The following is a 288,358-nucleotide window of genomic DNA, read 5'->3' as shown; positions in this document are numbered from 1 at the left end:
ACATGTGCTGAGATGGAAGTTGTATAAAACTGATGACGCTGGGAGAAGTGAGTCAGTATAGGAGAATAGCTGCCCAGGAGAGCTGCCCCAATCCATAGCAGATTCTACATGACACAGACTGAAACCTCTGTGTTCGGTCAGTGCGATCAAGGGATTCCTCTTTATTGCCGCAAAAGCTCCAGTATCTTGAGTAATCCAGCTATTCTTTGGCTCTTTCTTTTACCTTTATAAAGTTGAATGCCTTCTTTCTCTCCTGCTATTTTTCTAAAGGGAGGACCTTTTGGCTCCAGTGTGTTTGTTTTTTCTGGGTAGGATATAGGGAGACAGGGTCCTCTTTTCCTCTTGTTTCTGAGTTTTATGTGAATCTAGCACCCCAGGTAGTTTTGGGAGTCAACAGCATTAAGGAAGTGGGTTAAACCCATGTAGGCAGGTAAAGTTGTCTATAGCAAATGTGTGAATGAAAGCATAAGAGGACAGAGACACAGGGAACAACATCTGTTAAGGGATAAGCAGTGGAAAAAGAAATAACCAAGGAAAGTAGGTGAGATGATGTGACAAAAGAAAAAAAAAGTCTGGCCACAGAAACCAAAGGATGATACAGTTTCTAGAATAAGTGGTCTAGAGTATCAAATGCAGCAGCAACATAAAGGAAAGACAAGGAAGTACTTATTAGAAATGGTGAGTTGAGCACATAATTATGACCCCTTTATAATAAAAGTGTCCTTAAATGAATATAAATGAGTCTTTTAAAAAAGGCATACCCTTGTAAGCATGGAGTTAATGGGAGAAGAGGAAGAGCCGACAGCATTACAGAAATACAACAGGAGAGCAGATGGAGGAGTGTTAATTAACCTGGTGGACCAGAGAAAGGTGCGAACTAAGCCAAAATGGAGCAACCCACCAGGAGGTTAATTTGAGCAGCAGTCTCGAGAAAGTACCGAAATTGGAGTCACCAGATACCGCTGAAGGTTGAGATTTAACTGAGCTAAAATCAAAATGAATATTTTTAAAGGGGTGCTTATGAAGCCAGCTCCCCTTCTACATCCTGTAGAGCTGGAAAAATACCGCTTCCTGACTCCAGCAGGAATCCAGAAATTTACTAGCCAAGAGACCCTGGGCTTAAGGGCACTAGAAATACCTGAGGGCAGGGCGCCTGGGTGGCTCAGTGGGGTAAAGCCTTTGCCTTCCGCTCGGGCCCTGGTCTCAGGCCCTGGTCTCAGGGTCCTGGGATCGAGCCACACATCAGGCTCTCTGCTCTGCAGGGAGCCTGCTTCCCTCTCTCTCTGCCTGCCTCTCTGTGATCTCTGTCTGTCAAATAAATAAATAAAATCTTAAAAAAAAAAAAGGAAAGAAAGACCTGAGGTCAAGGGAGGTACAACTCAAGAGATTAAGTGAGTATTACATTCTGACTCCTGGGTCTCCTGGGTCCCTTGTCACTCCTCTGCTCTGCTTCAAGGAGAGTATGGTAGCCTTACTACTGGAGGGGTCCTCTTTGAGCACCCAATAAAACAGCTCAGCCAGACCACCCAACAGTGAATCCACCAATTAACCAGCTCTGCCAATTACAGTTTCTAAACAGCTTTTCATTGTCTTTCTCTTAAATACAAAATATTAGCCAAGAATTTAAAATCACAGGTTGGTTGAAGAAAGCCTTCAGGACAGAACAAAACTAGCTAACGTTTAAAAAAAAAAAAAATTGTTTCTGGGGCACGGGTGGCTCAGTTGGTTAAGTATCTGCTTTCAGTTCCGGTCATTATCCCAGGGTCCTGGGATCAAGCCCCGCGTGGGGCTCCGTGATGAGCGGGAAAACCTGCTTGTCTCTTTCTCTCACATAAATAAATAAAATCTGTAAAAAGAAAAAAGAAAGCCATCTGTCTGGCTTAGTCAGTAAAGCATGCAAATCTTGATCTCACGAGTTCACGTCCCGCACAGAGTGTAGAGATTATTTTTGAAAGAAAGAAAGAAAGAAAAGGAAAGGAAAAAGAACCAAAAAAAAGGATCTCAGGGGACGTAGGGAGCAAAGCAAAACTTTTGAAAAGTTTTGAAAAGAATAAAAGGAGGTACAGCATCTATGGAAACAATGGGATTCTGTAAAGGGAGGAATAGCCAGAAAACAGTATTTCTTGAAATTTGAAATATGATAGTCAAAATGAAAAACGGAACAAAAAGATTGGAAGGTAATATCAAGAAGCATTTCTTCAAAAGCAGACAATAAATAATTATGTAAAATAGAAGATAACAAAGAATCAGGTCAGGAGGTGTAAGAAAGTTGAAGACCGCACAGGGTGAAAATGTAAAAGAGAAAATTTTCAAATGTCTGAAGGAAAACTCCCCAAAGTGAAGCTCATTTGTTCCCAGATGGAGAGAGTTCACTGAAGGCTCAGAACACTAGATGAAAAAAGACCACTTTAAGGTATGTCATCACACTTTGTTGTCATCAGATCACTAGGAACCGAAAAAAGATCTTAAAAGTTTCCAGCAGCAAAGTCAGGGGATGTCAAGGGAAGTTCAGTAAAAAGGATCCCATTTCAAATATAGTTTCTACTGTAATAGCTTTGGGTGGTGACAGATGGTGGCTACATTTGTGGTGCACAGGGCATAATGTATAGAATCGCTGTTGTACACCTGAAACTAATGTAACATTTTGTGTCTATACTCACAATGACTAGATATCTCATTTGCATATACAACTCTACTAAGTTTTGTTTTTGTTTTTGTTTTTTTTAGTTTTGTTTTTTTCTTTAGAAAGGATCCTGTTTCAGACATCTCAACACTAATGCTGGAAGCCAAAAGACAAATGGAACATAATAACGTTGAAATTCTGAAGAAAATTATTTCCAATCTAGAATTCTAAATCTAGCAATCCAATGTGACATTAGATTATAACCTTTTTAAACATTGAACTCTCTTGGGGCACCAGGGTGGCTCAGTCAGTTAAGCATCTGCCTTCGGCTCAGGTCATGATCCCAGGCTCCTGGAATCAAGCCCCATATGGGCTTCCTGCTCAGCAGGGAGCCTGCTTCTCCCTCTCCAGCTCCCCTCTGCTTGTGTTCCCTCTCTCACTATCTCTGTGTCATAAATAAATAAAAATCTTTATTTAAAAAATTGAACTCTCAAAATATGTATGTCCCATATACCATGTCAAGAAAAAACTGGAATTGTGCTCCCCCTCACTCTTGAGCATGTTTTCTGTATCTTCACTTAATAAACTTCTATCACTTTACTCAAAGCAAAACAAAACAAAAACTGGAAGACGTTTTGGAATGGAAATGGAAGGACTAAAGTAGGAGATCCAGGAGATGGGAAGTTACAGGACTAGAGAAGCAGGTCTAGAGAACAACAGGTCGACAAGGGAGCAAGGTGATGGAAGGCTTTGGGAGGTGTACTTCTAACAGAGATGGAATTTATGGATTTTTCTGACATATTTGAAATATTGAAAGAATTACACTTCCGGGGGACAGTTTGGGAATGGATTAGTGATAGGTGCCTAGAAAATTAAGCAAACAAAAACTAAGGCAATTAACTCTAGTAAATAATTTTTTATTATTTGATTTTATCCCATTATAGTTAACATACAGTTTTATATTAGTTTCAGGGGTACAGCATAGTGATTCAAAAATTACATGTATCACCTGGTGCTCATCTTGACAAATGCCTTCCTTAATCCCCGACACCTATTTCCCCATCGCCTTCATCCACCTCCCCTCTGGTAACCATCAGTTTGTTCTCTATAGTTAAGAGTCTCTTTCTTGGCTTGTCTCTCTTTCTCTCTCTTTTACTTTGTCTTGTTTCTTAAATTCCACGTGAGTACAATCATGTCGTATTTATCTTTCTCAGACTTATTTTACTTAGGCTTATACTTTCTAGCTCCATCCATGTTTCTGCAAATGGCAGGACTTCATTCTTATTATGACTGATCTAGTAAATAAAAATTATATTAGGGAGAAATTATAGTAAATTTAACGATCACAGATAAATAGTATTCACAGGATTATAGTAATACAGAACCGAAAGTTATATCTAAACAAGGCAGATGCCGGGAGGGGAAATGTCTTAGCTCAGAGGGCCATAACAAAATACCATGGATTTTGGACAAAATACCAATACTTCATGGCTTATTCAACAGAAGAGTATTTCTCACAGTTCTGGAGGCTGGAAGCCCAAGATGAAGATGTTAGCAGATAATTTTCATTCTGCAGCCTCTTGTCTTGGTCTATAGGCAGCCGCCATCTCCCTCTGTGCTCATGTATCTTCTTTGTGCAAGTGTGGAGAGAGAAGAGAAGAAGCAAACTCTGGTGTCTCTTCTTATAGGGTGCTAATATGATCATGAGGGCCCCATCCTCATCACCTCATCTGACTGTATGTAACTCCTTCCCCAAACCCCTACACTGGGAGTTAAAGCTTCAACTATGAAAGACAGTTGGGGGGACACAAACAAGAGGGCCTGTTGAGGGGGTAATATGCATACCGTGGTAGGGCAAGAAAGTCGGGAGTAAAAAAGCTAAATCTTAATCTTGCATAGTAAGCGTATTAGTCAGGGTCACAACAGTTCCTAGAGAGGAGAGCATTCTAAAGGGGATAAATCAAGGTTGATTTACAAAGTTGTGAGGGTTGGCAAGGGGAGAGTGGTGAGTGATAGTGCAGCAACCCAGGGCTTGGTAGCAATTGTGGTGTCAGTAACCTCAGGCCTAAAGGGCTGAGTGGAATACATGGACCTTGAGAGAAGCAGTGAACTCCAGTTGAGGACGTAGCCAGCTAGAGTGGCTTGTCATGGAGGGAGCCAAGGAGATCAATATTCTCATCTCACCATCTTTTGTCACTAGCTATCTCTGATCTCCTCTTCAGCTTTTCCCAACTAGAGACAAACTTCATCTGGAAGCCAGAGGGTCTATTCATAAACCCATTGCTGTGGTCCACACAAGTGTGTTTCACTGAATGGAGAACAAGAAGAGTAGAGTAGATCCAAGGGACAAATGGAAGATATCCAACACAATAAAAAAAGAATAATAAAATAAACAAATAATAGACATATAATTCTATTATGTAGAAACCTAAAATAGTTGAAAATAGTTGTCAATTGGAAACGAAAACTGGGAATAGGGAGACACTGGGTTGGGAACTGCTTTATTTATTTATTTTTTTACTATACTTTCTAGAACTATTTGACTTTTATAAATAGAACCTTGATAAAAATAATTTTTAAGTGCTCTTTGGATTTGCAATGAGAAAATACTGATGACCTTTTGCCCTGCAATTTCAGTTAACAGGACAAGAATGGAGGTCAGATTATAGTGGGTTGAGAAGAGAAGCTGAGATGATTGGGAAATGAATTCTAAAAGCCAGTCAATTCAATTGAGTTAATCAGCCATTTAGGGAATCTCTTTAGCTAGTCTGTTAGTTTAAATAGACGGAAGGTGTGCTGCCTGTGATTTGCGTTTTAATGAGCTCTGCATCCAATACTTTGGACCCACGTGTATAAATCATACACCCATTTTTGTTTATGCACAGTTTTAGGATTCAGAACATCCTTTGTGACCGTTTAATTATTAAAATGGTTTCTGGCTATTATTTCATAACTTCTCCCCAGAATTTCTTGCCTTCGAAACCCATTCCTCCTGCTATATTTCCTTTGTATACCTTCGAAACTGAAATTCAAAGTTTGAACCACCTTTGACCTCCTTTTTCACTTCAAAAATGTCTTTGCTAAGTGCCACACATTCTATCCATTAAATGTGGCATTTAAAAATATTTTTATTTATCTATTTTTAAGTAATCTCTATGCCTAATGTGGGGCTCAAACTCAAGACCTTGAGATTAACAGTGACATGCTCTACCAACTAAGCCCCTACCCATTAAGTGTTTTTAATTTTTATTCCCATTTTTCCATCTTGGCTGGCTCTGACAGTTTAAGCTATCAGTATTTGTTGACTGTCTTTAGGCACTCTCTTTATGCCTCTCAACTGTATCTTCAGTAACTCCCCTTACTAACTTACGGAGTTTGTGGTCTTACTATAAACTGCTTTTCTAGCCACATCTCTTACTACTTCCCCTTTCTTGAGCCAAACATGACTCCGTTAGTTGTCTCAAAGATTTCCAGTCTTCATGCTGGTGTTCAAGTTGTCACCTATTTATAGCACCTTTATACTCAGTATCTCTACATGTCCAGTCTTTCCCATTCTTCAGGGTCCAGCTCAAATACCTTCTCATTCCTTGAAGATGCTTTCACAGAAGATATGACTTCTTTTCCTGAACTCGCGCATCCATGTCTCGGAACCTCCTCGTGTTCTAGTGCATGGGAGAGGTGGGGGCTAGTTAGTGGGATAGGCCTAACTTATAAACAACTTAATGGTAGCTTCCCTGTCTAATTCATTTTTGTTTTCCCTTAGCAGCCAGCAGAGTATCCTGTATATATACACATTCAGTACATTTGTTGAATTTTTAAACTAAGTAGCCAACCATTATTTTTTCCTGCTTTATTGAGGTACAATTGGCATACCAAAAAACTGCATATAATTGATATACATCATTTGGTAAGTTTGGATATATATATATATATATATATATATATATATATATTTGTTATACCATCACCAAAGTCAAGGTAATAAACATATCCATCACTTTCAAAAGTTTCCTGTGTCCCTTTATTTTTTCTTTTGGTTTGGGTTTGTTATATTAGGGGGTGTGTGTGAGATACATGACATATACCTTCTTAACAAGTTTTAAGCACATATTCCTTGTTGTTAGCTTCAGGCACCATGTTATACAGCAGATCTCTGGAATTTATTCATCATGTATAGCTTTAACTTTACACATTGAACAACTCCTCTAATCCTCTTCCCACCACCCCCTAGTAACCACCATTCTGCCAATCAATATTTGATTTTATGATATACTGCCATTTGAATGGAAAAAAGAGCAGTAATCTTAGGGAACTATCATTATAATAAGACTAAGTTACTTTGCCCCAAGTCCCAGAAAAATAAGAAAATGCTCTATGATTATTAAGGAAAAGATAGAGGGTGCACAGACTGAAAAGTCCTATTAATATTGAGAAGCTGTAACCCATTATTGTATCCTTTGTATAAATAGAGCAGAGGTTTTGGAGTCAGATTAACCTGGACTAATATCTCGCCTCAGCCCCTTACCAGCTGCATACCCTTGGATCAAATAACCTCTTTGACCCTCAGTGTTCTTCTTGGCAAAATTTAAACAATAATGGTACTTATCTCTCAAAGCTGTTTGTATAATTAAGCAAGATAATCTATATGAAGAGTTTTGCAGAATGCCTGGAATACATCATATACACTCAGTAAATGGTACCTTCTTTTTTATTATCAGTGGTGAGAGCTGTGTTAATCAGTTGCCAAGAGCACTAGATTTGGAACCAGAGAGGGCTGGAGGTTCTTATTATTAAGAAATGATGAGAAAACACTTCCAAACTCAATTTATTTGGCCAACATTAAACTCATACCAAGCAGGATAGGGTCAATACAAGAAAAGAAAATTCCAGACCAATATTCTTGATGAGCATAGATGCAAAAATATCAACAGACACTAGCAAGCTATATTCAACAGCACTTTAAAAGGCAGACATCATAATCAAGTGAGATTTATTCTTAGGATGCAAGGATGGTTCAATATATGCAAATCAGTAAACATGATACACCACATTAACAAAATTGCAGATTAAAAACCATATAATAATCTGAGTAGATACAGAAAAGTTACTTGACAAAGTTAAATATTCTTTATTGATACAGACTCAACAAATTAGGTATAGAAGGAATGTACCTCAACATAATAAAGACCATATATGACAAGCCCACAACTAACAAATTCAACAGTAAGAAGCTGAAAGCTTTTGGTTTAAGATGAGGAAAAAACAAGAATGCCCACCCTCACCACTTCTATTCAACATAGTACTGGAATCTAAGAGCAATTAGGCAAGGAAAAGAAATAAAGTCAAGCAAACTGGAAAGGGAGAAGTTAAATTTTCTGTTTGTAGATGATATGATCTTATAGATAGAAAATCCTAATTTTCTAATCTAATTTTCTAATTAGAATTTCTAATCCTAATTTAATCTAATCCACCAAAACACTGTTGGAACTAATAAACAAATTCAATAAAGTTACAGGAAACAAAATCAATATACAAAAATTAGTTGTGTTTCTATACACTAAGAATGAACTATCTGAAAAAGAAATTAAGAAAACAATCCCAATTACAATAGCATTGAAAAAACAAAGTATTTAGGGATAAATTTAAACAAGGAGATGAAGAATCTATATAATAAAAACTAGAAGATGTTGATGAAGAAATTGAAGACGCAAATAAATGAGAGCTAGCCCATGATCATGGGTTAGAGAATTAATATTGTTAAAATGTCCATACTACCCAAAAGCATCTATAGATTCAATGTAGTGGCTATCAAAATTCCAATGGTATTTTTCACAACATTATTTTTAAAAATCCTAAAAATCATATGAAAACACAAGAGATTCTGAGTAACCAAAACAATCTTGAGCAGAAAGAACAAAGCTGGAGGCATCATACCTCCTGGTTTAAAAATACCCAACTTTTGTAGCAACATGGACGGGACTGGAAGAGATTATGCTGAGTGAAATAAGTCAAGCAGAGAGAGTCAATTATCATATGGTTTCACTTATTTGTGGAGCATAACAAATAGCATGGAGGACAAGGGGCATTAGAGAAGAGTAGGGAATTTGGGTAAATTGGAAGGGGAGGTGAACCATGAGAGACTATGGACTCTGAAAAACAGTCTGAGGGGTTTGAAGTGGCGGGGGGGGGTGGGTGGGAGGTTGGGGTACCAGGTGGTGGGTATTATAGAGGGCACGGCTTGCATGGAGCACTGGGTGTGGTGAAAAAATAATGAATACTGTTTTTCTGAAAGTAAATAAATTGGAAAAAAAATAAAAATAAACTATATTAGAACTTTAGTATTCAAAACAGTAGCTGTTGCTCTGGAATTTACTCATCATGTACAACTATAACTTAACACACTGAACAACTCTTCTATTCCTCTCCTCCCCATCTCCCAGTAACAGCCATTCTGCCAATCAATATTTGATTTTATGATATACTGCCATTTGAATGGCAAAAAAGAGCAGTAATCTTAGGGAACTATCATTATAATAAGACCAAGTTACTTTGCCCCAAGTCCCAGCAAGATAAGAAAACACTATATGATTATTAAGGAAAAGATAGAGGGTGCATGGACTGAAAAGTCCTATTAATATTGAGAAGGTAACCCAATACTCTATCAGCATAAAAACAGACATGCAGATCAATGAGACAAAATAGGGAGCCCAGAAAAAATCTACACATATACTGTCAACTAATCTTTGTCAAAGGTGCCAAGAAGGGGCACCTGGGTGGCTCAGTGGATTAAAGCCTCTGCCTTCCGCTCAGGTCATGATCCCAGGGTCCTGGGATCAAGCCCCGCTTTGGGCTCTCAGCTCAGCAGGGAGCCTGCTTCCCCCACCTCTCTCTGCCTGCCTGTCTGCCTACTTGTGATCTTTCTTTGTGTGTCAAATAAATAAATAAAATCTTTAAAAAGAAAAAAAGAAAGAAAAGATGAAGGTGCCAAGAAAGAAAGAAACACAAGAAATGGAATGGAAGAAAGTATAATCTCTTCAATATGTGGTGTTGGGAAAACTAGATATCCACATACAAAAGAATGAACTTGAACCCTTACAACATACACAAAAATCAATTCAAAGCAGATTAAAGACTTAAATGTAAGACATGAAACCATAAAACTCCTAGAAGAAAAGATAAGGGTAAGCTTCTTGACACTGGTCATATAACACCAAAGTACAGGCAACAAAAGCAAAAATAAACAAGTGGGAATACATTAAACTTAAAAGCTTCTGCACAGCAAAGGAAACAATCAACAAAATGAAAGGGTTATCTACAGAGTAAGATAAAATATTTGCAAACTATATATCTAATAAGGGGTTAATATCCAAAGTATATAGAGAACTCTGTAACTCAATCACAAAAACAAAAATAATTCGAGAGACTCTGGGGAACAAACTTAACTTACCATCAACTTAATATAGACTGCTAAATGCGTAAGATGTTATGTACAAACCTAATAGTAGCCATAAATAAAAAAACACTACAGATATGCAAAAAATAAAGAAAAAGGAATCCAAGTATATCACTAAAAAACACAACACAACAAAACAAAAAACCTGCAAACCATGAGAAAAGAGAGCAAGAGAAGAAAGGAGCAGAGAAGAACTACAAAAACAACTATAACACAAGTTTAAAAACAATAAGTACATAACCTATCAAGAGTTATTTTGGGGGGGTGGATTTATGGACATTAGAGGGGGTATGTGCTATGGTGAATGCTGTGAAGTGTGTAAACCTGGCGATTCACAGACCTGCACCCCTGGGGATAAAAATACATTATATGTGTATAAAAATTTTTAAAAAAGAGTTATTTTGAATGTAAATGGACTCAATACTTCAATGAAAAGACATAAGATGATAGAATGGATAAAAAAAGAAAGAACTATCACGGCGCCTGGATGGTGTAGTCAGTTAAGCATTCAACTCTTGGTTTTAGCTCTGATGGTGATCTTAGGGTCTTGGGATCAAGACCTGTGTCAGGCTCCATGCTCAGCACAGAATGTGCTTGAGATTTTTCCCTCCCTCTGCCCCTGCTGCTCATGCTTTCTCTCTCTTTAAAATAAATAAATAAATCTTTTTTTTTAAGACCCTTCTATATACTGCCTACAAAAAAACTCAAACTTAAAGATACAGCACGCAGATTGAAAATGAAGAGATGGAAAAGCATTTATCATACGAATGGAGGTGAAAATAAATCTGGGGTAGCAATGTTTATGTTAGACAAAATAGATTTTAAAACAAGAGACAAAGAAAGATACCATATAATCATAAAGGGAATGATCCAATCAGAAGATATAATAAGTGTAAATATTTACATTCCCAACACAGGAGTACCTAAATACATACAGCAGCCAATAACAAACATAAAAGAAGTAATCAATAGTAATACAATAATAGTAGACTTTAACACCCCACTTACATCAGTGGATAGATCATTCAAACAGAAAATCAGCAGAAAAGAAGACATCCAGATGGCCAAAGACACACGAAAAAGTACTCCACATCACTTGGCATCAAGTTTTTTACGAATAAAACCACAATGAGATATCGCCTCACACCAGTCAGAATGGCTAAAATTAACAAGTCAGAAAAAGACAGATGCTGGTGAGGATGCAGAGGAAGGGGAACCCTCCTATACTGTTGGTGGGAATGCAAGTTCATGCATCCACTCTGGAAAACAGCATGGAGGTTCCTCAAAAAGTTGAAAATAGAGCTACCCTATGACCCAGCAATTGCACTACTGGTTATTTACCCTAAAGATACAAACGTAGTGGGCATCCTTGTCTTGTTCCTGATCTCAACGGGAAGGCTGCAAGCTTTTTCCCATTGAGGATGATATTTGCTGTGGGTCTTTCATAGATAGATTTGATGAGGTTCAGGAATGTTCCCTCTATCCCTATACTTTGAAGCGTTTTAATCAGGAACGGATGTTGGATTTTGTCAAATGCTTTTTCTGCATCAATTGAGAGGACCATGTGGTTCTTCTCTCTTCTCATATTAATTTGTTGTATCACATTGATTGATTTACGAATGTTGAACCATCCTTGTAGCCCAGGGATGAATCCCACCTGATCATGGTGGATAATCTTTTTAATGTGTTGTTGGATCCTGTTGGCTAGGATCTTGTTGAGAATCTTAGCATCCATATTCATCAGTGATATTGGTCTGAAATTCTCCTTTTTGGTATGGTCCTTGCCTGGTTTGGGGATCAGGGTAATGCTGGCTTCATAGAAAGAGTCTGGAAGTTTTCCTTCTGCTTCAATTTTTTGAAACAGCTTCAGGAGAATAGGTGTTATTTCTTCTTGGAAGGTTTGGTAGAATTCCCCAGGGAATCCGTCAGGTCCTGGGCTCTTGTTTTTTGGGAGATTTTTGATCACTGCTTCAATCTCGTTATTAGATATCGGTCTATTCAGGTTGTCGATTTCTTCCTGGTTCAATTTTGGTAGTTTATATTTTTCCAGGAATGCATCCATTTCATCTAGGATGCTAAGCTTATTGGCATATAACTGTTCGTAATAACTTCTGATGATTGTTTCTACTTCCTTGGTGTTAGTTGTGATCTCTCCCTTTTCATTCATAATTTTATGAATTTGGGATTTCTCTTTTTTCTTTCGGATTAGTGTAGCCAGTGGCTTATCGATCTTATTGATTCTTTCAAAAAACCCACGGAATGGGAGAAGATATTTGCAAATGACAGTACAGACAAAAGGTTGATATCCAGGATCTATAATGAACTCCTCAAACTCAACCCACACGAAACAGACAAACACATCAAAAAATGGGCAGAAGATATGAACAGACACTTCTCCAATCAAGAAATACAAATGGCTATCAGACACATGAAAAAATGCTCATCATCATTAGCCCTCAGGGAGATTCAAATTAAAACCACATTGAGATATCACCTTACACCAGTTAGAATGGCCAAAATTAACAAAACAGGAAACAACATGTGTTGGAGAGGATGTGGAGAAAGGGGAACCCTCTTACACTGTTGGTGGGATTGCAAGTTGGTGCAGCCTCTTTGGAGAACAGTGTGGAGATTCCTCAAGAAATTAAAAATAGAGCTTCCCTACGACCCTGCAATTGCACTCCTGGGTATTTACCCCAAAGATACAGATGTCGTGAAAAGAAGGGCCATCTGTACCCCAATGTTTATAGCAGCAATGGCCACAGTCGCCAAACTATGGAAAGAACCAAGATGCCCTTCAACGGATGAATGGATAAGGAAGATGTGGTCCATATACACTATGGAGTATTATGCCTCCATCAGAAAGGACGAATATCCAACTTTTGTAGCAACATGGACGGGACTGGAAGAGATTATGCTGAGTGAAATCAGTCAAGCAGAGAGAGTCAATTATCATATGGTTTCACTCATTTGTGGAGCATAACCAATAGCATGGAGGACAAGGGGCGTTAGAGAGTAGTAGGGAATTTGGGTAAATTGGAAGGGGAGGTGAACCATGAGAGACTATGGACTCTGAAAAACAGTCTGAAGGGTTTGAAGTGGCGGGGGGGTGGGAGGTTGGGGTACCAGGTGGTGGGTATTATAGAGGGTACAGCTTGCATGGAGCACTGGGTGTGGTGAAAAAATAATGAATAATGTTTTTCTGAAAATAAATAAATTGGGGAAAAAAAAAAAGGGCAGAAGATATGAACAGACACTTCTCCAATCAAGACATACAAATGGCTATCAGACACATGAAAAAATGCCATCATCATTAGCCCTCAGGGAGATTCAAATTAAAACCACGTTGAGATATCACCTTACACCAGTTAGAATGGCCAAAATTAACAAAACAGGAAACAACATGTGTTGGAGAGGATGTGGAGAAAGGGGAACCCTCTTACACCCTTGGTGGGAATGCAAGTTGGTGCAGCCTCTTTGGAGAACAGTGTGGAGATTCCTCAAGAAATTAAAAATAGAGCTTCCCTACGACCCTGCAATTGCACTCCTGGGTATTTACCCCAAAGATACAGATGTCGTGAAAAGAAGGGCCATCTGTACCCCAATGTTTATAGCAGCAATGGCCACAGTTGCCAAACTATGGAAAGAACCAAGATGTCCTTCAACGGATGAATGGATAAGGAAGATGTAGTCCATATACACTATGGAGTATTATGCCTCCATCAGAAAGGATGAATACCCAACTTTTGTAGCAACATGGACGGGACTGGAAGAGATTATGCTGAGTGAAATCAGTCAAGCAGAGAGAGTCAATTATCATATGGTTTCACTTATTTGTGGAGCATAACAAATAGCATGGAGGACAAGGGGCGTTAGAGAGGAGTAGGGAATTTGGGTAAATTGGAAGGGGAGGTGAACCATGAGAGACTATGGACTCTGAAAAACAGTCTGAGGGGTTTGAAGTGGCGGGGGGGGTGGGAGGTTGGGGTACCAGGTGGTGGGTATTATAGAGGGCATGGCTTGCATGGAGCACTGGGTGTGGTGAAAAAATAATGAATACTGTTTTTCTGAAAATAAATAAATTGGAAAAAAAGAAAAAGAAAAAAAAGAAAAGAAAAAAAAAGAGGAAAAAAGAAAAAAAAAAGAAAATAAATAGATTGAAAAAAAATTTTTAAAAAGAAAAAAAAAAAACCACAATGGTCCAAAATCTTTGGGATGCAGCAAAAGCTGTTCTAAGTGGGAAGTTTTATAGCAATACAGGTCTACTCAAGAAGTAAGAAAAGTCTCAAATAAACAACCTAACTTTACACCTAAGAAAACTGGAAAAAGAAAAATAAACAAAATCTAAAACCAGTAGAAGGAAATAAATAATAAAGATTAAAGCAGAAATAAACAATATAGAAACTAAAAAACAATAGAAGGGCTCGATGAAACCAGGAACTGGTTCTTTTTTTCCCCTTTTAAAAAAATTAACATATAATGTGTTATTTGTTTCAGGGGTACAGGTCAGTGAATCATCAGTCTTACACAACTCACAGCACAGCACTTTCCATAACACATACCCTCCCAAATGTCCATCACCCAGGCACCCTATCCCTCCCACACCCCTCCCCTCCAGCAACCCTCAGTTTGTTTCCTGAGATTAAGAGTCTCTTATGGTTTATCTCCCTCCCCTGTCCCAGTTTGTTTCATTTTTCCCTCTTTTCCCCCTACAATCCCCTGCTCTACCTCTGAAATTCCTCATATCAGAGAGATCATGTGACAATTGTCTTTCTCTAATTGACTTATTTCACTTAGCATAATACCCTCTAGCTCCAACCACATCATTTTTAATGGCTGCATCGTATTCCATTTTATATATATATATATTATATATATATATATATATATATGCACCCATAGATATATAGATATATCTCATGTCTTCTTTATCCATTCATTTGTTGATGGATATCATCCTGGCACTTTCCATAGTTTGGCTATTGTGGACATTGCTGCTATAAACATTGGGGTGCACATGGCCTTTCAGATCACTACATTTGTATCTTTAGGGTAAATACCCAGTAGCACAACTGTTGGGTTGTAGGGTAGCTTTATTTTCAACTTTTTGAGGAACCTCCATACTGTTTCAGGAGCTCGTTCTTTGAAAAGATCAACAAAAGTGATAAAACTTTAAGCCAGCCTCATAAAAAGAATGGGTTGTGGGGAGATGACTCAAATAAACAACGTCAGAAATGAAAAAGAAGAAATAATAATCAACACCACAGAAATAGAGGATTATAAGAGAATATCATGAAAAATTATATCCCAACAAATTAGACAACCTAGAAGAAATGGATAAATTTGTAGAAACATATAACTTTCCAAAGCTGAATCCAAGAAGAAATAGACAATTTGAACAGACCTATTACCAGCAACGAATTGAATCAGTAATCAAAAAACTCCCAACAAACAAAAGTCCAGGATCAGACAGTTTCACAGGTGAATTCCACCAAACATTAAAGAAGAGTTAATACTTATTCTCTCAAACTCTTCCACAGAGTAGAAGAGGAAAGAAAGGGTCCAAATTTATGAGGCCAGCATTACCCTGATAACAGCCACATAAAGACATTACATAAGAAGAGAACAGCAAGCCAATATCTTTGATGAATATAGATGCAAAAATCCTCAACAAAATGTTAGCAAGCCGAATCCAACAATACATTAAAAAAATTATTCACCATGATCAAGTGGAATTTATTCCTGGGACACAAGGGTGGTTCAATGTTTGTAAATAATTATTGTGATACAAAGTATGACATCAACAAGAGAAAGGAGAAAAAACCTCTACAATTATTTCAATAGATGCAGAAAAACTATTTGACAAAGTATGACATTCATTCTTGATTAAAAGCCCTCAACAAAGTTGGTTTAGCAGGAACATAGCTCAATGTAAGAAAGGTCTTAGGTGAAACAACCACAGCTTACATCAAACTCAGTGGTGAAAAACAGAGTTTTTCCACTAAGGTCAAGAACAAGATAAGTATGTCCACTCTCACTACTACTTTTATTCAACATCGTACTGGAAGTCCTAGCTGTAGCAGTCAAACAAACAAAAAAAGAAGTAAAAGCTATCCAAATTCATAAGAAAGAAGTAAAACTTTCACTATTTGCAGATAACATGAAAATATATATAGAATATCCTAAATACTACACACACACACACACACATGCACACACAATTAGAACTGATACATGAATTCAGTGAGGTCACAGGTTACAAAATCAATATACCAAAATCCATTGCATTTCTATACATTAATAACGAAGTAGCAGAAGCAGAAATTAAGAAAAGCCATCAAAGAAATCCCATCTACAATTACATGAAAAATAATAAAATGCCTAGGAATAAACATAACCAAGAAGTGAAAGTCCTGTACTCTGAAAACTATAAGACATGTTGAAAAAAATTGAAGATGACACAAGCAAATGGCAAGTTATTCCATAATCATGGGCTGGAAGAACAAATACTGTTAAGATGTCCATACTACCCAAAGCAATCTACATACTTAATGCAATTCCTATGAAGATACCAATAGCATTTTTCACAGATCTATAACAAACAATCCTAAAATTTGTGTGGAGCCACAAAAGACCCCAAATAGACAAAGAACTCTTGAAAGAGAATGAAGCTGGAGGTATCAGAATCCCAGATTTCAAGATATACTATGAAGCTGTAGTAATCAAAATAGTATGGCACTAGCACAAAAACAGACACATAGATCAATGTAACATAATGTGGAGCCCACATCTTCTTTATCCATTTGTCTGTTGAAGGGCATCTCAGCCCTTTCCATAGTTTGACAACTGTGGACATTGCTGCTATGAACATTAGGGTACATATGGCCCTTCTTTTCACTACATCTGTATCTTTGGAGTAAATATCCAGTCGTGCAATTGCAAGGTCATAGGGTAGCTCTATTTTTAATTTTTTGAGGAATCTCTACAATGTTTTCCAAAGTGGCTGCACCAACTTTCCTTCCCACCAACAGTGTAAGAGTGCTCCCCTTTCTCCACATCCTTTCCAACATTTGTTGTTTCCTACCTTGTTAATCTTTGCCATTCTAACTGGTGTAAGGTGATATCTCAATGTGATTTTGATTTGAATCTCCCTGATGGCTAATGATGATGAACATTTTTTCATGTGTCTGTTAGCCATTTGTATGTCTTCATTGGAGAAGTGTCTGATCATGTCTTTTGCCCATTTTTTCACATGATTGTCTGTTTTTTGGGTGTGGAGTTTGAGAAGTTCTTTATAGATGAATACCCAACTTTTGCATCAACATGGATGGGACTGGAGGAGATTATGCTGAGTGAAATAAGTCAAGCACAGAAAGTCAATTATCATATGGTTTCACTTACTTGTGGAACATAAGGAAGAGTATGGAGGACATTAAGAGAAGGAAGAGAAAAGTGAATTGGGGGAAACTGGAGGGTGAGATGAACCATGAGAGACTGTGAACTCTGAGAAACAAACTGAGGGTTTTAGAAAGGAGGGAAGTGAGGGGATGGGTGAGCTTGGTGGTTGGTATTAAGGAAGGCACGTATTGCATGGAGCACTGGGTGTCGTACATAAACAATGAATCTTGGAACACTGCACCAAAAACTAATGATGTGTTAAATACAGTTTTCTTTTCATGATTAGTGGTTGTATTTTCCTAATTGTTCTATGTATACTTTAGAAAGTATTACACTGTTCAAATGATAGATATAAAACTCATGTTTGTTCAGTATGGTGTGTGGCATCATTTACAGAGTTTGGGCATGGGCTTTTGTTAGGGACTCTATGATAAAATTGTGTCTACAGAAAAATCAGAATAAATTTTCAACATTGCAAAAAACAAAAAACCTAATGATATATTTTATGGTGACTAACATAACACAATAAAAAAAAAGAATACAGAGCCCAGAAAGATTAATGCAACAGAATTGAGAGCCCAGAAATAAATCCATGGTTATATGGTCAATTAATCTTCAATGAAGGAGGCAAGATTATGCAATGGAAAAAAAACAGTCTCTTCAACAAATGGTGTTGGGAGAACTGGACAGCTGCATGCAAGAGGATGAAATTGGATCACTTTCTTACACCATATACAAAAATAAACTCAAAATGGATTAAGGACCTAAATGTGAGACCTGAAATCAGGAAAACCCTTAAAGACAGCCCAGGTAGTAATTTCTCTGACATTGGCCATAGGAACATTTTTCTAGATATGTCTTCTATGGCAAGCGAAACACAAGCAAAAATAAGCCATTAGGACTATATTAATATAAAACTTGCACAGCAAAGGAAACAATCAACAAAATTAAAGGACGAGGTACTGAATGGGAGAAGATATTTGCAAATGACATATCTGACATATCTGATAAAGGATCAGTATCCAAAATATATGAAGAACATATACAACTCAACAGCAAAAACAAAAACAAATACAAAAATCAGATTTTTTTAATGGGCAAAAGACATGAACAGATATTTCCCCTGAAAATACATACGAATGGCCACCGGGCATATGAAAAGTTGTTCAGTTGTTCAACATCACCAGTCACCAGGAAAATGTAAATCAAAACCACAATGAACTCTCACTTCACACCTGTTAAGATGGCAAGTATCAAAAGATAAGAGATAACAAGTGTTGGAGAGGGTGTGGAGAAAAGGGAACTCTTATACGCTGCTGATGGGAACTGATACAACTATTGTGGAAAAAGTATGTGGGTTCCTCAAAAAACTAAAAATAAAACTGCCATATGATCAAGCAATTTCCCTTCTGGGTGTGTATCTAAATGAAGTGAAATCATTGTCTTCAAGAAAATCTGCACTCCATGTTCATTGCAGCATAATAACCAAGATATGGAAACAACCTAGGTGTCTGTCAACAGATGAATGGACAAAGAAAATGTGGTATATTGTTAAAATAAGATGGAGATCTCTGAGACAGACAAAACCATATAAGCCACATAAGCAAAACTTAAACTACCTTATTTCATGACTGTAAACAATACTTAAGGTAAGTTATTTCATGTGTATGCCTCTGATCATCGTAAGTGAAACTTAAATCGTCTTCCTAAAACGGTGTAAGATAGTATAAGTTAATCACTTTTAACTAATATCCTGCTGTATGGAAACTCCCACTGTAGTAACCACTTACTGTAAAGGTTAAACAATTTCTTCATTTTCTCCTTAGAAGCCATACTGTAATGTCATGCTTATGAATGTTTATGAGTTTGGGGTCTGAAGTTTCCCTGTTTGCAGTTTGTTTCTTGCTCGGTCAAACTTTCGCATTAAGTTCTCAGAATTTTCTTTTGGCAATATATGTAGAAATATTATTCATCCATAAAAAAGAAGGAAATCCTGCCGTTTGCAACAACATTGATGAACCTGGAGGACATTATGCTAAGTGAATAAGCCAGATGCAGAAAGACAATTGCTTTTTTTAAAAATCATGCTGGACAACCTAAATATATACAATTTTTATTTCTAAATCACACTTCAATAAAGCTTAGGGGGAAAATGGTGAAAGGCTTATTTGGTGAAAGACTCGTGACTCTTTGACCTGCAAGTGGAAAGCAGTCCTAGAACAGAAAGTGGCTAAATGAAGTTGTGCTTACTACGATCTTTATCACCTTTTCAGATCCAATCAGGACTTCGATTTCCTGGAACTGTTTCCAGGACAGTCTCTGCTCCACCATTTGAAAAGAACTTCAAAGGACTAATATTAACCCATACTGGGTTCAGGAGAGGGATAACTCTACTTTCTACCTCCTCACTTCCCAGGTACTATAAAATTAGATTAGGTCTGCTGATCAGTTTCATTGTAATAGCAACCACTTTGTAGTATCACCACATGGAAGGTAATGCTTAGTATGCTAAGTAATTTGCATACTTCATCTCATTTAATCCTCTTGGCTTTACAAAGTAGCTCTTTTTAAATCTCCAGCTTAGAGATCATAACAACATGAAGATTACAGCTTACCATCATTGAGTACTTACTGTGTTCCCAATACTGTTCTGAACTTTTAGTATAGATTACCTCTCTTTATCTTCATTAATAAACCCATTAGGTAGGAACTATTTTTAGTCCTTATTTTTTAGAACTGAAACTAGAGGTAAAGACAGGTTAAGGAATTTGTTCAAGGTCACGTAGCTAATAAATAATGGATGGCATTAAAACCTGTGGTCTCAAAAGGTTGATATCCAGGATCTATAATGAACTCCTCAAACTCAACCCACACGAAACAGACAAACACATCAAAAAATGGGCAGAAGATATGAACAGACACTTCTCCAATCAAGGCATACAAATGGCTATCAGACACATGAAAAAATGCTCATCATCATTAGCCCTCAGGGAGATTGAAATTAAAACCACATTGAGATATCACCTTACACCAGTTAGAATGGCCAAAATTAACAAAACAGGAAACAACATGTGTTGGAGAGGATGTGGAGAAAGGGGAACCCTCTTACACCCTTGGTGGGAATGCAAGTTGGTGCAGCCTCTTTGGAGAACAGTGTGGAGATTCCTCAAGAAATTAAAAATAGAGCTTCCCTACGACCCTGCAATTGCACTCCTGGGTATTTACCCCAAAGATACAGATGTCGTGAAAAGAAGGGCCATCTGTACCCCAATGTTTATAGCAGCAATGGCCACAGTCGCCAAACTATGGAAAGAACCAAGATGCCCTTCAACGGATGAATGGATAAGGAAGATGTGGTCCATATACACTATGGAGTATTATGCCTCCATCAGAAAGGACGAATATCCAACTTTTGTAGCAACATGGACGGGACTGGAAGAGATTATGCTGAGTGAAATCAGTCAAGCAGAGAGAGTCAATTATCATATGGTTTCACTCATTTGTGGAGCATAACCAATAGCATGGAGGACAAGGGGCGTTAGAGAGTAGTAGGGAATTTGGGTAAATTGGAAGGGGAGGTGAACCATGAGAGACTATGGACTCTGAAAAACAGTCTGAGGGGTTTGAAGTGGCGGGGGGGTGGGAGGTTGGGGTACCAGGTGGTGGGTATTATAGAGGGCACAGCTTGCATGGAGCACTGGGTGTGGTGAAAAAATAATGAATACTGTTTTTCTGAAAATAAATAAATTGGGGAAAAAAAAAAAAAAGAACCAAAATGCCCTTCAACGGACAAATGGATAAGGAAGATGTGGTCTATATACAGTATTATGCCTCCATCAGAAAGGACGTATACCCAACTTTTATAGCAACATATACGGGACTGGAAGAGATTATGCTGAGTGAAATAAGTCAAGCAGAGAGAGTCATTTATCATATGGTTTCACTTATTTGTGGAGCATAACAAATAGCATGGAGGACATGGGGAGATAGAGAGGAGAAGGGAGTTGGGAGAAATTGGAAGGGGAGGTGAACCATGAGAGACTATGGACTCTGAAAAACAATCTGAGGGTTTTGAAGGGGCGGGGGGGGTGGGAGGTTGGGGGTACCAGGTGGTGGGTATTATAGAGGGCACGGATTGCATGGGGCACTGGGTGTGGTGCAAAAATAATGAATACTGTTATGCTGAAAATAAATAAAAAATAAATTTAAAAAAAGAATAATCATTCCACCTATAAAAAAAAAAAAAACCACATTGAGATATCACCTTACACCAGTTAGAATGGCCAAAATTAACAAAACAGGAAACAACATGTGTTGGAGAGGATGTGGAGAAAGGGGAACCCTCTTCCACTGTTGGTGGGAATGCAAGTTGGTGCAGCCTCTTTGGAGAACAGTGTGGAGATTCCTCAAGAAATTAAAAATAGAGCTTCCCTACGACCCTGCAATTGCACTCCTGGGTATTTACCCCAAAGATACAGATGTCGTGAAAAGAAGGGCCATCTGTACCCCAATGTTTATAGCAGCAATGGCCACAGTTGCCAAACTATGGAAAGAACCAAGATGCCCTTCAACGGATGAATGGATAAGGAAGATGTGGTCCATATACACTATGGAATATTATGCCTCCATCAGAAAGGATGAATATCCAACTTTTGTAGCAACATGGACGGGACTGGAAGAGTTTATGCTGAGTGAAATAAGTCAAGCAGAGAGAGTCAATTATCATATGGTTTCACTTATTTGTGGAGCATAACCAATAGCATGGAGGACAAGGGGCGTTAGAGAGGAGAAGGGAATTTGGGTAAATTGGAAGGGGAGGTGAACCATGAGAGACTATGGACTCTGAAAAACAGTCTGAGGGGTTTGAAGTGGCGGGGAGGGGGGTGGGAGGTTGGGGTACCAGGTGGTGGGTATTATAGAGGGCACGGCTTGCATGGAGCACTGGGTGTGGTGAAAAAATAATGAATACTGTTTTTCTGAAAATAAATAAATTGGAAAAAAAAAAAAAACCTGTGGTCTCTGTGAATCCAGAGTTCAAGCTTTTTCCCCCCTCCAAAGACCCAGCCAAGTTCAGACACAACATAGAGCCAAGTCACCACAGCCTTCTCTTTGTATGAGTATCAAGGTGTTTCAGAATCATAAGTCTATTCCTCCTCTTGATAGCTCCAGTGGAAACTTCTCTTAGTAAATTATCTTTTGCCTGATTAGCTTCACTTTTATCATTACCCTTTTAACTGACCCAAATTATTTTTTTAATGTAATGTTATCCCTGAAACACTGGAAAACATATCATTTGAGTAAAAATTATGTAAGTTATGTAAGATAATATACACAAATAAAGGGGGGTAGGAGAAGAATAAATGAAACAAGATGGGATCGGGAGGGAGACAAACCATAAGCGACTCTTAATCTCACAAAACAAACTGAGGGTTGCTGGGGGCAGGGGGGTCAGGAAAGAGGGATGGGGTTATGGACATTGGGGAGGGTATGTGCTATGGTGAGAGCTGTGAAGTGTGTAAACCTGGCAATTCATAGACCTGTACCCATGAGGATAAAAATACATTATATGTTTATTTAAAAAAAAGATAATACACTAAATACAGGGTTCATCAACATAAACCAAAATACTATAAATGTTAGAAGATTCATATATTTCAGTCTTTTTCATTTGCAACTGTTTATTGACAACCTTCTCTCTGCAGCACTGTCCTAGACACCCTAGGCTCTTGGTTTCATGACCTCCTCTTTCTCCAGTGATCCTTTGCTTGTCTGCTTTTCAGCCACTTACTTCAGTGGTTATACCTGGTCTGGTCACCACAAATAAGTCAACATCCTAAAATTCAACTACAGCACTTCTTCCCTTGGTCATCACTCTCTACCCTTCAGATCACTGCAGCAGTTTGATCCTATCACAACCTCTAACCACTGATTCCGCCACTTTCTCATTATTCATCCATCCTCTGGTGCTCTCCCTTCCTTTTGAATCCAGTTTAAATCCCTTCACATTATAATCACTCCTTTGGAAACACTATGAACTTGCTTGCCCCTTATCTCTCTATTCTTCTTGTTGGGCAGAATAACTCCGGCTAAACTCAAATGTTGGCCAGATACCCACACCAGCTCCTGGGAAGCAGCATGTGTTTGGAAAACATCACAGCCTTCTTCACCTGTTACCACCACTGGGACTTCTCTCCCTTTACAACAGATGGAGTATTCCTGCTCTTTCTTTTTCTTTTTCTTTTTTTATTTAAGTATATTTGACACACAATGTTACATTAGTTTCAGGTGTACAACATAAGGATTCAACAACTCCATGCATTATGCTGTGCTCACACAAGTGTAGCTACCCTCTGTTCCCATACAACACTATTCACTACCACTGGTATATTGCCCATGCTGTACCTTCTTATTCCTGTGACTTATTCATTCCATAACTGGAAGCTTTTATCTCCCACTGCCCTTCACGTATTTTGTCCATCTGCCATCTGAAAACCATCAGTTCTTTGAATTCATAGGTCTGATTCTGCTTTCTGTTTGTTTTTTCATTTGTTTTTTAGATTCCACATATAAGTGAAATATTATGGTATTTTTCTTTCTTTGTTGTATTTCACTTAGCATTATATGCTCCAGGTCCAACCGTGTTGCTGTAAATGGCAAAATCACATAGTTTTTTAAGTGATGCATGATATTTCATTGTCTGTGAATATATAAATTAATATATATTTATACGTACATAAATACACACACACACACAAGTATATACCACACACTTATCGCTTCATCTATCAATGGATACTTGGGCTGCTGCCCATATTTTGACTATTGTAAATAATGCTACAATAGTTTCCTGTTCATATCAGGCATATTTTGTGGATATTGCCTGCTCAGGAAGACCATTTCTAAAATTAACATCTTTAATTAACTAAATTTTTCTTGCATCTTTAAGTTCTTTCTCTGGATACTTAGCCCAAGCATAAATCATCTTCTATTATGTTTCACCTCTAAAACAGAACAAATTCTCGCTTGAACACATTCATCTACAGCTACAGCCCATTTTTCTGTCTCACGTCAGGGCAGAACTTCTGGAAGAGGTATTCATGGTTTTCATCTCCACATCCTCATTTCCCATTTACTCTTTAATGCACTCAGTTAGTCCTTCATCCCTGCCCCCACTCTGCTGAAATTGCTCTTATCTGATGAATAATAGGATCTATGTTGCTAAACCCAATGTTTATTTAACTGTTCCAATTTTCTTCTAAATTTCAAAGTTATGTGAAATAGCAAACTACACCCTCAATTCTATAAATGCTGTATTTTTTAAAATCTTGGAAAACACTGAATTTGCTGTTTTTCTTACCCACTTACTGGCTTCCTTCTTTTGAGTCTTCCCTAAAGTTTCTTCTGCATTATCTCCCTGTGTTCCAGGCACTACTTCTCAGCCGTCCTCCTTCTCATTTCAGTCTACTGTTCTCAGTCAGTCCCACAACTATAAATGCTGTGCGTATGTCTCTGACACCCAGATCTCCATATCCAGACGAACACGTCCAAATTCATGCATCTAGCTGCTCACTTGACATTTCCACTTGGATACAATACACATCTCAAATGTGACATAAGCAAAGGACATGTGATTTTACCATTTATTCTTGATGTGGCCCTAGATAAGCAGCACCAGCATGTACCCAAATCCTTGGGTCAAAATCCTAAAAGTTAAATGTGTATCACAGGTAAATCTGTAGAGGCGGAAAATAGACTGGTAGTGATTATCCATGTGTACTAGGTTGAATGATGGCCTCAGGAGTTTATGAATGTAACATTATTTGGAAAGAGGGCCTTTGCAGTTGGTATTAAATTAAGTATCTTGAAATGAGACCATCCCTGATTTCCCAAGTGGACCCTAAATCCCATGACAAGTGTCCTTATATCAGAAAGGAAGAGAGGACATGGGAGAGAGGGGACAGCATGTGAGGATAAAGGCCAAGATTAGAGTGAAGCAGCCACACGTCATGGAACACCTAGAGCTGCCAGAAGCCAAAAAAGGCAAAGAAATATTTTCCTCTGGAGCCTTTGGAACTCATGCAGTCCTGCCAATAACTTGATTTTAGACTTCTGGCCTCCAAAACAGAGAAGGAATAAATTTACTAAGCACTTGGTGATTTGTTCCATGAGCCTAGGAGCCTATTTCAGTGGGGCTGAGGAGAAAGGGGAATCGACTGACAGTGGGTGTGAGGTCTCTTTTTGGAGTGATAAAAATGGTCTAAAATTATATTGTGGTGAAGGTTGCACAGCTCTGTAGTTACACTAAAAACCATGGAATTGAAGGCTTTAAATGGTCGGACTTTTATTGACGTATGGCTTATATCTAAATAAGATTAAAAATAAAACCCTTTGGAGTTATCTTTTAATCTTCTCTCTTTTATTCTCACATCTAAATCCACCAGTCAATCTTTGGGCTCTCTCCCAAAATGAGTCTCAAATCCGACCACTTCTCATCATCTCCATGGCCACCATCTTAGTGCATGCCCATCATTTCTGGTCTATATAACCACAACAGCATAAATAATTTCCCTATTTCTACTTGAGCTTCATCCAAATCCATACTCCTTAAAGCAAACAAAATGGTTATCTTAGAACACAAATGTAACTCTCTCGCTTAATCTCTACTCTGCCTGATCCTGTGGCTTTCTTCTCCACTTAGAATAGAATCTAAACTCCTCACCAAGATCTACTGGTCCTTATATGACCTACCTGGTCTGCGTTTATATCTGAAACCTCATCTCCTTACATGCTGCTCTTTGTTCTACACTTTAACCCTTTAGCCACACAAACATCCTTTATGATCCTGGGACAGACCAATATTGTCCCTGTCTCAAGGCTTTTGCCCCTCTGTTCCTTCTGCAAATGCAACTTTCCATGACTGTCTTTTTCCTGTCAAAACCTTTTCTGACCACCTTGTATAGTGTTGTCTTTCTCTCATTTACTCTCAATTATATCACTTTATTGTTTAGCAATTTTTGTTTTCTGAAATAACCTTGTTCATTTAGTTGTGTATTTATTTACAGTGTATCTCACCCTGGTAAAGATAAGCTCTGTGGGAATAGGAACTTTGTTAACCCTGCTCACTGCTGTATTTGCCCTGCTATCACAGTGCCTGACAACAGAGATGTCAGAAATACTCAAAATAATGAATTACTCCCTTATTCTAGAAATGCTGTCTTTTTTGAAATCTTGGAAAACACTGGATTTGCAGTTTTTCCTACCCTCTCATTGGCTCTAATATTCAAAATAGAATAGTCTTCACCCAGAACAAGTCTGATGACCATCCCTCAGTGAGAAATTGCTGGGGAACATGTCTTCCCTAAGCCCACACTGGTTAAGCAGCTGGAATGACTGAAGGGATAGTGAGGCCCATGAGTGATACAGGTGCTCATGACCTTTCATGACCTCTCCTTGGATGCAAAAACAGGTTCAGAGAGCTCTGGCCCCTTTGGGCAGCATCTCTGAACCAATTCCCATCTCTTCACATTACATCTTCCTTGTTCTTGTTCTTTTTGGTTTCCAGATTCCAGTCTCTGACTGCAAGTTTGGTGCATGCCTACCACCCAACAGTCTTGACCTTCGTAGTGTGTTGAACCATTCCTCTCACTGTGCCCAGTGCTCTGCACAATCCTCAGGGTCCTCTGAATCCCAGAGTAAGAAATTCCCTCCCCAGCTCTGGTCTCCCAGATGCCCCTGTCCCTTGCTTTCTCTGAAATCCCCCTTCTCCACCACAGAGGAATTCAGGCAATTGATACCAAGTTAACCAAGAGATAGGACAGCAGAAGCAGAAGGACAGCAGGGATTGGTGTCAATCATAGCCCTACCATTTACTCTTTGTGTGACCTTGAGCAAATTAATGTTTCAGAGTTTTTCTTTCATCCCTTTCAAAACTTCCAAAGCAATATATACCTTACAAGGTAGTTGAGATGATAAAGAAAGGTCTCTTTTTTTTCTGTCCAGAAGTGTCAAATCACTATATTAATATGCTTAAAACTAGTATTACTCTATATGTTAACTGGAATTTAAATTATAATTTTTTAAAAATTAAAATATTAAAAAAAAGAAAAAGCATCTTTTGACACCTTTTTCTCTCATCCTCTTTCAGTGTTTTCTGACTCATTGAATAGTCTTATTACCATCGACCCAGTCTTATTACCATTACCAAGCCAACAACCTGGACAATCTTGTTTATAATTTCTCCAGATCTGTTTCCTGCTGTCCCAAAGCCAAGAAACTCTCATTCAAGCCCACTTCTGTCCATTTCACTGGCATTGCTCTGGTCTAGACAGTCATCTCCTCCCTGCATACAACAGTCTCCTAACCAATCTCCTAATACCAGATCCATTCAGCAGCCATAGCCCTTCATAAAACACAAATTTAAGTATCGCATTTACTTCCTTAAAACTCATCACTGGCTTCCCATTACTATCAGAATAAGGTACTGAATTAATGAAAAATAAAAGTAAGTCTAAGTGTATATTATAAACTATAAGTGTACTATAAAAATAGCAAATTTTATTTTCTAATTTCAGCCACATAGTACATTAGGAATGAATTTATTTTGAGCTTATAGCAACGATCACGGTGGCTCACATCTTTGGCATGTTTGGATTCCTGGCTATTTGCTGCAAATCCAAATGGTTATGCAAATACTTATATTCCCCTTATCTTTATCCTATAGCTTTCTTCAACTGATAAACTCAGTGGAGAAGAACACAGGCTCCTCGATGGCAGGGACATTCTCTGTCTCCTTCACCCTGCATCTCTTGGGCTGTAGGCACATACTACACACTCATTTTCCTAATGAACAAATTAGCCAGGTCTAATAACAGCTCAGATGAAGCACTCCTACTACCCCCCAGCAAATATCCTGAGCATCTCCAACGCAGATTTGTAATATTGACAATATTTAAATAAATAGATGGTCTTTTATAAAAAAAAGAAAACATCACTGTGGCAGTCATCAGGGAGGAACAAATACAAGTAAATCAATTATCTAGTTGTTGAAAAGATTAGGCTAAGGAACCAAAAGGTCGCTTTCATTACAAAATTCCAATTCCAGGCACCTGGTTGGTTCAGTCTGGTTAAGCATCCAACTCTTGACTTCAGCTCAAGGTCTGATCTCAGGGTCGTGAGATGAAGCCCCAGGTGAGCTCTGGGCTGGGCATGGAGCATGCTTAAGATTCTCTCTTTCCCTCTCCCTCTGCCCCCTCCAAAACCACTGATGAGCACTCGTGTGCTCTCTCTCTCTCTCTCTCTCAAATAAATAAATAAATAAATAAAGTTCCAAGATTATATGTTAGGCATTTAGAATAGCAGGTCTGCAAGCTTACTAAGAAGTAATTGTGGTAGACATAAAAATGGCTCCACGAGATGTCCCCATGTGAATCCCTAGGATGTGAATATATTACCTCACGTGGCAGAAAGAACTGAGCCAGTGTGATTAAGGATCCACGCAAAGTCAGATTAACCTGGATTACCGAGGTAGGCCCAATCTAATCACAAACATCCCTCAAAGGGAAAAAAGGAGTCAAGGGAGACAGAGAAAAGGAGATGTGATTATAGGATCAATGATGTGATTGCTGGCTGGTGTCACAAGCCCAAAATTGTGCACAGCATCTAGAAACTGAAAAAGATAAGGAAGAAGATTCTCCCCTAGAGCTCCAGAAGGCCTGAGGCCCTGTCAGCACCTTGATTTTAATGCCAGAAGACCTGTTTTGGATTTCTGACCTCCAGGCCTGTAAGATAATAAATTTGTGTTGTTTTAAGCTGTTGTTTAGAGTAATTTGTTACAGCAACAATAGGAAACTATTGCAACATTTTACTCTCAATTATCATAACTGGTTTCCTTGGTAATTTCCTCTGCAGTCTATTTTATGCATTTAAAATTTTTTTTCTGTTCTGCCACTTACTAGCTGTTATGACCTACAGCAAATTATTGCCACTCTGCTTCTTCATCTACAAAATGAGAATATGAAATCCACACCCCAGGGCTGTTGTGAGAATTAAATAAGATAATTTATGTAAAGATTACAGAGCACCAGGCTCATAGTAGAACCAACAAAATGTTCTTTCCATTGCCTGTCTCTCCAAGCCCTTAGGATTACAGATTTCCTAAAGAATTTCAAGATGATAATCAGTGTGTGACATCAGGACACTTTCCAGACCCAACCAATGTTGTTAAATCTTAATTGGAACTGCTGCTAAAAATATCTAACACCAGTTGCTTAATCTGACTTTGACCTTGAACTATTTAAGTACTGACAGTGTGTTTGGAAGCCTAGTTCCAGTTTTGACTAGTATTTTCTGAATAGCTTTGGCTAGATAATTTACTGTTTCTATTTGCAACATTGCTCCCTTTCTCTTGAGTAACCTTCATTTAGGCACATATGTTCAAACATGATTTATAATTGATACAGGGATTAAGATAAAAATTAAGTGATAAGGTATTTTCCTAGAAAGGATACACAATAAATGTTATCATCTTAATGATTAAATTGTGCTTACTGAGCCCCATATTCTGCCAGCGTCTTAAATGGTCCCTGTTGTTAATTAGGTACCTTTGAAATCATTATCCTTTGAGTTTCCATTTGATATCAAGGAAGTGTGACATACTAAGTAGCTGGGCTATCCAGGTGTCAAAGGTTAGTGCGTTATAAGTCAATAAGTATTTATCAAATTCCTACTTTTCTATAAAATCCTTGAGGGCAAGGATCATGTGTTTTTCATTCCTTCCATTTGTGGATATCAAATTATATGGAACATATAAAGTTTAAACTTTAAAAGCAGGATAAGAAACCCCCAAATTACAAACAGATTATATTACAAAGGTTTCCCTTTTCTTAACATAGTTTTCTATAGAAATATGTATGGGTTTCTTTAGAAATAACTATGTAAACAGAAATGTAACAGAAATATGTTAATCATCATGACATATTACAATGTATACTTATAAGTAGCTATCATGTTACATATATGTGAAGTTTCCAAGCTGGTGCATAAACTCCAGTTGATCCCATAATAAATAAAGTAACCAGACTGCTACTTTATTTTAAATATCATTAAATATATTTTAATATATGATAAGACTCAAGGATTGTCACTAGGCCAGGTTTCCCTACAAAGCAAAACTCTGATTCACACCACTGCTAATTCCCCAAGCAAGATCCTGAAGCTGGATTGGGACATAGCAGAAAGAGAGAAGGCATAGGGCATTCTTATGGGTAGTATTCTGATGGCAGGAAAGGGGACTAAGAGACTTTAGTTTGCATTGTTCTGGCTCCCAGAAAATAATACTAATAACAGTCTCTGCCAAAGTTAGTCTTTCTGATTTATAATGAATTTTCATGTGCAGTAGGCATTTATAACCTGGGGTCTGTGGGATGTCTAGTGAATCTGTGGAAGGAGTTCTGAAGTTCAGGAGTGACTCCTCTGAATGGTAGGCTAAGTCTAGACTATCGGCACACTTTTTTATTATTATCGTTATGTTCAGTTAGCCTCTGAACACTTTTTTTTAGAGAGGATGATTCTCAAAGGGCTCTGTGACTCAAACAAGTTAATAGCCCAAGAGACATGGTCTCAGTTGTACCCATAACCAGTTGGTGGGGGAAATAATATAAGCACTATTATCTCAAGGTCCTCCCCCATTCAGAAGCCATTGGTAACAGGTAGTGGCCCCACAAAGTCCACCAGACCAGGTGAGTGAGGGTCAAAGTGCAAAGGAGTGTGAGCAGGACACATGGCTGGTGAGGAAAGAACTGGAAGGAATAAAAAGGTAGGTAGAGGGAATTCCCACAGGAAAATCTTGTGAGAAAATGGAAAGAAGAAAGGGGAGATGGAGTGTACTTGAAGGAATGAGAAAAGCCTGAAAAATAGTAAGGCTATATTTTTATCTAAGGGACACAAAAAATACCTGTAAAAGGCACAGTCACTAGCTTAAGGAGCTCATACCCTTGATGGGGCATGGAGAACTTGAGAAAAACACATAGACATAACACTACAAGTTGACTAAAAGTGAGTACTATTTTATGGATCCCACAGTAATGATGTCAGTGTACATAGCAGGGGCCCAGTAAACATTTTGTACATTTTGTACAACATTTTCATATTGATATCATGTTGTATATCATGTTGATGGTAGATATCATGAGAATAAAAATAGAATTAAGTGATCAATGTGTGGTACAGTTCACTGCCATACATGGTTAGATAAAGCATGGATTAACAGAGGGAAAGCCCGAGAGCCGAGACCACTTTGGCTGTACCAGAAAGATGGGTAATATTTTATGAAACAAAGATGCAGTCAAGGGAATGTTTAGACAAATGTTGGGGAATATAGTGATATTTGTCTGATTAAAACTCAGGGAGTGAAAGCAGGAAGGGAGTCCTATGAATCAAAATTCCTCATGTGACAGGGGAGGTGATATGCCCATTACAAGTTCAGGGCGATAGTCAGCTCTCTTGACTCCTGGACTTAGAATTTCTCCACTACTCCATGCTGCCATGTTTTAAAGTATTGAGAAATAAAGCTAGGTAGATAGGGTGGGGCCTGATTAGCAGGACATTGTATCTGGGAATAGAGGTTTGGGTATTGAAAATCCAAGGTATGAATAGAGGAGCATCACAGAGGAGACACTGGCAAGTGAAGGAAAACTAATCCTGGGTTTACACAATGAAGAAAGAATTAGTTCCATTCTACAATCAGTAAACACCTGATGGCTTGGCAAGTACCTAGCATCAGAATGAGAAATTTGGCATCTGGAGATTTAACGTAAACACTAAAGATAACCAGGGCACACAGCAGTGTGGCCCAGACCTTGGACAGCAGCCACTGGAGCCTAAAGGATGATGGGTGTTAGCCAAATATTCATGAGTATCAAAGACACTTCCTAGTCACAGCACAGAAAGCACAGATAGACTGGATGTCTGTGGAGTACAGAGCAATTTCACATGCTTGACCCATGAGTGGAACATGGCCCTTTAAGAAAGTCTTATTAATCGTTATTTTAAACTATGTGACTCGCGATTTGTTTCCCCAAGCCCTGTAAGATGCCTTGTGCCTGAGATGCCAGCTTCACAATATAGCCTTCCATAGTCGTAGAAAACATGTTTCCCACAGATAAGATTCATGTGATGGCAAATCCATCACTTTAATAATTTTTAACCATCCCTCGACATGGTTTAGAATGGTTGCAAGCTTTTCCTTGACAACAGTCACTGTGACTGAATCACAGACTTCCATAACACCTTGAAGGAAAAGGCAAAAGATCCTTAGGTCATCCATATATTTCTGTTTTAAAGGCAGAGTCATCAGGATTCAAGGTGTTTTTTCAGGGAAGATTTATATACAGTGAAACGCACTGTACCTCAGTGTAAGTTCAGGGAGATTTCGTGAAGGCATGCCACCAACCTACCCATGCCCCTGTAAACTACAGAACATTTCAATCACCTCAGGAAGTTTCCTCACACTCACTCCTAACCAAATTCTACCCCACGCCGGCAATTGGTGTTCAGACTTCTATCAGCATAAATCAGGTCTGCCTGTTCTAGTACCTCATAAGCAGAATCGTGAATGGATACTGTTATCTTGTCTGGCATTTTCAGTCAGCATACTGTTCTTCGGTATTTGTCCATGTTGCTGTATGTGCGTCAGTAGTTCTTTTTGTTTTGGGGCAGTATGTCATTGTATAAATATACAACAGTTTGTTTATCCATTCTACTGTTGATGGACATTTGGATGGTTTCCAGATTTTGGAATTATAAATAAAGCAGCTATGAACAATCTTGTACTAAGTTTTTGTGGAAATGTGATTTAATTTCTCTTGAATAAACACATAAAATGGGTTGTATTAGGCATAGGATAGACACCTGTTTAACTTTATAAGAAGCTGCCAGTTTTCCAGAGAGATTATACCATTTTACATTTGCACCAACAACATATGAGGATTTTGTTTCATATCCTTGTTAATGTTTGGCATTGTCGATATTTTCCGTTTTAGCTATATAGTAGGTGTGTATTGGTGTCTCATTGTGATTTCAATTTGCATTTGCATGTTGAAAGTTATACTGAGCACTTTTATATGTGTTTATTGCCATTTAAACATCTTTGTATATGTGTGTGATATGTCTCTTTATGTGTGTGCCAGTTTTCTGGGTGGTAGGGCATTTTGTCTTTTTATTTTTGATTTGCTAGAGAACTTTATCTGGCATTGTGAATATTTTCTTCCCATCTGTTTTTTTTTTTTTTTTGATAAGCAGAAAGTTTTTATTTTTGGGTGTCTAATTTACCAGGTCTCTTCTTTTTTTTTTCTTTTAAAAATTATTATTTTTTTATTATTATGTTCAGTTAGCCATTAGGTTTTTTCTTCTATGGTTAGTGTTTTTTGTGTTCCAAGAAATCTTTGTCTATGCCAAGTTACAAAGATAATTGTTATGCTTTCTTCTAGAAACTTCATAACTTTAGCTTTTATGTTTAGATTGATGATCCATTTTAAGTAATTTTTTTCTGTATACCTGAGGTAGAGATGAAGGTTCATTTTTTTCCCACATGAACGTCCAGTTGTTGAAGCATTGCTTATTGAAAAGTCTTTCCGCTGCCCACTGAACATCCTTGGTGACTTTATCAAAAAATCAGCTAGCTTTATATGTGCCTGTATATTTCTGGACTAATTTCTGGACTCTTAATTCAGTCTCATAGTCCTTTTCCCCATCCTTATATCAATTTCAAACTGTCTTTTATTCTGTAGCGTTATAGTAAGTGTCCAATCAAGTCCAATATTGCCTTGGCTATTCTAAGTACTCTGCATTTACATAGGAATTTTAGGACCAATCTGTCAATTTCGACCAAAGAGCCCATTGGGATTTTGACTGGGATTACACAGAACCTAAAGAAAAAGCTGGGAAGAACTGGCATTTTAGCAATACTGCACCTTCTAATTCATGAGCATCTCCCAATATTTCTAGGTCTTTAATTTCTCTCAGCAATGGTCTTATAGTTTTCAGTGTGTAGTTCTTATACATTTTCCATTAGATTGATCCCTAAGTATTTTGTTTCTGATGCAATTAGAAATTATTTTAAATTCATATTCCATTTAGGTCCCTTTGCCTTCCCATCTTCTTAATATAACTGTCTTAAGTATTTCCTCTACATACACTGAACACTCTGTATCAGATGGCACATAAATGTTGTTTAAGTCACCAAATGTGATTGAAGAAACTCAGGAAGAAAAAACAGTTTATGAGAAATAAGTGAGAAATCTGGTGGGTGGAGCATGTAAGGAAGCATCCTAAAGGTGGCAGACTCAGCACTGCGGCCTTTGACTTTCTCCCTTTCTTCTTCCTACAGCGGGACTCAGTGCTCACAGATGGAGCAGACGTTTTTAAGAGCGTGAGAATGAAGAAAAATGAGAAAGCCAGAAGAATCTCTGGTCCCTGAAGGCGTCGTGAAGCTGCTATACCACCCTACTCTACCTACCTCCAGATTTCTTGCTATGAGGAAAAATAAAAGCTATTTAGTTTAACTAGTATGGGGGAGAGGTGCCCTCCTGACTTAAGTTTCTGATTCTACAACTTGGGGCAGGGCCCTGAAGCCTGCATCTTTAGGACTGGCTTCAAGTGATTCTCATGCTGGTAATCCAAGGATCATCCTGAAGGAACTCTTCTTTGGCATGTGTAAATAGGAGATTTCATAATAACTGGACTGCAAGGGTAGCAATTCAAGTAATAAATTACTAGGAGTATATAGATGCTTACAAAAGACAGGGCGCCTAGGTGGTTCAGTTGGTTAAGCGCCCAACTCTTGATTTTGGCTCAGGTCATGGTCTCAGGGTCATGGACTTGAGCCCTGTCTCCAGCTCCATACTCAGCCTGGAAAGTGGTTGTCCCTCTCCCTCTGCTCCCCAACCTCTTGCTCTGCAATCCACCTGTTCCCGAGCACTAGGTCAATGCACCCCCCCCATATGAAAGTACACAAAATAACAGTTGAGTAAATGCACCAATGAATAAGTGAGCAGTGTTGAAGATAGTCTTTATTTCACAGAAGATTGTAGGTATTTGTTTCCTAGGACTGTCAGAACAAATTGTCACAAACTTGGTGACTTAAAACAATAGAGATATATTTTGTCATAGTTCTGGAGGCTGGTGGTCTAAATCAAGCTCCCCTTGAAGGCTGTAAGGAAGAATCCTTCCCCTTCTCCTAGCTTCTGATGGCTCCAGCAAACCCTAGTGTTCCTTGGGCTATAGACCCTTCCCTCCAGTCTTTCACTCCATCATCACATGACCTTCCCCCTCTGTGTGTGTCTTGTGTCCTCTTCTCTTCTTAGAAGGACACCAGTCATTGGATTGAGCAACCACCTTGGTCCGCTATAACCTAACCTTTAACTAATTACACCTGCTAAGACTTTATTCCAAAATGAGGTTACCTTCAGGTAAATGTGAATTTGAGGGAGGACACTATTCAGACCACTACATTTTGTTTGCAGGACATTCTTAGGAATGCCTCAAGAGTATTTTTTTTTTTTTTGCCAATACATCTTTAACAGTTCATAGGATTTATAACTTAATTGTATTTGCCAAAACATAACCTGGAGAACTAAAAGAAATTTGGGTGTGGTCATATAACCGATATCAATTATGATTGAAGTATCCTGGAATACAAAGGGCAGCCAAAAAAACAGGAATAGGAAAATGGCCAAATTTTCATAAGAAAAATAAAGACAAATCCAGGAACTGATGTTTCCTGCCAACTCTGTGCGTATGTAAATGGTTGGGACCTGGTTGATTAGTTTCCTGTATAGCCTCCTGTTCCCAAGGAAAGACTAGATGGTTAGAATGCCCTTGGGTTTAGCAGTTTGCATAAATTGTTTATTAAGGGTTAGGAGCACTATTACTTTGCTTATGTTAAGTAGATAAGGATCTGAGAGAGGCTTCTTGAGGGTTTTAATTAAAACAAACTGCTGACATTTAGTGGTTTCTTGCTGAACGTTCATTGTTCCATTAAATGTTCAAGTACCACAAAAGCATGAGGGTTTAGCCCCACCCACTTTATTGGGGTATTAAAATTGACAAAACTGTAATTTATTTTAAGTTAACAATGTAATGCTTTGATATACATATATACGGGGAAAATTTGTTTTGAGAGAGAGAAAGCAGAAGCGGGGATGAGGGGCAGAGGGAGAAGGAGAGAGAATCTTAAAACAGACTCCATGCCCAGCAGGGAACCTGACATGGGGCTCGATCTCACAACCCCAGAATCAAGACCTGAGCCAAAAACCATGAGTCAGACACTTAACCAACTGAGCCAGCCAGATACCCAGGGCAATGTTCACCACAGTCAAGTTGATTAACACACCCATCACGTCACATAGTTACTTTTTCTTTTGGTGAAAATGCTTAAGATCCACTCCGCTATTTTTAAGTGTATAAAACAGCATATTAACTCCGGTCACCACACTGTACACTAGATTCTCAGAGCCTGTTTATACTGTAACTGAAAGTTGATGCCATCTAACCCACATCTCCTTCAGCCCCCAGCCCTCATCAGCCATCTTTCCTTTCTCCATTTCTATGAGTTCAGCCTTTTTGTTTGTTTGCTTAGATTTCACATGGGAGATCACAGAATATTTTGACTTTGACTGACTTACATCCCTGAGCAAAATGCCCTCCAGTTTCATTCACGTGGTTGCAAGTAGCAGGATTTTCTTTTTCATGGCTGAATAATGGACTACAATATATAATCAAATATATTTATATATATATTTATATATTATATTTATATTATATATCAAATATATTTATATATATTTAACTATATATATTTATGAAAATGTATTTATGTAATACAGATATCATAGAAATATATACAATATAATATATAAGAATATTATATTTCATATATTTCTATGATATCTGTATTACATAAATACATTTTTCATAACCATTCAGTTATCAATGGACACTTAGATTGCTTCCATATCTTGGCTATTGTGAATAATGCTACAATGAATATGGAGTACAGATAATCTCTCCCAGAGAGCAAGTTCATTTCCTTAGGATACATACCCGGAAGTGAGTGGCTGGACCATACAGTAGTGAATGGGAGGTCAGAGTCTCTGACCTCCCACACTGTTTTCCATAGCAGCTGCACAAATTTACATTCCCACCAACAGTGTCCAAGAGTTCTCCTTTCTCCACGCCCTCTCCAACACTTGCTGTCTCTTGTCTTTATGATAACAGACATCTAACAGATGTGAGGGGATAGCTGATTTGCATTTCCCTGATAGAAGTGATGTTGAGCATCTTTTCACAGAACTGTTGATCACTTGCATGTCTTCTTTGGAAAAATGATTCTTTAGATCCTTGCCCATTTTTTAATCAGGTTATTAGGCTTTTGTTTTGTTTTGGTTTTGCTATTGAGTTAAGTGTCCCTTATATATTAACCCTTTATTGGATATACAGTTAGCAAATATTTTCTCCCATTCTATAGGTTGCCTTTCCATTTTGTTTCCTTTGCTGTCCAGAAGCACTTTAGTTTGTTGCAGTCCCCCTTGTTTATTTTTGCTTTTGTTGTCTGTGCTTTTGGTATCACTTCCAAAAAAAAAGTCACTAACAAGACCAATGTGAAGGAGCTTTTTTCTTATGTTTTCTTCTAGGGATTTTAAAGTTTCGGGTCTTACACTTAAGTCTTTAATCCATTTTGCGTTGATTTTTGTGTGTGGATAAGCATCCAATTTCATTCCTTTTCATGTGGTTATTCAGTTTTTCCAACACCATTTATTGAAAAGACTATCCTTTCCCCATTGTGTATTCCTGGTGCCTTCCTTGAAAATTAGTTGACCATATGTGTGTGGATTTAAAGTTTTGTAAATTCTTTTCCTGTTAAAGAAAGAAGAAAATGTTGGTTAAGTAATAAGAAGGATTATGTTTAAAGTTCATTTAATCGTAAAATGGAGCCCGTAGACCTTCTCCTGCTCTGCAGGTACTGAGTTAGGTCCCTTGGTTTCTCCTGCCTCTAACATAAGTAGTAGAGATGGAGAGGATTTCCACTTGAAGTTTTGAGCTATCAAAGAGTGCACTGCTCTGGGCAACCATGCTGTCCTGGGCCACTTCTTGGCACCTTTCCTACTGTGTACCTAAGCTGACTCAAAACACCTGTATGCTCTCCTCCAGGTGCAGGTACCAGACCTTGCAGCCATTACCAAAACTTGTGGATTAATTGGTAAGGAGCTTGTGATTCTCTTCGTCTCTCTCAAGACTCATTCCCCTGATTAGGGCTGTAGAGTGAAACCCCTTTGCTACTCCAGCATTGCCAATACCCCGTTTTGTCTAGAATGCACCCCTCCTGTCTAACCTTGATGGATTCTTTAGGAAGTATTATAAGATAAAACTCTGGTGTTTTCAGGTTGTGTCCTTGGATTCCTTCTGAGTGTCCCCTCTCATGGGTTGAGTCTGGGCCACTCTACCACCAGCATACACCATTTAACCAAGCAGAGCAGATTTCTGTCCAGGACTGAGTCTAGGACAGTGGGAGGTTATCATGAGAGAACACCATTTATTTCATCTTCCACTCACTTACACATTCCTTAATCATATAGTCACTCATTCAAGAAGCATTAATTGAATATTTACTATGCACTAGTTATTTTGCTGCCATGACCAGTGAGGTACAGTGATGAACAGGACAGCAGAGCCTCCGACCTGCGTGAAAAAGCTGGAGAGACACATTACATAAGTGATGAACAAATGAAGAAGGTCACAAGTTGTGGGGACACGCTGAAGAAATCAGCAAGATATTGAAGAAAAGCAACCTGGAAGAGGACACTTCAGACAAGGTGGTCCAGGAATGCTCTGAATCAATTGGTAACGTCTGAGGTGAGACATAAAGATGAAGAGGAGGGAGCCGTATGAAGACCTGAGGAAGAGCATCTCCTAGAGAGGAAGCTGATGGAAATGCTGACAGATGGCAAAGAACCTGGAACACTCTGTGGGACTGGGCAGGCCAGACCATCCTCGGCTTTGTGGCATGTGCAAGTGAAATTTTATCCCAAGAACAGTGGGAAGACATCGAATGGTTTGGAGCTGCAGGAGAGACATGATCAGATTTATGTACTAAAAAGAGAGCTCTGGCTGCTGTAGAAAGAACAAATTCTAGGTACACCTGGGGGTTCCAGTTTAAAGGTAGAGTCATCTGGACAGGAGGTAATGGTGAAGACAGTGACAGTGGAGAGCTGCGGGCATGCCCAAGGAAGTTTTTGGACCTAGAATGGACAGCACTTGCTGAAGGACTGGTTATTGAAGAGTGAGAAAGGAAGAATGCCAGATTGACTCCTGCGACCTGTTCTTGAAAGGCTGGGCAGGCAGCAAGGCCAGTTTCTGGATGGAGCGAACTGAAGGGGGCTGTCCCCGTGGTCTCTCCCTGGCGCCCTGTGAGCTGATGGAGTGCAGACAGGAATGTGGGCCTGCAAATGTGCTCCCTTCACTTTGGTGATAGGAAATACCAGAGGCCAACTTGGCCTTGTCCTCTCCTGCAATTCTCCTAATGACTCCATGAGGGGGTCCTATAATACCCTGAGACAGAAAACAGGTAAGAAAGTGAGCAACAGCAGCAAGGTCCCAGCATGGGTCTTCTCCTTCCTCTTCCTCTTCCTCTCCTTCTCCTTCTTCTCCTTCTTCGTTTTTTTCCATGAAAGATAATTCGCTTATTTATGCAATGAATGAAAACACACCTCCGAACACCTCCCACGACGAGGCATTGTTCTGGGGTGATGGTGACGATGACGGTCATGATCATGAAGCAACAGCCAGAAAGTTTCAAACCCTCCTATGTGCCAGGCAGTCTGTTGAGGACTTCACATACATAAAATTCTGGAACTCTCCAGCAGTTCTGTGAGAGGTATAATTATTGTCACCGTGTAAAGATAAACTGAAGCTCAGAGAGCTTAAGTGACTTGCCTTAGGTAGCAGAGTAGAGAGGATGAAGCCAGGGGTGGAACTCTCCCCGGAAGAACTCCTGAAAAACCTAAATCTGTGTCTGTCCTTCTAAGCTCTGTCCCCTCCTCATTTCTCATGGTGCCGGTCGGTAGAACATAGATGCTCTACGTTGAGCACCTGGAATGTGCTTTTTAAACCTGCTCCCCCAGATCATTCAGATGGTGTGTGTGTGTGTGTGTGTGTGTGTTGGGGGGACCCTGTGGGGTCACTTTGAGAGAAGCCACTCTGGTGGCTGGAATTTAAAAGGCGGTTTGGAGCCACAGAACGTCTGGACGAGATGGAGCCTTCGAAGCCACCCAGCTGGCCATCGGCAATTTTCTTGTGAGGAAACTGGGGTGCAGAGAATTCAGCTCCACATTGTGAAGTTACTGCTGTAGAAATTGAGGGCCCGATCATTTCAGTGAAACACGCCTCAGGTGGCACAGTTGTTCTCCGGTGGAGCTGCTGCGTCCACAGGCCCAGCTCTGCCTCTCCCTGACGCCTCCACTGTGTCTCTCCCCGACAGATCTGCCCTGGCCTCCACGGCGACGCCGCACCGCCTGCCCTCGGGATGCGGTGCACCCGAGGCCGGCTTCACCCGGGCTCCCGGGTCTAGTGTCACCCTGCACCGGTTAGTGTGTCTCTGGGACACAGCTTCCTTGTCGAGCAGGCGGAAGCCAGGACTCACAGGTCCGTCGTGCGGGTGATGTGAGATTTAGGTAAGTAAGACTTTCACAGGACAAGGCCTGGCAGACATACTCAGAACAAATAATTCACAATAAATACATGCGTTAGACCATATCTTGAAGTTTTCCTTTCCAAGCTTTGCCTTTTCTCAGGTACCCCTTTTTCCCTCTGTTCCCACTCACATTTACAAGGCTTCTGGCTTGTGACCTCGGGAGGGAGGTAACAGGAGAGAGCAGGACTAGCCTGTCTGGCTTCCCGAAGTTGGTCCTCAAAGCCCAGTCCCCAGGATCAAGGAGGAATCCCAGGTACACGCTAATAGTCTGGGCAAGAAGCCTGGGGGTAGAACCAAAAGGGAAATTTGGCAAAAATGCGGGAGCGAGGTATGGGGTCGGGGGTGGGGAGCCTGGGTGGTAGATCCAGGCTCTGTGGGGCCCGGGACGTAGCAATCTGTGGTCGTCTTTAAGGGGTCAAAAAGGATAAACTACCAGTTATAAGATAAATAAGTCAGACGGATATAAATACAGCATGGGGACTACAGCTGATATGACTGTGTTACATATCTGAAAGTTCCTAAGAGGGTAGAGCTGAAAAGTTCTCATCTCAAGAAAAAAGCAATCTGTAACTGTGTGTGGTGATGGATGTTACTAGATTCTTATGGTGATCATCCTGCACTATATGCAAATAAGGAATCATTATATTTTGTGTCTGAAACTAATATAATGTTATATGTCAACTGTACCTCAAAAAATGGGAAAAAAGAATATAAAATTACAAATATAAAAATAGGAACAAAAGCAAATATGTATGTAGAATAAGAAAATAAATATCAATATATGGTTAATTTAAAAAAAAAGAAAACCTCACACAAACCACAAACATTACAAAATAGAAAAATAACAATATTATTTAATACACCTATTTAAGACCTTTTCTTCATGTTTAGCTGCATATCCTTGGATCCCCTCTACATGTGACAATTTTATAGTATCCTTTTCTACATGGAGCGTAGAAATATGATTCAGTCTCTCCTCTAACATGTCAGAGGATTTATTGACATTTATTGATCAGTGGTTGGAATGTATAAAATGTGCAACTTCACGGAACTCTTACTGGTCTTAATTATGCTGCGAGTTTGTGGCCTACAAGCATAAGAATTCTGATAAACTCAAATCTGTGTGTTGCCATCTAATTTTTTTAAAGATTTTACTTTAAAATCTTTTTTTTTACTTTAAATTTTAAATTTTAATTTTAAATTTTAATTTAAATTTTACTTTAAAATCCCATGAGTGGGAGTGGGGACAGACAGAGGGGGAGGGAGAAGCAGGCTCCACACTGAGCAGAGAGCCCGACTTGGGGCTTGATCCCAGGACCCTGAGATCATGACCTGAACTGAAGGCAGACGTCTAACCTACTGAGCCTCTCAGGCACCCTGCCATCTAATTTTTTAATTTAAAAAGTATACATAGGGTGCTTGGGTGTCTCAGTTGCTTAGGCAACTGCCTTCAGCTCAGGTCATGATCCTGGAGTCCCGGGATCAAGTCCCACATCGGGCTCCCAGCATGAGGAGTCTGCTTCTCCCTCTGACCTTCTCCTCGTTCATGCTCTCTCTCACTGTCTCTCTCTCAAATAAATAAATAAATAAATAATTTTAATAAAAAGTATACATAACAGCAACAAAACAGAATTTTAATTTTTTTCATTTATGGGGCATTAAGGGCAAAGACCAAATTACTGTCTCCCTTGGTTTTCTGCAGAAGAAACAAAGTTGCATCTTTTTTAAAAAAAATTTTTGGGGGCGCCTGGGTGGCTCAGTGGGTTAAGGCCTCTGCCTTCGGCTCAGGTCATGATCCCAGGGTCCTGGTATCGAGCCCCGCTTCTGGCTTTCTGCTCTGTGGGGAGCCTGCTTCCCCCTCCCTCTCTCTCTGCCTGCCTCTCTGCCTACTTGTGATCTCTGTCAAATGAATAAAATCTTTAAAAAAAAATGTTTGTATGTGAAAAGTGTGTTTAACTGTAATGTTTTGGAAGATCCTCAACCAGCAACCACTTGGTTTTAAAATTTCTTGATCAAAAAATCGAAACATGTTGTCAGAGAAATTACCTGTTTGTCATTTTTAAGATTAATGAGTCGAGTGACAGGAGAGTCTTTTGGAAACTCCCAGGAGGGCCAAAGGGAGACACAAGCATCGGGTAAGACCTTGCCTACTTGTCAGGTACCCACCTTGCCGCCGACTTCGGAAAACCAGGCTGTCCTTCTTTTCCTTCTTATTCTTGGCTCTGTGTTCTTGTCCTACAGAAAGTTCCCCCTTGCGGGATATGCACCTGCTGTTTTAGCTCTGTTCCACCAAAAAGAGATTTAACCCAGAAAAGCTGAGTACTGCTGAGGTTGAATGATGAACGGTGTAGTGACTAAGACCTGGAGGCTAGAACAGGCCTGCGGCAAGATTCTTGCTCTGAAAGTCCATGGAAACAGCTTAATGAGTTCTGTGTGTTTTTGCATGGGAAGCAGGTGTCTCAGTGAGTTGAACTTGTGTTGAATATGATGTTTCACTAAATGTCTCTAAACTCTCTAATGTCTAAATGTCATTAAACTCTCAGGATGCCTGGCTAGCTCTGCAGGAGAACACGTGACTCTTGATCTCTGGGTCAGGTTCAAGTCCCATGTTGGGTGTAGAGATTACTTAAAAAAATTAAAAAAAATATATATATATACATATGATCTCCATCCCACTCCTAACTCTTTTCTAATGTATGGCACATTTATAATGAATGTGCTGTGTGTTATCTAGTATATTCTGAACCGAATGTTAATCAGATGAAAACTGAAGCTTCCATTTAAAAGTATACATGCCTGAAGGTTAAAAGTAGCTTTCTGCACACTAGCTATGGATGCCTTACTTTAGAAACTTGGTTTCTCCTCCATGCCTCTCATCCTTCCACTGCCCAGCATCAGAGAACATGCCTACATCACCATGGGACACCTGGTCCTATACTTCCCCGTCAAGAGGCTGGAGGAGGGGCATTTGGGTGCCTCAGTCGTTAAGCCTCTGCCTTCGGCTCAGGTCATGATCCCCGGTCCTGAGATCAAGCCCCACATCTAGCTCCCAGCTCAGCAGGAAGCCTGTTTCTCCCTCTCCCACTCCCCCTGCTTGTATTCCCTCTCTCACTGTCTCTTTCTCCAAATAAATAAATAATATCTTTAAAAAACAACAACAACAACAACACAAGAGCCCAGGGGAATCCAGTGGCTAGTCATACAACTCTCTCTCTAATTCCTAAACCTGAACGTCTGTCAAGAATGTAACCACACACAGAAGAGAATGCGATCACCTAAATGTATCCCACCAAATCAGACTAAATGTATCCCATCTTAACCTCACCTACCACCTCCCCAAAATGTCCACATCCACACCCTACCAGAGGGGAAGGGGGCATAGGGTGACACGGCAATCTTAACCATTTGTGGGTAAGTCATCTTACTTTTGCAAATTTTACAAAAACACATGACCTTGTGAAACCGCTGTGAAAGGCGTCACCCAGGGTCTTCAAAGGAACCTATGCACCTGATGGGACCTGAAGCTTAAACTTTGTCACCATCACAGTAGATCCGATTCTCAGAACAGGAAAGTAACTCACAAGCCAATGCTGTCCAAAGATGAATTTTTGTGTGAATGGAGCCACCACACCTTAATTCGGCTGGGTGAGATCCGTCACGGAGAGCAGAACAGCCTGATTCTGGAAAGTCATCTCTGGACCCATAGTTACTTCCTGTGTCCCTCCTCGTCCACGCACTGTGCTGAGCATCAGGCCAGACAGAAGGAAACATGGTCCCCTTCTCTCGAGGGGGTCACCTTCGGCTAAGTGGATCTCTGTACCCTGTGGCATGTGCTATGTGTGAGAAGGGAACAGATGTTAATGGCACACCAACAGAGGCATGAATTCCTTCAGATGGAGGGAGTGGGGGTGGGGATGGCGGGGGAAGGAGGAGGGGGTGATGCCTGAGCTGAGTTTAGGGGTAAAATATTGAGGTAGGTAGAGATGAGAGATAAGAATTCTCTTCTGCCTTCTCTCTGGGCTGGGATAGGTCCTCTTCTGCAGTGATTTCCTAAAGCCTAAAGGTGGATAGAGCAGCCAGGTGGATAAAAGTCATCCAGTGGGCAGAAGGAAGTCGGGGAGTGTGTTCAGAGAGTAGTAACTGCAGCTATACAAAGGAAGTGATGAAATCCCTAAGCCCTCCCTTTGGAAAGGTAAGGTCTCTTTGCCCATGAAAGCATCCCCTGGTGGAGACATCTAGTAATACAAATATGCTTGTACAGCTTCTCTGAAAAGCCCCAGCTGTTCAACCGCACCTCTCTAAACCTTAGAGCTCTAAACTATGCATTTGTGTATTTTACTTACAAATCTTGGAAAAGAGTTACAGTGCTAATATACTATGTACTTCATTATGTACATACAGATAGAGAAATTAAAGATACAGGACACAAAAAATGTATTGCAGGAAGAAAAAATTACAGTGGTAATATACTATGTACTTCATTATGTATATACAGACAGAGAAATTAAAGATACAGAACACAAAAAATGAATTGCAAGAAAAAAATTAATATTAATATGCATGGGGCCATCATGCACACTCATGGAGTACGTGGCATCATTTTGGAGACCTCCAAAAACTGGCATGTCAATTGTGCTGAACAGCAGCATGGGGCAGGGGGTTAACATGGAGACTCAGGGGTCAGCTGGTCTGGATGTGAACCTTGGCCGCACCACTTCCTAGATCATGACAATGGTCATATCCTTTCTTTAAAAACATGAATGATAATTGTAAACACCTCACAGAGTTCTTGAAAAAGTTTCTTAATAGAAACCATTGAAATTAGTGCCTGGCACATGGTAAGCACTTTATAAATGTTACCTATTATTTTCCTCAGTGCCACTATAAAATAATTTTAAATCTGGGGCTCTGGGCTGGCTCAGAATGTGGAGCATGGGACTCTTGATCTCAAGAGTCGTGAGATCGAGCTCCACATGGGACTTGGAGCCTACTTTAAAAATACTCTTCTCAATCTTTTTTTTTTTCTTAAAAAAAAAAAAAAAAAACATTGTCCTTTAAAAGGTTTTTTAAAACCCAGGTGGGAGGAAAAGGAAAGAGAAGTCCAGAAGGACTTCCTGAAAAATATGATGCCCAGTTAAATTCGAATTTCAGAGTTGGCCGAGCAAACTGTGAAGGCAATGAAAGTCAGCTCCGTCCTTTCTTAGCTAAACTATGTTAGTAGAACTTGTTCATACAAGTTAGCCCTTGCTCTTACGTCCCCTTCCTGTCTTTCATCCAAACTCCACTCCAGAGCTTCTTTGTTGTTTCCAGGGGCTTTTTCCCTTACTGCCTAGAGGAATGTCACTTAACGGCTGGCTGATGTTTGCACTCTCTCTCTTCTGTCTCCTCGATTTAGCCCCATAATCAAAGAGTAAAGCCAGTCCACCCCCCAGACTCCCCAGCAGGCAGAGGTGGCTTTGGGACCCCTTTCTGTCCCAGAGGGGTTGGCAGAAGTCTAAGAGGCAGACGCTTCTTTCTCTTTGCTCTACACTCTGCCCTATTCTTCCTGCCTCTTCTTGCTCACAGAGCCTGGAATTGTGTCCATATTGAAGTCTCAAGGATAGATGGGTCACACTCAGACTGAGAAGGAGCCTGATTTACTGGGAAGTTCCCTGAACCGCTACACAGGCTACAAAGCCCTGAATGGCTTTATAATGGCTATATATATATATATAGAGAGAGAGAGAGAGATTTACTTCTCTACCCGCTGTTGCGCTGCTGTTGGATGGTGGTTTTATTACTTGCTGCCAAACACATTCATGGCTCTGGAGTGGCCATGTCAGTAAGGGATGTCTAATAGAGAGGAATGGAGAAAGCTCCGTGGGGAACAGCAGGTCCCCTGAGGAGGCCTGGACATCCAAACCATTAGAAACCCAAGAACCTGGGGCGCCTGGGTGGTTCGCCGTGTTGGGCGTCTGGTTCTCGGTCTCCAGGTCGTGATCTCCCAGGTCCTAGGATCAAGCCCAGCAGCATGGGCATCGGGCTCCGCGCTCAGCAGGGATTCTGCTTGAGAATTCTGTCCCTCTGCCCTTCCCCCACTCCCGCTCGCTCTCTTGCTCTCTTTTTAAAATAAATAAATAAACCCTTAAAATAAAAAAGAAAACAAAAGAAACCCAAGAACATTACTCAGAAGCTGCAACTACTATGGTGCTGATTGCTGCTGCCATCTAGTGGCAACAACTTGGAACTAAAACGTTCCCTTGGGCCGTAAACTGTTTTTCCTGTAGATCTTTCTTCTTCCATCATTCATTCATTCACTCACTCACCGATTCACTCACGTGTTCATTCTACAAATATCTTACGAGAATGTACTATATGTGGCAGGTCCTCACAAATGCAATAAGGAAATACAGTAGTGGGAGGAAATCCAGCTCCTTATGCCCCTCGAAACTTACACTCTTGTAGGAAGATATCCATTAATCAAATTTAAAAATAAATATGAAATAAATGAAATAAATATGACTGGAAAGGGTTCTAAGAGAAGAACATGGTGCTATGAGACTCACTGGTAGGGATTTTCCTTACTGGGTAGATGGATAGGAGGTCAGAGAAGGCTTTCCTGAGGATGTTCTGATTGGTTTTAGGAAGGGAATTACCTGGGCAGTGAGACCAGTCACGAAAATGACCTGCAGCAAAGGGAGGGCGTGTGCTGAGTGCACAGGGGCAGGAGAAGACAACGTGTCTAGATTAGCACTTAATACTAGGCATTCTAGGTTTTTTTTTTTAAAGATTTATTTATTTTACAGAGAGAGAGAGAGAGAGATCACAAGTAGGCAGAGAGGTGGACAGAGAGAGAGGAAGGGAAGCAGACTCCCCGCTGAGCAGAGAGCCCGATGTGGGGCTCAATCCCAGGACCCAGAGACCATGACCTGTGCTGAAGGCAGAGGCTTAACCCACTGAGCCACCCAGGCGCCCAGCGTTCTAGTTTTTGTATTAAGACTGTGGTTGTTAATTATAATGACCATAAAATTATTCTACCTGATAATAAGCTAAAAATATATAGACTAACAGAAAGCTACAGAACACTCCACACCAACAGCAGAACACACATGCTTCTCCAGGACACATGGAATATTCTCCAGGATAGACCATATGCTAGATCATAAAATAAAGCCTCAATAAACCTAAAAGGATTGAAAGTGTATGTAGTATGTTCTCCGGCCACGATGCAATGAAATTACTAATGGATTAAAGTGAGAGTTTTTTAGATAAAAATTTTATTAAATCTTGTTGTTTTTCAGTTTTTATAACTTAAATATTACAAAGTCTCAAGCTCTGAGAATTTTAATATGAATTATTCAAGGCCCATGTACAATAATGGAGCATTCAATTATAGTATAATATACTTTGTAATGTGACAATGTAGCTCTTTATGTAATAAAAAAATTATGAAAAAATTCTTCACCATCTTGGTTTTTACTTCAAATACTCTGACATAAAATAAAGAGAGTCAAATAATACTATGTTACTATGTGAAGTAAACAGAGGTGGGCAATCCACTGAGGAACTGTAAGACCAGGTCTAGGGCACTGTCACTGGTACAGAGAGAAGGGGATTCTCTGGGGAAATATGCAACAGGTAAAGTCCATTCAAAATGGAGGTGGTTCTTTTATGAGCATTGAGGGCAAGGGAGGGACATAAGTAAAAGAAAAGTCCCAGGTTTGTGACATGAGCAACTAGGAGACTGGCAGGGACATTTCACGAGATAAAGAGGAGTGGGAAGAACACGAGCTGAGTTCAGTTTTGGAAGTGTTGAGTGTGACGTGTCTGGGAAACATCAAATGTAGCGGGGATCAGGAGTGGTGGAGGAGGCAGACAGGGACCCCCACAAGAAGCAGCATTCAGTGAGGTAAGAGGAAAAGCCACAGAATGTGTTCTTCAACGTGCAAGAGATGGACGGTTTAATTTCTCCTCCCTGCTCACGAAGCACTTGGAATGGCAGCCCCACTCACATTTCACTCATGGCATCAGAAGTATTCACAAGCACATCTACAACTCAGAATAAAGTGCCTTGAAGGGACGTTAACAAATGAAGAGGCAGCTAGGGGAAGGGAACAGCATTTCAGGTGCAGCAAGCAGAGGGAAGAACAGAAGGAGGGGATAACTAAGAAACTGAAAGCAGTGATTCCTCTTTATTTCTAGGCTCCAAGATCTCTCAAGCCATGGAGGCAAGCCCTCGTGTTTACAGCCAGCCCAACACTGTTCAGAACCTCCTTCCTACGTGAAAGCTGCTGGCGGGTAAAGCACTGAATGCCGCCTCTCACAAGAGAGGGGAGTGAATGGTCCCTTGGTTTGGCATCTCATCAAAAAGTGGTGCTAACAGACTCATCTCCAGTTGGGGGCTCTTGACTAAAATTCATATGGAATTAAATAATTCTGGCCACTTCAGGAGAGGCGGTTGCCCACCCTCCCCTTTCCTCTGCAGCTAAGTTCCCTGACCTACCTCTCCTTTACTAAGCAACCATCCTCTTCTGCGTTGGAACTCATGGGTCATCTACAAGCTTCTTTATTATTGTCGTTGTTGTTTGTTTGAGATAATGACCAGAGCCCAAGTCAGAGGCTTAACGCCTGAGACACACAGCACCCCAAAACTAACAAACAGTATTAAGTAGACCTAACAGTGGAGGGGAAGGTGATGAATTGAACGAGGGCCCCACCAGAAGATGACCTTCAGACAAATCCCCAGCCATTCCATCATCAGAGGGAAGGGCATTTCAGACAAAGGGAATGGCGAGTACAAAGGTAAAAGTGTGAGAAAAGGCTTGGCCTATTTTCCATCTCGGGCTGAGTTTTAGGATCCAGATCATGCATAGTCTGGTGGGCCAGAAGCTTACTCTTTGAACAATGGGTAGGCAGGAACTCTTTTAGTAGGGAGAGATAGGATCGAAATATTTTTAAAAATTCTCATCCTAGTTGGTATGTAGAGGGAAAAAAAAAAGAAGGTAAGAGTCTTAAAGGAGAAACCAGTGAGAAGGCAGCTGTAGTAAACTATGTTCCAGAAGGTGGCTAGGAAGATCAAAAGAGGTAGACTAATTTGGTATATACTTTGGATTATAAAAGTATATGGAGCATATAGAGTATGTAAACACCTGACAGTTAATCATCAAATACCTATAGGAAGTTGAGGAAAAGGTGGGAGGCGGGAGGTGATTAGAGATAGTTTCCAAACTGTGTGCTTGAGTAAATGAGTGGATGCTGCATAACATGGTACTATTATATACATGGGATCAGTGGTGGAAAGAAATCTTTTACAATTATTAAATATGAGTCACCTATCAGACACCAAGTTGAGATATTAAAGACACAAATGGTATTGGAGTTGGGAGTGGGAGATATGGAGTAGTGGGAAATACGAACTTGAAAATATCAGTAGAAGTAAAGAATTCAGAGAGGTTATTAAAGATGGAAAGTGGCAGTGTGTTTCTATACTGATGGAAATAATCCGGGAAAAAGAGAAAAGAGAAATTGAACGTGGCTGCCATAGACAGACATGTCTATGTATATTTCAGTTTTTACTGAAAAACCGAAGTCCTAAGAGAACACTGGGAGACAGTATAGAACATACCTTAGAAGTATTCCAACTAAGGTGTGCGTAAGCTGGAAAATTTATTTACCAACTTCCATCAGTTGCTGGTTGAGGAGTGCTCTCAAGAGGTGGGGGATGGGTGGGCAGTAATTCCCCAGCATTTCTGGCCTTCCCTGGACATATGCTAAGCCAGTTCTGGTGAGCGGAGAAAGCCATCAGGCAGACTCCTAAGTGCTTTCAGTTAGAAGCCATTGGATTGGCATATACAGGAATGGTGAGTCTCAAAACTACATGGGAGGGCGCCTGGGTGGCTCAGTGGGTTAGGCCTTTGCCTTTGGCTCAGATCATGATCTCAGGGTTATGGGATCGAGCCCCACATCGGGCTCTCCGCTTAGCCAGGAGCCTGCTTCCCCCTTTCTCTCTCTCTGATTACTTGTGATTTCTCTCTGTCCAATAAATAAGTAAAATAAAATGAAATAAAAAAGCTATATGGGACACCAAAAGGGTCTTCTACCCTGTTCCACTTGATATTTTCTCCATGGAATCTCAATTCTAAACATAGAGACAAAACTGACAACGACAACATCAACTCTGATTGACTGAATAGGTGTCAAGAAATAAGAAACTGTTTTAGCTATAACCTTGTGCCTCCCATAGAGACCTGAATTGGGAAACTTAATGAATGTTAACCTTTCTGGGTATCAATATCCTGCTGTGTAGAATGGTGAGAAATAAGTAGAAAGAAGAGGACTTCTTTCCAACTCTTATTTTCCATTATTTGAATTTAGGTGTAGGGGAATTCTTCTTTGTCCTCATTAGCTATATCAAAGTGTGTCAACAGGTATTAAATACTTACTATCTAACCTCTTCAACTTAGCACGTTATAACTCTAGGGTATCTACTCTCTGCTAGTCACTGTTCAGAGTGTTTTACATATAATCTCTCTGATCATGGCAGTCATCTGAGAAAGTTAGTGTAAGTCTCATTTTACAGGTAACGATTCTGGTTCTGAGAGGTGATACGATTTACTCGGATCCTTCTGACTTCCAAACATGTGTGGGTTTTTTGTGTTTGTTTGTTTGTTTGGTTGGTTTTTCATACTGCAGGACAGTGAGACGTGACGACTATCTCAACAAGAAAAGGGAATGAGGACTCTTGTGCTGTGGCCGCTGACATTGATCTGAGAGCCGCCTGAGACTATGCGAGGCCTTTCTCCAAATTCAGCCCATCCTCCTAAGCGCACTTCTCTCTTTGGATTCGTGAGCAGAACTGAAGAGATGCACGAGAGGTCTGGAGAATACCGACTAACTGGACGTCTTTAAGCCCACAGAACTCCTTGTTATTGTTAATCTTCTGTTGGCCGGCAGCAAGAGCGGAGTCGACCACAACAAAGATGGCGGCAGCGGCTTCAGACGGCAACGGCGACGCTGTCACCGAGCGCCTCAGTATTTAGTTCCGGCCTGCCCGTTTGACGTCACTTCCGACACCGGTTCCGCGCCGTCTGAGCCGCTCGTCCTGTAGCCGCGGTGGCTATGCTGAGCCGGGTGAGTGGAGTCTCCGGGAGTCTCGCGGAGGGAATCCGAGAGGATGTGGGGTCAGCAACATGGAAAGGGAAGGTGGGAAGCCTGCGGCTGTTGTCGCGGTTGTGACTGAGCCTCGGTTTACCCAGCGATACAGGGAATATCTCGAGAAGCAGAAACTCCTGGACAGACGGCACCGTGTAGAGAAGATGCCGGATGGCACGGTGGCGCTGCCGGTGCTGGGAGAGACTCTCCCTGAGCAGCACCTGCACGAGCTGAGGGATCGTGTGGCTCCCGGCAGCACCTGTACAGTAACGCAGCTCCTAGATCCTGTCCCCTCAAAGAAGGCCCAGGGTTGCTCACCTGCCCAAAGGCTGTGTCTTGAAGTGAGTCGCTGGGTAGAGGGCCGGGGAGTGATGTGGTCAGCTGAGTTGGAGGCTGATTTGCCCCGATCTTGGCAACGACATGGCGACCTCTTGTTGCTGAGCGAGGACTGTTTCCAAGCCAAGCAATGGAAACATCTGGAACCAGAACTCTGGGAGACTGTTGCGTCGGCACTTGGCGTCCGTCGTGTGGCCAAACGAGGGCGGGTATCCCCAGATGGCGCTCGAACGCCAGCAGTGACTCTGCTGCTGGGCGACCATGGCTGGGTAGAGCATGTGGATAATGGGATCCGGTATAAGTTTGACGTGACCCGGTGCATGTTCTCCTTCGGAAACATCACTGAGAAGCTTCGAGTGGCATCGCTGCCCTGTGCTGGAGAAGTGCTGGTGGATCTCTATGCAGGGATTGGTTATTTTACATTGCCCTTCCTCGTCCATGCTGGCGCTGCCTTCGTCCATGCCTGCGAGTGGAACCCCCACGCTGTAGCTGCGCTGAGAAAGAACCTTGATATCAATGGAGTGGCAGATCGGTGCAAAATACACTTTGGGGATAACAGAAAACTGAAGCTCTCAAACATTGCAGACCGCGTGAACCTGGGGCTGATTCCCAGTTCTGAAGAAGGCTGGCCCATTGCCTGCCAAGTGCTGCGGCACGATGCTGGGGGCATTTTGCATATCCACCAAAATGTGGAATCTTACCCAGGCAAGAACCACCAGCCTCCTGGAAGCAGTGAAATGGAGAAGGAACATTGGCCTTATCCTCAGCAAATGATCACCAGCCATTGTACAAATGGAGCAACCAGGGATTCTAGGGGGAAAAGGCAATCAGCAGCCACCAAACCAGAATGGCAGAGGTGGGCGGAGTCTGCAGAAACTCGTCTTGCCACCCTTCTTCAGCAGGTGCACGGGACACCATGGAAGACACAAATCCTGCACATCCAGCCAGTGAAATCCTATGCTCCCCACGTGGATCACATAGTGTTGGATTTGGAATGCCGCCCCTGTCCTCTAGTTGGCTAGAGAAGGTGGATCCTGAGACACAAGGATCTACATGTGAGTGACCCTTAATACATAAGTTTAGGCGGGGTTCTCACCTCTCTTTTCTCCTGGCAGCCTATTTTAATATTTTGTGTCCCTGAAAGCAGGCCCTAGATCAGTCCAAGTCATCTTGTTTGTCTTCCATTATCACAATGAGAATGAGCTGCATATCGGGGAGAAGCAGTATGGCTCCCTGAAATGAGGTCTGTACAGTGAATTCTGACCTCAGTCCTGTCTTACCTTGGTATGTGGTACCAGTATTCTTTTGGCCTTGGATTTCCTCACTTGCAAAATGAAGGTGTTTTATAGGCTATTGTCTAATAAGCAGTTGTACACAGGACATTGGTTATTTTAGAGTGAAAGACATAGTGCTGTTTCCAAAATCACTCCAGCTACAGTGTGGAACACTGACCCGAGTGGGGCCAGGCTAGAAACAGGGAGACCTTGGAGGAGGCTTCTGTGGCTGTCCAGGGAGGATATGGTGGTAGCTTGGATTAGGATGCTGGCAGTGGGAAGTGGATGTATTTGAGATACGAAATCGATGAGACTAAGCAGTACAGCCCAAATCAAAGCACTCAAAACGGTGCAGCTTTGTTATGAAGGCTGACCAGATTAGGGAAGGAAGAGGTTAAGAATTACTCTATTTTATCACCTTCATTCCCTTTAGCATTTCTAAATGAGTGTGGGGGAAGACGTCTTATACATTAGGTTTGTTGTAGAAAAGAGGCTAAGAATGACTGCTTTAAATTATGGGGAAACTAGATTTCCAGCCTTAAGTTTATGCAATAAGCTAGTTTTGTTGTGTTTAGTTTTTTTAAGAGATTTTGAGAGAGCACGTGAGCATGAGAGGTAGGGGGTGGGAAGGGGAGAGGGAGAAGGGGAAGCAGAGAGAGAAGCTGACTCCCTTCTGAGCAGGGAGCCCAATGCTGGGCTCCATCCCAGAACCCTGAGATCATGACCCAAGCCAAAATCAGGTGCTTGACTGACTGAGCCACTCAGGCATCCCTAAGCTACCTATTTTAAACGTTTAAATTAAAATCTTACATTTAACAGGGCTCAAGCTCCCTTTTCATATTTTTTCTCTGGTGGACATCAGGGCCAACATAAGGAGCTATATGCAACGTAAGATCTTCTGCAGAGTTTTTCACGCCTCACCTTATTTTATGGCTGTCTGCCAGCACCACTGTTTACCACTGGAACGACTAATTGCAGAGAACCACTGTTTACCTTTGGGATGACTAATTTTGAGAAGCACTTCAGAGCTTTGTTTTGGTGCACTTTGAAACCATCTGGGCTTGTTTTCTTGATGAAGGAAACATAGGAAAGTGGCTTTATCGGGATTACAATTGTATGTCACATTTGGCTGGCTGGGGTTGGGCTGGAGCTGCTTGCCCTTTGCTTTTAATAGCGTCAGGAACGACAGGATCGGTGAGCCTGTTGTGTATATGAACTGCAGATGCATTAGATGCAGCCCAGTCTCTGAGGAGTTCACAACCTAGCAGCAGAAATAGCACAAAAACTGAAAGACTTGGAATACATTAAGTACCATGTGAGTAATAGCATGACATAGAAGTGCGGAGGTGGAGAAGGAAAGTTCTGAGAATGGGGAAGTCTTCAGAGAGGTCGTGTCGGAACTCGCTCTTTAAAACTGGGTAATATCTTGGGACGTGGAGTCAGGGTGGTGCTAGTGGAAGGAGAAAAAAAAAATGCAGGTGCAAAAAGCTTGCTCAGAAAATGTTTGGACATCGTCATTAGATCAATTTGGAAGAGAAGAAACAGTGAGAGATATGTTGAAGGCGGAGGCTGTTATAAGGATTAAAAAGAATAGTGTCTAGTACATAGTACGCCCCCAGGAAATGTTAGCTATCCTGTGATCCCACCACAGAAGGGGGCCTGATTGTTCCATTCCCACCCCACAGAGCAGCCTGCCTGTTTGCCTTAATCATCTCCTCTTCTACATACGGGGTTTCTTCTCACATGTGTGCCTGCAACTTTTGAGCCTCAGACTAGAAATGCGATGCTGGGACTTGAGCCAAATATGGGGAGGAAGGAAGGCAGGGGAGAAGCAAGGAGGAAGGTGAGTCAGGGAGCCGCATGTCCAGGGGCTGAGGAGTCACCTGTCTGCCGCAAGCTATGGATAGGCTGCTGCAGTCAGACACATTGGAATGAATGCGTTCACCCTACCATAGACACATCAGACCTTGAGGGTTCAGGGATGCCAGAAGGTTGACATGGGTTCTGTGTTCATGGAATTGAGGTTCAACTCATACACCTCCTGCCTTCTCTCCCTTGTCCATGACCTTAGGCAGCCTCTCAAGATTCAGTTTCTCCATCTGTACATACGGGTGAACAACTTACATCTCCTGAAGGATATTCGTTAGCTTTCAATGAGTTAACATACAGACTATCACCACCATGACTGGCACATAGGGAATACTTCATGCATTCAAGAGGCTGCCTAGAGGGTAAACTACCATTTCCCAGATTGGGTGTGAGGAACTACTGTGCATTTGCTTTAGTAGTTGAAGTAGAATGTCCTTATTTTGAAAAGCTACTCATTGATTAATTGGCATGTACTGTGTCCTTTCTCTGTTAGGCATTGTGATGAGGGCCAGAGACAGTGGTGAGTAAAGCCGAGTCCTGAGGGGTGCCTGGCTGGCTCAGTAGATAGGCTACACAAATCTTGATCTTAGGGTTATAAGTTCAAGTCCCATGTTGGGTGTGAGGGGACTTAAAAATAAAAATCTTAAAAAACAAAACAAAACACCAAGCTGAGTCCTGCCCACAGTAGGATCACTTCTGATGACGTGGACACAATGGTACTAAGTGCTGAGACAAACGGGTTTTTACAGGCAACACCCAGGGGAGGCAGCCGTCCATGCCTGGGGAAATGGGTTGGGGGCAGTGAAGAGTGTGCCTGGGAAGATGGGGGCAGGGATGCTTCAACTGAGAGTTAAAGAATGGGCCAGACTTCCGTGTGGATGGAAGAAAACAAGGGTCCCTTAAGCCTTGTCTCCACCTTGAGTGTGTCCATTTGCATGACAGTTTTCTCCGAGCACTTGCTGGATCGGCCGGCTGGGGAAGAGGTGGCTAATGGAACCAAGGAAAAAAGACTGAAAGGATCAGGAAGCTCATGGAGTGTTTGTCACCTCAGTCCAGGAATGCGTCCAGGCGCTGAAGGCTTCCGTTGTGAGCATCAGGATTAGTTGCCGCGTAACGCACTCACTTGATGGAGAGGCTGTGATTAAAAGCCAGTAATGATTATGCTGAGTGAAAGAAGTCAAGCAGAGAGAGTCAATTATCATATGGTTTCACTTATTTGTGGAGCATAACAAATAGCATGGAGGACAAGGGGCGTTAGAGAGGAGAAGGGAATTTGGGTAAATTGGAAGGGGAGGTGAACCATGAGAGACTATGGACTCTGAAAAACAGTCTGAGGGGTTTGAAGTGGCGGGGGGGTGGGAGGTTGGGGTACCAGGTGGTGGGTATTATAGAGGGCACGGCTTGCATGGAGCACTGGGTGTGGTGAAAAAATAATGAATACTGTTTTTCTGAAAATAAATAAATTGGAAAAAAAATAAATTAAAAATAAATAAATAAACAAAAGCCAGTAATGATGATTCTATTAAACTCCTTGACCATGAGTTGCTTGGTTCATTAACTCCATAATTTTAGTAAATTATATGCATATGTTGATATAGGAATATAACATACGCATTTTAAATAAGAAATTTAAAATGATGACAAACTAATAAATAGCATTTTTAATTCACTTTTCTCCCACATGACAAGCACATGTGAGGAGAAAGCCTATATATGTTACTCTGAACAGCCTCAGGGTGCAGCCAGTTCTCACTGGGCAAGCGTAAAACCGGTCATTTTCTTGGCCTCTGGTAGTTTCCTCTCGTGTGTGTTGTGTGTACTGGTCATTACTTGGCTGCTGCTTTAGCAGATGTCCGGAGTTGTCTGTAGCTCTCTCCACTTTGGCGTTCCACTCTCGGGACTCATTCCTGGGCTCCTGGGACTGGACACTCCACACCTCTGGGAGTCTGCTGGGCTCCCGCTGGCTTCCCCATCAAGCCACAGCCCAGAAATTTTCTCCAGGCAGTAAGATGGAGCAAGTCAGTGGTTCGCCTTGTGGGTTCGCATCTCACATGGGTGGTCGTCTGTTGCCTGTGTCCAGTGCCTCGAGGGGGCTTGTTCATGGGTTTTGTGTAGCTTTTTTTTTTTTTTTTTACTATTTAGACATTTATAATAATTAATGTATAAATTTACTAGGTTTCACAACCATTGAAGAAATTCACTCTAGCAATAATAAATACATACAAGTACTTAAGCTGACATGAAATTTCAACATATAAAGACATAAGAATTTCTTAGCACTGCTGTGCTGAGTATCCCTACCTATATTATAAACTGAATATAAAAATATTAACAATAAATACAATGGCATCTTTCTGATTCGATATGAATTATCATATACCTGGCAGGTTACTTGATGAACAACCACATAATTTCAGAGAGGCCACAAACTGTCAGAATAGCTGTTTCTCTCTCTGGCTTTTTAAAGGTCAAGGTTGAATCAAAGGCAAATAGAAAATAATGAATATGAAGTTAAAACTGTATTTTGGTACATACCATAGCTGCACCACACACACACACCACATACACACCACACATGCATACCCACACACACACCACACATATCATATTGTCTCCTGGATTGAATGCCCATGCAGTAAAGCTGCACGTAAACCATTAGGTAGGTAGATACAGGTGGACAGACTGTCCTAGTTTCTCTTTTAGTAATTGAATTTTACTTTTTTAAATCAAAGCTATACGTATGCATAGTTTTCATAATTCCAATAAAGGTAACACAACTTTATGAATAAGACTACATTTCCACAACACCACAATGAAGAAGCTACAGCCTGCAGCTCCTTTCCTCATTTTGGGGTCTACTTTCAACAATTTCAGCCGGACCATGTGTCAAAGTGAATTCAGGATCTAGCCAACATGTACCACCAGGAGCCATGAGGGTATATATGGACCTGGGTCCCGAGAGCTGGCCAAGATGCAGTTCGCATTCGTGTAGGACTCCACTCTCCCATCATATTATGGTCTGAGGAGATCTAGACCATCAGAACATCCCACAGAGTATCACGCTAACCTGCTGTATCTGTCGCATCATACTGATTAGGTCGGATAAAAAACTAGTGTATTACACTCCAAAGATGGAAAATAATCACTAATAAACAGCAACCTGTTACAATAGTGACATTTTTAGGGCTGCTGGTCTGCTGGAATGCTAAGATAGCTCCTTTGCAGTAAAGAAGAAGTTTTTGCATCTCTCCCAGTCATCAGTACTCCTCTACCAAGGAAGCACACCAACCTCTCTCTGCTTCTCTGTGGGAATTCAGAACTTGGAAATGCTGCTCTGACTCAGATACTAGGTGACTTAGAAGGCTGCCAGTTTTCAGTGGGATCCACGGCACATAAAGGCTCTAAATCAGGTACAAGCTGCAGCGTAATTAGCTTTATTTCACGGGTCATTCAATCCAGGGGATTGTGTGGTATGAGTATCTGTGAGCCATGGGAGTTGATGGCGAGCCCCAATGGGAAAATCACAAGGTAGTCCTACGTAGACATCTGGAGCAAGGCCAGGCGATAAGCAGTGGAGAACCGTGTATCATCCAGAAATGGCTCTTGCATGCCAGTAGGCGTTGGTAGAGTCTGAGCATCTCTTGGGACAGGTAACCCTGTCGCCAGTGTTGCCCATCACAAGCTGAGTTTCGCCAGGCCCTTCAAGTCAGTCCATCATAAGATGGAAACGTCGCATCTGGGATGGATGACAAGGCCAGAGGGAATGAACAGGTGCACAGGCAGGTGGCCCAGACTCCTGTCATATTTATAACTCTTGCATCAGTGCCCTTCCCTCCGCTCACAGTTTTGGCCACTTGAGAGGCTCTTTGGGCTTGCTGATGAAGGAGAGAATTGTGCAGCTAAATTCACTGATAGGTTTTCTTGGAATATGGGTGCGAACAAGAAACAGACTGCTGCCACCTGACAGCCCTCCTCAGAAGTGAGGGGAATCCTCCCAAAAGGCAAAATTGGCAGTGTTTCTGGTTGTCCACTTTGTATAGAAAGAAAAGTGGCCTGAATTAAGAATTACCTTTATGACAAATGTCAGATAGGTCGATGAGTTGATCAGGGACCTGGAGTGGGAAAGATTAGATCAGGGACAAGGAAGCCGGGAGAAGAGGCAGCGGAGAAGTCTCCGGGATTGGATACATGAGTAAAGGTCTTTGTATTGCAGGGCCTACCAGAGACCTGAATCACGCAAGAGGAACTAAACAAGTAAAAAGACTTCACCAGTTAATTTTAGCAGTTGTAGTCATGAGCTGCCCCAATAGCATAATGGCTCATGAATAAGGTCGGTTGAAGGATGTAGATTAGCAAGATGCTAGCAGTATGGCCTCTACTCACCAAGGAGCCACCCCCTAGCATTCGGCACTGAGCCCTTGAAACAACACCCTCCCTCAGGGTAGCAAGTGGATTACACTGGACTTCCGTCTTCTGTCACAGAAGGGCAGTGATTCACCTCGACTAGAATCTTCCCATCTGCATGTATGAGTTTGCCTTTCCTGCCCACAGGGTGTTGGCCAGCATCGCTATCCAGGGGTTTACAAGTGTTTGATCCATCAGTATGTATCCTACGTAATATTGCCTCCGACCTAGGGATCTGACTTACAGCGAAGGTGTTTCAGTGGACACGTGGCCATGTGATTCACCAGTCCTATCCCATCCCAGGAAATGCTGGCCTGGTAGAGTGGTGGGAACACTTTTTTTTTTAAGAATTTTTATTTATTTATTTGACAAAGAGAGCACAAGCAGGCAGAATAGCAGGGAGAGGGAGAGGGAAAAGCAGGTTCCTCGCTGAGCAAGGATCCTGATGTGGGACGCGATCCCAGGACCCTGGGAACATGACCTGAGCTGAAAGACAGTCGCTTACCCAACTGAGCCACTCAGGTGCGCCTGGGAAAAACTTTTGAAAAAAAACCCAAACCAAGGCTTGGAGATAATGCGTAGTGAATGAGGTGCCATCCACCATGATGCAGTATACATTCGAAACCCCTATTACACAGTGCCATGTCCCGTATAGACAGAAAATGCACAGCTAGGAATGAAAGGGTAGAAATAGAATTCCTACTGTGGTGGGCTAAATGACGCCCCCCAAATATGTCCATGTCCTGTAAAGATGTTATCTTACATGGTAAAAGGGACTTCACAGATGTGATTAAAAATCTCAAAATGGGAGGAGGGTATCCTGGGTTATCCAGGTTGGCCCCCTAAAATCTCAGATGTGCTTGGAAGAGGGAGGCAGTACGAAGAGGAGGAGCTGTGATGACTGAGGCAGGACGCAGCAATGTAAGGGAGGGGCCACGAGCCAAGGAATGCAGGCAGCTTCTGGAAACTGAAAAAGGCAGGGAAATGGATTTTTCCCCAGAACGCTTCAGGAGGAACAGAATTGTGGATGCCTTGATTCTAGTTTTCTGACCTCCATAGCTGTGAGGGAATAAATTGAAATTGCAGTCTTCACAGTACTGAATCTTCCGTCTCGAAGCTTTTATTCTACTCGGTTGGGCGCAGCTCTGAAATGAGAAGTGACTGTTAGGAGCCTGGACTACAGGATCCCATCGAGGGGGAAGGGTCCTGCCCTTCCCGTCCGTCAGTGGGCTACTCTATCCGTCTTCTTTGGGCTCCCTGCCTCGCCGGAGGTTTTTAACTTAGTGTTACTTGTATGCTGCCTCTCAGTATCTTGGCCCTCAGATTATTCTTGACCATCGCTTTACATAATTAACATATTTGAACCTATAACCTATTTACATTCTAACATAAATTACATACTATGAATGCGATGATCACATATAACAATCCAAAATAACAAAGAATATCTTAACAGTAGTCCTGAGCCATACACTCCAGAACCATTGCAGAATGTTGTGTGTCGTGTTGTAAGGGTTCCCGTGAGGATATTCTCAAATCTGTTCACCATACTAATTACTGTTACATACTATATGTCCTACTAAGTACTTAAAATATATTGTTTTAATTGGTGTAACCAGCATGAAAAATTACTTACAGAGGATCGGATAGGCTCTGGAATCAAAAAATACCAGTCAGAATCCTGGCTCTGCCGCTGTTATTTTCTGTGTCTTTCCACAGGTTTGTTGAGATTAAACTCAACATGCTTGCATGCTATGTCTTTCATACTTTATCTGGCAATATTAACCATCTTTTTTCTTTTTCCCAGGGGAGGATACTGATGACTAGAGAGTTAAGTACTCTGTCTAGAGACAGAGCACTAGCAAGAGGCAGAAGTGGGCAAGTATACGGCCAAGCACATAGTGCTCAGTGTCTGTTACATGAATGAATGAACCAAAGTCGTCGGTGTATACTCAATCTTGATTCCAAATGCCACTACATTTTCTTGTTTCCGTAACTGAACAACAGACTCTTCCTGTTCATTCGCATTAACAAAACCAGAAGACTTGACTAGTTGCTGAGTTTTGCTGGATACATCTGAAATTTACTTTCATGAAATGAGAAAAACCATAAAATAATTTCAGGCCAGAAATTACTTTTTTTAAGTAATTCCCAAGATCTGTGAAAAAGTTATGGAACATATTTATCCCTTTCTGGGCTATCAGTTCCTACCCTTCCTACCAGCGTCCCTGTCTTCCATTGGAAGTGAATATGTAATACGTTGGTGGGTGAGGGGGGTGGGTGGTTCCAAGTACCTGTCTCCTGCTGCTTTCTCCCAGTAAGGAAGCTGTATGTACCTGCCCTCTGGTACAGCTAGGGGAAGATACATGGTCCAAGAAGCTCAACCAATTGCTTATCACTCTTGAAACTTGCAATCTTGAAAAATAATGAAAATAACCCTCTAATGAATTCTTTTTTTTGCTCAAGACAACCCAGAATCAGTTGTGGCTCTCTGGAACAAAGACTTGGCAAATGCAAAGATCAGCAGAAAATTCAAATGAGTTTTTACACATCCTACTTCCAAAGGCTTTTTAGAACAACTAAAAGGCATTCAGCCATTAAAGCCAAATGAACAGATTGTTCTTTTTACACACAGGTAATTTATGTATATGGAGTATACCTACATGATACACACATACCCTCCACACTGTTCTACGTGGATTCAATAGAAATACACACCTGGGGCGCCTGGGTGGCTCAGTGGGTTAAGCCGCTGCCTTCGGCTCAGGTCATGATCTCGGGGTCCTGGGATCGAGTCCCGCATCGGGCTCTCTGCTCAGCAGGGAGCCTGCTTCCTCCTCCTTCTCTCTCTACCTGCCTCTCTGCCTGCTTGTAATCTCTCTCAGTCAGGTAAATAAATAAAATCTTTAAAAAAAAAAAAATAAATAAATACACACCTGAGTTGTGCATCTTGAAGTTCAAGTCAGTGTAGAAACCAAGCAAAGATAAAATTCACTGAATTGCAGCTATTTCTATGAAAGCAGATTTAACTTCTTTTTTCTTGGCGGGTGCTAAAGAGGGATTTTGCTTTTTAGGAACTTAGCTTCTGTTCAGAAGATGACTAACACAGACATTTCCTGATACAGAACTGAGAAAACCTCTTGAAAAGCCAAGCAAACATAGCTAGTTTGTAAAAAAACTATTCCTCTGAGATTTTCCCCATTGTTCCTCTGTTCCCATCATAGCATCTATTAAGTGGTATCGTCATCATCAATTTTTTGGTAGTACAGGATATTTTTTGGTAGTACAGGAAGGGCATCCCTTCATCTTTACTTACAGGTGATTATTTCTCCTAACTTAACTGGACCCATAAAATGTAAGCAGGCAGGGGCGCCTGGGTGGCTCAGTCAGTTAAGTGTCCGATTCTTGATTTTGGGTCTGGGTGATGGGATCTCAGGGTCGTGGGATCGAGCCCCGTGTCAGGCCTCCTTGCTGGGCATGTAGCCTGTTTAAGATTCTCTTTCTCCTATCGCTTCTCGGCCTTTTGGCTAAGATCAAGTGAAGATTCTCTTTCTCCCTCTCCCTCTTTCTCTCTCATTTAAAAACAAAACAAAAAACACCACATAAGTGGGCAACTGGAGAAGCTCAGACATGATGAAACTGAACTTAAAACAGTTTCATCAAGAGATGCCAGATGTAAAGCAGAAGAGTGGATCCCTGGTATAGGTAAAATCTTCTGAAAGCTTATGTTTTATGTTTACAATTCCTAAGCTTTCTAAAAAAACTCAGTAATATACACTTAGTTTTAAGTAAAGTACTTTGCCAGGATCTTATTAAAGTGTCATTTTATAGATAGGGAAAGTTAGATGGAGAATTTGAAGTCATGTAAGATAAGAATGGCCATACCACCACTCCTGAGAGCTCTGGGCCCAAATGGGATTTAGTTTGAATTAGAAATTCTTACACTAATGGATGGTTAAGCATTTGCCTTCGGTTTGGGTTGTGGTCCGAGGGTCCTGAAATCGAGCCCCACCTCAAGGTCTCTGCTCAGCAGGAGTCTTCTCCCTCTCCCTCTGCCCCACACCACCCCCACACTGGCTCATACCTTCTCTCTCCCAAATAAATAAAATCTTAAAAAAAATTCTATACTAATAAAATTTGTGCATCAAATTAAGATGACAAACCATTAAAAAAATAAGGGCTGAGGCACTGTTAAAAGATTTTTATTGACTCTTTACTACATTTAACTTTTTGAATAAAAATTGGAGGAAAACCCGTGAATTATTTTATCCTTCATTTTGCATTACCATAATGTAATGGTACTCACCTGCCTTCTCTACCACAATCCTGTTTTAACATTAATCCTTGTAGACTCTTTTCTCTGTAACAGCTTCTCTATTTTTGTTTTAAATTGCAATCAAGGCAGAATAACAGGTGAATTGAGAAGCTAATTTATGTCTCTGAGGTTTCCTATATAAACCTTAATAGTCCATCTTATCAAGTTTGCTTTCCTTTGGGAATTTAGTTAGAACCACAAGTTTATTCCCCAGATGTGCAATTTGGGAAAGTTAACCTGGCAGAGGCAAACAGACTAGATAAGAAAAGTGGTCATAATAATTATAATGAGGATATTGTAGTTAATTAGGCAAACTGCAGTAGATCTTGGGTTAGGATAGTGGCAGTGACAATAGAAAGGAGACAAGTACAAGAGACTGTGAGGAAAGAATGGATACAATGTGGTAGCAAACTGGCTGTGGGTGACAGGGATGCCTGAAGTTCTAAGCTTCAGATAGTCCTGCGTTCTCATCCCAAGTCTGACTCTTACTAGTCAGTAACTACTTCAACAGTTTACTACTTAAACACATGTTTGGTGATTTTGATAACCCATCTAAGCCCCAGTTTCCTCCTCTCTAAAACAGATAATAATACCTACCCAAAGAAGGCAGATAGCAAAGACTGAAGTAAAATGTATGGTGCCTAGTACAAAGTAAGCACTAGGTAGATGCCAGTCATTATTAGTGGGGAATGACAGCAAAAAGTTAAAAACGGGAGACTGGAGTAAGGAGTTTGGGTGTTAGTCAGTCATCCTACCACACATAACTCCACCCAAAGAACGGGGTGTTGAAGTTTTATGATCGTCCCCTCTGGAGGGTTTTTAATTAATAGAGGATAATCACTCCTATAGATCAATCCCTGATACGAATGGATAGCAGAACGCAGTTTGGGCTAGGAGGTCAAATGAGTGAGGTTTTCTTCCTGTTTTATCTCTCTCAAGACGGCTGGGTTAGTAAAGCCCCCCCCCCCGCCCAAAAAAAAATCTTGTAGAGATTTGTAAAGAAGTGACCAAAGAAGAAGGGGTTTAGGCTTTCAGAGGTGGCAAACTTGTGGTAAGGTAAACATATGGGGGAAACTAATGGAAAATAAGGCTACCTTTAGTGAGGTTTGTGGGTAATTGAGAGTCGCCTTGGTAAGGGAGAGGGAGACACCTTTACAAGTGGAAGTTTATACGCTGCTCTTTAGACAAATGGTGGCAGTGAGGAGGGCAGGCAGGGATCTTAAAAAATTGTTTAAGCTTCTACTGCTGTTTCTCAAATATCTTCTGCTCAAAATAATCCTTATGTCAAAGTGGCATATTTGGGGTGGCATATTCTGATCCCCTACAAAAATTTGATTATGGCTTCTTCCCGGGGGAGGAAAGACTTCCTGGATGCTCTTACTCAAAGATTAGAAACAAAGAGGCCTGCGTTCTGGCCCTTAAGTCAGTGGCCCTTAACATTGGCAAAATGCGGCCGATGAGTGCCCTCGGTTCTGTCCAGTCGGGTAGAAGGTAGGAAAGGTGATGTGCGAAGAGATGAGAGGGATGATTTTCTGGGCAGTGGCCACCACACCTAGCCCAGTGCCACGTAGCGCGGCCGCTGCAGAAAGCGCGCTCAGCAACGCTCCAGCGGGGCCCCAGGCGGCCTGGCAGATACTTCCCCTGGAATGTCCGCCGCCCCCAGACCCCGCCTCCGGGTGCGGTGGAGTAGGTCTGGCGGGCGGCGCCCTTTGCTCTCCTCCTCCCAAGAAGCTCTGAACCACGTTTATGGGCTGTTTAATGGACTATAATAAAGCAGCTAATCATTCCCGCCCACGAAAGCAGGAGTCCCGCGCTCAGCCGACGCTGACACCGCCCCCGGCGAGGAAGCCACTCGGTCAAGGGGGCGCGGCTATCGGAGGGCGCCTGCGCTTAGGGAGGCGCAAAGCCGCGAAGGTGGGCGGAAACCATAGCAACAGAGCGAGACGATGGCTACACCGTGCGTGATGACGTTGTAGGGAGCGCCCCAAGCGCCGGATTATGATGCAATCAGCGGCGCTGGCCCCGCGGTCTCGCGTGACCGCAGGCGCAGCCTCCGGGCCTCCAAACAGCAGCAACGGCAGAGGCAGGCGGGCGAGGTCAAGATGGTGGCTCCGCGGGCGGGGGAGGTGTTGGAGGGAGGAGGAGCCAGACCTTAGCCGACCGGAAACACCGACACCCAGAGGCCTCCCGGGAGCCGCCGCCGCTGCCTCAGCCGCCGCCGCCTCCGCCGCCTGCTCCAGCTCGAGAGACGCGAGCGGGCGGCGGGGCGGGCCGTAAGGGAGCAGAGGAGGGAGGGCGTGGGCGGAGTCGCCCTCCTTAGCCCCCGCCCCTGGCCGCGGTCCCGGGCCCTGCCCCGCGCGGCCCTGCCCTGCTCGCCCAGCCCCGGTGTGGCAGCGGCTCATGGCGGCGGTGGGGCCCCCGCAGCAGCAGGTGCGGATGGCCCATCAGCAGGTCTGGGCGGCGCTCGAGGTGGCGCTCCGGGTGCCCTGCCTCTACATCATCGACGCCATCTTCAACTCCTACTACGATTCCAGCCAGAGCCGGTTCTGCATCGGGCTCCAGATCGTCCTCCGGCTCCTTGGTAAGGCGGAAAGGGGTAGCTTGCGTCCCGGGACGGCGTTGAGGGCCGAAACGTGCTGCAGGAAGCGGGCATCGCGCGCAGGCTGTGGGTCCTGTGTGTGTGTGTGTGTGTGTGTGTGTGTTTGAGAACCGGTTTCTTCGCCAGTAGGGGAGTCTGCAGGTTGGGAGGGGGAAGAGATGACACTTGTCTCAGAGTTGACAGCGGAGCGGTCCTCCTAGAGTCAGCCTTCTGTTCATGTCTGCACCCGAGGTTGGGGAGAAAGCATGGGTGTGTGTGAGCATGCGGTGCTGTTTCTCTTGGGGAATGAGTGCTGGCTTGCCGCGTCTTACGCGACAGCCTTAGAAAAACAGCAGCTGTTTACCCCGATCTCGCCGTGTGACCTTGGACGTGAAGTGCCAAAGCCTGGGCCTCAGTTTACCCCTTTCCAAAATGCAGAGTACTCGTATGCTGTCAGTTCCCTATCCACGAGGTCCCCATGATCGTGCAATGTCTGCAGTAAATGACATCCGAAAGAGACAGGGTTTTGAATGTCAGACCTTGAAACCATTACTAGAAGTGCTCATGAAGAAGGCGATACTTGGAACGAGTCCTAAAATTTTCCATGAATAGAGAGGTATTGAAAATGGCTATAGAAACGTGGCTAGAAAGTGATGAGACTTTTCCTAAAGAGTCTTCTGAAAATCAGCGTCTTTGTTGTATATGAATGGAGTGTTAAAAATATCTTATGTTTCGCTCCCAGTCTTCACTTGCATTACCAGAGTGAGAAGCATTTATGCATAAAAGACTTTTTTAAAGTAATTGAAACTTGGCAAATTTTGTTAATGAGGTCATTCTTGTGATTAGTTTTTCGTAGGCTTGTGATTCTTGAAGTGTTGCTGAGGAAGGGTAGATGATGAGCTCCTTACCAAGCCTTTCTGAGTTAGGAGCCATCTGTTGCTGCTTTATTCCTTCTCCTCCCCCCCAAAAATAGTTGAGTTTTGTTATTGGCAATAAATAACATTTTACATTTGTTTGGTACTTCACTTTTGTAAAGCATTTTCACTAATATAACCTTTAAATTAGTCTCCTTAGAGGTGGATTGTGTTACTCTAATTTTTTAAATGAGGAAACTGAGGGGCATAGAGGTTTAGTGTGTTTTGCTTTTGATATACAGCAATTAAATGGTTGTCAGAGCCTAGGCTTAAAAATCTGACATCAAGGGTGATTCACTTTCCTCCAGCTGCTGTCCAGATACAGAAAGATAGTAGTGATCGTATGCTAGGTCTTTAACAGATGTGAAAGTGATGTTCTTTAGCGCAAGACTTCTCAGTTACTCACCAGCCACTTAATCCCAGTCATTCCTTCTTATCACTGCAAAAGTGTGATGCCCTCATTATTTGAGGGAGCTGTGTGATTTCACAGCCTGTGCAAATATGGAGTCATTATGTTCTATATCTGAAACTACTATGTTGAGTGTCAGTTATACCTCAGTTTAAAAAGAAAGCATTCACTAGTTTTCATCTTTCATACTTAACGTATTTTGCTTAATTCTGGTAGTCATGGGGGAAAAGTGATTTTAGTTAAATAACGTTAAAGTAAAATTAATAAGGGGGACCTGTTGGGGGACCTGTTGGGAAGGCATTTTATTTCTCCCAGTTAGAAACCACTCATGACCATAAATTAACAGGCAGTTCCTTATCTCAGTATAGTTACTTAGGGACTCCGGCTGAGCCTGACGAACTGCCAGCCCTTTTCCCTGCCATACCTGCCCCCATTTGTTGATGATCTATACATGCAGGCAAAATCTATGCCAATTCTTGGTATGGAGAGAAATGGAGAAAAATTATCATTTTTATTCCTCAACTCCACAGGATGGGAGAGAGCTTGATAAAGAGACAACAGAAGCTAACAGACTTCTAGGGAACTACCAATTTTAGGATAACCGAAATGCTTCTTTGGAAAGTAACCGAATATAACAGAGAGGAGATGAGGGGGGATGACTTTCCTTGCTTCTCTTTTGAGAGGAGGTCATGATGGAGCCCCCCCCCCAAAAAAAAGAAAGAAAGAAGAAAAGAAACAGCTGTATTTAAGAGGATTCATGGATTTACTGGCAAATAGTGTAGCCACTGCCTCGAATGTTCTTTTGGCCTGTGACTGTCTATCCTCTGACAGTCCCTTTGTGACCAATGCAGTGCTCTCAGTTGAGCTGTAGGTTAAGGAGCTTTAAGGAAAAGGGAGTATTTTCCTTAATTAAATCATTTGTAGTTTAAGAACACTTAACAGTAATTTTGGTATTTGTTTAATTTTTTTTGTAGTAAATCACAGAAGTTTGTATTCAACAATCACAGTAGAATGTGACCTCAAGCAAGTTATTTAACCCCTCTGTACCTCTCTTTTCTTACCTTTACATTTTTAAAGATGGGCAATAATTGTCTGTCATAAGGTGCTAAGGACAATAACTGAGTTAGGCTGTAAGCTCTTAGAATAGTACCTGGGACCTCCTAAGGCTACTAAGTGTTAGCTCTTAATAAGCTTGATAACTTTAGAAAAATATTTCTGTACTTCTATTAAAACCACACTGGTACAGATATTTTGGTCTTCCGAAGGCTTCAGTGTAATTTTGGTGCTTTGTTCCCAGAATTTTTATTCACACTTTGTGAGAAATACAAAATATTTTCCAAATCCATTATTTGGACTGCCCCTTACATTATACCGGTGTAGTTTGCTAATTATTTACATTTGTGAGAATGATAAAATTCTTTTTTTTTTTTTTTAAGATTTATTTACTTATTTTAGAGAGAGAGCACAAGTGGGAGAGGGAGAGACCCCAGGTAGACTCCCCACTGAGTGTGGGGCCTAACATGGGACTTGATTTCATGACCTTGAGATCGTGACCTGAGCTGAAACCAAGAGTCAGACACTTTAACAGACTACACCACTCAGGGGCCCTGAGAATGATAAAATACTTAAAAACTGGTTTTGATGCTAAAAATTCACCCTGAATAAAAACAGATGTCTTCAGTGTTTGAGGTCCATTCGATGAGGCAGCTCTTGTTGTTATTGAAAGTGACAGGTTTGTGTGTAAAAGATACCAAAGGACAATTGAAATTAATTGTTCTGTACCTGGTGGTGGTGGTGGTGGTTTTAAATAGTTGTAGACCTCAGTATTACTATATATAAATCTCAAAACTTGTCAGTCTCATCTTTTTCTTTAAAATGAAATTGTAATAATGGAAATCTATCTACTAAGTAAAAAGCATTACCAATTTTATATCTCATCTTTAAAGAATTTACTCCGCTGTCCCTACAAAAAAGTACTACCGCTGCACTTTTGGTATCAAACTAATATAAGAATTTCAGCAGATCAGAATATAAAGGATCTCATTTTTGAGATCCAAATAAAATCAAATCATAATATATAGAGTATTTAAGAATATTAAGCTATTCTTAGGAGGTGTTAAATGCTAAATGAAATGCAACCCAGTGCAGCATACTGCTGAATTAACAAATCTAAATCCAAGGCAGAAAATACAAGCATGGGAGTTTGTTTTAATAGTATTACTCAGGTAATGATAATTCATTGAAGTGGAAAGGCCTTTCTAAACATACAAGAAAACCCCAAAATTAGAAGGGAAAATTTGATACATTCTAATAAAAATGAAAAAAAATTATGACAAACTTTTTTTTTAACTTAAAAATGACAAACTGAGGATACTGTTTGCATTGTATGGGATTGAATAAAAGTTTTACTGTCGTTAAGAAAAACTTATACTCCCAGAGAAAAATGGGCCCAGGATAAACAGTTCCCAATAAATGAAATGCAGATGGTCAATAAGCAAAAGAAAAATAACTTGGCCTCAGTCAGAACAAATTTGTTACCAGATTGGTGAAGAGTTCAACATTCAAATAAAAACTAGTTTGTCAAAGTTGTAGGGAAATGAGTAAAGTTACAGTTTTGGTGTACAGTCACTCCTGTGTACAGGCATTGGGCCCTAGCTACTGAAATTCATCATACAGATTTTGACTCAGTTCTTCTAAGAATTTGATCTAGAGACATAGCTATACTTGTTCAAAGACTATGGGAAAGGACTTTCATTGCAGCATTGTTGGTAATAACAAAATTAATATTGATTAAAAGGGGGCACCTACGTGGCTCAGTAGATTAAGCCTCTGCCTTCAGCTCAGGTCATGATCTCAGGGTCCTGGGATCGAGGCCCGCTACGGGCTTTCTGCTCAGCAGGGAGCCTGCTCCCCCCACCACCCCTGCTTCTCTCTATGCCTGCCTCTCTGCCTATTTGTGATCTCTCCCTCATAAATAAATAAAAACTTAAAAAAATATGTTGATTAAAAGGGAACCTGTTCTTTGTATTACATTTAGACATACAATAATGAAGTTTTTGAAAAGAATGAGAGTTATTTTGGGTGCTGTAGAAAGAACCCAGAAAACCTTTGAAGTGAAAAAATATTGAAGCAGTAGTAATTTTGACACGATAGGGATAGATTAGGAATTCTCAACAATACGATTGACATTTTGGACTGGGTAATTCTTGGGGAGGCGGGGGGTGCTGTTCTCTGACTTGTAGGATTTTTAGCAGTGTCCTTGTCTTTACCGATTGCAGATCCGTCAGCACCCTTCTTCCCCCTTTTGTGATTGCTAAAAATGTCACTAGATACTTAGATATTGCCAAATGCTTGGTGTGGGGGTGGGGAGGCAGTGTTGGTGCAAAATCTGATCTTTGTTAAGAATCACTGAGACAGACAAATAGGCCAATAGCACAGAATGGAAAGCCCAGACCTAGTGCACCCCTGTACCCAGAGAAACTTGATGGGTGGCAGAGGTAGAACTGAAGTATATAATTTGAGGTAAATATAGACTATTCAGGTAATGGTCATTTAGTTATATGGAAAATATTATACTGGATGCTTAACCACCAACATATGAATAATTCTAAGTGACTTAATAGCTGAATGTGAAGAACATAACTTTAAAATTTTTGGAAGAAAATATAGGAGAATATAGAGGGTATTTTTTAACCTGAGTAAGGGAGAAACTCTTTAAAAATATATGAAAGTTGGGGTGCCTGGATGGCTCAGTCTGTTAAGCATCTGCCTTTGGCTCAGATCACGATCCCTGAGTCCAGGGATGGAGTCCCGGCTTCAGGCTTCTTGCTCAGCGGGGAGACTGCCTCTCCCTCTGGCTGCCCTTCACCCTGCTTATGCACTCTTGTTTGCTCTCTTGACAGGTAAACTTAAAAAAATATATAAAAGTCAGGGCACCTGGGTAGCTCAGTCAGGTAAGCCTCTGACTGTTGATTTTGGCTCAGGTCATGATCTCAGGGTTCTGATATTGTGCCCTGCATGGGGCTCAGTGCTGGGTGTGGAGCCTGCTTCAGTCTCTCTCTCCCCTTCCCACTGCCCCTCTGCCCCTCTAAAACACACACACACACACACATATTTTGAAAGTAAATTTATAAATAAAGATTGATAAATCCAACAATATTAAAATTAAAAAAATAAAAAACATGAAAAGACCAGTCCCATACTGGAGAAGATCCTTGCATTACTGCTAACAAAAAATTTGTAGTCAGAATATTTTTAAGTGTCTACCATTCAAGAAGGAAAAACAACTCCACAGATAAATGGACAAAAGATAAATTGGCAATTCAGAAGAAGAAACATGAATGGTCAGTAAATTGGAAGATGCTCTCTTTGATAAGTAATCAGAAATGCATTTGCTTTTTTTTTGTTGTTTTATAATTTTTTATTTTTTTATTAACATATAATGTATTATTAGCCCCAGGAAGGCATTTGTTTTTTAAAGGTAAAGAAAACTCCACTTTTACAATGTGATCCCCTTTGGTAAAAAGCAAAAAATAATGTGTTTATGAATATATATTTATACAAAACTGTGTTTATTCTTCCTCTAATACCTATAAGGTTTACTTTAAAAAATTATATTGAGATTTCTTTTTAATAAAAACATGTTGAAAATCTTAGAAGCAAAAACCCAAGATTTCTTATTGATAAAAGAGTTGGAATATTCTTTTTAACCCAAAATGAGAATTTGATAGAAAAATTTTCTTTATGCTTTGGTATATTTATCAAGTATACCTGTAGATTAACATTTTCAGGATATTTACTTTGTCCACATTTCATTGCTGAGGGCTCCCTTTGGATTAAGGTAATCATAATATTTCTGTGCTGTTCTGTCTTTACTCTGTTAGGCATTTAAATGTTTTTCTCCAGTTTTTTTTTTAGATCATGTGTAAAAGGTATTTAAAGATATCTGGAGAGTTATAAATATTATGTCTTATTTCCTTTTAATTTTTAGTCCTAAGCTTCCAGACAAGGTTAAAGAAAGTACGAATGTATTTTACACGTAAAGGGGTTAAATGCTTTGTTGTACACTGTGCCAGGGTAGTGTTTGTTTTGTTTGCTTATTTTTGGTAGTCAAATTGCAAAGGTCCTGAACTCTCCCATGAATTGAGTTCTGTGTATCTTCAAAGCTCCTGAATTGATTTTGACCCTTGCTTGATCCTACCGTGAAGACTTCAGTGAAACTCTGATCACGAGATGTGGAGAACTGGATCCCTGAAATGTGTGTTCAGTTACTTCTATTTTCCAGTGTCCCATGGTGGTTTTTCTTCATAAAGTAGCATTTATATATAGTTTTGATTGCTTCTTCAGATCACTCTTAAATCCTAATGAGAAACACTACCGCTGGGCTTGATTTTCTTAGGCCTCTAGGATAAATACCAAGAGTTTTATATCTGAAGTTGTGAAAATGCAACATACTGATGCTCTTGGCAGTGCTCCCTAACGGCCATAAGGGGGAATGTTACTGGAGAGACTTGTTACTTGGTAAGTTGGCCACACAGAGGAACATGAGTATAAAAGAAAAATGTAAGAACCTTACCTACATGCAACTTTTGGGTAGGAATTAAAATAATTTTATACTATTCTTGAAATGTTTCATCATTATTATGTCTTGGGGTATAATGTTAACCAAGAGAAGAGTGGTATCTTCTTTCTTAATTCATTTTTTAAATTATTATTTTTATTCATTTATTCATCTCAGAGCATGAGCAGGGGGAGGCACAGAAGCCGACTCCTTGCTGACCTGGGAGCCCTACACGGGGCTCAGTTCCAGGACCTGGAGACCATGACCTGAGCTGAAGGCAGACACTTAACCATCTGAGCCACCCAGGCACCCCAGAAAGAGTGATCTCTTATTGTTACTTGCTAGGATACATCAGACTATAGTCTCACTACCTTGTCCTTCATCCCCTCCCCTTTTTTGCCTTTGATATATTTGCATGAAGCAAAAAAAAAATTATAAAAATACTTCTAAAAATCAAATCATTCAATAGCTCAAGGAGAAAAGCTATTAGAATAAAAAGGGCTGGTTTATAAATTATAGCATTCATATTCACAGGTAAAGATGAATTTACCCCTTTGCAAACAGTTGAGAAAAATACTTTATAGTCCCTGTTTGATTTTCTTCTTATAAGTGGCATAAAATAGAACTGCAGTTATCTGGGTTTTGTTTTGACTTGTTTCAGGAGATTAGGTTTTGTTTCAGGAAAAATACTTTTGTTTTTCTATGTGTTGAAAGCAAGATTACGTATAGTGGCCGAGTTAATTCCATTTCCTATTACCTTATATGAAAACGGTTTCTGAACTTCCGAAGACAGTTCTTTTCTATTGCAAGGCGCATTCGGAGCTGCCAGCTCCTTGGGAGATTGTTCGTGGCCCATTTGCTCCAGGAACCAGGTGGTTCTTATGCAGAGACGCACGTGTCTTTCCGGTGGTTGTGTCCTTTTCTTCTTTTCACAAATGACCTGACAGGTTGGCACAGGATAAATTTTAAGTTCAGGGTAAAGCCTTCAGTTGGAAGAACTAACCCTTGTTTTTATATGCAATAGATTGTAAGGTGCCTCCACCGTAATATGCAGTGTCTTTTTTTGATTACGTGCTGCAGCAAGGTGGAGAAGTGATGTTTCACTCGGGGTCTGACACTTTGCTGTCCTCCAAGCTCTGGTTTCTCAGCTTTGTCTTGGGTTTTCATAGGTTTCATTTTCCATGTGGGCTGTATTTTGTGCTTGCCTTTAAAAATATAATCCAGGATTCTACATTAACATTTCTCCATTGTTATTTCAATAAACAATGAAGTAATTTTTCTGCAGAATATTTTGGGATTCATAATGTGCAAGGTAGGATCCTTGCTGGCTGTCACAAGGGGACATTATGTAACAGGGTCGATGCCCTCCTCAGATAACTACAAACTACAGTACAAGGTAGTGTATGAGTATTGGGCATTTCACTGAGTTCTGTTGGTAATTTCAAAGATCAGTAACTATCAGAGAAAATTGGTCTATCGGATGGGTAGTATTTGAACAGTCCGGGAGTTGGGAAGCTCACCGTACCAAGCAAAGAGAGGAATGTAAACAGAGCTGCGGTTACGGCAGAGAAAGGCATGGGGTGTGTTGGAGCAAGTCTGGAAGGGTGCTGTGTGTGTTGGGAGGAATACCACATCGGAGCCTTGAGTGTTTGGACAAGGAATGTAGATTTTTGTTGATAGTAATTTCAGGGACTACTGCTTTTGAGCAAAGAAATGTGGAAAAGCAGTTTGTATATAGAAGGGACTGTGGATAGATCTGGACAGGCGTTTTTAGAGTCTAGCTAACTGGTTGGGGTCACTGAGAAGAGGGAGGGAACAGGTGTTAGTAGAATTGGCAAATAACTGCCCAAGTTTAGGGTGCAGGGCTAGAGGTACCAGTAAGAGAATTATGGTGCCTTTACCTGCAATTGGAAATCTCAAGAGTTATTTGAAGTCAGATTTTACAAATCTTGCGTGTTGCGGTTATAGCGCAGAAGTGGAACCAGGTGAATATTTGGAGATCCTTTCTATATTGAAGCCTTGGGCGATAGTGTTCACTGTGATCACACAAACTTTGAGCACAAAGAAAGATGATGTTGAGTGCACATCACACTGTATTCAGGAACTCCATTCAGGAGTGGGGGGCACTTACTCCATTTTTTAAAACATGTTTTTGGTTTTCTGAATGTGACTTTTTGTAATTTGAAGAACAGTAAAAAGGGTTGACTATTTGTAGTAAGAGATACAGTAATGTACAGGAAAAAGAACTTCTGAAATCTGTAGGAAAGTATATAGAGGGGGGGAAAAAATCCCTGAATTTGGACCCATGGAAGAATGCACAGATTTTAAGGAGCAGGAAATATAAATGCCAGCAGGAGTTCACTATTTGAGAAAAAGAAGGCATAAGGTGTAAGTATAAAAGTTAAACTTGATTTCCTAAAGAACATTTTTAAGAAAAAGAAGTCTAAGATTAGGAACAAATATTTGCATTTTGCTTATTTTTGATGTTTTTTTAAAGTAACGGAGTTGGTTTAAATATTCTTAGTACTTATGAAATTATAAAGGACATGTTCTTTCAAGATTTAAAAACTTGTTTAAATGTAGATATCACTAACTAATCTTGAAGACAATTTAGTAATTTGGTTTCTGGATATATAGTACTACTTGAATTTGGAACTTAAAAGGTAAGGAATAAGATTTTTTTAAAGAGTGTGATCTGTTCTTTTGAACTCTGACTTTACAAAACCTTTCTTGGCCTTTAAGCCTAAATTGCCTTGAGACATAATGTTCATAACTTTGAAAATATTGTATTTCCTAATTAAGGGAAAGGGGGTAACTGTTAGTACAAAAACATTCTTTAAAATGTTGCATTCAAGGGGCACTTGGGTGGCTCAGTCAGTTAAGGGTCTGCCTTTGGCTCAGGTCATGATCTTCGGGTCCTGGGATTGAGCCCCGCATGAAGCTTCCTGCCCAACGGGGAGTCCACTTCTTTTTCTCCCTCCGCCCCTGCCCCCACTTGTGCTTGCACGCATGCTCTCACAAATAAAATCTTTAAAAAACGTTGCACTCAAATGACCTTTCTTTCCTTTTTTTTTTTTTTTTTAGGTATATTTGTATCCAGTATTGTTCTGATCTTGTCACAACGATCACTTTTCAAGTTTTACATGTACAGTTCAGCCTTTCTCTTAGCAGCAACTTCAGTGTTGGTAAATTATTATGCTTCTTTGCACATTGACTTCTATGGTGCCTACAACACATCAGCTTTTGGAATTGAGCTGCTTCCTCGAAAAGGGCCCTCGCTATGGATGGCACTGATCGTTCTACAGCTGACCTTAGGGATTGGATACATCACACTACTACAGATTCATTCCATCTACTCACAGTTAATTATTTTGGATCTCTTGGTTCCTGTAATAGGCTTAATCACAGAGCTGCCATTACACATCCGAGAGACTTTAGTTTTTACTTCTTCTTTGATTCTCACATTAAACACAGTGCTCGTCTTGGCAGTGAAACTTAAGTGGTTTTATTATTCTACACGGTATGTTTATCTTTTAGTGAGGCACATGTATCGAATTTACGGATTACAGTTATTAATGGAGGACACGTGGAAGAGGATTCGTTTCCCAGATATCCTGAGAGTCTTTTGGCTAACAAGAATTACAGCTCAGGCTACAGTGTTGATGTACATTTTAAGGATGGCAAATGAAACGGATTCCTTCTTTATTTCTTGGGATGATTTCTGGGACCTCATTTGCAATCTTATAATTAGTGGATGTGATTCTACACTAACTGTACTGGGCATGAGTGCTGTAATTTCCTCAATAGCCCATTACTTGGGCCTTGGAATATTGGCCTTTATCGGATCAACTGAAGAAGATGACAGGCGGCTTGGCTTTGTAGCGCCTGTTCTCTTTTTTATTTTGGCTCTTCAGACTGGTTTAAGTGGGCTGAGACCAGAAGAGAGACTTATTCGCTTAAGTCGAAACATGTGCCTTTTATTAACTGCAGTCCTGCATTTCATCCACGGAATGACAGACCCTGTATTAATGTCTCTCAGTGCCTCTCATGTGTCATCCTTCCGTAGACATTTTCCTGTGCTCTTTGTCTCTGCTTGCCTGTTTATTCTTCCTGTTTTACTCAGTTACGTTCTTTGGCATCACTATGCACTAAATACATGGTTGTTCGCAGTGACAGCCTTTTGCGTGGAACTCTGCTTAAAAGTAATCGTTTCTCTCACTGTGTATACATTGTTCATGATTGATGGCTACTATAATGTCCTTTGGGAAAAGCTTGATGATTATGTCTACTATGTTCGTTCAACAGGCAATATTATTGAATTTATATTTGGAGTAGTAATGTTTGGAAATGGGGCTTATACTATGATGTTTGAGTCAGGAAGTAAAATTCGGGCTTGTATGATGTGTCTACATGCATATTTTAACATCTACTTACAAGCAAAAAATGGCTGGAAGACATTCATGAATCGTAGGACTGCTGTTAAGAAAATTAATTCACTTCCTGAAATAAAAGGGAGCCGCTTACAAGAGATAGACGATGTGTGTGCGATCTGCTATCATGAGTTCACAACATCTGCTCGCATCACACCGTGTAATCATTATTTCCACGCACTTTGCCTTCGGAAATGGCTGTACATCCAAGATACCTGTCCAATGTGCCATCAGAAAGTGTACATCGAAGATGATATTAAGGATAATTCAAATATCTCTAACAACAACGGATTTATTGCACCCAACGAAAATCCAGAGGAAGCTGTAAGAGAAGCTGCTGCTGAATCCGACAGGGAACTGAACGAAGAGGACAGTACAGACTGTGACGATGATGCTCCAAGAGAAAGAAATGGAGTGATTCAGCACACGGGCCCAGCCGCTGAAGAACTTAATGATGATACTGATTAAAATAGCATTTACTAATCATTGAGGTTATTTGTTTAAAATTCAGTTCATCCAAAATGGAGTAATACGCTTCACTTCAGTGTGTAACCAAGCACAAAAACAGTATCCATGTTCAATCTGTGAATGGTTTTCCGTTTACTGTGATGTGCTACTGTAAATATACCTCTTTAATTACTTCTGGTCTCTTTGGTGACCTATTTAAATTTGTGTACATTATTGTACATAGAATAAAATGTTTTCACGTTTTTATGACAAAATTTGAACAAATAGCTTTTTAATAGATGTAATGATAATACAGTGCGTCAGCTGTGCCAAAGATTCCTCAATGAAAGCATATAAAAGTATCTAACTCTGGACCGTAGTTTTTCTTTAAAATGGGTGGGAAAATGAAAATGCAGGTTAGAGGAAACCACATTAAGCCAAGGAAATAATTTGAGCCAGAGGATAAAAGCTATATGTTGAGTATTTTAAAACGAAGGGGAAAACAGGCTTCCAGAAGAGAGGCTTTTTTTGAAATTTGGATGTAGTGGTTGAGCTGGGTTCAAAAGTCATTATTCAGAGACTGTGTAAGAGTTGAGAAACAGGCTTTTATCAACTAAACTTTGGTATCAACTAAATTCTGATATAAAAACCAGAATGTGCTGTTTAATTTTGATGTAAATAAAACCAGTATATTTGTTGGCCATTCTGTTTACAGGGTTGACATAAAATTGTCCTTTCAGACTTTTGAAGAGATTACAAAATGAAATATTTCGGAGTTTTCATTGTTGTAAACTAAGACTTTAACTGATATTAAAGTTCTGATCTGACTTGATGAATAAAAATGAGGGGAGGACAGTATGCAGTAATACGGAGTCCTCTTCAGACAACTTCCAGAGACTTCCTTTATTCAATCTTTCAGTAAGTTGTATCATAAAATTTTACATTATTGATGGGAAATGGAAAGAACATACCAATTACATGTCAGGAAAAAATAATTTAATGGTGTTGTTATATAGTGTATTGGCTAATTCCAATGGATCCTGCTCTCTTACTGCTGACATTATCTCCAGTATTTGACTAAAAGAAAACAAAACAAAATGGTTAATTTCCAAGTATAAGCTCAGTTTTAAAGGTATTCGTTTCCACATAAAGGAAACCATGGTTCTAGCACTTTTAACATAGTAAGTTTTACAGGTACAAGGTTTTTGGCACTATGAACAGAAAAGTTTAACTTATATTTAAAATAATTTGAGACAAATTTCTGGGGCAGCCTTGCATATAACTAGAACCAAGGTCCAGGTTCAAATAAATTTGAAAACCAGCCCATATTATGTCAACCACAACTAACGGAACTAACCCAGTGAAAATGAAGAGTTCTTTTAAACTGTGGGTCTTTATGGATTCATTAATGGGTCATGATGAGCTTTCAGAAAATTTTAAGAAAAGGAAAAGTACGTTGCACTTAGTAAGGGAAGTACTGTTGCATTTCTGTTTGGGGTTTATATATGTACATGGGTGCTGAGTCATACAGTCTGCGGTATCGCGGGTACAGCCAAGTCCGAAAGCTACTGCTAAGAGATTTAGTTCCAGAAGCAGCAGGAATTTGCTGCAGCATGACCAGCACAATGACAGCAAAGGAAGTGAGAAGTTATTTACTTGGAACAGTGTATGGTTATCGGGGTGGGGGGAGGAGAGATGCTGGCTCTTCCTGTACTTCCTCCCTGCAAGAGCGAGACTAGCCCAGATGTCAGATCTTTCAGTTTCTGTTCCTCGAATAATCAGTAGTACTGTTCTCTAGCAATACTATAGATAAGGTTTTTATACATGAATTAGAAAGATCTTAAGTCCAAAGTGAACATTTAAGTATTCCTTAAGATTTCTCTCCCTGGTATGAGTTTCTTAAAAATGAGCACATAAAGGAATTAGGGATTAACTGGAATCTTTTAATTATATCATTGTAATGCAACAGCCACACTTACTAATATAGACTAAATTTTTATCTGAGTCAAAATGTGCTAAAAGCAAATACATTAGCATTTAAATGGACACTAAAGGCCCAGTTCTCTTAGTAAACTACAGAATTCTCCTCTTAACTATTCAGCTGGAACTTACCTGCATAATACTGTGTGAAATCCGTAGGATTCCTGCCACCCATCTCCCTTTCAGTCCTTTTTCTATGCTGATACATTACAGCTTAAAAAAAAAAGAAAAAGAACTGCCCCTTCCCTGCTTAAAAGCCTTTTTTGGGTCCTGATGAAATGTGCACTGCTAAGGTTGGTATACAAGAGCCCTCACCAGTCCGGCCTCACCCTGCCTTCCTACGCTTAAACTCACCCACGCATCCTACTTTCCGCCACACTAAACTCTTGGTTTCCCCCAGAGCAGCAAGCCCTCCTGCCAGTCTGCCTTTGCTCAGGGTGTTTGTCTTGGTCTGACCCAAGGCCCATTTGTACCCCATGACCAGGTGAAGTGTCACCTTAGTTAAGCTATTTCTCCTTAAGGCAGGCAGCTGCCGTCCTAGGGTCCTCGTCATATGTTCATACTTCTGTAATGCCACGAGCCTCTTGGATTATACTTTCTGCTTATTGGCTCCAGGAGGGCAAAGATCCCTGGCACAAGGTACTGAGTCATCTGGTGGGTGGATGCAGGGCAGGGAATGTCCTGATTCTTCCAGGTAGCCTCAGTAATGAAGCTGGTCAAAATGTGTTTTAGGGAATTTAAAATTAAAAAGGGAGGAAAGATCTCTATAAAAATAATTAAAACATAAAATTGTTAATAGATGGGCTTGATAAAGATGACTTTGTAAGTAGGAATTAGTAATTAGCATTAGACTAGAGGCATGTGTGTTCTGAAATGTGACTTAAAAACTGTCTGTCTGTTCCGGCTTTCCCGAGCTCCCGCCGCCTCAGCTGTAGTCATGACTGCAGATGAGACTCACCAGTCTGCACTGGAAGACCCTTAGAAGTTTGTTTTGCAAATGTCACTAGAGTCAAGAGCTATACTGTACTGAACATTAAGGCAGTACAGAAAACTGACTTGGATACACTGTTGGCAAATACTTCCCCTGAGTGGCTACTAGAAAAATACGTTTCTTGTCTCTAGTGTCCTATTAAATCTCTATAAAGAATGATTCAGTAATTATTGTCTTCTGTCTTCTGACTGAATTTGCAACTACCTACATGTCACAAAAGGTACAAGTGATTCTTTACTAATCAGAACTTAAATATATTCCTCAGCCTATGGGTTTTAAAACATTTAGCTTTAAAATCTTTGCCAACACCAGCATGTTAATAAAGGAAAATCTTTCCAGTATTATTTTTATAGAATAAATCTTCAGTTCTCTGCCTGCTGAATTTTAGAGCTGGCTTACCTGATACTCTTATCGGTTAAAAACGACTAAAATGCATATGGAAGGAATTATTATAATCTGAAAGTAACTGTTCAATTGCCTGAACTGGTAAACCACAAGAGACTGATAGAATTGCGATTTAAATCATCTGCTTATGCAAACAGAAACTGGATGAGGAGTGCGTGAACAGGACAAGAACTCACCCTGTAAGTTACAAGTCTACAGCTCCTCAACAACAGCCCCTCTCTCCACGCACTAGATATATTATAATTAAAAACATACTGAATTGCTGCTTGCCCCCCCCCTTTTTGGGTTAGAAAAAGGAAATCTTTCTATAACCTGACCTCCTTGTTCAGAGGCTTCAAGAAATGTGTTAATACTTAAGTTTTTTCAGGTTGTCAAATCGTTTAAAATATATAAAAAGGTCTCCTGCTGAGAGTGCATTTGTATAATCATAAGCAAGGAAGCTGCATGAGAATCTTTCCCCTTTCCTACAAAATGACAAATGACCAAGATTGCCTGAAGTTTTCACTCCTGTAATAAACCACTCGTAATGAACTGAGAGGAGATGGGGAGAGAGAAGCCTCAGTAGAGCAATCCGGGTGCAGAGCCTTCCACATCGCTGCATTAAATTGGTGGCTTTTGATCTTAACTTCATTTGGATGTCACCGACTTTACCTCAGTCCCTTGAGTTCATTTTGCAAATGGCATTTGGTGGTTGACTTGAATATTCTGAAGACCGTGAAAACCAAATACTTACATTATATGGCAGGGTTCATTCCTGTCTTTTAAGCAGTGCCCATTTTCCCACTTCTTTTTGGTAGGAAATGAAGTTTTTATGTATTTTGATCCGGCATGTGTACTTTTCACTCCACACCAAGGTGCGTCTAGTTAAGCAAAGAAGTGTCTTAATGAGGTTTATCTTTGAAATCATTGGTCTCTTAATAAACATTATCAAACAAATATGTAAATTCTAAAATGTTTAAGTCATGATTTGGCTTAAAAATGGTAAAAAGCAAAAACAATTCTAAGCACAAGATTAAATCTTGAACTGTACAAGCTTTAAAATGCCTTTTAAAATTTTTTAAAGCTTTTTAAGACTCACTTTCATAATATATTTTTCTGCTAATATTACTGTTGGTGTGTGGCATACTTTAAAAAAAAGAAAGTCAGAAGAAATACAAATTTTAACCTGGAAACATTTAGGTTATGCTTCTATTTGCCTCTACTGAATGTGAAAGAATGGCTTTAAATACTGGGACTGGGGCACCTGATGGCTCAGTTGGTTAAGCATTTGCCTTCAGCCCAGGTCATGGTCCTGGGGTCTTGGGATCCAGCCTCACATCAGGCTCCCTGCTCAGTTAAGGGAGTCTGCTTCTCCCTCTGACCCTCCTCCCTGCTTGTGTTCTCTCTCTCAACTAAATAAAATCTTAAAAAAGAAAAAAAAAAAATCCTGGGATTATTCACTTACCTCTTTAATAAACAAGAATTCACACATTTTATAAGCATTGTACTTTCAATAAGATCTTTTCATTGTCATGACTCTCCAAGGAAATAAACCTGATGGTTAGGCTTGACTTTACTAAAAATGCCCATATATGTAAGTAAAGCCTTGAGTTAGGTAAAATGTTTAGCTTCTAATTTTTATTAAGAGGGAACAGATTTCTAAAATTCCTTGACTAAACCAGTTTGATTTAAATTCTTTATGTGAAAGTACTGTAAAATTACACCATTACAGACAATGCTATAAAAAAAATTCCGAAGTTTGTGAAACCCCAAGTGGGGTACTTCATTAAAACTACTTGTTTAATAAAATACACATAATTACAACCTCCTTAGTTACATATTTAATATTCCTTTTTTAAGTGTTTAGGCTTAATCAAACTTCTAAAATTGAAAATCTTGCTTGCAAAAATACTTTTCTATCAATTGATGAAAAGCCCCAAAGGTTTTCTGCAAAGTACAGTTTTTGAGGCTATGAATTAACTGTTTTAAAATATTTAACTTTTGTATAGCTCTGTTTTTTTTAAATATTTTATTTATTTATTGGACAGAGATTACAAGTAGGCAGAGAGGCAGGCAGAGAGAGGAGGAAGCAGGCTCCCCACAGAGCAGAGAGCCCGATGTGGGGCTCTATCCCAGGACCCTGGGATCATGACCTGAGCCGAAGGCAGAGGCTTTAGCCCACTGAGTCACCCAGGTGCCCCTGTCTAGCTCTGTTTTGATATGGTATGATATGAAAAAGTTCTAAAAGCATAAACTTACCAGTTTCAATCATTAATTTTTCACTAGGTATTGACTTCAGAACTTCCAAATTAGCCTCGGTTTTCAGTGAGCTTAAAAGAAAATTAATGTATTTGGTAAAGTTTTTTTTTCAAATTAACAAACTTATCTAAAACAGATTATAACACCTAAAGTCCACAAACAAAACTCTGGTTGGCTACAATAGCACTATACACATTTCCATGCTTACAGGATCTAGATTAAGATCTATTCCAACCACACACTGCCTTTAATAGGATGCAATTTTTTGTGTTTATCAGCTGACTGTCCATTAACTTTCTGAGTCAGTCTGTGTAAAAATTCGTTTGCTTCCCTGGGTAATTTGCATAACTCAGGCTCAAATGCGGAGTTGGAAGGTATGACCAGTTTTGCAACTACTGCTAGGAAGGAATCAAAGTTAATGTTTCACTAATCAGCAATAGAATCCTCACAAATGATGAAAATCACAGTCACAGAACTAAGAGTATTTAACAAGGCATGAAAATGAAAACCTCGTTAGGAAATGTCCTTCTCCCCACATACGGAAACAAGATCTTCCATTACTCTTGACGTTCTGAAACTTACATGAGACTTTTTCATTCACTTAGGGGAGTTAAAACCCATCCAATTTAGACCCCTCTCCCCAACTCTGGGAAAAAAATTATGGGAAAAGGAATTTTCCCCTTTTGTTTTCTCATCTCTTTCTGGGACTTTTATTCGTCAGTTTTACAACTCCTGAACGGATCTGCTAAAGCCCTGCTTCTTTTACCCTTTCCTGGGAAATTAACTTTTATTTCCTTAACTTTCACTTTCAGACCGTGAAACAGACTAGAATATTGGTCCCAGTTCTTCACTTTCCTTTCATAGAAATGTATCTGCACCGTTGCCACGGTTTCATAGTAGGAAGGAGAAGCTTGAATCTGGTCATGGCCTCAAGACTTGCTTTGACTGGATGACAGGGTTAGAGGCTTGGAAACTCACTCTTTAAAATTTTGATGGCACTTCTATGAGTAGCATGCACTAACTAGCCGTTACCTCCTCGCCTGGGCACCCAGAATGAAAACCCAGCTCCGATCTGAATTCAACATGGGCCTGTGGCCAAGAGATCTTCCTATCAGTCAGTCAACCCTCAGCTGATCCTAAGACCCAGAACTATGAAAAAATGCTTACTATAATATGCCAGTGAGTTTTAGGATGGCTTGCTATATAATGTGATGATTAACACTGTCCTTATGTTTTAGTTAAATTTTAGCATATATTTAAGCTTTTATTATGAGAGATTAAAATATACGTAAAACTAGAATACAGAACCCCCATGTACTCATTACTCGGCCCCGATCTATTATCAATTCCTGGCTGAAACTATCCCATCAACTCATCCCAAACCTCTCCTGTATTATCTTGAAGGAAATTCAAAATGTATAGTTTCAACATACTAGCATTTATTTCAGAAAATATTTCAGCATGTAACTCTAAGCATGAAGTTTTCTTTTAATAAAACCACAATACTATTAAGCATGTCTAAGAAAACCCTATTTTATCATCTATCCAATATTCAAATTGTCTCAGTGCCCTGAGACATTCTTTGAGTTTGTGTGGCTCAGGATCCAAATGAGGGCCACATATTGCAACTGGTCAATGTTCTAAATCTCTTAACCTCTTAAGTTTTCCTGAATAACTTTTTCCTTTTTTTTTTTTTTTTTAAGATTTTATTTATTTGACGGAGAGATCACAAGCAGGCAGAGAGGCAGGCAGAGAGAGAGGGGGAAGCAGGCTCCCCAAGGAGCAGAGAGCCCAATGCGGGGCTCAATCCCAGGACCCTGAGATCATGACTTGAGCCAAAGGCAGAGGCTTACTGAGCTACTCAGGTGCCCCGAATCTCTTTTTTCTTTAAAAAATTGTTGGAGAAACCCAGTTGTTTGCCCTGAAGAGTTTCCCAGTCTTGATTTCATCTGTGTTCATCTGGATTTGTATCTGGGCTCTGTATTCTGTTCCACTGATCTAGGTATCTAGTAATAACTGTACTACTATCAGTTTGTCCCTTTATGTCTGTTAATGAACTCTGTATATTTAGATGCTATCTTGAGTGCAGATATCTATAATTATTGTATCTCCTTGTTGGATCCCTTTATCATTATGCAATGCCCTTGTCTCTTGTTACAGCATACTTCAAAACGAAGACTGTATCATTTAAGCATTGCTACTGCAGCTTTTGTTGCTGCTGTTGCCACTTTTGTTCACATAGACTATCCTTTTCCTCATACCTTCAGTCTGCGTGTATCTTTAGACCTGAAGTGATTCTCTCATAAACAGCATATAGAAGTTTTTTTGTTCGTTTGTTTCCTTAAAGATTGTCATCCCACGCTTTGTGACTGGAATATTTAATCCATTTACGTTTAACGTAATTACTGATAGGAAATTGTTTCCTGGTTGCTTTTGTAGTTCTTCTTTCTAATATTCTCTCTGCCCTAGTGGTCTGATGGCTTTCTTTAATGTTATGCCTGGATTCCTTTCTCTTTACTTTTTGTGTATCTATTATAGGTTTTCAGTTTATGGTTACCGTGAGGTTCATATACAACACCCTGTGTTTACAGCAGTCTGTTTTGAGCTGATGTTCTTTTTTAAGTTTGAACACATTCTAAAAACACTGCATCGTTCCCTTTCCAGGTTAAAAAACCCTCTCTCTCTTTGAATTCTAAATGAGAACCTTGCCAGGCACAGTATTCTTCATTGTAGGCTTTTTCCTTTCAGCGCTTTGAATGTATCATCACACCCCTCCCTTCTGGCCAGCAAAGTTTTAGCTAAAAAAAGAAAAAAATCAGCGGATAGCATTAGGGGGGTTCCCTTTTGTATATAATTAGTTTCTTTTCTTTTACTGCTTTAAAGACTCTTCAATTTTTCACCTTTTTATTATGTGTCTTGGTGTAGACTTCATTGGGTTCATCTTGTTTGGGTGCTTCCTGGACATCTATTTACATCTATTTCTCCCACAGGTTAGGAAAAGTTTCTTCAGATTTTCTGCCCCCCTCTTCTCCTTCTAGGACTTCTATAATGCGAATGTTAGCACACTTGATGTTGTCCTAGAGGTTTCTTAATCTATTCTCATTTTTAAAATGTCCCTTTCTGGGGCACCTGGGTGGCTCAGTGGGTTAAAGCCTCTGCCTTCGGCTCAGATCATGCATGGTCTCAGGGTCCTGGGATCGAGCCCCACATTGGGCTCTCTGCTCGGCGGGGAGCCTGCTTCCTCCTCTCTCTCTGCCTGCCTCTCTGCTTACTTGTGATCTCTGTCTGTCAAATAAATAAATAAAATCTTTTAAAAAAATTTCCTTTTCTGTTCAGCTTGGATGGTTTCCACTACTATTCTTCCAAGTCACCGATCTATTCTGCTGTATCCTCTAATCTGTTGTTATTTTTTACTTCAGTTATTGTATTCTTTATCTCTAATTGGTTATTTTCTCTTTTTCTGATTTCATCCACTCCTTTAAAGTTCACTGAGCATCTTTACGACCATTACTTTGAACTCTTTATCAGGTAGATTGCTTGTCTTGGTTTTGTTTAGTTCTATTTGTGAGGTTTTGTCTTGTTCTTTCATTTGGAATAAATTTGTCTTCTCATTTTGTGATTTTTTTTTTTCTTTGTATTACATAAGTTATATCTGCTGGCCTTGTAAGCAGTGGCCTTGTGTAGGAAGTATCCTGTGGGGCTAAGCAGTTTAACATCCCCCATGGTCATCAGAACCAAGCACTCCAGGAGGGTCCCATGTTGTAGGCTGCTTATGGCCTCCTGCTGTGTATAGTAGCTGCTGTGAGTGTGCTGGTGGGCAGGGCTGTCCCCAAGCCCAGCTGGCTAAGAGGCCCTCCTGAAGTCACTACAGACATGCTGGGTGGGGGCAGTAGTTGCTTTGTGGGTTCACTAGTCCCAAACAAGGTGACCACTGGGTGTTGCTGGGCAAGAGCCACTTTGGAAGGGAACCTGCCTAACCTGGCAGGTTGGGTGGAGTGGGTCTGACAGAGAATGCAAGGCAGGGTGAACAGTGCTATCAAGATAGTTGGTAGAGTGTCAGAACTGGCTCTTGTCAGCATCAGGGCAGCTAGGTGGGAGACGGCACCTGCTAGCACTCCCAGTCCCAAGAGATTTTTCTGTAGATCCCTGCCCCTCCAGCAGCCACCCTAAAATGAGCCAATAAATCTCCTTCCTGTACAACCCAGGTACTTTTTAAACCACTGTCTCTCTGCTGGATCCTGGAGTGAGTGATACTAGTGTGCTGGTCCTTATGAGTCAAGTCTCAGTTTCCACAGCGCCCTGGCTCTGCTGAAGTAGAGTCCTGCTGGTTATCCAAGCCAAACACGATGAGGGCCTGTCTTCCTGGTGCAGACCCCCAGGGCAGTCAGGAGGCAAGGGGGCACCTGATGTGGGGCTTGATCCCCTTCTCCTCAGGGAGGACCTCTACACCTGTGCTGTCCCCTCCTGGTTGTGAGCTGACATACCACATATTTGGTTCCCTGCCTTGTCTCTGCTCCTCCTCACCCTTCTCAGTGTGGCTTTTCCTTCACAGTACGGAAGAGTTGTTCTGCAGATCAGGTCATTCTCGGAAAGAACTGCATTACATACTGTCATTGCCCGGGAGTGTCTGCGGGAGGAGGCAGGATCCTCCTCCTCCACCATGCTCCTGGTCAGGTCAACCTGAAGGAAATTTTGCCTTCTGTATTTCTTACAGGATATCTACATTACCATCTAGAATCTTGACCAGATTCAGGTGGGGAGTTTTTTCTTCTTTTTCTACTTAGAGAGGCACACAGTATCTGGCTGTATTTTTGTGACGGGAGGCAGCCATGGATGCCCATTGCTTAGACCTCTTCATTTACCAGGAGCTGCAGAATGTTGACAGAACTGTCAGCCCTTTATTCACTAGAATATTTGTATAAAAATTGCTGCGTCTACTATTACGTGCCCAATGATAGGTGGTAGAGGGGGAAAATATGTATCTCCGTATTGAATGTGTTGATTCCCTCACTTCCTCCAATGGTGGTATTGTTTTATAAACACAGACATTTATTTTTAATCATTAAGGAACTCTTATGATCTTTTTCTTGTAATATTCTTGTAATATTCATATTTTATGGATGTAACATCTCAGCCTTTAGTATATCAAGTCTCTTTTAAAGTTCTTTTCCCTAAATTGTTTCCTCTGGTGCTAATTTTTCTATTTGTCTTGGTCTTTTACTTTCTGTTGGTTCACCTCATTTACCTGGTGCTCCCTAATTATCAGTTATATTTAAGGAGGCTTGAGTGGCCAGTGTTGTGTTCCCTCTGCTTTTGTGAAAACAGAAGACATTTTTACTGCCAGTTCTGAGTGGGGAATCTTACTGGAAGCTCCTTGTGGGCCAGGCTGGGACTTGACACACAGATCTGCGATTTCATTTAAGAGTGAGAAGGGAGGGAGATAGCTGTGGGGCTTCTGCTCCTCCAAAGTCTTTCCTCTGAGATCAACAATAGAGTTTCCAAGCCAAGTTTCTTGGCTCTCCAATTTGGTTTGTTCAGTTTTCTTAAGAAAAGAGATTTCCCTTTGAGTAGAAATGCTTGCTGCACCTGTACTCTGTGCATGGCAATGAACACAGGGAGTGACAGCTTTATCTATGATGTCTTGAATTACCCTCACTTAGTCCTATTTGTCACTAATTCTAAACCCAAAGTCCTTTCTGTGATTCTGCGTGCCAAATTTGCTCTCACCTTCTCTGGGGCCCTTTAGTCTAATTGGTCTCTTCCAGAAACTCCAGCCTTGTTTCTTTGCTTTACGTTTTCCACTTTGAATACACAGGATTTTACTTTAGAATGATTTTAGAAGGAGTGAAAGGGAAATGTGTGTCTAACTGGCCATAAATACCAGCCTTTTTATTACTGTTCTCTAGAGACAAACAAAACTCTTATTTTCAGCCAGAGTTAACAATTGACCAATAGTATTTTCAAAAATATATTGATATGCTTGATATGGGTATTAACTTTAAAACTTCCAGTTATCAAATTACTTGTATATTTTCAATCTCTTGAAAAGAAATGTCTGACTTAGTTGTTTCCTACATCTACTCCATGCTTATAAAAACTGATCTAAATACAGAAATATATACTATGAAATATTTTTAAATCAAAGCCAATTATACCTTTAATAAGGTTTTCCATTTAAAGGAAGGCAGCTACATGATTCCGTAGTCAAATCTGAAACTTTCCCATTTTCATGGAGGAAAATATTATAATTTAACCCTTAGAATACAGACTTTATGTCACAGGCATTATAGATTAAATTACCATAACTCAAGAGACTCAGATTAATACTGCAATAAATTCAATTTCAGAATAAGAATAGAAATATTGACTGATTAAATGACTAATGTTAATTCTGAATTAATACAGGAAAAAAAATCATATCATTAACTTAAAGCCAAATCTTTATAAATTCAAGGTCATATAGAAATCTCTTAAGACAAATGTACTAAATCAAGTTGGTGAAATAAAGGCCTTCTACCCTCTTCCTTTAAAAAAGATTATTTAGAGAGCAAGAGTATGAGCAGGGCAGAAGACAGAGAGGATCTCAAGCAGACTCTGTGCTGAGCGTGAAGCCTGACTTGCGGCCCAATCCCATGACCCTGAGATGACCTGAGCCGAAATCAAGAGTCCGGTGCTTGACTGACTGAACCACCTGGCCGCGCCTACTTGTCTTGCTCTTAAAAATCATTTCAAAATAAGAAGGAAAGAAAAAAACACACTTTTTTTTTTTTTTTAATGAAACTAGGAGATATTTCTGACTCCTAGTCACAAAATACACAGCAGAAAGTAAATTGTAAAATGATAAATGATCTGTTTCTGTGCTAAGGTGACTTAGGTCATGTGACTGTGGAGAGAGACACCAAAGACAAGCAAAGCAACTGACCCAAGGAAGTTCTAAGAACTGGAAGATCAAGGTCCTTAGGCTGGGATAAGGCAAGGGACTAAGTGGAGACTGTTTTAAAAAGTGGGGAACAGAAAAGACAAAAGTGTCAGATTACTTCCCAGGGAATGGGTGCAGAGATGACTACTTCTCCCCTAACCCCTGGCCTGAGAGAGAGAAGGGGGAGAGGTTGTGCGTACAGTCTCTGGAGAAGCTAAATTAGAGACAGTGCAGCACAGAGGCGTGCAGGGGGGAAGTCTGGGGTGAAAACAGAGACTGAAAGCTTGACTGCTTGGTGAGCTCCCCTCTCCACCCTCATTCTGCCCCAGAACACTAGCACACTGATGAATCCCGACCCCTTCCAGCGGAGATCAGAGGATCCCAGTCTGAAGAAACTGAAGCAACCCAGAAAGAGTCTGACAGGCTGACATTTAGGAATCCCTGGTGCAGTCGGCTGGCCTGCCGGGCCATGAACTGTCTCCCCACAGAGATTCCAAAGAGCTTTTTATCTTAACTTTTTAAATATAGAGCATAAGAATTGCCTGACATTTGAAGAAAGTCATGACAGGGACTAAAACAAAGAAAAAGGAACTCGGAGGAAATAAAGGCATGATATGGCAAAGAAAAAATAACTAAATCTATCTTTAGAGAGATAACAAGATGCATCTGCATCTGTCAAACCAGATACGGATAGGGAAGAGCTTTCAGATATTAGAACCAGAAGCTGAAGTTTTATTAAAAAGGTGAAAAATATTTTTGAAAGTGGGAGAAACAGAGATAGAAATTACAGGGGAAAAAACTGAGATCAGACTATGAGCCGGGGAGGTCCAAAGAAAGAACAGGAGAAAAAAAAAATTCCCAGAATGGACAGAGATGAGCTTCTGGCTGGCATGGGCCAATAGAGCACGCACGAACTTTGAATGACAAACCCATCGAACACCTTTGTGAAGTCTGATAATTCCAGAGGTAAAGAACTAAAATAATCCACTGGGAGAAAACAGTAGGCCTACAGGGTAAGGACTAGAAATGAGGACAGTCACTGGTTTACTGACATTAAGCCTAGAAATGGAGTCCTGCAAACTCTCATGGACTGAACAGAAAATGACTTCTAGTCCAGAATTTTATGCCCAGGAAAAATACCCAATAGAAGGGTTTTTGTTTTTCTTTCATTAACTATCCAGGCAATCTTTCAAAAACAAAGTAAATTCAACTGGAACATGTTCCAGCAAAACAAAACTGAATACACGGGATCAAAAATAAAGATTCCGTCGCAGAGCAGACACTGGTCCGAAACGGAGAAGATGGAAGGGTCAGAAACTGGGCAGATAATCTAAGGCCAGATTATCTAGACCCTTTTCCTCATGTGGAGAAACAGGAAGGTGTTTCACAGAGCTGCTGCAAAGTGTGAGAAGGCTTCAGCTTTTGAAGAAAACCAAGTAAATAAAAATGAGGAAAACAAAGCGGTATAGCCTATGTTCATCAGTCAACAATATTTACACAGACATAATAAAGAAAACACTAGATGCGCATACAACCGCAAAATTCCGAACTAAGTACACTGAGAAGCCTGTGGAGGAAAGAATTCAGGCGGCAGGAAAGTGCTGGATGTAAGAAGGAAGATGCTCTTACTCCTTAACGGAAAGAGAGAAGACGAATTACAGAGAACCGCACACACTAATACTTAGACATGTGATGATGAAGAGCTAAGTGGGCGTCTCTGGGAAAGCTGACTTACAAGTAGAGAGTATGCTGGGGACTACTTTATAGTCCATTATTCATGTATTCCTTTCCATAGTGGTTTACTGATTAAATCATTAAAATACAGAAGCAGCACCTAGGACATATAAATAAATCTGAACTCCACAGCAAATAATGTCATGGTTCTATTTCCCCGAGGAGATATTTTAGTAAAAAATAATGCAGTCAGCTAGGTGGTAGTTTTAAAGGAACGAAACACTGGGGAGGGACAGCCCAGGGACCCAGCGGGGCCAGCAGACCACACTGGGCTTACGCAGGCTAGTGTGGTGTACCAGCAGGAAGGTCAGCGAGCGTGGCGGCAGAAGACACTGGTTCTCACGCTATCAGTTACTTTAAACCAGTTTCTTAACTTCTGAGAGCCTCACTGTCTTGGCCTACAGAGATCTATGAAATGATTATGTCATAGGGGCAGACATCACTTGTGTACATGCATTCACAACATGCAAACGGGCATGTTTTAAAGGGATAAAATGACCTGAGAATCGACTGCATTGCTAGAGAAAGCCAAGCTGTTTGGGTACAAAACTGTTTTCTGTAACTGCGATGCCGGGTTAGTGTACAACCTCCAAGTTTTCAGTAGGCTCTATGACCAAAGTGGGGCTTGAACTCACCACCCCAAGATCAACAGCCACATGCTCTACCAACTGAGCCAACCAGGTGCCCTATATAACTTTCAAGTTTTAACTGAAAGGAGTAATGGAGTTTTTTACTTGCAGGAATGGCATCATTTAACTTCTCACATACTTAACAGAAATTCACAGGCCAAGATCAATGTGATAAACAAATACATTTAAATCCATATCTGAAATTCGCTGTAGAACAAGGAGTCTACTTGATATAAAACAAATGTAAGGACCTACCAACCATTAAATCCTATATAGAGATCCAAGTCAACCAAGGCTGCGGCTGCTTCCTTCGTACCATCAAAGGAATGTACCTAAGGACATACAGGTAGAATTTTACTTAATTAATTTTCCTTTAAAATCCTAAATGACACCAATAACTTTCTAAGCAGAAGTAGAGATGCATTAGGGTTTTTTGGATCAGCGCATTTCACATGCGGTGGCCCCTATGGTTTTTATTTTCAAATCCAATCTCACAATTAAAATGGGTCAACATCCCCCCTGATGTGAGGCAAGAGGGGAGAAGGCTGCCTAGAACTTCTGTCCCCAGCTGCCTGATGGCTCTGCTCCAGCATTTCCGCAGCGCTGCCGGGAGGGGGACTGGTGCTGGGAGCCCCAGCCTCAGGCAAAAGCATGAAGTTAAAAATGTTATAAAACCATGTAAATTGTATCTTAAAATGTTCAATTTTTACATTATGGGCTACTTTTTTCTAGAAGAGAGATGACTTAAGAGGACAAGTTTTAAGAAGATCGATCAAGAGTTGTAAGAATGTCACTAAAAAAACGTGAACTGTTACACAGTTATATCTCAGGAGGCAGAAAGGAACGAGATGGTGTTCTCCTTCAAAACTATAGGGATTAAAGCATAGTTTTTCACACTTTGTGTAATCAAAACCACACTTAACAATACTTCTTTAGGGGCGCCTGGGTGGCTCAGTGTGTTCAAGCCTCTGCCTTCAGCTCAGGTCATGATCTCAGGGTCCTGGGATCGAGTCCCACATCAGGCTCTCTGCTCAGCAGGAAGCCTGTTTACCCCTCTCTCTCTCTGCCTGCCTCTCTGCCTACTTGTGATCTCTCTGTGTCAAATAAATAAAATCTTTAAAAAACAAACAAAAAAGCAATACTTCTTTAAATACACCTACAAGTGGGGGCACCTGGGTGGTTCAGTTAGTTAAGCAGCCAACTCTTGGTTCCAATTCAGGTCGTGACCTCATGGGCCATGGGGGCAAGCCCCCTCAGTGCAGAGTCTGCTTGGGATTCTCTTCCTCCCTCCCTCTGCCCTTCCCCCGCTGATATGTGCATGCTCTTTCAAATAAATAATAAATCTTTTAATAAAAATAAACACACACACCTAACAAGTGATGTCATTAATGCGTTCATACAGCAACCAGAGTCCCAAATCCATTACGAAAAACGGGCTTCTCTAAAACAGAACCATGTTATACAGCTGCCCAGAAGAGTTTGTTCTTCCCCTCAGCATTTGCAGCTGACTAGAAAATATATCCTCCATTAACATCAAAATAATTTTAAATAAGACTCTTCATAAACCATTTCAGAAAATTAGTTATATTCGGTGATTTTTTTTTTTCCCCAAGTAATTCCTACACCCAGTGTGGGACTTGAACTTACAACCCCAAGATCAAGAGTCACACATTCTACCCACTGAGCCAGCCAGGCAATATCTTCTTTCGAAAAAAGTCAAACATTTAGGTTGGATTTGTTGCCGTTAAGTAAATTCTTTAGAAATAAAAAAAAATGGGCTAAGAGTTAGAACCATTAATCCCAAGGGCATTAATGAGAGCCTCTAAGCCTCTCTCAGTTCCCAAAGGATAAACTGCAGGGTCAGTAAACTACAGATACTGAAGTGCACAGCAGTGCAGAAAACATGATCGCTAGCAGTCCGTGAGACACAAAGCAGGGCTACAAACCTGGGAAAATACAGAGGACACTCAGCAGCACAGTGCAGGCATACAGTACGATACCCACAGGGAGTAGGTACCATAAGTGTAAGTGCCATTTCCTCTTTCCTTACTTGGACTTAGTAGGACTGATTTTACAGAGCTGGGTAATAGCTTTTCTGCTAGAGACTAGTGAATTGCTCCCAAAATTAGAGGGGAAAATGTGTGCATTGGAGAGTTTTTAGGCAGATTTTCAAAAGAACCCATAATCCAAAAAAGACTTAAAAAACACTGCTTTGGATGCCTGAGCTAAGGCAGAGAACATTTATGGGAACTGACTGAAATGACCACACAGAAGCGTTTAGAGTAGAAGCAAATTACAGAAAGGAGGGGTCTCGGATCAGAGTGGTGAACCGCAAATGAGTACAGCTGACGAGAAATTAAGAAGGCAAACCTGAAGTGAGAATTAAAATATTAAAATCAGTTTATACCCTGCTCAGAATTTCAAGTGAAAACCACTGAAGAACGGCTGATGGAAGAGGCAGAGAAAAAGACCACCACCCACGCTCCCGAAACGCGAGTTCATTCACGGGGTTTTCTTGTGAACCAAACTCTATCATTCTTGTACTTTGAACAAAATAAATGTAATTAAATCCGTGTGACTTATGTATCGCATCTGGCCCACAAATTCTAAAGTAAACATGCGTCCTTCAGTAAGAGGGGGAGGAACACTGCTGATCCTGAATTACTTCGCCAACCTGAGGAACAAGGAAGCTTCTGGGCAACTCTTCTACTTACCACTCCCCCGACACACCGGTCTCTGTTTCTCTTCATTATGTCTGTGAATTAAAAACAAACAACTGTTGGCTAATACCTTGCTTGACTTCTGCAAAATTCTTAAATTCTAAATGAGATTTTAGCTTTAACTCACCCAAAAATTCAGCATGTGAGTTCCGACAGTGAAGAAACATTGGTAATTTTGTTTGTTCTGCCAGTTTAAACTGTTTTTCAAAGTATCTGTATGATGCCAAAAAAATATCCTTGTTAATTCTATTTTAGTGTGAAAAAAATAATTGTTAAATATTTTTAAGTTAAAGGACTTTTATGATCTTGAGATTATAGGACAGAAGTAGTGAACTCAGACATTTAAAACACATCTGGCTTAGTCAAAGGCTTTTATAACACACAACTTCCTGAAAAGGACACATCATTTTCTGGGATTACAAAATTATTTTCAAAAATGTTGGTTAGCTTTCCATTATAACTACTGGGTAAATTAGGTAGCACTTTACTACTGATCACTAGAAATAGCTATAATGTTTATGTTTCCAGTGATGGGAGCTGTTCCTCAAATAATTACTTTTTTTTTTTTACACATTTTATTTATCTGAGAGAAAGAGAGACAGCCAGAGAGAGCATGAGTAGGGGATGGGACAGGTAGCAGAAGAGGGAGGAGGAGGAGCAAGGAAGCTTATACAGGGCTCAGTCCCAGAACCCTAGGATCATGACCTGACCTGGAGGAAGACACTTAACCAAATGAGCCACCCAGGTGGCCCCTCAAATGATTACTTTTAACTAGGTTTTCCCACCAAACCCCAGAAAATGAAGCAGATACTCTCCCATCAACCGTGGGATCCCTTCCCTGCAGCACGTGTTGGAAGGGAAGAACACACCAGCAGCCTCTTGCCGCGAGAGCTGGCTGAGCACCATCAGTGGAAGTCAATTCGCTGCAGCCAGGAGCCTGGCACAGCTTTATTCTCAGTGTTTTCCATGTTCTGTTATATAAGGAATTACTACCACTAGATGCAGGGATTTATTAAATAAATGTAAATAGCACAAAAACTGAAACATTCTATTTTTCAAAGATATAAAAACTACATGATAAAATAGCAGCCGTGGGGCAGCTGGGTGGCTCAGTCGGTTAAACATCTGCCTTCAGCTCAGGTCATGATCCCAAGGTCATGGGATCGACTCCGCATTAGGCTCCCCACTCAGTGGAAAGCCTGCTTCTCCCTCTCCTTCTGCCTGCTGCTCCCCGTGCTGTGTTCTCTCTCTGTCAAATAAATACATAAAATTTTTTAAATCTTTTAAAAATCTTTTTAAATCTTTTTATTATTTATTTAAATCTTTTAAAACTTTTTAAATCTTTTAAAAAAGATTTTATGTATTTATTTGACAGACAGAGATCACAAGTAGAGAGGCAGGCAGAGAGAGAGGAGGAAGCAGGCTCCCCACCAAGCAGAGAGCCTGAGCGGGACTCGATCCCCGGACCCCGAGATCACGACCTGAGCCGAAGGCAGAGGCTTAACCCACTGAGCCACCCAGGCGCCCCTAAATACATAAAATCTTTTTAAAAATAAATAAATAAATAAATAAAACGACAGCTGTGAATATTTAGAGAGTACTTTATAAAAAGGTTTTTCAAGTGCCACATACCATTATCTCATCTGATCCACAAAATAACCTTTGAACAGGACAAGAGCTAGTGCCAAAGGATGTACGACCTCATCCAAGATCACAACACACTGTAACAAACTTGGACCCAGAAACTGAGTGCTCGAATTCCAGGTTTCAGCCAAAATGACTAAAAGTTGTGACATTTCCAAGAAGCTTCTTCTGGTCCCACAGCATAATGAAAATAGCCGGATGCAACACGGTGCGTGTTCCCGGTCGTCTCACACAGCGCGGGGCTCACTCATTCTCACTCAGCTCATGCAGCTCGAATGAAACTAGGAGTTACAGAGAGTAAGGGTCTTATTCTCCTACAGGAGTTTACCTCTACTAGGCACCTTAATTTTAGGGAATAATTTCTAGGTGTTTAGTTTAAATCTCTTTTGCTATCTATTCCTCCATCTTATCCCCTTGAAATACAAGACAATCATTTTCCTGGAGTACCCCTTTGTCCTCTTGAAAATGCTAAATTTTCAAATGAGACACATAAGTGCACTTCTTAAAGAGTTTTCATAATTTTGGTGGGTTTTTTGTCTTTATTACCCAGTGTTTCCCAGTGTTTAGGCTTTTAAATCACCTTTTCAGGTTCTGCTACAGTAAGCAAAAATAATTTTAGTTAACAAAGTGCTGAAATTTCACAGGGCAGGAAACAGAAATGAAATCTTTAAAGAAAAGTCACTATTTCCATAACCTCTACAGAAATTGAAATGTCAGCAATGAAGCGTGCTCCAGTCATTACGTAAACTTTACCATGGATCTGGCTTCTGGCTACACACCGCACACTCTCAGCTTCACGCTCCCCACCTACGCGGATAGTTTCTTTCACACACAATTCTATGTACAAAGCCACACAACTGAACCACAGATTTACAGAATCTAATGATCCCCTTGGGAATAAGCCTGCCCATCACAGCAGGCAAAAGTACAAATTGTGAAAATAACAGATGTTCAAGCAACGTGCCTCCATTATTCTGCATATGAGAAAAGAAAGGTCTATACACTCAAGCTAGCTAGGTGTCTTAAGGAGGCCAACTATTCCTAATGACCCAGACTGAGGATAACCAGGGCTTGACATGAAGTACCTGTTGTCTTTAAAGAAAAAAACCCACCATCCTAACTAGAAATAGCGTTAAGTTACAGGGCAGCAGAAACTGGCCCTTATCAAGAGATTTCTCTGCTTCTTTTACTGTTTTTTTTTCTTAGTTCATAAATGAAAAAGCGCTGTTTACTTGAGTTAGATTTGCTCACTTTAGTGAAGCTGTAATTTGCTTTTGCCTTTATTACTGCTTCTTACATTTGAGGGTCAACAATAGCAGAGGACAAGGGCTTGAAAAGGTCAGCTTGTGAGTAGCTGTTAGTAATTAAGACTGAGGCAACTCCCAAAAGCCCAGAGCCTCTGGACTGGCCTATGGCAAGGACAGCCTCACTCTCTCATCGCTGGGGTTCCCTAAATCCCCAAACGGTTCTTTTGAAATCTTGTCTGATGCTTGATTTCTTTTTCTAGAACAGACCTGCACAGTATTAACATTTTAAAGCCCCGGAAAAATCCCACAGCAAATTCTTCCCACTCAAGTAAACTGAGCTCTAAACCTGCAGCAAGAAAAGGGGATAGAGCACGGGGCAGACACTGAATAGAGAGCCCAGGCCTCAAGGGTAACCCTCCCACAGCAAAGTCTGGCTTATTCCTTATTTTCATGCCTTTTGGGTTTTTTGCTCTTTAAAAAATGCTTTTCAAAAACCCCAAAGAAAAAGATAGTCTGTATTTTCTTTAAGATGAAAATACTTCTGAGATTACGACCACAGTCGCAATTTCTGGAGCACTAACTGCGCCAAGCCTGTTACTATGATGCGCTTTACATACCGAATGTTGAGAAAGATAGGCGGTATTATCCCCATTTCAGTGATGAGGAAACTGAGATTTACAGACACACAGCCACCAAAGGCAGTTAGGGTTCAAACACAAAGCTGTCTATTCTCTGAGAACACTCCGCACAGTTACAATCTGCCTCACTTACCAGCAGGCCTCGGGATTCTTTGGCCACTGTGTCTACTGCACATCAGTTCTGTCTTGCCTACTAATCCATCACACCATTTTCTATTTTTCTCTTCTCCTACATCTTTTTCCTGACTGCATTTTTACTTAAAACAACAACAATAAGAATACCAAATCATACTCTGGTTGTCTCAGATGGTATAAAAGGACAGCTCAAAATCAAAATTCTTCCAAGAAAAGATCCAATAGTAAAAGCTGAGTTATAGGCTTTTTACTCCACGCTGCTCTCCAGGAATCAAAAAGACCCTTTCTCCTTATGAAAACTCAGTGAGCACTTACAGAGTACCCGCCAGGCTCGGAGGGTACCTCGCACGGCGCTCTGGGCACCACAGCACGAGTGAGGCTGGTATGTGCCCCCGAGTGAGGCTGGTATGTGCCCCCAGAGAAGTCAGACACCATCTGTTGTGGGACAGGAAGGCGGGACATGAATGTATTCCGGGACAACGTGAGGAATGCTGAAACAAGTACAGAGCACCGTGTGTGCAGGGAGGGAGCGTCGGCAGAGGACAGGGCGTGGGGGTGTGGTGTGGCGAGGGATATTTGTTTTAACAACAAACCAAATGGGATTCCTACTGCTGCGGTTTTTTACTAAATCATTTGATGTTTTAGAATTTAAAATCTCAAACTGAACTGCCCATCTTTTTAAAATCTGTACCATACTTTAGTTTGTCCTTAGCTTTATCTCCTCTGGAAGACGCCTAGCTCACATCGCCTCACCTTATTAGCAAAGCCTTCCCTGACTCCCCCAGAAAGTCCTTCCCCCTGCTCTCCTTTTGTTAGCATTTTCCAACCCATTTTAATTACTTCCCCCTGCTCACCTTTTGTTAGCATTTTCCAACCCATTTTAATTACTTATGTCCTCTCTTATGTATAAAGGCATCAGAACCAAGCCTATTCTTTGTATTACACTGAGGAGGCACTTGGTAATCATTTACTGAACGAGCACTGAGTTTAAACTCTTAGTACAGATTACTACCTGGGCAGCTGGCATCTGTGTTCAAGCATTAACTACATCCTGCTATATGTATTGTTTTAAGTTCTGATCTTAAGTTAATGGTTGGAGTATCCTCAGAGCAGTGAAACAGAACTATCAATGTTTTCATTAAGACAAAAAAATTGAGTTTCAAGTATGTAGGTTGCATTTTAGAATCAGTCTGAATGCATCTGGATCAAAGTCCTACCACCAGAGGATCACTGTCACACCCCCGCCATCCGTCTGCTTCACGACTTTCATCTTGGCCAAACACAGACTCTAAGGTGGAGGAATTAAGATCTGTGGGCTTCACCTACCAAACTCAAGCAGCCAACTATTTTTCAATTTAAATGTGAGTATGTGAACTTTTAAGGTAAGTGAGTGACCTATAAAAATGATAGTCAAGGGCGCCTGGGTGGCTCAGTTAGTTAAGTTGCTGCCTTTGGCTCAGGTCATGATCTCAGGGTCCTGGGATCGAGTCCCGCATCGGGCTCTCTGCTCAGCGGGGAGTCTGCTTCCTCCTCCTCTCTCTCTCTGCCTGCCTCCCTGCCTACTTGTGATCTCTCTCTGTCAAATAAATAAATAAAATCTTAAAAAAAAAAAAAAAGATAGTCAAGAGAGGTTTAGGATTTAATAATCCTCCATCATCAGGTGACTGTCCCGGAAAACCACAGCATCATACATCACTGAACAGCTCTGAGAGGATTTAGTCTAATGTTCTATCACCTAGATAACGAATACATTGTTTCCGAAATGCAACAAAATGCTCATTAATAGACTTAAATTAAGTCTATGAGCTCCTTTTTCTTTTTGGCCTATCACACTACCCACTGGTATGCTGACTCCAACTTAAAGGTGTAGGCAGTGGGTTGTAGGAAGTCTACAAAGGTTGGGAACTTTGGAGTTTTCTGAGAAGCTCCCACTCTCCACATGGCTCCTATGAAAAGACCCTCACGTTCTAAGCTGACAATATCCAGAGCGCAGCAAGAGTAGGTTTTTCCTACTTTGATGATTGATCCTATAATCTCCTTCTAATACCTCTTGCTCTCAAATCCTTTATATCACTGATTGCTCTTAAATCATTCCACTGGAATGGTTCCTGCATGAATACAGTCATAAGGAAAAGAACAACAAAAGTCTCCATCATGTAAAACTCATCCCTAAATTCTACCATTAAAATTAAGTTAGATGGTTAATCAGTTGGGAACTAGATGCTTCCATCCCTTGTGAATTCCATGCAAGTATGCATGGAATTTTTTTCACTTCACTTTTGATATACAAAGGGAAAATGCTTAATCCTGATGCTTAATCCAACTACATTCTGAACAAATAAAAGCAATTTTTAAAAAAATCACTCTTCTGATTTTACGATAATTACTAAAGTCAAAAAATTTCCTTACTTGAGCTGAGTATCTTTGGGACAGAACTGCAGTCGGTCGAAATCTTTAAAAGACAAAATAAATAAATAAATAAATAACTCATTAACTTGTACAGAACAAATCACTTTCAAAGTCACTGTAACAGGGCTAGGTTGGCACTTACCTAGTCCACACTCTCCGATTGCTACAACTTTCCCCTTATTGTTTTCAGCAAGATTTAGCAACTCCATTAAGTAAAGATCAGGGTCATTCTTTTCAAATTCATCACATCTTGTAGGATGACATCCAACTGTACTGAAAAACATATCTAGCACAAAATAGTATCTTAGGATTATTTTCAAAATATTTTTCATATTATACTTAACATGCAAAAATGACAGAACAAATAATTTCAACTGGTTAATTTTTAATAATAGCCATAAACTATTTGAACTACAAGAACTGCATATGGTTAATCATATGATAATTTTTGGAATAGCTTAACAAAGCAGGACATAAATATGAAAATTGCCTTTAACATATTGGTAAAAAGAATTAATTCAACTTTCCAAAGTTTGGTATTTACTGAGTCCTGCAGAATGGAAAATAAAACAATTTCATGGAGAATGAAATGTCACAACCTAATTATATCTTTTATATTCACTATTCACATCACTGTCTTGTTTCATGTATTTAACATAACAAAATATATTTCTTCCCCTTAAAAAGGGTGACTTAGAGGCAGCTGGGTGGCTCAGTCTTTAAGTGGCTGCCTTCTGCTCAGGTCATGATCCCAGGGTCCTGGGATGGAGCCCAAGCCCTGCATGGGACTCCCTGCTCAGCGGAAAGCCTGCTTCTCCCTCCCCTCGCCACTCCCCCTGCTTATATTCCCTCTCTTGCTGTCTCTGTCCCTGTCAAATACATAAATAAAACAAACAAAAAGGATGACTTAAAGAGATGGAAAGGGAACCTGTTTTTTTCATTTTCTTAAGATTTTATTTACTTACTTGAGAGAGAGAGAAAGAGAGAGCGAGCATGGGGAGAGGGGCAGAGGAAGAGGGAGGAGCTGGCTGTCCACTGAGCAGGGAGCCCAACACCAGGCCTTGATCCCAGGACCCTCGGATCATGACCTGAGCCAAAGACAGATGTGTAACTGATGGAGCCACCCAGATGCCCCGGGATTTGTTTTTCCAATAAAAAATAAAGCTCACTTATTTGGAGATCATGCTCACTTGATTGCACGGAACACAAGTATGAAGTCAAAAAGGGCTTCTGAGTGGCTTGCCCCTGAAGCCAGGGAGATGCGGGGAGCCTTCTTTAGCCTCTCCTGCGGATGTTTACACATAAAAGGAGGCATTAGTTTTAAAGCAGTGGAGGCACAGGTATGGGAAGAGGAGTGAAGAGGGCTGACAAGGGAGCTTCAAGAATGTTTAAAAGTGTCTCTCTTCAAGAATAAAAAGTATGGGGGCGCCTGGGTGGCTCAGTGGGTTAGGCCGCTGCCTTCGGCTCAGGTCATGATCCCAGGACCCTGGGATCAAGTCCCGCATCGGGCTCCTTGCTCAGCGGGGAGCCTGCCTCTCTCCCTGCCTCTGCCTGCCTCTCTGCCTGCTTGTGTGCTTTCTCTCTCTCTCTTTCTGACAAATAAATAAATAAAATCTTAAAAAAAAAAAAAAAAAAAAGAATAAAAAGTATGGAAGACAAGATTCTTATATCCCCAGAGGCATCTGGGAAGGTGACTACTTTTACCTTAATCACTAAAAAAAAGTGACAGTAGATCCTGAAAAGAAGTATGCATTTTAGAAAGATTTCCATAAAAATTAACTTTTAGTAAGTAAATCAATATTTTGAAAAATAACATGGAATGCCTAATTCTTCAATGTCTAGCACAAAAGCACGCATGCCAAAACCCAAAACCAAAATAAGTTAGGTAAAATGAATACCAGATAAGGAGAGGTTTTCTGTAACTAGGATTTCCTTAGGAACCAATTCGAAAACTTCACAGATTTTAAATAATTGCAAAATGCATGAACATAAAGTGAGCAGAGAGATTATATATTATTACTTGCATTCCTGGGGTCTTAAAACAATGGTCTGCATGATAAATACTTAATAAATGATCCTTCACAGTTAAAGTTTAAATAAAAAGCAACTCACATCTTAAGCACATTACAACATAGAAAAATCTTACATCAGGAATTTGTGAGGCTAAACTGTATACCCAGTGAACTTAAACTCTCATTAACCTTAAAATAATCAAAATAATGGTTAAGTATGTGAGAGAGAGGGTTTAAGCAAACGTCTGATAACACCGGTGGGCACTCAGAATTCCTTCATTTTAATCATGTCCCATTGCAATCAGTCTGTTTTCCTGTTATTTCGACAGTCACAATCCATTGTATTACACCTGAGGCAGTTTTTAGAAAGACTTCTTCAAAATAACTCAACTCCTATTTTGGGTGAGTGGGGGGGCTGGGGTAAAAGGAATATGAGGATACCATTTGTTTGTGCCAAATGTAGTGCCTCTTTACTGTCCTGCAGATTTCCACCTGTAATCATGAACTGAAAAAGAAAGAAAGAAAATAAGCCTACTTGAACAGGGCATCAACCACAGTTTCCCAAACATGCCTTCTTGCTGCCTTTTTCCAGAATGCTCCTCTCTCTTTGACTATCACACACTTATCCTTCCTTTAAAATGTGGCTGAAAGGTCATCTCCTATTTCAAGTGGTCCCCAACCACCCCTCTCCACACACACATGCATAAATGCAACACAGAATGTATCACTACTACCCACTAATAGGATTCACATGTCTGTTTTTCCTGTTAGATCAAGAGCTCCTTAAGGACAGAGATCACATTATGAAAGACTGAATAACTAGAGACTTCTGAATTTAGAATTCTGTTCATCTAAATTGGAGATTCAACAGTTCTCCAAGTGTGGTCCCAGAACCTCCAGGTAATGTGAGGTCAAAACTATTTTCATAATAATTCTAAGATGCTATTTGTCTTTTTCACTCTCACTCGGCCCCAAGGGTGCAAGGAAATATTCCAGAGGCTACAGGATGGGTAACAGCACAACAGACTGACTGCAAAAACAGATACCCAAGTTCTGGAGTCTTCTATTAAGAGCCAGACATTCAAGACATGTTTTTAAAAAAAAGACAAAACAATTCCACTCACGTCACTACAATTTTTTGGTTTGGAAAATACTTATTTTTCATAAAAAATATGCTAGTTATATAATGGTTTACTATTAGTAGATACATATATATATTTTTTATTTCATTTATTTATTTAACAGAGATCACAAGTAGGCAGAGAGGCAGGCAGAGAGAGAGAGAGAGGAGGAAGCAGGCTCCCTGTAGAGCAGAGAACCCAATGTGGGGCTTGATCCCAGGACCCAGGGATCATGACCTGAGCCAAAGGCAGAGGCTTTAACCCACTGAGCCACCCAGGCACCCCTGTTAATAGATATTTTATATTCTTCTTAGTTCTAATTTTTAATATTAACAAATAAAACCCACAAAGAGAAAAGCTCTTTGGGTCTTCAGGAATATTAAAGAACGTGAATGGGTTTTGAGACCAAAAGTTTGACCATTGCTGAATTAACACATATTGAATTCTCTGTAAGGAAATGTATGGCTCCTGGCAGAAAGCAGGCTTCTAAAGACATAGCCCTCCGGGTCCCCCAGCAGTGAGAATGACTGTATTAAAAGGAGAATGTTACACAGAGCGATGTGTGGGTGCCAGGTACTGAGGCAGTGCTGCTGAAGCATGCGTCCTTCGAAAGAAGGGACGAACTAAGCACGCTGATGTAGATTTTTTTAAGCACCTCCCTTCAAATGTCACTGAGTCACTGAGCTAAAATGAAAAACTCCTTCTAGGTATGGGCCTCAAGAGAAAACAGGAGGAAGTGCAAAAGATGAACAGATGTTTTTACAGAGCAACCTAAGTTTCTAATATAATAGGCACTGAGTATCTATTCAGGGAACGCAGCCATTATTAAATGCTCAATTGCTTGTAAAACACAGGGTGTTAAGATATTAAAAAAAATATTGAGAGAACGTGACAGTTTACTAACACCACCTAATGCTTTAATACAAAACCAGGTGCCCTCATCTCGTATTTCAATTCTGTAAAATAATTCCTATTCAAGTCTACCTTTTGTTTTATCTATAACTTTCCCAAATAGATGAAAAAATGAGGACAAGGCTAGAGGACGTAATTTCCCCTCGCAGGTCACAATGATGACACCAGGATGGTGGTGGCTTCCACCACAAACCTGATAGAGAAAAGGGTATTTACACGGGTACAATACCACGTGCTTTGCACCCCAGCTTTATTTAACTCTCACAACAACTCCCTTAATTAGGCATTATTATCATTCTCGAATTACAGATGCGAAAACTGAAGCCTAGAGAGAGAAGCACCCATGTTACGAAGTTCTGAAGAGCGAAGCTGGGGCTGAAACCCAGGGGTGTGCGGCCGTAACTGTGCTTTTCATTACTACAACGTAACTGCAGGACACTAAGTTAGATTCCAATTAGGAACTGCATCCGAGACATCGGTGTGTATATTTCAAATGCTAGGATTAAATTAGGATTAAACTACTCATGGCTGACACATGAAAATTCAGGAGCTTGGTATTTCGGAGTCTGCAGAAAAGCCTTTTATGAAGTGATTTACCAAGCAGAGAATGAATACATAATGAGAAATGAATACTGGAACGTTTATCCCTTCTTATCACGGTGAACAGAGACCACTGCGCGGAGCTGGGGCTGCGAACTCAGGAGCCAGCAGGGTCCTCTCTCACTCGAGGTAATTCAACTTAGAAGCCGCAGCAACCAAGTCTCCTGACACCACACTGGGGACTTAACCTTATGTGTGCATATGTGGGCTAGCTTGGTATTTTTTTTAAATACTAATTAAAAACGAGTATCTATTCAGAGAATTTGACACAGAGCTAATATTCATTTGCTTAGAACTCCCTTAAAAAAGTAGAATTATCCTGATAATCAAATTAGTACTATAAAAATACAAGTGTCTTCTCAGTTGTTCAAAAAGGTATATTCATACTGTAAAAGCTAAACTCGGTGATAGATACAGGTCTTTCTGATGCCCGCTGAGTTCTAACAAATGCTAAGTTAGGTTATAAAATTTATTAAGAGTTGCATCTTGAGAAGCCTGATAATTAAAATAGGTTTTAAACACTTTTATCAAAGAGACTTTGCCATTTACCACACTTCTGCTCACATAAAGAACTAAGCATAAGGCTTGTGTCACTTAAGATTTGATGTTTTACTTCATTTACTTACTAATATTACTTGTTGATAATACAGATCCCCAAATGCCAAGTGTGGCATGAGCTCCTTCTCTTCTATTCTACAGTATCTTAACCAGAATTTAATTTTTTTTCAGAATTTAATTTTTTAAAAAAACTTAACAAAAAGTTACCTTTTTAACACCAATCTGGACAGCTCTCTCTATTACATCTTGTAGGTCATCTGTAAAAAGCAAACCCCACATTAAGAAATCCTGGTTAAAAAAAATTTTCACTTACTTATCCCTTCTTGAAAGAAAATTACAAAAAAACCCAAAAATACCAGATCAATATTGAGTACACATATAATAATAATCAGCAATAACCCAAAAAGAAAAGAAGAGAAACCCATATAAGGCAAACTAGATGCCTAGTTATCCATTTAATTATATTTTATTCTGTTGACCAAAGGGAGAAGAGTGACAAAAATAGGAGATTCAAACCAAAGGTGAATTTGCTCACTATGATTTAAGTCACTTGCCTTAAGTTCGAAACTTGTTGGCACTGTATTTTTTTTAATGTAAAAATAAAACAATCATTAAGATCATTAATTAAAAAAAAAAAAGATCATTAATTTTGGGGGTCCCTGGGTGGCTCAGTGGGTTAAAGCCTCTGCCTTCGACTCAGGTCATGATCCCAGGGTCCTGGGCTCTCTGCTCAGCAGGGAGCCTGCTTCCTCCTCTCTCTCTCTGCCTGCCTCTCTGCCTACTTGTGATCTCTTGTCTGTCAAATAAATAAAGTCTTTTTAAAAAAATCATTATTTTTACTATAGCCTTTCAAAATATATCTGTAATGCCTCCCAAAGACCTCTTTATAAATTTTAGTTAATACATTATTTCTGTAATTCCCATTCCCATTGAGGAAGGATAATTTTTATTTTGTGACAGTTTTTTGCTTTTCCCCTCAAATTTCTTGTTAAGTAACAACAAGCTTTAAGAGGCCTGAGATAAATGGACAGCAAAAATCAAACAATTCTGTCATAAAAATCCACTTATTAATTTCATATTACCACAGTAAATTTAGTTAGAATTCAATTATTTCTAGAATAGCTATAAAATTTCTTTTAGACAAAAACTATCATATTAGTGAACTTAAACTAAGACAACTAGTTCTGCTAAATATTATAAACTGGAGTCTTACTGATACTGATGACAATAAAACTTATTTCATAAACACATACATACATGCAGAGTCACAGAGCATGAAATTTATTAAGTGCTACAAGGGCACAAAAATAAGAATATAATTTACTCAATCATCTGTAGTACCTAACATCTTAGAAACATAAAGCAAAAACATTACCTAAACTTCTAAATGGAGGAGAAAGGGTAAGTTTTGAGGTAAGGCTTATGAAAGCTAATGCTGAACTTTTCTTCTGTAAAGTGGTACCTGACACTCCCAGTATTTAGAGAGGCTTTCACTCAGTGTCACCTAGAAGCAATGAAATCAGCTCTGACTTGACTGTTGGAATGTGCAGTTCCACTTCACCCAGACCACAAAACCAAATTTTTATGTTTGCATTTACTTAGTAACAGGTACAGTAATTTTTGAGACAATACTTATAAACCAGTTTATTGGAGAAATTCCCCTTTCAAAAACATGTTGTCACCATCACTTACTGCTTCTTCGCTTCAGCTGACGGAATACGCTTTTTGAATGAATTTGTGTGAGAAATACAAGCTATTTTGCTTTTGGCTAAGCTTTCCATCAACCTTTGAGAAACTACTGTCTATCCCCACCCACACCACAGGCATCTGGGCTCTGGCAGGACTTGGAGGAAAGGGAGAAGGCAAGACAGGGAAGCTGGGCAGCAGCCCGCCTGCTCCTGACCCATATTTGTCACTCAGCTGAAAACATTTCCAGCTGATCAGCTGGAAACATTTCCAAAAGACGAGGTACTACAGTGATGTTCAACTGCACCTGATTTTTAAATTATGTACCCTAATGTTCAATGCTTAAAAGAGTAATTAGACATCAACTGTTGTTTGGCTTTTATGCATTTCTCTATTTGAAATGATAAACTTCCTCAGAGAAGGTGGCCTTGGTAACACTGTCATTACAGGTGCTTTACAAATGCTCCTGGTCGCTATTTACCTAAGCAGCTTATTTATGTTTCCCTTTGTTTATAGTTTAAAACTATATGCGTCTAAGATGCATAATAAATCCTCTTAATATTTCCCTTGTAAAGTGGATTATGCTTCCTGATCTCCTTGAGGCAGACAACTTGTCTTCATAGGAAAACTATTCATCTTAATAAAAGAAACATTTACCTTGATGCTTCTGAACTCCTCTATAAATTCCTCTGAACATGGGATCTGTCAAGTTGATACCGATATCTGTGGAAAGCAAAAATAAATGATTAATTATTAAGAGCTTCTACCTTAAACTTCTATGTTAAATAAAAGCTCCTGTTACTAAATTTTTCATTCACTCAAACAAAATCTAAGTGCCTACCACTTGTCACTGTGCTAGACATCTGGGATGAAAAGATGAGTAAGACAGATTTCTACATCTCAAGAAACTCACTGCAGAACTGGGAAGGCAGACCCATTAACAGAACGTGAAGAAATAATTTTAAGTAGACACTGGCACTGTGGGACACAGATGAGGAACACCCAACCTAGTCTGGTAGATGGCCCAGAAGTTTCCAGAAAGAAGGGATCTCTGAACTGAATCTTACAGGGTAAGTAAGAGTTACTCAGTAGAAGAGGGGAAACTGCAGACAGAGGAAGCAGGAGCAATGAATGCATCTTGCATGTGAAATGGCAGTGACTGTGGACAACTATCTGGAGAGAAATGGAGGGAAGTCCAGACCCTGAGAAGTCCAGACCCAGCTAGGTTACAGATATTCGTCTTTAAAATACCAGCTGCAACTAGAAGCACAGACGGCTTGTACGCAGAGGTGGTAAGATATCTCATTCTGGTATCTTTGGAGAAGGTGGGATTTGAAGGGGGGCAAATGGAGTCAGTATATCTCATCTGGAAACAGGCAAGAGCTCATATTTACAATGAGAAGAACCCGAACTGGGCTAATGTAAGTAGAGATTCAGAGAACAGAATAAATTATTTCATTATTCACCAAATACCATGAAGACCAAATCTGTGTTGTTACTATGCAATGAGTGAGGGGAAAGGACTAAGACCCAACACATGGTCCCTGCCCTCCAGGAATTCATGGTCGCTACAGGAACTACAAATACCCTTTGTGATAATATGGTGCACTAAGCAACACAAGGCAGGAAGGTTTTTCTTTATTCCTATGTTCGTAAAACCCAGCGTAATGGTTGCCACACAGTAGGAGCGCTAAACGTGTTAAGTCTATAAAGAATTGCTACGTGCTTGGGAGCACAGAAAGGGGGCAGTAACAGTTCTGGCAAAGACAACGAGACAAGCCTCCCAGCAGAGGCGGATCTTCAACAGAGCTCAAGCTTACAAGCTGACAGATGGAAAGAGCATGGACAGCATGGACCGGTGTAGGCACCTGCTGGATCTGGGCACAGGAAGAATCGTGCCTACAGAGCAGTGGTCCTTAGTGGAGAGCCATCCTGCAGCTCCTTCTCCTTCTAACCTACACCCCTGCACAGCACTTGGCAATGTCTGTGTTCACTTCTAGATGGCGCAGCTGAGGGGAGTCACTGGCGTCCAGGCCAGAGGCCATGGATGCTGCTGGAAACCTACAATGAACAGGACAGCTTCCCAGAGAAGGGATTCTCTGACCCGCAACATCAACTGCCATTCTTGATAAATCCTGCTGCAGAGTGCAAGGGAACCAGGGGCATAACAGGATGTGAAGTCAGACCACACTGGCCACGGGCAACAGTAGCACCTTCCTTATGGGGCACCTGGGTGGCTCAGCCAATTGGGCAACTGCTGTTGGCTTGAGTCGAGATCCCGGGGTCCTGGGATGGAGCCCTGCACTGGGCTCCCTGCTCAGCGGGGAGCCTGCTTCTCCCTCTCCCCCGGCTTGTGCTCTTCCTGACTCTCTCGCAAATAAATACATAAAATATTTTTTTTAAATAATAATAATACCTTCCTTATTTAAAATACACACCCTTTAGCTTTAGCACTAGGAGAATCTCCAAGTTCTTGATGGCAAGGGGACACATGCCTGCCTACAGACCCTTAAGTTACTTCTGCTTACTTTCAGCTTCCTCTTGGAATGTTCTGATTTCTGCCAAGCTGGCCCTCGGTAAGCTGTGCTGCTTCCACATGAAGACAGACGTGACCTGATGAATGGGAGTTTGGCTGATCTAGGAGATGGTAGGGAGAGTAGTCCAGGCATTTGGAAAAAGCTAAAGAAAGGCACAATGCAGAAAAGTTGGCAGATATTTCAGCAACAGTATATAGGCCAATAGAGGGTAGAAGATGAATTCACACCCCATACCCTTTAATGGACCATTAACAGACGAACACTGACTACAATAAATACAATATGGGGTCAGTGGAATGGCCCAGATCATAAGAATTCAGCATCCATTTTTTTTTTTTCCAGTTAAGGAAAGGAAACTAGATGGGGCAAAAGGCAGACTGAGAAAGGGAACCCAGGGAAAAGAAGAGAGGCTTTCCTGCCTAGAAAAATCCTTCACAGGGCTCCATCTACAATCACCCACCACGGATGATGGTTAGGGGCACAGGCTTGGTCTGTATTTCTTCTACTCATTTCCCCTTTGTGCAACAAAGAGATTAGTATTTTTCCAAAACAATTGCTTTACTAGAAAATAAAGTGAAAAACAAAGGAAACAAAAGCAAGCACATCTAGCAAGTAAACTTTATGATACTTATTTTAAAAGTGAATGGAGGGATGCCTGGGTGGCTCAGTCAGTTAAGTGTTCAACTTTTTTTTTTTTTAAAGATCTTATTTATATATTTGAGAGAGAGAGAGCGCACGCATGCAAGTGAGCATATATAAGCGGGAAGAAGGACAGAGGGAGAAACAGACTCCTGCTGAGCAGGGAGCTTGACTTGGGGCTCAATCCCAGGACCCCGAGATCATGACCTGAGCTGAAGGCAGATGCTTAACTGACTGAGCCACCCAGGCGCCCCAGGTGTCCAATTCTTGATTTTTGGCTCAGGTCCCGGTCTTAGGGGCCTGAGATCAGCTCCGCACCAGGCTCCACACTCATTACAGAGTCTGTAGTTCCCTGTCCCTCTCCCTCCCACCCGCCCAATCCTCACTCTCTCTCTTAAACAAATATATAAAATCTTTAAAAAATAATAAACTAGGGGCGCCTGGGTGGCTCAGTGGGTTAAAGCCTCTGCCTTCGGCTCAGGTCATGATCTCAGGGTCCTGGGATCGAGCCCCACATTGGGCTCTCTGCTCAGCAGGGAGCCTGCTTCCTCCCCTCTCTCTGCCTGCCTCTCTGCCTACTTGTGATCTCTCTCTGTCAAATAAATAAATAAAATCTTTTTAAAAAAATAATAATAAAATAATTTTTAAAAGGCGAACTGAAGATGAGCTTGGGGGCACAATTTCTGAAGCCTTCCCATGTCCTTGTCTCACCCTCCCTGGACCAGACGTGGAATCACTCTTCAGCACTTTGTACTGAGGCTGATATGGTTGAAGCCAATGCAAGGTGATACCACTGCCTCTTAGAACCCAATTCTAGATGTGGGTCAGTCCTTCAGGCCCTAAGTCACAGTGGAGTTCAAAGTCTGTATTCAGCTTTGGACGCAGGTGAGCCTTAGGCTTTGGGATATCCTACACTGGCTCAGCCACCAGTTTCTTCCCTCTGCTGCAAGAAGTCTGACTTACGGCCCTTGGCCCTTTTCTTTCGGACATATGGTTTGCTTGGAGTGTATTCCCTGGCCAGCTGTTAGAGCCGCTTTCTACCTTGAAGAGAATGTTTCACCTTAGTCAGGTTTGGTGAAGGGGGTCAGAACATACCATCCCAAAATACGCCACTTTGGCATATCGGTTATTCTGAACTGAACGCACTGGAGAAAGAGGAGATGCAGGCAAGGCTCTCTGCTCTCCCCCCCATGGTAACTAAAAGTAGGTCATAAAATTTCCCATGAGACACATCCTCCCTATATCAAGAATGGAAGAATATTGTTATCATTGCAATATTGTTATCACCAGACTCGGAGTCAATGTCAAAACAAATCTGTACAAGCAGACCCAAATAACTCTCATCTTCCGTTAGTTTCCCCATACTTTTCCTTGTCATTGTCCCACAACTTAAGTCCTTTTATCAAGTTGCCACTTTTGCTTTTGGGCCTAATGGCTTCTTTGGGGCTTCATTTTCCTTCTGAAGATTCCCATATCCATAAAAAATGTCTATGCTTTTCTCCTGTTAATGTCTGATGCCAGTTTAATTCCTCGACCAGCCACAGAACCTAACAGGGTAAGAGGAAGATTTCCCTCCTCTACAGAGGCAAATAAGTTCTTCTTCTGGACACTGAGTCACTCCTGTTTCTCTAAGAAGTTCCCCTCTCCTATACTGGCTGGCCTCTGGGCCTCCCACTGCCCATCCACCTACTCACCAGCAAACACCTGCAAGTGGTTAGGATCATTAACAGGTCACTACGGATGGGTCAAAAAAAAGTTCAAACTGATCACCAGAAAGTGTAAATTTGTAAGCACGTCCCAAGAAATATAATGAAATGGAGGAAATGCAGTTATGGAAAAAGAATGGGCTCTGGAGTCAGAATTCCTGGCATTATGATGAATAAACTGAATGATGCTGGGCAAATCGGAAGCCCTTCTGGGACTCAGTTTCCCTACTAATAGGGCATAACATTTCTCCTTCCAGGGATGAAATGTAGCTCAAACTGGAAAATCAAGTGAAAGCACTTTGCACAATAAAAGCCTTGTAAAATGTACTTACTGTTATTACTGTGCACCCTATACGTTCTGAACATGCCAGTACCACACGGAATTTCCGTCAACATTAGCGACCATGGCATACCACCTTCAGTGGTTAACACTCTCAATTCACTATTCAATAGCCAGAGTGAGTCCATCCTTTTATACCTAACTCATGATGTAACTATGAAAATAAAGCCACTCAAAATCCTACTCATTTAACTTGTTCAAAATGTCCTAATAAAGCTATAATAAGGAATACTACCTTTCCAATTAAAAAGTTCTTACCAGAAGCACGTGGGTGGCTCAGTGGGTTGAGCCTCTGCCTTCGGCGCAGGTCATGATCTCAAGGTCCCGGGATCGAGCCCCACATCGGGCTCTCTGCTCAGCAGGGAGCCTGCTTCCCTCTCTCTCTGCCTGCCTCTCTGCCTACTTGTGATCTCTCTTTCTCCCTGTCAAATAAATAAATAAAAATCTTAAAAAAAAAAAAAAGTTCTTACCAGGGGGGGACCTGGGTGGCTCAGTTCATTAAGCATCTGACTCTTGGTTTTGGCTCAGGTCATTATCTCAGGGTTGTGAGACCAAGCCCCATGTTGGGTTCTATGCTCAGCGCGGAGTTGGCTTAACATTCTCTTTTCCTCTCTCTCCCCCTCTGCCCCTCTGCCAGTTCAAGAGCGCTCTCTCAGATAAAATCTTTAAAAAAAAAAAAAAAAAAGTTCCTATCACAAGTACTTGTGTTGTCAACAAACTCAAAAAAAAGTAAACAGGGGCGCCTGGGTGGCTCAGTGGGTTAAGCCGCTGCCTTTGGCTCAGGTCATGATCTCAGGGTCCTGGGATCGAGTCCCACATCGGGCTCTCTGCCCAGCAGGGGGCCTGCTTCCCTTCCCCTCTCTCTGCCTGCCTCTCTGCCTACTGTGATCTCTCTCTGTCAAATAAATAAATAAAATCTTTAAAAAAAAAAAACAGTATAGAAGAATCAATTTCTAGCTTGAAATCGCTTGAAAAACTAAGAGATGGGAGGAGAGCATGGGATACAAAAAAAGACAAGGAAGAAAAGGACTTCTGATGGGGGGGGAGTTGAGGAGTCATACATTTAATGGCGTGTAATCTTGTAAGAATCAGTGATGTTGCTTTTCCATAATTTTTCTTTAACTGGCTGGGTTTAAAAGCAGTAACTGCTTTACTGTTAAAAACCACTTCCAGTATTAATAAGTTTTATTTCGCATAACAGAGTGGAAAACTACTTGCGACCAAAAACAAAACCACATCTCCAAACTGATGCCTCACTGGGCTCAGGGAAGCATGTCCTATCACAGTCACCTAGGACCTAGGGATACGAATGGACAGTAAACAGGGCACTTAAAATTATTTCAGATTTGCTGACCCTTCAGATAGAACTTCAACTTCACAGAAAACACAGGAAATGAAAGGACAAGCTTCACACCGGCACACAGCAATCAGACAAATCCTAAAGACAGACTTCTGTGCGGCCACCAGCCAGTGCTTCTCCGAGACAGTGCCACGAGGGAAGAAATGTGCTAGATCAAGGGGGTGGCAAGCTGTTGCCAACGGCAGACCGACACCTATTTTTGTTTGCCCCTGAGCTAAAAACAGTTTCACATTCCTTAATAGCTGGGGGAAAAAAAAAATCAAAAGAATAGTAGGGTTTTGTGAAACATAAAAATGATAAGAAACTCAAGTTTCAGAATCCAAAAAGTTTTACTGGAACACAGCCACACCCATCTGTTCATATAGTGTCTATGCCTGCTTTTGAGTGACAAGATCAGAGTATTTGTGATAGTGATCATATGGTCCACAAAATAAAAAATATATACTACGTGACCCTTTAAGGAAAAAGCTGTCCAACCTCTGTGCTGGACTAGATACAAAACTTACAGGCATCCAAGTATGTGGCTCTGGACTTAGTAAGTTTTGGAAATGACCACCTTATAAAAGAGGCTCCAGAGAGAGCCTTCCTTGCCTGTTCCACCACATGAGGACAGTGAGAAGGCAGCAGCTGGAAACCAGGAAGAGGGTCCTCACCAGGATGCAAACATGCTACTGCCCCTGATCTCAGACTTCCCAGCCTCCAGAATTGTGAGAAATACATTTCTTATTTCTAAGCCACCAATCTGCAATATTCCCTTGTAACAGCCCAAATGGACTAAGGCAATCTAAGACATCAGCTTTTCTCTCAAGATGTACTTACCACGTAGGTGGATTTTATCTCCCAATCTATCAAACCTGTGCACTCCTTTCCGTCTCCCCCTCTACCTTAAGACTCCAGTCAACTCAGGCCCCAAAGCCACTCTGTTACCCCTGCTGTTCTGTTCTTCCCCTGACCCAAGGTTTCTTTCAGTCACAAATCAGATCATGACACTCTTAACCATACTCCTCACTATTAGAATAAAAACCAAAGTCCTAACACGGTAGGACCCTGGTTCTGCTAATCTCTTTAGCTCATTCTATACCATCCTTCCACCCCCTCAGTCACTTCCCCATTTCTCGCCGCTACAGACCCACTGGTCGGTTTTTTAGTTCCTCATAAGTATCACGTACCCTCTTGCCACAGGATGTTCTGTTTGGAACCTTCTGCCTTTGCCTACTTAACTCAATTTTTCAGAGCTCCGTCCAAGTGTCACTTCCTCAAGGAAACCTTTTCTGACCTCCTAGACTAAGTTTTGTTCCTCACCAAATACCCAGAGAACCATGCTCCCTTTCTTCAGTGCCCTCTTCTTAGTAACTGTGGTAAAGTCATTAGTGCACTCACGAGGCTGTCTCCACTAGGAGACTGTGACCTAGCTTCTGACCACCACTGATTCCTGGCATTTGGCACACTGATGGCAACAGCAGAGACTCAGTAAATACTTTAAAATGAATGAATGACTAGGCTGCTTAAGGGAATCAAAGACAAGGAATAGGAAATATGATCCAAACCCTAGGGAAATGGAATTATACAAAAAAGGTAACCAAAAGCCCCAACCAGTCTGCTTCTAGAGCCACAGGGCAGGATCAGAATCCTGTTGCAAAAAAGCCAACTTTTTAATCTTACGGACCTAAAAGCTGGATAGCCCAAAGAGACAGTGATGCTACTAATTACTACCAGCTGCTCTCTCATTGGCTCATGGAGGGGTGTGGGGAACTGCTAGAATAGGAATCATTGAAAGCTGTGCTTCTCAAACTAGGGGTGCCTGGGGCACCTGGGTGGCTCAGTCAGTTAAGCATCCAACTCTTGGTTTAGGCTCAGGTCATGATCTCAGGGTCCTAGGATCAAGTCCCACTTGGGGCTCCGCACCCAGCAGGGAGTCTGCTTGAGGATTCTCTCCCAGTTTCTTTCTGCCCCTCCCCCAACTTGAGCAAGCGTGCGCTCGTGCAAGCGCGTGTGGTCTTTCTCTAAAATAAACCAATCTCTAAAGAACAAACAAATAAACGAAAACTATGGCTGTTCCACGGAGTATGTAAAGTTTGAGATTTCCTGGAGTATCAATTTCATTTTGGAAGATTTAGGGGATAAAATATCTTAATTTTAAAAAGGCACTATATTATTTCAAAGGTAAATACAAAACATCCAAAGAAATGTAAATGCATCATGAGTTACACACTACTGCTGCTATCCCTACCACCCCTGGAATATGCTTCCCCCTGTGCATAAATCTACTCAACAACTAGGGAAGGCTATACTTAAAATTTTTTAACACTGGCTATCTCAGGAGAGTAGGACTAAAATGTATTCAAATAAACCCACTTTCTTTAAGAAGGCTTTCCAAACTTATCTTACTGAAAGGTTCAAATTCCTTATCAATTTTCTTACCACCATGGTACTAAAACTACATATGTTGTTTTACCATTCATTCCTATTTCCATTGATCATCACTGTACTAAGTTTCCGGGAAACAAACACTACTGAGTATTTGCTTTAAGAGTGTGGTCTAGTGGAAGGGACAGACACATAAATAAGTAATTATAAAATAATGTGTCAAAGGGTAGAGTTATGAAGTTTGAAAGAAGAGGTAAAAAATCAACCAGGCATGAAGGTAGTCAGGGGGATATTAGTGGTAAAGTGACATTATGGTCCCAAACTGCAGCTCTAAAACTTTGTCCAAAGCAAGAAACAGCATGTGCAAGTGTTTCTCAAAGATGAAAGCGATGAGGCTTGAACAGAGGGCAGGAACGGAACACGGAAAGGTTTTGCATGCTGTGTCAAGATACTTCAACTATCCTGAGCACAGTAACTGAAGGATCTGAAGCAGAAGAAAACTGTAGTTGTTTTTTACACAGACCACACTGAAGGCTGTATGTACAATGGGTTTAAGGAGACATGACTGGAGGCAGGGATTTAGTTTTATATCAAAAATAAATAATAAGTTGTCTTTCCCTTGTGGAATGTTTCATGGCCCTTAGCCCACCCCCCCACACTAATCATCTCACAGATTGGAATGGAGAAGCGGACAGACGACATGCTTGGAAATGTCTATAGCTACTAAGGACTACAGCCCAACCTCACCCCAGGCTCTCCCACAGCATTTTTAATTTTCTTTTGTGGCACTTAAAACATTCTCCCCTGCACCTGCTTTGACAGTCCATATCTCTCTAGTCTGAAAAATAACTGCACCACTCGAATATTTCATAGTTCCATAAAGTTAGCACAAAGTCTTTGGAAAAAATATCGCTTAAAATAACTCTCAGATCTAAGACTACTTTTCCAATTGCCCAGTAAACGTTTCCAGCTGGATGTCCTATAAGACTCTCAAACTTAACCTAATCCACATGGATCTCGCTATGTCTCCTACCCATTGCCAAACTAATCATGCTTCCATTTCATATTTAGGTATTTATCCCAACCCTGAGTCATCTCTGACTGTTCACCCTCCCTTACTGCCATAAACACAGCTGCCAAATGCTGCATATGTACCTCTCTCCCATTTCCCTCTTCCTTTTCCCCTGCCCTAGCTCAGGCTGGGAAATGTTTCCCCGTCTCTTCCCCTCCCCCACAAAACCTACAGTAACTATCAGGATTGCCTGACTAAAGCAGAGATGTGATCATTGCCCTTTCCCACCTTCAAGGAGCTAGAAACCTCACAAAGACAAGAATCACACCCAACTTTACTAACTCCTGTAAGGCACAGCCCAAAGTTCCTGGTACATAACTGGCACTCCATGATTTACTTGATGAAGAAAGGCTGAAAGCTTCAGCAAAGCTCCATCCTACACACAGTAGAAGTAAACTTGGCCAGACCTTTGAGTCCCAAGTTACCCTTCAAACTCTAGTTCTCACCATGTCCCCAGCTTTTTCCATGGGGCTGGTAGTAAATATTCTTACCCCTTGGGTTCCTGTCGCATTTTCCCCCTTTTTCTACCGAGGGTGAACAGATTATTGTACTTGACAAGGAACAAAACTGCTATCCTCCCCACAATTTACACCCTTCAGTTTCCCCACCAGGCCAGCAGATCGGGGATCGGGTCTTTGCACCCTGTATTCCTAGGCCGGTGCTTGGCCCCCAGGAGCGCGCAATAACTGGATGTGAACGCACGAATTAGTGAATGAACGGATGGCTTGAAGTCGTCATCCTCTCCCACACAGAGAAGGTGCGGGAGGTGCACATGGGATGGAGGGGAACACAGTGAGGGGCCCTTTTTGGGTCTGCTTTGGCTGTCTTTTTACCGAACACAACACGTATGTTGAAAGAGCATAAGTCAACTTCCACAGCTCGTTAATTTTCACACAGCACACCGTGACACCAGCACCCAGGCCGAGCAGAATATTAACGGTACCCAGAAACCTCCCCGCTCCCTCTCCCACTGAGTGCCCTCTCCCACTTGAGAAAGCCGGAGAGCTCAAGCCCTGGGCCCCTAGCCGCGGTAAGCGACGTCCCTCGGTGGTCAGAAAAAGGCCAAGAACCGGGAAGACGCTTACCCACGAACTTGAAGCGACTCATGTCTGCAGCGCCGGCTCCGCCCCGGCGGAAGCGGAAGTGGTCGCCGTCGTCCCGCCCTTCCGGCTGCCCCGCCCCTCGGCCCGGCCTCCGGTATCCCGGGAGCCTCCGCGGCCGCTGGAGGAAGCGGGTCGTCATGGCGTTCTGCGCGCCGGGTGCTTACCTGACCCACCAGCAGAAAGTGTTGCGGCTTTACAAGCGGGCGCTGCGCCACCTGGAATCGTATTGCGTCCACAGGTGGGAGAGGGAGAGCCGGGGCGCGGGGAGGTGACCCCGGGGATCCTCACGGAGGTCGAGAGGCCTTGTGGGACCGAGCGGCTCAAGGACATAGGGGACGTAGTGGGAAGGCGGCCGTGGACCGGGGTCCAGATCCCCGCTTCGTCGCTCCTCGCTGCGAGACCTTGAAGAGTTGCTTATCTGGCCCAGGCCTCGGTTTTCTAAGACCGACGCAGGACCAGCGCAGAGGGTTGCATGACGACCAAATGAAATAAAGGACAGTGCCTAAAAATCGGATTGTTGTGCGTCAAGCGCTCGCTTAGAACTTTCTTTATAACCTTCTTGTTGCTAATATTGGCAGCAGGAATAGGTGCGTTGTTTTCTGTAGTCCTCATAACAACTCCAAGAGTTAGAGATTATTTAGCCTTAATTTACAAGTAAGAAAATAGGTATGGAGAAGAACTTGCCAAGGCCCTACGGCTGGTGAGTGGCCGTCCAGGGTTAAAACTCAGGTGGTAACCCAAAAGCATCACCACTCTCCCTCCCACCTCTCCAGTCAGCCTTCCTCTTTAGCTTCAGCCCTTTCCATTATTTTCACACCCACATGATTACTTACCGGCCCCATCGTTCTCTTTCTTCTCCCCGTCTGAGAGTGGTCTTAGGACTTAGTCTTTTTTTTTTTTTTTTAAAGATTTTATTTATTTATTTGACAGATAGAGATCACAAGTAGGCAGAGAGGCAGACAGAGAGAGAGGGAAGCAGGCTCCCCGCTGAGCAGAGAGCCCCATGCGGGACTCGATCCCAGGACCCTGAGATCATGACCTGAGCCGAAGGCAGCGGCTTAATCCACTGAGCCACTCAGGCGCCCCAGGACTTAGTCTTAAAACACATAGATTTTCGTGACCTGGATGCAGTGCAGATGAATCTCTTGCAGATGGGCCACAATGCTGGTTGGTTACCAGGGAAATCTTAGAATGTGCTGTTGGCTAAGGTGCTGTGCAGGATTCTACTACCCGGGGCTTTGGCACAGATGGAAGGGCACTGTGGGATGGCAACCCAGATGTGTGGATGCTGGGCTTCCCCTGCCTCACTGGAATCCTAAAGCCTAGTCCCAGGAGAAGGGCTCCTGGGAGAAACCTCTAAACAGATGGAAAAATAAGCAGGTCTGGAAAAGTTGTGGAGGGTATCCTTAAAACCCAGATTGCATATTTGTAATTATTGGAAGGTCATTGACCTGCTTCTCTTTGCTAGACAGAAAGATGGCCAGGTTCATTGTTGTCAGATTGCTGCTTTTCTCCCTGAATTTTCCTTATTCAATTCATCTGACAAAATGTGCAGCTCGGGTTCTGTTCTGGGTGCGGAATAAATAAAAATTAGCAAATTCTCTTTCTCAGCTGTAGCAGATCACAGATTAATGGGGAAGGTGGGCATGTGAATGAACAGGTAGCAGAATTATCAGTCTTATAAAGATGAAGGAAGTTGAACTGTCAGGAATTCAGGTACCACTGAACTGCATCTGGGAATATTAAAATTCATAGTCCTGGAGGAGAAGATAAAAGCATCTCAGTGGTTTTTAAGTCTCACCGACGTCCTTTCCCAGGACTTTTCTCCCTCCATTTATCCTCGGTGCTCTTTGTTCTCCATGGTTCCATCTCAGGTCCTTGGTGGTGTGTATGCTTTGGGCAGCCCCATCGAATGCTGGGAGTTGCGTTACCACTTAGGCTCACTTGTCTCTAAGCCTGTTTTCCAGCTCGTGTTACATAACCTACAGTTCTCTGAAACTCAGCTTGTCTTAATGCCTTAAAACTAAACTCTAAAGTATGTCATTCTGATTCTTTTCCCAAATTCCCCGTCTCTGCTTACAGCATTATAATAATTCAGTCATTCAGCTTTAAGTCTTAAAATTGTTCTTAAAAGTACTCCCTGCTTATTCCAATGCCAGTGACAATACGTGCCAATGACACACATATGCTGGGACACTATTTTTGTAAATTCTCTCCACAGTATAATAATATGCTAACTGACATTGAGCAGAGGAGGTACCAGGTGCTGTCTGAAGTGTGTTGATATGTTTTAACTCATCAAGTCTTCAGGATAACTGTAAGATCTAGATACTGTTATTAACACTTTTGTAGAGGAGGAACCCATGGCCTAAAGATACTAATTTATCCCAGATTACACAACTAGTAAGCTGAGATTTAGTCTGAAGCCATCTGATTTTAGCAGACACTTATAATTCTGTAATATAAATGTTTCTCTCCTGTCTCCTACCATCACAGTTGCCTGCTTCATGCCCTTCTCATCTGTGGCTTGGGTTATCGTCGAAGCCTAAATGATCTGTGCCTACCGTTTCTTCTAGAACCTTACCTTGCCTACAATCATGAAGTTAGTGTCAGAATTAGGATTCAGACCCAGATCTGTGTGATGCAAGCAATACTGTTTCCACTGCGTAACATCTCCCTTCCTACTTATATTTGTATGTCCAAAATTTAGCACAGTGCCTAGCACAAGATAGGAGGAATCTCAGTAGCCATCATTCAGTGAGTGTTGAATGATACAGAGGCGATAGTTCTTTCTCTCTTGCAAATTATCTTTGTTTGTTTGAATCAGCATTCCTTTTTTGGAGAGGTAGGTTGTGTTTAATACAGTATTTTTTTGCTGCCACCACCATGTGGGGAGCTGCCAAGGAACCCATCATAATGATGTGGTTCCTTCATTGGCAGGGTCTGGGCTGGCTCTGGGCTGGCTCCCAGTAGTTAAGCTGCCCATTCAGAAGACGGTTAGTAGAAGTGCAGCCCCTTGGCAGACAGTAATCCTGCTCAATTGAGTAGGTAATGTTTCTCATCTCTAAAACCATTTTGGTTAAAGGGACAAATACCGGTACTTTGCCTGTTTGATGAGAGCCCGGTTTGAAGAACATAAGAATGAGAAGGACATGGTGAAGGCCACCCAGCTGCTGAGGGCCGCAGAAGAAGAATTCTGGAACAATCAGCATCCCCAACCTTACATCTTCCCTGATTCTCCAGGAGGGACCTCCTATGAGAGATACGAGTGTTACAAGGTAGGTGAGCACCATAGTGGTGACCGCCTTCAGAGAGGCAGACTTTCTCCTGTCCCAAAACACCCCCAGATCCCGCTTGCCCGGTTAGGGGCAGCTGGTCAAAACTCTTTCCTGCCACTGGTAAATACTTTCCTGTTCTCAGGTGTCCGTTTTCTCTCTCCAGGTGACATTCTGCCTTGTCCTTCTGACAGTTCAGCTCCAAGGTCTTGCAGTATCTTTTTGGCATAGCAGTGTGCTAAAATACTTGGTGTAGAACTCATTTTGGGATCTTAAAGTTAGCCAGTTCGGATTGGTGCTTAGTATTTCAGGCAATGACAGGTGCCATTTCCGCGCGGCATCAGACCGCTCCGGGTATTTAGAGAATGCAGATCAGAGGGCATCAGTGCCTGCTCTCTCTGGCCTGACCTTGAGGTTTCTTAGCCTGTGACACTGACTCTCGGGTGTTCTTTAGGTCCGTGCCAGCTCACCCTCCACTGTCGTGCCGTGCTCGAAGCAGTCTGGTGCTTGCAGCGGTTATAATAATACACGGTCACTTTTGCCTTCTGCCTCCTGAGCAGGTCCTGTGGGTGGCATGTTAGTGCCTCCTCCGGGCTGATGCGGTGATTTCCTCTCCTGACAGGTGCCCGAATGGTGCTTAGATGACTGGCATCCGTCCGAGAAGGCAATGTATCCTGATTACTTCGCCAAGAGAGAGCAGTGGAAGAAGCTGCGGATGGAAAGCTGGGAGCGGGAGGTGAGTCTTCCCTGCCTTTCGCCACACAGCGTGGCCCACGTGGTCAGCGCCTGGACGGGCTCAGGTTTTGTTCCCCAGGTGCAGAGGTCCAGAGTCCAGTCTTGACGGTTACTGTGGCCCTTTGCCTCTCAGATACACTTGTGTGTCTAGATGTGCTAAATGTAACCTTTATTTACAGCGTTTTTGTAAACTGGTGACATGGTGTCGCTGGTCTCTTTGGACTTTCTGCTCCCTGCTTTTGCTTCTCCCCTCCCTCCTCAGTCCTCTGCCTGACCGTCCTGCTGTACCCTCCTGTCCCTGAATTTTCCTTTCCACCAGGGCCTCGGACATTTTTCATTCGCGATGTCTGATGTACATTTGTAAAAGCTCAACTTTACCGGAGTGTGAAGAATATATTGGAGAGCTTAAGAGTAGAATTGGAGAGACCAGTTTGGGGTTACTGCAGTTTGGTCAAAGATTATGGCAACCAGCAGCAGGGGGCACGCAGTGAACAGGGAAAGAAGTCAGTTCAGGGTATCACTGGCAGGGATATGAAGGCCGACTGGATGCCAGCGATGTGTGAGGGACAGAGGAATCAGTGAGATCCACGTTAACACTTGGAGTTTGGTGTTGGTTTATTGGATAAAAAAGAGGGAAAAAACGTGTGCCAGTGGGTTAGGCATCCGATTCACAATTTCTGTTCAGGTTGTGATCTCAGGGATGTGAGATGGAGCCCCGTGTCCGGGTGCACTCTTGGGGGGAGTCTGCTTCTCTATCCCTGCCCCTGTCTGCTCTCTCCCTCCCTCCCTCTCTCAAATAAATAAATCTTTAAAAAAAAAAAAAAGAAGAAGAAGAAGAAGAAGAAACAGGTGTTGGAGGGACAAGCAAATGTTTGGTTTTAAATTTGTTACATCTGAGAGGCCTGTGAGACACCAAGTGAGATGGCAGTAGGTGACTTTGGGTGTAGAGACCTGGAATTCAAAGGAGAGATTTGAGCTCAAAACAAATTTTGGGAGTTTCCATTGTTTTAAAAGCCACAGAAATGTAGGAGATCTTAGGCGAGAGAGCAGAAAGGTTATAGGCGCTCCCACTCGAGGAGGCGAGGAGAGGAGGCAGCAAAGCATCCAGCAGGGGAGAGCGGTGACAGCAAGTCCAAGAGAAATTATGTCAGGAACAGCCAGTCAGCTTTGGTCATCTTGGGGGAAAATTTCTTTGCTTTTTTTTTTTTTTTAATTTTATTTATTTATTTGACACAGAGAGGTCACCAGTAGGCAGAGAGGCAGGCAGAAGAGGTGGGGAGGCAGGCTTCCCGCTGAGCAGAGAGCCCATCGGGGCTTGATCCCAGGACCCTGAGATCATGACCTGAGCCAAAGGCAGAGACTTAACCCACCGAGCCACCCAGGCACCCGTTGGCAGAAAGTTTCTAAAAGATGAAATAGTGAGGACTGGAAATAACCTCCCAGGATTGCGGCAGTAGGAAGGGCATTCGTGACCTTGGTGAGAGCCTTTTCCTAAGGGCTTAATTGCACCAGGAGGAGTGAGCTGAAGGTAAGTGCGAGAAGACAGGGGTATGGGGAGGGGGAAGAATTCTTGAGACGTTTCGCTGTGTAACTGGAGGCCAAGGGATTCTTTTCTTTTAAGATAAGAAATGCGTGTGTGCTGCGAGGAGGTTCGGGGCAGGGGAGAGATGGACGGTGTTGAGGCAAGGCAAGGTGCAAGAGGTCAAGGAGGAAAGCTTTTGAGAAGAGCGACGGCATCCCAAGCGTGCGTGGAGGCCTTTGAAAGGAGAATGGGTTCTTCCTCCGCTGGAATCGTGCAGAAGATGCATGTTTTCTGGGCTGGAAGTTTTGGTGATGGGAAAATGAGAGTTCTGTGTGATGGCTTCTCTATTTTAGCAAAGAGGAGAAGGCGTCAAGTTCAGAGAATGTGGAAAAGACGCGGGAGTCACGGCAGAGGGTGAACTCATTGGGAGTAACAGGATTGCCAGGTGGTGGCGAAGGCCTATGTGAAGTTGGGAGTAATTAATCTGTTGTGACACGGGTTTGTTCCAGCATTTTTTTCCTTCTAGCGACCCCAGCTGTCTGGGTGCGGTCTGGAAGGTAGATGGTGTGGTGTGTCTGCTGGAGGGTGTCAGGACACCTTAGAGGTCATTCAGAAAGGAGTGGTGGTCATGATGGCATGGAAGCGGGTAAAGCGGGCGCAGAGACAGGAGGCTGATGCAGAGAAGGTCAAATTGGGTCAGAGGATTTGGGAACTGGCCATTTCTGAGTTTCGGAAAGCATTTTCAAGGGGACGTTTAAGCACATGAGCAAGAGAGGGCTTCTGTGGTTAGATTGTGGGATATTTTATTCACGATTTTTTTTTTAAAGATTTAGAGACTGCATGCTCGAGGGGGGGAGGGGCAGAGGGAGTGAATCCTCGAGCAGACTCCGTGCTCAGCACAGAACGCAGTGTGGGGCTTGATTCCAGGACCCTGAGCTCATGACCTGAGCCAAAACCAAGAGTCAGAAGCTCACCTACTGAGCCACGCAGGCACCCCGATTCAAACAAAGCTACGTGGTTTCTGGTGGTAAGGCCCAGGATGTTGACCGCAGGAAGTCCTTGGCCAAGGTGGAGTGAAAGGAGAGTCCTTGTGACCGAGGGGGGCAGTGCTTGCTAAGAAATGTCTCCTCGTTTGGAAATGGGAGGCGTGTTCGTTCATGGAGAGTAACAGGTTCACTCTACAGTTGGTCTCTTATAACCTCTTCACAAAAACCTTTACCTAGTTCGTCTTGTTGACATTATTAAACAGCACATACGCTGGAAACTCAGGTCACCCACAATCCAGAATTGAGTTTTCTGGAGGAAGCTTTAGAAAACCCTTGATATGGGGAGTGGGTCTCTTACATGTCCCTCCTCTCTCAGGACAGTGATGGTCTTGGAGATCACGGGAACTGGGGTAGGGGGAGTGGGCTGGATGAGGCAGAACGGAGCACATTTTCACATGTCATTCCTTGGTATTTTTGGTCCTGGTTGCTATTTGGGCGGTGGGGCGGGGGCTTTAAAATGAACATCTTTAATATACACGTATTAAGGTTCCTAATGGTGCTTTTGGAGCTGAGACATAAAATAAGTATTTTTTTAGGGGGTACAGGTAGGTACACCAGAGGGAATGGGGCTGATAATGGTCACACGTTTGCATCATGAGTCACGAGGGTTGCTCAGCTTTGCTGTTTTAAGAATGGGAAAACCTTTAAGGAGAATGGCTTTTCTGAGCTAAACTGTGGGTATAAACATAATGCAGGTCTGTGTAAAAAACACCGCAGCATTACCAGTCAGTTTGCCCCTTAACTCTTCCTCCCTTCCCCCTTTCCAGGTTAAGCAGCTGCAGGAGGAAACCCCAGTTGGTGGTCCCAGCACTGAAGCTTTGCCCCCGGCCCGGAAGGAAGGTGATCTGCCCCCCCTGTGGTGGCACATTGTGACCAGGCCCCGGGAGCGGCCCATGTAGAGGGAGGGGGAGACGGCTCACCAGCCAGTCGTACGTGCAAGTGAAAGAAGTTACAGAACATAGACACGCTTGCCCTAATAAAAGTAATAACTCAACACGGTATGACTGCTGTGTTCTTCCGAGGGTCAGCACGACACCAAGCAGCCGTGCGCATCGTCTCTTCCCTCTTGCGCACAGAAGTATGGAAGTGTGGCCAAGTGTCGTCTGCCCCAGGAAGTCCTGTTGCAGCACAGGTTATCAGGGAGAACAGCAGAACCGGATACGAGATTTACTCTGAGGATATGTTTAGTGAAACAAACTGTAGTTGAAGGCTAGTGATGGAGGAATACGAAGTCGGGAGGAGGTATGCAGATACCGAGGACTCGAGATTACCTTTTTGGTTTTGTAAAGATGCCAGGAATGACATTTTAGTGTGATTAAAAGGATAACTAAGCCGCACACATTCAACAAATCAGCATGGAGTTTATGGGCTTCGCTCAGGGGCGGAGGTTTGGGAGCTGGGGTGAAACTTCTCCAGAACAGGTTCCCAGCTCTGCCTGCTCTCCCGTAGCTTGGATGGTCTGCACACTCCCAGGTAAGGGGACAGCAGAACCCTAAAGTGTTGGGAAAGTTTCTTTGAAAGGTAGAGCCATTTCCAAAACCATCCGCCAAACCCATCGGCTTTTAGATGGTGATACTCAACTAGAATTACGTCCAAACAGTTCAGGAGTGGAAGCCGCTAATGTTCTTAGGACTCAGGGCCACCCGAGAAATGACGTTCTGTCGGTTTCCCAAGAAAGCCCAGTTGACGTCTCAGTGCGCCTCCTAACAGCTGACAAAGACTTGCAACTGAATTTTAATAAGTCTGGACATCCAGGACTTTTTCTAGTGGTTCTTTATTTATAGTGTAGGCTGAAGCAATTGTTACAAGGTAGAAGGGAGACACATACACGATTGTTATTCATACAAGTTTAGAACAAAAAAACTGCACAGGGAGAGGTCAACTCTCAGTACAAACTAGCAACTAAACCACAATAATTTACCTTTAGAAACGATGTCTTTATTTTTAGCTGTGACACTGCTTTTACAATATGCAAAAACACAAACAGAACTACCCAAGGTGTGTTGTCACATTCTTTCTACATTGAATTTGGCAACATTTTATATTAAATTTATTCAGATTATACTAACGTTTAAAAACTAAACAAGTGAAAGCTGTACCAAGGTACAGTTACATCCATTTATTTCAAAGGTTTAAAATACCACTTTTATCTATTGTAATTAATTACCTTGCAGTGATTTCTGCTTTTGCAAAAACCATCTCAAGCATCATATGCACAATGCATCAGCTACTTTTAGTCATCAAGATTGGTGGGCTAAACCACAGGCACTACTGTTGCTTATATTCTGTAGAAGGAGCTTGTTTTTCAAAGGAAAAAAAAGCTTAAATAGTTTTCTAATAATCATGCCTTTGCTTTAAAGCCATAACATAAAATGCCCTTGAGCAATCACAGCAGTGTTAAATGTTAATATATAGAACAGTGACTATACAGGTACATTACTCTCACATCCAATGCAGTTATGTATTAAAGCATAAGATTATGTAATTGAAGAGTCGAGCCAACAGAGACCTGCAGGGTCTGTGGGACCCCCCCCAAGCTCCGCTTTCTTCAAGAGAAACGGACCCAAGTGCTAAGGGACTTGCTTGTTTTTTTTCAGACCTCTGTTGCCTTCTCCAAACAAGATCCCTTTATATCTACAAATCTCTGTTGGCTTTAGGGAATGGGCATTAGAACAAATTTAACTTGCACTTAAAAAAGAAAAGACATAAGTCCATTCCAAAAAACATTACCTAGAATACAAAAAAAAAAAAAAAAAAAAGGACAATTATAGTGGTCAGATTCCCAGTGACAATAAATAAATCCTCCATTCTTCAATGTTTGGTATGATGCCAATTAACTGCCACTTATTTAAAAGAAGAGAAGAAAAACAAGCCCCCAGATCAGTAAACACATTGGCAAGTTGCTAGATTCCAAGCTGGTTACCCTTGTTAGATCCGTTCGAGTTTGTTCAAAATATTTGGGCTTTTCAACGCACCCAGCCTGCTGGGCACGGTTAAGTAAAAGGCATTGGCTATATCTAAGAATTCCCTGCTATCATTTTAAAATGTTTTCACATTTTTAAAACTGCCTTACCCTTTTTGGATGTGTTTGGATTCAATGAACATGGGCACAAGAGACGAGGAACTGAAGTGGGGGGCTCTGGGTCTACCCGGGGGCGGCAGCATGCTCGGACTGGAGGTGGGTGCTGTGTACAGTCAGGAGGAATCGTGGGAGAAAGGAAGTCCTTAAACACCCTAAAGAAACAAACACTGCAATCCAGTATGGCTTATTCGGATGCATTTACCATGAAGCTACTAGAAATTCAACCTACGAGGCTACTCTTACATGTTAACAGGATCGGCTATGCTGACAGTGTGCCCCTCCCATGGCCCTCCCCCCAATCCCAACAGAGTCTACCATTTCCAGATTTACTTCACTCTGAATATTGCTCAATTGTTACTCCTGCTTTTCTCAGCCAGAACGTACTACATGTAAAGGAAGATTTTTACCCCTTGATCCATTTTGTCTGTACATTAAAATAACTTGAATTTGCTTCTAAGCCAGACTACTACACTGCATCTACAAAAGCTTGCAGGAAAAAAGGAGAGAAAAGAAAAGGCTAAAGTAGAGTTATCCTTTTTTCTGAAATTAACTACTTTGTGTTTCCCCTGCCCCAACCGCCCCCCCACCCATTATGCATTTAAAATTTTACAAAGACTTGTAAAAAAGTTAAATGGAATTTGGCACCTTCAGAAAAATCAAAAGGGAAACTAAGATTAAAATGTGCAGAAAGAAAATGGTCAATATTTACAAATTAAAAGATCAAAGGTACGTCAGTTACGTATGTTACTTTTAATTCTTAACTAAAGGTGTCGCGTACTTTCAAAAGAGCTGTGTTCTGAGTTGCCTACAAAATCTTTTGTCTGATTATAGATTGGAATGGATTGAGACAAATTAGGTTTTATGGATTGAACAGTTCCTCCCCCACTGGCAGCATTTCTGGGGAGCCCATGAGAGCCTATGAGAAGCGGGGGGCGGAGCGGTCGTTTGTCGTGGTCTTCTTCAGCTTCACGCCCCTACGGATGGCGTTCAGCATGTCTTCCCCTTGCGGAGTATCTCTGGGGCTCAGGTCTGCAGCGTCACTCTCCGGGATCCGGCCTGGGGAAGCAGTGGCACTTGAGGGATCCCTCTCCTGGTCTTCGGCCTCGCTCTCTGGAATCGCCTGTCTGTGCTCCTCGGGGATACTTGGCTTCGGGCCTGGGAGAGGAGGGTTGACGGAGGCTTGGCCACTCCACATGGAGGAGGGCATGCTGGTGACACCCGGGGGGCCCTCACCCACAGAGGGCAACTCGGGGCTGTGCTCACCCCTCTCCTCTGGCCCATCCGGAGGTGCGGGCAACACCCCGGGGAGGTCTGGGACAGTTGGGGTCTTGACCGGGATCACGGGTGTCTTGATGGGGATGGGACCAGCTCCGATGGTCCCCCGGCGGACAGAAGGCTTCGTGGAAGGGGTCCGTCGGATGGTGGCAACCCCTGGGGTGACCATAGCAGGTCCGAGGGTGGTGGGGAGGCCAGCCGTTGAGGCCGGGCGCTTGGCCTGGAACATCCGTCGGTAGGACTGGCTAATGTCACTGTTTCTCGGGATGGTGGAGGATTTGTCAAACTCCTGCTGATCTGCCTCCTGGTCGCCACTTACAGAGAAATAATCATAATCTGAAACTGATGATAAGATTTGATTAGGGCTCCCCGAGGCCGCAGCTTTGCTCTTCGGTTCTTTGGTATTGGAGGAACAAAAGGCACAAGAGGGAAGAGAGGGAAGGTGCTTTACCTGCTACCTCGTCCCCAGCCTCCCCGATCTCAGTGAGAAGTCCCCCTATGGATCTTCCTGGGGGTCCCCGCTGTCACCCTGGGCCCCAGGACAGCAGTGGACAACGGACACCGCAGGGGTGCTCTCAAATCCTGGGTTCGCTACCGCCCAGCATCCCGGGGAGGAATAAAGGGGGGGGCGCAGGAAGAGAAGAGGAGCCCCCCCACACCACCTCTGGTCTGGCACCGGACGTGAGAAACCCGCCTCAGGCAGACCGTGTAAGTAACTCGTCGGGCAAAGGCTGGAAAAATAACAGCGGCATGGGCACTGAGCCTCCGGGAACCCACACAAAGCCATGCTCCACCCGCGAGGTGTGCGCACCTCAGGACGTGGGGTCACGGGGGAGGAGGGAGCCGAGAGCTGCCGCGGCTTGGAGCAGGTGTCCCAGCAGCAGCACCCCCGGCGTTGGGGGTGGGGGAGGGGGCAGGGGGCAGGGGGCCGCGCTGTGCATTACAGGACGTCTGGCTGCACCCCTGAACACCGACTGGGTGACAGCCGCAGAGGGCTCCGCACACTGCCGCGTGTCCCCTGGACAGCAAAACAGCCTTCCATGGGACTGGCTTAGTCTTAGAAGCTTTGACACATGAGCCGCGGATCTGTTTGGTCAACCCCCGCCATCTCTTAGGCCCCGGGCTGCCACCCTGCTGGAGCGTGTGGTGCTGCGGGAGGCGGGGGGCCCTGGGGACTGGGCTCAAAGGGTCTGAACTGGGGGCTCCAGGCTCTAACAGCCCTCTCCGAGGCTCAGCTCGCCCAAGCACTCCAGGAGGAGACCGCTGTGCTTATATGGGACCCCCTACCCACACCCCCGCCCTCCTGCCACCTCCCTCCTCCTCACCTGGCACAGCCCGGGAAGCCCCCTGGGAAGCCCGGGCTGCCTCGTACCTTGGGAGGGGATGGTGTCCTCGGAGCAGCACGGCGTGGTGGTCTGCGTGCTGTAGCCACTGGAGCACTGCAGCGAGTCCCGGCTGCTCCTCTGGGTGTCCAGCTGGAGGCCCCGCGACAGGGCCAGCGCCAGCTCCTCGCACGCCTCCATCTCCTCACCAGGCTGCAAGGGGAGGAGAGAGATACAGACAAGCCACCAGGGCCGTGAATCCCCGGTCGGGTGTCCCCAGAGCCTTTCCACATCAGTCTTCACGTGGGAGCCTCAACATTACTCCTATCCTGCTGCCGTCTGTGGGTCCTACCCAGGCTCTGGAAAGTTCTAAGAGTCTGATTTCAGTGCCAGGCTTTTCCCTAGGGGCCTTCTAACCACTTGAGAGCGCGGAGTGGGGCAACGGGGCTCAGGCTCCCCTCCACATTACTGGCCAGCAAACGGCCACCAGCCGGGTCTAGAGGAGTCCAACCAGCCATAGAGAATAAAAACGTCACCCTGTTGGCAGCTGACACGGTCATGCTCCGTGGTCTCTGAGCCTCCTCGGCCGCTGCAGGCGCGCCACCCACGGCGGTGGGTCCTCCTCCATTGGGGTCCGGCTCCCGCTTCTCTTTGCGGCGCTGCAGGGTGTTCACCAGAGGCTGATCGTAAGGTCCGGGCTTGGCCCAGTCCTAAGCAGAAGGAACGTGGTCAGGCGCCGGGGCCTCCGCCACTGTGTGGAGGCCTGTACAACCCTCCAGACAGCAGCCCACAGAAGGCGGCTGGCCCCCCCGGGGCAGGATCAGGCTGGGACAGGCCAGCAGGCCCTTCTACTATGTCCTCGCCTGGCTCTAAAAGAAGTGAGTGGAAAATCCTCTGGGGGTCCCCTGGGAACCTCCCCTTTCCTCCTATCTGCCCAAAGATGAAAACCCTCCCCAGCCAGGCAGGCACCCATGGGGGACTCTTAGTTACCTGGCAGGTGACCAACTAAGGTATCTGAAGGCCCCAGGCGGTGGAGAGCACATGCCCCGGGGCCAGGCCCTCCCTCCCGGGGTCTGAAGGAACGCGCCCCCCCCCCAGCCCAAATGTCTTCACTTGAGCCAAGTGACCACTAGGGGCCACTAATGGGATTCAGCCACTCTCCCCGAGGCTGAACCTCCACTTGCAGGAGACTGGGACCCCAAGGGCACTCAGGAGGTGCCCTCCCAGGCCTTCCCATAGGGAGGGAAGGCTTCTGGGGTCAGCAGAAAGTTGAGGAGCCTGCGGGGTCCACGCTTAATCCGACTGAGGGATTAAGTCGAGACCTCAAAATGCCAGAGCCTAGGGTCACCTACTATTCAAATCAGGGACACCGCCTCTCAAAATAGGATTGGACGTGCTAGGAAATCATTTTAGAACTTTGTTTTTGTATTAAGGCAAACACATTTGGAGAGTACACAAATGAGACTAAAAAATAAGTCTGCATTTACTTTTGAGATAAAACACGGTATAAGCCAACCCACAGTGTGGATCATGGCTCTGTTACCATGGCCCAATAAGGGACCCGAGGGAAGAGTCCGGGGCACCGACCGGGGAGGGCAGTAGCTCCCAGCCCCTGGTAATGGTGACACCCCACAGGGGCACCCAGCCGCGCAGAACCGCACGGGCCCTGTCTGGGTCCACCACCTAAACCAGCTTAAGCAAGGTTCATTATGGGGAGCCTCTCCCATCTCCGCTCCACGTGGACGTTTCTCTCTCAGATCTGCCTGCTGCTTTCTGGTTCTTCCCGGTGGGAACTTTCTCAGGGAGAGGGGTTCTATGGGGAGGAAGGCAGAGTGTGGAAGGGAGAGGCAAAGGGGGGTCAGGAAGAGGGTTGTGGGGCAGAAGATGGGGGAGCACAGAGCCATGAGAGGGGGCAGAGGGAGCAAAGGGGAGGGAGGAGAGGCACAAACCTTCCAGCTAGGGATCTGAGATGACGGGAACATGCCGGGCCCAATGGTGTGACAATGAGCGAAGTCTGGAAGGTGGACAGAGGTGACCCGAGGGAGCAGGCGGGAGGCAGGCGGGCAATGAGGGGAAAGGCTTGCCCCCACGAGCCCCACATGGGACTCACTTGGCAAACTACAGTGAGAAAACCCGTTAGACAACTGGAAACAAAACAAAAAAGGGGGGAAAAAAGGAAAATAAAATTAATATAACAGGATGAGTGTGGAGGTACAAGATGGCATTGACATTCAAGGGAGGAAGGGGACCGGAGTCTTTATCCATCAAACAAGCGGCGGGGTTCTGCTGCTCGTGGATGGTCCGTGGGGTAGGAAGGGGCCACGGGGCAAAGAGTGCACATGGGACACCAGATAAGTGCTCGGTCAAGGACGTAATTTATCTACATTTTGGAATAGTGTGGAAACTGATCCGTGTCTTTCATTTGTGGCGTCTGCAATGGTTTTTGATCATTTAGCCAACGAGGCAGAATTTCACGGAGATCCTGATTTGCTCATCTCATTATGCAAATTTAAAAATTCTCAAGCGTCAACTAAATCTGTTCAATCTAGTTTCTGAAATCATCACACTATTCAGGAGCAGATTCCAAATCGGGGTGAAGAGGGAGGAGGGGTTGGCAAACTAAAAGACAGAAGAGCACGCAGCCTCCAATGCAGTGAGAGGTCCCATCAGGCGATGTAGCTATGGCGACAAGGGGGTCACGGTGGGTGGATGGGTGGGTGGAGGTCTCGGGAGGGTAAAGGGGGAGACGGATGAGCACAGGCACTGTTCTAGGAAGGAGCCTTCCACCTCCGAGTTCTCTGTACTGCTTGCTCTCCCTCAGGACGATGGCAAGGTCATGGCTCAGGAGCCAGGAGTCCATTCCAGAAAAAGCCCTCAACCTTGTCCCTCTCTCTTTCCCCACGTGGAGCTGCTCTGGGTGTGCCTTTGGTTGATTTCAAGTTTCAGGTCCCAGCTGTAAGAGCCAGCGGCAGGCAAGGGATGGCTTTGGGGGGGGGGGTTGCTGGGGAGGGGTGGCCGTATTGTGGCCAGGGCCCAGCCGGTCACCTTCTCTGTGGACGCCCAGGCGCCCATGGTGGAGCCTGAGCTGACCGAGGTGGGCGAGCTGCACTCGCTCACGGACTGGCAGGTTTCGGAGGCTTCGGAGGAGGCCGAGCTGGACGAGTTCTGCCGCAGGGAGGGACCACATGCCACCAAAAGTAACAGGAAATCGAGACAGAAGATGGGGTGGGGGAAGGGCACGCACAGAGAGAGAGAGAGAGACAGACATATACACAGAAAAGGGAAGGATGAGAGAAGCAGAGGGTTAGGGTTATTTTTCCCCCAAAGCTGCACCCACACAGAAGCTTCTAAGCCCTTGAAAAGAAGCCTGAGACGTGGCACGGCCCAGACCCGCCAGGCTGTCAGCGTCCCAGGACCCCAACTGGTGTGTGTCTAGTCTGCACCAGGCACAGGTCAGGGGCGGAATTCCTGGTGCTCCCTCGGGCTTCCCTCCTCATGCCACAAGCCCAGGTCCCAGGGGAGGCCTGCCCCTGGCATCTCCCAGGAGCACGGGCATCTTTACTGTCTCGCACTGACCCCCAGCCCAACACACACACACACACACACACACACACACACACTCAGCTTGGGCTTCCACTCCAACGTCTCCAGGTCCCGGCCTTGCCCTTGGTCACACGCAGCCTCTGCACCCATGAAGGGTGGTTTCCAGCTATGAAGTTACATCGTCACGGGATGAGTTTTTAGGTTTCTCTGCCTGGGAAAGGATTCTGAGCTTTGGACTGTGAAGCCCTGAGCTCAGTGTTTCAAGTGGCCACCAGGGAGGGAGAAAGCATCTGGAGAGATCTGGGCCATTCCAGAAAGGTCTGACTTAGGACGACATCCCTTCATGCCGATCTTCATTAAACCTCCAGACTGCAGGGCCCCGCGTTGGCCAGGGTCCGTGCTCCCTGGTCAGGCTCCTGAGATTCAGCTCAGGCAGAGACCGGGCCAGGAGCTCACTGATCCATCTCAACTTTGTAGTCCTGTCCTGGCACATGGCGGGCGCTCGGAATTACGGATTGTGTGCATGACAGTGACACACATTGTCAACGGAGGGGTCTCCCCACTTACAGCGTGTACCATCTCTTCTGCAGAAGCTGGGTCCCCTGGGATAGTGCTTGGGGACACCTGGGTATTTGCTCTAAGTTTTGTTCCTGGCTAACTGCATTCTCTGGCTCATCCTTCTGTTCAAATAAGCCCAACCCTACCGGGGTCTACTATTACCTCCCCACAGTGTGCCCGCATTCCCAGCCAAGGAGGCCAGACTCCTGTTTCTGCCCGCTTCTTTCACCACCAAAAAAAGAAAAGTTCCTGCCAAGGAATGGAGCTGTGGCTCTCCATCCTGGAAGCAGCAAGGCTCCAAAAGACAGTCCACTGCAAGGAGCCCTGTGGCATCAGAGCAAGGACAGGCTCTCCCAAGGGTGCCCTGGAGGCCTCAAGCTCAGGGTCTGGCAAGTGGGTCCGGATCCAAGGTTTGAGGGGTTTGGATTCAAGTTACGTTTCTGTCACTCCTCAGTGAAGGAACCTGGGCTTAATCTAACTCTCAATTTCTTGCATCTTTAGGGGCCAGTAATAATCCAGCGGAAGAACACGAAATGAGACTATATCTAACGGACGACGACAAGAAAAATGCGTCCTTGTCCATGCGCGTCTGTGCGCGCTGCTGTCCGCCAGGCTGCTCGTGTTGGTCCCTCCAAGTCAAGGCCGCTCAACTTGAAGGAAAGAGCCGGTAAACCAGGGCAGGACTGCCGGTTCCTGTTTCCTTTGCCTTCTGTTCATTTTTCTTAAAGATCCTCTCGCCTTGCTGGGATGAAGAGCTCTAGGACGAGATCCTCACCACAGACAGGGTCCCACTCCCAGGCCTGCGACACTCAGATACGACTTGAAAAGAGCACCGTGGAGGAAAACGGGAGAATTCTTAACATCCTCCATCAGCTGGCACTCACTCAGAACCACGTGACTGCGGGGAGCGACGGAGGGGTCTCCCCACTTACAGCGTGTATTCCCTGCCTCACAGTCTAAATAACATGCGATACGGCCTTCAGGAGACTATGTGCTCCGGCCTGTGTGACTTGTATGATATCCTTACACATCCCCCCTCTACCTGACAACTGGGAGCAGCCGTAATGCCTTTCTGGAGAAACAGAATTCTCCACTGAATTCTGCAGCATCCCTGAGCTTATTGGGACCTCCCCAGAGTTGCTGGCCAAGCAGATCTCAGGCACCAGCATTCAGATTCGAGTAAATCCCAACACGCCGCCTTCTGCTTCCCTCAGCATTGCTGGAGGCAGAAACACTCGCTGCAGCCTGATCCACACACACGGCCTTCGACAGCAAGGCTGGAGCACAAGGCCTCTCTCTTTTTAGAAATGAGCGTTAGTGCACGACACCATGTTAATCCATCAGCTGATTAAAAACACACAGAATTAGGCTGCGCAGTGGAATAGCCCGAGAAGAACCGCACATTCCGGTTTTCTCTCAACTATTCCCACCACTTTTAAGACCCGCAGGTGTGGTTTAGTGCGCACATGGCGGGGGACAGGAAGGGGACACCTGACAGACCAAGCCAAGAGCACCCCCACGAGGACAAGCATGTTAGAACTTAAAGCCAAGGCTCTTGGCCCAGAATGTTTCTGTTTTAAGTCAAGTCTCTCTCCCAGGAAGGCAGAGCGAGGCCACAGTCTCCTGGGACAGCTGGAAAATGCCAGAGGGACCCCTGAGCTGAGGACCTCTGGGTTCAGCCATGTCAGACACGTCAGGCAAATAAGCCTCTGGCTTAAATTCCCCAAGCACTGCAGCTGCTTCCTCTCCATGACGTGTTCCCCCAAAACACTTCCAAGGACGCCTGTGGCTGAGAAGGAGCAGGAAGGGCTCTGGATCGGTCACCAGAAACCCTTGTTCCGGGCTCCCGACCTGCAGGCCGTGTAATAGTGCAGGTGGGGAAGTCACATCTCCGAGCCTCCATTTCTACAACCAAGCAGGTCGAGCCATACTCCCCATGACTGTTGGAAGGATGACCCGGACAGCAGGGTCGGGGGCAGGGTCCTAGGGTGGTGCAGGGAACCCAGATATTCAGGGACTGTTAAGCCAACTGGGTACCTGGATGAACAAGACAAGCACGTGACCTCCCGAGTCCACGGGCTGTGGCCCCCCTCGGAGCACACCACAGACTCTGAGCCCCCTCGCCGCCCAGTAGATGGCGCTGCGGGGCAACCCGCGCGGGGGCGTTTCCCAGGCGTCCAGGGGTCCCTCACTAAGTGGGAAGTCAGACCCTGATAGTAGGGGAAGGAGGGCAGAGAGGGCAGCAGGGGGAGGGCGATCCAAGGCCCCGTCCAGCTCCTGCCTCCTGCTCCCCCTGGGCCCGCCGGGCTCTCCTGCTGGGCCCACCAGGTGGGGCTGCGCGGAGTCCAGCGCCACCCGACCCCGCGGCGGTTGAAAGATCCGACATCTTCCCTTCCCTGGGGAGCAGAACACCAACAGAACTCATGAGCGAGGGCTCTAAGGAGTCACCCCCATTCTCACACCAGTTGCGACAGGGAACCGGGCAGGGCCACGGACGGCTTCCAAGGCACCGCTCAGACTCGCCACCACTTGGGGTGAAGCAGCGATGGCGGGAGAGGTGCCACCATTTGCACCAATGTCGTGCACGAGGCACTGTGCCCAGCCGGATGCTTACAGGGGTGCCAGAGGGCGGCCCGACTTCTTAGAGTCCGTCTACTTACGTGAGAGGACTCCCCAAACCAGCGGGGTGCCGTGGCCATCACCACCATGGAGACAGGCTGCACACCCAACTTAAGAGTTCTCACCCTTTGGGGAAACAACACATCTGAAGATGAGAAATTATACCAGAGGATTCTCGTGGGAAGAGGACAGGGGTCTGTCCGAGCCAATGTCCTTCTCTGGTTCCGGCCACTGACAGTGGCCCAAGCACTAGATGTCACAGCTGCTTCTGGAGCCAAGGGCACCCTTACCTGGTTGGGGGCGTCTGGCGGCATGGGGGATGGTGACTTGGACTGGAAAGCGTCCTGGGAAATGAATCCTGAGTCGTGGGAGGACACGCTGGACAGGCGGACGGGTGCCTGCTGGGCCAGGTTGGAGCTGCGGTAGCGGTAGTGGGAACTGGGGGAGTGGGAGTGGGAGCCGCTGGAGCGCGAGTCACTGCTATTGACGCTGTTCAGGCTGCTGTGGGGGCAAGCAGAGGGGGGGCAGGCGGGGGAGGTAGGGGAGGAAACATGGGGATGGGGACAGGGTGGGGACACCATGTAATCGGCTCTCTGCCACAGGGAAGCAGGGCAAACAGTAAGACGTGTTTTCAGAACACCCCACCCTGAAGCTAGCAAACAAGGGGTTTTTCACGTGATCAAGGAAGAGAAAACTCGAGTTATTATAAACCAGGCGTCTGCCGGGACTCACTTCTCCAAAGGTGTCACGAGATGTCCTTGCATGGACGCCCATGATTCTAAAGAGTCCAGGGCTGCCCGATTCTGCCACGTCATCTACCACCAAAACTAGAAACCTAATGTCGGTGGCGAGAAACGAGACAGGACTGATCCTCTCTGCTCAGCGGCTCGCAGAACCCCGTGACTTGCAGCCACAACCAGGGGCTGCTACGCCGCCCAGTTAGAAAATTCCAATGTCTCCCTTGGATGGACCGTCTGGGTCCAGGAAACCAAGGTCAACCCAGACAACCATCACCTTGGGAGGGCAGGTGCCAACGGCCTCCTCAAGGTGATTCCATCATACGTGAACCGGATGCAAGACCATCATAAGAGCATCAGCAAACCAACTCTGTGCACCCGTCACCGCGCTTTACCTCTTATGAACAAAGTTGGTGCTTTAGTGAATGGCTTTACCCTGATCACAGGGATCTGTGACCGTATCTGTGGGCCGGTGTGACTGGCACACCTGGCGAGAGGCCGGCAGCCTTCAACACCTTCAGGGGAGTCGATGCTAAACTCATTGCTTCCGGGATGAACCATCAACGGGGTGTCAAGCAGTGACACCCAGGTCCTGGGCGTTCCCTCCGTTTCCATCTCCAGCTCTAACACATAACGCCCCGCATGCTAATTACTCAGATTACAAAAACTGGAAAGCGGAGCAGAGTTCCGTGGTTCCAGCAACCAGAATGGAAAATAAGGTACAGTTGTAGAAGGATTGGAAGGGACAGAACAAACAACCCAGCCCGGGATTAGAAAGTCTGTGGCTTCTGCTCCTGGCAAGAGAGTCTCATCAGAGATCGCCAACGCTGGCAGCTAGCGTTGGAGTCAAGGGCTGTGTGACCACCTCCGCAGGAATTACTTGGTGCGGGCGTTCCGGGAGGTCTAGGGGACTGTGCCAGGGGACATCACTGCTGTTAGGGATAATTACCATAATTTTTGCTTCTCCCTGCCCCCCACCACCTGCCAGTCAGTCAGAAGAGGGCATCTGGGGACTGACAGTGAAGCTCATGGCGACTGCACTCCCCCAAGGTCATGGTTGATGCCATGAGTGCAAGGGGCTTTTCAGCAGAAGCAAATATAATAAGAGAGAAAAGATACTCGTGCAGCTGTGTTTTATACCAGTGAGATAGTTTTTTTGGTTACCAAAATGAAAACCCAGTAGATCTGTCAGACAGACACACACACACACACACACACACACACACAGCCCACAAAAGAGGACACTAAAGCAACCAACAATTTCAGGTTGTGGAACGTCAGGATGTGACAATTTCCGTCTGAAATCACTGGTCAGTGTTTACCAGACTCACTCAAATACACAAGGACACACACACACAAGGGTGTACAGAGACACAACCGCAAACAGATTTGGCCAATCCAACCTCCTCTTTACTCTCAACACTAATTTGTGAGAAGAGCAAGTTCATTTGGCTTTGGAAAGTCAAAGAAATAGATCAATGGGCCGAATACCCCAAGAAGGATCGTGCCGCACGATGATGCTTCCGTCCTTCAAGGGAAGGACAGTCAACTGCAGGCAGCAAGCCAAGAGCAGCCCAACAGGAAAGTGCTAGAAAACAACGCTGCAGATAGCGGAACTATTCCAGATGCTTCTCACGTGTGTCAGGAGGAGCAGAGCCCAGCTCGACTTACCTGCAGACGCTGGACTTGCGGGACATGGTCGTGCTGGGGGAAGAGGGCGGCGTCTGGTACGACCAGCTGTAATCAGAGCCTTTCAGGTCCAGAATCACCTAAGGGGACAGAGCCACAAGGGTAAGCGAGCCGCTGAGCAGGCAAACTGCTCAGGAAATCAAATCCCTACCCGTAACGTCAAAATTCCTCCAGAGGTGCAATGTCAAAATTGTCGTGCGGGTCTTGTTTTAAATTAAAGAACCATACTACCGATGCATCAATGTCCTCGTCCTTTTTCTGACACAAGCAAAAATATAAAACAAAATTGGAGGGTGGGGAGGGGACCATGAATGTCAGTCGAGAGAGAGAGAGAGACTGATTTACAGTTACAGATGGACAATTTACAAGAGTCATTCATACTCCGGCTAGAATTTACAGGACTTCTGTCCTTGAGCACCACAAGCTCGATCACAGTTCAGGACTGGTTGATCTTGCATTTTAGCTGCTTGACATTCGGTGAGCACTTGTGCCCTATCTGACCAGGACTTGATTTTTTAAAACCCAATAGAATCAAGAGCAAAAGGCAATTCTCCCACAGTTACTGCTTGCCTCCACTCCCTGCCTGACAAGAGCTACTTGAATGTGAGGTCCACCATGTCCGCCTCTCACTCCTATAGCAGATGCTCGATAAAAGTCTATTTATTGAGTCGGTGCATGCCTGTTGTGCTTTAACAAAAGCAACTTCATTGAACGGAAAATATAAACTCTTGCGTGTGTCTTCAGAGTTGGTTCTCCAGGCAGGCAATGAGAATTCTATACAAAGGGAAAAGCCAGCACGTGATTCATCAGCTGTTCCCACTTAATATAAGGTTACTGCCATATGAACTAAATGAATAAGAAGGAAAAATGTCGTCTTTTTCATAAGACAGAGCCTGATGCATTAATTAATTAGAATGGGAGAAATTCAGTGGGACTGGTTCACAAGGATGACCAAGACCACTGTCATGTTCTTATAGGCTTATTTCCAGAAGACGGATAAACACAGTGGTTAAGACCACCGGGGCTCTTGACTGCTTGGTTCAAATCCCAGTTCTGTCACTAATTAGCTAGATGAACCTGGCCAAGTGACTTTCTCTCTCCGTGCCTCACTCTCCTGCTCTATAAAATGGCCGTAACAGTGATGATGAGCTGAGGAAGTCTCCATATGGAGCTTAGAATACTACCTGGCATACAGCAGGCGCTCTATAATGGCTTGCAGTGATGACGACTATATAGCACCACGTGAAACACCGATAGGATTTGAAATGGGTTAACGCCTCAAGAAACCCTCAAGACCTCAACACCCTGAGCCTTTGCGTCTTTGGTTTGCTCCCCCGCGCGCTCAGCCCACGACTCCTACCTGTTCGCTTGAGGAGGGCAGCTTATGAGGGTCCATGGTCAGGCTTTTCAGATCTTCTGATATGGTCTGAAGGTGAGTGATCTCCCCTAGCATTGAGATTTCTTCTTCCTGAAAGTAATTCACAACATGTTGTCATCATGAGTGATTCACTTCCTTGTCTTGGTCCAACCATTTTTCTCAGGGTCACTGTCGAACCCTTTCAACTTTCCAGAAAAGGTGCCCCGAGACTCATATGTTTGTGCTGGAGGCATTACCAGCCCTCTCTCTTGGGAAACAGAAAGGGAAGAAGGAATCGGCCATAATTAGGGAGTGACCTGTGCCCGCTGGACAGTGGTGAGGAAGTCAAGTCAAACATGTGGCCTCCTTTGTAGTGTCTGGGGTGGGGGTTGGGGGTCCAGGACACCTGTTCAGGTGGTCTGCCTGCATATTCCCATGGGACCCTGTAGCATAGCCCCCTCGACGGGCTGAGGCCCTGCTCTGAAGTCACTCAGCTTCAAAGGCTGACCCGAGCTGGAGTGATTTTGGTCCAGATCAGGTGACAGATCTTTGGGACAGCCCACATGTGTGCGGTGGCGTTAACCATCCCCCTTCTCTCTGGTGTTTTACACCAACTTAATAAATGGCAAGTGAGACGGGAGCAGGAGACTAAGGAAGGGAGTCATTCACTCCGCCAAAGTGCCAAGCTGGGACTACAGGCCTGGGCAAGAAGGAGCCACAGAAAAGTCCGGTGCTCAGAGGTGTGACTCATATTTGGGCATTTTGCTAGGGCTGAGGGAAATGAGCTGGTGTCTTACCAGCTTCAAGAATGCAGACAGCAGAAGTCCTCAATTATCTATTCAAATGATTTACTTAAAAAATTACGTCTGCACTGATTCGTTGAGACTCTTCTCATATTGATCTCATGGTCACTCACTGATGTTGAGGCCAGAGGCCTTGTTTTAAGCCCAGATGACTGATCCCTACCCCGAGAGGTCTGGATTCAGGAAGGTCTGGGTTGGGCTCAAGAAGCTGCGTTTCCCAGGGGACACTGCCAGCCTGGGGACCACACTTCAAGAACCACTCTGCAAGGCCTTCTTGACTTGGGGAGAAACAGTAATCTTCAACCAGTGCTAAGAACCGTGAACAAGGAGTGGGCCCCATGGCCATGGCGACTCATAGACAATCACCGGCCTACGGAAGCACTTCCGCTGTCACGATTCCTGACACACAGCAAATTCCCTGTGACTCAGGGATGGGTGGATCAATAAAGGAAAGTTGCCTCCAAATGGGCAGCTGAAGCCTTCCAGAGCTTTCCACGAACTTACGATCACTGGCCGCAGCATGGAGATGAAGGTACAGAACCGACCACGCTCCTCAATCAAAGCCTTCCGGACCGCCTGCTTCTCTGTCTCTTCCAGCAAGAGGTACTTGTCGTTGACATCCTGGAGAGCGCTGTCCAACTGAGGCTGGATATCGCCTCGCCCTGGAAATAAAACAAAGCCCTGGAACAAATGCCCTTCCTCCCGGGAGTCCTGGCCGGAGTGGACACCACCTCTTTCTCGGACTTAAAAAACAATTATTTAGGGATCCTCAGGATTTAAGGTTGCTGTTTTTTGAGTACTGGCCATTGCAGTTTCCAATGCCCAGAGGCCATATTTATCCTCCCCATGAGGAAGATTTCCTGTGTGACCCCTCCTGACTGGCCTTCTTGCCTTGTGCAACTCCACAGAGACTTCTGCCAACAAAACCCCAGGATGTGGCAGCCAGACAGTCTTCTTTCTTTTTAGAACATTCTGGAGAGGCCAAGGGATGAACAAGGTGAGGGCCTGCAGCTGTTTCCCAAAATGGGCACAGGCTGGCTTTGTTGGGTCAGCCGCAATCAAAGATCCTCTGTTTGGACAGAAGTTTCTGTCCCTGAAGACAAAGGTGGTGAGCCTCAGCTCTTCCGTGTCGGGGGCAGGGGATGGGGCGGTGCTGGGAATCCTTGGCCGTCAGTGTAACTCCCCAGTGGAGAGTCCTGAATGTTCCTCTTATATAATAAGCCCAGGAACCAAAAGGCCTATAGTCAAGTCTCTGCTGGTGAGAACCTAAAGGCAGAGTCAGTGCTGAGTCCATCCCGTGTGAGGTCATCTCTGGCCACGTCCACAGACCCAGTTACCAAGAGGCAACCAGTTCTAGAGTTTAAGATGGAGTGTTAACTGTGCATTTATTTACTTATTTACTTAAAAGGTGTTAACCTTTTAAATTTGAACTTTATGACGTCAGCAATCTATCTCTATAAATAAAGTTTTAGTAGCACACAGCCAATGCCCACTCGTTCCCATACCGTCTACACCTGCCCTTGCTGTGACTGCAGAGTGGGATCGTTGTAACACACACTGCGTGGCCCCTGACTAAGGGGGAGTCAGATTTACAATCTGATGCTTCAGAGTTCAAGTTCCCTATGCTAGAAGACAAACACAGGCAATGTTTCAGAAGGAGAGGTGACTGCAGACTTGTAGGTAGGGACAGGGGGTGACCAGTCGAGAGCCCAGCTCACAGGCTTCCGTGCTCATGTCCCCACATAGGGGTGTCACCTATCCCCTGAACAGAGAAAAATTTCTAAACCCCTTCAGGGCAGGGCCTTGGAACTCTCCCTGCCCAGCCCCTACCTGTGACAATGCCATGTATGTATGTATACAGCAGGTGCTCAATAATGGTCATTTGAACTATGGAATGTCAGAGATGGAGAGGGCCTTCAGGGCTGCCCAACCTGCTTCTATTTTAGTAGAGGTGGAGGCCTTGAGAATGTGAGAGGCTTGTCTAGTATCATTCAGGGAAAGCTGGAGAGCCAGTATAGAGCCCACATGGCCGGACCCCCTTCCTCCTCCTCTGCCTCACGGCCTCAGCCACGTGAAGGAACCCCACTCGCCTCCTGGCACGGGACCTGAGCAGTCGCTGTTTGCCCCTCTTTAAAATGATGTAGAGAACAATAAATGCAACGTCTTACTTGGTTTGAAGAAGCAAAGGGTCAGGGGAAACTGCCGTGAAGGTAGGAATATGTTCCCTGTTTTCTCTCATAAGCACATGAGGAAGCTTAACTTGGAGCAAGAGGCGGCCAGGCTTCAAGAACATGTCAACAGGAAAGGTCTTTGGATTTTATTAAGGGAAGTCACTTCCTGGGCAGGGATGAAGTTGTAGGTGTGCGAGCAGTGGGAAAACCGTACATAGTACGTATGCAGTCAAAGGTCACCCCTGAAAAAGCCTGGGCTGGTCAGTAAAGCACAGTGAACACGGCCCACGCAGCTCCCGCACAAATGCACGACGCCTACAACCAAGGGCAGGAAGGGATTCCACGCAGGAATCTAATCCAACAACCCCCAGGCGGGAGAGTCTGCCTACGTCCAAGCTGACCACCCACCCATTCCTCCAATCAGTCCCTGCCTACCCCTCAGGATAATCCTAGCACCTCCTCCAGGGTCCCCATCGTGCCTCCCCAAGGATGCGGGGCGTCATCCCCACATGTGAAGCTGGCCCCGGACCCCAGGTTTCATGTGTCTGCAACAGACAAGAGACCTGGGAGAGCGTATGTGCACCCCTTCTCACTGGGGGGACTGGCCAGGGAGGGGACAGGTGCTCCCCATCGTGGACACCCACTATCCACAGGCACCTGCTCTAGGAGGGAAGGCTGGGCTGTCATCGGCCCTAGGAAAACTGGGGGCTTTCTCTTCCCCTCTTAAATTGCTGGTTTGTGCAGCCGAATCCACAGACGCTGAAGGTGAACCCAGTCCAAGTCTCCGGTCGTCAAGCTCCAGGACACTTTGTCAACATTCTCTGCTATGCTGCAGCCTACAAGGCCGCCGGGCCCCTCTCCGGCCCTGTGTGGGGGAGGTCCCGTGGTTTGGGGCTGGTCTGAGGCCTCTTTAAATCTCTCCATCTCTTCTATGATGTTCTAACTCAACATGGAGGGCCCTGGGCATCAGAATGTTCTCAAATGCGGCAGACAAGGGTGGACAGGAGCCAGGAAGATAGATTAAAACCCACAGCGCTTGACCAAGCCCACTGGCATGCGCTTCCATTGCGGTAGTCATTTCCCTTTGTATCAGCCTATAATTACAAGAAATTAGGGAAGTGTGAATCTTGCCTTCCTTTCACAGGGTATAAGGCGCATTTCTACCTGCAATTAATTAATGTTGACTTTTAAACATATACCTCCGTAGGACAGCAAAGTGACGAGATCCAAGTGTCATCTAATCTGGTAAATATAAATTTCAATTATTCTCTAATTACAGCAACGTTATCTTAAATTTGCATTATAATTAAAGGGCTTCCAAATTGTGGTATTCTAAAATAAGTGTAATCTGTAAAGACGGCTGTAATTATAGGCCCAGTGAGTACACTTCCATGCAGGACATATCATAACCTAAAAACACAATGTGTATTCCTTAAATTCACTGATACAACATATAATTATATTTATTTAAAAAAAAAAAAAACTGTGGAAGAAATTATTCCATGTCCTAGTTGGATGCATTGGTTTTGAGATACAATCCAGAGCCGTATGGTGCAGAGTCAAGATACAGAAGCCCCATCACGAGGCGATGTTTAGGGAGCCCGAGCCAAGGCGCCCCACGCAGCTGGCCGCTCTAGCCCTGCCAGACTGGACCCCTACCTCTCAGGTCACCTCCACTATGGTCAGCCTCCCCGGGTGCACAAGATCCCATCATCCTTTCATGAAAGGCAGGAGTGTGTTCATGTCTTCCGAATGAAGACATGCAAATGGCTAGCAGACACATGAAAAAATGTTGATCGCCATTAGCCATCGGGGAAATTCAAATCGAAACCACATTGAGATACTACCTGACACTGGTCAGGATGGCCAAAATTGACAATACAGGGAACAACAAGTGTTGGAGAGGATGTGGAGAAAGGTGAACCCTCTTACACTGTTGGTGGGAATGCAAGTTGGTGCAGCCACTTTGGGAAACAGTGTGGAGATTCCTTAAGAAATTAAAAATAGAGCTTCCCTATGACCCTGCAATTGCACTACCGGATATTTACCCCAAAGATAGAGATGTAGTGAAAAGAAGGGCCATCTGTACCCCAAGGTTCATAGCAGCAATGGCCACATTTGCCAAACTGTGGAAGAAACCACGATGCCCTTCAACAGACAAATGGATAAAGAAGATATGGTCCATATATACTATGGAGTATCATGTCTCCGTCAGAAAGGATGAATACCCAACTTTTGTATCAACATGGATGGGACTGGAGGAGATTATGCTGAGTGAAATAAGTCAAGCCAAGAAAGTCAATTATCATATGGCTTCACTTATTTGTGAAGCATAAGGAATAGCATGGACGACAATGGGAGAAGGAAAGGAAAAGTGAATTGGGAGAAATCGGAGAGGGAGTCAAACCATGAGAGACTGTGGACTCTGAGAAACAAACTGAGGGTTTTAAAGAAGGGCGTGGGGGGATGCACTGGGTGTTACAAGCAAACAATGAATCTTGGAACGCTACATCAAAAACTAATGATGTATTTTATGGTGACTAACATAACACAATTTAAAAAAAGGATTAATTAAAGAAATTTTTAAAAAAGGAAAGACAAGAGTTTCATCATCAGGTTTCACTAGTCCCTGAGTAATGGGCTGTTTAATCAAAGCAACAACAGCTCAAGGGACAATCAGGAAATGTCCCCTGCCCACTTGCTGTGGCTCAGCACCCGTGGTGCCTCAGATTCCTCCTCTGCAAAGCCACACCCTCCCATCCGTCACCTGCTTGCCTGAACTTTGCCTCCCCTTCAAGTCCTTTTTCTCACATTTCCCCTAAAAAGCTCCTGAACCCCTCCTACCTCTCTCCATCCCTGTGGCCAGTTCCCCGAGCCCTGGCCCCAGTCATCCCCTGCCTGGACAGCAACAGCCACCTGTTCGTGGGCATCCAGCGGGGTCACTACCTAATCCAAATGCACATGGGCACAGAAGAATTTTCTAGAAGCCAAGGAGCCTACAAGAGCTTCCCGATCCTGAAAGTCACGTCTTTAACATGGTAAAAAGGCTGTGACAGGTCAGCAGCTCACCTGTGCCTAGTCCTGCTCCTGAGAACAGACGCAAGCCCCCTCCCATGCACGGAAGGTCTCGTACACAGCACGTGCTTCCCTCTTCCGTCCACACAGGGAGAACATCTAGAATCTGGCCCCCGATAGGACGCCCAGCGGGGACCACTCAATATTAACTGAATCAGACAGCGACGAGACCCCCCTCCAGCTTCCAGCCGTGTGGATGTCACGCATTCTGCTCCCTGAACATTCACGTCTCTCCTCCCGCCTGCCCCTTTCTCTATGAACACCCTCGATTCAACATCCACGAGTCCGCTTGAGTGCTGCCCCCTCCTGGAAACCTCTAGCCACCCCCCCCCCCCGAAAATCCAGCCCCTGCCTGTTCCATAAGCACAAGCATTTTCTTCACAATGAACCGCACTGATGTGGCCACGCCATCGCTGTCGTAAGACGTTAGTGTGTTGTCTTCGAACAGAACACAAATACACATACATGTGGACTCTGCTCCGGTTGCCAGCCCAGAACTTCCCCAAAGCCTTGGAGTTTCCAGAATGCCAGCAGTGTCTCTGTTGTGCTAACGAGGCGTCAGGAGGGGAAGGGGACAAGATAGGTAGCCGCAGGATGGAAGATGCTGGCCAGGAGAAGCAGCCATAAGCCCAAGCCTTTCAGCCTGCGCCCCTGACCTCCGGGAAGGGGAGAGGGAGTAGGCTTTCAACCACCAATGGCCAATGCCTAACTGATAGCGCCACCGTAATGAGGCCGGGGTAAAACCAGGGACAGCCGCTTTCCAGAGGAACTCCTGCTGGGGACTACGCCGATAAGTATTGGGGGGGGTAGGCCCAGGGAGGCACGGCCGCTCTGCGCACACCCCAACCTCCCCACCCTGTGCCTCTCTTCACCGGGGTGTTCGTCGGTACCCTTGAGAACAAACCAGCAATCCCAAGCACAGGGTTTTCCTGAGTTCTGAGAGTCTTTTTAAGGATTTAGCAAACCTGAGGGGAGTCCATAGGAAACCCCGACTTTGAGGTTGACCAGGCCAAAGTGTGGGTAGCCTGGGGACCACCACTTGTGGCTAGTGATTGAGGTGGGGGCGGTTTGGTGGGACTGAGGTCTTAGCCTCTGGGATCTGTGCGAACCTGGATGGGCGGTGTCAGAACCACGTTCAGGGGTTGGCGTCAGATGAGGTTCAAACATAAACGCCTTTGCCACCCAGGGGACAGGGGCCACTTCTGCTTCCTTAGCAGCCCACGGGGGCCGGCAGGGGAGGCACTCACAGCTCTCTCCCTCGATGGCTGGCTGCATGGGGCTCACCAGCAGGCTTCCCGGAGGATGTTTATGAATGAGTGAAATTGCACCAGATGGGCTACAGTTAACCCCGTGAGAACCGAAGACGGCTTGCACTCCAGCGAGCCAGACCCACCCCCAACCACCAGGGGGTGCAAAGCACACTGGGTAAGAAATCAGTACTGCAAACAAGCTGTTCTTTCAATTCCTGGCCTTTCCTCTGGGCTCCTATTGCATCCCCTCCACGCCAAGGGAGGAAACAGCTCTCCCTTGGCTCCTTAGTAGCCACAGGGAAGCCAGGTGCTCCAGCCCATGGCCACGGCCACACTGGGCAAGGGACAGTTCAGCATTTCAGCTCCTGGGGCCAGCCAGCTGCAACGAGGGCCCCAGGCGAGGCCCCTGGTGAGCTGTGCGGGGGGGGGGGGGGTGAGGTTCTCCCAGAGATCAGCTCTGCAAAGGAAGGGGGTTCACAGCTCTGGGCCTCCAGGGGTGGGGGGCGGTCTGCTTGGCCTGTTTTTACCTACACTTCTCAGCTGTGAAATACAGCCAATGAATTCTCCCCACCCACCCGCTGGCTCTGAGGACCACCTGCTTCCTTCTCCAAGCAACAGCCCTTTGCAGGAGTTTCTCCGCATTAAATTCCAATGTCTCCACTGATTTCAGGCAGGGACAGCCTTCCTGAGTGCCACACAAGGCGGATAAAGTTATATTCACCAATCCTGCTTCCATCAAGGTGGAAGGCGTCAGACTGTCCCCAGGCTATGCTTTTCGCCATCAGCCCACTAGCCCTGGGCTTCGCCTCCGAGGTCTGGCTCTGTCACCCACTGGCTGCTCTCTCCGGTGTTTCCAAGGGCCAGAACATCCAGCAGGCCACGGCTCCCTAGTGCTGACTCATGATTACAAAGTCCTTCCCTGTCCCTGTCGCACAAGTTTTCCCATTAAGTAAGACTTGTGCCCTGTCGGTTGTCTCCTGCATAATTAAATGAGTGTGCTCCCGGAATGCAGTCCCCGAGCCTGGAACAAAGCCGCGACTCAACAGCTTTTCCCACTTGGTTACAGTTGGATCCAAATCCCCAGACGCGTCCCCAGGCTGCACGTGGCCAAACCTCTCCGAAGGCTGAAGCCATCACCGGTCCCCCAGCTTCGGAAGGAACCGTTCCAGCTTCCGTTTCCACAGAAAGTAGCATCCGGTCGGGCCCAAAGTACTCTTTCACTGTCTGCACTGGTGCGGGTGCCGGTGGGGGGAAGCAGCGGGACCACGGCCCAGCCTCTCACCACGTACAGCAGTATTTAGGAAGGACAGTGGCTGGGTTGTTGCTGTGTGGACGGCGGACACATGTCAGCGAGGTGGTGACCGCAGAGAGCAGTCCGCGACTTCCAGGGCCGGGTCTTGGAACCCAGACAGCCAGAAGCAACCAGGGGGCCCCTTCTCGGCTCCATCCTCACCCCAGCAGCCTGGTCCTAAGGAGAGGGCGATTCCTGACGACTGTCAGAGCACACCCAGGACACGGGTGGTGGACAGGTGTGCGGGGGTCCCTTGCCGAGCCCCGGCAGCTTCTGAGAGGCCGGCTGCCTCTTGTGCTCGGCAGCAGGAACAGAGCAGAGAGGTCTTCTGTCCTGGGCTGGGCAAGAACGCCAGGCGACCCGCCAGCAGCTCAGACTGCAGATGTTTAGGGGGGGGACTCCGTCTGGGGAAGAGGGCTCCTGGCACTAACCCTCTTCCAGAACCAAAGGCAGGGGTGTCTGGAAGAGACCCAGACACATCCAGTTTTTACCACAGAGGCAGAGAGACCGGCCCACCCTGGCTGCGGGTCTCAGGGGCATTCTGAGAGCGGTTTCTGCCAGGTTTGCAAGTGCAGAAGGCACCCGTGTGGGGCCGTGGGACGCACAAACCACGCTCCCGGTGGAAGACCCCCGGCACTGCATGGGCGCTCAGGAAGGGGGAGATGATGGCAGGGAAGTTTAGTCCAGTCTGGGGTCTGAGTGGAAACGAGGCCCAGCCATGGAACCATCCGGAGGCAGGCTGGGCTAGCCAGGGAGCTGAAGCAGAACAAGGGTGGGGGGACATCCCGGTGGATCTCACGCGGGTCCAGTCCCCCTGCGGCGAGACTGGCAGCCTCCGGAAAAGCTGACTCAGGGTAGCAGGCACATGTGTCCTCAGGGCGCCCCCTCAGGACACGGTCACCTTTGACCAGGGTTCCGGTGCTCCTGTCTAAATGGTGACAGCCACGTGTTGGGGCACACTGTCCCCTCTACCTTGAACATCCCCAACCCTATTTTCCGCCAGTGGACCCCTTTCCTTTTCCTCACTTTCGCCTCCCCACCCCCAAGCTGAGCCGAGACCCTTCGTCACCCACTGCCAGAGCTTTTGCTCATCGTCCTCACAGCACAGAGCGCGCCAGATTCAACTAACCGGTTTACTGCCACCAGAATCGCAGTTCCTCGGGGTGGGGGCCTATCCCCAGCAGAATACATTTTGAGTTGTAAATCCCTTCCCTCACGGAGGCTCCCAGCCGAGCTCATGCAGGAACCCAGGGTTCAAGGTAGATCCTTGTAACTACACCAAAGGAGAGTTTCGTTTATATATATTTCTTCTCCCGTTGAACCAGGACATTTTAACTGGTGCAAAACTGTATTAAAATATAGATGTCCAGGTTCCAAAATGATTTAAAACACGTAAAAAGAAAAAAAAGTTAACAGGGCTTGTGTCTTTACACCTAAGTTCACTGCTATGATTACGTGTCACTGTGGCTGAGCCTAACGGACCCGGCAAGAGAAAGAAACGGAAGGAACCGTGGAGACTTCTCCTGAGATGAGCAGAGCCTATGTTACAGAGTCGAAGGGCTGTGTGGTTTCTTTCCTCATCCCCAACCCTACTGCCCACCATTCAGCATGAGTGAAATACCCAGTTTACTCCACAGATGGACTCATGCCAGGCTTTTAGCGAAGGTTCCAATAAAACTCTGTGTTATCGAGTGGACACCTATTGTGCAGTTCTTTTTATATGAAATGTCTAGAAGAGGCAAACCCATAGGGAGAGAAAGCAGATGAGTGGGAGTCCAGGGCTGGGAGCAGAGAGAACAGGGAGTGGCTGATCCAAAGGCAGGGGGCATCTTTTCAGGGTGGTGCAAATGTTCTGGAATCCGACAGTGGCGATGGCCACACAACATTGTAAATGTCCTACAAGCCACAGAAATGTACACTTTATAAAATGGCGAATTTTAGGCTATATAAATTTTATCATAATAATATGCCAAAAAAGTGGCTGTCTTACCTTCCTCCCCAAAGTTCACTAAATATTGTGCAAAATGTTTCACAATCACAACATGGAGGGCTGGAGAAGATCATCACTTAGAAAGCTGGGGAACAACTAGGCCAATGTCACCATGAGGGGAAGCAGACGCAGGGCCGGGCCCTGAGTGAAACGACAGTGGACCATCTCGGTGCCCCACCTGTTATAGGAGATCTGGGCCTTTTGGGTTTGTTGGAGAGGACAGATTCCATTTCAAACCTCTGTGGAGCTGTTGGGTAAAAATGTTCTCAGAGGACACTCAGGCACACTCAAGGCAAGAAAAATCACACGGACACCTCAGACAGACCTTTCCAAGACAGAGGGATCGCCACAAGACTCCAAAAGCAAATCACCCAGAGAATGAAGTTCAACATTCAGTCAAGAAGAATCACTGGTATTACTGAATTTGGAGATCTGATACCTTTGAAATGAAACATTTCACAAACTCCGCTGAAATAAGAAATACTCCGATTTTTTTTAAAAACCACGAATTATTCACTTTGAAAAGAACTAGATGGTCCTGGGGAGACAGAGTTAAAGAAATTTTGCTAGTTTAATACAACCAAATTTGATTTGGGGATTATTTTTAGGGCTTATTGAGTGCAGTTCTACACATTTTGTGATATAAACACACACATACATATATACTCAGATATATATGTATGTATAAATAGGTTTATTTCCTGTGCAAATCACTCTGTATTTCTTCTTTCCATGAGTCTAATACTGAGTTATGATGATTCGAAGGCCCTCGGCATGTTGGGCTAACCCATGAAAGGGCCAAACACCGAAGAAAGAAAATGATTAAAACACACACATACACACACGATTTTTTTAAAGTTAGGGAAAATTAAGTAGGTACAACTGATTGTTCCGAGCTGGCAGGAAAACTTGGGCAATTAGTGTAGGTCTGGACAACCACGGAAAGCCCACAGCAAGGACCACATCGTGACCAGCCACCAGAGCGTCAGGACGGGAGACTTACCGAGAGCGTCCACTGGCGGGGGGGCACACGGTGAGAAAGTGCAGGATACACAATTGACACAAAAAGGAAAATAATAAAGTCAAACTGGGATTCGAGCAGCAGTCTTACCTTCCTTTCATGGGTTAAACAGTCCTTGGCTTGCCACCGGATTTTCTACCAGGGCAATGAAACCCACCTGCACCGAGAGCTGCACAGCCACAGTCCCTTCCCTGACTTGCTAAAACCTTTCTTTTTCCTCTAAACAGAAACCTTCCTTGTTAGCGAGCATCACCCCCTAGAGATCATGGCACAGTTTCTAAGAAGAGAGATGCAGCCTATAGTCCCCTCTGAAGCCAATTAAGATGCTTCACCAAGAAAATCTTTCAAGTATAATTTACTATAACTTGAAAAGTAATTAGGGAAACCCAGGAAACAAAATTTAAACCAGGGTGAAAAATGAAAAAATAATAATAAAGTTAAAATTCTAGTAGAAGGGCAAATAACGTGTTCATCTGCACCTCTGTGAGTCTCTTTATTGGGTTTATAGTCTTTACCATAAATATACTTTACTATCTGATCAAAAATGATAGATTGAACGACTGAAGTGTCGGGCTCCAGGGTGAATACAGTAAAACACCCCAGTTTCAGCAGCCTCAGAGAAAGTCCTGAGAAGCTGCCAGTAGTTACAGATGGAAACAGAAATGCTTGACCAGGATTAATTTTTACTTGACTTGACATGATTAACTTAAATTACTAGTAATCTGGGAGTTAGAGGAGAAGTAAGGCTGCTGACTGTTCAGTAAGAGCAGAACAAGCCAAGAACAGTGCGCGTCTCCCACAATCCACCCACGCTCATTCCCCGTGAAGTCTCGGCCAGCCCAGGGACCCGAGCTGAACTCATCGATGCCTTCTAGAGCTCGGGCTGCTGGGCCTGCTCCACGCCACACCCTACCTTCCCGTGGCCTCAGTCTTCTCCCCATCGCCCGTCAAGCAGGCTGGCTCTGCCCTGGGTCCCTAGTCCTTCGGAACATCTCCGAAGGTGGCTACTGTCTCTGCAGCCCCCAGCATCTGCCTCGTGTTTACTCCTGGCAGGTGCTGGGTAAGCCTGCCTCCTGCTAAAATAGCTACTCCCGCTCACAGCTGGAGCAGATGCCAAGTCGTTCTGAAATGGTTTTGAGATAAAGCCTAATCAAATCCCCCAAAAAAGTCTGAATTTTTTTTATGGTAATATTCAAATACCTTTAGATTATAAATTACCACTCTCTTGTAATAAAGAGGGGGAAAAGCGCCCAATAAAACACGTGACAAAAGGTGATTATCTGCAGAGTGAAAATTAAATGAGCCACATACAAAAAGGACATCCCGTGTACGTCTGCCTACGTCAAGGGCAGCGCAATCACCATGCTTAAGTGCACAAAGGCATTAGAAATTTTGAAAAGGACAGTCAGAAGAGCTCTTAGATCAAAGATCACAGTTTTTTAAAAAGGCGCGGTAGAAAGCTGCTTGGTGATCTCCTGAAAACACATTCAAGGTGAAGTGATTATGTGGTTATCAGACTCCGTTCCATCAGGACAAAAAAAAGTACTGAAGCAAGTATCTGAAAAATATTAAAAGGACCTGAAGTATCGTAACACATCGTGTAGATCTCAGAAGAAACAACCAACGCTTGATAAGCTGAGAATCCAGGAAGCCACCACCTGTGGAAGGTGAGGCAGATGCCCCAAGAACAGTTCTGGTGGAAAGGGAAACTTCAGGTAACCAGACCCCAAACCACTGGATGCCTCAAGTAATAGATTTCTGCTGGCCTGTAACTTGTCACATTCCTGCTCCATGCTCAGGCTATCCCTCTTCTAGGAGAGCACTCCATTATAACCAGAATGAGGACTCTGGTACCTTCTAGAAGGTTCCATTCACCCCAGAAATACACAAATGTGTGCACTCAGTCAAAAAAAATGTGCTTATATATCTTAGAAAAAAGTATTTTTGTAATGGAAAGAAAGAAAACTGTTTTCTGGTGATACTCTGGAGTAAAGAGAAAATCATCTGGAACATTACAAGCATCTGATCTGACTTGGTGCGTGTATATAATAACTACACCACCATGGCTACCTTGTCTAGGAGGACGTGGTGCCTGAGACCACCAGCTATGTGCTAGGGCTGAGAGAATGCTTCCAGAAACCCCTGGTCACAGCCTCCGTTCTCTGCCTTCAGGCGCAAGTGCCCCACAAAGCTTCACAACCAAATGCCAATTCTACTGCCAATCCTGGGACCAGAAGTTTCTCTTCATGTTACACAGTCCGGTACCCTAAATGTCCCGAAGCTTCCCGTCGGATGCCTTGATGGGGAACTCATTCATTATCCTCTCTAAGCAGTCTGACCCAGTGCTTGGTCAAGTCTAATTGCCAGAAACTTCCTTTTGTGCTGAACTGCAATGAACCCATCAAGCTTGCCCTGTAGGCCCAAATTGTGCTAACTGGACAATGCCAGGGACCTTGACTGACAGACGTGCACTGTTTCCGCCTCCGCCTCCGTGCAGAATTCAGATAAAAGGATTATCACTGCAGCCAAGAACTTAAGGCCTCTGGAAAGAGAACTCTGGAAAAGCTAAGGGAAAACAGCTACTTTTTCTTCCCTCATCCTTTTTACCAAACTTTCAAACCTTTCCCAACCTGTGTCTTCCCTGGGCCTTCCTTCCAAATCCCTTTCATCTCAAAGCTGCCAAGCTGTCAACAACATGAAAGTCAGTTCTGAATTTTTACCAGTCAGCTCTTCCATGGGACGCCAGATTCGATGCAAGTGGTGGCTGTTTTATTTATAAGCATTTACCTCTAGACTCAATGAAATGTTCCAGGCCTCAAACCCTGTTACTTGTCCAATGCTACCTCCCAGGCGCACCAGGAAGATAGGGCACATGTTCAAAAAGCAGCAAGACCAAGAAAACACATCCAAAACAAACAAGTGAGGCCAATGCTGACAGAAAACCGGGTTATGGGTGAAAATTCTCCTGCCCTTATCATGAATGGTTTTGCGGTTTTCACCAGAACTGGGAAGAGGGAAATGTCAAAGCTTCAAAAAAATTTGTCTAGTCCTTGCCCCACTTCCACCAAACTACTCCAGCTCTCCGAATGTATTTTCCTCTCATTCCAAATGAGAACTGACCATTTAGGAAAGGAGGAAATTTGATTTGGGGGACGTTTCCCTAAAAATTGTCCCAAGCATACACCAAACACAGAAGAGCCTCATGGGAAAAACAAAAATACTTTATCAGTTGTGACACTACAAATTCAAAAAGCAGCCATCAAGAATAGTCTGGAAAGACTGTCACCTTCTCAAGTTCAAGACCCTAGATTTTTAGGTCTTAGGGAAATGTCACAAATGCCTACAAAGTGTATGTAGTTAGATTTTTCTCTGCACGTTCCCAGTCCACGCTGGAAGAGCAGGGCTGGGTCACAGATCTGACAGGGGGCCTGTGTGTGGGTGACAGCAGGCAGGGAGGTGGGCAGAGGGCCACGCTGCCCCAGTCTGGTTTTCCCTAGGGAGGCCCCCACACTCACGAACACCATGAAAACTCTCTCTGTACCACACAGGCTCCCACTGCAGCCATTTCTAGCATCCTCACACAAGGCTTAATAAAGGGTTTCAGAGATTATAGGCTGTGAAAGATGGAGGAGAAAAGGACATAATTTCTGTAATAATTACTCTAGTAGGATATTTGCATGAAGGCTTTTATGCATGATCCCAAGGCTTCCAAGAAATTTATAGGTTTCATTACAACACACAATAGGCATGGAAACTGTCAAATTTTGGAGACAAAGGTGGGGGGAGGGAACAAGTCAAGTACAACTTTGTAAGGGCCTCAAATTAATAGATATTCTGCACTTGAGAACTTTAATTCAGATGGATTCTATGCGCTCCTGCTCCCCAGGGCCATCATATGCAACGAGGTCTGAATCGAACGCTTTCTGCTTCAAAGTCAAAACCAAGCACGTGCTTGTTTCCCCGAAGTAAAGCTATTAATGGCAGAATGTGTACAGTTACCTTTTTTTGCTTTCTTCTGCAGTTTCAGCGTATCTGAGGATTTCTTTTTTATCTCTTGGCGAGCTTTTTTATATTCTAAGAAAAAGCAGAATATTGAGTCATTTTACCACTTTGCTCAATGGAAAACATTCTAAGGAGGAACCATTACTTTCATCAGAGAAAGTGGAAATGATGATACGCAATATAGAGCTTTATCTAGAACCACCAAATGATAACAATCTCAGGCTGACATTTTACAGCCTTATTAACATGAAAAACCGCAGAATTAACATGAAATTATTAATGAACATAAAATTATTTCGCGTTATTAACATGAAAAACCGCAGAATGCGCCTCGGTCTTTTCCTGATAGCATTCGCTCATATCAGCTATGAAGGAAGATGTTATTCGGGGGGATATTTTACTAAAAGTGAAAAATCCACAATTTCTCGGCTCACAAAACAGGAAATTGGAAAATAGGATTTGCTCTCCCGAAGGCCCAACTTCGCAGTGTTTTGCTCAAAAAAGAATCCATGTGGCAAGACGCTGGCCAGATGTTGCAATTCAGCAGGAGCCCCCAAGACCCCAGCATGAGAGATCGGATGGCGTGGGGGCAAACTGGGGAAGGCCCGGGTGCCTTAGCCTTACTCTCGCACTGGCGCCAAGGCAGGCACTAGACCCCGAGGAGGGGCGGCCCACATACAGACGACACGTCCCCACAAACGATGACTTCCTCCTCCTCCACCAGTCTACACCTGCTCCTGGATGTCCACGTCCGTTGGTGCCGCCCTCACCCAGACGCGGACACCTGAAGTGATGACAGCTCTGACCTTCTCTCCTCCTTTGCTGCCCTCCTATTCAAGTAACTGCCCCCCCTGGCCAGTTCCCTCGCGGCCTTCCTGGACGCTTCGCTCCCCCGAGTCCCATGCCGCCTCTCCCGGGCCCTCGCCACCAGGGCTCTGGGGACCTGCTGGCACCAGCCCTTCATTCTGGCTTCCTCCCGCCTCCAGTCTCCCCTAAGCCTTCCCTCCCCAGCACGCAGTGAAGGTCGCAGGACGTCTCCTGCCCTTCCCCACTGCCAGCACCCCAGCCTCCGGGCCTAGGAAGACCAACTGGGGAGGCATCTGTCAGGACCCCTCTGCCCCCAGGGCCTGGCACACGCACTGCAGAGTCGCCTGTGTTGAAGCACATTCAGAGAGGGTGGCGGTCCCGGGCAGGACACCCAGGTTAGCTCCTCTCTTGAGAGGCTGGCTTTCGAAATGTGCCCCAATGCCTTACGTGTGAGACTTTGGCATCGAAGCCTGCCGTCACCGTCCAGGTCTCATTCACTGATCACAACTAACACCTCTGAGAGCCTGGGCCATCAGCCGCTGAGGGAGGTTTCAGGGGCCCTTATCCTCCAGCGCTGAAATGGGAGAAGGGGGACCAGAGGGGGCCCTGACGGGGGACGCCAGCAGGGGCCCAAGGCGGCGGCCGGCCACACCACTGGGAGCATGCGCTGCCGGGCAGCCGACAGCCTGTACCCTGTACCTTTCGCGTGGTCTTTATCCAGCTGGTTGGCCACTTTCTTCCATTCTTCCATCTGCTCTTGAAGCGGGTTTATCAGACAATCAATCAAAGCACTTTTTCCCAAAAAAAGAAAGAAAAGGAGAAATTAAACAGATACATTCAGTGAAGACTCATACTCAGTTGTCAAAACTATGTAAATTGTGACAACCGGGTGCCAGACAAGGCAGTATCTAAGCCCAACTACACGTCCAAATCCCGCCATTTCGTAACAACCTTCTTCTCAGAACGTTCTCCAGGGACTGGCAGGAGACCGTCACCACACCTGGATGGGGTGAGCCCTCTTCTCGCTTCCCTGCCTCATACTCTCACTCTCGTGCTCACAAGCGTGGTTGCAGGCTGGGGGTCACCCCTCGAGCTGCACCCCAGACCTCCCGCCTGACAGAAACCTGGAGGGCGGGACCCCAGTATTACTATAAATTATATTTTTTAAAGAAACGCACGTGACTCTGATGTGCTTTTGGGATGAGAAGTCATGAGTGTAGACCAAGTGTGGCCAGCCTCGGGGAGGAAAAGCTGAAGGGCCAGCTTCTGGATCAGAGTGGCAAAGGCATCCCCAGGTACGTCCCGTCATTTTGTGCACTGTCCCCAGGTGGCTCCCCACCCAGAGCAACCGTGCGAGGGATGACCCCCCAGGAAAGAAAACGGATACATTCCTACATCACCGAGATGTCGCAGGAAAATCAGGAAGTGCCCCCAAATCACTCGAATTGCTCTGGTGAGAATTACTCCAAAGGTGTTCTCGGACTACTTTTTTTTTTTTTTTTTTTTTTTTAAAGATTTATTTATTTATTTATTTGACAGACTGAGATCACAAGAAGGCAGAGCAGCAGGCAGAGAGAGAGGAGGAAGCAGGCTCTCTGCAGAGCAGAGAGCCCAATGTGGGGCTCGATCCCAGGACCCTGAGATCATGACCTGAGCCGAAGGCAGAGGCTTTAACCCACTGAGCCACCCAGGTGCCCCTCGGACTACTTTTTGATCGTGGGCCTCCTAAAAATCTTCAGGTTCTTGGTACTACTCCCTCCTTTCCTCATCAGGGTCTCCCCGACCCCACGCACCCGCCAGCCATCAACACGGCGCAGTCTGTTCTTTCTTCCAGGTCTGTTCAAATCGTCCTTCCACACAGGCTCACCCCCCAACTACCCGGCGTGGAACAGCGGCTGCCTCTCTCCTACCCACGGATTTCACCTCGTGGCACTTCCCACCGCCTGACATGGTGAGAGGGGTCGCGGTGTCTGGAGTGTAAGCCCCGTGAGGACAGGGCACAGTCCTACTCACTGCCAGCGCCCACACGCCTTAAGACAGAGCGTGGCACACAGCAGGTGCTCCATAAACACCGCCCGCTGAACCGCTGTCTTCTCATCCCTCAGACGGGCTGGGAAACCGCAAGACTGGCCTGCAAATAAACCCCATGGCAAGCGGGACCGGGGGCGCCGCAGGGCCCGGAAGCGAGCGGGAGGGAAGGTGGCAGAGTCCTCACCTGCTACCCGGGCACCTTGTGCTGGAAATGTGTGGGCGCTCCATGAATGTTCACAAGCACCCCATGTCACAGAAGCTGAGATTCCAACCAAGAGGTCAACGCCTGTGTGGCCCGCCCGGGGTTCAAACCCAGGCCTATCCGTCTCCAAGTCCAGCCACTTCCCGCCACGTCTGCCACCTCGCATGGTGGCCCGGCCAGGAGGGGCAGAGGCCTCTCACATTGGCAACCCTTCACACAACTCATGATCCATCAAGCAGAATGGTTTGATCTGCTTGGAAGAAGGCCCCCCTCACCAAAACACTGGTGACTCCAAGTCCCCGTGGGCAACCAGAACTGCCAGTTCTGCCCATTCTGGATGCTGGTAAGACAGACAAGAGGCGGGCAGCATGGAGGGTGGAGAGGAGGCCCACAGGAAATGGAGGAGCAGCACGTGCCTGCTCCCCAGCCCCGAGGTTCCCCTTCCAGAAGCTTCTGCAGAGAACAGACGCCCTGCTCTCACGCCAGTGGAGGGCCAGGAGAGACCCACAGGAGCACAAAGTGGGGTGTGGGCTCCAGCAAGCAGGCCCCAAGCCATCTGGTCACCCACTACCTCCCCAGCACCCAGACCAGAGCCTGGCATGTGGCAGACGGCCCACGAATACTTGCTCAGTGAGTGAGCTGCATGACGGGCTGCGGGCATTTCAGCGCTGCGGGGAAACACACGCTGCTTTGGGCAAGGCACTGCCCCTTCCCTGGCAACCAGCAAGAGCCAGTGAAATCCGGACCGAGATGCGCTCCTCACCTGGAGAACTGCCTGAGCTTGGTTTCTATGCTCCTGTGTCTCATGCACATCCTGGTCAGGGCGGAGCCAATCTCCCTGGTGCCACCTGCAAAAGAAACACAGGTAGAGCTGAGCACGAGAGGCAAGCGGGAATCACTGGAATCCTGGGAAGAGAACAAAATCATCTGAAAAGAAGCCGGATTTCACCACGAGGCAAAACCCAAGCCACTGCCTCTCGCCAGGCATGTGCATACGTGTGCATGTGTGCACACGCACATACACGTGTAAATGCATACGGTGACACGTTTGTCTATGATCAGCAGAATAAAAGGCACCTTGAGTCTATACAATGCCCAGTAGTATTTTCCGCTCTGATTTTCTCTAAATGCCGACTGTGACCCAGAAATCGATTTTACGACCCACTAACAGATTGGGACCTGCAATGTGAAAAATAATTTCTCAAGGAAGATGATCAAAAGAGTATCTGATATTGAAGGAAAAGCTGTTGTTTCGTTCAGTTTTGTTTTGCTTTCCACTTCTGGCAAAATAATCCCCTTAGCGTCATTTAGGACAGCTAATAAGACCACTCTAGCTGTTTTAAGATGTGTAGTCTAGACTCCAAGCAATTCAGAGACAAGTAAAGCCAAAGGAAAATGAAATAGAGGAGTATTTTCTAAAGGTTTGGGTAAGGCTGGTGAAAGAAGTCCTCAGACAAAACAAATGTCAAAGTAAGCTTGAATTCAGTTTGATTTTCCCGAAATTTTTGTCACGCTGCTCCCTCCACGCATACCCTCTTTAAGATTATTTGTGAAGTTCCCCTCCTTCCCCCTCCTAGAAACAATGCCTGAATCAGCACTTGGGCGTGGGAGCACACTACAACCACAGATGGTAATCCAGCATCAAGCCCCAGAAAGCTCATTATAAATGTTATGAAAATACTAGGACTCATGAAATTGGGGCTTGCGGGGGGGGGGGGGTCAAACAAAGCACTATTTTTCACAGACAAGGCCTTCAAGGGAAAGCTGCTGGCACTGATGGTAGGTTCAACCAAACCAAGGTAACAGGAAAAAATGCCGTCCCTTATTCATGCTAGTGACATTATTATGGTTCGCATCTCCCCCCCGCCTGCTGTTCTAGAAACACCAATGTGCTATTTTTCAGTTCCTCCTATTTTCCATTTTATTCTGCACAACTAAGAGGTTTCCAACCCCCCCAAAAAATTAGTGCTGAAAGTAATATGTATTAAATATTAATATTTCTATATCCTGTTTTAGTCTGAAAAGAGAAGCCTTCTAGAACAACTCTCCCGGTTCCTCTAAAACACAGTTTCTTGGCCTGAATATGACTGACATGTGATGTCAGTCACATGTGATGCTGGATGATTCTTTGTTGGGGGTGGGGGTGGGGAGTCCTGTGCACTGTAGGACAATTAGCAGTATCCCTGGCCTTGACCTTCCACAAATCAGCAGCCGGCCCCCATCTGTGACATCTAGACATGTCTCCACACAGTATGAAGTGTTCCCTGGGGAGCAAAAATCCCAGTCTATGAAGGACCGTTGCAAGAAAACTGAGCAAGAGCTAACGATCCCCTGAAGCAGGGCAGAATTCAGCCAGGAGTCTTGGTAAATGGTCCTCCTTTAGCCCCTGGCACCTGCAGCCACTAGAGGGAGTTAGAGACCACCGGGCAGCCCCATCTGCGGCGGCTCACCATGCTCCATCAGGGCAAACCAGTAGAGGGCGCCGTCTGCACGCGCGCTGTAGGCCTCCTGGGCTCCCTTGAGGTTTTCCCAAGGTTCTGCTGCTTTACGAGCAAAAGCCAGGAACACTTTATCCCCAGGGAAATATCTCCTATTTTTCCTGGGCCTTCATTCGATTAAAAGTTAATAACTTGGCCCTGCAAGGAAGCTGGCACCCTCATGCACTGCAGGAAGAAGTGTAAACCAGTCCTTTTCTGGAGGAGAACCCGGCACCGTCCACCCAGGAAAGCCTTTAAACACGAGTCCCCTCTTCAACGTGGCAATTCTAGGTCTGGAAAATGAACCAGAGAAAACAACCAAGGACCACAGCAAATCCTTCCCCAGGAGGGCGGTCCTCAAAATGCTGCTGACAACAGTATAAACTGGAAGCGGACTCCCATTGTAGGGGCCCTGGTGGATAAAGCAGAGACCACAGACCAGCGCCGGAGTGCCAGGCAGTCATCTACGCCGCAGGCTGGCGGCGGTGAAGGTCATGGCAAAGGGAGACATCTGGATAGAGCTCAGGCTGCAGCAGGCCCAGGGAGAAGTGCCGTGCACCCACGAACTCACTCAATCCTCGAAACACTCCTGGTTCTGCTGGGACAATTATCCCCATTTCCTAGATAGGAAAGGGGCCTTATGGAATTTGTCCAAATTCTTTTTGGACATGTGACATATGAATGTTGTCCAAATTTGTCCAAAGTCATGCTGCTAGGAAGTGGGGTTCTGACCCGGGCTGAGCCTCCAGGGCCTGTGCATTTCCAGCATATGGCGCTGACTACAGACAGAGGAAGGCAGGGCAGGGGCAGAGCCAGGAGCCTAAATGAATACTGCTAAATGTACCTCCTGACACGCTCTGAGGGGCATTAGGCCTTTAAAGCCCGGCTCTCAAATTCTGGCAGTGGAGCTTAGAAATGTCGAGCTAGTACCAGAGGACTGAGCTCCTGTCCTTGCTAAGCTACCACCGAGATCACAATGGTGGGCAGCTGCTCCACAGATAACCCCTGCCTTAGTTTCCTCAAGAGAGACTTCCAGGGTTGGAAAAGATCACTCAAGGTCAGTTCCCTCACCCCATTTCTCTGCTCCATTATTTCTGTTACCTTCCCAGACATTTTCCATAGATGGCCACTGGTCACGTGCCACCCCCAGGAAAGCCAGAGGCTTCCCAGGAAGAGCTGCCCCACGGGACAGTAACGAGCACTTCCTAAACGGGCCGTCTGTGCTCACCACCCAGCCCCCGTAGCACAGGAAAGCCTGAGAGGGGAGGAAATAAAAACCACAAAGACAACTTCCAAACAGCAGCATCTCTGTCCAACTGACACAGGGCAGGAGACAGGCGGGTGACCCCTTCCACGGACCCCGGGATCTGTCTGCTGGAATTACTGCTGATTGCAGCAACATGGGGCACCCTAAAAATAGCTCTATCTGTGGATATGCTTAACATCTTACGCTCTTCCTGACCCTTGCTCAAACTTACAAAAAAAAAAAAAAAAAAATCAGCAAGTTTGAAAAAGCTTCAGAGGAAACCAGCTTTAGCTACAAAGACAGAGCAGACATCTGGAAGGAATCCGATCTGACAGTGAGAATATTTATGGAATCAAACGGCTGAGACACTCAGCAGCTTGTGAGTGAGGACAAGATCGTACTTGTTTCTGGATTCCCTGCACCCAGCACTGGTGCTGAAGGAAGGAGCCGCCATCTACCATTCTGAGAGCGGATCGCCGGACCAGCAAGCCCATACCAGGCGGCAGGCCCAGGGGCTGGGTCTGTCCTTTGTTCAATCCGTAAATCTTTGTGTGTCTTCCATGTACACAATATAGAATATTCAAAATAAATACAAGGGTCTTCTCTTAGAAATGGTCTAGACTGATGCAAGTTCACCTAAAGAAACAATGGTATATTTCCTTCCTATTGTTTTTATAATCAATCACCACAAACTTAACTGGCCTAAAGCCAGGCACATTTATTATCTTATAGTTTTGGAAGTCCGAAGTCCAAAATCTGTTTCATGGGGCTAAAATCAAGGTGTCAGGAGGGCTGTGTTCCTTCTGGAGGTTCTAGGGGCGAACCTGTTCCCTGCCTTTTGCAGCCTCTAGGGGCTGCGCTCGCTTCGGCAGCACATATGCAGCCTCTAGGGGCCGCCTGCATCCATCCCTTGGCTTGTGGCCTCTTCCAGCACCTTCAAAGCCAGCAGCTCAGCATCTTTGCTCTTCTCTGACTTCTGCACAGTCCTCCCATCTTCTCTTACTCTGATCCTCTACACCCTTCTTAGAAGAACCCTTGTGATTACACAGACCCAGCTGGATAATCTAGGATAATCTCATCTCAAGATCCTTAACTGAATCACAACCGCAGAGTCCTTTTGCCCTGTACTGTTGGCAACATAGTCCCGGGTCCTGGGGCTGAGGATGGAGACCCTTTCGGGGAGGGCATCATTCTGCCCAGCAACACTGCATACGAGTTGTTAATTTGGAGAATGCCGGGGGCACTGTGTGTCTCTCCAGAGCCCATCCATCCTCAGATGGTGAAGTCTGGGCCAATGACCTAATCCCACCCCTTTGACAGTGGCTGGTTCAGGGATGGGACAGGAGGTCGATGGAGAAAATGGCCCTGATCAGCTATCATGATGGCCATGGGGACACCTGCCTTAGGATGAGATCTGTCCTCCGGACAGAAGACAAAGAGGGGCTGGCATCCCCAGGGACCTCCCTGAGCCACCAAACTAACACATGGAGCCCAGGCAACCTCTGGACCTGGAGGTCCTGTTTTGCAAGAGGGTATGTTTTCATAGCATCTTTGATTCAGTCCTGTTTCTTGCCAGTTGAAAGGAGAAGAGGGCAGGGAACGCAGGCCTCCTGTGCTTCTCCTGAACACCAGCAAGCAGCCCGCTGCTGAAAGAAACAGCTGCTGGGACACAAATACACTTCACGGCACAAACACTCATTCCTTCCAGTGTGGTGCACAGAAGCACCTTCTGCTGTGACAAGCAAAGGTTTTCATAATAAAGCAGCACAAAGTCGCTCTACACTGCATGGATTGCAAAGGACAGAAACGGTAGAGAGAGAAAAGAAAACAAAGAAAGTCCAGAGGCTAGACTAGCAGAGCGCGAATGCTGGGGCAGAATCCTATGTCTTGCACCCGACACACTTAACCATTCCACAAATGCTTACTGGGTTATTACACCTGTCTCCTAGGGCGGCCATGACAAAGCACCCTGAACCAGCCGGCTTCAGAGCACCACGATGTAGTGTCCCATGCTTCTAGAGACCGGAGTCTGACATGAAGGTGTGGGCAGGGACGTGCTCCTGCAGAAACCCACAGGGGAGAATTGTCTCCACCTCCTTCCAGCTGCTGGTGGTTACAGGCAACCCGGCGCTTGCCGATGCCTCACTCCTGTCTGTCGTCATTGCCTGGGGACAGGCTCCTGGGTGTGTCTGTCTTCACACGAGGCACCTGTGAAGATATTCCCTGCTCTGCGTGTGTCTGTGTCCAAATTTCTCCTTATGGAGACAGCACCGGTACTAGATCAGGGCCCGCGCTAATGACCTCACCGCCACCTGACCACACGTGCAGAGACCTCGTGTCCAAGTGCGGTGCCGTTCACAGGTGCTGGCGGTTGAGACTTCAACCTATCTCTTTGGGAGACTCAATGCACCCCATAATAAGGGTCTACCACGCAGCAGGAAATACAGGGACTCCAAAGACGATGACAAGAGCCTGACCCTTGAGGAGCCAGCGTACTGGGTGGGGGGCGGGGGCGACAGCTACGAAATGGCACAGGGAAGGCAATTTTCACAGCAATGCAGTGGGCTTGGTCTTCTTGTCCCCCCTTTATAAGTGGGAAAACTGGAGCTCAGGTGGGTGAACTAACTTGCTGAGGGCCACAGGGTTGGGAAGTGGGAGAGCTAAGATCCAAGCCCCACTTTCACTGACACCCGAAGGCCCTTTCCCACTATGACGAGCTGGACAGGTCCCCACTGGGGACAAAGAGGCACATTAAAGTCACAAACAGAATACGAACTGCTTTATGCCATGCTGGGGATGACAAGGGAAAATAAGGAGACACTGAGCCATGGTCGTTCCCCACAAAAGTCCGACAGGGCCACACCCTTCCCACTGCAAGTCGCCACCCGGTGGCTGTGTGGAGAGGTGGCACAGTGGCACGCATCCGGTGGCCTCGTCCTGCCCCTCCACTCAGCCTCATTGGCAGGCGGCTTCCGTCTCCCCACACAGTGGGGGCCTAATGCACCGGCCACGGTGGGGTCTCCAGCACGCAGGTGGCCAGCGAGGGCTGAAAAGCTGGTCTGTGGGGCCCAGCTTCTGAGGCAGAAGGGGGGGGGCGGCGGAGGGGGAAACAAGATTAAAGAAGCGCCCGGGTCGGAGCTCGGGGCCACAATAAGTCACTGTGCTTCCTGGAGGCCCTCTGAGGGCTCAGTTGTTGGGAGCCTAATTAGCAGTCGGAAAGAGCCCCAGACAGGAGAAGGCTCCGGGAAGCCTCCCCAGGAGAGAGCCAGGGACCGCTCACCTGCCGCGGGGGTTCTCGACCCCAGCACGGCTCATGTCTGGGACCAGCTCCTTCTTTGTCATGCGGGGCTGGCCGGAGCACTGTGGGGCGTCCCGCGGCGTCCATCCCTGACCTTCCGGGTGCCAGCAGCACGTCCCATGTCAGGATGACCAGAAATGTGTCCCGACATTACCAAATGTCTCCCGGGCTTGGCGGGGCAGGGAGGGGCAGAATCACCCCCGTTGAGAACCACTAGCCCAGGGGAACAGTGACCTTCTCCCATAAGGACGGTGCTCTGATCTGGGCACTGGGCCTGGAGAAGCCAAAGCTCTCCTCTGCCCCGGGACAGCAGTGTTCCCCCCCCCACACACACACACACTGCAGCTGCTCCAAGAGGTCAGCCCGCTGCCCACCCCCGGCTTCCTGAGCGGAGGTGACAGGCACCCCCTGCTCATGTGGAGAAACTACCCCACTTGCCATTGGAGAAACAGTAATTCCAAAACATGCAACGGACATTCCCCATCAAGTCAACAGGCACTGACCCCCTCCCTGACAGCCCTAGGGACACACTGATTGCACCAGAGGCAGCTTATGTTCCCGTGTAAAATACCAGAAGGATCCACGCAGCCATGAAAGGGAGGAGGACACGTGCCCGCTCCCAGGCACAGAAGCTCCACCATCCATACAGCTGGGAAAGGCTCCTTCACGGGACCAACATGGGCGCAGAGGAACAAGGGCGTGGAACACAAAAGTGACTTGTAGCCACTCAACGGCTCGTGCCTTCTGTCTGGACACAGGCCAGAGAAGCACTGACAGCCCCACAGTGTCTCTGAAGATCGGTGACATGGGATCCTATCTATACACAGGTGCCACGCACCGGAGCCCAGCGCGGGCTCCGTCCTCGTGCATGCAGATGCATGAAACCACCTCCCGCGTCCACCCAGTTGAAGCTGACGAGATCCAAGAGCAGTGGCTGTGTGTGGCTCCTGGGCACATGCGCACCAAACACGCCAGATACGCCACTCGTTTCAAATAAGACGGTCACACGCCCCTGTGACATGTTTGTATCAGGAACCTTTTCCCAAAATCTATCTGCTTTGATGCACAGCCCATCCCCTCCCCCACTGACCTCAAAGGAGTTCTGGGGGCCCCGCCCCAGCCATACTCCATCCCCCCAGCCCCAGGGCCGCCGACCTGAGTGACATCGAGACCCCACGCAGCCTGCAGGCCACGGAGACCCCGCAGCGGCACGCTCACCGTGGCTGACCTGACGTCGTGGCAGCTCCCTGCCATGTCCCAAATCAACACGGGGATCAAGAAGAAAAGCAGTAGAGATACAGGGTTAAGAGAGAGGCTTCGAAGTGAACCGATATGGGTTCAAAGCCCAGCTCAGTCCCCCCCACTAGCTGTGGGGCCCCGGAAAGGGTCTAACTTGCTTACACTCAAATGTGGAAGGCTGTTTTCTAGTAAACAGTGCTGCCGACTCAGGTCTCGGGTCTCTGTGGCGCACATCACACCCAGAAGGCATCACCTGAGTCAGAGTTTGGGCTTCCCGTGAAACAGCCTGAGTATCCCAGTTACAATTTTTCACAATCTTGTCCCCGGTCTTTCACAACTGCCTCATCCTTATGCCATCCGACGGCGGTTCAAGCATTCCACTTACGTTGCAGAAACAACCGATCTGGATTTGATGTGCACATTGCGAAGATTTATATACCTTATAATTAAATAATTTAACAACGGTCCATACTGTGTGGATAACAACGGTCCATACTGTGTGGATATACAGAGAGAAGCCTACCAGCTATGCGCTTGCTGAAGGCAGGGATTGGTACAGTTTCTAGAGAAATACAGAGCACTGGTTACATCGACGGCACCTGAAGAAGGTCTCTGGTGTGGCGATAATCAGCCACGTCCCCCAGGAAGGCAGAGGCCGGAGTGACTCTGCCCACATCGATGGCCAGCCACCAGAGCACGGCCCTCACTTCCCCCACGTGGAATACGGCCCTTCGCCAAGAAGCTGGCTGATGAGAACATGGAAGCCAAGTTAACAGGACAAAGATGCTTCCTGCGAAAGCCCGGGTTATCCCTTCTTTCCAAGCATCTCAGGAGACCAGAGGCTGAGAAGAGTGGTCCAGAGGGTCTGCCTTGGAAAGGGCTGCTTGTCCTTCGCTATGCATCGACAAAGCGGTCCTTTGATGGAACTCAGGGCTGTGGTATCAAGAGGTTCACGGTCAGCTGGCTGCAGCAAGCTCCAGTCTCTCGGTGTCCCCAGGCCTCCGAAACAGGCAGGCAGCTATCCTTGGCTAGCCAGCCTTTGAAGGTGTCCCCAGCCCTCTGCCCTCTGTCTCTGCTTACTTTTACATTGCAAAGATCAAGACCATTGTTTCACCGGCCTCCTTCCTGTAAAGGATGGAAAGGGAAGCTCCACGGACTCCGCTGCTTGGTACCATCCCAGGCCACTCAGGAGCTCTCCTGCCAACAACACTCAGGATAGTAAGAACAAATCAACATCGTGGGTTCCGTATACGAAGAGAGAGTATGTCTGTCCTTCCTCTCCAGCCCCTGCTCTTCGAGAGCCCCGAAGTCTTGAAACGTCAGGTGTCTTTCACCTTGACGGCCAGCTGGAAGACCGCCAGGGCAGGGCATCACAGAAGCTGCCTCAGCGTGCATCAGCTGCCGCTCTGGCCAGACGGTGCAGGGCACGGCTGGGGACACCATCTGCCGGCACGCACCACAGCCACCGTGGCTTCCCCGGATGGGGAAGCTAGTGTCCCCACTTCTGCCATCTCGTAGGCAGGTTTCAGGGTCCTCACAGCTCTAAGTGATGGTTTACCCAAATATCCAAATATCAGTCCAAATATCGAAATATCCAGTCCAAGGGCCAAGTGCAAAGGGCCATCAGGGGCACCACCACAGCTGGACCAACAAAATAATGGGTCTGTAGGGAGCACGCCAGGCAGGGCACCAACGGGAGCTCAGCGGGAGGTGGGCGTACCTGCCTGAGGCTCCAGAAAGAGGACTTTCCAGGTGACCTCCGGGCTGGACCAGCTGACCCTCTTGCTTCTTTTAAGGCAGAACATCTTACGGCAGCCAGGATGCTGGAGAAGAGATGGGACAGCACTCCTACACTCAACAAACACCGGGGAAATGCTGCGGCGGTCCCGTTCCTGGGCCGTGACCGGGGGAGACAGCTCCGGTCCTCGTGGAACACACAGCTCATCGAAACTTAGAAGCAAGGAATTTGTAGGGTGACCTTTGGGCTGGAAAGTCCCTTAGAAAACACACCAAGCAACAAACCAGCAGTGCCCTGTTGTTCAGCGTCACACTGTTGCCTTAATTAGCAGAGAAGCTCCTGATGCCCTCTCGGGAGCCGGACACTGGCTGTCCTTTCTCGTGTTTGGGAAACACACCCAAGCCCCTCCCTGCGCATTTGTGCAGCGGCTGGTTCCTATCAGGGGGCACCATCATTTTCATTAAAGGTCAAAGAAGGCATGCAGGATATTAAGAACAAATTAACTGCTTCTTCCGGCTTCATCAGCATTTTACTTTTATCCTTGGACACAGAGAGATGGACAACAGGGAAAAGGTAGCATCATCTGACGCCCTATATTTGTTTAACGGAGGGGACGGGGAGGGGAGGGGAAGAGAAAGAAACAATCAGTCACGGTATCGCAGGTCACCACGCAGACGGGTTAGCATGTGTATCAGCCACGTAAGCGGCTCCCCTCAGTAGAAACACCACACAACAGCACCCGAACACCTTACGTTAACCTTGGCGATGGCTGAAGAACACTTCTGCATGTGCTACTTAGATCACCCACATGCTCTTGCAACAAACCCACGATCTGATCTCAGGGACGATGAGAAACGTGAACGGTATTTTAAGCATTGGGAGGATCCGCCCCTTTGTCCTCATGGGGTCCCTTAGGACGAAAGCGAAAAAAATTACAAAGATTTTTTTTTTTTTTTTTTAAAAACAAGCCCTTAAAATGCTCCCCCGCAAAGGAAGCCTAACTTCCCTTTTGCTACAATGGCAATCCCCACCACGCGCTTCCATCTTCATGGAAGAGAAAAGCACATGGAGTTTCCTGTTTGAAAAAAACGTATTATTCAGCTACTGTACGCGGCTGAGCGGCGAAGGACAGTCCAGCTGGTGTTTACGGGACAGCTAATACTGTGCACTCAGCGAATGCTGCGCAGGGGCAGCAACACATTTTGGGAAGACACCCTTGTGCCCACACGCAGGGTGGAAGACACCGCAAACTGTTATCAGCTGACAATCTCGCAGCCAAGCTCACACTCCCCAGCCTCTCCCACTTCACGACTTTTCAAAAAGCAGAGGAAACAGAACCGCACACAGTCCCACCACCATCTGGCGGCTTCAGCAAGCACGAGAGTCTGGCATGCACGGTACTGGCAGCCACAAAGACCAATATTCCTCTTTCTTTGTTGCTGTTTTAAAAGCAAAGCGAGAGCGGTAATACGGAAACACAAACACACGGACCCGCTCACACGCCGGGGAAGACGGAGCAGCCGCGAACGCACTCTGACCGCGATCCTTCCCTCCCCCTGTTCTGGATGCAACGGTGCCCAGCTGGAACAGGCTGGGGGAGGGGGGTGTCAACCAGGACATGTCACTGGCCCCCCAGAGAGCTGCCACGACCAGTGCCCACGGCGAGGGTCTGCCGCTGATGCACGGGCACAGAAAAACGCCCCCCACCAGAGCCAGGTGCTCAGCTCAAGGGAGCCAACTAGGCAGATGTGGGTGGCTGGGTTTTCTTAGCCCGGGAAACTGAACTGCTGGGAGAATAAGATGCTTACGGCCGGGGTCCTGGGTAGCTCAGTGGGTTAAGCCTCTGCCTTCACTCGGGTCATGATCTCAGGGTCCTGGGATCAAGCCCCACGTCAGGCTCTCTGCTCAGCAGGGAGCCTGCTTCCCCCTTCTCTCTATGCCTCTCTCTGCCTATCTATGATCTCTGTCAAATAAATAAATAAAATACTTAAAAAAAAAAGATGCTTACGGCCACTGACACGGGCATTACCCATGTAATGGGTAATGGTGGCCTTCAGGGAAGGGCAGATCACAGAGAAGGGGGCCTGATGAATGAAATGGACACAGGAGAGGGCAGTATCTTGGGGATCAGAGAAAGCCTGATACATCCACCTCCCCAAAAGCGATGAAACCCCCAAGGCTGAGCCCTTGATGCTGTCTCCTTAGCTGTCCCCCGGTCCTGCTTCTGCTGGTACCAGATCCTCCCTGTGACCATCAGTTTAACCTTGAAACCTCTGCTATCCAGAAATGTGTTGCTGGCCTATGAACTACTCTGTTCCTTTAAGGGGCTTCTGTACCCCCTGCAAACTATGCCAGAATATGTTGACTTCATCAGTTCTCAGGAAGCAATCTTGCTGCTTTCCAAATTATTAGGAATAGCTACCATTTATGGGTGGCTCATAATTGAAGAGCGAGTTGCAAGCACACTGTATTCAACTTTAAAAACCTCCTTCTACTCCTCATATAAGTATCGTTACCAGGTAGGTATTATTATTCTCATTTTACAGGTGAGGACAGGGAAGCTCAGAGAAGTGAAGTCATTTGCCCAAGGTCACACAGTAGAATTCAGGATCTATACCTAGGGGTGAGTCTATAGACCTATGAAACTTTCTTCAGGACAACTCACTGTTGCAAATATATCTCAGTATACCTAATGGATAAGAAGTCAGGTTTTCACCCCCTGCCCTTGCTGTAACTGAAGGAACATAAACATTCTTCCACTCAAACATGTGTTTCATGAGCGAGATTCGGACCATCATGGCCATATCCCTGCAGGGCTCTGTGCCGGCTGGGCACAGAGCATGCAAGGCCCTGGCTCCCCAAGGCAGACACGGACGGGCTCAGCAGATCGCCTCCCGCCAGCTTCCTTTGCAGCAGGATCTTTATCCATGCAAAGGACCCCTCTCTACTCACTAGGAGTGTCCTTCCCAAAATCACCCTTTCAGCTACTGACCTGTCCCAAGAGGAGCCTCTATAGCACAGTTTTGTGGAGACCTCATCTTTGCTTAGTCTAATTTGAGATCTCTTTGTTATCTTATAAAATGGCACATAGTGGGATATGTACACATCTATGGACACAGTAGGTGCTCAGCAAACCTCCATACATAGGAACCCGCGGGCGTGCTGAGCTCTGAGTTCCAAGCTTATAAGGCTGGCTCTTCCCAATTCTCTTAGTACCTCCCCCCGCTCCCCACCCTTCTTCTCTGTGCCTGCTGCCCACCCCCACCTACCACTGTAACAGGGAACTAGGCAAGAGCAGCTCAGATGTCAGGTTCTACAGGAAGAGTGGCCACATCCGCCAGGACTCCATTAGTGGCACACGGGATGCGGACAGGCTTCTGTTTGCAGCTAATTTTCTACCCAGATTCACCCAGATCCTCCTCTGCTCCCCCTCCATTTCTATCTCAGGCCACACCTTCCCCAAATCGTTTCTGGAGGACTCTTCAGTGGTTTCTGATCCGGTTTCTTCTAACTAATCCTGAAACGGCAAACAGGACATCGGCTCTTCCGACCAGAGAAAGCAGGTAGAAGGCCGAGGCAGGCAGGGGAGCAGCACTATGACGCAAGCCGAGCGTCCCCAGGACCCTACGGGCTGGCCATCCCCCCCATCCATCCTCCATCTGTTCAATCCAAGGGCGTAAACCAGTTTTAGTTTCGAGTTCCCCAGCTGAGTCTTAAGATCAAGCACTAGTGAAGGGAACCAAGGACTATCCCCAGTTATTTCCAATCTCTTTACTGCTCTGGCCAAATCAACCACCCACTGCCCTTTGTGTTGTACTGGAACTGCATTAAATCTGGCAAAAGCAATCCCAGGTTCATAGTTACTGGGGTCCCCCAAAGTAAAGGGTGGGGGAGAGGGACAGCTCAGATATTACCTGAAAATGTTATTTGCTCAGTACTTACAAAGCTTGAGGTAGGTGATAGATGTTGGGGAAACACGGAGTCCTCGGTGGTTAGAAGCTGGGGCTGGAAGCAAAAGATAAATGTGCATCCCCCAAAACGTTTTCTTGGTCCTGCCCAATTTCCATTAAAAAGGGCACAACTGGGGCGCCTGGGTGGCTCAGTGGGTTAAGCCACTGCCTTCGGCTCAGGTCATGATCTCGGGGTCCTGGGATCGAGTCCCGCATCGGGCTCTCTGCTCGGCAGGGAGCCTGCTTCCCTCTCTCTCTCTCTGCCTGCCTCTCCATCTACTTGTGATTTCTCTCTGTCAGATAAATAAATAAAATCTTTAAAAAAAAAAAAAAAAAGGGCACAACTGTAGCGTCCTGATGACCCTTCGAGGTTAACGGAACCAGCCTACATGAGATGTCCCTGAGAGCCAGTCACGGGATGGGACGTGAACTTTCTACTCAACGATCAGGGCTACTCCTGATCTCCTTCCTGCTCTGCTCCCCGGTACGCTTCTTTTCCCTAGTCTTCTAACAGCCCAAACCCTTCCCAAGGACAATAACCACCCTTGAGTGGTTTAAACCTAACCGCTCCTCGGTCATCAAACAAACCCCATGGGAAGCTGCTGGAAACCATGGACTGGCCCTGTGTCCTGCAGGGGTTTGGGAGGAAACGCAGGAAGAGAGGCTTCCCCTGCTCTGTCCAGCTCGTGGCCTGACCCTGTGGGCCAGCTAGGACTGATTTATTACCACTGCGCCGTGAATGTTCCAGTGGCCAACAGCTGTTCATTCAGTGGGCTCGTGTCCCTTTCCTCTTCCTTGTGGAATGATTAGGGGCATAATTCTCAACTCTGAAGATCTAAGCATTCCTTGTTTTTTAAGCTCACCTTGTTTTTTTAAGACCACCTTCACAAAGGTGGGGTCTGGGTGGGGCAATCAGGTTTATATCTTCTGGGCTAATTTTGACTGCCTGCTAATGATACCTGGAACACTGTGTTAAGATGGATTCTAAGGCTGGATCTGGGCTTGATGGAAAAGTGGGTGCCTACATCAGCTAGCAGTGTCTGCCACGAACTCAGGTACCACGGAAGGACACGTACCTTGTATTTGCTACTCTGGCTGTAAGTCTCACAGGAACTAGAGCAGGGAGCTTTCACACTTCCACGTGATCACGCGGGGATTTTGCTAAAATGCAGATTCTGACTCAGAAGGTCTGGAGTGGACCTGAGACTCTGTATTTCTAACCAGCTCCCAGCTGATGCTGACTCGCTGCCAGACCAACAAGCACGCTTTGGGCTGAAGGTGCTGGGGTACTTCGGCCAATACCTCTTTCCCAAACTCCCCAAGAACTCCACCATCACAAGGACCCTAACCAGGTGAAATCGAGGTGGATCAGATGTCCCCAACTTGGCGGAGGGACCTGGAGAAGGCGACTGTTCACTGTGTTGCACCCCATAAGACACTGGGGCCTCCTGCTGGTGAAGCGCCCCACCCCTCTCCAGAGGTCCTCCAGCCAACAAGTGAAACCTCAAACCTGGGTCCCGAGAAAAAGAGAAAGCTCAGAAGCATCAGACAACATGTGAGGACAAAGTGGCTGGATGTAAGTTAAGTGCAGGTCACAAAGTGGCCCTTGGCTCCCCACATGCCTCCAGCTCTCCCCATGCCTGTGAGGTTAAGTAGCCTTCAGAGTGACTCAGTATGAAAAGGGGGGCATGGAGTAAGCTCTCTCCTCTGCCTTCCGGGGAATTAGCACCTCAGGGTCTCCAGCATCTGCAGTTCGGGGCGGGATAACAGAGGGAGAGGAGAGGCGAAGGCGGCCAGAAGGCTGCTGGCTCACCTCAGCTCTTTCCTGTGCACATGCACGCATCACCGCACGTGTGATGCTATCCTGGGCTTACTGCACCCTGGGCCTGTGTCCTCCACTAGACTGTGACCTCCCTGTGGACAGCCACAGGGTCCCGGCCATCTCTCAATTCCCAGTGTCTGGCAAGACGCATGGCCCAGGACAAAGCCTCTGTAGATATTTGCAGATAAAGGAAAGTAAAACAGAAATAAAAATTCTTTTATCAAACAATAACCCATGCTAAGAGCAGGTACCCCTAGCAAGGAGCTCGCAGGAGGGGGTGATGAGCACTTCCTTACCGGAGGTAGGCTCACCCATGGAATGAAAACAAAAGGGACTGGAGTTCTGACCCCTGTGAGCCCTGGGATGCCTGCCTGGCTTGAGGTTCAAGACCATTTAGTGAAAGAATATACCTAAATGCTAATCTCACAGAGAATATTTAGATCTAAGCTCAGCTGCTTTGGCTGCGCAAATAAAATCACTTGTGTACCTACTATGGGCAAGGCATTGTGTAACAATGGGATAGCAAGTCTTCCTCCACGTTAAGAGCATGCACAAAAGAGGAAAAAAAAAAAAACAAGAAGGCAAAACGTAGAGTAGCCTTTTTACTTTAAAACAGAGGACTGATACAGCCCTCGGAAGTCCCCATCGGGAGGGAACAGGGCCCATTAAAAATGTTCACAATATTCAGAACATATTTTTTTTAGAAGATAATTACCAACAACCTCAGGAAGCTCCAGAGCCCCTTAGATGCTATTAGAAAAACCTTTGCAGGCGCAGCTCTGTTGCCATGACAACGATCACTCGGCTGAGTTATAAAGAAGGACAAGGGACCCACCAAATGGTATTCTCGACAGTAAGCCATGAGGTTTCTTAAAGCCACTTTCTAAAGAAGCCTCAGCATCTAGGAGTCAGAGAATGTATAAGCGCAATGGGACCCAGGGGCAGCCCAGTTTTAGCATGTTTCTGGCATTTTTTCCTTTCCCACCCCTGCCAACCAGTCGCCAAAACTCAGGTGACATGTCCCCCAGGCCAGAGAACTCACCCTGTCCCATGCTCAGAGGAAGACGGCAGCGAGTTTTCCTCTGCAATCCCTGGAGGGAAGTGAGCACAGGCGAAGCTTTAGGAAGGGCAGGACTTCCATCTGAAGAACCTCTTCCTTTCCAGGCAGAAGGTTCGGGTAAAGCACCCTGAGCTCTTTGGCAACACCTGCCATTAACTCAAGGAGGCTGAGACAAAACAAAGACAGCCACGGAAGGTAGCTTCTTCTGGGTCTTAAGTATAGGACCAGTTTCTAATTCCAACCATTAAGTGTCACCTGGAAATTTCATGATCCCGTCACTGTCTTACTTGGACCTTAAAGACACACAACGCATTAGGGACCCTAACGGTATTCAGTGAAACACTTGGGAGGCTGCATATGGCAGAAACATAATCACAGGCCTAGTGTCCACATGTATATGGCGTGCACGAGCACGTGTGCACAGACCACGAGGGAGGAAGCCACTGTGATGTGTGTCTCTTTGGAGCATCACCAAGGACGGCTTCTCCCATGGCCCCAGGCATCAGATACCTGCGGACGGATTAGGTAACTCCCCAGGGGAACACACTTGTGCAGACCAGGATCGGGAGAATGGGACACAGCTGACCTGGGGGCACCATGGGGCACGAAATTTGCATTGTAAAAATGGACACAAGCATTGCTGAAGGGGAACCCCACATTCCACCAATACGTGCTGCTGTGGGGAGCAGCACAGCCTGAAGAGGAGCCTCCCAGATCCTAAACAGATGACTGCCACCTGTCCACCGCCACCTGTCCTCCTGACCCCGCCCCTTTACAGTGAGGTTCCAAAACAACAGGTGCTCTCTGGGGTGCCTACGTGCATCCTGTCCGGGACAGAATGGTCCAGAACCCTCAGCTTCCTTCAGCACACTGCGCCCCTTGGCTCACCACTTCCCGGATGGCCTCTGGACACCAACCGCACCTTCCACCCTGGGCCAGAGCAGCACTACGTGGGACTGCCATCCTGGAGCAAACTTAAAGGCTCATTTCATTGGAGAAAGAGTCAGAATGATTTACATAATCTGTTCTTAAAACTCCAGTTTACTTAGTGCCTTATAAATAATTTCTATCATCCTAAGAAGAACTTGAAAAGATGAAACTCTACATGATCTACAGTGCCACACTGAAAGCAAACACCCAAGTGTGCTTGTTTTCACAGATTTGCTATCAGGACCATACCCATGCACAGGTGCCTCCCCAGAACGCTGCAAGGCAGCCCCCGGGCTTCCCACCAACGTATTCCTAATCAGGAACCCAGCTCTCATCCAGGGAAGAGCCCAGCAAACCTTAGCAGTCCTGAATCAGCACAAGGACTCAGTCTGAGACAGGAGTTCTGAGCTCCTGCAAGCATGAGCGCTGATTTGGACAGCGCTCCAAATGTCGGGACGGGTGGACGAGTGGACGGGTACAGAGCCTCTGTAGGGGCTCTGTACCCGTCCACACCAGTGGTGACATGCCGGGGAGGACAGAAGCACAGAGGGGATCCTGACCAGAAGGCGGAAGACGAAGGGTGGAGGGACAGGCAGGCGTCAGCACGTTCCTGCTAGAGAAAAAGAAGCCGGCCTTCCCCCACCGTGGGACCATGGGACTGCCGGCCACGTTTCCAGATGACTGCACAGGGCCACAGGAAATGGCACAGGCAGGCAGGCATTAGGTGAGAACAGCTCTGCATCCAGAGGGCTAAGGAGACACGCTTACAGCCCTGGAGATACCAGTTTATTTTCAGAGACAATTACCCAGTAATTACAAACCCGAGACTGACCTTTCCGCTAGAAAGCTCGACATCAGGGACCCTCTTGTCCCCAGCCAGAAAACAGGAAAAGCAATGACATTTGAATGACTTCCATTTGAGGAGTTGGGTACATGTGCCGCTGCGCACCTGTGTGTATGAGAGACAGACGTACGAGGGAACCCAGGGCAGGGACAGATCCCCAGCCACAAAAAGCTGCTAGATTAACACGGAATTGTATTCAATCCACAAACCAACATTCAAAAGTAGATTAATAACTGCTGGAAAATGAGTCCGAGTAAAGCCCATTTTCTTGTTTTTTAAGTTCAAAGACCGAGACCCATCCGGTAGATTAAGTAACCCGGGACAGTCGCCACCCGGCCATGAATGCCCTGTTCGACAAGCAGACAAACCTGGCACTCAAGCTACACCTCCAAGCTCCTTCCTCACAGTGAACAGATTCCTCCAGGCAATATGCTAGTACAAGGCAATGAGGGGGCGTTTCTCTGGCCCTGGAAGGACAGCGTGATTCCCGAATGTCCAAGATGGACAACAGCAGGCCCTGCCGTCGTGTGTCTGCACCCCGTCCCCTGGCTACCCGCCCCCCAGATCAGCTCAGGGTAACCTAGCTGAGCTGGCTGCTGTTCTAAGAGGTTGAGATTTGGTTTCTGGACTTGAACCCAGAACCCATCCACAGCAACTGTCCCAGCTCTCCCTGCAAACCGTGGTGTAACCTGGGGCAGCGTCCACTCTAAAGCTCAGCACTTCCTCCCTATAGGGCCTCAGAGGGCTGATAAGCCAAGTAAGACGCTGGGCACCTGCGCAGGCCCTATCCAGACAAAGGACTCCGTAGACACTTGCTATGGTCACGCTATCGACATTCAAGACCACAGCTGTCTGATTCCAGATCTCTTCCCTGGAACCTCTGCACACACAGCTTCGCACAAGACTCTTTCATCTCAATCTGGTTTTAGATTTACATCCCACCTCATTGCCAAATGCATTTCAGGTTTCTGTTAAATGCTTCAACTGCAGCAGAAACGTCCGTAGTAACTGATTAGGAGGAAGAGGTCACTGCCTTCAAAGACAGCCACTGAAAGACCCTTCAAGCCTCTTGGGACTGATGTGTACAGCTGCATAGGCTGTACGCTGCGGGACTCCAGAGGATACCATGCCCACAGAGGGTGCGTCAGGGGCCTCTGAAAGTCTGGGTTTGGCCCCAGTCAAATCCAGAAGGAGACAGGACTGGAACCTGAGTCACAACTCCACCAGCTCAGCTACCCCAACCCTCTCCTTTCCTTTCCCTGGGTTGGTTAGCAAAGTTTAAAATAGACCGATTCACTCTCAGCAAAGGGACAGCTTCCCCCACAGCCCCCAGACAGCTCGGAGGAAAGAAGAGCTGCTTTCTGCTACTGAAACCTTGGTTAGGCAGAGACCAGGGGCTGACACCGCGGGCCCACCCCATTTGTGAAAAATCATACATTACGTTCTCAGGAATCACTGGACTACGACTGAAGTTGCAACACCTTCTGCTCTCCTCTCAGATGGATGGATAGGTTTCTTGTCCTGATGTACAAAGGCCCACTCCCCTTTGTCCTCATTACAGGGAAGGAAAAACATCTGATTTCCAAACCAGTGGCCGTGCCACTAGTAGACCTCAACTTACCAAAGAGGTGCATGTTCCAGAAGACTGTTTGTGCTTGTTGTTTCAAAATGGCTATTTTTCCCTGCCAAGAAATAATACCAGCATGGCAGTTCTCGGGCTAGCCCACACATTTGACCCATGACATACCTGAGCCAAGTACCACGAAACCAGACCAGTCTCGTCACAGTGTGGCTCTTGGAAAAAACGCTCAGTTTCTACACGGGACATGGATTTTAGCTGCAAGGAGAAAAGGGCAGAGCAGAGGGAGGAAGGGAAAAGCCTCCTATATTTGAAAAAATAATATTCCTCATGTGTTTAATGACCACGCCACACCTACTATGCACAGATGCTGGGGTTCATCCATAAAATGGTCCTCGCTCTAAAAACGGCACACAGGGCTCCGGCACAAAATAGGAAGTACACAGAAATGGATGATACAGTGTGGAAGGTCCCAGATTTGGAGGGAAAAGCTTGTCCAAGCTGGGCGGGCCACAGCCCAGCCAGCCTAAGACAGTGTGCTGGTGAGTCCAGAGAGCGGGGAAGAACCAGCAGCAAGAGGGGACAGGTCTGCGGGCCTCCAGGGAGTCCACAGTGGCTAAAGCATCCTGGATGGAGGGACAGTAGTCAGAGGATGAGGCCGGAGAGAAAGGCAGAAAGAGGCCTGGCCTTGAAATTGCCTCAGCTACAAGGTTAAGCTGGGGAAGAAATTTCACCCCCAGGCAAATGGGAGCCATGGAAAGGTTGACAAGAAGAGGCATGGCCAAGAAACAGAAGGAACCCGGGTCCACCAGTGGATGAATGGACAAACAAAATGCGGTATATATACAACAGAACATAAGTCAGCCTTAAAAAGGAACGAGAGGGGTGCCTGGATTCAGTGTCCCACTCTCAGTGTCAGGTCAGGTCAGGATCTCAAGGTCATGGGATCAAGCCTCATGCGCGGGGTCTGTGCTCAGCGGGGAGTCCTTCTGTGCCACCCCCACACACACACTCATGCTTGCTCACGCTCACTCTTTCTCTCTTTCTCTCTCTCTCTCTCAAATAAATAAATCTTGTATGGATAAATCCATGAATTGGACACAGAAAGTGGAATGGTCGTTGCCAGGGGCCAAGGAAAATAGGGAGCTATGGTCTAATGGGTATAGTGTCGGTTTTCACAAGATGAGGAAGTTCTGGGGATTGATTATATGAGAAGGTACATAACACTAGTACCACTACTGCTGCTGAACTATACACTTAAACATGCTTTAAAATGGTAAAACGATGGTATATTTTATATTTATATGTATTTTACCATCTTAAAAATTAAGATTAAAAAACATTTCAAAAGATTTCAATGATCTCATCTCAACTTCTGCTTCTGCTGTGGGAACGGTTTTGGAGGAGAAGCTAATGCAAGAACAGGAATGGGACCCCTTTCCCGGACCAGATCAGTCTGAGGGCCCCAGAACAAGTCACTAAGAATCAGACTGCTAAGCTGCGCACTCTTCTCTGGACAGCCTCCATCCGGCTCAGGCAGCTGGGCTCCAAGACCTCTGCCCTTCAGGGTCCTCCCGTCTCTCCTCAGCACTCTCCTGGTTGCCGGCTTCAGAGGTGACAGATGCCAGGGCTCGGGACCTTATGGGCCTCAGATCGAATCAGGACTGCCATTTCACATTTCTACATAGAGGGCACAGATAAGCCAGACCTCATACAAGACACTCGGCAGAACATGCTGAGCTTCCGTGGGACGTCAGAATGGTCCTGGGTTTGAGGATGTGGTAGAGAAGGGGTCACTGCAGTGGACTGGGAAACCAACCGAGCCATGTTCATTGGCGTTTGGGTTGACTGGGAAGCAGGTGGGGTAAGAACATTAGCTCAAGGCGCTGTCTCTTTCTGGGCTGTGGCCTCTGCCGCATGCATGTTTGTGTTTATTTCAGGTCGGAAAAACACCCCGGGGCGCTGCTCCCTTCTGTGAGCCTCCTGGCTGGCAAAACGCCTCCCGTGACCTGACATCCCGCCTGGGGCCGACTGCTGTGACTCAGCCCCCACGGGCAGCACACAGGATGGAAGGCACAAGTAAGACCCCACGGTCCCAGGAGAACGAGATAAAGTACACCTGCATGTCACTGGTATGACAGAGTAGGGGAACGCGAAAGGAAGAACGGAGAAGAATAGGGTTCAGCGAGCACCTGGCCCCCACAACCTGCCACCCCCAAATCCTCCAACAAATTTCTCCTCTGGGTCTGAAGAGATTTCTGCGGCTACAAAGCAGACTCTTGACTGATAATATCCGGGAGAGAATTAAGTCCTTCTCCTTCACCCCTGGAGCAATGAGGCATTTAGCTACTGAAATCTGGACTGCTTTTTCATTTCCATTTTTGAGCTTCTTTTAAAAATGGATTGATTAGCCAACAATTCAGATTAACTAGCAGAAATCCACACCTACGGACTAGCATTTCATCTGCCCTCCGGCCTGCAACAAATCCTAATGTTTTTCCAATCAGGGTTATATAAGTAGGAACCCACAGCTGGAAATGCTGTCTGCGCACGGAGTGAGGGCAGGGTGTCTCCCTCGTGCACACGGAGTCCCACCGACTTCAAGTCTGTGCCTAATCTTCTTCCCAGGATTCATTCCCAGCACACTGGTAGCAATGAGATGATTTTCCGGCAGGGTTCGGCATCCGGTGAGGGCGTCCTCCCTGCAGGAAGAGGTGGGGATGTGGCCCCCGGGGCAGCCCCGGCCGGGAGACCAGCAGCCACCTCCAGGGGCTCCAGGACTCTTGCTTCCATTTCCAGGAGAACAAGGACTCACCAAACAGCCAGCCAGCGGGGTCGCAGGGTTCCCAACCAGGGCAGTAGCAGACTTTGAGGCCCCAAAAGGCCATTAACTGCTTTAACCCATTTATCTTCATTTTCCTAGCCTATCAAGTACGAAAGACCAAAAATTCTGTTCTTCCACTTACTGCAAATGAGAAAACCAGGGGATCTGGGAGGGTCCTTGAAAAATCATCTGGTACTTCATAAGGGATCTCGCCTAAACCAGAAATGTGCAAGATAATTTAAGCAGCAAAACCTTATTTTGAGTTCAGATGTTTTACAATGAAAAAGGTCCAGTGCTGGCTGGAGGGGGCAGGGGAGTGTAGGGGCCCCTCACGGACTCTTCTCCACCCCAGACCCTTGGACAGCACCTGGGAGTTCACCCATCTGATAATGCCACTTAAAATTTCAAGCAGACCCTCATTTGAGGGATCTCAGAGACCTAAAGACGTCAGCTGGCCAAGATTTATCACCCCCTTCTACACTCCTTATTCAGGGTGGCAACCTTATGCTACGCAATGCAGATACTTTATTTCTAATATTCATGACAGCTGTGCCCGGTGGACATTTAATGTTCCCACTGTGGAGGAGGAAACTGAGGCAGAGACCAAGGCACTCATTCCAAGAGGTTAGCCCTCACCCCACACCAACTGTGTTTTGGAAGAGGGATTCTTTATTGGGCTACGTGTGTTTCCTCCAGTTTTGTGCAAAATGGTACATAAAAGTACTGCTTCCAGACTCCTACTGACAATATTCTCAAGCTGCCCATGCACAGAGAGGGTAAGCAACCTGCCACGGGTCACACAGCAAACCGAAGGGAGTTGGGCTTTAGACCAGATGTGTATCTCCAGAGCCCATGCTCTCTCCACCAACCCCCACTGCTTCCCTAACCTAAAATCCCTCAAACCGCCACCTGGGCCTCAGGGGAAACTGTGCAGAACTGACCACCCCTCCCCCGCACCTCAGGTACCAGGGTTCATAAGCGAACGGACAAGTACCCACAACACACTCTTCTGTTTCACCACATTCCTGGCTTTCACTCGTGTCCAGAGTAAGCAGCCGCTCTACATTCCACATTATCACAAGACTGATTTCCAAAGATGATGTCAACAGGGCAGCGAGCCCGCGCCAGCTCTTCCATATTTGATCTGCCGTTGACAAAACTAATCCTTGGACAGCTGGCAGCGCAACCCGGTGACCCTGCTCCTAAGGCCACACGTGCTCCCTGTGCATTGTGACGGGGCTGAAGGATGGCAATAAGTAGCAGGAGGCTGCGGCCCTTCCTTTCATCCCAAAGGGACACCACGTACGGGCTGCAGGCTCATGGCCTTCCGATCGGCTCTGCAGGGACCCCAGCACCCAGCAGCTCTCCAGAATGCAGGTGCCGACTTCAGCCAAGGAGAGCAGCCTTCCCCAGACCCAGCAAAAGACAAAGGAGAAAAAGAAAAAAAAATAAAACAAAATAAAACCCGAACACAAAAAGCAACTGAGAAGCAAGCTGAAATACGGTTCTCCAGAACAAAGGGGAACCGATGCGAGACAGTCTCAGACTTGACGATGACTTTCGCAGCCTCAGAATCATTTGACAATAACAGATTTATAACATTTGGGGGTATGATGGCTGGGAGAGGCAAAGAGGAAGTGCTTTGCTCCGAATGACTGGGACAGATGTTTGCTAAGTTCATCTCAAACGTTCGTTCGTGTGCGCGTTCAGGGGAGGTAATTAGCATTCATGGGAGGAGGATTTCACCTGAATCTCAGAGAGCTGACATCTGTTAAAGACAAAAAGTCAGAGCTGTGAATGTTCTTTGAAGCTGGGACCTGAGAGTCTTCACGGAAAGCAAAATTGGCACAAACTGCCAATGCTGGCATCCTGGCAGCTTCCAAATGCCCCCTCCTCCCTGCCACTGTCTCTCGGCTTTGGGACATGCTGTTCCCTCTGCTGGGACGGTGCCCTGCCCGCTGGCTTCCACGCACCCTCGTGGCTTCGCCTGGGCATCCCCCAGCCTGAGCGGCACTCAGAATTCTGCCTCCGAGAAACCCCCTCCCATAGGCACTCTGCGCCCCTCACCGCCCGACACGCTGTGTCCTGCCACGGTCTCTACCGTCTACCGCTTCTCTCCTCCACCAAGACGAAGCTTCGTGCCGGTGGGGGTCCCACCCGCTGCCCAGTGCGTGGTCCAAGCAGCATTCAACAAAGACTTGCTGAATGACGGAAAATGAGAAGGAAGAAATCACCAGGAATTACTACAGGGTGGGCTGGGGGTAGGGTTGCCATTAAAGACAATGGAAATGCAAACAGAATAGATCTGGTTGATTTTTCTAGACTTCTTAAGAAGGGGGGGAAAAAGGTTTCTTAAAATCTCCAACTGGCTAGATGTAAGTATGGCAGAATTGAGACTCATAGAACTGGAAGGGATCCTGGGGTCACATGGCCCCACATCTGTATAATGCAGGGAACACGTGTCTGCCTTGCTTGAGTGTCGGACACATCACTGATGCTCTGTTATCCTGCCAGGCCCTGCTCCCTGAAGAGCCATAAGCTGCAGGCCTGGTTTTCGGCAGAATCACAGTACACAAATTAGAGCGGAATTTTTTTTTTTTTTTTTCCTTTCCACTGCTTCAACTTTCTCCTGTTTATCAACTTCAACAGATGGGGGAAAAAAAATCCATAAAAACTTAGAGGAGTTAGGGCTTCATACTCAGAGGTAGGCACTTTTGTCTTAGGAAAATGGAAAGTATCCATCTTCTCTATGGGGTAGTTTTTGCTCCTCCCTTCTCGACAGAAATTCATGGAAGTCACCGGACTAATTCTCTTTAATTCCCAAGGGTGCCCCACAAGGTCTGGGCACACAGTGAATGCTAGAAGTCTTTCCGAGTTGGTCTTTTACCAACAAAAACCCAATGTCGGCCACACCCGTTTCACTTTTGAGGCCCTCTCCATTCTTCTCCCGAAATTCCCATTGGATGGTGGAGGGCAAAGCACTTTTTTGGAGTCACCTGAAAAGTTAATTATGGTCAATCAGTTTTATTACTAGAGTAATAAAGCTAGGATCCAACCACTGTGTGAGGAGTAATGTTACAGTGGCAAGAATGGCTAGCTAGTGCGTCCTGCAATGGCTCTCCCATGAAGAAAAAAACCACAGCAATTTTCAAATGTATGTCCTTCTTTCTGCATAAAAAATTAAATTAAAAGGAAGAACAATGGAATTTCGATGCCTTACCAAGCTCTGATGGCGCAAAATGATAGCCTATGTTGAATGGACACGGAATATGGTTTCTCCTATTAAGCACCATTGTCCAGTTCCAAGGTTGTCCTCACCCACATTCCAGCCCCTTCCTGGCATCCCTCTGGAGAATCAAGACAAGGGAAGGACTCCCCCCCAAAAAATTGTATACACACACACACAGAGCTATCATGATCACCTGGAATCCCTTCACCCATAAAGGCAACTTCTCTCTACCTTCCCACGCTTCCCCTTCCTTCCCATTCCCCATCCAAACCCACAAGGAAGGAAAACAATGACACCACTGCAATCACCAGGACTCTGACCTTTAAATGTTTAACCAGGGATCTATTTTTTAAGGTCCCAATAAAAAGGCAGGTGATTAGTTTTCAACGTGAGTCACAATATCCCCACAGTGAAATAATTCAATTAAATATTTAGTGGCCTTAGGTTTTCTTTGAGGCCCTGTGTGCGCCGGGGCCTTGCTGGCCTGTCTATGCTCTCGTGGGCGCAGAAGGAGTCAGCTCCCGGGGAGGGCAAGGCCCTTAAGCGAGAGCAGGCGGCCCTATACCAGACTTGGAAAGCAGACCCAGGGGCAGGAAGAGGGATGGGCATCTGCCACACCACAGCCCTGCGGCGCTCTCACACCACAGAGAAGCAGAGGCCGTGACCTCTCTTGGAGAAATCCTTACAAAGCCTTGGAGAGCCCCGAAGATTCTCACATAGGTTCCTGGCCCTGAACTGTAGGTTGGGGTTTTGCTTCTCTCCAGTGACATGCTACCATGAGTTGGCTTTCTTCTTTCAGTTGAGATGACTCTCCCCGAGTAGTATCCCAAGAAAATAAGGGGAGGGGGCCCAGGGCAAGGTCAGAGAACAGACAGCCCGTCCCTGCCCAAGAACAGGATGGTAAGAACGACCCAGCCTGTCCACCTTCCTCAGCCCTTCCAGCAGCCAGAGCCCCGGGGATTAGGTGAAGGATTGAAGTCCTGTCTCTCTATTGCAGAGGACGCAGTCACTGCAGGGCTCCAAGGGGGGCGACTCCCTGAACTACTCCATGTGGCTGTTCAGAGGCGTATGGGTCCCCTACTGGAGAAGTTTAACTCCATCTGCTATCACATGAGCTCACATCAAGGCTTATCCTTCTCATGAAGGCCACAGGGGCTACACCGCATGCATCTGTATCTGCACGTATATACCATCTCCCCAGAGAGGTTCTGTTAAGGTATCAATTGCTTTTGTGGTTGGCGATAATGAAAGACCAAAATTACTGGAAAATGTGGTGAGGCTCAGTTCTGTGAACACCACATTTTCTTTCTTTCTTTCGAAGATTTTATTTATTTGTCAGAGAAAGAGAGAGAGAAGGCACAAGCAGGGGGAGCAGCAGAGCAAGAGGGAGAAGCAGGCTCCCCTCTGAACATGAACATCCCCGACATGGGGCTTGATCCCAGGACGCTGAGATCATGACCTGAGCCGAAGGCAGAGGCTTAAACCCACTGAGCCACCAAGGCGCCCCCCCACATTTTCTTTTTACCAAAGATAAGTCAGTCTGACACCAGAAATAATTTGGTGCCCTGACCTTCTCCCGAAACAACTCATCAGTCCAATGAACTTTTGTTGAATTAACAAATCATCCCCAAAGAGTGAAGTTTATAAAATTAACCATCGGGTTTAAACATCTGACTTTAAAACAAAACAAAAAATAAGACAAACAAACACCCCCAAAAACACAAAAAACAAAGAGTATCTAAAACAAGGAAGCATCTTCAAAAACATGCTGTCCTCTTGGCCTTCCCTATGGAAATAGGAAAACCGTCTCTCCTGCTCTTGTCATCAGCTCAACCCATCAACCACAGCTTCCGGCCGGTGAACAGGTAGGCACTGGTTAAGCCACCTTAAAACAAAGGGGACAGGTTTACTTGCAATCGCCATTTCAACTTGCCAGCCAACTGTCGAGCATGGATTCGAGAAGGCTTGACACCGCGCTACGGCGGGACCTGAGAAGAGTAAGAAAGCCCCTGCTCTCCAGGGCTGGACCAGAGGGGGAGAGAAAGGAATACGCGCGCACTGTTCACGATCAGTTAGCAAAGAGCTCCAAAGCAAAGGGCACTGTGCGCAGATGGTAAGGGAGTGCCACGTTTGGAGCAGGGCAGGGCCTTTTTCCTAGAAGACCAGCTGCAAAGGTTTTAAAAGGAGAAATGGCGAGAGGCAAGTATCAGCATTCAGAAAGGAGGTGGCCAACGGCAGCCTGGTCTCGGTAATGACATGCCGGAGAAGGAAAAGGGAAAGGGTGGGCACAAAGGAACCACAGGGAGCACGGGCTCTCAGCCAGACGGCACGAGAGCGATCAAGACGCAGGACCGGGGGAGCTTCCCCGAGAGGGCCAGGAACAGACATGGAAATCAAGAGGAGGCAGTTGGGTTTGGCAGAGTCTCAGGTGCCACCGGGTGGGGACCAATATCCCTGTACTGTGCCAGGTACGTGGATGGCACTGAAATCAACGTCTGTTCGGATGGACGGGGACCAACCAGCAGACGGCTGGAGTGGGAGACTGGAAGCAAATCCAAGGAGGTGGCTTTGCCCAGAAGAGGGGAGTGTGGGCACCAGGATGAATGCGGCCTACACACAAAGCCGTTTCCTGCCCTCCGCATTACAAAAGGCAGATGTCTAGCAAGTGCCTGGAAATTTCCTGACGCTCCCCTCATAAATGCTATCAACAACATGCCCACGTTTCCCCAGCTACAGACCTCACAGCCGTAGCAGCAAGCGGCCCCAGATCTGTCAGGGCGAGGGTGTGTGGATTTCAGGTCCAAATATGCAAATCACCCCCTGGGGGGGGTGGTCCTGTGGGCAGGGCTTCGGAGGCAGCAGGGGAGTGAGCGGTAAGGCAGGTGGTCCTTGTCTTGTCGAGGACCATGGACGACTCTCGTCGAGGCTCTGCTTCCCTCCAGTTACATGCCCCTGGGAAGGATTTTTCTGAGCCTCAGTGTGATCACCTGTCCAGTGGGCTCCCTCCAGGCGTGAAACGCTGCAGTTAAGGAACCTGTGAGTGAAACCTCCAGAGAACACACTACAAAACGGTAGAGCCCTCCACAAGAGCAAGGGATTCTTGCCAAATAGAATCCTTCTGAGGCTTGCACTGGACCTATCCCAACAATTCTGACTCATTCTCACAGGCAGAATTCGGGTCTAGAGAAACGAGCAGAGCGTTGGGAATTTAAGGGTCAAAAAATCTGAAACTTTAGACAGACCAGCGCTTTCGGACACTGACTTTCAGTTCTCCCAACACAGACGGCTTTCACAGCAAAGTTCAGCTGGTACAGACCATCTGCTTTCCAGGCAACTGTACGCCCAGAGGCAGCCCAGTCCTGGCTCCGGGGAGGGGGGCAGTAAAGGCACCCACACACACACAAAAACTTGGGCTTTGAGAATCATTGTGCAAGGGGCTTCAAGGTTCCAGCTGTGCCATGCTGCCTTCCTTCAACATGTCCAGCTCCTTGTACTCCTTGAGACCAGCCGCCCAGGCCCCGCTGCAGAAGGGGAAGGCTGCACCTCCATTTCGATGAGCACATTGTCACACAGAGCATTCCAAACAAGAAACCCAGACGACAGCATCACATCCCTGCAAGATCTCTGCACCTCTCAGCTGGCTTACGGGGTCCATTTCCCGTGGTCTGTGACTCTGGCTGAAGCACAGAGAGCACCTACTGTGTGCCGCAGAGAGCATTGGGCAGGGGCTGCTGACAACAGGAAGGGAGAGATTGTGTGTCTCAGTCGGACTCCAGGGCAGGTCTTTTAAGGGAGGCACTGTGCAGGCAAGGAGGAGGAGGAGGATGGGGGCGGGGGAGCCAACCAAAGCAAAGACCAGTGTCCCTGAAGAGCTGTGGGAAGCTCAGGGCGTGGATCTTCCTCGAGTGGAATTCGCCTCTCACTGCACAGAGCTATGCTAATGTCTCCTAAGTTCCTGTCTTGGGAACATTCTTCTACACGCAGTATGGGGCTGGTTCAGCTGGTTGACGAGTTTTTCTGCTGCCTTTTCTGCCAGAAAGCTTGAGCTAAAAGACGATCCCATAGCCAAGGTAGCCCTAGTCCAAAGGACCTTGAGAAGCATGAAGTCCAGAAATCTTGGCCAGAGAACAGTCGGGTGAGGATGGGGACCTACTGAGATTCCGATCTGTAAGGCAATCTGTTGGGAGGTACTCTACCTGCCTTTGGAAAAGAGGTGGTATGAGACAGCCCCAGTCCCGGGATAGGGGATGGGAAATGACCAAAGCCCAGTGAGAACAAAGCACAGTGCCCTGCTAACTCCATCCAGAAGATCTGCTGACGGGTTTCTTCCTCTCCATGTGATCCCAATCTCTGTTCCGGGAGATAGCAGAGAAAGGAAGCAAGGATCGCGTCTTCATGTGACTGTTGCAGGGTCCACGTTCGTGGCTTGGTGCCAAGGAAGGTCTCTCCAGGCATCTCCGGGTCACTGTGGCTGACGAGCCGGCAGTGTGCTCGCAGCCCCCACCCAGCCTGCGCGCTGGGTCAGGAGTGAGCCTGTCATGGTTACCACGTTCCTCCCAAACGCTACACTCATTCCCATTTCTTGCAAAGCAGCTGCAGAGCCCAGGCCAAAGTCTGCTCAGAGAAAACCTTCCGGGGCTTAAGAGGCTGTCACCCTGTTCTCACAAGAGAAAGTTAGGCTGTGCTTCTCTCTTCTCCTACTCCCTGGCACCTCCGACCTCTGACCTTGGTGTCTTTGTGGTGCCTTTGAGCCGTCTGAAGACCTGGAGTCATCTTAAACTATCTAAAACTGGTGCAGTGAAGTTATTCTGTTGGCACTCAAGGGTGAGGACTGGCTCTCAGGAAGGAAATGGAGCATAATCATTGCATGAGCTACTACTTACTGAGCACCCCTGTGTGCGTTTAGGCACTTGGCACTTCCTCTTCATGAGCCCACAAGGCAGGCGCCCTCTACTTCATAAAGGGAAAGGCTCAGGCTCATAGAGGTTAAGTCACTTACCCAAGGTCACAAAACGTGAACATGTTGGGGCCGGGATTCAAACCCCAACCATCAGATTCCAGTCCCCATTCTGAAGTTCCCCGTAACACAAAGCCACAGCCTGGGAGGGGAGGTGACATGGAACCGGGAAGACCAGAGGGTGCCAGGTAGCTGTCCCAGAGAGGGCAGAATGGGATCAGAGCCCCAGCAGAGTCATGGGTCCCCCAGGCACCGCTGGGCGGGTCCTGGAGGAGGACATCAGGTGCCAGGCCGGGAGTCGAAACTTCCACAGGCAACAGGGAAGGGAGCCAGGGAAAGCAGCACGGGAAAGCAACGTGAACTGCACTGTGGAAAGAAAACCGGGACATCACTGTTTTCTATGGACTTCCCGTGGCCGGAACACGAGCAAGGATGCACCGTACAGCACAGGTCACCAAAGGAACAGACGCTAAAAGCTCAGCAGGGGCCAGAGGCTTGCTTCCGTCACCATCAGCAAGCGTGAGCGCCATCAGCCTAGCGGCTCCTGGCCTTCTCGCTCTTGGATCATGTTCCCCAGAGCACAGCACCAATGATCTCTTCCAATTAAACCACCGCCACAGGATACTCAACCCAATGACACAAACCAGCAGCGGGACACTCACTCAGCTGAGGGCTGGCATTTATGACCCTGATTAGCAGGAAGGCTGTGTCTCCTGCTCCCCACAGCGCGCCCGAGGAACCCGGGACGGCAGGTGAGCCCAGCAGGACCCTCTGGCTCCCTCCCCCACGGGCCCCCACAAGCATGGGCTCCGGGAAAGGGCACATGGTCACTGAGGCAGAGTCTGGAGGAGCCAGGTCTCACTCGCCATCACGTCTGCAGTCCGGCACAACAGGGCAGTCAGGATGCACCGGCCCCGAAGGGGATTCTCTCCCCACCGACGAGGAACTTACCAAACCTCCAGTTACAGGCATTTTATGAGCTAAGAGATTCCTCTGATGGGGTGCATGGAGGGCCGGAAGCTGCAAGGAGCACTTGGCATAATTTCATGCAATCCTGACTTAGGGCAGGCCTCTGAGGCAAGTGGGATGTCACCTCCCCTCCATTTCAAAGGCGGGGAGCCTGAGAATACGAGAAAGTCGCCCTACGTGGGTGAGCCTAGGATTCCAACCCAGAGGGAACCCAGCTCCGAAGTCCATACATCAGAGCCCGTGACACTGGCACACTGGGACAGTAACGTATATGCCTTCTGTGTAATCCCAGACAATCTACAGGAACCGTGTACCCACCAGGAAGGTCCGTGGGGGAAAGGAAGGCAAGGAACCAGGAATGAGAGGTAGCTTATATTGAGCACTCAGAAGCAGGGCGCAGACCTAAGCCTTGTACACACATTAATCCATGTTAATTCTTCCAACAACCCTATGAGGATGTGCTGTTATCATCCTCGTTTTACAGATGAGGAAATGGGAGACTCGGGGAGGGCCGGTCACTTCAAGTTACACAGCTACAGAAGGCCAGGGCTGGATATTCTGCTCTCAGGTCCCCCTGTCGGGTGCCCACGGTCTGCCCGCTGAACCACAGGAGAGCTGGGCTTTGGGGACGCCCCTCCTACAAGAGCCCCGAAGTGTGAGCTCCTCTGAGCCCGGGCCCTGAGACAGCCAGTCGGCCTCCGAGGCGAGTGTCCTCCTGTCCTTCTGTCCTGGTGGAGGCCGGGCGGGCACTGTTTCCATCCCAACACATTCGGCCCTCTACTCCGCCTGCCCGACCAGGGCCTCCCTTCGACCAGACTTCACCCAGCAAGGCTTCCCCTCCCTTCCTCCGTGAGTCATCCCAACAACTGAAAACTCCCTTTCTGAGCAAGCCACAAGTTTTCCTTTCCATTTCAGCTGTCACCTTTTTTCCAAACACATTATGCACATGAGGCTTTCCTTCAACAAAGCCATCAGCAGACAAGGGGGCCCCCGAGACGCGGTCGGCTGTCAATCACTCAGGAGGGATAACGGTAACAAGAGGCAGGAGCAGGGGCAGAGGGAAAGAACTGGAAGGAGAGGATGTTCAGAAAGAACTGAAGGGGGGGGGGCACAAAAGGCCCTGGAAAATTCCCAGTAGTTGTCCTCACAGAGATCTCACATTTACAGTCGGGTTTCTCCTGGTGATACTAAGGAAGAAGGGACACGCAGTAACTGATCTTGTTGGTTTACAGGTACTGGAAGGGAGATTCAGAAGAAATTAAGCCAGATACCAGGTGGTGTAGACCGTTGTTCCACAGGAGGCTCCACGGGCGGGCAGCAGATCTGGGAGCCCCACTACAGGCTTCCTGCCCCCACATCCCACCTGTGTTTCCGCAAGACCCAGGTGACTCGCAGGCACTTTACAGTCTGAGAAGTGCTGATCTAGAGCACAGGGTTTGGGATCAGAAAATTCTGGGTTCTGGTTCCGGCAATATTACTTCCTTGTACGTGGCCCAGAGCAAGCTTGGCCGCGTGCACTCCTCTCACTTGTAAAGCAGATCTGACTTACAAGGTAAAATACCAGTAAACCAATGATGCAGGGAAAGCACTTAGCACAAAATGGGCCACCAGAAACACAGAATAGTGGCGGGCTGTGGTCATCAACACTTGAAGGCAGAGCCCGGGTCACCAGATTTCGCCTCTTGTCCCTGTCATCACCTGTCGCCATGGCACTCCAGAGCCTGCGGGACGGCACCGTGTGCTGCCCTGCCAGCGTGTTCTTAAACCCGCCACTTAACACGGCTGCGGCGGTGGCACCAAAGACACACTTGTAGAAGAAAAGGAAACGATGACTAACGGTGCTGCTTAAACATTTGGTCAGCCAGCACACAACCTCACAGACGGGGCGCTGAAGTCAAAGGCAAGGAAGCCAGTGGCGGGGGGGTGCAGGCCAGCCATTCCGGACCCTGACTCCAGCAAGCTGCCACTGCTGGAGGCCCTGACGGCAGCACAGACCACAGGTCACACGACCTTGACCTAGAAATATCCCCAGTGACACAAAATGTCCTTTACTTTCAGGGTTGGCAAACACAACACACCAATTGCACAACAAGGGGAGCCCTTCCAGGCACTGGAGGCACGTACACACACAAAGCAAAGGTAGGGTCTACGCAACAGGGTCCCCACACCTCTGCCTAGGTCAGATCCTATCCTGACCTTTGCACCACACCGCGCACCTGGCCCTGTACTGTCCACTTCACTCCCCAAACCAGATCTCAAGTTCTTCTCATGAAAGCCCTGGGTCTACCAGCTGTGTCTCTACAGCTCAGTCCTGTTCAGCACCACGTCCCTAAACGCCACGCCACGTCCAACCCCACCATGCCCTTGGGTGGCTCTACTCTTTAGGGTATAAACCCACAGTGCTTCAAGGGCAGAGGCTCCCAGCACTGCCCACCCCCTCCCCCACTCCTTGGAGTGACAGATCTGGAGTTGCTGGGAGGGGCTCTTGTTTGTCTGGTTTGATTTTAACAGAAAGCAAACAGAACAGGGAGAAAGGGTAAGAAGCGTGCCTGTCCACGCTGCCTTTTATCAGCACACACATACCGCAAACAAAAGTCGGTAAAAATAAGGTGGCTCTTGCTACAAACTTGGAATTTCTCCAACCAAATGGTGGCTGCTGTCTTAGGAGCCAAGCTTTAATAAACCTATTGTTGGGCAAGACCTTTTGAGAACCCCTATTTTAAGGGCAGCATTCAGAATTAGGTTCTGAAGGAGCCTGGAGAAAAGGGGTCCTTCTGCTTGAGAGTCCAACACTCTCTCTGATCATAAACAGTACTGAGCGGCTTTGTCGCCCTCCCTGGTCCCAAGACTTGGCTCTGACTCTTACCGCTCATGAAAAAAAATTAGGTCCACTCTCAGTGCACAAGAACTTATCATAGTAAGTGGTTTTTCGGGGCACCTGGGTGGCTCAGTGGATTGAGCCTCTGCTTTCAGCTCGGGTCATGATCTCAGGGTCCTGGGATGGAGCCAGCATCGGGCTCTCTGCTCAGGGGGGAGCCTGCTCCCCCCACCCCCACCTGCCTCTCTGCCTACTTGTGATCTCTCTCTTTCTCTGTCAAATAAATAAATGAGAGACTATGGACTCTGAAAAACAATCTGAGGGGTTTGAAGTGGTGGAGGGGTGGGGGGGTAGGGTACCAGGTGGTGGGTATTATAGAGGGCACGGCTTGCATGGAGCACTGGGTGTGGTGAAAAAATAATAATGTTTTTCTGAAAATAAATAAATTGGAAAAATAAATAAATAAATAAATTGTGTAAAAAAAATTTTTTTAAAGTGGTTTTTAAAAATAACATTTGTTGATTCTACAAGTTCTGATGGTGGTTCTCAAGAGGTAGCCCCCAAATTCTCAGCGGTGGCCAGGTGGAGCTGAGGGAGCCAAGTGGAATTAGCTACCAAACAGATGTCATTCCTTCTCTCACACTTCAAGGTGTGATCCGGATCTAAATTTGTGTATGAAGATCTAACTTATTCAAAATGACAAAAGGGCAATGTTGTCTACGTAGGTTCCTTTGAGACCAGTAAGCAGGTCTTTACTTAAAATGGGAGCTATAAAAAGTCCCCATTCCCCCCCCCACCATGTTTCCTCACGCCTCTCTTCTCTAGGCTGTCAAACCGCCAAGTATAAATATTTACAAACATGAAGAGATCTCGATCTGTCACCAAGGACACCAAAGAGGTCATGACAACTGGAAAATAAAAGTCACCAGCCCGATTTTCATGACCAACTGACGAGAGCAGCAAACCTTTACACTGCCTTGATCTAAATCCTTTTTCTGCCCTGTGGCTGGAACAGAGAGCATAACCACCACCTAGCAGATGCACAATACGTACCGTTGGTATTCTTGGTATTCGGAGTGTGGTCGCTGGATCTGCAGCCTCAGCCCCTCCCCAGGAAGCTTCAAGGCCATGCAGCATCCCTCCCCGCCCCCCCATACCTGCTGGATCAGAACCTGACTTTTATAAGATGTCGGGTAATTCCTATGCACATTAGAGTCTGACAAGTGCTGTTCTCTGTGAGAACCTTAAATGGGAGCAAATGACTTTTTTAAAAGTCCTAAGGAACTTTGTGGTTTTACAGAATAATAAACTCTTGACTGTTGGTGCCCCATCCACTAAAAGGAAACATTACACATTCTTCCCAGGTCTTTACCATCCGGACACCAGTTCCCTCCCCCTCCCTCTTTCTTCCCATAAATAAAATTTCACTTTGGGGTTAAAAAGACAGGAGGAAGGAGACAAATGAAAAGAATGAGCCACAGGACAGAGGTACTCTAGTCCGCTTGAAGAAGAAACTTGCAAGGTGGGAGAAGGGAGGGCGCAAGGGGAATCCCCAGGCACGGCTGCCCCCTCCAGACCGCACGCCCGCTAGTCCCAGCAGCACGGCCGTGGTCCCTGAAGTTGAGAAGACTCAGGATATCTTTGCTGCACAGCTCAGCTGTAAATGTCTACGTAAACAGAGAAATGGGTGATGCCTAACATAGCCTAGCCAAATGCCCAAACACCTGTTCCTATAAAATCTCCCATACCCCCCCACCCCGCCCAACCAGAGTCCCTGACAATCTTCATCACCGTCGGCTACTCTGAAGAGCAGCTTCCTGCTTATCTCTGAACTGTTGAGCTAAGCTGCCTGAGGAAACAGCGGCTGTTTCGTCTTCGCCCTCTGCACTACAAGACCTGGTGGACAGCACGGGCTCAATCATTGCAGCTGAACGGATGTCCTGAGCAGCCATGGTCTCTGACGCAACTGTCCTATTTTTAGGTGGAATCCAACTTAATTTATGACTCCCCGATTTCCATTTTATTAGATGGGTTAGCACGCTTTCCGTCCGGCTGCTAAACAAAATAAGGAGGAGGGTTACCTGGTCTCAATATTCCCACCCGGGGCAAATAAAACACCCCCGCTACATGCACCAAGTATCTGAATGAGGAAAGTCCTTAAGGCTAAAAGACACAAAGGTTAGCAGATCCCTCATCAGGCTCCCCGGGGTTTTAAGCACGCAGCCTCGCAGCCTCTGAGAAGGTTCTGGATGTAATCGGAGCTCCGGCCAGATTTCTCTTTCCTTCTTTTCCACCAAACATGTTTTGAGACCCCACAAATACTAGGCCAATGTAACAAAGGTTATTAACTCGGGGGGCTTGCCTCCCAAAAGTTTTCCGCAGGGCAGCCCCTGGGACACGGTCATTCTGACAGCTAGATTTTAAAATGAACTTACTTATCCACCCAGTCCAACCCGAGGGTCTATTTTGGAAAAGGGAAATGGGGCAGTAACCAGGGCAGGAAACAGAACCAAGGGAGGTTTTGGATGAGGACTCTGAAGTCACCCACAGCTAGTCCGGAGGGAGAGATGTCCAGGGGTGGAGCCTTGTAGGCTGGGGTCTGGGGGTGGGGGCGTAGTGCAGCTCCAGGAAGGCTCCTCTCCCAGGGGAAGAGGAAAGCAGAGCATGGGGCTCTGTGTGGTTGGGCTGTAGGTGGGCTTGGTATGGGCAGCTGAGTGCTGAACACTTGCAGAAGTGCGGGAGGGAGGGGTCGGGACATTTGCAAACCCCCAGCTGAGGCCCAGCTGCCGTTTCATGCTGTGGCCTGCTGGAAGCAGGTGGTCAGCCATCTCCACGCACATCCTGGCAGGAACGGAGCGTCTGTGTCAAATAATGTGTCATGTGCGGGCCTCAGACTCTTCCGCCAGAGTCGCATTATTCTGAGGAGTCTTCCAGCCAAAGGGTGACCTGCCCCTAAAAATTACAGCGCTGGTTTTCATGGGGACGTTTCTGATGGATGTACTGGCTCATTCTCTCATTTTGTGCAAACGTTTGCTGAAGCCAGGTGGGGAAACTGCTGTGGGAACGGGACACCAAGTCAGGCTGAACCTGCGCTCAAAGGCTGTCTGCTCTCGGAGGCGGCTTACACACTCGTGAGACGAATGGAGGAGGAGAAACAGGTTGGGGAGTTTGGAGGAGGGAGATTAATTCTAGTTAGGAGGCGGACAGAGTTTCCCAAATTTTACTGTACATAATAGGAATCACCTGAGAAACTTTCCCTATGGGGTCTGCTCCTTCTCATAAAATTCTGATTTCTTTATCTTTTTAGGGAAGACGTCCCAGACTCCCGTCATGGCATTACCATGTAAGATGGAGAACAGTCTCTGACAATAGATCAAATCAAGACATTAATCAAAGTTCTTTTATCTTGTACAAAGCCAAGGAAATTTCCAATTTCTTAAACTACAAAAGGCTTAAAAAGCTTGAACACTGCTGCCCAGCTTTCAGGGTCTCCTTCTTCAATCGGTGGGGAAGAGAGAGTCAAGAGGAAACACAGAAATGTTTGTGATCAAATTCGCTACCCCTGACGGGCCCCACCTAAGAATTTAGTAAGGCTGCTGAGTGGAGCTTCAAAGGAAGTCCAAATCATCCAAAAATAAGCCTGGAATGAGAAGAGTCCCATCTGAAACAGGAAAGGGGATCACACACAGACATTCCACTTCCCAAGTTCCTTTCCTGGCGGAGCCCCCAGCCCTGGGGGACCCGGTCAGGAAACGGGAGGGTCCATGCAGAAAGCAGCAAACACCTGGTCCTTAGAGCACTTCTGTTCTCCTCCAGCTCCCAGAGAATCAGAAAAGGCCACAGAGCTAATTACCACCACTCAAGCATGAAGCGGAAATATCCCCCACATGATTCCCTTTTAATAACCTAGGAGTTTTTAGATCAACACCCATAACAGACCTATTTCCTACCACTGCAGTCAGGACACAGGCGGGTGACAAGGACCTTGAGGCCACAAAAGAAGGGGCAAGGGGAAGAGGAGAATGATCTTCTTCACCACCAGAACTATTACTTTCATGTTATAAGCAAACGAATGATAAATATCATTTTGGAAATATCGAAACAGCCCCTACAAGGGAAAGAATTTTAATGAACAGAGAAAACCAATCTAAATTCATCAAAAGGTTGAAGGCAAGTACGAACTCTACAGTGTAACAAGAAAAGGACTTCTGGTTTTGAAATGCATCTACGGTAATGAGGCAGGTTAAACAGGTGTGGGCAGGCAGAAGGGCTAGAACACCTGCTTTAATGAAGGTATAAATTTCTAACAAAAGTGTGTCGACAAGCTTCTCCCCGTGCTGTACGAGCACACGCTATCAGACAATCTTTGCCGTGAGGACCGACTTGCTTCCTGGATTTCTTTTCTACACAGTGTTAAGACCATCATGGTCTAAGGGCGCACGGGTGGATCAGTTGGCTGAGTGTCCGATTCTTATTTCAGCCCAGATCATGATCTCAGGGTCTCCGGATCGAGCCCCGCGTCAGGCTCCATGCTCAGGAGGGAGTCTGCTTGGGATTCTCTCTCCCTCTGCCCATTTCCCCATTAGTGAGTGCATTCTCACTCTCTCTCTCAAAGTGAATAAATAAATCTTAAAAAAAAAAAAAATTACAGTCTAAATGTTTATAAACTTGGAATCTGCAAAGTCTCATCAAGTAGGATTTTTGGGGGCACTTCTTGCCCCCATAACTCCTAATTGTATTAGTGAATAAGAGGAACATAATACAGAGAGACCAGTATAACAAGCCTACCACAGTCAGCTGACATTTAATGAGCACCCACCATGTGGGAAAGTGCTTTCACACACACTCTGTACCAGCTGGACCCTCCCCAACTACAGGGCTGGACCCTCCCATTTTACAGATGAGGAAACTGAGTGGTTTCCCTTTGCTCTCCCAGCTGGCAGGTGGGTGAAGCCGGGAGAAGGATGCAGCTCTTGCTCCCAGCCCGCTCACCACTCTTCACCCTCTGGCGCATTTCCCACCAAGCCACGGGAGGTGATGCGGAGAAAGGCAGTCACTCCCGTTTGGCCGAAAGACTACCCTGTCTGATGCGATGGCTGTTTATTTTAAGAAGGCAGAGCAGGAAAGGACTCAGAAATGAAATATACACACCTTAGACAATTGACTTTAAACATTCATTCCCCAATCTTGTGATGAACAGCCAAGGTCTCTTTCCCGCCCCCCCCCCGCCCCCCCAAGGTCTTTTCTTTTGAGGATGGATCTGCTGACTGACGTTCTATGGTCTTTCCAGCAAAAACCACACCCACAAGGTCTCAGGGCAACTTCCTTCAAGGAGGGTTTCGCTAACTTGTAAAGAGAAGAATCCTCCTAGATTTTAACCACCACCATGCCCCTTGTTTATTTATACTGATGCATCTTAACCACACCTAAAATGACAGGAATTTTTTTTTAAAAGATTCATTTAGAAAGAGAGAAACAACAAGGGGAGGAATGGATGGAGGGGAGCAAGCGGACTCTGAGCTGAGCCAGACACGGGGCTCAATCCCACAACCCCGAGATCATGACCTAAGCTGCAATCAAGAGTCGGACCCCTAACTGACTGAGCCACCCAAGCACCCCAGGAAAAAATTTTTTTAACAAAGTTACTTTTCAAGTCCTTCCAAAACACACAATGTAGTTTTCAGAAAAACAACTTCTCTTCACACTCAGATTTCATCAGTTTACATAATACTTCGCTCAATTACATAATCACAAAAAGCAAGAGCAAGTGGCAAAAACAAGTTTGGAGGGAAAAAAACACAACTGCCCAGTAAGCATAGCACTCACTGGGAGGGAGCAATCCCAGCCCCCAGATGCCCCCAGGACAGAGAGCAGCAGTCACAAAGGCCACCAGGCCCCCTGGAGGCCAGATAAGAGAGCTTTGATCACACTGACCCATTAGCACCTTGGGACAAACACCTGGTGAAAGTTTCCATCAGAAAGCAGAGCAATTTCTCATGCAGCGGTATCAAAAATTAAATAAGAATATATAAATAAGAATATATAAAAGCTCTCAGCCGTGGCCTTGAAACACAGAGCTGCTCAACAAACATGAGTTCTTTCTCTGTCTTATGCACTTTCCTTCCACAGCACCTAGCAACATACTTCAAAGTGGGTGAGGATGGATGGACGGACAGATGGACAGCCCAAGAGATGGATAAATGGCCCGGTGGAGGAACTAAAAACCCTCCAACTTAGAAACTTGTTTGGCTCAAATGGCCCAAACCAATGAATCAAGAAGCTATATCCTGAATCAGACTTTTCCTACCCCAAGACGAATGAATTCCAATTTTACCAATGAGCATAGAGAGGGGAAAGGAAGGCTAGAGACAAGCAGAAGAGAATGAAGAAAGCATCAGTCTTGGATGTTCAAGAAAGGAACCGAGTCACTGAGAGATAAACGCCCCCCCCTTCTTTTCAAATGTCGTTATTGAGAAGGAAGCAACATAAGCATGCGTCACAAAGAAATGCACAGACGGCTAAATCCAGCATAAAGGTAACTGATTCACCTTTAGTTTTCAATAAACAGCAAGTCTCAAAAGTTAAAAAGGAAATCATTCCCGAAGGACTACCATGTGGTTTGGTTTCAAGTACTTCGCATGTGCTAAATGGCACAGTTAACTGGAAAGATGTTTAAACCCTGAAATGAAGCAGGTGCCGCATACATGCTTTCAGTGACAGAAGGGATATGAATGGAAAAGAGGCAGAAATGGAGAGAAAGGCCCTAAGCATAGCATATCTTAAGTTTTGTTTGTTTTTAAATCAATCACAGCAGATAAAGCATTCACACACTAGAGATTTTTTTGTTTACAAAAGCTCCGAGTGCTTAGAAAGCCATAGCTCAAACCTGGGAGGGGACTGTATACTCTAGGAAGAAAACCATCTCGGTTTTAAACAGGAGCCCAAATCAACTTTCCCCTCTCAGTTTCAGCTAATTTCCATCTTCTTTCTGAGAGCCCATCTTTGGTTAAGTGTCTGCCTTAGACTCGGGTCCTGGGATCAAATTCCACATCATGCTCCCTGCTTAGCAGGAAGTCTGCTTCTCCCTCTGCCTCTCCCCAGCCCCGCTCATGCTCTGTCCCTCTCTCTCTCTCTCTCTCAAATAAATAAAAAATTAATCTTTAAAAACAAAACAAAACAAAACAAAAACCACGTTTAAGTCTCCAGGCATCTCCTCAGCTAATAACATAAATATTAACTCACCCAGTTTGGGAATATGAATCTCTGAGGACAGCCTCACTTCTGTGTTTTAAAAGACAATACAAGGGGCTCCTGGGTGGTTCAGTACCTTAAGCCTCTGCCTTTGGTTCAGGTTGTGATTTCAGGGTCCTAGGATTGAGCCCCACATTGGGCTCTCTGCTCAGCAGGGAGCCTGCTTCCCCCTTTCTCTCTGCCTACTTGTGATCTCTCTGTCAAATAAATAAATAAAATCTTTTAAAAAAATAAAATAAAAGACAATACGAAAACGGTCAATGGCCTGCTGTTGCTCTAAGTCTCAGTTGTTCCATCTGTTACATGGGGATATAGGGGATCCTATTTCGGTTAGCTGTTGTGAGAACCAAGTGCATGCAACGGTGCATTTAGTGAATACATCGTGTACAAGAACTCTTTGATCCTGCCATCATTCTCCTGCTCTATATAATTAACAAAAACACCAAGAGAAAGTAAGGATCTCTGAACGGTAAAATTGGCAGTTGCAAAATAAATCCTGGTTAATGCTTCATCTTAATGAGACACCTCACCACCCGGTGGGGGATGAACTATCCAGATCGTTCCAAAAGGAGCATTTGGCAATGTAGAGCGAAAGCCTGGAAGGCCTGTGCCCTTGATTCAGTGATCGCATCTGAGGATTCTGAGCCAGGGATAAAATGAGGCACAGAAATGCTCGCCCCAGCATCATCTGTAACACTGAACGCTGGCAACAAAGTACAGCCAACAGTGGAGAAATGGTGAAATAAAGGGCTGCAATGCTCATAGGAGTGTTTCTATTCTAACAATGAAACAGCTATTACAATACGATAATTTAAACATTACAATCTATAGGGGCGCCTGGGTGGCTCAGTTGGTTAAACGTCCAACTCTTGGTTTTGGTTTAGGTCGTGACCTCAAGGTTGTGAGATCAAGACCCACACCCAGCTCTGCACTCAGCAGGGAGTCGGGCTTGAGATTCTCTCTCTCCCTCTCCCTCCCATTCGTGTTGGGTTCGCGTGCACGTGTGCCACACACTCTCTCTCTCTCTAAAAACAAACAAACAAAAAAATCTTTAAAAATTAAAATCTGTAGCCAAAGGCTTGGAGACCTCATATGTCATATATAAATATATTTAAATATTATGCATTCACACAATTAAAGTATATCCACAAATGTATATACATACACATGCAAAATATGGTAAGTATTTGCAGAAGTACAAAATATTATGTCGGTATTTCCAGATGGTGAAATTACAGGTAAGTTTTATACACTGTAAAAAGATAAGTGCTCTGTGTTTTTGAAATTCTGTAAAAGGAGTTTATTTTAAAAATCGGGGGAAAAAAAGTTTATGAAGTGTGTGTGATGAAGAGAGAAAAAGTACATCAGAGATGCCCCCCAACCCATTTCCATGAAAACGAACGGGAAGCACATCCTTAGTAGCTAATGCTTGAACACACGGAAAGGAACAGAACAGGATCACCTTAGGCCCACAGCTTGAGCTACATTAAGCCTGGGGTCACCTCCTTTAAGACCTGGTCACATGGGTGTCGCTCATTCCCATGCACCATCATTTGTGTGATGTTGGGTGTGGGGTTTGGGGAGTGGGCGGAGTTTCCCAAACTTCAAACCACATTTGAATGGGTAGGCAACACACACTTCTATAGCTTTTTGGTGGTTTCCCTGGCAACCTTTTCTCCGTCTTCTTTTGCCTCAGCTACCCATGATACAGCCTTGGTCCTATGAAGTCACCGAGATCACTCCCCACTACAGAGCGGCCAACCATGTCAGGACGCTCACTCACTAAGAAATCCGAAAGAACAAATCTGTTCACACCAACTTCATCCCACAACGATTTTAAAGAAGCGAATCTTGACACATTCACCATCTGAGTTCCAAACTGTGTGATTTTCCTATGACCAAAATGTAAATTTAGCATCTTCTAAACATAATTAATCTTTCTCACTAAGTGAAAGGAAAAAGGAAATTGCATCCAGCTTTAGCAAAGCAAATCCAGCTTTGCTAAACAGTAGTGTCTAAACACGTACCTGCTGTTTCTACCTCAGGTCCATTGAGCAGCAAGTTGAGGGGCAGGCAGTGGAGGCGGGGAGTGTGGGGTCCCAGACCTAATTTTAACAGGTTTATGTCAAACTGGAAACCCTCCCTCCAGGGGTGGTGAGCAAGGCTTTGCCATCTGAACACTACACACAGGATATTATAAAGAAGTCAGCAGTTGGGGCGCCTGGGTGGCTCAGTGGGTTAAGCCGCTGCCTTCAGCTCAGGTCATGATCTCAGGGTCCTGGGATCGAGCCCCACATCGGGCTCTCTGGTCAGCAGGGAGCCTGCTTCCCTCTCTCTCTCTCTCTGCCTGCCTCTCCATCTACTTGTGATTTCTCTCTGTAAAATAAATAAATAAATAAATCTTTAAAAAAAAAAAAAAAAGTCAGCAGATCATTTATAAAAGGGATGGGGTAACTCAAGCCTCCTACTTATGATTCAGTTAACTACTGGGGGGCTTTAAACATTTTACAGAATTTGTGTCTTCCCACTTAAAGGTATTTTTCTACAAAACAATTTCTGCCTAGATGAACCGGATCAAGTCAGGTATGTCACGCTCGGACTCATTCAACCATAAACATCTATGGGGGACCTAAGCATAGCACGACTTAAAATTTTTTTTTTTTTAAATGAATCACAGCAGATAAAGCTTTCACTTAGAAATCTGGAGATTTCAAAGCTTAACTGCTTAAGAAGACATACCTAAAACCTGGGAAGGGGGCACTATACTCTGGGAAGAAAAACATGGCCCTGGGAGAGGCCTGAGGGACACCTGACCCAGAGGCAGTCTCAGGTCAGCGGGTCAAACACATCTTCAGTGGACAGAAGCACACGGGTCTTCCCCACACCCAGGGAGGCTAGAGGGACCATGTCTCTGGGAGCAGCTACACGGCGCTATCACCAGTCGAAAGCACCAGCATTTACCACGACAGGTTATCATTCTGTTGTTGGTGGTTTTTTTTTGTTGTTGTTGTTTTTAACTATTTCCCCCAATCTCATTTTCTCCATTAAGACTCAGCATGATTTTCAATTTTCAGCCCAAGCCTTTGACTTAAACTCTTTATCACGAGTGCCCAGAAATGACCATGTACATTTTACTATTTTGAGCACTCTAAGCTTTTTTCTTTTAAAGATTTATTTTTAGGGGCGCCTGGGTGGCTCAGAGGGTTAAGGCCTCTGCCTTTGGCTCAGGTCATGATCCCAGGGTCCTGGGATTGAGCTCTGCATCAGGCTCTCTCCTTGGCGGGGAGCCTGCTTACTCCTCTCTCTCTCTGCCTGCCTCTCTGCCTACTTGTGATCTCTCTCTGTCGAATAAATAAATAAAATCTTTAAAAAAAAATTTATTTTTAGAGACTCTGTGTGTGTGTGTGTGTGTGTGTGTGTGTACACGCACACGCAAGCTCACGAGCAGGGGCAGAGAGAGAGAGAATCTCAAGCAGGCTCCCTGCTGAGCACAGAGCCCGATGGAGGGCTCGATCCCAGGACCCTGAGATCACAACCTGAGCTGAAACCAAGAGCCGGACGCTTTGCCGACTGGACTACCCTGGCCCCCGGGCACTCTAGGCTTCCAACGAAAATAGCTCTTCATATTCCTAAACAGGAAAAAAACCTCACGCGGGCACCCAGGAGCCCAGCTTCCTCCTCTGCCCTCAGCCCAAGCTGCACCAAAACCCTTCAGTCCTCCTTCAGGGCAGTAAGGCCTCGGACTCTCACCCTGTCTCAAAGCCTGGGGTCCCTTCCAGAGCCGATCATGCAAATGGGTTCCCACTGCACCTGCTCCATGTCTCCCCTTCTCTTCATTTGTCTAGTTAGAAACAAAATGAAGTATTTAAAATATGAAATGGACCATGAGGTTGTTAGAAAATTGTACGTAACTCCTATGTTGAAAGCAGCCGGGGCCATGCTGAACCTCAGCTTGTCTGGCCTCCTTCAGGAATCCAGGAATCCACTCCTTCTGGGTTTTCTTCTCTACTTTCTACTGTGACACGGTCAAGGCCAAGCTCCCAAGCTTAATTAATCCACTACCTCGAAGGCTGGGCTACCTCAGTTTGAGTCCACTCCATATTGAACAGCCGAAGGTCTGGGAAAACGTGTCACAAGGAATATGGCTGACATCTAATCAGCATTTCTGTGACATAAACGGAATAAACGATCAGATACAGGAAATCATTCTGCTGTTAAATCCATGCTTTCATTGTTTAGACAACCTGCAAGAAATCCAAGAAAATAGTATGTGGTATCTGGGTGTGACGGGAACAGGGCTGCTCAGCTGCTCTGAAAGAACAAATGCCCCTGAGTTTTAAGCCTTCCATACAGAAGGCAGTCATCAGAAAGCTACCACCCAGCACCCTGAAGGAAAATTTGTATCTCCTGTTTGCACTACATAAACAGGTTGTACAACTTACTGGCTCATAGCTAATAGCTATTTTCCAGAGTTTGAATTTTAAAAAAGCCACTGCATCACTACACACATTTTCTTTAAAAAGAGGAAATTTATCTAGATGCTCAAGAACTACCTCAAATTATAATTTCATATAACTTCTCTTTTATGTATGTATTATGTTGTTCGTGTCTGGAAGTATTGAAACTTAAAATCTTTTATTTAACATAATTTGGGGGGTGCTTTATTTCATATCAAAGTTTCTGTGTTTAACAGTTTTTACGCTCAGTAAAACAGGTTCTAATATACAAAAAAAGGTTTGTGTGTGTGTGAGACATGTTACCACTCCTCCTATCCCCATTTTCATGTTTTAGCCAATTTCAGAGGGACTAAGACAAATAATTTCTCATTTCTTCATATCATTACAGCCTCCCACACCCTCCCCTCAGACTTAGGATGCAGAAAACAAGAACCACCTTCACCTCAAACAGCAGCCATTCTCAGCTCCTGACCGGGATGTTTCAACACAAAGTAAAAGAGAAAAGGGGAGACTCCCCTCAGGGGCTGTAGTGAAATGGACATCACAAGGCTGTGAGTTTGCCAGGATGGCAAATGCCATTATTTGTCAACACCTCTGGAGGCCATGTGACAGGGGGTGCACACAAGCCTGCCCTCCAGGAGCTTCTACAATTGTCAGCCTCTGTGAGAATCTCCCCATGCAGGAACGGCTCGTGATTCTCCAAAAGTTACCCTGTCTTTTGTGAGCTACCTGCCATCATTCTTCAAAAGGTCTCAGAAGATAGTAGAGATAAACAGCAATTTCCATTCAGACTGAACCCTGAATCAGGAGCTGGCAAACTACAGCCATTAGACCAATCGTGGCCCCCTGCCTATGGTTGTAAATAAAGTTTTATTGAAATATAACCAGCTCCATCCATTTAGCTGTTTTCTATGGCTCTTTTTGCTGTACAGGGCAGGACTGAATAGCTGCCCTAAAGATGCTGGATCTCTCGGGGCACCTGGGTGGCTCAGTGGGTTAATAAGCCTCTGCCTTCGGCTCAGGTCATGATCTCAGGGTTCTGGGATCGAGTCCTGCATCAAATTCTCTGCTTGGCAGGGAGCCTGCTTCCTCCTCTCTCTCTCTGCTTGCCTGTCTGCCTACTGGTGATCTCTCTCTCTGTGTCAAATAAATAAATAAATAAATCTTCAAAGTCTGAAATATTTACTCTGTGGCCTTTCAGGAAAAGTTTGCCCTAAATGGTACCAAGCCCTGAAACCTCTAGGAGGTCCACCGCATTATCAGCAGGAAGCAGCCCTTACCTAAACAATGCCCACGGGTGGGTGCAGTGGACCGAGGGGGTGGGGGCTCTGAGGCAGAGGCTGTGCTTCTTACCAGCTTTTATGACAACCACAAGATTCGGGCAGAGTCTCTGGGCCTCTGGCTATACAATTAGGGCGTCGACACCTAGCTCACAAAGCTGTCTTGAGGACCAGACAGGATGACGTATAGAAAAAGCCCCTAGAACTGGACCTGATATTCCTCAAGGTGCAACATTAATGCCAACGACCCACCACCCACCCTTCTCCAGCCATGGCGACCTGAGCACCAAACGTGAATCTACTAAGATACTCATTACGACTCCTCCTGCCCCGATCTCAGAAAGGATCACAGTCCCGGAGCAGTAGAACCCAAACAAAGATGCAATGCTCTCTCTTTGTTGAGTCGCAGAAAGTTAAAGGCTCGGGATTTTAAGTTCTTGTGTTTGGGGAAAAATACCATGAAGGGTTTCTGGATAGAATCTTTCTGTACCAAATTTCAGGCAGCCTCAGAATATGGAAGAGACCCAGAGCTTAGCCACCTAGGGTTGGTCTTTGAACACTGTGTGTTTAACCTTATTAAGAGAAAGCAAGGAGCACAGGTATCCCCAGACAGTAACAAAACCACACCACCATGGGCTAGCCAGCACTGTGAGGAGGTGATGTTTTCAAGGGCTGTGAGATCCCACTCCTGTTGCTTCGTGCGGGTGTAGAAGGGACTCCAGCAGGAGCACACGGCCAACGATGAGAAACGAGATAATCAGGACAAGGTGGGGGCAGACGCCCAATATCACCCAATCATGACAATGTCCTATGCCAGGGGCAGCCACATCTCAGCCTCTCACCTACCCCACCCCCCACTCCACCCCACCGCCTCTGACATTGGCAAACCGAAACCAGACACAGCCTTCAACCACCCCAGGTTTTCCCACCACCACCTTCCCTTCATGTTTCCCTGCTTCGGGGCAACTGATCTTAAATACAAATACTCTGCGGTGGGCCCCACAGAGTTTAGTATCAGTGTCGAAGCTGGGAAAACCAAGACTCGGCAAGGAGTTGTGTGCTGGCAGCTAAGGCACAACGATCTGACTTGCCACCACTCCATACCCAACCCCAGGGCCCCACAAGTCCTTGGGAGTTAGTACACGTACAGCCACCATTATTTAGGGCCTCGATTCAGATTCCAAATCTTCCATCGCCTAGCCATTGACCTTGGGGAGGCCAACTGACCTCTCCCTCTGCCCATCTCACCGCCCAGGTTCTCATCTGGGAAATGGAAATAACAGTAACCTACCCCATGAGACCTGAATGAGCTAGGACAGCACTTGGCCCAAAGCCGGTGTCCATCAACCGCTGGCTCCTGTTACTCGCTGGGCTGAATCTACCTGACTTCAGTCCCCGTCTTTGGACCACTGGGTGCCCTTCTCATTCACAGAGGCATTCCCCAAACACACATACAGCAATTTTTTAAAAATTATGACCCGAGAAAAGCCACCTCCAAGCATGTCAGTGTTAGAGCGGCAGGGAACAAGAGCCTTTCTCAGAAGGACATCTGGCTTAAGCTGATAACATGCCACAGAGTAAGCTGATAGCGGCGGTCGGTCACGTGCGCAGGCCTACACTGGAAACCGGAGGCTCACATGCCCACTCAAAGAGCATTTCTTCAGTACACTCAGCACATGCGCATCAATGACACTCAACCGCGCTCCCAGCCCCAGCCACCAACCCCGTCCCCACGACTTTTTTTTTTTGGGGGGGGGGGGAGCGGGCATTGACGACTCCAACTGTGAACATGTTACATTAAGAATGTTTCTGCAGAGTTCTGCCCTCTACACAATGGCTGCTGCAGCTTCCCGGTCATGGAAGGGCCGTTCCCAGCAACCACAGACCAGATAAAGAACAATGTGAAAGGCTTCCCAAGAAAAGAAGCTATTTCAGCTGTTGTGGGACAGGACTCTCCTCTGGGTCACAGGAGCCCAGCTGACACCCAGCAGGAAAAAAAACCCTACTGCAGGAAGAACTTGCTAAATCATTCAAGGGGCTCAGCAACAGGAAAATGCACTGAGTCGGGGTCACTCTGACCCCTGGATTAGGGGACCCAGGGACTTCCTGCTCGCTGGGCCTCATTCATTCCGATCTCAGGGCTGCAGCAGACTCTGTCCCAGGGGGACAGATCTCCTCTTGGGTTCTCACCCAGAGGCCCATTCCTCCTCGGGGGTGGGGGTTGGGGGCAGACCCGTTCCTGGTCTGTCAGAGAGCCTCATTCTGTCCATTCCACTTTCCTTAAAGGATTTTCACTCCCCAACTTCAAAATTCAATTCTAAGGTCACCCGCCTTGGGCACCCTCTCTGGGCTGTTTCCACAGGCTCTGACCACTGTTCCATTCCCCCGTCCACTAGGAATCACAAACTCTGTAATAATTGGATGGGACTCAGGAAACAGCTCTTCCAACTTCTGACCCATAGAGGAATTTCTTCTCTACATCTGCACTGTCCAAGAGAAATAGGATGCAACCCACAAAGTAAGCCACAGGAGTAATTTTCAAATTTCTGGGGCCACGTTACCACTAAAAAAAACAGGAGGGATTCATTTTCTTAATATATTCTATTTAACCCAATACAGCTAGATGACTGTCGTTTCAGTACAAAGCCAACTTACAAATCACTTGATGAGATACTTTAATTCCATTTTTTTACTTCAAGTCCTTTAGAATCCAGAGCGTATTTTCATTCTTTCTTTCTTTTTTAAGATTTTATTTATTAGAGAGACAGAGCATGCTAGAGAGAGAGAGAGACCATGAACAGGGGGGAGGGGCAGAGGGAGAAGCAGACTCCCCACTGAGCAGAGAGCCTAAAGCAGGACTCTGGGTTCTTGACCGGAGCTTAACTGACTGAGCCACCCAGGGCCCTCCGTCGTGTATTTTCCACTGAAAAATATATCTCCATGTAGACCAGTCCCATTTCAAGTGCCTGACAGCCGTTAAGAGGCCAGTAACCACAGTGTGGGACAGGACGGTTACACCATTGTCTGTGGGTACTCCTACAGAGCAGGGGAGTGTGCTCCTTCTAACAATGCACAGGAAAAACACAATTCCTTCCTACAAAGACAGCACGTTGGTATGTCAGTTAGCAAAGGCTACCACGGGGGAGGAGCTACGGCGTATGCACAGTTCCACATTTCCCTGTTCATTCACTGGAACAGGGACTGAAGAGATCTCACGGTCCAACTTGACAGATGAGAAGACTGCCACTCACAAAATGAATGTGCATGACCTGAAGTCACACAGACAAGCAACAGCAGGGGGTCTGCAATCTACATGTCTAATCTGGGGTTCTTCAAATATTGATACCACACACACACCACTGTCTACTTGGGTACCACTGTTTGCAGCCAATGCATACTTTAAGATTTAAGATGAAGGCAGTTATCGAAGGCAACACAACTCTGCTTTCTCCCAATAAGCCCCAAATTTCTGAGATCTAGGAAATGCAACAGAACCTCACCAATTCCGTCCAGCATCCGCTTCCCACCCTTAGCTGGGATGTGAGGAAGAGCGTAAGAAAACACAAATGAGGAAGATAATCACAGACATACCAAAGCATGCCTCTTAACGGGGAGTAAAGCACAAAATGTGTAGGATGCCTCTGTCCTAGATATATCCACCCCGCCTTCCACCTCTAATGGACACACTTTAAGACAGCGAGCCTTGGGAACCTTACAAAAATGGAGATAACCTACAATGGTTGCTGAAAAGTGCTTCTAGAGAGTGATCTCACAGAGTCTGCCTTCATGAATCTCCCCCTAAAGACCCTGAAGCCTGTGCCTCCCCTCCCCCGCCCGATACCTGTGGTAGGTCACCTGTCACCTCTGCGATCTCATTCACTCTGTGACTTGACCGCAGCAAACTCTACTTGACCCCGTGACCGCCTGAGTTACCCATCCATTTTCGGACAACTGTCAAAAGGAATCCACAGATTAAAATGCCACACATACTCAGTTCTGTGCCCAGACACATGGGGTCGGCCTAACTCTGGAATGCCTGGATGGGACACATGCACTAGGCAGGTGGAGAAGGACTGGGAAAGGAATTCAGAAAAGCAGATCTCATGGGAAAGCCCCGATTAATTCCTGGGCCAACAAGAAAAACCCAGCAATGCTCTGTGAGATGACAGCTGGTTGGGGCCAGTCCAGAAAGGTATCAGCCCAAAGTTATACCCCAGGGAAATGTGAGGCTTAGTCCACCATCTTGAAACAAAATGGTTGGCTAATAACTTTTCATATACTACATCTTTTGTACGTTTTTATTCATTATAACTGTTGTTGATAGAATATCGGGGGAAAGGATGTATGTGCCAGCTTAAAAAAATATTAAAAAGGCCTATGTAATATTTACTTTGAATAAAAATACCCCTTTTCTTCGTAGGTAATACCACAACTATGACTTTCTTCTGTGAGAATGTTGGGGGAGGTCCAACAGAACCACTAGAAGTAACTTGTACTCAAAGAATGCTAAAAACATGGACAATCTTAACTCATTCATCCCCTGAGTGCCCACCACAGTATAGCTGTATGGCCTTGGCTGCAGGAAAAGTCCTCTTTCCTATCATGGTCTGAGGCAGAGCAGTGATGTCCCAGGTTATTTGCAGTCTAGATCCTCTGCTGCTAGACGGATGCTCCCAGAGACATCTCACTGTGAGAGTAATGAGGGGACCTTCGTCACTGACCCGCCAGCTAACAGAGCAGCCTCAACTCCTAAGAAAGGAAGGACAGGCCCGAAGCACTCTTGCAGACAGTTGCCAGCAAAATCCCGAGGATAAGACTCTTTGCCAAATGAACTCTTAACCTATTTTTAAATGTTTGACCCTCTTCTCCCATCCAGTTTATATTTTAGAGAGATGGCGTTCTTCGGAAGGAAAAAAACTCTGTTTCAAGAAGCATTACGGAAGCAAATGTTCCCATCTACTCTCTCAACCGTCTGTCACTTTTCAAGGTGAGAATAATAGTGTCTAAAATGGAAGGCACATTAATAAATTATACAGTGGGAGAGTTCTTCCCTTCCCATAGATCAGAAGAAATCGCAAATCACAATTCTGAAGAATTCTGAGAAAAACAAGTTCCATAATATGCAAACATTCAAAGGTTCACGCTAAACCCCGTGGTGTATATTCTTACGTCAAGAATTCTAGGAGTCGAGATACTTCATGCTGACCTGGCTCGGTCTCTACTAGCAAGGTGACCTTTGCCAGCTGGGTACCCTTTGAGGTCCCAGTGGCATTTCCAAGAAAGAGAAGGCATAAGTCGCATGACTACTTTGGGATAAGCATAACGTGACCTATCTAGAGATAGGCCCCTGATTTATAATGGTTCAACTTACGATTTTTTGAACTTTACAGTGGTGCAAAAGTGATACACATACATTAGAAAATGTACTCAGAATTCTCAGTGGGGATCTTTCCCCTGCTAACCATATGTGGGATGCTGGAGCTACCGGTCAGCCCCAAGATCACGAAGGTCAACAACCAATACACTGACAGCTATCCTGCGCAGCCATTCTCTTTGTCACCTTCAGTACGATATCCAGTAAATGACATGAAATATGCAACACTTAGTTACAAAACAGGCTTTGTGTTAGATGATTCAGCCCAACTATAGGCTAATGTAAGTGTTCTGGGCATATGGCAGAGGGGCGGGGGGCTATGCTAAGCTAGGATGTTCCGTAGGTTAGGGGTGTGACATGCATTTTTTCCACTCATGGTATTTTCAGCTCATGGTGGGTTTATGGGAACGTAACCCCATCGCAAGTCAAGAAGATCTGTATTAGCAAACACGATAACCAATGGGAACAGCTCTTTATGCTTACTTCCACTTCTCACCAACCTACACAGTCATCTTTCTGCCCACTTTTGACAAGCATGCCCTGAAGCTCAAATAACTTGCTCAAGGCCACAGAGTTACGAAGTAACAGAACAGGGCGCCGGCCTCTAGTCTTCTAGTGCCCAAACCTCTAACAGTGTAACAAGAGTGCTTAAAGATCAGTCAGGCCCTCTAGCCCTCATGGTAGAACCACTTCCCACTGAAGCACTACCCCACCCTCCCTTTCCTGCTCTGTGGCCCATAAAAAGCAGAGCTACATGTGGGCCAGAAAACAATGTGCTTACGAGGCAGGTGTGCTGAGCTGTGGCTCAGCCCAGGTGGGGGTTCTTGCCATAGGGGCCAGCAGAGTCCCGCCTGTGTACCAAGCAAGTTCACTGAGCCCTTCCAGGGAAGCGTTTGTTCCCTCAATCACTGCAAATGATTCTACAAGGCAAGTTGTTTGAAGCCAACTCTGTTGCGACCGTCAGCTGGACACAGAGAATGGCATTTCCGAGTGTCTAGGGCTTTTGACTTCCCTTTGCTGGATATGGAGCTCCATGCGAATTCTCCAGTAGCCGGAAAGCCCCTCCTCACCCCAGCAGAGCAGAGAGGGGTCTCCACTGCGGCCTCACGCCAGTGAGAGCACCCAGAGTCCTTGAAGCCCCACAAAGAACCCCCTTCCACCAGGTGCCGGGACACGCACTAAAGCTTCTGTCTTCAAAGAATTTACCACTGAACTGTACCCACGGGACAACCCGGAGAGCGCCATGTGCTGTGACAGTGACATCCACATAAATAAAGGAGAAGGGCCGGTTACTGATTAGATTTGGTTGGGAGAGATTTAAGCACATATCAACACATACAATGATAGGACTTTGTATTTGGATTCAAATGAACTAACACAGAAGACATGTGGGTCGGGGCCCCTGGATGGTTCCGTCAGTTAAGTGTCCAACTCTTGGTTTCAGCTCAGGTCATGACCTCAGGGTCCTGGGATCGAGCCCCACTTTGGGCTGTGCGCTGGGTGTGGAGTCGGCTTGAGATTACCTCCTCTGCCTGCCCGCGCCACTTAAAAAAATAAATAAAAATAAAAGACATTTGAGTCAATTGAGGAAAACGGACTACAGACTAACGATGTGAAGAAATGACTGTTAATTTTGCTAGAAGTGATAACAGCATTGTGGTTACAGCCTGTTGTTTTTTTTTAAAGTCTAATCCGTTAGTGGTTCCTGCTTAAGTGTAGATGGGTAAAGTCATGTGTGCGTTTAGCTCTAAGACACCGCAGCACACAAAACAGGAGGGCTGCGCATGTCTGAAAGGAGGCTAGTGGCAAGTTGTTGGGTGTTGACCTGAGTAATGGGTAAATGGGGCTCATCAGAGTGTCTGGGTGTCTGGTCTCCTTTTGTGAGTGTGTTTAAAAGTTCCCATACTAGGGCGCCTGGGTGGCTCAGTTAGTTAAGCATCTGACTTTGGCTCAGGTCATGATCTTGGGATCCCGGGATTGAGCCCCACCTCGGGCTCCCTGCCGAGCGGAGAGTCTATTTCTTTCTCTCCCTTGGCACCTCCCCTCTGCATGTGCTCTTTCTCTCTCTCCCCCTCTAATAAATAAAATCTTTTTAAAAATTTACCATACTAAAAAGTTTTTTTTTAAATAAAGCCAGAAAAATTAGAAGGATCTCTTTCCTTCTTCTTGACACATATGTCATTTTAAAGGCAGAGTAAGCTTAAAAAAAAAGAAAAAAAAAGACATTTAGTCGCAGATGGACTACACGTAAATAGAGGCCAGTTCCCTCCACATGGAGCCAGAGACAAAAGACACAAAGGCTCAGGAGCAACTCTGTGCCAAAGAGAATTCCAGGGTCACCCCAAGCCCAGCGCCCATGCATCATGCACAAAGCAGACAGACACAGCCCTTGCCCCAGTCCAAATTTAACCAGACAAGGGCCTTCGAGTGACACACAGGACCCCTAGGTACCAACCTCCTTGAAGAGGCATGAGACCCTCGGCTCACACATCCACCCCACAGGCAGTTTGGAACCTAGCTGATAACCTCATTATGAACCCATTTCAAGTTGTCAAATTACGAGCATTATGAAATGAAGTCATCATGAAATGAAGTGCTACAGACTGAATGCTGTGTCCCCCTGGAAATTCATATACTGAAGCCCTAATCCCCAGGGTGACTGTATCTGGACGGAGGGCCTTTGGGAGGGAAACAGGTCATGAGGGCAGAGTCCCCATGGAGGGAGGGGTTAGTGCCCTTGTAAAAAGAGACACAAGAGAGGTGATTTTTTTCTGCCACGTGAAGACACAGCAAGGAGGTATCCAACTACAGATCAGGAGCACAGCCTCACAAGGAACCCAATCGGCCAGTACCTTGACCTTGGAGGTCCCAGCCTCCAGAACTGTGAGAACGAAATCTGTTGTTTAAGCCACCCCGCCTGTGGTATTTTCGTCACAGAAGCTCACACTGACTCACATACCATCTTGGCCTTATTTCAAATGAATGTGAACAAATCCCAGCAATTCTGAATTTGTCATCTTGGATGTTAATAATCTACCAGCTTAACCCTGACAAACAGTTCCTTTACAAGAACTCAACCCTCCTAAGGAACCTTGATACAACTAGAATCGTGGATGATCAGAGAGGAAACAGGTTGCTATGAAAATCTCCTTTCCATCCTGCTCAGAACAGTTATTTCTCACGTTGGGGTGGCTGTAAATACGTAACAGCCGAACAGTAGCAACCGCCACACTGGTCTAGGAGCTCAGATTCTATGGATCTGCCAGCTGTAGTTCCTTACTTTTCCCCGTGACTCTTGATGCATTTTAGTGACATGCATCTCAGGAATGACCACATATACACACACACCTTGACCTGATAGTACCGGGGCTGTTTCTCTTCAAATAAAGTATAACGCAGGGATCACAGCCCATAGATCAGCCCTCTAGGCTTACTCTAGAAAAGCTACCTAAAAATCACATGGAGCCGCTCAGCTCATTTCTCAGGAGATTAAAGGCTGAGAACTATGATTTGGCTCCAGAAGCAAAGAGCCAAACACTTCAACCACACTGTTCCCATGGCTAAATTATAAACTCCACAGAAATTCCTGGGAGGAAAAAGACAAGATACAATTGTCACAGGATCAAAGGGGACCGTGTGTAAATCACCTGGTCACCTTCTGGGTCCTCTCCCTAAGCAGAGTGATGGAGTGACACTGGGCCACCCCGCTCCCACTGGGATGCCCCCCCTGCCTTCTTACAGAAATTTTTCCCAGCCTCTGGATCACATCTTCCCTGGGACTGGTTTCCCAGAGATATTTCTATCTCGACCAAGGCCCTGAAGGGAAGGATTGTGGTTCACGCATCTTCAAATCAGCAGCATCTAGCAAGGTGCCTGGCTCGTGGCGGGCATTCAAAGGCCGGCTGCGTAAACAGGCGGTGGACGGATGGATGAGTGGAGGACCCGTAATCCTGAGGAATTAATAAAGCATACAGGAAAAAACAGCATGTACTAAAGTACTGGGAAGACATTAGATAAGGATATTAAATCAACTTCAGAGAGTGAGAATGATCCTGAGCATGGAATTAAATGAGAGTCCCAATAAAATCACTAAACAGAAGTAAATACAGGGATAAAACGTGTTCGGGCAGACGTGGTCATCACAACACTGGGGGACCGTCCATCAGGGACCCACCATTGTGAGAATAACCCCCCTCCTGACTCTCTCTCTGTTAAAATCAGACCTTGTGATCCATTTCCCATTGAAGTTGAGAACCAAAAGCCACAGTATTACAAAGAGTCTGCATCTTCACCTACTCAAAGGTACTGCCCCCCGCCCTCCAACACACACATGCGCAGGAAATATGGCAGGTGGGGTGGCCATTCTAACCAGTTAGAGCTCAAAACCGAGCAACCGCCTCAGGGATATCCTCAGACTTCAAGGCGGTCTACCCAGGTACGTTAAAGAAAAGAACTTTGAAAAGTCCTGCACTGGCTTTGGGCTCAACCGTGTGAGACCACAAGGCACTGGGCAGTCTAGAGTCTGGTTTCAAAAAAGCACAATTCTGGGAGCCCTCTGGGATAAGTTGTGCCACGAAAACACAAGCCCTAGAACAGGGCAGCATTTTATTTTATTTTTATTTTTTTTTAAAGATTTTATTTATTTATTTGACAGACAGAGATCACAAGTAGGCAGAGAGGCAGGCAGAGAGAGAGAGAGGAGGAAGCAGGCTCCTCGCTGAGCAGAGAGCCTAATGCGGGACTCGATCCCGGGACCCCGAGATCATGAACTGAGCCCAAGGCAGCAGCTTAACCCACTGAGCCACCCAGGCGCCCACAGGGCGGCATTTTAGCCAAAATAAAGTCAACAGGGGAACGAGGGGCAAGAAACCAATGACACAAGGTTAAAATTGGAAGGTAATATTATGGTATTTCGAGAGAAATACACACGCACACACATACATACACGGTGAGGCAATAAATCAGCAAGGCTTCCCCCACCAAAGCTCAGATCACTATTCCACTCCTCCAACAGATAAGGAACTTCCTGGGTTAGAGCTTAACCGTCCCCCCACTCACCCACGTATTTGCCTGGACTGAGATGCCTCCCACTCTACACCAACAAGGAGGCCATGGCTTTGTGAGGAAATCCAAGCAATCCCGCTACTTCCATGAAGGAGGCTCTAAGTGTGTATGGTGTGAATGGGGATGAAATCCCGGGGCGGGGGTCAGGGGGCAGCACATGCTGATTCAGCTCGGGAAGCCCAGAACCCTGCCCTCTGATAGCAAATTCTCCCCCTCGATACTCTGGTTCTGCCACTGTGAAAGCCCCTTTCCCCACCTGGGCCAAAGGGGGAGCGACTGATGCCCTGAAGCCAATTTCAATTGACAGACACAGAGACAGGGAGGCAAGGATCAGTGAACAGGAAAAACCAGACCCAGAGCACAGCAAGATGCCCAGGGCAGGGGAACTCAGCTCGCTTGGTCATTACGAAGTTTATCACTCGGAACATTCATCCCTTGAGTAAAGAGCTTCAGTAAGAAAAATTCATTAAGATCTATGTTTTTAAAAACTGAAGTCGATCTGCTTTTTCCAATAGAAAAGGTAATACGGAAGATTTTAAAAAGCCTGGAAAAACCACGATCCAGAAACAACTCCCAAATTACGTTGGTTTATTCCTTCTGGGCTGTGTGTGTGTGTGTGTGTGTGTGTCCTGTAAACCGATGGATATTTGTAAACAGCCCATGCCGCAGAGGCTGATAATTACAGTATCTAGACAAAGAGCACGCTTCATGACCCAGTTCCCCAGTGCCCACCAAAGCACGCATTCTTCTGTTTCTTGGACTGATTCGAAAGGAATCTGCACGTGGGAACGGACATGTGACCATCATGCACGAAAAGGCCAAATGAGCAGGTAGTGGGATCCCAGCAAAGCCACAGGCACAGGCACCGCTGGGAGAAAACACAAGCCAGAGCCTTCCCAGCCCAGGTGAGGGGCAGCAAGCTTCCTTCCTGCACCCGCCTCTCCCTACAAATGTCACCCTTCAAGGATGGGTCTGGGAAACCAAATCAGCACAGCAGCGCCTCATAAAGGGTTTCCCTATTTATCCAAACCGCCAAAGCCGCTTTAGCAAAGAGCCTGTTCACAGTTTGCTCATCACACATTTAGAACCTATTATGCTTCTCTGCATTTGTCTGTTCTCCCTGTCTCCCCTGCTTAGACTCAGGAAGGCTTGAGTTCTGGGGCTGTCCTTTATTTACCATCGGGTCCATGTTGTCTGGCACACAGGAGGTGCTCCAGAAGCGTTTGCGGAGGGAATGGAAGAGGCATTTAAAATGGAAGAGGAAGCCAGCTTCAGCTTCGCTTTACATTAAAGACAAAAGAAAAGGATCGGTCCCAGTCTAGTCGGCGGGCTCTGCTCTTTAGTCTCTACGTCGACGGGAAAGGCAAGGACGGCGACTTACATCTCTTTATGTCACTCGCTACTAATGCTGAACGGTATTCCAGGATACCTCCCGAGGGTGTTTGTAAAGACCAGAACCCAACAATGCCTGAGTGAAGAGAGGCTGGTCTCCACAGTTTCTACGCATCTAACACAAACAGGCACCCCCTCTCCCCCGGGGCCTCCAGAAGCCCCACAGTGATGGTCGCCACTGTGTTATCGGGCCGGGCTGGAGCAGGTGGATCTCCGAACGGTACTAACTGCCAGGTGTGGCAGGGGACACTAAGAGAGGACGTAAGCTCTGTTACCAAGAAGCTTTTCCTTCTAATAGCATAGTTTTTGGTCTAGAGTTCCCATGAAAATTACCTGTAGATGGAAAGATTTTCCAAAATACTCAGGAGCCAAGCTCTTTCCTGTCTTTCTCAATCACCTCTGAAGGCAGGGTCTGGAACACCTACTTTTCGAATAGCTACCCAAGTGATTCTAATACACAGCTGAGAACCTCTGCCCCCGCAGAGTAAAATAAAGCCACTGTGACCTTTATAAATACTGGGACATCAGCACAGGAAGAGGAGCGAAGCTGGTACTATTTTTATTTATTTTTTTTTTTGTAAGCATCAGTGCTTCCCTATACATGATGGCATTCTGCAGTCAGACGAAGCAGAGATCAAGGGCAACTTCCTAAGGGCCTGAGTGACTGAGAAGTGTGGCCCTGAGCCGTTTCTGACGCAAAGGGCAGCTGTTCAACTTTGGCCAGAGGAGGACCCTGGTTGTCAGGGCCCCGCTCCCACCCTAACCCCCACACTCAGAGTCCTGGTGGTGGGGGCTGTCTGCATGGCCTCGGGCACAGAAACAGGTGGCCTGTGCTGACCTGCTCGCAAGGCCCCAAGTGTGTCTCTTCAGAAAAGGAGCACTTGCACTGCGGCCATAAAATCCCTCTCAGGAACTAGCACATTGTGCTGTTAAGTTTTTCCTTAGGCCACTTGATAAAACCTCATACTAAGTGAACAACACACGTTTGTTGAGGAAATCATAGCCTCAGGTGCCCTTTTGCTCAAGGAGGCTTCCCACAAAGGCTTTAGCAAAGAGCTCTAAGTGAAGCTAAGGACACTTGTCCCCTGGCAGGAAGGAAAATCCCCAGCGCCCTGTGTTCACTGGCCGTCTGCCGTTTCCCCCCCACCCCCACCACCCCCGCCCACCCACTGCCCCCGAAGCCTCCAGAGCAGGGACCTGGGAGCCTGGCAGGAAATGCAGGCTTGCGTATGCACAATCCGCCCCAAATGACCCACCTGCCCTATCCATGGCCCTGCCAATGTCAAAGGCGGGAAGTCCCCACTTCCACTTTAACCCATGCTCCTCGATGCAATAGGTGTCGTGAATTCTCTTTGCTTTCTTGGCTCGTCTGCCACGTGCCCTGTTATTCACCTACATACATAGGCTGCTTTCCTCTTCCTCCTCCACGAAGGGCCCTCAGAGTATCACCTTCTGCTGTTCTGTCTTAGTTCATCCCAGCCACCTTTACTAAATGGTCTGCCACGGGCAAGGCGCAGGAGGCACAAAGAAAAATAAGATGCATTCCCGTCTTCTAGAAGGGCAAAAAGACACGTCGAACTGAAAATGCTGATGGAAAATGCAATGTGAATGATAAGCCAGGGCTTCGGGGTTGCACGGGGGACAAGCAGGGCTCACAGGAAGCCTTCTCAAGAGGCGATGCCCAGCTCAAGTCTGAAAGCCGAGGAGGAGTTGGTGACAGCCACATGGTGCTGGCAGACAAAAGGTTGATCATGAGCAAAGCACAGAAGCAACCCCACACCCAGGGAGGGGAGACAGGGTGGCGTTCAGATGGGGCACGGCAGGGGGGCCCGCCGGACTGGGTGGCAGAGGTCTGGGGGCCTTAGGGTGCCACCCACAGCTCTTGTAGGCTCTTCCCAGGAGCGGTTTCATGACTTCCAACCACAGGCCTTAGTTCAACCTGTCATCAGAGGGCACCCGAGTCCATGGCCCTAATTAAAGTCGCCTGAGACTCAGGCGTGGCCATTCCCTTCCGGCAAGGCCCGTCTCGAGATAAAGGCTCGCAGACCACAAGGCCCAGTGGCCGAGCCCTCCCAGCGGCTCCCCACTGGCCTTTAATTTGATAGCACCCAGGGCACTCGGGTCTGAACCCGACCATTTAAGGTTACAAAATGGTCTCTCTAATGGTTGGGAGCATGTAGATCAGAGTTTAGGGTCCGTGAGATTACAGGCCACACTCTGAAATCGAGCCCTTCATTTTCCCTCAGGTCTGGAAAAGGCGGATGACCACGGGGTTCCCTCATACCCCAAAGCACACACACTCACAATCCAGGGTCACATGGAATTACAGGCCGCCCGGGCTCTTGCTCATCAGGACACTGGCTAGACGGAAATCCACCAAATCTGCAACGAGAGCACTTTCCAGAGAGCTTTGGCTTGCGTGGGGCCATTAGTCACTCCAGCCTCTAGGCCTGTTTCCCCCTTTCTAGAAACTCCACCACCACCATCATCAACACATACTGAGTAATGACTGTGTGCCCAGCACTGTCCACCTGAACCCACAAAACAGACGACCCCATTTCACCGAGTCTAGGCCCACACTTTGACTCTTTCTGTGGTCAATCCTTTCTCTCCCCATATTTTAATATCTCTAAAAAAGCACATCACACTTGCATTAGCAGAAGCTTTTTTTTTTATGGGTATAAAAAAATAAAGGCGCAGCTTAACTGACAGTGTTTGAGGAAGTATCTATTTTTATCTCCCCCTTATTGATATGGACGCTGAGCACGGAAAGGGTAAATAACTCGCCCTCAGGCAAATGTTTGTACCTGGTAATCCGTGGGGCGCCTTTCAGCACTTAAATGATTTGAATACCTGTGTATATCCAAGAAGCAGGGCTGCCTTCCGAGTCTGAAGACAACATTAGTCCCGCAGGGCTCTCTCTCTGGGATTCTTTAAAGATGCCTTCGCTCTATTCAACAATCTGTTCAGTGTCAAATTCTATTCTTCATCCTGAATCTAATCAATGAACACTACATTCCTCTTTTCCCATCTCTCGAGATCTCAGTTCATAAAATGTCATCCAAAGTTCATTCATTCACTTAGTCTCCCTTTTGGGCCTTTGCTTACTTTGTCTCCATCCTCATTCTGCAACCTCCTCCGGGAAGCCTTCAGTGATTTCCAACTAGCTTTTCTTGCTCCCTCTCCCTCCCTTGGACCTGTTTATCTGTATACACTCTACAGTAAACTGATCTCTCTGAGGGTAAACAGTGGGGCATATCCCTTAGCACGTCCCCGGGACCCAGCGCTGTAGCTAGCTCAAGAGGGCTCGAAAAACATATGCTGAAGGCAGGCAGGCACGCCTGCGTGAACGGCACAAGTAAGGCATCACGCTTGGGAACACATGGGCAAGGCAGCCATGCAAACTATTAACTCCAGTACAGATGTGAAACAGGTGTTCCAGCCATGTGCCGTACACGAACAATAGAAGGAAAACTTAATTCTGGAAGGAAGGTGCACTGGAGAAAAATACTGATGGAAGCCGGAGGGACAGAGACAGGAGGCTGGAAGGAAAGAGCACGAGCAAAGGCCAAGAGACTCCGAGGGCAGTCTTCCCGGGAATGGTCCAGCAGAGCAGAGCTCACAGCTGGGATCCACACACCCCTTGACACAGGGTGGACAGCTTGTTAGGTGAACACACACCTTTTCAGGTGGGAGGTCACAGCTTTCATTACTGCCCCGAGAGCAGATGAAGAGCCCGCGGGTCAGTGAGTCCAGTTTGGGGGACAAGGAGAACAAAGTGGGGGGGGGGCACATATTTTAGGATAGCCACCTTGCAGGTGAGAATGTCATTCAGCGGAGTTTGAGCTCATCGCGATGCGGAGTCATGGAGGGTTTTTACACAGAAAAGGGGGGTGATCAGTTCTGGACTGCCGTAGAGAAATCCGTCAGCAGCATGGAGGCCACGCGGGAGAGAGGCAGGGGGAGACCAGCGGGGAGGCCGCTGGTGGTGTACAAGAGGGACAGACCCTAAGAGAGTGGGAACAAGAACAGAAATCAAGATTCCCATTTAAGAAGGAACAGCACAAATGAACCCCCGACAAAAGTCTAACTCTGCTAGCTCTGTAAAAAGAAAAAAGGGGGGAAAAAAAAAGAACGTAGCAGGGCTTCAGGTGGAAGGGGGAGCAATGACTTCATTTCCTCCTCTCTTAGAATCTGCACTTCCACTGTGAGTTCGGGATGTAGGCAGACCTCCATGGGACGCTCTCCCCGGGGGGATTTGGAGCTTAGCTGTCACTGGCAAGAACTCCAGCCTTCACCCATACTGCTAGGTCATGGATAGGGCCTGTGGTTATTCAGAAAACACGATTTTGTAGATAGTACCAATGAACATAACAGATTCTTAAGAGATGTCAAACATTTGAGACGCCAAACCTTCTTGCGTTGTAATGAGGTAGAAAGAACACTAGACACATGGAGCCCAAAATCCTGGGTTCAAATCTCAGCTTTTAGGGAAGAATGGGAGTTATTATATGATGGACACGGAGTTTCAGTCAAGGACAGGGAAAAGTTTTAGAGACAACGGTTGTGACACTTGTACAACAATGCGAATGTACTTAATGCCACTGAAATGGGCTTTCTAGAAATGGCTAAAATGGTGGGGCACCTGAGTGGCGCAGTTGGTTAAGCATCTGACTCTTGATTTTGGCTCAGGTCATGCTCTCGGGCTTGTGAGACCGAGCCCCACGTCAGACTCCGTGCTAGGCATAGAGTCTGCTTAAGATTCTCTCTCTCCCTCTCCTTTTGCCCCTCCCCATCTAAAAATAAATTTTAAAAATAGCTAGGGGCGCCTGCGGGGCTCAGCCGGTTAAGTGTCTGCCTTCAGCTCAGGTCGTGAACCCCAGGTCCTGGAATGGAGCCCCACAGTGGGCTCTCTGCTCAGCAGGGAGCCTGCTTCTGTCTCTCCCTCTACCACTCCCCTTGCTTATGCTCACTTGCTCCCCAGCCCCCGTCAATAAAATCTTTTAAAATAAGTAAATAAATAGTTAAATTGGTCAATTTTATGGGATGTGTATTTTACTAAATAAACAAATATTGATCCTGCAAAGTAGGTATTATCATTTCAGATGAATGAGGAAACAGAGTCTTAAAAAGGTTCTGTAACTAGCACAAGGACCCACAGCTGCCAAGCTACAGAACTAAGGTCCAAGGGTTCCAGGGCTGTGAGCTCCACCAGCTAACTCTAGATCCAAGATGGCGCAGCACAAATCAGCCACATGTGTTTCCACAGAACTGCTGCACGGGCTGGAGGACGATGGTACTTCTACGCTCCCCACTTGGTTTTCTTATGCGCACAACCAGCTCCACATGCCACATCTCTTCCAGCACGTTTTCTTCTGGCCCCAAACCTACAAACGCTTTGGTGGAGAATGGCACTGTGGACAGGAGGTGTCACCAGATCTGCTTGATCCAAAAGACCCAGAGCTGAGCTTCCACCCCTCAGTTCACAAGTGCAGCAGGAATTCACCCCAGCTCTGCCCCATGCTCAACACCCGCCTTCTCTTTCCTACCCGGTGGGTCTGTCCGTAAATGGATTCCTCGCTCCGTGCAGTCATGGAGTGAGGCATCAGCCATTTTGTTTCAGGATGGCAAAGAGACCCGCAAGGTCAACGTAACATAACCTGACGTTCTTCAACCGCATACCACATTCAGGAATAAGGGAGGGAGGAAGAAAAAAAAAAAAAAAACAATGCCTCTGAACATGACCAGAAAACAAAAATGTAAAGATGCCTAAAGAACTGAAACCAAGACCTCCATGTATCAGGGCAACCAGCCCAAACTGACCGCTGTGTTGAAAATAACACCTATACCCAGGACCCAAGGTCCATCCTTAGCTACAGCTACAGCATCTCCTCTGACATGAGCTTTTACCAGCAAATTCTACGAAGTTTATCAAGGTCTGACTACCTGTATTCCTGTGATGCAAAAGAAACACCTTTTGGGGACACCTGTGGGGCTCAGTTGGTTAAGCATTTGCCTTGGACTCAGGTCATGATCATAGGGTCCTGGGCTTGGGCCCCGCATTGGGCTCCTTGCTCAACAGGGAGCCTGCCTCTCCCTCTGCCTGATGCTCCCCCTGTTTGTGCTCTCTGTCTGACAAGTAAGTAAATAAAATTTTTAAAAAGAGAGAGAGAGAGAGAAAAGAAAAGAAACACCTTTTGGTACACATAGGCTCTTTCCCACTCAGCTCTGTACCATTACATTCCCCCATCAAAACTGCTGAGTGAACACAGGCCTTGTGGTTTACATAAACAATCTGACTGTATCTGGCTTTGAATCTCTTTTCCAACTGGGTTTACTGCCACTGGATTTCATGTTGCTCCCCTCGAAATGAATCTCTCAGTAAACACCAAGCAGCAAAATAAGACCTCCAACCACTTCCATGCTCCAAAAACGCAATCCCTAGGACACCATGAGAACACAGCACAATTAGAAAAGGTTCCATCCCCACGGTTTTAGATTCTATTTTCTCTATAAATACTTACTCATTTTCTAATTAAACAAACAATTAGCAGAAAGCACAGCCTGAGAAATTGTGTGGGTGTCACCAGCTCACTACACAGAGATACTGGGACAAATGACGCTAACCAAGGGGTAAATAAAACGCGCTTGGCTCTGATGTTTGCACGACCTCACCGTCCTACTTTTATGAGACGGCTTGCTCCAAACTGGATAGACACATATTTTAATGATAGGCATCTGAAATAGAGAAACAAGCCCTTAAGATAAAGCTCAGATTTCTTGGACCAGAGGCAGGGAAAAAAGAGCTAGTTGGGGAATATATTCAAGGCAGTATAATTTTAGTTTTGTAGGATGCTACAGTACTACAAAAGGTCCCAGGCACAAATGAGTCAAAGACAGCAAGCCACAGAGTTTTGGCTGGCTCTTACTAATGTTCAATATCTCTGTCTATACATACTCAAGGCAAAGCAAAGACCTTTATAGCTCAGGGGCTAGATTGGCTGGTTCCACTTGACTATAAGCAAAGTTACTATTTGCTCTTCCTAGTTTAATCCTGGTGAAAGAAAACTGGTAGTTACAGCATTCAGGTCTCCCTACGCTACACAAAGGCAGATGGTACAAGAGTCTCGCTCCTGCCCTACTAATAGTATCCAAATACCATCTCCACAGAAGGATGTGTCTGCAAGCACAAGCTATTTTTAAGTCCATTGATTTAACGTTCTTACGCATTCATTCATTCATTCATTCACTCAACAAGTCTTTACTGAATGCCGGGTACTGTGGATACAGATGTACACAGAGTTCTGCCCTCGTGAAGCTTACGTGCTAATGGACAGGAAACAGATCCAAGAGGTCATGCAAATACGAATTTCATGTCATTCCAAGAGCCACAAAACAGGGAAGTGGAAGACAGAAGGAATTGGGGGGGGTGGCGCGTAGAGAAAGGAGGATGAGGTATCTAACCTGGGGTGGGTGAGTGGGTGTTCAGAGAAGGCCTTTTTAATGTTAACATTTGAGCTGAAACTTGCACGGAAGCAGGGGGAAGATCTTCCCAGAAAAGGGAACAGCAAGGATATCCTGCCGGTGATCCTGGGGTGGAGAGGAGCTTACGCCCTTAGGGTTGAGCACAACACACTATGGGAACAAGTGCGGGGGGAGGGGGCTCGGATGCGGCCTCCCACACAGCCCCATAGGCCACCGGGGGCTTCTGATGCTGTCCTACTGGCCAAGGACTCTTCTAAATCACGCGGAGCTATGACCTTAAATACAAACGTGCGGGCGAGCTCAGCAAACATGGTGCCCTCAGAACTGACAGTTTGAGAGGATAAAAATAAGGAAGTGGGCTTATGATGAACACATTTGTAGAGAACCCTAGGGGCTACCAAGCGCATCCACCACATCGTCTTATTTGCACGATGAGATCGGAGCAGTGAGCGTCAGAGGTTAAGGAGGTACAATGAAAGGAACCGTGTGCGCTTAATTACTAAGAAACCAATTCCTCCCGTCTCTAAAGTGGCTAAAGAAGAAAACTCCAGAGACTGTGGATGAAAGAGGTGGCTTCCAGACTCTCCTGCCTCTGAAGTCTTCCAATCATCTCTTTCACGATCTCCTTCATGAGCCTTGAGGTAAGAGCCCATGAGGGCCAAGAGGCCTGGTCACGCAGCTGCCACTTTTGGTACAAGACTCCGGCAGCCTTGATATTCCACTGTCATCAGTTCAGATGGGACCTTCTAGGACATGTGCCTTCTCAGTTTTGTTTTCTGAGGTGCCTCTGATCCCAACACGCCCATCGGGTCTGGACTGCTCCAGTCCCTCACGTCAGGCTACCCTCCTTGAACACTTCTCTCCCCACAGCATTTCTCATCTCCACAGAGCCCCCCTCCAAAATCAGAGCCTCCCCTACCTCTCCGATTGTGCCAACCACTCTTCTCTCATGGCTTCCAACTCACCTGTTCTCCCCTCCAGAGAGGCGTCTCCACACAGCCCTCATTAGTGCCAAGCTGTCCTCCCCCTTTCCACCCAAACAGAGTCCCGCAGGACCAGAAAAGTCACATTTCCTCCATGAAGTCTTCCTTCACTATCCTTGCTTTCACTGGCTGCACTGCCTTCTAAAACTTCACGGCACAAGAACCTGGAGACCCCCAGTGTTTACATGAAGAAAGGTAACTTTTCATGGGGCACCTGCGTGGCTTGGTCGGTTAAGCGTCCGACTCTTGTTTCGGCTCAGGTCACAATCTCACGGTGGGGAGACTGAGTCCCACCATGGGCTCCACACTCAGAGCAGGGCCCGCCTAGGACTCTCTCCCTCTCCTTCCCTCTCAGCCTGCCCTCCTCACTCATCCTTGCTTTCTCTCTAAAATAAATAAAATCTTTAAAAGAAAAAAAAAAAAAAAAGAAAGGAAGAAAGACGAAAGAAGAAGAAGAAGAAAGCAGCTAACTTTTCAGAAGACCAAAGTAGATACAGTATTCCAAGACATTCCCATTCCAGCAGGTGGCTCAAATTCTGGAGAAGGAGTCACAGCAGTAGCAAATTAGTTCAAGATGTCCCAAGTTCAAGTTAGATTTTTTTGGCTGTAGACAGCTGCCTTTAGATAACAGCTCTTGGATGAGGAACACCAGATATCCCTTCTATAAACACCATCTTAGTTAAAAACACAGCCTCCTGCCCCAAGAAATACCTGCCATGATCAACCTCCATTTCTCTTATAAGCATCACTCAAGGAGACTGGGAGCCTCCACTCATAAACACATCATGATCAACACTCTTTGTGTAAGACAATAAAAAGACAAAAGCTCAATTTTTGCTGTATTCAGTGACTTCCTAGAAAAATTCCTAACCATCACAACACACACTAAGGGTACACGTCTCCACACTTAGTAGGTACTGTCCTGTAGACATTTGCAGGAAATCGGGCAGTCATGCCCATTCGAGAACCTTACGAATGTCAACAGGAATAGATGCTTTGTGATCACCTCAAAGAACACTAGTTAAGGATGTACTTTTTTCCAGCATGTGTGGAGGGAAGTAATAAGACACACGAGACGCTAAGGGACACAAAGATGGTACTAACTCAGTAATATTATTTTCGTCCTCTTAAAGATATGGAGAAGGAAGAACGGCATCATAGAGAACTGTGGCCTCCCACGTGTCATCCAGGAAAGAGAAGGAGGGTGACTTTGTCCTTTCCACTTGATTTCAACCTCAAGAACCACATCCATGTCCTTGGCTCCAGACTCAGCAGTCAGGGTCTCCTTCAGGGTCTCCACAAGCTAGGAAACTCAGTTCCCCCTACATGACACCCTGGACTGGTGTGTTATGTTAGCAAGGGGAGCTGTGTCTTAAAGCAGCACCAAAACGTATAAGGACAGCAGGGAGGAAGAGGGAAAGCCACATAACACAGAATACGAAGCCAGAGAGGAGACCACACATGCCTTTGCACGGCATGTTCCTTTTGAAGAAAGGCCCTCGAGGGTGCCCGAGTTGCTCACAAGGACAGCAGGACCCAGACGCAGACACACCCGGTGCACCCAGTGCAAGGCCAAGATGCCGAAATGCTGCATGAGAGTCCCCAAGGGCGGTCAGGCAAGGCGGCTGCTCGCCACCATTCCACCCTGTGCTATTTTAAGCACTATGACTTCATTGTTGTTTGTTCTGAAGCGGCACAGATGGGCTGCTCCGATTCCTGTTACTACAGGAAGATAAGGAGACCCAGATTGGAGGCAGGGTTTCTCTCGCCTCCTGTTAGGGCATCATGAAGCGGGGACAGGGACATGTTTAGCAGCTGTAAGCACTGTTTCTCTCTTTCTTTTTTCACAGCCCAAGACGTTTCCCCAGCACTGCCCTGCTTCACGGAGCCAAACGCCAGATCCACCTGAAAAATGGCAGAAGGCACCTGCCAGTAAGCCGTTAAGCACCCTTCGGTGTCATGGGTACCGCCCGACTGTGAGATCGATCCTTGAGATCGCTCTCGAGATCGCCCTCCCAGCCCCTCGAGACACAGGAGGGCAGAAGGAAAATGACAATCCCCCCAGCTGGAACGTGGTTCAAGGTGGACGGGGCCTCCCCCAGGACATCTGGAGACGCAGGGAGACCTCAGAAGCCACACGGCTTCTCCCGGACCCCTTCCGGGACTTGTAACGAACCACAGTAGAAGAAACAGGTATGTAGCAGATGACGCTTCCTAAACCTTGCCCAGGGGCTGCACATCTTACTAAAAACTCCGAATGACCCTCTTAGGTCTTACTCTTTCTATTTTTAAAAAAGAGAGAAAACCAGCTCAAAGAGCTGGGAAAGTAACCAGGCCAAACATGCGCAGCCAGTAAGAATCCGAGCAGAAACTGAGCCTTCGGCTCCCCGGCAGATGCTGTCAAGAAACTGTCTTTCCCTGAGAGGTGGGTTTGCAGCTTCCAGAGGAAGTAATCCTTCATTAGTCCATCTAGCTTGCTGGCTTCTCCCATGGCCCTGTGGGAAAGTATCACGGGGAAATAATAAAGATGCATGGGAAAACCCAGGTGCCAAACCTACCACTGCCACCTCCCCAGTGACCTGACTTTGAGCAAGTTCTATCATCCCAGCCTTAGGGTCCCCTGTGTGAAGGTGTGTCTTCCTGGTACAGGTTGTAGACCAAGCATATCAGGGACTGACAGCTCCTGGCAATACAGCAAAAAATATATACACACATACACACATATATATATAAAGATTTGAGAGAGAGCGTGCACAGGCGGGGACAAGTGGGGGCAGGGGCAGAGGGAGAATCTCAAGCAGAACCCCCTGCTGAGCACAGAGCCCCATGTGGTGCTTGACCCCACGACCCCAAGATCATGCTCTGAGGCCAAATCGAGAGTCGGTCACCAAAACCAACTGAGCCACGCAGGCACCCCAATATATTTTTTTCATGTTCGTCAAATGGACATAACATAAAATTAACCATTTTAATGTGAACAATTAGGGGCATTTAGTACCTTCACAATGTTGTGCAGTGACCACCTCTACCTGGTTCCAAAAGGTTTTCATCGCTCCAGAACAAATTCCCATGCCCATGAAGCAGTCAGTCCCCGTCCCCACCTCCCACCGCTCCTAACAACCACAAACCTGCTTTTTGTCTCTATGGGTTTACCTATTCGGAAAGTTTCACATAAATGGAATCAAGGGAGACCTTCCGTATCTGACTTACATGTAGGGTCATGTTTTCAAGGTTCATCCAAGTCGTAGCAAATACCAGCACTTCCTTCCTTGCTGTGATTGAAGAATATTCCATAGTGTGTATATACCACAACTGCATCCTCACTCACCCCCTGACACACCGCTGGGCTGTTTCTACCTCTTGGCTATTGTTAGAGCTGCTACCAACATTCCTGTAGCAAGTTCCAACTCCTGAAGCACTTTTACCTTTGATTCTAACAACTCTGTGAGGCAGACCCCAGTGGTCTGAATGACATTCTGGGCATGCTGCCCTCTTCATTAATTCATCGCACTCAAATCCTTCCCCTGCCCACCCTTCTTTATTTTCATCAAGAAAAATGGCAAACGACTACCAAGGCCAAGTCAGACACATGAAGACTTTGTGAAGAAAGGAATGAACAGGTGTTTATTCATGACTTGATTTTTTTTTTTAATCAATCATAACTCAGAATGTAACAGAACGGCTACAGAACTGGACATTATCCCTAGCCTGAATGAAAGATGTAAAGGCCAACCTAAGAACTGAATTTTTTCCAAAGTAAACATGCTGTAGGAATGTGGAGAGAAATGAGACACTGGGGCGGACAAAAGCAAAGCTCCCCATCTCTGGTCCCACACTTCTTCACCACCGAGTTTAGAGACTTCAGAACACCCAGACCTTACATGGTCCGGGACGATTTTCATCCAGTGGACACCTTCGCTACCATCCCAACACTTCCAGGCGGGCAAGCACCGGGCCACCGCCGCCCTGAGGGACCCGCAAGGCCTTCCCCGCACTGGCAGGGTCGAACGGAAGAAGCGTGTGCTCCAATCTAGACTTGGGAAGGCTCATGTCGTCCCCATGCATGTTCCTGTTGTTCGGCTTCTCACCCCACTCCTCCTCCGCACAGAGGGAACCCACCCCCGGAGGGGCCCAGAGACTGAAGCTCTCGATGAAAAAGTCTCAGTTCCCCCGAACAGTTTTTAAACCCAAAGTGAGGGGCTTCAGATGCAGTGTACCAAGCAAACCCGGTACCACAGGCTTCCTGACAGGGCAAAACACAGTCTCACCTGAGGACAAAGGCTGGCTGGCCACCGTCCCCAGGAGTCGGCCCAGCATAGGCACGCGGCGCAGTGACACAACTTGGCACGATTCACTGTGTCACATCAAGTACTCCTCACCGCATACATAACAAAGCCAGTCAGATGGACACGCTCACACTGTGTTCCCTCTGTGACGCAGAGAGGAAAACTGTCAACTCAGAATTGTAGAGGTCTTGGGGGTGGGCCCCAGAAGAGAGCAGGAGCCGTAAGAACTCCCTTGCTCAACAACATCAAAGCCTTCCTTCCCGAGGCCTCCATCATCACCAATGGTTCATTTTTTTATCTCCCCTCCGTCAAGACTTTCAATGCAGGGATATACGAAATCAGGAGGGAGAAAAAAAATTTTTTTAAAGATTCATTTGGAGCATTTAAGTCTTACCAAAAGCAGGAAAAAGGGAAGGGACACAGACTTCCCACCTCTACCTCCATCCCCACTCCCCTTCCTCCCAACCTACTTTGCTTTAAATCAAAGCAAACTTTTTCTGTAAAAGGGTCCCTGGGTAATTATCCTAGGCTCTGTGGACCATTAGGTCTCCAGTACAAAGACTCAACTCCAAAACTAGCCACAGACCAACAGCCACACGCTAACTGGCTGGCTCTGTTCCAGTAAACCTTTATGGATGAACCCTTAAGTCTGAATTTCACGTTCATTTTTACACATCATGAAACATGACTCCTTTTATCCAACTGTGCAAACACACACACACACACACACACACACACTCGGCTCCCAGGCCGGGAGGGGATGTGGCACACAGGGTCCAGTCTGCCCGACCCTGCTCTAAATGGTTGATGCCAGCTTGTTAGGGATGTAGTATACGTGGGGGTTTTTTGGGATCGGGGCAGGGGAAGATTTAGAGGTTTGCACAAACCAAAACAAAACCAGGCTCGGGCGACAACACAACAGTACATTTCAGAAAGAAAGCACCCACCTCTGTCGCTCAAACCCCAAGAAAGTCCGAAAACTCCTTTCGTCACTTCTTGGCAGAAGACTACAAATTTTAAAACGCGCCTCCTTACTTCTCAAAGTTAAGCTTTTCACTCTCTCCTCCTTGAAAAAGAAGTATGAGGATACATATTTATGTTTTCTGAATTAGACCCCTAGCTAGTACTTAGATTCCCCCTGTGGGCTCAGCAGTGGACATGCTGTCGGGTAGAAAGGATATCAAAACACACCTTTTCCCCTAAAGGTCTTTGATCCCTGAGTGCTGTTCGGTGATTTAACCGCAGTGTGGATGTGATAAATTGAGGCTGATCCCTCCCAGATCCATAATCCCAGCTGATCCGCCTTTGATCTGCTGCAGGCATTTTAGAAATGATTTTACCTAGAAGTCAGTACACATATATATTTTTTTCTTTTTGGGGGTACGTATGTGTTTGTGTATGTGTCGTTAGTACTTGTATTTATGGCAATGGTCTTACAGGAACAATACCAGACTTTAAAATACTAACTCTGCCACTGAGCTCTGTGACCTCAAAAAAAATAATTAGCCTCTCCAAACCTTTTATGAGAACGGACATAAAAACAATCTTTCTCAAATAATCCCAACACTTTGGTACAAGGCCTGGTTGGCACTAATTCACCCACTTATTCAACAAAGGTTTAATGAGCCCCTCCAATGTCCGGGGCCCGAGGAACACATGAACAAGGCAGACCCAGACTCCTCCACTGCGGAATTTACAGACCAATGGCAACTCACAGACTGTTCCTAAAAACACACACACACGCCTGAAACACTCCTTAAACTATAAAACGTCTGTCCTCTTTTGCTTTCGCTACTTTGAATTCCACTCCAACCTGCTAGCCTGGGAGTGGCACTGGCTTTGGAATCTAACAGATGCAGATAAACACACGTCTGTCTGTCGTGTGTCTGTCATTCCTGCTCTAGAGCGTGACTTCGGAAGACGGTCGGCATCTGAAGATTCCCATTCTGGACAGTTAGCCCTACTGGGCCCAAATCCTTGCCTGATCTACTTCAAAAGCCCTTTCCAGAAGCTGCCCCAGCCCTCTAAGAGCATCCTGTGTGTGTTGGGTGAACCATGGGACCAACTGCCAATTGGTCACAATGCAAGAGCTGGACGTGCTGTAGAAACCCACAATACCGTTTGACTCATGCCTCCCACTGAACATCCGAGAACGCCAGTGCAAGATTTAAAGACTGCGAGAGTCTTGAAACCTCCCACACGTTGCAACAAGATCTATGAGAACGTTTAGGAAGCAGCCCAACTCCTCAATGGGAGAAAATTTATACAACACCCTGTACAGGACTTGACCAGGCCTAACCGCAACAGCCACCATCCAAAAAGGGTCATGAACCTCACATACACTCTAGTTTGGGTTTTGACCAAAATGGCCTCCAACAATCGCCAAGACATTCTCTAAACTCAAGTCTTCCTTATTTACTCCAGAACTTCTTTTTTGTAACCAGGGCACGCAAAAACAGTGAAGTCAGGTTCTTCCAATCAATATTTAAGTAGTAAGCCCTAGGGAACACAGAAACTGAGTCATACTGGAGTTTCAGTTGTCAGTACATAAAGTCCAAAAGGCAGAATGGTGCCCCAGGAAGAGATTTTTAAAAGACAACTTCTTCACCACTGCCTCAGACCCTACATCTGGAATACAGGACGTTTGTGAGCAGCTCAGCTCCGTCCCCGGTCAGAAGCATCAGGTAAGGCCTGGAGTCAGACTGCAGGACAGGGAGGGGACCCGTCACCAGAAGAAGGCCCTCCCTCCCCCAGCGACCAAACCCTAGGGGTGCATGGCCAACTAGCTGCTGCTTCTGTTCTCAGCTCAGAGTAGTTCAGAAGGAAGCGCCTGGAGGTTGAGCCCCACGGGAAAATGCTTTGGGGTAGGAGAGGAGAAAATAGAGGGAGTACTCCAAGGTAGAGGTAGGGAAGATGATCCTGGAGAAAACAAAGCTTATTTATACGCCACAATGAAAGCACTCAGGTTCCAGAACCCAGTATAGCATTTCTACTATGTGAACAGCATGTAACAGATTATAGTAATAGTATATTTTAACACTTCGGTTATATTCATCTCTTTCAAGAACACCCAGGACCTGATCACCAACATACTCTCAATGGAGAAACTCAACCACCTGTTCCATGTGATGAAGAGCATTCATGGGTGCCAGCCACGGTGCTTCCAGAGCGTGAATGAGGGACACACCGCTTAGCAAAGCAGGGCAGGGCGCCAGGAGCCCCCCACCCCTGCCCCCACGGTGGAGGACTCTCGCTGCTCTGCACTGACCTCCTTACCCCAGACTTGATTCCTGCAGGAGGAAGCCTACACCCGGCCCTCAAGACCCTCATGGCGAGAGTGGTGGTTTCTTTGGACCATGGAGAGGGAGCTCCTTAATCACATTTAAGCAAGTTAATAATCTCTTCAAGGCCACCTGGGGATTAAGTATTGGAGCAGAGAGTAGAAATGACCCCCCACCCCCACCCCGCCAGAGAGCAGACTCCAAGGTTCAGCATTGCAAACAAAGAACAGGATTACTGTGCTCAGCTTCCTGCTGAGTGAAAAGCTGGACTTTGGAAACCTTACACAAATGTGTCTATCAAGTCCAGAACAACACAGGAAGCTGTGGCATTCTTTAAAAAAAAAAAAAAAAAAAAGCAAATGACAAACTCAAGTAACTAATCTCCCGCCCAGCATCATGCATCAGTCATGAAAGGTTCTGCTTTCATGCCACACCCAGCTGTTTTGGGGGTGTGTACACATGCATGTGAGAGAGAGAGAAAGAGAGACAGACAGACAGACAGACAGACTGTGTGTGTGTGTAAGTTTTTTTACATGTCCACAATGAAAACGTACGCATCCTAAATATATTCCAAACTATTTCAGGGAGCCCGACCATTGTTTAAATCAATGCCACCTCTTTCAGAACCACTTTGTAGAAAGATTAATTAACATAATCTACAGCAAGCACACAGCACACTGCCTGACACATTCCTGTGGACTGACAAGTAGTAGCTTACGTTCTTCATAGTAAGAGCTAACACGCGGGGGCGCCTGGGGGGGCTCGGTTGGTGAAGCTTCTGCCTTCAGCTCAGGTCATGATCCCAGAGTCCTGGGATTGAGCCCCGCATTGGGCTCCCTGCTCAGTGGGGAGCCTGCTTCTCCCTCTGCCTCACCACTCCCCCTGCTTGTGCCCCCCCTCTCTCTCTCTCTTGCTCTCGTTCAAATAAATAAAATCTTTTAAAAAATTATAGCTAACACATAAAGCCTGTTATGGACCAGGCACGGCACTAGGCCCTTACACACACACACACACACACACACACACACACACACTTCCCTGCAGCCTTACACAGGTACTATCTTCACATCCAGTTCACACACAAGGAGACTGGGTATGCAGAGATTGGAGCCATTTACAGCTGGGCAGCATTCACACCAGAAAAATATACCCTCTTTTGCCATTCACACTGATGTGATTTGGGGGGTCGTTCTTCTGTGGAGTGAGAGCAGGGTTCCTCAACATGGGTGCCCTCCTCCAGCAGTCCCCCTCAAGCCGGGGTCCACCCTACTTACTGACTGGCTCCCTGGGTGTGACACAGCGATCATCAGTGGCAAAGCAGCCAGGGAGGGGGAGGACATGCTGCTGGGGGGAGGGCCAAGAGGGAAGGCTGGCTGCCTCGGCTGGTAGAGGCCAACAGGGACAGCTCTGGGCAGCTGCCACAGCAGTCCCCACCTCAGAGACCGAGTACAATGCAGAGAAGGGATGACAACACAGCGCAGACACAGCATGTGAGCAGACACAACGACATGAAACAGCACTTGAAGCCAAATGCATATGAAACCCAATCCAAGACAGCAATGGGGTTCTGAAGCCAAAGTACAGCCCTAACCATGTTCTTGTCAAAAAAACAAAAAAGAACGGGCTTTCAACAATGGACGACTGCTCTGTCTTGCTTTTCTAATTAAAAATGGTCATTCGCCCTTCCTTCCTCAGCCTCCAACAGCACCAGACCACCTTGGTTCCAATCCTGAGGCTTCCTGAAGTAAAGAAGCAACAGCACTCTGAACCGTCCGGCCCCATGTTATTTACACGGACTTAAGCATGACTGGCTCATGTGTCATGTTACAGAGCTTCTGGTTCAAGGGAGCAAATAATAAACAAATTTAAATTAAAAAATGGAAGAGGAGTGGCAACACTAGACATCCTCCCCCTGAACGAACTGTGAGCAGAAAAAAGGTTTCCAGCAGTGTGTTATGAAACACTGGCCCACGCATGCATACGCAAACCCATGTGGTCCCTGAGCCTTAGGCTCTCTACTTAGTAGGGAATTTCCGAAGAGTGCTGGTTTCTTTGACAGGCTGGAAGGAATGCAACAACACAGATCCGTCTCCAAACAAGAAAACCCCAGCTGGAGGCCGGGAATGGAACAATCCTTCCAAGGGTTCCAACTCCAAAGAACCAACTGCCATATCTGGGTCAATTTCTCTGGCAGCAAAAACCACAGGATGCACGGAAAGTCAGAAGATGAAAAATTGTTGCACTGGGATGGGTCAACCGATGGCTGAAAAGACACACTCAGGACCGAGGTAAGAGAATATGGTGGCTCAAAGCCTGCAGGCTCTAGAATGAGGCCCCAGTTCACCCCCTCCAGGGGTGGTAACAGCAGCTACCCTGTGAAAGTGGGGAGGCCATAATCAATCAGCACAGTGAGGGCTCGGTTTGGCGAACTACCAACGCCACTGCCATCTCTGTCACCAAACCAAGAGTGAGCTTTGGCTGGTCAGAGGGCAAAAGGTGGCCTAAGCCTAGGGGCTCCAAGTATAGGTCATCAAAACAAATGGAATTTTGTATCTACACTTTAGAGAGAAGAAATGATTCTTTGGTTTGTGGCCATGGCCAAATCTTGGAGCCCACAAATGCATCACAAGAGTAGAAAATGTCCACAGTAAAACAGAAAGTTTTCACTATTTTTTCTAGACAAACAAAACTGTGAGCTATTTTGCATTTTTTATAGTTTCTTCTTCTTCTTCTTTTTTTAAGTCTCTGCTAGCACAGCCATTAAAGACAATCTCTAAAAGTCTTTGTTGAGCATCAGAATGAGACAGCTGGGATACTGGCATGAGGAAATGTTCAATCTTGTCATTTTGCAAAAGGAATTCATATTCATAATTAATGAGGCTTTTGTCCATGCCAGAAAGAAAATCTAAAGGCTCAACTATGCTTAAGTCAATTCTACCCAAGCCAACTGCAATACAATTTTATAAATTATAGAGCAGCAGGGAAGAACAAGATTTGAGAAGTGAGCATAAAGAAAAAGACCAACATACTTCAAGAAAGAAACTGGCTTAAAGGTATTAATTTCTGAAAGGATGGCTCCAATTTTTTTCTCCTCCATAAAAGAAACAGTAATTGAAAATTTTAACATCCTAAGAAAAAGCAGGTACTTGACCATCACTGCATTGGTCTGAAAGAGTCAATAAGACTTTGTTTCTGAATGTGTCAGTCGGATGCTGCCAGGTACAGCACCAGGACCACCATCATTAACCCAAAACATCAACTAAAAATTACCAAGATGGGCGGATGAACCACAAAAGTAGCTTTGGTTCCAGAGGCACGTCTACACAGATGGCGGACAAGTAGAAAACTCTTAAATAAATACTAAGGAAACAACTCCAAGAAATTTCCTTAAAGATAACTTTTCTCATTATGTGGCTATTGAAGAAATATACAAAGACAAACCAGTGTTAAAGGAAAAGCTCATTTCATTCACTAATCAAAGTTTTATTCAAAAACAACCACGGTGGAAGCTAAGGGTATAACGATGAAAAAAGTACAAACACTGGCAGGATAATTGCCAGACGCTAGCCGAGGGAGTAGACAAGAGGAAGAGGGATTACCTCTTTTTTGGGTTTTTTTGTGATGAAATATATCTAACACAAAATTTAGCATTATAGTCATCTCTTTAATTAAGATTTTATTTTCTTTTAGAGCTGTTTTGGGTTCATAGCAAAATGGAGGAGAAGGGATAGATCTCCCATATATGCCCTTATCCTTACAAATGCACAGCCTCCCTTATCAATATCCCCCACCAAAATGGTACAAGCGTTATCCCCGATGAATTGACTCTGGTCCATCATTATCACCTGAAGCACACAGTTCAATGAGGATGCATCCTTGGTGTTGTACGGTCATGTAGCCATCAATATGGCATGACACAAAGTATTTTTTACTGACCTAAGAATCCTGTGCATTATCACCATTTTTTAAAAAGATTTTATTTATTTGAGAGAGAGAGAGCACGCACAAGCAGGGGAAGCAGCAGAGGGAGGAGAAGCTCCCTCTGCTGAGCAGGGAGCCCAATGTGGGGCTCGATCCCAGAACCTGGAGATCATGACCTGAGCCGAAGGCAGACGCTTAACTGATGGAGCCACCCAGACACCCAAAACTATAACCATTTTTAAGTGTAGAGTTCCATGGCGTTCCAGTTTAGTCACTCTGTTGTACAACCTTCACCAACACCCATGTCCACAACTTCTCCCTCACCTGGGCGCAGGTTTAATTTGAGGTGATCAAAATACTTCAGAACCAGACGGAGGTGACAGTTGTACAACTCTGTGAATAATGAAATGCCACCAAACTATTTGCTTTCCAACAGTTTTAGGTTATATGAACTTCATCTCAATTAAGGAAAAAAACAAAAACAAAAACAGGGCACACCAGAGGAGTGCTCACCGGTGTCATCAGTGAAGGAGTCCTTGCCTTGAAGAAGCTCGGAAGTTTGAAAGGGAATGGTGACGGGCACCCAGGTTCTGGGCTTGGAGCAAAGCAGGGCAGCCTCTAACCCGCCTGAGGACCAAGGAAGTCTTTCCAAATGAGAAGGCGCCTGACAGCAACCTTAGAGCTTCAACTAGGGTCTGCGTGAGGGAAGGAAAGGAATATTCCAAGTGAAGGCCAAGGTGGGGAAGGTGAGATTCCCCAGACCAGGGGGCATGCAAGAGACAACTAAAAAATCTCAAAATTCATTTTTTAAGAATGGTAACCATGTTAGATGATGGATTTGTTAATTAACTTAACTGGGGTCATCATTTCACAATGTCTAAGTATATGAAATCATGATATACACCTTAAAAAAATCACAACCTAAATATACAGTTATTTGTCAATCATACTTCAATAAAGCTTGAAAAAATAAAACAGTAACAAAATAAAAATTCATTCAAGTTACCATTACAAAACCCCAAATCTAGGAGCAATATAGTATGACAATTATATGTAATATTTATAATATGTAAATACTCATTTATAAACAAAAATATAAACCGTAAGAGTAATAAACAAAATAGTAACAGAGCCCAGAGAAGAAAGGGAAATCGTAAAACGTCAGAAGTCTCTAGGAGGAAAATCAGGGACATAAAGAGATGAAGAGACATGGGCAGAGGTTGGAGATAGAGAAGTAGGAGACAAGGCAAACAATGGCGGAATGAGACATGAGCACTGGTGTCTAAGAAGCAGCCGAGGAACCCCCAGTCCAACATGGGTAGGACCCCCAGAAATTATGTGACACAGAAGCACATGACCTTGTGTCAAAGCTGCTGGGCCCTTTCAGAGTCACAGCATCAAGCGACTCCACAATCACCCTGACAGGCAGGGATGGCCAACCCAACTGTCCTCCAACAGACAACAAAGCTGACGTGTGTCCAATCGGACCGACCCACCAAGGCCACCCCCCGCTGTGACCGGGCAGCACGGACCTCGAGCCAGCGTCCCAACCCAGGCTCTGCCTCGGCCAAGCCACCTCTCCATGAAGGAAGCCAGCCCAGCGGGAACAATAACCTCTGTCCGTCTCCATCACTGTTCTTAGTCCACTGAGTCTTTTAAAATACTATGTATATCTTCACACTGGAGAATGACCTTCTGCGGAAAAGGAGCAATCTATTTTGGTAAGATGCGGCCTTTTCACAAAGTTTTATCCACCACTTGGCACAGTGGTCATTGCTCAGATGAAACCATTGCATGAAGTGTCAAACTTCTAAAATCAAAACATGGTTATAAATAACTTAAAACCCAGCTTAAAGGAACCAAGTTCTCCACAAATGAGTCAAGAAATGGCACAGCCACGGTTCCACCAAACAGCCCTACAACAAGACCTGAAGGGTCTAATTCAGAGGTTCTCACTGGGACCATTTTAACTCCCAGGGGACGTTGGGCAACATCCAGAGACATTTTCAGTTTTCACAACTGGGGGACAGACCAGGCACGCTGCCAGACGTCCCACAATGCACAGTCTTCACAACCAAGAATTCTCCATCCCAACACGTCAATAGCGCCGCAGTGAGGAAAGGCTGGTCTCAATCCCAAGAGGGTTCTGTATAGACAAATGATCTCTCAGGTGGAAAGAACGTGGGACTGAGGGTCACACAAAGCAGAGACACACTCCAAGCTCTGTGGCTTCAAAGTTATGTGACATTTTAACCCAGTCCCTGCGAGTCACCAAGCTGGTTCCCCTTGTTTGCAAAATGGGGTTGCTACCACCTCACAATAAAGCGGCTGGAGGACGAGCTGAGCGCTTCAACAGGTGGAGGGCCCTCCGTGAACCCTCAAGGCCATGGCTGGCCTGTGATCCCCACCACCTGTGACAGGCAAAGGCTCTGGGGTGTCCCACTGCTTCTGAAGAACACCCGATCCCAGGATTTGCTTTGTACAAACACATTTGGAAAAACAAATGTCAGAGGCATTTGTCATCCATCTAAACAACACTGGGACCCACCATCTTACTGTCCCTCAATCTCACACCACAGGAGTCTGTTCACAGCAGTGGGAACCTGGGGCTGGGGACCTGTCACGCCCAGCACAGATGTGCTCTGAGCCCACCTGTGGCCAATGGCTGACAGACCACTGGGAGGTCAGTGGGTGTGTCTTACACTTGGCTTTTTTAAACCGTATTATCCAAATGAAGGCTCAATGTCATCGTCACATCCACATTTCCACAAGCACAGATGGCAGCCACGTGCTCAACTGGCCAATCCAGGGCAAACGTTCGGGCGAGCTCTCCAGGCTCTCTGATCCGGTTCTCTGGGCAGGTTCTGAGACAGTGGGGTCAGGAAATGCACGAAGGTTGGGGTGGAGAACATGCAGAAAGCTGGAGGTTTTTGTCTGCTCTCAAGCCCTTCGGACAAATCAAACGGACTCAGCCAGAGTCAACAGGATAAAAGTCCGCGTCAGCCGGGTGTGCCCGTCATTCCCGAAGGAAGCCTACAGACCCCCGGCTCGAGCAGGAAAGGTTTCACTTTCACCACCTCCTCCAAAATTCTTCTGTATTTTATCAGATACCTCTGGCCACCTTGGGGTGATTGTGCTGTTCTACGACCGACATGTGAAAATGGTGCATATTAAGGTCTCTTTCTGCCTTTGCAGAAACAGCATTTTTTAAAATTTGTGATCACTTTTTCCCCCTCCCTGGTTATTTTAAAGGGAGAAGCAGCGGCATTGTATCGAACTGTGAAATGCGCTCAAATGCAGCTCTAAAGGAAAGTACCACCAGCGGCTGGATATTAGTTTCCATGGCAACCAGGGTCCCTGGGCTCTGGCACACACAGCAGGAAATGCTGCAGATTTCCACAGCAGTATCTTTTACTAGAAATAAGAGTCCCATGGCAATCTTAAATGTTTGGGAATCAAAACACATATTGTGTGTGCGTGTGTACATGTGCGCATGTGTACGTGCACACACGTGTGGATGGAGACAGATTTGCAAAACTAAGACAAGGCAGACGAAAGATACCTCGATATTCTTACAGATAAATACGCATAGGTATGGCAAATACAACAATATATTTTTGCTCCAAATTTAAGCAAAGCAGTCCCCCCATAGACACAGAGCTAAAAGAAAACAAAAGCATCTTCCATAGGAAAACGAAGGACCGAAATGAAGTGGGAAATGGCTTTCAAGAAACAGCTGACCAAAGATCCTGCAGAAACAAATAAGCAACAAAAATCCTTACAAATAATTGACTGAGAGCACAGAAGAGATTTTTTTTCTCTTTTTTTCCACAGCTCATGCTATTTCCTACTTGAATCTCCTCAGCATTAAAACAAGGGACGACGTGAACAAGCGGTTTACCAGGCGGCTTTTGAGGGAAACCAGGGGACAACACGCTGCACTAGCAGGACAATTCCCCGTGAGCCCCTTCAAGCTGAGTGGCCTTGGGCAAGCGACTTTGCCCCCTAAAAATGAAAAGGTCCCCAGACACTAGGTGGTCTATAAGAAAAACCCTGTACCAGGGGCATCTGGATGGCTCAGTGGGTTAAATCTCTGCCTTCAGCTCAGGTCATGATCTCAGGGTCCTAGGATCGAGCCCTGCATCGGGCTCTCTGCTCAGTGGGGGGCATGCTTCCTCCTCCCTCCCTCTCTCTCTCTCTCTCTCTCTGCCTGCCTCTCCACCTACTTGAGACTGAAATAAATAATATCTTTAAAAAACCCTGTACCGTCTTAAAAATGAAAGACCACAAGGTTAGGTTAAAAACAAACAAACAAACAAACAACTCCAGAGCATTCTCAATTTAGGGAACACATAGGTTTCTAAAAGTAGTACATAAAAACCAAATTTCTTTAAAATGTATCGGAAGGATTCACTGCCAGATTTTTTGTGATAGAAGAATATCCTTTTGAATGGTCTGTATTCTCAGAGCTTTGACTCAACATCCTATTTTTTTCCCCTCCAGCGGAGCACATGTGTACGTTCAAGTGATCATGGGAGTTCAGAGACTTCCTGTCTCCCCAGGTTTTAGGCCGCAGGTTTATCAGCGGAAGTGGAGAAGAGGCGCTTGCGATCAGGCAGGATAGGCTCAGCGTAGAAAAACACTAGTTCTGACAACTTCAAGTGTCTTCAAGTTCACATTTACATTCCAAACAGTTATTCTTATCTGAGGTGGGCAAACCAGACCAAGTGCACAACTCTACAGCAAATGATCTTTCACAAGAAAACATCATTTGAGAGCAAAACAAAACAATCTTGCCACATCTGTAGGAACTAGAATAACTGCTTCCTCCCATGAACACTAATCCGTATTTTGCCAAAGGAACATCACCATGGTTGCGTGCAACAGGAGGATGGGCGGAGCATTAGTTATTAAGCCAAAACGAAGAGCAAAAGGGAAAGAATTAGGATGGAGAAGAGGGAGGGAGAAGGGGGAGATCCTCACGGCTGGTGTACAAAATGCAGACAGCCCAGCTAGCGGGAAGGACGGAACTGCTGAGCAAACCACTTCATTATGTAAACTGCCTAACGACACAAATAACGACGCTGCACACATCGACCCGGTCAGCCAGGAAAACACACATCCTCTCCGTGCCCGGACCTTCCACCCCAGCGCCACCATCGCCACCGTCGCCGCCGTGTCATTCCCCGACATTTATTACGGCGGCTGAGGTTAGACAGAAAACAGCACATACCACCTTCAGGCATCACCTGGGAAAATGCACAGGGGCCAAAGTGGGTGATGCCACGGAACTGAGCATGAACAGATGCTCCTCTCGGATTAGCGGCAGGACAAGCCTTAGCAGGACGCGCGGGCTCCACCGTGCAGCTCAGACACCCCCAGCTCTCCCTGATACGGGATTTCAGGATTCTGGGGACAGCCTGCTCCGGACAGCCAGGACGTGCTTACATTCAAATGGGACTCACATTGGTGCCTTTCAACCCAATGCACAATTACCGCCGGAAGTGTCGTTTCAGGAAGATTGTGAGAAGTCACACAGCGCACAGGCAGGCACTGGCTAACCACCATGAAGGTGGTTCGTCTCTGGCACCTGTGGCTACCCAACCAAACGTCAATAAGAAAAGGCCACTACTTGTAAGGGGGGGAACAGTACTGCTGGTCAAGCATGAGTTTTAACAATAAGAAAAGATCACTGTGGGGGGCGGTTAAGCCTCTGCCTTTGGCTCAGGTCATGATCTCAGGGTCCTGGGATCGAGCCCCACATCGGGCTCTCTGCTCAGCGGGGAGCCTGCTTCCCCCACTCTCTCGCCTGCCTCTCTGCCTACTTGTGATCTCTGCCTGTCAAATAAATAAAATCTTTAAAAATAATAGTAATAAAAGATCAATGGGATCAGAAAGAAGGGATTTCATTGTATCACCAGTAATGTCCCCGTTCATGATCCCAATCTCCTGGAATATACAAATTTGCCCCCCAAAATAATCGCATATATTAGTACCCAATTCTGCATTCCTACAACCAAAAAATGAGGAGGTGGAGGGAAGATTAGAGTTTTAAAATTTATAAAATAGAGATACCTAATAAGTATATCATTCCTTTATTTTTTGTTGTTACCTACAGTGTGATTTGTAAAAGAAAAGAAGTTTAAAGTACACAGTCCTCCTTCCTATGCTAGCCTCAACACCAAGTCTGAATTTCATAACAAGCAAACCAAAAAATAATAAGTTTAAAAAATGTTAAATGGTAAGACAAGCTGCACATTCAGTATACCACTTTTTTTTTTAAGATTTATTTGACAGACAGAGAGAAAGATTGCAGGCACGTGAGCAGGGAGGGGACAGAAGGAGAGAGAGAATCCTCAGGCTCCCCTTGGAGTGCAGGGCCCGATATGGGGCTCAATCCCAGGACCCTGAGATCAAAATCGAGACCAAATGGAAACCAAAATCAAGTTGGACGCTGAACCAACTGAACTACCCAGGCACCCCCATTGGGTCTTTTTTTTCCTTTTTTTAAAGATTTCTTCATGTATCTGAGAGAGAAAGAGAGCATGAATGAGAAAAGGGGGAAAAGGAGAGAATGCTCAAGCAGACACCCCACTGAGCACAGAGTCTGACACAGGACTGGATCCCAGGACAGAGATCATGACCTAACCTCAAATCAAGAGTCAGATGTTTAAATGACCGTGCATCACCCTCTCCCCCATAGGGGCAATTTTTTAAAAGTTGTTGTATCCCAAGCAGAATGTGTAGGATTAAATGTATTGTGGTAATGGGTTAAAATGACTCAAGGTCTATCAGAGTGGAAAAGCATCAAAAAGTGAAACCCACAAGCAGGATATGCATCCATGAATCCACTTAAAAAGGCGTTATATTTTTTATGTCACCCCACTGTAGGTCAAAGACAACTCCAAAATCTTTCTAGGACATGCAGAATTTATATCCTGAAGCAATTTAAATAATAGGCACACACTTTTTAGCTAGGGTAAATATTATTATAAAAAGCAACAACTTACAACTTTTTTTTTAATTTGGACTTCATGTAAGATTGAGACTATGACAGGTATTAAAATACAAAAATAGATGGATACGTACTCCTAGACAAGTAGTACGCATTTCAACATGGAGTGGCTTGAGAAGCTGATGGAAATTCCTGAAGCTACTATTCCAAATTGTGGCCCAAAAGCCCTCAGCAAAGTTGTAAGTTACATATAATTAAAATTAATTAAAATGTAAAAAAATTAGGAATTCAGCTCCTCAGTTACGCTAGCCCCATTTCAAGTGCTCAAAAACCACATGCAGCGAAAAACTACCATATTGGGCAGTGAAACCACAGACCATTTCCAGAATTTCACAGAACGGCCTGGCCCAGACTGAAAGCTCCACAGGGCCAGGACGCCACAACAGGCATACACGGCACCTGTCAAGTCCTGGCACTGGGCCTGCAATTAAAGGGAAAACAAACAAAAAAGAAATGCCAGAAAAAAGGTGATTTTGTCTTTGCCCGGTCAATTTCCTACTTGAAACAAACACAAACGTTCCTATTGTGCATAGCTCTGTTCTTACTCCCACACCCGCCAAACCAGCAAGACTCTTCAAAACGTAACGAACAGTGGGGGCACAGTTAGCTTAGAGCTTCCTCAGCACAATTCACCAGAATCGAAATCAAAAAGGCAAGTTCAAAACCCTGCAAATGAAAAGCAGTGGAGAGTTTCTAGGTCATCTTCGATCCAGCATACCTCGGCTCATGTTTAAAAATATGAGAAAATACAGCTGCTGGTCCATCCACCCTGAAAGCTATGAAGGGTTTCACTTTAGGAAAAAATTTTAATACATCAGGAACTGTTTCCTGGGCACCTAACATGTGCCAGCTCTGGGAAATCAGAGCTCAGCTGCCCCTAGGATGGTTACATACAGTCTCTAAGCAAAATTCACCCCTGCCGGGTTTCCATAAAGCTCCTTCTCTGGGCTCCAGAAGACGCTTTCTGCTAGACTCCATTTTCTCCTATTATCTGGTAAGTCCTCAGAATACGATCATCAGAAAAATGAAATACATGATCCTTGAAGTTTTCCAAACAAGCTAAGCTCTTAAAGAAAAATCACAACGGAGCTTGTTTCCCAAAGACTTTTAAGTTCTCTCTTTTCCTAAAGGCAATAAATTCCCAAAGACAATAACTAAAAATAACCATTCACATAATCTACCACCGTATCTAGAGATGAGCAGGCTGCAGTTTGAGCCCTTTTTATTTTGAATCGGTGAATGAATTTGTCGACATTCCTTTCACGTCCATAGTCCTAGAATATTCAGTTCCAGGCCTGTGAGAAGGGGCTTATTTATGATTTTTTTTTTAATAATTATTTTTTCCCCCAGTTTGTGGCTGAGGAGATTCCTAGGTAGAAATCACAAGGCTCTGATTACATGAAACAGTCTGACTTGAACACACACCAAAGTCAAGCCAGAAGTTAAGGGCCAGTGAAATCTCAATCCACCTAGTTAAACTAAAACTCGGGTGCAAACAAAACCGGTTGAGCTGCCTCTTCGAACAGCTTCCGAGCACCTCCTCCCCTAGAAGAGAAGGTTTCCTCTCTTCCCTGGGTCCAGCCACTCCCCGACCCACCCCTTCCTGTGACCGCATCATGAAATTGCCGGGCCCTCTTCAGCTATAAGAAATATGAAGTCACACACTCCACACCAGACTGGACCTCGGGGCGGGGGGGTTGCCCAAATGTGAAATCTGAACCCCCACATGGAATCTGACCAAGATCCAATCCCACCAGCTTCCCACCCCCGGGGATGAGAGCCTTCTTCCCCCGGATCCACCGAGGGCCGTGCGAGTGTGCTCACTGCTGTACGCGCTCAGTCATTCATTCATCAAACACTGTCTGCACTTTGCCAAATGCCAGAGAGCCACTGAGCATCTAGGCGCCCAGGCTCCTCAGAGAGGCCTGTCCTGGAGGGGCCTGCATCCTAGTACGGAGCCGGGTATGACACAGCGAGCCACACGCCTACACCGTGCCGCGGAGGCCCCGAGGCCCGAAGTCTCCCCCTGCTTTGGTGATCATCGGTATCATCCGTGACATGACTGCGAACCTGGCTCTTGGAAAACAAGCAGCAAATCCTCGAGCATCTAAAGGAGGTGGACAGGGGGCGGAGGGAGAAGGACATTCCAGGTCTGGAAGGCACCCACGAGCGAGCAGATGAGGATCAAAGGATTTAAGGGCTTCAGGGAGCCAGGAGCGTCTCTCTGTGGGTGGGAGTGCCAGCCGCTGGCAGAGATGTCTCTGGACAGGTGGCTTATGGCAAGAGGCCCAAACCTCACTGGGGAGAAATCTCTCCCGAGGAACTTAAAAAAATCTGAGATTCCCAGGTCCTACCCACACCCATCTGACTCCACAGATACAAGGCAGGGCCCTGAAATCTGTATTTTTTTTTTTAAGAATTTAAAGATTTTTTGGGGCACCTGGGTGGCTCAGTGGGTTAAGACGCTGCCTTCGGCTCAGGTCATGATCTCAGGGTCCTGGGATCGAGCCCCACATCAGGCTCTCTGCTCAGCAGGGAGCCTGCTTCCTTCTCTCTCTCTGCCTGCCTCTCTGCCTACTTGTGATCTCTCTCTGGTCAAATAAATAAATAAAATCTTTAAAAAAAAGATTTTAAAGATTTTTTAAAGAGAGAGCAGTGTGATCGAGAGCAAGAAAGAGAAACCGCTCGCGTAATGGAGAGCCTGCAGGAGCAGGGGGGCGGGGCAGAGGGAGAAGCAGGCTCCCCGCTGAGCATGGAGCCCAATGTAGGCTCAATCCCAGGACCCTGGGATCATGACCTGAGCGGAAGACAGAGGCTTCAATGACTGAGTCACCCAGGCACCCCTGAAATCTGTATTTTAAAATCAACTTCTTGAGTGATTATGACCTACACAGTCCTCCTCAACGCTCCAGCTTCTACCAGCCCTCCTCAAAAGCACACTGCAGGTCTGAGGGGGCCTTGATCTTTCTCTTCTTACCCTCCCTCTCTCCATTACCCTATGCTTCACATTGCTTCCTCCACTTCCTTTGTCTCCAGGGCAAAAATTGGAAAGTCTAAAGATAACCGAGGGGAGAGAATTTGGACGTCCATCTTCATTCATATTTTATGGACTTAATAGGGCCAAATGAGATTTTTCAAATCAGAGACTATTAGAGCCGAGAAAGGTTCCTTGTGATCATCTAGGACTCTGTGTCCTGGGAACACCCTCTTTTAGAGGTGGGGAAATTAAAGCCCAGAAAAGTGAGCTAGACTCGACCCCTCCTTACCGAGGTTTTGCTTTTCTGCTGCGTCAGTTAAACCCGCAGTCAGCTGTGGTCTGGAATCAGCTGACCCTCCTTCTGACAAACCGTCAGGAGGTCGGTTCAACAGGAGCCCAGCGCTAGGTCACAGCACCTTCATCACTCCCCTCACTTCGGCTCACCACGTAGGCATTTATCATCATCTCTCATCATCACGAGAAGTATGGGACAAGATGTTCTGAGAGACAGAAAGTCCACATTCACATAATTTTCCTTATAGGATAGTCTTATGACTGGTCTATTTTATTATTACTATTTGTTGTTAATCTCTGAGCCTAATTTATAAATTAAACTTAATCACAGATATATACATATAGAAAAAACAGAATGTACAAGGTTCAGGACAATCCCCAGGTTCAGGCGTCCACAGAGGGTCTTGGCTAGTAAGCCCCTGGGAAAAGGGGCAGGGGTCGGGAGGTTGGCTATCGTAATTTACTCAGGGCTGCCTAGTCAGCAAAACCAGAAGACAAATCCAGGCATCACAGTTCCGAATCTGGGTTACTCCAAGGTGCTACCTAGATTCTTTTAATGCATTCGGGATCAAGTAATTTTAAAAGCAAACATAAGCTTATACTAAACCCAGGGAGCTCCTTACATAAGGAATTATAACTTTATGGTTAAAATCTAGGCTCTGTGCCAGACTCCTTTTACCACTTACTGGCCATGCAATCTTGCTTTAGGTAAGTTCCTTACCCTGATTTCATCACCTAAAATGGAGATCACAAGCATGTACATTCACATTGTGAGAAGAGATTCAGCATACGTGATGCTCTTATAACACAGCCCAGCCAGCATTACTATTCAGTAAAGGTTAGCTATCGTGATTTCCAACACTGAAACCATGCCCACTTTTTTAAAGTGATGTACAAAGGCTTCTAAACATTAAAGATGATCTGGTCGGCTGGGGATCCATTTCTTTTCTTCATAAAATCTTAAACTCTTCACTCTGGGTTTGGTGTATCTCTAAACAACCCTGAGATGGTTTTTCAAAGCTATAAAGTAATTACACAGGCATACAAAGGCAGCCAGAAATGAAAGTCACACAGCATTATGCTTTTCAAAGGCCCTTGCTGACACAAGCAAACAATGCAGTGGCGCGAAGGGCCAGTGCTGACTAAGGCGGAGGGTTTCATCAGCTCAGTACCCCAGCCTTCCAGTGAAATAGGGAGCTGGGCCCAGTGTGCAAGGATGTGCTCACAGGTGCAGGAACACTATTCCCCAAGAGGTGCTCGGCTCAAGAGGGTCCTCTACCTCAACCCCCTTTGTCTTTTCTTTCTTTCCCTTCCTTTTCTTCCTTCCTTCCTTCCCTTCTCTCTCTTACTCTTTCTTTCTTTCTAAGTAATTGAGACAACTGCATACCAGTCAGTCCAAACATTTCTCAACTCCAGTGATAGGTCATTTGCTGGTCCATCATGGACACGAAGAAGATGGGGACTCACTCCGCAGTCTGGTATCCCATGCATAGCAATGCCCAGACACTAATTCTCTGCAGCTAGTAATATGGGAAAAGGTATTCTTTCATGCTAAATACATATTGTATATTCATTCCAGAGTGCACAATCAACAGAATATGAAACTGTACTATGGATTATGGTGCTAATAAACTCTTAAATTCCATTATGCTTTAATTGTTCATCTAAATACACACATTACAAGAGCAACTTAAATGCATTTGTATAACGAACAAAATAGAGTTCTAACATATTTTCACATCCTATTTAACAAGTTAGATAATGACTACATTAATTTTGCTCCTATAGTGAACAGCTTTAAAAAGTTTTTCCTAAATAAATTATATTAACAGCAAGTGCGAAATATTAGCTAAAAAGGATAAAGGAATTTCAGAGCTTTGGGAGATAATATGGAATGCTAATATTTTGGAAACCAGAGACATGCTATCTTGAGATTCTGGAAGCCTGCCCAAAGGAGATGCACTTGAATTGCCTTCTATCACTTTGAGCAAGAAGGACTCGAAAAATACATTCCAAAGCTCTAAGCAAAACAAACAAAAACCAAAACAACAAAACTGGACTTTTGTAGAGGGCAGATATCAAACTGCAAACCACAGAGTCACAGCCTTTAATGATCTTAAGTCCAAATATATTTGCCACTGACCAAAACCGTTTGGAACATTTTCTCCAGATTGTTTCCGTGGAGATGCACACACTATTAAAAACAGATTATATACAGATCTCCCAAAGGATGTATAGCTGGGCATTAATTCCTACATAGCTTATAACAGCAAATAAATGGGAGATAGCCTGAATTTCCTCCAACAGCAAAATGCTATAACTGTGCTGTATCCAGACAACAGAATTCCGTTTGGGCCCTAGAAAGAATGAGGCAGCTCCCTCCCCAGGCATGGACATGAGAAGTGTCACATACTGTGGAGTAAAAGCACAGGAACATGTTAATTAGGGGCCCCCTCTAGATCATCCAGAAGTACTTTACTCCATGTCCCATTTCACACACCATTCTGCAATCAGCTTTCTTCCTTCCAGACGTATTTATACATGCAAAAAAAAAAAAAAAAGTCCGCAAATGACACTCAACCCAATCCCTGCAAGGGGGCACAGGGAGGGGTGGATTTTACTTTACAGACTATTACATGAAATTTTAAACAAAAACGCATGGTCTAGGGGCACCTGGGTGGCTCAGTGGGTTAAGCCTCTGCCTTCTGCTCAGGTCATGATCTCAGGGCCCTGGGATTGAGCCCCGCATCGGCATCGGGCTCTCTGCTCAGCAGGGAGCCTGCTTCCCCCTCTCTCTACCTGCCTCTCTGCCTACTTGTGATCTCTCTCTCTCTCTTTCTCTGTCAAATAAATAAATAAAATCTTTAAAACCAACAACAACAACAACAAAACCACGCATGGTCTAGGTTTTTTCATTTTTAAGTTAAAAATAACTTAATAAAAATCAGTTCTGATGCTTGTTGACCCTACAAGATGTGCCTTCAGGTTTCTCTCTTATCCCCTCTATAAAATACACCTTCTTTGTATCAACCATACCCTTTTTTAGGTCATGTGAGAACTCTCACACTCGAGAGAAAGTTCTTTTTCCCCCAGTGCACAGGGATTTCTAGAGATTGCAAAATATAAAGTTTTTCTGGCATTGCTAAAAATGACCTGAAATCAAGTGGTTTAAAAATACATCGGAGCGGGGGTCTGTTCACTGCGACATCATTTGTCTTTTGTCAAATACTTCACCTCCAAGCTGCGACTCTACCTCTGTCACCACCACAGAGAGGCTATTCTGGTACCTTTTCCCACAGATAGCTGCTCTGTTTGTCCTCCCTGGAGCCATGGGACCTGCAGGCCCTCCTGTTTCCCACCAAGAGCCACCCCAGGGAGCAGCCTCTGCAGAAACCCCTGTGCCGGGGTGCCTGGGTGGCTCAGCGGGTTAAAGCCTCTGCCTTCGGCTCAGGTCATGATCCCAGGGTCCTGGGATCAAGCCCCGCATCGGGCTCTCTGCTCAGCAGGGAGCCTGCTTCCCCTCTCTGCCTCTCTGCCTGCTTGTGATCTCTGTCTGTCAAATAAATAAATAAAATCTTTAAAAAAAAAAAAAAAGAAACCCCTGTGCCTGCTGTCGGCAATTATGGGAACTCAGGGGATGCTGCCCTCCTCCACCCTTGAGGGTCCCATCAATAATTAAATATGAAAATATAAAAATCTTATTAAGAATCACAGAGTCTCAAAAATGCAATGCCGGTGACCCTCGTCCTTTCAAATGGTGGAGCCATTCTTCGAAGGAAGACACGTTCTGAGGGCCCTTCTAGAAAGACCTCAATGTGACCGATGGTCTGGTTCCAGAGACTGCTGAAGTAGAAGACAATATTTGAAAACAGACTCAAAAACACTGACAGTGGTGATCCTTGGCTTAAACGTTACAGAATCTTTAGAATATTCAAGTGAAAGGAGTACAATGGACAATGTCGAGGATGTAAGAATTTTTTAAGGGATTAAGAAAAGATACAAGTTAAGACGCATAACAAGGTGACAAACCAGAACAAGTCCTTCCAACCACTGCTCTGGTATTTCCATCACATTCTCCTAGGGAACCTTTCGAAACACTGCTGGCATCTTGGAAGTAAGGGGAAATATTACCTCCCATGGGAGACCCTCGAATCCCTGAGCTGAGCTAATTGCTCACTTTTCTATACTCCCCCAGCACGCTGTTCTACTACTATTGCTATACTAAGCATATTACTTCTTGCCCGAATTTCTCTATTTGCACATCTCCCCCGCCCAGTTGCCAACCGTTCAGGACAAGAAGAATAAATAACATATTGATTTCTGTGGTCCCATAATAGTACCTAAAATACTAGCAGTTCTCAAGTTTCTGGAATGAAACTTGAATTTCATTTGAATTTTAATTAGGCAAACTCATATGAATATTTAATTCAAATATTAAATATTTGAATTAAATATTAATTTAATTCAAATTAATGAATTAAATTCATTAATTTCACCTCACGGCAAACTCATTTTAATATTTAATTAGGCACCAGTGGTAAAGGGGCACCAACTGAACCCCACCAGAGGTATCCATCATGTGTTTCAGAGAAGCTAAACCCTCATGTGACTGACAGCAACACCCCAACACTAACCCCCAACGCCCATGTTTTCCAATGTTACCATGACAATGAACAGACAGTATACAAGCAGACCCAGAAAAATAAGGTCAAAAAAAGAGGTAGGAGAACATCCCTGCCTGGGAATGAAAAGGAAAGCACCCCCTGCTTTGAACAGGGGTCTGCAGATTAAGGGGGATGTTGTCTTTCTGACCATGGTGGTGGATACGGGAGCGGCATTTTCGTCTTTACACTTCTCCTGTGTTTTTATTATAGTCACTGAAACTATTAAAAGTTGCACAAGATTTCCCTTTGTTCACTGATTTAATAAACCTACTTTTAAACACCCACTATGTCCTAGGCACTGTTTTGGGGGAGTTCCGACATAAATACGTAAGGGTCCACAGTCAAATGTGGGAGAAACACAGATACAACACAACAGGACATGCCTTACACAAGGGATCCCTGCGGTAAAATGGTTTATCCGATCATTCTCACCCCTTCCCTCTCCACAAGGGAACAGAGAAAACCTTAGGACAACCCATGGGAGGAGGGAGGAACCACACCCAAGCGCCCATTTCCAGCCCCCTCCCACACAAACTGTGCCCCCTTTTCTCTACTTTTCACTCTTCCTTTCACAGGCTTTGTTATCTGGAGGACTAATCTGCAACTTCGAATACGTGGACACCCCCAGCATTCTCTAGGAAGTCAGAACCATGAGTCAGCGCAGCTCTGGTAACTTCAGCTGTCGCTCCTCGTGAAGCCACCCAAGGGTAAGAGCCCACAGGCTGCCTTGGGCGGGTGCTGGAAGCCGTCCCTCCATCTGCTTACCACGTGTGTTGGTGGCCATGTCAGCCACTTTCTGAAAGGCGTCCAGGAAGGCAGCTGCTGCTACTACTGTGGTCCTAAAATGCAAACAGAGAACAAAAGCATGAGGAACGTTTCACACGAATTCACTGCGGCTACAGGGTTAACCCCTCTGCAGGGAAGGGCATGCGACCTTCCAGGAGAAACGACTCAGCTGGACATGGACAGGCACTGGCTTCGCAGGGCCCCTTGTCTGCTCAGGAGGCATTTCTCCTCCTCACATGAGCACGCCCTCCCAGAAACACCGAGCGCATTCGGAGCTGGTCAGTAGATGCTGGCAATCCTTCCCATCCCGGTCCACCTACGATGTAATTACTGGGCCAAATTTCACAAAGAAGGAAAGACCGGTTTTCTGACCTAAAAGAAAAACGTCATTAAAAACCATAAACGGTACAGGTGAAATTGATTTTAGGGTAGGCAAACAGCATCTCTAAGTGGACCGGGAGATGGAATCTCGGGAGAGAGAGCCTCTACTTCAACTAATTCATTTCAGAGATGGGAAAATGGAGGCAAGCTCAGAGCGACTTCCAAAATCACCAGCTCATCTCAGACCTGGAACGGGGATAGGCTGGCAGGAAGCCCAGTCCCATGCTCATCCTGCTGCAGGACAAGATCCTTCCTCTGTGACTTTTCCCCCTAAATCCCACTTATAATGAAACAGACTATTTTTCAACCTTAGAATGCTATCTTCTGAATTCCTTGAGACTAGGGAGAAGTCACTACATTCATTTGCTGTCCTAGAAATTATTTTGAGTTCTTCACATCCTCTGGAGCACTCTGTGGTCTACCGGCTCCCAGTGCTGTGATCCCAAGATGTCATCCAGTGAAGGGTAAGCCCCACTCCCCACCAGGGCCAGGGACAGCTACAACACACAAGCCAGCCCCACTTGGGCTCCACAATCTGTGAAATGCGCTTCATTTCCAAGTTTTTCATGTATGAATCTAATCTTTGCTCAGCATACCTCAGAACGCAAAGCTGTTGAAGGGAAGAAGATGAGAATAAGGACTAGAAAGAAAGGAGTTCAGGATGGAACTGAAGAAAGGACTTTACACCTCACGAACAGTGGCTTTGACACAGAAGGTTCTAGAAGGAGCAGGGAGTGGTCCCTAAGAAAACCTAGGTCACAGTCCCTTAGCGCCAAACTCCAGAATTGAGGCCTGGTATTTCCCAGTAGAGCAAGAAAATATTCTGCTCTAATTAAAAAAAAAAAAAAAAAAAGACATTCACAAAACAAAACTGGGGGAAAAAAAAAAGCCCCTCAGAAGCAGATTTTTCAAAGAGTTGACATCAAATGCAAGCCCTGAAAAAGTGAGCTTCATCAAACGTCCCGGGATTTATAAACAGCTCATTCTGATTGACAATTAATGTCTGACACAGGGGCTGGATCGATTCTCGTTCAGGGCAAGGTCGATCACCCCCGTACTACATGGGCTCCCCTGAAAACGAGGGCGGCGGTCAAGTGTGAGGAATCAGGAGCTTTTAACCACCACCTCCCAATGAGTCCTGTTTCCTCGTGTGCGGCTGTCCTGAGACATCCCGGCTCTGGCGTGCCCGCAGCACGAGCAGAGATCCAGCGCCCGCGGCTCCCAGCGGCTGGCCTCTCCTCCAGGCCTCTCGCCCTTCCTTTAGACGGAAAACCAAACCGCGTGTGGGAGGCTCCCAGCTGGGGACTCCTAGTTTGACAAAATAAAGAAATGGGCCCTGTCCACAGGAGGCCTAAACGTTGTGGGAATAAAAATAAAATGAAATAAAATGTTCTTGGTACCAAGGAGATAAGAAGGCTATAGGTTTTGGGGTGCCTGGGTGGCTCAGTCGGTTAAGCAGCGAACTCTTGGTTTCCACTCAGCATGATCTCAGGGGTCCTGGGTGAGAGTCCGGTGTCAGGCTCTGTGCTCAGCAGGGAGTCTGCTTCAGGACTGATTGATTCTCTCTCTCTCTCTCTCTCTCTCTCTCCTCCTCCTCCCCCACACTCTCTTTCTAAAATAAATAAATCCTTAAAAAAAAAAAAAGATTGCTCTAAGTTTCATTGTAACTGATTAGCTGTGCTAAACAAATAATTACTTGAAGTTTTAGCTTCCTTTTGGTAAAAGAGGAAGAGAGGATCTTCTCCTTGGCCAACACTGAAAGGCTGCCAGATTCAATTAAATGAGGTCAGATAAGAAATGGGGCAGGGTGTGGAGCCGGGGTGCTCAACTCTTTCTGGTGTACTCCAGGAGGGCCCTGCTGTAGGATGGAGACTAACTGTTGGGAGTAGAGGCGGACAACAGCAGAGATGAGAGACTAGCTGTAGCGTGCTAAGGGGGAGCTGGTGAAGGCCTGTGCGGGGCTGTGCATTCAGACAGAGGAGGCTGGCCCAGCAGAAAATCTTGAAAAAAAAAAAAAAAAAAATAGGAGCTTGTAAAGTCTGTACACATTCTTCAGGACCAAAATGGTAAAGGATCTGACAAGGAGAGAAGGGGCTCTACGCCCCAGTCGACTGTACATCTCGAAGACCACTCACAGCTTGGGAAATCCTCAGTTCATGGGACAGAAATCTCAGGCACCTGCACAGCTGGCAGAATGGAAGAGGAAAGATCCTTCCTTCTGGAGTTCTTCTCTCCTGCTCTACAGGGGAGTCATGGAATGTCCCATCTTATGGCTGAAGTTCTGGGCAGTAACCCCTGACATCCGTCGGCGAAGGACCAAGAGCGCCATGTCATCCACGTGGCTTTTTATCCTAGGAAACACCTACCTGCTTTGCCCTCTGGAAAACCGCCTCCATACATCCAAACCAACTGATGTCATCCCCCATTTCTCCATGAACAGGCGTCATGAAAATCATTGCATTTTAAATTGTCCCATCCCTCATGGGGCACCCACCAAGCGGGTAGCTCCCCTCCCCACTAAAACACGTAGCTGTAACAAGAAGATGCTGGTAAATGTTCTATTTCATATCAAATGATACAGGAGCAAGCCCAAGACAAGGCAATGATAAGAGCCCCTTAGAGCCGCTCAGCCCTAGATCTTGTTCTTTTTTTAAGCAGCTTCATTGAGGCATAATTTGTATACCATAAGATTCACCCTTTTTGGGTGTGTGATTCAGCAATTTTTTTTGGTAAGCTTAGAATTCTGCAACCACTACTACAAGCCAATTTTAGAACATTTCCGTCACCCCCAAAAGATTGCTCCTGCCCATTTGTACTCCATCTCCTTTTCCTCCCCTAGTCCCAGGCAACCACTGACCCGTCTCTACAGAGCTGTTTTCTAGATATTTCACACACACGGAATTACACGATCGCCAACAGTCAGCTGTAAACTCCTTATGAGGATAGGCAGTGAACAGAATGGACTATGCAGCCAGACCTAGGTTCAAATCCCTGCTCTGCCATTCACTAGCTGTGTGCCATCAGCTTCTCCGTGCCTCAGTTTTCTCGTCAATACACTAAGGGTACTAACTGTACTTAACCCCTTGGGGTCGTGAGATCTAATTAAGTTAACATACGGGTCTGCACAGAGTGAGCATCACATAAATGTTGCTCACTACTACCTTCCTATGATATCTCCTTTGACTCAAAATCCCTGTGGAAGAAGGCAGAGCAGATGGGAGCTCGGCTTTACATAGGGGAGTCAGGGGTCAGGACATAAGGCTGAGAAGCGGCAGTACTCAAATGAGAACCCACTAAGTGCTTCTGTATCTGTAATGCTTCCAAAATTAACCTCAATCTGCATCCTGGGGTTGTCCTTTTCCATCCTTTGGCTAAGGACAGCACCATTTTTCTGGGGATGACGAGCTTCTCTACTTACCGAAGCTGGGACTGTAGCTTTCCTGCTTTGTTTATGAAATCTTCCCACACTGGATAGCTCCCCTACAACAAAACAAAGTCATCAATCAGTGAGGCATGCTGTGATAGACATCTGAGGAAGACAATAACAAAACACCCAATTGCAGTTACAGGGAACAATGTGTGTTCTCTCTTCCTCTACAGCCTCGGGTATGGTGCCCAGACTGTACATAAATGCCCTGGCTCGGAAATGGGTTTAGAATGTGCTCAGGCCCTATAATCTTGTAAATACTACAAATGCCAGTTGGAACAAGTTTGGCAGGATCTACCACATACACTGATAGATCACTTTTTCAGGAACAGATGGAGGGTCCAAATTCAAGATAGGCAGAACATTTAATGCTCTGCCCGGAGGAACCACCTGACCTCGGCTGTGCCTTTTCCCACCCTCACCCCGGAGGAAACCAGAGCCACTGGAGCTCCTCCCCAGGACAGTGACCGTGGCCCCCGGGAAGCTTTACTTACAGATCAGAATCTCAAGGTTGAGAAGTTACCTAAATGCAGCCCCCCACAGCTAATGGCTTGCACCAGCACCTACAGACGGCATGACAACATGTGGATCCCCGGCACACTCCAGCTCACAGGGAACTCAACACCCTCCTGGGAAGACTCAGGCCACCGCGTCCTCTGCATCCCTGTGGCACCGGCTTGAACCCTCTGGGGACGCCCAACCCCATTTCCATGGGATGACTTTTGAAAGAACTCGGGAAAACCAGCACATTCATCCAGCTTTCCCTGCTTCCCCCACGTGCAGTCCATGTTCAACCCAGGACCGTGTTTCACGTCCCTGCAGCGTCCTGGGGACACGGCAAGATTCTCTCTCTCTCGGCTTTCAAGCCCGGGACCCAAGACACAAAGTCAGAACCGCGGGTGCTGTGCTGACGGCAGCAGAGCTGTGGGGCTGACACCTCCCGACAGAGACGCACTTGATGCAGGTTAAGATCAAGGAGCCACGCAAGAGAGGACGCAAGGGAAACCCACAGAAGGAGAAGCCACGGCTAAAGACGTAGGGTTTGGCACAGAATCGGTCACACGGATCTGAGCCTCCACCCCCGGAGGGTGCCACCGGCAGGACCAAACGGGAAGGGCCTCGAACCCTAACGTGGGGGACAGAACACGTGCCACCTCCCAGGCTGGCGGTTTAAGGAGAGGAGGGGAAATTCTGATGAAGTTCATCATTTCACCTATCGCTACAGAAGCCCGGCCGAAACAGGCTACAGCGGCAACTGAGCGAAAACCTAATGATTTCCTCTTTGTACTGGTCTGAATGGTCTTAGCTTCTCAGCCTAGCGTCCAGTTGCTCAACGTTGCCACTGCGGACGTTTTGGGCCTGATAGCTCTTTTGCGGTGGGGGGAATGTCCTGGGCACTATATGGGGTTCGGCACCATCCCTGACCTCGGTTCCCTAAAGTGCCAGTAATCGGGGCGCCTGGGTGGCTCAATCAGTTAAACGTCTGACTCTTGGTTTCAGCTCAGGTCAGGATCTCAGGGTCCTGGGATCCAGCCTCGAGTCAGGCCCTGCACTGTGGGAAGCCCACTTGAAGATTCTCTCTCTACCCCTTCCCCTGCTTGCATGCCCCCCGCCCCGCTCTCTTCCTCTAAAATAAGTAAATAAAGCTTAAATAACAACAACAACAGCAGCAACAAAGAACCACTGTTTTAAAGGGCTGCTTGAGCTCCACACTGGGCTCCCTGCTCAGCTCAGAGTCTGCTTGTCCCTCCCCCCCCCCCGACCCCTTCCCCTCCTCACTCTGTGCATGTCTCTCTCAAATACATAAAATCTTGGAAAAAAAGAAATAAAATAAAAGGATGCCTGAGAAACTCATTTCTTTTGGTGAAGAAACAGTCATTGGTTGTTCAGCAATTTCTTCAGTATTACTGCACTTAATTGTCTTGTTCAATGAAAGCATAATCAAATATATTTTTGCTTTATATCTTATCATAAAAGTGCCTCTCTCTGCATTTCTCTAGCTATCGAGCCTGTCTGAAAACGTGCAGAGAGCTATCTGGAAAACTGTCCACCAAAGTAAAAATAGGCTATTTCTGGAAAGCTAAGATTTGGACCAATGTGTTGCTTTCTTGTTTGTATTTTCCTATAAGGCCATAGTTTTTTTGTTTTTTGTTTTGTGTGTTTGTTTTCACTCAGGGTCATATATCACTTTTACAAAAACAATAGTCATTATATACATTTTTTTTAATTTTAAGATCAACCTAGAGGTCCTGACAATAAGAGCATCACGAAGTCACAAACCGCCCCAAGCCTAAGTCACAAAACACTCCCAGCTGCGGCTAGAGCATAGCTCTCTGTCTGAGACCTGCCTGGTCTGACTGCAGGTCTCGGGACATTTTCCCCCAAGTGACAATTCGCTCCCATGGGGCACTAAGTGCACCGGGCCAGTGCACCGGGCCATCCTGCCTGACTGGCTCCTGGCAGAGGTCCCTTGGCCGCTGCACCTGAGCTCCTGACATCAGTACCCACGCACAGGTCTGGCCACCACACTGCTAAGCCTCACAGCCTCCATCTCCTCTTTGTGCCGCAGTGGGCTGTTTCCACCGGAGGGTTTAACTTTAGTTTAACTTACATTGAATGAATCCTTGACAGCTCTGGCTACCATTCCAGGCCCATCCAGACCTTGCATGAAAGTCCAATTACAACACCTAATGTATTGGCCATTTTCTTATCAAGTATGAACACCCCTTCTACCTCAATATCCAAGTAATTAAAGGGGCAAGGGCTGGGATCAGAGTTCTCTGGCTGGCCGTGAGAGATCTCTGCCCACACAGACGTCAGCATCTTAAGAGCACAAGAGTTCAACCAACCAATTACAGCTTCGCCTAGCCTTTTCTTCTCATTCCAAGAAAGTAGGAGAAGCTTTTAGAAAAGCCTAAATGTGGTCAGACATACCAACCACCAACTGCGAGCCAAAAGGTACCAGCATCACTCAACTACACAAAGGAGGCCATGACCGCTGGGCCTTCCTTTCCCCGGCACCAACCGCTCCCCTGCAGGGGCCCCCAGAGAAGGCCACTGAGATGATCCAGCATTTTGAAGAAAAAGGTGAGACACACTCATTGAGAGCACGCCAGAAAGACGACAGGTCTGTGCAGGAAGCACACAGCCCTGATTTCCGGCCGTGGCTACGCCGCCAGTCAAGTACTAGGGGAAGTCACTTCACCTCCCAGGGCCTGCTTCTTCTCAAGACTAACAGTAAGAACTATTCTGTGACCATCACTGCACACGGACATCACTGAACTCTGAAAGAATGGAGGGAAGGAATAAGGGGATGAGTCACGACTTCTCAGGGTTGGTGTGAGGGACAATGGAGATCAGACACCAACGGTGCTCGGTGCAGGGCCGGGCCCTCTGTCACTGTCCCACAAACATCGGACAGGACTGACCCAAGGGTTTGCAGGCCCCTGCAATCCCACTCAGGTGCTGGCACAGACGTGAAGGCCTCTGAGTCAGACCGTCCATCCAGGCTGGCATCCTGCACACTGAGTCCTAAGTACAGAAGCCGCTGCACCTCCCAACTAGTTAACCAGCTGGGTGCGGGTAGTCAGACTAGGAGTCTGTGCCGCTTCCCGGCACACAGCGGGAGGAGTACCCAGACCCACATGAATGTGTCTGAAATCAACGGCTCGAAGCTCTGAAAAAAAACGACTTCTCTGCCCCCACCACTTGGGAGCCTCATTTCAGTCTTTACCAAATTAGCAACAAAAAGAGGGTCTCCTCTCCAGTCAAGGGGTGCGGCACACATAGCCCCCGCCCACGAACACCCACGCAGCCAGAAGAAGGCTGCCAAAAGCAGCTCTCTCCTGATTTAATGATCTTTGACAGTCTATCAAAGAGTGTCAGGCCCACCTGTTTTAGGGAATATATAATTTAATGGATTCTTTAAAAAAAAAAAATGAACTTCTAAGAACAGAAGACAAAACCTCCTTGTTGAGGTTTTTTTTTTTTTTTTAAAGTGCGTAAATGTTATTAAAATTTAAAGGCAAGGTGATGTTGGCTTGTTCTAGACCTAGGGTTTTAAGTTTCTTTTAAGGTTAAAAAAAAAAGTTTCTACCCACCTGAAAAGTAGCTTTACTACAAAAATTCAAAAGCCTGGAGGCAGCAAGAGAGGAGAAAGAAGAAACTTGAAGAGTAAGAGTGACAGAGAAAAAAGACTGGGCTTTTTCTAGACTCAAAGACTGAGTCAAAGAGAACATACTCAAGTTTCACAAGAAATCTGCAAACCAAGATGCCGTATCCACTGAGAACCCTTTCAGAAAATGATTCTGATGCAGTCCTTAATTTTTCTGATCTGCATCACCCACCACCGAGTCCCAGAAAGCTCTCCTGCGAGGCCACCGGTTCTGACTGGGCTCGGTTCACGTCTGAGGAAATCCCTAGGAATGCGCTCCACACGGACCCCTTTGTGGGGTTCCCCAGAAAACACATGAAGGTTTCACAACTTTGCAGACAGACCCAAATCAAAGAAAATAAGACTCCCACCAAGCACCCAGGCTCTGCCAAGTCCGAAGTCACAAGCAACGGGTACAGGACTCTCCTCTCCCTGGAACCCCATGACTGTCGTTGGAGCTGAGGGCAGGTTTTGAACCCCAAGCAATCTGTTGAAAACAGAACTTACACCACACTGGATTCTGAGAGAAAGGAAAAGTCCCTTATTCCAAAAATGAGTTTATTTACAAACGTGCAAGGGACTTCCTTGGTCAAGTTGCAAGACGGTCCCCCACCCCACAGCAAGAGAGGCGGGACTTCCCAGAGGACCCACGGGCTACAGCTCACCCGCCTGCATCCACCAGGCAGGGTCCCCGCGAGGCTCCCCACACCACACACACCACCGCTGATGGCGGCTCTCTCTTCTAACCTCCAGGGGGTTCAACAATCTGGAAAACTCCTACTCAGCCATCATCACCCTTCTAGCTCTGACATCCCCTCTTTCAAAGCATTCTCGAACGCACCCCCTTCCCTCACATCACGCAACTCGTCTGTGAGCCTGCGTCTCGCCCGTACACCGTGGGCTCGAGAACAGAGAAACCGAGGGAGGAAGGAAAAGCATTTCTAGTAAGAGCAACAGTTGGCCCAAAACGGAGAAGCAGAGAGGACGTTAAGCAGAAAGGCTCCCTCCAAAGGGATACTGGAGTGGCACCCTGACACTGGGGAAATGCAAGACACGGGCGGGGTGTATAAGGTGACCATGAGCAGCCTTCAAGGGCAAGGTCAGAGTTTAATCACAGACAAGACAGCAAAAGACCCGGGCAGATGGTGAGTGACATTCAACCCCAAGCGACGAGCGCCTGGGTGACTCGGTCAGTTGAGTGCCTGCCCTTGGCTCGGGTGAAGATCCCAGGGTCCCGGGATGGAACCCCACTCTGCTCAGTGGGAAGCCTGCTTCTCCTTCTCCCTCTGCCTGCCGCTCCCCTGCTTGTGCTCGCTGTCAAATATATAAAATCTTTAAAAAAAAAAAAAAATTCCCAAGCCACCCAGGTGACAAAAGAACCTAACCAAGAGGTCACATACCTAACAGCACTCTGGTCCCTTTGGGAGGGGGTAGGTGGTGAAGTTTTGTTTTTTTTTTTTTTTTTTTTTTTTTACTCCTGAGAAAAAAGACCCACCCCATCTCTGCCTGCTCCCCTAGAGGCTGGTGGCTAATTAAGCAAATACGCAAGCTGGCTTCCCCACCCCCACCCTCAAAGTTGAGCTCTGGGAACCCCCCCCCCAAGTCCCTCTCCTCTTCTCCCTCTCCTTCCTCGGCTCTCCCCACAGCCAGAAGACTGGGCAGGCCGCTTGCCCAACTAGGGCGCAGGACTCGGCCAGTCAGGCCATTCTGGCTTTGGGTTCTGTTTTGCTTTGTTTTATTCTGTATTAAACAGAGGCCCAGGATGGCATCCCACACGCGGAGCAGAAGAACAAACTGTGGGTAACTCCTCAGCACGGCTGGTTAACGATGCCCCACAAATAATGCAGCAACTGCCTCTCCCGGCCCAGCCCAGCCCAGCCCGCAGTGGCAGTGGGACCTCAGGGGACAGCTGAGGGAACCAGACACCCACAGCACGAACTCGGGGGGGCCGGGAGCTGTGGTCAGAGAAGGGGCAATGTGAGAGGAGCCAGGGCTGGAGAAGAGTGTCACAAGGAGGAAGACCTCGGCTTCGCTGAGAATAAACGAGGGACAGGCTCGAGGGAGTGGGGTTCCAGCTCAAAGGCTCTGCCCTGCCCAAAGATCCCAGAGGGACGCAGGCTCACCAGTGGTCATGTTGCTGTGAACTCCAGTCCTGGGCACACGACTGGCTGGGTAACTTCCCAAGCCCCTCTTTGCACCCTGACGACATCACCGTCACCATCACCATCATGAAGCATCACCGGTTCCTGAAACAGTTGCTTGGTGCCAGCTGCCAGATTAGGAGGTCTCAGGCTTTCACGGCCACGTCCACGCCCTGGGGATCCTGCAGAATCGCAGGTTCCAATTCCCCTGGGCAGAGGCAGGGCCTGGCCATCCCAGTCTCTCCTAAGTGATGCTGAGGCTGCTGGCGCCCAGACCACAGTGGGGAGCACGCCCGGATACACACGCCACTCCGTGCTCACAACAACCCGACCAGGCAGGTGCTGCTGGTATTACGCAGCCGAGGAATAGTAGGACCGACTTTGTGGCCCACGGACTGCCCTGACTCTGGAAGGTACAAGCCATGGGATGAAGAGACCCAGCTGCCCCGCCCAGCCCCAGGACTGCAGAAGGCTGCTCAGGGGGCATACTGGGTCCTGCTCGGTCCAAGAAGGTACAAGGGCTCCCGAACACACAGCACCCTCCCCCGCACCGATTACAGCTACAAATGTTCCCAGGGGGAGCTAGAAATGGTTGTGATCCTCAACCACGTGAAAAAGAAACCCCTAGACACAAAACAAAGAAAAGCCCTTCATGTAGAAAAAGGTCTGGAAGGAAAGGACCAGAAATGTTCACGGGTGCTGTCACTAGTGGTACGATTATGGGGAACTCGATCACATCTTCAGGTTTGCGACGGATGCGGGGACTGATCAACTTCCACCAGATGAAGCATCTCTGCCAGCTGCTGCCATCACCACCCCAAGCCACCAGCCCCCCAAACCCCCGCTGCAGATCTGCAGGTACCTCCTCAGGGCAAGAACAAGAAGCACAGCCCCCAGCATCCCTCATCCGCCTCCTCTAGGTCACCCCTCAGTATGGACTATGGGGAAATGAAAAAGCGAAGCGTCCAGAGGAAGCTTCTGATCTGAGCAGGCGTGCCCCCGGACCCCGTGTGCTTCTACAAGCATGAGGCAGGGAATCTGCAAGCTCTCAGAACTGGGTGTGCAGGAGGATGGATGGGGCCCCTGAAGGCCTGTCACAGCTTTGTCCCCAAAGCCGGCCTTCCCCGCCCCATCCTGTAAGAGGAAGGGCTCCCGAGAACCTCAGATGAAAGGCACCGGGTAAGCCCATCCATCATAAAAACCATTCCTGGGCTTTTATTCTCTGATTGGGGCTTGCCTAATCCACTAATTATCCCTGTCCATCAAGTGGATGACAGCCTTGGGGATAATCAATGGTTGCTTCCCCAGACGCCCACCCTCGCCCACTCGCCCAAGCTCACCAGCAATAAATACGCCTATGAAAAGGAAGATTTAACCACAAAAGGTGCTCCCTCCACCCAACCTCCCCTCACAAACTGCTCCATTTGTAATCATAAGACCCTAATTAAGTCAAGGACATCGGGCGTCTTCTTCGTCCAGCGCTCTGAGGTTCCAGGCCCACAATGCTTGTTTTCTGACGCGCAGACGAGCTACCTGGCAAAGGTACCCTCGAAGCATTATTGTTGTTGTTGTTTACATTTTCTACCAAGAGATCTTCCTTCGTCTATCCTGAGCCTTCCAGTAAAAGAGCCACTGGCCACAGGGACGTAAATTTAAATTCACTACGATTAAATAAAACATAAAATTCAGTTCCTCACGCAAGTGCTTGAGAGCCACTCGTGGCCTGTGGCTGCAGCACTAGGCCGTGCGGGGGCACGACACGTCCCCTGCTGCAGAAGGGGCTGCCGGGAGGCACCGGTGGCCAGGGACAGAGCCGCTCTGGGCACCCCGGCCTCGTTCTGCCGCCGCCACGAGGCTTCCGGCTCCACTGTTTCGCGCCTGCAGAACCCGGTGAGTACACGCGCCGTCATCTCTAGGAACATGAATCCCACTCCTCTCCCTCTTCCCCGAATTCACCCTCCCCCTGCCCAAGTCTGTACTATGCCAGCGGTCCCCGGGGGCCATCTAGGAGTCCAAGCGTACCTCCTGATCATCATTAAGAACCCCGTCTCCCATGTCCATAGACCTGGAGCGCGTAAAGGGCTCTCAGGACAACCCGGCCAGGGCACTTGGCGGAACAGGAAACTGAACACTTTTCCTTATAACGTGGGAAACCAAAGCGTAGAAGTTAAGTAATCTGCTGCAGGTCAGAGAACGGTTTGCCCTCCTACCTAGCTGGGATCGTGAAGGGCCCCTCAGTTTGCCCAGTTCTTTTTAAAATGAAGTTGCCCCTGGGGGCGCCTGGAGGGCTCAGCTGATTAAGCATCTGCCTTTGGCTCAGGTCATGATACCGCATTCGCATTCCGGGATTAGTCCCTTGCTGGGCTCCACACTCAGTAGGGAGTCTGCTTCTCCCTCCAACCCTCCCCCGCTCACGCTCTCTCTCCCTCCCAAATAAATAAATGGAATCTTTAAAAAATAAATAAAAAATAAAATGAAACTGCCCCCTAGGTTCTCCTAAGCTTACTTATTCTCCATAACTGGACACTTGGGGACTCCATATCCGATCACTCTTACAGGGGCCGGCTACTCTCATCCAAGTGCGAGTAAGAGATGTCTGTGTACAAGTAAGCCCCCCCCCCCAAATAAGAAATGCAGATCTACCTCAAACTTTCTCCCACTATGGGGAGTCCAAAGCTCCTGTTTCATTTGCTTATTCCCATGTATAGATGTCCACATGCGATAATGAACGGAATCCGTGGTGACCTTCACACCCCATAAACAGGTCAAGGATTGTTACCACTATTTGATGCTTGCATACCTGTATTCACCCATTTCTCTTCCCTGGAAATACCCTTTCCGACTTGTCTCCACCCAACCCCAAAACGGATTCTTGCAGTCTGTCAAGTCCACCCTGGGGAGCAATGGCCTGGCCACGCTGTGCACACCTGGTGTGCTCTGCTTCCACTAAACAGTACCCCCGCACCATCCCAGGGCTCCGCCCCAGGCTACTAGAAGGGACACCCCAGGACAGCCCTGATGCGTGGCCAGACTCCACAGTCTGAAAGGGCCCGTGTGATGTCAGGGTCAAGAGAATGGCGCTCGAGTCAGACCGCCCGAATTCACATCTATCCTCCAGACGATCTAGGTGACTTAGCCCCGGACAACTGCCCTATCTTCATGGGTAAAGGACGCCTGAGCTAGTCCCCACCTCCAAGGACAGTAATGAGGGTAAAGGAATGAGTACAGGCCCTTAGAAGGGTGACCGGCACTTAGGACTAAATAAATCCCAGCAACTGCTATTTTCAGGAGTTGATCTATGAAGCCAGTCACCGTACCTGGGGCATTTATGAGCGCCCACAATGCACGGCCCGAGCGGGGTAGAGGCCATATAGAAATGAGGAGCCAAAGCATTGAGGAGCTCAGGCTAGAACACGGCCGTGTTAGCCACCATTCGGAGGGCACCACACTCCAAATACAAAGTCCTGGGAGGTGCGGCTGGAGTAAGCTTTGAGGGGGAGGGCGTGGATGCCTCACCTAGGTCTTTAAGGACAAGGCGTTTTCCTGGCAAAGATAAAGGAAATAAAGAAGGGAGACTTTAAAAGAAATAATTAGCAAAGGAAAGGGAATACAGAAGATCATGCCGCATTTAGGCATGGGAGTCATTTTGGAGTGTATTTTAGGGGCACGAAAGAGGAGAGCAGGGAGATCCTTGCTACTTACCTTATGAGCTGCAAAGCAGTCCTTGGTGGCCCAAGAACCACTCCCACATCCTCCTGCTCCTGGTATACTCACAACCCCCCGAAGACGCACTAGGAACGTCTGCTAGGACTACAGATGCCTGAGCCTCACCCCAGAGCTACACAATCGAAATCTCTGGGGTGGGGGGCCCAGACACCCGCACTGAACACACACGCCCAGGGGACAGTCCTACTTTCTTGCTAAAATCACACACAGCAAGATTTGAAAATCCACACACCAGGGGCGCCTGGGTGACTCAGTGGGTTAAGCGTCTGCCTTTGGCTCAGGTCATGATCCCAAGTCTTGGGATCCAGCCCCACAGTGGGTTCCCTGCTGAGCAGGGAGTCTGCTTCTCCCGCCCTGTGCTTGTCCCCTCTTTCTCTCTCTCAAATAAATAAAATAAAAAAAAAAAAAAAAAAAAAAAAGAACATCACCATACCAAGTAAGACATCTCATCCCTCTGAGGCCCAGCAAGCTATGGCCTAGCAATTTCTGCCCCGATATGCAAGTCTAGCTCCTGGAGACGAACCCCCGGTGATGAGCACGTGCATGCAGGAGGACGAACCGACACGCGCTTTTTGAACAGCAACGTGTGTGAAATGCCTGGAAAAGTCCGTACCTTTGATCCAGGAGAAAGCCTTCAGGGGAAACTGTCCATGTGGATCAGTGTCTAGCTATAAGGATATACTCACTGCCATGTTGCTTCTAATTAGTGAAAAACGGGACACAGCCTAAACACGACATCAGCCGGGAACATATGGAACCAGTGCCCACCTGAAGGCCTCGCACATGCTCTGCCCTGGCCTGGAACATTCTTTCTCCGATATGCACATATGCACATACTTACTTCCCAACGCATGGCTCAAGGGTCACCTGCTCTGGGAGGCCTTCCCTAGCCTCGGGTTTTCTTTTTCTTTTTTTTTTTTTAAGATTTTTATTTATTCATCTGATAGACAGAGATCACAAGTAGGCAGAGAGGCAGGCAGAGAGAGAGAGGAGGAAGCAGGCTCCCTGCCAAGCAGAGAGCCCAATGTGGGGCTCTATCCCAGACTCTGAGATAACGACCTAAGCTGAAGGCAGAGGCTTAACCCACTGAGCCACCCAGGTGCCCCTAGCCACGGTTTTTCAAAACAACAACACTGCCCCTGCTCTGTTTTTCCCCACTGCACATAATCCTCCTAATACACAGAAGAACCGACTTAGTCTGTCCCCCACTGCCCTAGAATGTAAGCTCCAAGGGGGCAGGGACTATGTCCATTTTGTTTACTGCTCTACCCCCAGCGCTTAACACAGAACCTGGCATAGGGTCGGTCCTCAAATCCAGGTCAACGGAATAAATGAATTACACATACCAAACAACAGAACATCACACAACATTAAAACTGACATGGTTTGTAACTGCATACACGGGAAGGCAACGTAAATGAAAAGCTAAGTGAAAAAATAAATTTCTGGCACAGCGTGGGCCGCATGAACCTTTGTCTAAAATGTGTCTACATAACCCACTTTGTCATCAAACGGTTATGGGTGAGTTTTATTTTTTACTTAATTGAAATTTCTTAGTTTTGCTTCCACTAACTTTATACAGCTTGCATAATCTTTGATAAGGAATCCCTCATGAAATGTTCCCAAAACACTTGGCTAATTTTTTTTTTTTTTTAGGAATAAGCTACCTCCTTAGTGACTTAATTAGGGTGTCCCTAATTAAGGCCAGCACAACATCAAAGAGGCCAGGTTCCAGGGGACCCTTGCTTCAGGTCTACTCCTGGCTGCAAGGCGACCTCAGTCCCTCCGGCAGCAGCCTGCAGACCTTCTGAGTGCCGGGATGCCAAAGGCTTGGCCACCAGCTCGCTCCTCCTGGCTCTGCTCCCCGCTACTTGCTTCCTATTGGGGTGCCTCATCCAATTATTCAGGCCCGAGATCACATCCTGCTGGAGAGCTGGCTTTGAAGGTTCAGTAAACAATCACTTCAAAACAAAGAGCGACCATTAAACCAAACTCAAAGACTTCCTTAATGACTCCGTGCTCAGTGGCAGGAGCCCCGTGCAAGCAAGCCAGGCCTCAGAAGTGACACTGAGGTCTCCCTGGAAACTAATCTCAAGCATTTCCAGCCTCCTGCTGCAAATATCCCCCCTTCCTGTTTTGCGCTCAGCCATGTGGGGTGCACAGCCCGTTACTGGGGCGACCCTGATGGAGGGAGTTTCTTTGGCAAAACAAACAAGTGTCTCCTGGTTGTCACACCCCTCGCGCTCACACCCTGTCTGCTCCCCACCTACTTCCCTCTGCTGACAAATTAGAGGCACCCGTGGGGAGAGTCAACCACCCAACAGCATCTTGTCGGCTGGGCCTAACTCTGCTTTAAAGAGAGAGAAGGTCCTTAAGCTTCTTGAAGCAGCTAAGAGGAGCCCCTCAATTGTTAGGCTTTATCTGGTGCATCCTGAGTCCTAAAGGTACAGATAGAACAAACCTCAAAGAGATCGATGAAACACACCCATTACAGATCCCAAAAGAGACAGCCCACCAGGGCGGCTAAGCCCAGACCCTGGAGCCAGACCGCCGGGGTTCAAATCCCAGCCTTCCCTCTCACGAGCTGTATGATGTGGGCAAATGGCTTCCCCTCTCTGAACCTCAGTTTCCCCATCTGTAAAGTGGGAATTATAGCAGCAACCACTGGGTTGTTGGGAAAAGTCAACAGTCTACTGGTAAGAAACTAGAATAATGCGTGGTTGTGCTTAGGAAACAGGGAAAGTAAAATGCAAGTCTAGTTTGGGTGTCACTCGTACCGAAGCCTCCCCTGACTATGCCCTCCCACACCCGGTGACAATCAGAGGCCCTCCCTATGATCCCGCTGCTTCTCTTCTAGACAAAACAACTTTAGGGCAAGGGCTTTACCTGCCTTGCTCACAGGTGTACCACTACCCGCAGCAATGCCTGGACCACAGGAGGCTCGTCAACATGTTTGTTGAATGTGTGTGTATTCTCTCAAATTACTCATACGTTGAAATTTTGAAAAGCACTGCGATGTTCTCCATTGCATTATCAAAGTGGACTTACAGATTTTTTTTTAAAGATTTTATTTATTTATTTGACAGAGAGAGATCACAAGTAGGCAGAGGCAAGCAGAAAGAGAGAGAGGACCCTGCCGAGCAGAGATCCCAATGCAGGACTCCATCCCAGGACCCTGAGATCCTGACCTGAGCCAAAGGCAGAGGCTTAACCCACTGAGCCACACAGGCGTCCCGGTCTCTTGTATTTTCTGAAACATCTGAGTGTCATTATCACAGGATAGTCCACTAGAAACTACCAGGGTAGCTCTGATACACAAGAGCATTTTATTTAGCATTTATTTCATGCTAAGCCCTTTACATTTACTTTCTCTGAAGCCTCTACAACTCTCAGAGGGAAGTATTGGTTCCCCCATTTTACAGATAAGAAAAATCAAGTCTCAGGAGGTTGAGTAACTTGCCCAGAGCAATCTATCCAGGAAGTGGCAGAGCCCGGCTTCAAAGCCCAAGGGCACTCACATGAGGTAGAATGTAATACTTGCAGACTGGACAGAGAATGTGAAGAATGCCCAAGGGTATCTGGGTTGGTGAAAAAGTGGAGATAACTCTGTGGTGGGGCCTTGAAGGATGAGAAAGGTTTCCGTGGACAGCAATGTAGAAATGACTTCCAAGCAGAAAAAAACAGCAAGAATGAGGGGCACAGGATGTGTTCCAAGAGACCACGGACACCAGGATGGAGAGCACTAGGCATACAGCAGACCAGTTAGCTAGGGCCCAAGCTAACTGGGCCCAAGCTAACTGAATCCCAGGCTAAAGCAGGTAGGACAAAACTGGCAGGTAGGCAGGTAGGAAGAACCCAAATATAGCTAATTCCACAGAAAATCCGTGCCAAGCTACTGCTACAGGGCAGGCTAGGAGGCAAAGCGGCCACTTTTCCTGGTGGTCACTCCAGAAAAAGAAGGGGGAACTCAATGTAGACAGAAAAAGACAGTCTTTACAAAGCTGCTCCTCTCCCCTTACCCTGGTGTAAACATCTCTGGAAAACTTTTTTTTTTTTTTAAGATTTTATTTATTTATTTGACAGAGAGATCCCAAGTAAGCAGACAGGCAGGCAGAGAGAGAGCGAGAGAGAGAAGCAGGCTCCTTGCTGAGCAGAAAGCCCAATGAGGGACTCAATCCCAGGACCCTGATATCATGACCTGAGCCAAAGGGAGCAGCTTAATCCAATGAGCCACCCAGGCACCCTCTGAAAGACTTTTTTTTTTAAGCATTAAAAGCACTGAAGATCTCAGCCAGGCACCCAGCCCTCCCACTCCCTTTATGGACAGTAGGTATGAAAACAGAGAAATGCAAATGGACCCAGCGGAGGCAGATGAGGTTATAATGAACTCAAGAGTAATTGACTTAGCAAGAAAAAAACAACTCAACTTCTCCATTTCCTGCAACTTCAGTGCAAACTCTAAATACAGCTTGGTCAAGGGTGGGGTGGCTTTTGCCTAAAGTGGTGGAAAGAATTACTACAGTGACCAGTGACCAGAACAGTAAAAGCAGCTCACACCCGAGTGCCAGTGGGCAAGGCAAGGTGTGGAGCGTGTAGCCAGCACAGCCCTGTTTCGGAAGCCTCTGAGGTGGGTAATTTCTTAGACCCTCATAGAGAAGAGGAAAAGGAGGCTGAGAGATTAAGTAACTTGCCTACAGGATTGAAAAGCAGATCTCTTTGACTCCAAGGTCAGCAGGAGCTCTGGAATTTCCATAGGAGGGGCCTGGAGCCAATGAAGGGCCCCAATGGGAGTAGAAGGTGTGCAGGAAGCTCCCTGTTTTTACTTAGACGGTATGTTATAGATCTACACCGTCCAATATGGTGGTTATTAGCCACATAAGGCTACTTAAACAAAAGTGAATAAAACTTAATAGTTCCTTGGTCACACTCGCCATACTCCAAGTGCTCAGTAGTCACATGTGGCTGATGGTTAACATATTTGACAATTTCCATCATGGCAGAAAATCGTATCGGACAATACTGTATAGTTAAAATCATTACGTATTCTAAAAATGCTTTTTCTACTATCTTTATATTTCAATTTATTTAATGTTTCACTATAAATTTATTTTTAATCATGGTAAAACACACACAACATACAATCTAGCATCTCGGTCCTTCTTAAGTGTCCAGTTCAATAGGGCTTAGCATATTCACGTTGTTGCACAAACATCAAAACATGCTTTTACTCAGACCTCAGTGAGGTTGAGAAAGTACTTTTGAGGGTGCTAAAAATGTGTGTGACTCAGTGGTTTCCAAGCCTGACTACACATTCGAATTATCTGCAAGTGCTTTAAAAAAAAATGTGAATGCCCAGGATGTCCCCCGGAAGTAGGGACTCAGAACCTCCAGGGAATAGGTCCAGGGATCAGTGTCTTAAAGGCTCACAGGATATCCCATACTCTCATGCCTGTAACCAAGCACATTCTACCAGAAGGGGCATACCAGCCCAGAGCCACCTCCTCTGGCCAGACCCACTCCTCTAGCCACTAGAGACCCCTGCCCTGTGGGAGGTGGCAGGGAAGGGAGTCCCAGGCAAAAAAACCTGCTGTCCACCTCCAGAACTTAGGAGGTCACTCATACTGAGCAAGCTAATATTTTACGGTTGCCCAAATTCTTCAAGGGGAAGAAAACAAATAAAAAGACACACAGCTCAAACGGCACTCAATTTTTTTTAACCCACTTAAACTAGACAGGAAAAGAAAAGCCACTTAGAAACTATGACCAAGGCCGTATATAAAAAGAATCAGCAAAAGAAGGAGGGGATTTGGGGGGGGGGCGTATTTTGGGGAGGGGGGGTTGGAGATCCCATCAACTTCAAACCCAGACCTGAAATGGCTCTACAGATTCAACCAAACTGGAGAGCTACCGGGACATAATTAAGTACAGAAAAACTCTTTTACAAGAGAGTTCCAGGGCTGGACACAAAATAAGTTCAAGGTAAGGAGTTCCCTTAGAAGCGTCATTTGAACTTTGGGTGAACTTATTTAACTCATATAATTAGAGAGGGATGCCAGGCTTGCACAGTCGCCCAGTCTTAGGAACCAGGGGGTTCCCGGGACATATCAACACAGCTCTCTGGCCAGTCACAGAAAAGACTGTGGCTTTTTCTGTATGGGGACAAGGACAGGAGCCAAGGGTGACAGGCCAGAGCCTGGCCCATAGCTTCTTTCCCCTCTGCACACCCAGAAGAAAAAGAAAGGAGAACTCCAGGTTGGTCTGTCAGAGAAGACGGGTGAGTGGGAGAGGGAAGGAAGCCACAATAGGTCAATACTTCATAAATTCAATGACTTCCACAAAAGTGACAACCATATGGGAGCCGCCCGCCCCACAACAGTCCCCACAGCATCTGAGCTCAAGTTCGGGCCTCCAGACTGGCTCCCGGCTCCAGGCACAGAAATAAGACCCTGATTCCTTCCTTGAGCCTCCTGTAGAAGCCAGCGAGTGGAATTCTGTATGCTGCCCTCTAGAAAGAAATCCATTCCTCCTGCCCCATCACCACGTGCAGCACGGTCTAAAGAGCTCCAGCTTTGGGAATCCAGTCGGCCAAGGTCTGAACCAATCCCCCTTCACCAAGGCCTTGGATAAGTTACCGCCGCTCTTCAAAGAGCCTCAGTTTTCTCATCCGTAAAGTGGGGCTGATGTGAGGATGACATAAAACCAAGCACACCAAGCACTCAGTGCAATGTCTGGCACATGGCGGGTTCCCCCCAAGTCCCTTCCGGCCCCGTGTTAGCCACATGCCGTGAACAGTGAGCATCTACTATATGCAGGTGGCGCACGAGAGCATCTTAAATCGGGAAGCAGCCAAGACACACAGCCCAGGTCCTCCCTGGGCTAAGAGGTGGGGAACACGGACAAGGGGTAGGCTGCTCTGGAATCCACGCTGGGTGGCTTGGATTTCACTTTTGGGGGCGTCTGTTTGTCAGATACTCAAAGGAAACCTGGCGCAGCCTCCCAACTAATTCAAGGGAGAACCTCCACCATCGAATACAATGGGCTTTCTCGAAGCTCAGCCAATTAATTTGCTCCATTTGTCTCTCCGGTTTGCTACTTAATAAGGCTCTATCAGCAGTGCAATCTGCAAACCTGAGTTAAACAGCTTAAGGCATCCATCAGTTCCCTCTAAGGAGCCCCAAATACTTCTCTGATGTCCTAGGCAGCTAACTCTGCCTTTGGCTTTTGTCTGGTTCCAGGAGAGGTATGTCTTTGTTTTTGCAGAGGTGTGGGTTTAAGGGGAAAGTGTCCTGAAGGCAGTTCCGAGAAGTAATGGGAGACCTCGAAATGATCTTATTTTTCCATTCCCAATCTGAGCACCTAAACAGTCTCCTGCAGAAGGAATTTTGCCAGCTCTCACCCATCCCCGGGAAGATGGAAAAGCCCAGATGAAAATTATAGATACCGTGCCCAACAGATCAATAATTTCAACCTTTTCATCCTCCAAACATTTTAACCACCTCCAATGAGCTGGCCATATTGACAGATAGCATTTCAGCTCTTTCCTTCCCCTGGATGCGAAAGAGCAGTTCAAAGTACAAAGGGTCAGTAGCTGAGAAGCCCCAGGATACACAGAACATGCTTATACTAAGGAGCTGTTTGCTGTTTACCTCAAATCCAAATTTAACTGGAAATTCTGTATCTTTACTTGCTGAATCATAGCACTGAGCTCAGTGCTTGCAACCTCGCTGGTGCTCAGTAAATGCTCCAGAATCACGAGTACCTGCTACTCTCGTGAGAACTGATAGCTGAGCCAGGCAGAATTCAAACTCTGCTCATCTTCCATGCAAGCCATGACCTAGGATTGACCTTCTCTCCATGTGAGCCATCACTATTTGCAGAAATTCAGAACATAAAGGTTCACGGTGTGTGGGCGCCTGGGTGGCTCGGTGGGTTAACCCTCTGCCTTCGGCTCAGGTCATGATCTCAGGGTCCTGGGATCGAGTCCCGCATCGGACTCTCTGCTCAGCGGGGAGCCTGCTTCCCCCCCCTTCTCTGCCTGCTTCTCTGCCTACTTGTGATCTCTGTCAAATAAATAAATAAAATCTTAAAAAAAAAAAAGGTTCACAGCGTGGAGCAACAAGTTCTACACAATTTGGTTAAATATGATATATATGGGATTCTCCCACAGAAACACTCAAGCCAAGACCCCCTCCCCCCAAAAAAAGACCTCTTTCTAAACGTGGACAAGATTTGCACCTAAAAAGCCAAACAGACTGATCTACACAGCAGAAGTCCTCAGTCTCAGAACAGGTACCCATTCTGGGCAGCTCCCCCGCGGCCAATTTTATGACATCTTCAGTTCACCTTCTTCTCCCACGGGCCCAAACTGAGGAAGTTGTAAAATCCTGGGCAAACACAGCCATTTGCTAAGAACAACCAACCCAGGGCCCATCTGTACTTTACAAGGGCTCTGCTTGTCCTGCCTCTCTGTGTGTCTCCATAGACAAGGTTGCCAGCCTCCCTCAGAGCACCTGGCTGCTCTTGGAGGCCTTCGCTGGGTTTTCGGTATCTTTCTAGAGGAAAAAAAAAATTTTTTTTTTGAAGAGTAAAAGGGAAGTCCTTCAAAACCTAATCGATGCCCTTCCTTCGTGGCCCCCATAGGCTACTTAATGTTACCTACTTCGGGCCCACAGGACAAGCAGCTCTCCAAGAGCAGGCCTTGCTGGTTCTCTGGCTCCTCGCTGTCCAGCAAGAGAGACCTTCCACATAGCAGGCCCTCGATAAACACGGAGGAAGGGAGCCTCTCGTCTGACAGAAACCCCAAAGCCAGAGCAGTGCGGGGAGGGCAGGGGGAACAACCCTGAAATCATTATCCAGCGCTGGACCCAATACCCACATTCTTGATCTATGATAACTGCGGGGAAAATACCGTGTCATGCCTTCGAACTACAAAAGATTTCCATGGAATTTAAGAAGTCCCTTTACCAGCTCTAATTTTACGCAGAACTTAGGAGAGAGGCTACCAGTGCAAACAGAGGTAGGGGGCAGTGGAGAGGAACTGAACAAGGCCCCTATTCTGCTCAGCACAGGTGTTGGTAATAGGACACCCCTCTCTACAGGGAGGAGTAGGGTAGGGAATTCGAGGTGTGGTGGGTGTCCACCCCCCCCAGTCCCATTACATAACCCCCAGCACATTCTCGAACCTAGTACAAAGTTCTCCCTGCATCAGGCCCAGTTCAGCTCCTGACATGGTGATTCTTGTGCAACAAGGCTGAGGAAAATATTTGGTTTTCAGCATCCAACTTAAAAAAACAAACAAAACACACACACACACACACACAAACGAAAAAACCCAAGTTAATTATTAAAAGAAGAAAGATATCCACAGTGACTTGCCCTTGAGTTTGGCCAGTCTCTTGGTCTTAAAAGCTCCCCAAACATCACCAAATTCTTTGCTGGTTCAGTTACCTAAGCATTAAAATAAATAGTAAATAAATTAAGAAAACAATAATTTTTAAAAACGACAAGTATCAAATCCCTGTGTTGTACATCTAAAACTAATATAATGTTATATGTCCATTATATCTCAATAAATTTTTTTTAAAAAAGTAACGGCTCAAATCTGCTGTTGGCAGCATTTAGCCTGTTTTTCTTGGTACTTGGATGGAAACTCCAGAAAGATTCTAGAACCTCTTTAATGTCTAACCATTGTCAACCCTCAGAAGCCAGTCAAATGGCCTTCCACAGAGTCAAGCTACTGTTCCCCCAGACAAACAGGCGATGGGCCCTAGCCTCCAGCCACGTGAATCTCATCTCCCCTTTCCTTTGGGACCAGATCACACCAGACAACTTGATTTATGCGGATGGGCGGAAAGGCAGCCAGTAAGTGATTCTGCATACCACCATCATTAGTGGCCACCACCACAGTAGGGTGGAAGACAGGGAAAAAACACAAGGTTTCCTCCCGTCAAGGAATCAATAAGTTATTTAACAGCTGCTGCTAGATCCCAGTGGAAGAAGGGTGAAGGTTTCTTCCGCACCCTTCCAGCACCCTGACAGCTGAGGATTTAGCCAGATGAAGGATCACTAGGAAAAAAAGCAGAAGATTCCTCTCCAGCTTTTCAATGTCTTGAGGTTTTTGGTTTTGGAAGATGTATGGTGTTAGGCCTTGATACTACTTAATTTTTTTGTTTTCTTTTCCTTTTTTTTTTTCTCTAAAGAGGAAATTAACTCCCTTCCTGTGTTGCTGTACATTTTGGAGAATCAAATGCTACTAAAAAAAAAAAAAAAATTTTTTTCTCCTTACTCCAGTCCAGCATTACTCCTGGGAAAATAACCTAAAAATTTTCTCAAGATGGCATTCCAAACGGGTTTCTAACGTTTACACTTGTCCTTCAAAGCAGATAGAAGGGGACCAAAGACATCAGAAACCCATCATGGCAGTTCAAAGAAGATAAAAAAGAGGATAAACTTGTCATTAGAAAGCCAGCTGACTTCAGATATTAAAGTCGGACTTTCCATTGGTGGTGACTTCATGCACTGCTTATCCTATTATGCCCAGATTTTTTTAAATTCCCTTTTAAAATGCCACTGCCATCCATTAAAATATTCAACAACTGTCTTCCGCTGTAAACAATCTTGCAAATCAGTCTACCCCTTTCTTTTTCCTTCTCTCTACTCCCCAAAAGTCTGGAATCCTGCAGACCCCAAGGCAAGTTTTAGTCTTTCCCTCCAGTTTGCTTTTCAAATCTTTGCCAAAACAAAACAAACAACCTTAAAATAAATGCCTTCCCACAGGATGTTGAACAAACCCTACTAAATTCAAAGGGAAAGAAGTCAGGAACCACAAACTATAGATCCAGCACTGAAAGGGCATTAAATAAAACTTTATTTTTTAAACTGGAATCTTGCAGAGGGAAAAACAGGCCACCTTGGCACCCACAAATTCCCCTGGCCAGAAAGCTAGAGGGCAGCCCCTGGCTGGCAGACAGACAACTGGAGGGCCCATCCTGTGGTGGGCTATCTTCTGAAAGGCTTTGGGTTCAAAACTATAAACACAAACAACCGGGATTGGATGGACTGTGGATTAAGGAACAAAGAGAGAGAAAAAAAAAAAAACTCTGGATTTTTTTTTCCCCCCCAGGGGCTGCAGTGGGCAGAACTTTTAGGTCACTGGGTCCTTATTACTACTCAGAGACTGGAAACATCCATTTCTCTTTAAAACAAAAAAAAAAAAAACACACAAGCAACTTCACCAACCATCTCAAAATCTTCCCCTGGTGATCAAAATACACGTGTGCCTCAAACCAAATCTTTGATTATAAGGCGTACAGAATTTAAGTTAACAAGCAATACCCCAGAGTCTGAGGCGGGGACACCGATCTTTGTCTCAAAAGAGCACTTCAATAAGTCAATGTGGATTGAGGGCAAAGGAATGAAAGAGGCAGTCTTTGAACAGGGAATAATCCATCTAATTCCAAGTGGCTGGATTAGAGGCATTCCTGGACAAGCAGGGTCTAGAGGAAGATAATGCTACATGAATGTCAATTTCTCACAAAAGAAAAAAAAAAGAAGAAGAAGAAAGAAAGGAAGAAAAAGAAAGAAAGAAAACCACTACACACAGGCTCTGTAGGAGGCCCAAGACCAGGATGGAGGCACCTTGGAAAAGTTCACCCTTGGGGAGATGGCAGTTGGTTCTAAAAGGGGGAAGCAGGCGTGACAGCTGAGCATTCCTTCACAAAGTCCATATCCCAGGCCAAACCCTCTCTAAACCTTACACTTCATCAGACAAAAGCTCCTCCAAACGCCCAGGCAGCGGCTGAAGAGGGGCTGTCCACACCCACCGGCTGTACAGCTTTCCCAACCTGCCTACTCGTTTGGAAGCCGAGCTTTTAATTAAACACCACCTCCCCGGATCTGTTGAGGCAAACTGGGGCTGGGTAAGAGCCAAAGAGAAGCTCCCTAAATACACATGGGAAAAAAAAAATCCCCCCACCGCTTCCAATTCCCACCTCCAGCCAGCTCGCGAGGCTGGTTATATTTCCTTTGGATGAGTAACCCAGGGCCCCGGTCTATCTCTATGCACGAGAAAATCCAAATCCAAGGATCAGGTTATCCCCTGTCCCACCCTTTGCAGGAAAAAACCAGGGTGTTGTTCCCCGCCCCCAATACACACACACACACACACACACGCACACGCGCACGCGCGCACACGGGGAGAAACACACACACACACACACACAATCTTCACAATCCTTCCAAGAGAAAACCTGGAGTCTGTGTATGTTGGGTGGGTGTGTGGGGAAATACAGTTGTTTAGGAGAACCCAATCTTGCCTTCAGGCTGGGAGCGTCAGCCAGTGGAAGGAGGGTCCCCAGCAAGGCTACTCTGGGAACTTCTGCTCCGCGGCCTCGGGGAGGGCTGAGGGAAGGCATGCACACCCTCACCAGCTTAGGAACAGCCTAATTAATGCCTAATTTGCTCAGATCCGCCCCCCTTCCCCCCGCCAGGTGGACCTAAAAGCCAAGGAGGGAGAGGAAGGCCTCTCTCCCAGGCGCTCGGACTGGGGGGAGGGGGGAGGGCCAGTTCCCGCGGCCGGGCACAGCCCCCATACCACTCCCCACCACCGCGCCAGCCCCCCCACCCCCCACCCCGGACTCGGGGGAATCAGGTGTCCGCCCAGGGACCCTGTCTTCACGGGTCGCAGACACTCCGTGCAGCGATAGACAATGGAAAACTTGGACCCGGGGCCCTGCGCCCCCATGGAAACGAGATGGTGCCGCCCCCTGGGACAATGAGCGTGGAGAGGGCAGGGGCAGGGGGGCATCAGACACCCCCAGAGAAGCAGCCCGCCCGGTGACCCAGCGGAGCCCGGAGCGGCGCCGCGGGTGAGCAGATGACACCCGGCCGGAGCGCTCCCGCAGGTGGCCGGCGGCCACGGCTCAGGCAAGGGCAGGGCGGCTGGCCCGGGGGTGGAGGCGAAGCACCGCGGCGAGGTCCGTGCGCGGCCGCGACCGCGGCCACCGCAGCCGCGCCCCCGGCGTCCTACCTTCATGTCGCTGATGATGGTCTGGAAGAGGCCTCCGAGCGCGCTGCATTCCTTCTCAATCACAGCCTCCATTTTCCCGGCGCCGGCAGGGAGAGGACACACACTCGGGGCCGCCTGGACCGTGCGCGGGGCCGGGGCTCGCTCACCCGCGAGCAATTCCACTCTCCCGGCGACCCACCTCCGACTCACAGCCTCGTCTGCAGAGGGGACGAAGTGCCCAAGATCGGCTGTCCTCTGCCCCAAATACTAACAATAATTTTAAAAGCCAAACTGCTCTGCGGGGTGATTCGCCTACATGCAGTGCTCGGCTCCTGGCCTTAAAAATGCCCGGAGAAGACTGACAATCAGGCCACCACTGGTGCCCACGACAGAAACAGCAAAGCCCATCTTGAAGCAGAGAAAACCGCCCGCTGTCCTGGGGCCAGGGCCATTTAAAAATGCAGGATTTTCTAATTTAATAATATTTTTTGAAATTAAAAAAAAAAAATCGCCCAACAGCAGAACGCGTCTGCTCGCGGCGTCCGGATCTGTTGCTCGCAGCCGCGGCCGCCGCCTCCTTTTCACTCCTGCGCGCCCGGCCCCGGCGCTCGCTCTGGCGCGGCTCCCGGGGACGTCCGGAGGGGCGCACGCGCGCTCGCGGCCGTGCGTCCGCCGCGGGGGCGCGGGGAGGGCGCGCGCTCGCGGCCGTGCGTCCGCCGCACGCGGGCGGGGCTAGGAGCGCGTGCCCGGGAGGCGCATGGAGCGCACGCAGCCGAGGCGAACCCGCGGGCGGTGCGGCGAGGATTCCACCCCCCGCGGGAGCCGCCTGCTCCTCGGAGCACGCACGGAGCACCCGCTCCTGCCCTGGCCGCGGGTCGCCGCGCGGAGAGGGCGTGTCAGCGCGCCGCTGGTCGAGCGCTCACCCCACAATGGCTGCGAGCGCCGGGAACCGAGGGTGCACCGCCGCTCCCCGGGGCCTTGCCGGGTGGCACGCTTAGCGCAGAGCCCAGCATATTATAGTGAGCGCTCAGTAGGGCGGGAAAACTGCTGCTGCTGCTGCTGCTGCTGCTGCTGCTACTGCAGTCTTTTGAGAAAAAAAGCCCTTTCTGGGATATCAGGACTGCAACGCCAGTCACGACTGCAGACAGCATTCCTAATTTGTAATTAATTTGTAATTAACAAATATGTAATTAAGGAGAGTTTGGGGGCGTATCCTATGGCTAGATGCCCAGTTCAATAAAAGTTGCAGGATGCTGGGAAAGTGGATCGATTTGCCATTGCAAAATAAATGGCACTGAGCTATTGTATACTGTCTTCGATTTCTGCATATTGTTGACTGCCTGTGACTTGGATGGGGTTTTTTGTTGTTGTTTAGGGGTGTGTGTGTTTCCCAGGCCCACTGGGGGCATTGGGTGTTGGTGTCACTGCAGAGAGCCCTGTTGGGATGTTTAACCTGGAAAGAGCGTAAATGTTCCTGAGCTGATTTGGAGGCTGGTGGTTCATTCTCATAGCTCCACCGCCTAACTGCACAGAGCCGGAGCCCTCATTTAGATTACCACCAAAGAGGCAAGGGAGAAGGGAATCAAATGAGCGGCTTTTAAAGACCTTTAAACGCAAGCACCTAGCTCTTGACTAATCCCCTGACCTGTGAGCTGATCATGTGAAGCACAAAGCACAACAAGAGGAAAATACTGGGGAGGAGACAAAAAAAAAAAAAAAAGCAAAATGCTGTAGACTTGGGTCAGACTCACTCACTCAGTAATAGGTCAAGTTCTGGCTTTAAAAACTGCATGAATCAAGGAAATGCGTGGTGGACATACCACAGCTGCAGAAGGTAATTTTACCCTCAGCCACTCTGCGCAACTCTTAATTGCAGCCCATCTCTACCCCTCTCCCAAAAATCATAAGGAGGAGCATTATTTCTGGAATTAACCAATCTCTTGGAAAACCGTGCTGGATCCTGTCCCCAAGATTATGTGGATGTGTAAGTCACATCTTCACCTCGCCAATAATAGTGTTTGACATACAGTTTGCTCTCGGTCATTATCACTGTGATTTTTAATACTATTGGTATTATAATGATCAGGTCGCTGTTTATAGAGCCTGATTGTATTGGGTTCAAACTCCAGTTTACAACCTACTAACTAATTCTATGACGTTGGGCCAAACTAATTGGACCTCGGTTTCCTCATCTGTAAGTGGGGATAAAGACTTCATAGGGCTGTAGTGACTTTCACTTGCACTAACATATGTAAAGCATTCAAAACAGTTCCTGACATATGGTGAGTAAGCACTCAATAAATCTTACAGACGTAGCTTATTTGTGATAACCAGCCACTATTCATAATAGTCAAGATGTGGGAACAACCTAAATGCCCATAATGGATGAATGAAGAAAACATAGTATGTACAGACGATGGGATATCATTCAGCCTCAAAGGGAATCATGCAGTATATAACAACATGGATACAACTTGAGGACTTTATAATAAGGGAAATAAACCAACTACAAGATAAATCCTGCATGATTCCACTTATATTCCACTAGCTAAAATACTCAAATTTGTAGAATGGCTGCCAGGCACGAGGGTTGGGGGAAGGCCACAGTAATGGGGAGTTGCTAGCCAATGGACACAAAGTGTCAATTACACAAGATGAAGTAAGTCTAGTGAATGAGGGGTTTTGAACAAAAAAGGGACATCAGATTGACACCCCTACATCACATCCTTTCCCCAGATTTAAGCATCCCTCGAACTCTCTCCTCCCTTCAAAATGCCCAGCACTGGCTAGGCAGACATCAAGATCTGACTAACATGCAATTCCTCCCAGCAGTGTGTGCCTTTTTTTTTTTTTTTTTTTTAATAGCTCCTAGGAGGAGGAACCCGGAGGAATGAAGCTTTACTAAAGGAATTTCAAGTCGTGTGATCTCAGAAAGGAGAGATTGAGAAGCCAGGAAGCCTTCTCAAAGCCACTCCCATCACCCTCCTTGACCTGGGAGAGAGCAGTTCAGGATAACCTCCACCACGTCAGAGCTCTGAGACTTCTGGCAGGTTGTATGATCTCTGGAGACAGCCTCTGTTTCCTTGCAGGTTCCTGATTCGTGGCCTGTTTCCAAGGTTAAAGTAGATAATCAAATGCCTCTCCCATAGGAGTCTACCCAAAGGACTTCCCTTCCCTCTCAGAAGTGATTCTCAGCCCCATATACACCAGGAGCTCTGCCTGGTCCCCAGACTTGGCAATTGGAATTCCCTGGGGAATTTTAAGACACCTGTGCCTGAGTTCCACGACCAGGGAGCCTGATTTAATTCATCTGGGCCATGGCCTGAGCATCAGGACTTTTTAAAACTCCCCAAACGATTCTAATGTGCAGCAAATTTGAGAACTCTAATCCAAGGAATTTTGAAAGAAGCCACTCATGTTCGGGTCCTACCCCTAAACAATTAAAGTAGAGTCTCTGGGAACCGGGCTCCAGATTTTTTTGAATGTATTTTACACATTTCATTTCATCCCCATATAAGAACATAGAGTCATATGCTCATGTGCATGCATATTTTGTCATTATTTGTTTTACACAAAGAGAATCACATCACAGTGGCTTTTCTGCATCTTGTTATTAACACTTCCTCTTGAGGTGTTTGGCTCAGTCAGTGAAATGTCTGCCTTCAGCTCAGGTCACGATCCCAGGGGCCTGGGATTGACCCCTGCATCAGGCTCCTCACTCAACAGGGAGCCTGCTTCTCCCTCTCCCTCTGCCCCTTCTCCTTGCTCAGGTTCACTCACTCTGTCAAATAAATAAATAAAATATTTTAAAAAATAAATTTAAAAAAAAACACTTCCTGTTAACACTTCTTACCATCAACAACTCCTGGGGCACCTGGGTGGCTCAGTCAGTTAAGCATCTGACTCTTGGTTTCAGCTCAAGTTATGATCTCACAGTCAAGGGATCAAGTCCCACATCAGGCTCCACGCTCAGCACAGAGTCTGCTTTGTCTCTCCCTCTGCTTCCATGCCTACTTGTACTCCCTCTCTCTCTCGAAAATAGGTAA

General features: G+C 45.9%; 5 protein-coding genes across 23 annotated transcripts; 3 read left to right on the top strand and 2 right to left on the bottom strand.

Moving 5' to 3' along the window:
- The first annotated feature begins 52,274 nt into the window (after nt 1-52,274).
- Nucleotides 52,275-62,700, top strand: TRMT12 (tRNA methyltransferase 12 homolog). 3 transcript variants are annotated; one of them, XM_044244986.1, is made up of 2 exons: nt 52,275-53,738; nt 54,777-57,057. In XM_044244986.1, the coding sequence occupies exon 1, from the start codon at nt 52,386-52,388 to the stop codon at nt 53,703-53,705; it is 1,320 nt and encodes a 439-aa protein (XP_044100921.1). In that variant the 5' UTR covers nt 52,275-52,385; the 3' UTR covers nt 53,706-53,738; nt 54,777-57,057. The 3 variants fall into 3 exon arrangements, with proteins under 3 accessions (XP_044100921.1, XP_044100920.1, XP_044100919.1); XM_044244985.1 differs by lacking the exon at nt 54,777-57,057 and adding an exon at nt 62,038-62,700 and having other exon boundaries at nt 52,305-53,738; XM_044244984.1 differs by having other exon boundaries at nt 52,305-53,738; nt 56,769-57,057.
- A 4,165-nt stretch (nt 62,701-66,865) lies between these two features.
- On the top strand, nt 66,866-79,255 carry RNF139 (ring finger protein 139). Of its 2 annotated transcripts, none has more exons than XM_044244977.1 (2): nt 66,866-67,126; nt 77,091-79,255. In XM_044244977.1, the coding sequence occupies exons 1-2, from the start codon at nt 66,946-66,948 to the stop codon at nt 78,902-78,904; spliced, it is 1,995 nt and encodes a 664-aa protein (XP_044100912.1). In that variant the 5' UTR covers nt 66,866-66,945; the 3' UTR covers nt 78,905-79,255. The 2 variants fall into 2 exon arrangements, with proteins under 2 accessions (XP_044100912.1, XP_044100914.1); XM_044244979.1 differs by lacking the exon at nt 66,866-67,126 and adding an exon at nt 75,070-76,394.
- Nucleotides 74,040-120,607, bottom strand: TATDN1 (TatD DNase domain containing 1). 4 transcript variants are annotated; one of them, XM_044244981.1, is made up of 13 exons: nt 120,568-120,598; nt 111,990-112,140; nt 110,119-110,184; nt 107,983-108,032; nt 105,026-105,089; nt 102,715-102,858; nt 102,573-102,615; nt 96,627-96,712; nt 96,494-96,534; nt 94,035-94,111; nt 84,498-84,568; nt 82,993-83,119; nt 74,040-74,946 (listed from the first exon to the last, which is right to left on the bottom strand). In XM_044244981.1, the coding sequence occupies exons 2-13, from the start codon at nt 112,057-112,059 to the stop codon at nt 74,886-74,888; spliced, it is 900 nt and encodes a 299-aa protein (XP_044100916.1). In that variant the 5' UTR covers nt 112,060-112,140; nt 120,568-120,598; the 3' UTR covers nt 74,040-74,885. The 4 variants fall into 4 exon arrangements, with proteins under 4 accessions (XP_044100916.1, XP_044100915.1, XP_044100917.1 ...); XM_044244980.1 differs by lacking the exon at nt 74,040-74,946 and adding an exon at nt 79,772-79,960 and having other exon boundaries at nt 120,568-120,596; XM_044244982.1 differs by lacking the exons at nt 74,040-74,946; nt 111,990-112,140 and adding an exon at nt 79,772-79,960 and having other exon boundaries at nt 120,568-120,607.
- Nucleotides 120,608-120,670: 63 nt separating this feature from the next.
- NDUFB9 (NADH:ubiquinone oxidoreductase subunit B9) lies at nt 120,671-128,157 on the top strand. The gene is made up of 4 exons (XM_044244976.1): nt 120,671-120,823; nt 123,671-123,863; nt 124,483-124,596; nt 127,931-128,157. Exons 1-4 carry the CDS (start codon nt 120,723-120,725, stop codon nt 128,060-128,062), a joined length of 540 nt encoding a protein of 179 aa, XP_044100911.1. The 5' UTR covers nt 120,671-120,722; the 3' UTR covers nt 128,063-128,157.
- Nucleotides 128,158-128,918: 761 nt separating this feature from the next.
- MTSS1 (MTSS I-BAR domain containing 1) lies at nt 128,919-284,917 on the bottom strand. Of its 13 annotated transcripts, XM_044244966.1 has the most exons (16): nt 284,334-284,916; nt 261,278-261,339; nt 257,458-257,531; nt 162,752-162,836; nt 160,455-160,546; nt 158,946-159,020; nt 154,929-154,940; nt 144,653-144,810; nt 143,349-143,456; nt 141,971-142,068; nt 139,853-140,063; nt 134,792-134,986; nt 133,379-133,552; nt 132,893-133,055; nt 131,509-131,862; nt 128,919-131,400 (listed from the first exon to the last, which is right to left on the bottom strand). In XM_044244966.1, the coding sequence occupies exons 1-16, from the start codon at nt 284,403-284,405 to the stop codon at nt 131,162-131,164; spliced, it is 2,172 nt and encodes a 723-aa protein (XP_044100901.1). In that variant the 5' UTR covers nt 284,406-284,916; the 3' UTR covers nt 128,919-131,161. The 13 variants fall into 13 exon arrangements, with proteins under 13 accessions (XP_044100901.1, XP_044100908.1, XP_044100898.1 ...); XM_044244973.1 differs by lacking the exon at nt 134,792-134,986 and adding an exon at nt 135,888-136,007 and having other exon boundaries at nt 128,919-131,862; nt 139,853-140,060; nt 284,334-284,917; XM_044244963.1 differs by having other exon boundaries at nt 128,919-131,862; nt 139,853-140,060; nt 284,334-284,917.
- Nucleotides 284,918-288,358: the final 3,441 nt, after the last annotated feature.

The sequence above is a fragment of the Neovison vison genome, chromosome 4 (genome assembly GCF_020171115.1).
Source record: "Neovison vison isolate M4711 chromosome 4, ASM_NN_V1, whole genome shotgun sequence".
Classification (NCBI taxonomy): Eukaryota; Metazoa; Chordata; class Mammalia; order Carnivora; family Mustelidae; genus Neogale; species Neogale vison.
Note: the sequence above shows the minus strand (reverse complement) of the source record. Positions and strands in the feature narration are given on the sequence as shown.

Excerpts from the sequence above, each read along its gene's own strand:
- TRMT12 (XM_044244985.1), top strand. The coding sequence starts at position 52,386 with ATGGAAAGGGAAGGTGGGAAGCCTGCGGCTGTTGTCGCGGTTGTGACT.
- RNF139 (XM_044244977.1), top strand. The coding sequence starts at position 66,946 with ATGGCGGCGGTGGGGCCCCCGCAGCAGCAGGTGCGGATGGCCCATCAG. Across the intron at positions 67,127-77,090 it reads GATCGTCCTCCGGCTCCTTG|GTATATTTGTATCCAGTATT; the intron begins GTAAGGCGGAAA and ends TTTTTTTTTTAG.
- TATDN1 (XM_044244980.1), bottom strand. The coding sequence starts at position 112,059 with ATGTGGAAGCAGCACAGCTTACCGAGGGCCAGCTTGGCAGAAATCAGA. Across the intron at positions 108,033-110,118 it reads AGGAGTTCAGAAGCATCAAG|ATGACCTACAAGATGTAATA; the intron begins GTAAATGTTTCT and ends TGCTTTTTACAG. Across the intron at positions 96,713-102,572 it reads CCCAAAGATACTCAGCTCAA|ATACTTTGAAAAACAGTTTA; the intron begins GTAAGGAAATTT and ends GGCATCATACAG.
- NDUFB9 (XM_044244976.1), top strand. The coding sequence starts at position 120,723 with ATGGCGTTCTGCGCGCCGGGTGCTTACCTGACCCACCAGCAGAAAGTG. Across the intron at positions 123,864-124,482 it reads AGAGATACGAGTGTTACAAG|GTGCCCGAATGGTGCTTAGA; the intron begins GTAGGTGAGCAC and ends CTCTCCTGACAG. Across the intron at positions 124,597-127,930 it reads TGGAAAGCTGGGAGCGGGAG|GTTAAGCAGCTGCAGGAGGA; the intron begins GTGAGTCTTCCC and ends CCCCCTTTCCAG.
- MTSS1 (XM_044244962.1), bottom strand. The coding sequence starts at position 284,405 with ATGGAGGCTGTGATTGAGAAGGAATGCAGCGCGCTCGGAGGCCTCTTC. Across the intron at positions 257,532-261,277 it reads AAGCTACAGTCCCAGCTTCG|GACCACAGTAGTAGCAGCAG; the intron begins GTAAGTAGAGAA and ends TTTGCATTTTAG. Across the intron at positions 143,457-144,652 it reads CCATGCTGCGGCCAGTGATC|GAAGAAGAAATCTCAATGCT; the intron begins GTAAGTTCGTGG and ends AATTACTTTCAG.